The sequence below is a fragment of the Melospiza georgiana genome, chromosome 15, assembly GCF_028018845.1.
Source record: "Melospiza georgiana isolate bMelGeo1 chromosome 15, bMelGeo1.pri, whole genome shotgun sequence".
NCBI classification, from domain to species: Eukaryota; Metazoa; Chordata; class Aves; order Passeriformes; family Passerellidae; genus Melospiza; species Melospiza georgiana.
Window position 1 is genome coordinate 6753757 of NC_080444.1, and position 242984 is coordinate 6996740.

General features: G+C 47.7%; 9 protein-coding genes and 1 pseudogene across 15 annotated transcripts; 6 read left to right on the forward strand and 4 right to left on the reverse strand.

Annotated features, from left to right (window-relative positions):
• The first annotated feature begins 460 nt into the window (after positions 1–460).
• CSF1R (colony stimulating factor 1 receptor) lies at positions 461–20337 on the forward strand. 2 transcript variants are annotated; one of them, XM_058034603.1, is made up of 21 exons: positions 461–631; positions 5023–5268; positions 6052–6336; positions 7017–7153; positions 7818–7977; positions 8829–9018; positions 9980–10095; positions 10713–10833; positions 11585–11775; positions 12339–12451; positions 13868–13994; positions 14464–14568; positions 14895–15005; positions 15151–15313; positions 15832–15932; positions 16076–16191; positions 16918–17040; positions 17160–17271; positions 17564–17663; positions 18217–18322; positions 18780–20337. In XM_058034603.1, the coding sequence occupies exons 1-21, from the start codon at positions 583–585 to the stop codon at positions 18909–18911; spliced, it is 2904 nt and encodes a 967-aa protein (XP_057890586.1). In that variant the 5' UTR covers positions 461–582; the 3' UTR covers positions 18912–20337. The 2 variants fall into 2 exon arrangements, with proteins under 2 accessions (XP_057890586.1, XP_057890587.1); XM_058034604.1 differs by having other exon boundaries at positions 15850–15932.
• A 236-nt stretch (positions 20338–20573) lies between these two features.
• HMGXB3 (HMG-box containing 3) lies at positions 20574–40470 on the reverse strand. Its single transcript, XM_058034901.1, has 21 exons — positions 40381–40470; positions 39585–39732; positions 39013–39187; positions 38012–38575; positions 37274–37372; positions 35621–35752; positions 33434–33822; positions 32905–33080; positions 32517–32614; positions 31843–31941; positions 30715–30864; positions 28820–29121; positions 27348–27475; positions 26667–26798; positions 26218–26402; positions 25412–25631; positions 24209–24342; positions 23706–23822; positions 23182–23391; positions 22011–22473; positions 20574–21899 (listed from the first exon to the last, which is right to left on the reverse strand). The coding sequence occupies exons 2-21, from the start codon at positions 39728–39730 to the stop codon at positions 21859–21861; spliced, it is 3960 nt and encodes a 1319-aa protein (XP_057890884.1). The 5' UTR covers positions 39731–39732; positions 40381–40470; the 3' UTR covers positions 20574–21858.
• Positions 40471–48891: 8421 nt separating this feature from the next.
• Positions 48892–50653, reverse strand: LOC131090021 (E3 ubiquitin-protein ligase makorin-2-like; annotated as a pseudogene).
• Positions 50654–58862: 8209 nt separating this feature from the next.
• On the reverse strand, positions 58863–65418 carry LOC131089920 (neuropeptide Y receptor type 2-like). The gene is made up of 2 exons (XM_058034936.1): positions 65341–65418; positions 58863–60172 (listed from the first exon to the last, which is right to left on the reverse strand). The coding sequence occupies exon 2, from the start codon at positions 60153–60155 to the stop codon at positions 58971–58973; it is 1185 nt and encodes a 394-aa protein (XP_057890919.1). The 5' UTR covers positions 60156–60172; positions 65341–65418; the 3' UTR covers positions 58863–58970.
• An 11850-nt stretch (positions 65419–77268) lies between these two features.
• LOC131089866 (zinc-binding protein A33-like) lies at positions 77269–82946 on the forward strand. Its single transcript, XM_058034854.1, has 7 exons — positions 77269–77320; positions 77813–78087; positions 78674–78769; positions 80389–80622; positions 80999–81018; positions 81716–81831; positions 81928–82946. Exons 2-7 carry the CDS (start codon positions 77815–77817, stop codon positions 82470–82472), a joined length of 1284 nt encoding a protein of 427 aa, XP_057890837.1. The 5' UTR covers positions 77269–77320; positions 77813–77814; the 3' UTR covers positions 82473–82946.
• A 5451-nt stretch (positions 82947–88397) lies between these two features.
• Positions 88398–145334, forward strand: FLT4 (fms related receptor tyrosine kinase 4). Its single transcript, XM_058035060.1, has 30 exons — positions 88398–88455; positions 109252–109348; positions 115153–115424; positions 119026–119138; positions 120043–120205; positions 120454–120593; positions 121294–121462; positions 122006–122123; positions 122710–122861; positions 123492–123654; positions 125402–125546; positions 128089–128197; positions 129276–129635; positions 129884–130030; positions 130683–130814; positions 131091–131197; positions 131502–131637; positions 132397–132501; positions 133891–134004; positions 134252–134340; positions 134574–134721; positions 135276–135370; positions 135702–135824; positions 136203–136314; positions 136678–136777; positions 137268–137373; positions 138291–138430; positions 139029–139149; positions 139898–139983; positions 141305–145334. The coding sequence occupies exons 1-30, from the start codon at positions 88398–88400 to the stop codon at positions 141522–141524; spliced, it is 4140 nt and encodes a 1379-aa protein (XP_057891043.1). The 3' UTR covers positions 141525–145334.
• Positions 145335–148721: 3387 nt separating this feature from the next.
• Positions 148722–204460, forward strand: RNF130 (ring finger protein 130). Of its 4 annotated transcripts, none has more exons than XM_058034697.1 (9): positions 148722–149277; positions 149343–149633; positions 159470–159664; positions 172616–172866; positions 176332–176403; positions 178204–178286; positions 185056–185152; positions 186559–186763; positions 197752–204460. In XM_058034697.1, the coding sequence occupies exons 1-9, from the start codon at positions 149205–149207 to the stop codon at positions 197859–197861; spliced, it is 1377 nt and encodes a 458-aa protein (XP_057890680.1). In that variant the 5' UTR covers positions 148722–149204; the 3' UTR covers positions 197862–204460. The 4 variants fall into 4 exon arrangements, with proteins under 4 accessions (XP_057890680.1, XP_057890678.1, XP_057890677.1 ...); XM_058034695.1 differs by lacking the exon at positions 197752–204460 and adding exons at positions 188787–188880; positions 191531–191716 and having other exon boundaries at positions 148722–149633; XM_058034694.1 differs by having other exon boundaries at positions 148722–149633.
• Positions 204461–205850: 1390 nt separating this feature from the next.
• Positions 205851–226821, forward strand: TBC1D9B (TBC1 domain family member 9B). Of its 2 annotated transcripts, XM_058034726.1 has the most exons (22): positions 205851–205999; positions 208268–208378; positions 210177–210295; positions 211270–211498; positions 212145–212403; positions 213046–213253; positions 213386–213598; positions 213755–213916; positions 214485–214635; positions 214982–215196; positions 215942–216059; positions 216760–217045; positions 217700–217829; positions 219001–219099; positions 219800–219868; positions 220643–220883; positions 221165–221230; positions 221379–221450; positions 221866–221916; positions 222989–223036; positions 223488–223594; positions 224375–226821. In XM_058034726.1, exons 1-22 carry the CDS (start codon positions 205882–205884, stop codon positions 225065–225067), a joined length of 3765 nt encoding a protein of 1254 aa, XP_057890709.1. In that variant the 5' UTR covers positions 205851–205881; the 3' UTR covers positions 225068–226821. The 2 variants fall into 2 exon arrangements, with proteins under 2 accessions (XP_057890709.1, XP_057890710.1); XM_058034727.1 differs by lacking the exon at positions 221866–221916.
• A 1730-nt stretch (positions 226822–228551) lies between these two features.
• MRNIP (MRN complex interacting protein) lies at positions 228552–231996 on the forward strand. The gene is made up of 7 exons (XM_058034844.1): positions 228552–228614; positions 228704–228763; positions 228905–229002; positions 230179–230248; positions 230507–230640; positions 230885–230987; positions 231173–231996. Exons 1-7 carry the CDS (start codon positions 228555–228557, stop codon positions 231722–231724), a joined length of 1077 nt encoding a protein of 358 aa, XP_057890827.1. The 5' UTR covers positions 228552–228554; the 3' UTR covers positions 231725–231996.
• Positions 231997–232311: 315 nt separating this feature from the next.
• On the reverse strand, positions 232312–236671 carry SQSTM1 (sequestosome 1). 2 transcript variants are annotated; one of them, XM_058034606.1, is made up of 8 exons: positions 236413–236671; positions 236186–236281; positions 235170–235399; positions 234905–235061; positions 234346–234435; positions 233667–233911; positions 233234–233441; positions 232312–232623 (listed from the first exon to the last, which is right to left on the reverse strand). In XM_058034606.1, the coding sequence occupies exons 1-8, from the start codon at positions 236588–236590 to the stop codon at positions 232466–232468; spliced, it is 1362 nt and encodes a 453-aa protein (XP_057890589.1). In that variant the 5' UTR covers positions 236591–236671; the 3' UTR covers positions 232312–232465. The 2 variants fall into 2 exon arrangements, with proteins under 2 accessions (XP_057890589.1, XP_057890588.1); XM_058034605.1 differs by lacking the exon at positions 234346–234435 and having other exon boundaries at positions 236413–236669.
• Between the last annotated feature and the right edge of the window lie 6313 nt (positions 236672–242984).

Consider the following 242984-nt stretch of genomic DNA (forward strand, 5'->3'; position numbering starts at 1 on the left):
CCCACCTGGGAGATGCCTTGGGCTGAATTGCCTTTGTGGGCCTGTTGTGAAGAGTCTGCCATGTCCTGTGAGGGTCCTCTGGTCCCAAAGCCAGCACTGGGCCTGAGGTGAGACTTGTCCTGCTGAAATAAAATGGAATCCACTGCCTGCAAGTGTGGGGACACTTTGTGTCCCCGTGCGAGGCAAAAGCGTATAAATGTCCCTGGGGATTGGAGTGGCAGAAGCCAGAGAACACCAGGGTTCTCCCAAAGCCCAGCATGGTGCAGTGGCCCCTGCCAGTGTGGGGATGGGCTCCTCTCTGGGAGCTGAGGGGACCCTGCAGCAGGGTGTGCATGGCCCCACCTCTGCCATGGCGTTGTCGCTGGTGACGTGACAAGGCATGGCCTGTTTTTTTTCCCCCTGTTTCAAAAACAAACAAAATAGGGAATTTGTTAACTTGTGGTCAGCCCAGAAAGGAGAAGCTCCTGAGAGGGGAGTGCTGGGGACGGTGCCCACGAGAAGAGGCACCCACTACTGGAGAGGATCCTGCAGCAGCATTGGCTCCGCGCTGGGGACACCTGGGGACACCCCGGGCCTGGGGACATGGGGCCTGCTCTCCTCCTGCTGCTTACCACAGCTGGCTTCTGGCATGGTGAGTACTCCCAAAGCCCCAGGTCCCTCCAGGGGAGCTGTGGGATGTGGTGAGGGTTTCCTGGGTGTCTGGTGTAAGTGCTCCATTCCTTCTCTGCTGAGGAGGCCTTGGTGGGGATGGGGCTGTGCTGGAGCTGGACTCACGGACACCTGGCAGCTCCTGCAGGTGGAGGGTGAAGCTGGGCTGGGTCCCAAAAGGCTGCTGTGGGCTGGGATGGTCCCTGTTTGCTGCTGCATGGAGTGGGCACTGCAGTGAGCAGGACCCTTGGCATGGCTGGGCAGAAGGTGTGTGCTCTGTGGCACTGCAGGGAAGAGACACCAGTGCTGGAATTCACTGCAGGCTTGGCTGTAGCAGCTTTCTGAAGGTCATCCAGAGCTGGCTGCAGTTATAGAGGGAGGCCAGTGGTGGAAAGAGGGTGTGTTGCTGGTTTGTGTCGGCTCTGGAGCTTGGCTTGCCCTTGGCTGCCTGCAGCCCTGCCAAGGCAAGGCCAAGGAGGATGGAGAGGTGCACAAAGCATAGGAGAGCCTTGGGGAGATAGGAAAGGGAAACTTCCCACTCTTTGGGTCTGGACAGGGTTTAAGATGAAGGAATGGTTCAGCAGAAACTGTGTCCTGAGGGAAGCTCTTTCTAAAATAACACTTTGCTCAAATGGGGAAGGAGCTGGAAATGTTTGGTCTGCAGGTGGAGAGGTTGGGAATATCAGCTGCGCTGGCACCTTCCAAAGCACCTCATGCCCAGCTGGAGTGTGTGAGGATTGCTGGTTTGCAGGGCTGTAGAGCCAGGGTGTGATGGAAACAACTCAGCCAGCCAAGAAGGGAAAGGTGAACACGCCTGTTTTTGAGGCTGCAGAGATGGCCAAGGAGTGACAACCCACCAACCTCAAAAAATAGTCTCTAAGCCTGTTTTGAGGTTTACAACCAAAGAGGTGGAAACCAGTATTACTCATATTGCGTTTTGAAGTGCAGGGAACCTCTCAGGTCCTGTGTGGCGCTCACCTTAATATTCCTTTTGAGCATGCTTGGGGACACAGTGAGACTGTGGTGGGGACAGCATTTAGCATGTGACAGGCAGCAAATCCTTCTTGGGACACTGCAGGGCTCATCTCTTCAGCCCAGGACATTTGCATCCCCCTCACTTGTTGTTTCACTTCAAGTGACATTTGCAACATGTTGAGCATCATTTTCTAGGTCTGCTGTGCTGGGAACTGGGTTGTAAAGGGTTCAGGGTTTTTAATTTCTTGTGGATTTTACAATAATAGGGACTAGGCAGGTTTAATGCAGATCTGTGAGAGATCATAAAAACAGCTTTTAGGATCTCCCCAAAGGTTCCCTGAGCCACTGGCCAGTGCCAGATCATGAGCTGTGACACTTTCATGAGGCACTGTCTGCCATGCCAGGCTGTAGGACGCACATTTGTGTGGGTACCAGCACTGCTGGCCATTTGTAGCACAGAGATGCACCAGGCCAAGGTTCTACAAAGCAATAGCCTCCAGCTGGAGCCAGAGCCTGACTTCCTTCTCCTGCCTCTGGGATTGCAAGGGCATCTTCTGTGAGCACCCAGGGCTGATGTAACGTGATTGTTGTGACTGGGCTCTTGCTGAGGGAGGGTAAGGGGCTCAGATCAAGCAGAGGAAATGTTTTAAACCTGATCATCTTGCATCTGTGTTCTTGGCCATCTTGAGATGTATTCCTGGGAGGTTTGTTTTCTTATTGTGGGTAACCGAAACCTCTGAGGTAGAAGCCCCAAGCAGAGCTGTGATGAGCACACTTTTCTCCATCCAGATACTGTAGGTGACTCTGGGGCCCTCAGAAATCAAACTTTTCCTTGCTGTCTCTGAGGGTGGGACAAAGGGAGCTCAGGTCTGGTATGGATCCCTTTGAGGACCAGACCTTAGCCTAGTTACTCCCCAGAACTAACCCAAAATCCTGGTGGCTGGCTCCTGTGGTAAGGATCCTGGGCACTTCTGTCATACCAGCCTTCACTTCTCCTTCCTCACCAAATGCTCAGCAGGGGAAAGCAGTGTTTTGGCTGGCATGGAAGAGGCAGGGACAGTCTGCAGCTGTGAGGAGAGGTCATGGTTACACAACCCAAGTGTGGTAAAACCTCTGGCCAGCAGTTACTGGCAGCGCTGCGGAAGCTGCTGGAGAGCAGAACAGAGACATCCTTGGGCTTCGTGCAAGATTGCACAGTGGTCAGCAGGGACAGAGCCTCCCGCAGCAGCCCTGCTTCCCCATTCTGGAAAAGGACCCACTGCTCTGACTCATCCCCAGCACACATGAAGGAGTGGGTGCTCAGTGACCTGCAGCTCTCCTTGTCCTGCATTTGGTGTCTCTGTCCTGTCTGTCCTCACTCCACCTATGTGGTGCTTCCAGTGTGGATGTGAGGCTCTAGTGACAGCCTGAAGGCTTTTTCCTCACTGTTCTGGAGAGCACCTGCCCAGAGCCTTTTCTGGCCCCAGCACCTCTGTAATACCTGTGAGCTGATGACAACAAGGATGCACAGTGAGGTGACTCCTGTTTGTTTTGTTTTCTTTCCTTGTCCTCCTGCAAAAAGAGTCATTTTCCCCATGAAATGGTGCCAAAGCCTTGGCTGTGGATGGATAGCCAAAGCAGAGAGTAAGTGAGGGAAAAGGATACAGTGACAAAGAGTTAAAGCAACAGAAATATCAAAGCCCACTAGAAAACACAGCTTAGCAAAAAGGGAGGAATGTTTTGCCTCAGATATGTGGAAAATGTAGCTTTGCAAATTATTCTGGGATATGTTTTTCTCCACTCTGGGCTTCTCCTCTTTCCACAGAAAGATAAAAGTATTTTAAAAAAAAGGGGAACAGGGAGATAAAATGTCAAATTTTCCACGCTCCAAAGATTCTTCCTCTCTGCTTCTCCCTTCAGGGCCAGTGAGTTTAATCTATGCCTTGTCTGAGCTTCCCCATGGCTATTGTGTCATTGACACATGCCAGCAACGCTCTCCAGGGTCTTCTCAACCCTTTGTTGCATGGAGGGAGTCATCAGCCCAGGATGGCTTAAATGCTGCTCCTTGGGCTCTGGAGAGCACAACCCTGAGCACAGCTGGCAGCCCAGCACACACATCTGTACCCTGGGCATTGCCTTCCTCCCCTAAAGAGCTGTGATCAGGGGTGGGTGAGGATGGGGCTGTGCTCTGCTGGCTCTTACAGGGCCAGTGTCCATGGCAGGGGATCACTGCCTGCAGAGCAATGAATTGATGAATTGCACAGCTCCCTTTATGGTTAGCATTATTTGAATGAGGGTGTGTGTCCCTTTAAATGTGAGGTTGGGTGAGCGACTGGGAAGGAAAGCAGAAGTGGGAGAATAGCCCTGGACAGGGGCTGGGAGGGGGTGCAGAGCCCCCCAGGCACAGATAGCCATTTGCAATGTGTTTCCTGTCCTCCCTGAGGGCCTGGAGCGGGGTGGCTGCACCACTTCTTCCCCAGCCCTGTGGCACTGATTCATTTTGCACTTCCCCCCACCCTAAATATAGGAGGTGACTCAAAGAACTCGCTGACAGGGCAAAACTGGGAAAAAAATATTTCCCTCTCACACTAAGGCTGGAGTAGGACCCTGGTTCCCCTTTATTCAGCCAGCAGAGCAGGCGTCTTCAAAGCAGAGATGCTTCAGAACTCTGGCTGGTTGTGATGTTCCTGTCTGCAGGACTGGTGTGTTGTATGAACAAATGCAGCTATGGGCTGTCATCAGCTCTTTAGGTTTTCCATGCCTCAATTTCCTCTCCCAAATAGGAATAATAATGTTGTGTCATTTCATAATGCTTTGTTGGTGTCTGTGAGGAGAATGCAGCGTGTGACTCCATGATACACACGAGGGGGTGTCCTTCAAAATCCAGTACTTGGCAACAAAAAGCCAAATTATATGCACTGACCTGCTCTGCAGGAGCCTTCCAGGTCTCTTCTAGCTCACCTCAGCCCCAATGCAACAAAGAGCTCCATCCACCAAACTTGGCTTTATCTCCCCCAAATGATGCTATGGGCTAACCCAGTCCATAGAGCGGCTCCAGCTCTGCCACAAAAGGAAAACTATTGTAAGAAGAGGCAAAAAATCAGCAGGAACAATTGCCAAACTGGCATTTGCCCTAATCAGCTCCAGATGATTGCTTTTCCTGTCCCAGTTGTCTAAATGTTCAAATGGCAGGGAAGTGTGAAGGGTGGTGTTTCTTCCCTGAAATTCATTCCTTGGAGTATCAGGCCATATGTGTCTGGTGGGACAGAGAATGATGGAGTGATATGAGCCAAAAAGCCAGTCTGAATCCCAAGCTCAGCCTTTTCCTGATGCTGAGCTACTCCATTCTCAGCAGTGGGAACTCCAACAGAGGATCTTTAGGGATCATTTTTGCATTCTCACTCTCTCTTTCCCTTGCAGGCTCAGCATCTCCAGTGATCAGCCCTGACCTCCCTGCTCTGGTTGTCAACACGGGTGATCCAGTCCTCTTGCACTGCTCAGGAGAGTCTGAAGTTGCATGGAATAGCAAAGAGGTTACATTCAGAAACCACACCAGCAGCACCCTCAGTATTCCCAATGCCACTTACAGGAACACGGGCACCTATAGCTGTGCTTATGTCAACAGCAGTGACAAGGGCATTGCAGCCATCCACCTGTTTGTGAGAGGTAATAACCCTGCTTGTCTCTTCCCACAGCCACTGGCAGAGCAGCCTCCCTGCAGGGAGCCCTGCACAGGTGCTTTGTGCTGTGTTTGTGTGTGTGTGTGTGTGTGTGTGTGTGTGTGTGTGTGTGTGCCTGGGGAGCAGTGCAGGCTCCTGGTGGAGCCACACAAAATGGGGTCCATGGTTAAAGCACTGGGTTAAAGTATAGAGCTACATCTCATGTATTTGTGGAGCTCTCCCTCCTTCTGCTGTGGCTTCCCTTCCTGAAAAACAGTCTGTTCAGTGTTGTAATGAGCAGTGAGAAAATCAGAGAACTCTATTGCCAGTACCTCAGATAAGGGAGAGACTCGCATGAATTACATCCTCCCAACATGACCTGAACCCCAAATATTCATTTATCTCAAAAGAAGCTGTGCTGTGGTAGCTCTACCACTTGACTTCACCCCTTCCCTTGTACAACAAGTGCTGCCCTGAGCAGGGAAGCCAGAGATCTCATAAGTAAAACTTTCACCATGGTGAAAAGTTTAATTAGAGGTATACATACTTTTCAGCCTCTCTTATCCATGGCCATTAGTGAGCTGGTTGCTGTGATCCCCTCAAATGCCTCAGCTGGAGCTGGGTTTGTCATGTGAGTGTTTGGAGGCTGAGTCAGGCAGGCTGAGCAGGGCTGCCCCAGCATCGAACTCCCACTGGGCAGCAGTGCTGGAGGCTTGCCTTGCTGGAATGTGTTTCTCACTTCAGTGCATTTTCTGACCCCTCTCACAAGGCTGTCCTGTCTCCTCTGCAGACCCTAATAACACGTGGTACACCCCCTCTTTCCGGGTCTGGGGGATCAAAGGTGGGAATGTTGATTTCCCCTGTTTCATCACGGCTCCCGAGTACGGATCCAGTGTGACTCTGATAAGGGATGATGCCTCTCCTCTCCTACCTGGGACCAGCTACTCCTTCAGTGCTGAGAGAGGAGTAACACTCTACAATGTGCAGACCAAGCATAAGGGCCCTTACCGATGCCAAGCACAGATAAATGGAAAAATAAATAATTCACCAAGAATAAGACTGGTTGTGGAAGAAGGTAAAGAACAGGGGTTGTTGCTGTCCTAAGGGCCACAAATAGCTAAGCTGGGCACACTAGATAGTTAGGGAAAGACCTTCTGAACCTGCAGTTTCAAAAGGTTGTTTAATGGAGGCCAAATTCCATCAGCCTCTGGCAATTTGGTTCCTTGAGATGGGTTTGCATGGGTTCAGCAGTCTTCAAATCTTTGCAGGCGCTGTCACAGACCAGACAAAAATGTCCACCAATCTGTCCAAAGTTCTGCAAGTTCTCAGTCCCTGATGCTCCATTGTAACCATGGCAAAAGCTTCTCCTTCCCTTTCAACCCACAGTCCTGACTGCTGTGCTCTCCCTCCCTGTACTGCTTCCCACAGACACGTGCTCAAAAGGGAGTGGTGATCTCTAGGGAAGGGAAGGCAGGGGGTAAAGAGGATGGAAAGGAGGAGGTATAATCATAGAATAGAGTAATAAAATAGTTTGGGTGGGAAGAGACTTTGAAAATCATCTAGTTCCAACCTGCTAGATCAGATTGTTCAGCTCCCACCTAACCTGGCCTTGAACACTTGAGGATGGGGCATCCACAACTTCTCTGGGCAATCTGTGCCTCACCACCCAAGGTAGCCAGGTCCTGGGGAGTCCCCAGAGCACTTGGGCTCACTGGACAAGCTGACATGGATCTTTCCCTGCTTGCCTTTGTGCAGCACTGGAGAAGCCTGTCTATGTGGAGATGGACCCTGTGGACCATGTGCGGATCGTGGGAGAACCTTTCCAAGTCACCTGCAGGGTGACTGCTCCTTCCTACAAGTATGACATCAGATGGGACACAGCAGCAAAGAAAGTAAGCTGGAGGGTGGGGCTTTCCTGGAAAATGGGAGACACAGGGTGGTAAGAACTGCCCAGACCCACAGCAAAACCTTGAACCACCCAACCAATGCAGCTAGTCAAGCTGTAGAAATTTGAATATCCTTTCTTTGGGATGACACAGGATAAAGAAACACCTGCCTGTTGTCAAAACAGTCTGCAATGGATGAGAATGTGTGGTTTCAGCTGAGTTTATTGGACAGGAGCCACAGTACCTATTAAACAACATTTCTTCTCCCAGCCCTGCCAGGGCTTATAAAGCAGCAAGCATTTTCAGGACAGAGTTCTCCAGAGAAAAGATATGTCTGAAGAAAAGGAATCTATAATGCTGACTTCTAACTGCTAGATGGTTAGATGAGGTTTGCTAGAAGTCCTTATTATAACTGATGCCTTTATTAAGGAGATGAAACCACACACAAGGTATGTTTGGATCACACAGTGTAAGGCCAGGTTGCAATCAGAAGGCTGACAATAGCTATAACCTGACTGCTGTGCAATATCTGCCCTGGATCCTTGGGGTTAATGTGCCTCTGGGTCTGCACACAGGTTGCTCTCAGGGATGAGCTCTCTAGCCCTGAGCAGGTGAGATGTGTTTGTTTTACCCTCCCAATGTGTGCTGTTCCCTCCTCTCTGCCTGACAGGTCAACAGAACTAAAAGGTCTGACTTTGAAAATGATAACTACTTCATCAATGACACCCTGTCCATTGCAGCTGTGACCATGGAGGACAGTGGCAAGTACATCTGCATAGCTAACAATTCAGTAGGATCCAAGAATGCCTCAACAACGCTTCAGGTAGTAGGTGAGTCCTTCCCCAAAAGCCTAGTAGGGCTGAATCATGTGCAGCCTGGAGTATTTGCTGCTTCTGCCTCCATTCTCTTCCTAGATTTGTTGTTGAAAACATTATTCTCACCTGTGCCCAAGGGCTTACATGGGAACTATGGAGCTGCTGAGAAAGGAACTGGTGTTCCCTTAGTATCTGAAGGAGCCAGAGGATGTTTTGGGTACTGGATGAAAAATTGGAGTGCTAGTCTCAGTCTCTGTGCATTTATAAACAGCTTTGAAACAGTAAAAAGGGAGTGGGCAAGGTTGTGCTGGTTCCTTCAGACCAGGAAAGGCTGGTTAGAAGGAAGGGTGAGCCACATGAGCAGAGTATGGGTCTGGTCTCTTCCAGCCACAGATCCACCAAAGGGGATTCAGGTCTGTTACACACTTGTTTGTATCTCAAGATGGAAAATTCATCCCTACAGCTCACAGGCTGGAGTTTGCTGATGGTCCAAAGCCACAGCTCAGAAACAAGGCTCTGTCTGTTATCTCCCAGTGAGAAGCCAGGATTTTAGCTAAAGGGCCTGTATTTTCTAAACAATTAGGAGATACTGTTTAGCCTGGTCACTTCCTAGGACACAGCATGTACAACTTCATTCCTCAGAGACTTCACTAAGATTTCCTAGCTCTCCTCAGGCAGTGCCATGACAAAGAAATTATTTAAGAGCACTCCTTTGGGAACATAACCTGTGTAATGTTTCACTCCCTCCTGCAGTCTCCCAGCTGAGGCTGCTCTTTCCAATAATGATCCATTTATGGGGCTGGTGTAGGGTTATTCCAGGTCTCTGGACCTGCCTGCTGACAGTCATGCTCTCCTCCACCCTGCAGAGAGAGGTTACGTGCACCTGACCCCAGGGCAAGCCACCAGCCTGGAGGTGGCTCTGGGAGACAATGTGGAGCTGCAGGTCCACATTAAGGCTTACCCAAAACTTCTCCACTGGGCCTGGGAACACAGGAATCCCTTGAAGCACTCTAAACCCACCATATTCAAGGGTGAAATGATCTCTGGAAACAACTGGTACGTGCTCTTTGTCTTCTGCCCTTCTATGGCATGTTTCCAAGAGAGCTTTCCTTGAAACAGGCAGGCCCCATTCTACAGAAAACTCTTTGGTTTTAAAGAGGGAAACTGTTCTGCATTTCTGTTTTCTCTTTCCAGTATTATTAGCAAACCACAGTGTGATCAAGGAGGACACCACCCTTCTCTAACTTGGTGGCCTTCTCCTTAGAAAGCCTTGTGGGAGTCAGTATCACGTTTGTGATCTGCTTGTTCAATTCTGCACTCTCGTTGCCAGGAGAAATTGCAGGAGTGGATGAATAGTACAAAAACCTTAATTTCCTCACTGGCCCTTGGACGTATCCCCTGCTCTGAGGTTGAAAGAGTGTGCACTGAGAGGCACTGGGAACATATTGTTATGTGAATATGTTCTAACAGAGGGTACAGATCTGCTCTTCCAAAGCCTGCAGCCAACTGAGACCAAGGGGAAGAAAATAATTCCATTTGTTGGGGTTTTGGGCAATTCCCCTTTCATTTTCTTAAAAACAAAAAACAATCCAGAAGAGGAACTGTGCCACTTGGCAAAATTATGGCTTTAGGGTGAACTCTTTCTTGCACTGGGGGCTGAGCAATCAGCTGGGGGCAGAAGGGAGTGGCACTAGGGAGCAAAGATTCAAGGAGAAACTCATTTTGCCAAAGGCAGGAGGACCAGCATCCCCTGACCCTTGAAAGGCAATGATTTAGATGTTAAATTATTTCTGAGCATTCACCCACCTGTAGCCTTTCAGAAGTGCCGAAGTGCTCTTGGTGGCAAAAAGTATTTCCCCTGAGGAAGATCAGTTCCTCCCTAGTTTCCCCACAGAAGCAACTGGCAGGTTCCCTGATGGGCTGGGATCAGTGCTGGAAGTGTTCCAGAGCACAGAAGCAGCAGCATCTCACTGAGCAAGGCCTGTGTGCTCCTCACAGTGTTTCTCTCTGTGAGCAGGTACAACAACACCCTCTCCCTGAAACGCCTGAAGGAGGGAGAGGGAGGCCTCTACACCTTTTATGCCTCCCACAGTGCGACCAATGAGTCAGTTACCTTCAGCATCTCTCTCAAATGTAAGTGCTTGTCCATTCTTTCACCCTGCTTGCCTCTGGGACTGCTTCCCAGTTGGAAAAAATAGTTGGTTGGGGTACCAGGGTGTCACAAATATCTTTTATGGAAAATGCTTTCCTTAGGATTTTTCCTCCTGAGAAGCTGAGAGGCCTCAGGAACAAAATGTAACCAATGGTTGGTTATCTGCTGCTGTGGAATGCAACAGGTGCATCTGTGATTGGTCTCATGTGGTTGTTTCTAATTAATGGCCAATCCCAGTCAGCTGGCTCTCCGTCCGAGACAGAAGCCTTTGTTATTCATTCTTTCTTTTTCTATCCTTAGCTAGCCTTCTGATGAAATCCTTTCTTCTATTCTTTTAGTATAGTTTTAATACAATATATATCATAAAATAATAAACCAAACCTTCTGAAACATGGAGTCAGATCCCTGTGAGCACGGTCACACCAGGCTGCTTCCAGCTTAGCACCCACAGGACACACAGACCCAGCCCAAAGCTGCCTGTGTGTAGCACAGGGGTTCCTCTGGTTTATTGTTGCATGCATGGAAAGGAAACCAGAGCATGGGGGATGTGCTCTTCCTCTGGTCACAGCATTCACTGTTTCTGTGGCTTCCCCAACAGCTTCTCCAAGGGTCTGCAAAATCAAGGTGCCAGCTGAGGACTCCAGCCTGCTGCAGTGCGTGGCCATCGGGTACCCTGCCCCACGCATCGAGTGGTACCAGTGCCCCGTGCACGCTGACAGGTGAGGCTGCCCAGGGCACTGAGCCCTGCAAGCTGTGCCCCTGCCCTGCCTGGCATTCACTGAGCAGCAGCACCACGTGGGCTCCTAGGCAGGCAATACAGCAATCCAGCCCAGTAACAGCAGCAGGGATGCTGCTGTGCTGGAAAAAAGAGGTTCTTGGGGTCTGCCTGAGAAGAGGGAGCACTTTCTGTTCCTAAAGTCCTGAGCTTGAAGAGATTGTCCACCTGTGATTTATGCTCTCCCCAAGATTTTTCAAGGAATATATGGATAATTTGGAGAGGTGCCCTGGTGTATGCTGCTGTAGAGGTACATCCTGGCTGGCCCAGTCATCTTTTTGGGACTTCCACAGGTCTGAGGCTCTGCAGAGCATGGGTTTACTGAGCTACAGAGTCATGGGAAGCAACTGCAGCTGCCTGTTGTGTCTCAGAACCAGCCCCACTGAAGAGACTGATGGCAGAACACATAAAGTGTTAATTATGAGTGCTGAGCCACATAAAGGCACTCATGGCTCTGTCTAAGCAGGGCTGTGGCTGGTTTTGCTCTGGTCCCCACAAATCCATGGACTGAATTAAGGGAGAGAAAAATATTCCTGTATTCAGGGGGAGATCTTTAATTTGGCATAGAGTAACACATCTCACAGAGCTGCAAGCCTGTGTCTCCTCTCTATTCTGACACAGCCCTCCACCTTCCCCAGCTGTGAGCTGCTGTGCTGCAGAGCAGCCCTCACTGTCCCCTCTTGCCATCCCTGCAGGTACAGCGAGGGGTACAGACTGATAAGCAATGACTCCAGACCCCAGGTGGTGAATGTGTTGCCCTTCCAAGAGGTGGAGGTGGAGAGCAGCATCCTCTTCGAGGAGCTGGGTGACAATTTCACCTTCTGCTGCGTGGCCATTAACGGGGAAGGGAACGCCTCTGACATGTTCCACTCCTTCACCATCACCAGTAAGATACAAACCATCAGCTGGGCAGAGTGGGGGAGGATCTGGGGGCTTGGAGATTACATCCTTTATGTATTATATCCCCACTGTCTGGCAAGAGAGCTGGGGCAGATTGCACAAGCCCTTTACCCTCACAGGTGTGGGGCTTTGGCATTTGCCAGTCCTGAGGGACCTGTGGGAATTTCTGGCTGGGTTATAGCCTGGAGCCACATCATGAGCATCTTATAACTGCAGCACTCAGCTCCAGGGCATGGTGCAGCCAGCAGCTTCTCAGCCCATGAAAATACAGGGGCTGCCTCTTTTGGTGGGGCTGTTCTTGCTGCACAGGTCTTGGTCCAAGTCAGTTTGAGCTGCATCTGGTGCTGTTTGTGTGGAAATAGGAGGGTATGAGAACCAGCCTAGAGTTTGGCATCAAGACCTTTCCTCAGCTCCCAAAAGGGTGTACTGAGGGCTGTGCTGGGTGTGTGGCATACAGAGGACTCCAAAGTGAATAGCAGGGCAAAATGCTCCCAGAGTTGGGATTGAACTAAGAGTGTTTACTCATTCTCCTTCTTTTTCTTCTTCCAGGGAGTATTGTGGCCCTTCCAAACAAGCTCTTCAGCCCTGTTCTCTCCACCTGCATTGGGGCATTGGTGCTGCTGCTCCTCCTCTTCCTCTTCCTGCTCTACAAGTACAACCAGGTGAGATTCCCTGTTTGGGCTGTGAGGGCTGCCCAGCCTCAGGGGCACACAGCCTCTGCTGGCAGCCAGGCCAGGGACCATCCAGCTTGGAGGGACCAGGCAAGCTGCCTCCTTCACCTCCTCTGCCTCCCAGATTCCATCTGCAGTTTCCTACTGCAGGGCCAAGCTCATGCACCCAACCCAGTGTGTTAAAACCTCCCCTGCCCTGCTCCTTCAGCCTTGCAGCCCACAGGTCAGTGTGGTTATTGTTTGGTGCCAGAAGAAGGTGCTCAGTCTGGGCTGTCAGCTGCAGCTGGTTTTGCTCTGGTACCCACAAAGCCATGGACTGAATTAAGGGAGGAAAAAAAAAGGAGTGGTTTGCAGTTTGCATCTACTTTTTATTCTGCTCACTGCTTTATAAAAAACTGTTTTTATGGAGAAACAGGATGGTGTTAGAAAAAGTTTGTTTCCAGGAAGACTTGGTCACTATTTTTATATAAGAACTTGCCCCATTTTCTCTGCAAGGCTCATTTCCAGCATTTGGATTCTTTCTCTGTTTTTTCCACAAACTGAACCAATCAGTAGCCACCTCTGCCTCATCAGTGGGTGAAAATCTCCTGTTTTTCATCTCTCCCTTTTGGCACCCTTCCTTTGACAGCCTATCAAGGCTGAAGATTTTGCAGCAAAGTTCTGGTGCTGGTTGTCAGAAGATCCATCAGAGCCCTCTCTCAGACAAGCACCCACAGCTCAGCAGGCAGAGCTGCCTTTGGACAGTGGTCCAGAGACAGACAAAGATGGATCAATGTGGAAGAACAGATCTGAAATACCTTTTTGGAAGGGCTTGCAAGCCCAAGAGAAGCAGGACATGTCTATAAATAACATGGTTACCTCTCTCAGTCAAGTCCCAGCCTTCTCTGCTCAAGGACTCCAGCTCTGCTGCTCTGCCTTGCCCTGTTACTTCTGCCATGACATTCTTGGAAAAGAGAAATTCTTACTTCTCTTTCTCCTTTTTTGTTTTACCCCTGAAAGGAAGTGGGGGCGGGCCAGCCCCAATGTTGTGCTGTGCTCAGCAAGCAGGGGTCCAAGGAAGGAGACACAGTGGAGACATCTACCTCCAGCCCCAGCTGGGCACTGTCAGCCACTGCCCTGGTGGGACAGGCTGGATCTCCCAGCTCTGCCATCCCCAATGATGGCAACAGGCTGCTTCCAGTGGCAGGAGAGCCTCCCTCAGTCACAGGTGATGACCTCTCCATAACTGCAAGGAGTCCAGGCTGTCCAGAAAAAGCCTCCCTCACTCAGCCAAGATTCTAAAGATATTTGATGGGCTGAAACCTGTATCTTCCCTGTGCACCTGCAGAGTGAGCTTGAGGGGATGCTGGGGCTGGGGAGCCCTCCCAGCTTGGGGAACACTGAGTGACTGGAGCCCCTTCCTTGCAGAAACCCAAGTACCAGGTGAGGTGGAAGATCATCGAGGCCTGTGAGGGCAATAATTACATCTTCATTGATCCCACCCAGCTGCCATACAACGAAAAGTGGGAGTTTCCAAGGAACAACCTCCAGTTTGGTAAGAAAACCTTCCCTGATGCTTCCCTGGTGGCATGAAGCTCATCAGAGAGCTGAAACGCTTCAAGAGTCAGAGCCAAAGCTCTGGGGGATATCCAAAGCTGCATCCAGACATTCCAGCAGCATCCTTAACCAGCCCTTGCTGCTCTCTTCCATATGGGATGGCAAGTGGCAGGGTGTAGCCTGCCTGTCCCCCCTTTGCTCCAAGGAAGGCTGCAGGGGTCATGTCCCTCCTCTTGCACATGGGGTCATTCCTGAGGCACAGCCTTGGCGAGGCAAAGTTTGGAGATGGCCTCTTTCACATCACCTTTGCTCACTGTAGAGCTCCCCACAGATGTTTGCCAGCTCCTGACTGAGGGATGTGTCCTCCTGTGTGAGCCCAGCAGGCATCGTCCTCAAGGCTGTGTGCAGGACAGCTGCTCAATCTTGCTCTATCAAATGTCTTAAAAGTCCATTTTTTCTCTCTGCAGGAAAAACTCTTGGAGCAGGAGCCTTTGGAAAAGTGGTGGAAGCCACAGCTTTTGGGCTGGGCAAAGAAGATTCGGTGCTCAAAGTGGCTGTGAAGATGCTAAAGTGTGAGCACAGAGCAACTTGCAAGGGCTGAAATCTCCCAAGCTCCTCTGGGCAGGATGTAGAGTGTGTTCACCACATGTTGGTGCTCACAGGCTGCAACAGCTGCTTTTTGAAGTTGTTTCTGTGCCAAGTACCAGATGTTGGAATCACACTACTGCCTTTTTTGTGGACAGGGGAGGCCAGAGGCACAGTTAGAGAACATAGTTTTCACTCTAAGTGTGTTTCCTCCTTTTGTTCCATAACTCTGTCGGCACCTTTTTCTGTCCTCTCCCTTAACCTCCCCCTTGTCCCTCCCTCACTCCTTGACACGGTGCTTCTCGCCCCACAGCATCAGCAGACAGGGATGAGCAGGAGGCCCTCATGTCTGAGCTGAAGATCATGAGTCACTTGGGACACCACGAGAACATTGTTAACCTGCTGGGGGCATGCACCTGTGGAGGTAGGATCCCACAGCCCCCTGACAGGGCCCCTCCTCTTGGCACAGCTGAGCTGTGTGAGTTCTGCTGCCCTCCCAGGGAAAGCAGTCCTCAGGGCAGGGCACGGCAACAGCATTCCTTAATGGACCCTCTCTGCTGCTCTCCCAGGCCCAATCCTTGTCATCACCGAGTACTGTCGCTATGGAGACCTGCTGAACTTCCTCAGGAAGAAGACTGAATCCATAATTATCCAGGATTCTGCCCTGGACACCTCTTTGGACAGTGCTGCCGATTACAAGAACATTGAGCTGGAGAAAAAATACATCCGCAGGTAGGAGCAGAGCTTGGGACCTGCAGGGCTGAGCAGCACAGGGCTGGGTGCTCACTGGGAGAAGTGTGAGGAGCACTGTGCTGGGGAGAGATCAAATCCTGCCTGGGGACAGGCAGGATATCAGGATGTAAAAGCCACAGGGGTTGCATGTATTCAGACCTGGTTATAATTCCAAGTTTTTCAAGGACTTGGACAGCAGTCATTGGATATCCCACAATAAATGCAGGTTTCAGCCCTGTCTGACCTTCCACAATTCAGAAACAAAACTTTTTGGTTTCTTGCACTATTGGGCACATGCATTTGGTAGGATGGAGCTGACTGCTCCCCATTACCCTTAAAAAAGGGGCCCAGGTCCCCTCTCTATCAGTTTCTAGTTTGCCTTTGCCCTCAAGCCCCTGCCTAAGTCACCTTCTGCAGGCAGGCATGTGGTTTCTGCTCCTGGTGGATATGGAGCAGGACAGAAGGTGCTGCTGGAGGGTTCTAACAGCCTGCCCCCCTCTCTGCTGCTTCTTACTCAGTGACAGTGGCTTTTCCAGCCAGGGTTTGGAAACTTATGTTGAAATGAGGCCTGTGTCATCATCATCATCTTCAGCAGCATCAGATTCTGCGCAAGTCAGGGGTGAGTCAAAGGCTCATTTCTGTCATTTGTGATTTCTTTCTTTTGGCCATCCTGTCTGGTTTAGCTCTGGGAACCCCAACGTGCCACAGTTGGCGTTACTCACCAGCTTTGCAGCAAATCTAAATCTCTGCTCTGAATTTCAGGGAGAAGCTCGGAGGAGGATGAAGCCAGGGAGGATCTCCGTCCCCTCAATCTCTCTGACCTGCTGCAGTTCTCCAGCCAGGTGGCCCAGGGCATGGCATTCCTGGCATCAAAGAACGTGAGTGCCAAGAGGAACACTGCCCCCAGCACATCCAGCGGGCAACACCAGTCCAGCCAAGCAGGAGCCACCCAATCCTGGCTGCAGAAGGCTTGGGATGTCTTTGGATGGGGATGCCAAGCTCAAGCAAGCTGCTGCTGGACATGGGCCTCTCTGCTGTGTCTGTTGGGTTCAGACAAGCTGGGCCCTGGTGTTCCCTCCAGAGCCCTTGCATGGAGGGCAGTGTTACAGGGGCAACCCAGGGCTGTGCATCATGCTGGTCTCAACAGTTTCTCCCCTGCTTTTACAGGTCAGGAGCTTTGTTTTGAAGCTTTCTCACTTTGGCAGTGTCCCTGCTACCCCAGGGACAAGGAACTGAAAGTGGCTGTTGAGCTGACTGCCAGAGCTGGCTCAGAGTGTGACAGTCACCCTGTGACTGTTTCAGGGATGAGGACAGTGTCAACAGCCCCTGGTTCTGACCCTCCCCTTATGGGGAAGATGACAGCCCCATGAGTGATTAAAGAACAGAGCATGACATGGCATAATGTCTTAACACTGCAAATGAGGTGATTGAAAGAGAGCTACAAACACAGAGTTGACATGGTTCCTCAGATGGGGCTCTTCAAGCAATACATGCTTCCCTTGCCCCTACAAGCATTGTTTTGGTGGCAGGTCCAGGCTGTAGGGAATTTTTTGGGACTGCTGGGGGCCAGTGCCTGGATCTCAGTTGTGGTCTGTTGTCCCCAGTGCATCCACCGTGACCTAGCAGCCAGGAATGTGCTCATATCAGACGGACGAGTAGCCAAGATCTGTGACTTTGGCCTGGCCCGGGACATCATGAATGACTCCAACTATGTTGTGAAAGGCAATGTAAGTAATTGAAATGGGCACAAGAGAAGGCACGAGGGTAGGAGGGGCTGGAAAGGACAGACAGGGTGTAGCATAAGCTGCCAGCTTGTCCCAGTCTGCAGGACTCTCTGCTCTTCCAGGCCCGCCTGCCCGTGAAATGGATGGCCCCAGAGAGCATCTTTGACTGCATTTACACGGTGCAGAGTGATGTGTGGTCTTATGGCATCCTGCTCTGGGAGATCTTCTCCCTTGGTAAGAAAGCAAGCTTGCAAACCCCTTTTGTTTTCTGTGGCTCACTACTGCCCTAAGGTATCTGCAGAAAAATTTCCAAGAAAGGAGGAAGGTTGACAAAAATCTATTTTATCAGGGCTGTAACACACTGTGTTATGTTTCCAGAGGGACCATTCAAAACAAAGAATCCCACATCATTTCCTCTAACTCAGACCTCCCTGGTGATGCTCCAGGCCGCCTCTTCCCACCCCTCAAGGCTGGAGTGTGGAACCCTGTGGTCTGAGAGCCACCTCTGCTCCTTTTTCTGTCACAGGGAAGAGCCCCTATCCTGGCATGGTGGTGAACAGCAAGTTCTACAGCATGGTGAAGCAGGGATACCAGATGGCCAGGCCTGACTTTGCTCCCTTGGAAATGTGAGTGGATGCACTGAGATTCACACAGCAGTGACAGGGGGGCTGGCAACAGGCAGGGACAGGGGACAAGGCACAGGGACCTTGTCCACAGCTCTGCCTGCTCTCCCCGGTGTCTGCCTTGGGGTGAAGGATGGATCCTACCAGGCTGCTCCTTGCTCCTGGGGCAGTCTATCCAGCATCTCCTGTTTAGGGACAGGAGGATGGGAACCCTCACATTACATATCTACATTTCTGAACTTGGTGGGGGTTTCTTCTTTTTTTAGTCAGCTTTTTTTGACTGTATGATTATGAGAGGATGAGCCTGAGTAGGCTACAGGAGGTAATGAGTGCAAGCCTGAAGTCTTGATGGCATAAAGCTTCTTGTTGATTAGTTTGCTCCATCCACTCCAGTGCTCACCATTCCCTGGAGGCACTGCACTCACCATGGGCTTTTTGGAAGAAGGGACTGCTCAGTTCTGTGTCCCTGACATGCAGAGTGCTGCAGGGAAAGCCTGGGGTTGCAGATCCCTCCAGCAGCACCATGCCACCTCCCTGTCCCTGTGTGGCCCTGCAGGTACAGCATCATGCAGGCGTGCTGGAGCCTGGAGCCCACACGGAGACCCACCTTCGACCAGATCAGCTGCTTCATCCAGAAAGAGCTGGAGGTGCATAAGGAGCAGGTGAGGACCTCTGGAGAGAAGGGGGAGGATCTTTCCCCCTATATGAACACAGCCTCTGGACACATTTTGTGTGATATCCCCTACCATAAGCTGATGGGAGCAGTGTGGTGTTGGTGGGAAGTGCAGAGGCATCCAGCTGAAGGGTTAAGTCAAAGAGGGCTGCACAAGGCAGCACAGCTTCTTGGCAGAAACCTCACTGTGACAGCCATTCATGCACTGCCAGCACAGCACCCTGCCCCATTCCCCTGGACCTGCTGTGAACTCTCTCAGGACTAGCTGTTCACAAAAGCACAGGCACATGCCTGCCCTAGCTGTGAGCCCTGCCCCGTGGGCACAGCAAAGGGGGGTAATGCAGAGTGAGCAGATCCCCAGCTGGTCACCTGCATGGGAACATGTGTCAGACATCAAAGGGACCAAAACACACTCAGGGTGTTGTGTTTCTTCCTTTTCTTTCAAGGACTACACCAACCTCCCCTCCAGTGCAGAGGAAGACAGTGGCTGTGACACCTCTGGCTGCTGTGAGGAGTCCTGCGAGCAAGAGGAGAGTGGGCAGCCACTGCTCAAGGGCAACAACTACCAGTTCTGTTAGGTGGGACCTTCACCCTGGGGCTGATCCTTGTCCTGGCTCGACAGAGCTCACCCTAGGACACAGACACCTTCTGCTTTGGCCTTCTCTGTGCTTGTTGAAGTGTGGGTGTTATGAACTCTTATGAACTCTCTCACCAAAAGGAGAGCAAAGACACCTTGGTGTTCCAGAGTCTTATCCCACACATGGCATAGAGCTGTCAGGATGGTAACAGGCTCCATCTCTACAAGGTACACAGAGGTCCCCAGCAGCCACCTCCCCATGCCCCAGAGAAGGCTGTGGGAGTTTGGGTTTTGTAGTTTTTAAAAAAATACTAGTCACAGCCAAGTAAGACATTTCCAAGTGTCACTCACATTACTGAACCCTTGAGTTTTATAAGAACATCTTGAATTATGTCTTAGCACTGGAACTGCTCCATACACTCCCTTTTTTGATGGTTCTGCTCTCTTCCCTTTGTCAGACTGACCCTGGACATTGCAGTGTTTAGAAATAGGTAAAGCTTCTACATAGCATTAAATATGCATTAACCCTACACTTCCTTGTGCAATCCACCTCTCTGCAGCTGATGCTTCTGCAGGGAGTGTTTGGGTGAAGTGAGCCACAGAGCCAACCCCAGGGTTATGTGAACTTGTGCCTCACTAACAGGACAGGACAGCTCTTTCTCAGGTAAAAGACAGCAGAAAACAGTGCTCTTCCATGAGAGCCCTGAACACACCCCCAATCCAGGAAATAATGGCAGCTTAAAGAGGTCTAGAAATGATCAGCATTACACATATCCTACAGAACTTCTGAGTTACTGAGCATGTAGCAATCACTGCCTTTGTCACTATGACAGACTTATACTAAATTTCCTTAATGTACTTTTAATAGTACAGCTGAGGTGATTTTTTTTTCATAAGCTAGGGCCTAATACACTTCAACCTATTTCTCAGCTAGCTCTTGCTCAGGGTTACTATGGCCCTGGCCACTCAGTCCTGTCTACCTACCAGAAGTAGCTAAAGAACCTTCTCAGCTTCACCTGACTCGGTGGGTAAAGGATTTCTATTCCAGGTACTGGGAAACTGCAACTGACAGGGCTCAGGGAAACTACAACTGCACTGCAGGTGGCCTTTGTCACACTGAGCAATTTCACTGTGGGCCATTTCTCATTCTATTAAACCTGGTTTTATGCTAACACCAAGTGATTCATTCTTCCTTACTAAATGAAAAGCTAATGTAACTCTGTCAGCATTATAAAAAATAAAATATATTTAACAAAATGAGTCTCTCCTAGGGCTCTAAGGACTGTTCTCAGAGGGGAACAGCTCAGAGCAGGGGTGATGCACTGGCCTACCCACTCACCCTGCAACTCTGTTCCTCAGTACCAGTTCTCAAAACCACTCATTCTTGTGTAACAAAAAAAACCTATTAAAAGCAAGGTTTTAAAGCTCTGAAGTAGTCCCTGTGCATGGATATAATGGAATGTAATTTCAGTTGTGATAATGGAACATCTGACAAGTCACCATGTGGAACATGGCAGCAGTCTCTGGGGCAAGTGCAATGGCAAAGGCAGGGCAAATGCAGAAGAGATTCAGCAGTGTTTGTGCCTTTTCTCCTGAAGCCATCCAGGTCTTGTACACACACACACACAAAAAAAAAAAAACAACCCAAGTCACTTGACCACAGTTTCACCCCCAAAATTGGAGATAATTTATTAAACTTTCTCACTGACTGAAAAAAGTCACTAATGTCTCTTATAATAAGTTAATGTTCTTAACAGAAAAACCCCAAGCCATGATTACTGCATTTGCTCAGACTCAATACATTTACTTTAACAGTACAGTACTCAATAGGTTCCCCTTCACAGAAGGGAGTTTTCAACCACACTGCAAGCCTCAGAATCTTCCCCACTGCTCACTCAGACAAAATAAACTCCCAAGATGGCAACTTTGCAGTCTGGCATCCTACTTGTTTCCTATGTGTGTCACAGCAAACACCTTCACCACCAGCCATGGGCAACGGGAGCTGCAGCAGCCACAGCACAGCTTTGCACCCACAGCCCCAGGTGTTCCTCAGGTGTGCTGCACAGGCAGAGGTCTCATACTGACTCCTCTCAAGGGGCTGACAAAGCAACCTGGGCAGCAGGAGACTCCTCTAACCCCCAGAGTGCTGTGGGAACACGGGCAGGCAGGTGTGACACCTGACAAAGTGATGGGTGCAGCTCTCCCAGCACGTCCGTGAGGGTGGAATACAGAACCCTGCTCGCTCTGGTGACACTGCATTCATCATTCCTCCTTGACCCCTCAGACAGTGTTTGGATGTCCCTCCCCTCTCCACAGCCACCCCTGCATAGCACTTAAACCATCCTCCAACCCCTCAGCTGCCCTGGGGCTCAGTTCTTACCTTACTATACTGAACACTCTCCTCTCACTGTACCTTTTGGCTTCTAAATTATTAGTGCTCATGTGAAGGGACAAACAATTCTAGAAACTCCCTGCAGCCAAAGCATTCACAATCCTGGACCAAGAGTGCAGCCTCCAGGGAAGCTCCCCAGATACAGCATGTTAAAGCAGCACAGCTCCTCCTCCTCACGACTCCTTGCAGCCAATGGCTGTGAGAGCTCTGCAAGTTTACCAAGCAGGAGTCAGTATCCTAAATTCACCTATTCAGAATGTTTTGGGGGAAATCGTTGTAGCCATCTACCATTGTAGCCTGGTCCCACACCCCCCGCCCTGCCACCAATAAGCACAAAGAAGTCAGCAAGCAAGATTCAGAATTAAATGACCCGTGTGTGCTTGACCACACACACTCCCTGCTACCAGCAACTCCTCTGCAGGGAGGGCAACATCCTACAGCCCTGAACAGCAGGTCCATCACATGCCTTGGAGGCAGCTGCAGCCGTCTGCAAGGGGGTGACAGACCCATGTGCACAGCAGCTATCACGATCCTATGGAAGCACAGAGCTCTTTGGTCAGTAACAGCAGTCAAAGCCACCAGCATCACATCTCCAACCTGTGGAGGTTGATAAAATAAAATAAAAAATAAACTCTCAAACCAGACAGCTGCAAAAGCTGGCTCAGCCCACCCATCCACACGACCGGAGAGAGAAACCAACTCAGCAACCTCCATCCTCCTCCTGCTTCCCCTCTTCCTCCTCCTCCGTCTCCGTTTTGATCTGGGCCACGCCGAGCCGGTAGAGCGCGTCGCGGATCACCACCTCCCCGGGCTGGCAGCTCTGCACGATCTCCTGGATCTGCCTGTTGACGATTTCCCTGCTGGTGAGGAAGTCCATGAGGCGGTTGTAGAGGTAATAGTGCGTGGGGTTCTCGAAGGTGATGGGCCGCTGGCGCACGGTGCTGGTCCGGCTGTCGCCGATGGCGGCGGCGATGGCGCCGTAGGGCTCCAGCTCGCGGCACAGGGCGATGCAGCGGTGCCGCGCCGTGGCGTCCCAGGGGCTGCTCTGCTCCGCGCCCGCCTGCACGATGCGGCGCGCGCACGACTTGGTGATGGGGTGCTGCAGGGAGGGCTCGGCCACCGTCACGTCCACGCTGTAGTGCTGGTCCAGCAGCTCGGGGCAGGACACGTACTGGGGGAGACACACAGCAGGTGGAACAACAACTTCCCCACAGCTGAGGAGATAAAAGTACTGGCTGGCCAAACTCCAAGCAACACTATGACCCAGGACAGATGGAAAGCCTAATGATCCAGGCTTCCCCTACATGCCACAAGGATGGTATGTACGCTCCCTCCTCACTTGAGTGCCCTCAAATAATCCCAAGGGACTAGGAGCCATCTTTCTCTCCTACTTGTCAAGGAATAGCAGTAGTCTGAAAGAAGTGAGTTGCTGTGTCAAAATAAGTGATGTGCTCCAAAGTTCATGATCTGAGCTGTTACAATGCACTCCCAACACAGCTCTTCCTATTCTAAGGACAATTAATCAAACACAATCTCCAGGCAACACCTAATACATTCTGCTATGCTTAGGACTGATGCCCTGGCAAAGCTTAAATCAGGAGATACTTATCAAATTCACTAGTGGCAGTGCTCAAAACCAGGCTGGATGGGGCTGTGAGCAACCTGGCCTAGTGGAAGGTGACCCTGCCTATGGCAGGAGGATGAACTGGATGAGCTTTAAGGGCCCTTCCAACTCAAATCATTGTGTGATTCTACAAAATTATCTCAAGCCACAATGCAGATTACATATGGGGAGAGGGTGTTAACTTTAATCTCCCTTGCTCTCCCAGCAGCTTTTCCATGCTGGACTGGCACAGCAGAGAGCAAAGACATAACTAACCGTTGGAGGTTCCATGGGGTCAGAAAAGCAGCCCTGGTTCTTCCCCCACATCTGGGAAGTCAGGCCAGGCCAGCAGAGGTCTGCACACAGTGCCACTGAAGAGGCTGAATCAACAACATACACTGGAGGCCAGTGACGTGAGGATACCAACAAGTCCACGTGATCCCGAGCATTTTCTCCTCTTACTATGTACTTGGAGCCACACACAACCTAGAACAAAGAAAGGATTGACATCAGCAGCACAATAAAATTAAAAACTTACAGAAAAACAATCTAGTCTTAAAAAAAATCCAGCTGCCTTTCACCAACCAGACAACTACTTTCTCTAAAGGTACTCTGTTTCCTCCTCACACACATTCACCTTGTCATGGGGAATTTTCCAAGCCCTGAGGAACAGGTTTCATTCCCAAGGCTCAGAGAAGCCCATTCCATTGCTTCTATTCAATAAGGAAGTTCCATGCTGTTAAGTCAAATAATGAATAGCCAAGGAAGAAAAAATCCACTGGGGCTCCAGTCTTCCCTACCTGATGTGGACACACTTTGTAGATTTTCCCTCCTGTGTGATGAGCAGAAGATGGTGTAATGCTTGTCCCATTCTGTACAAACTCATAGAGAGCCAGGAGGGAGTAGCAGAGCTCATCCTAAAAAAGACAGGCCCCAGAGAAAATTACTAAAATTAACAGACTCCTGCAGAGAGGGAAAAGGCAGCATGCAAGGTCTCCTAAATCCTAATTTGCACTTCATCCAATAACTTCCTAATCCCACACTCAGCACTGTGAGGATGACAACCAATTACACAATGCTGAGCTGGTGACAAGGTAATTACAGGCTTCCTTTCTTCTAGCCCACAAAGGTTCAATTTATTTCACCATGTGTAAATTATCCTATAACCTGCTGGCACCCATCCCTGCCCTTAGTGCAGTCAGATGAGAAATTAATTGTCTAGGATGGCAAGAGTGGATGAGGGAAAGACAGTGAAGAACAGCTCCACTCCTGCAGGCTTGTCTGTGGGCAAACAAGCCATTACCTTGGTATGTGATGCCTCCCAGGGGATGCCACACTGTGTCAGAAAGCTCTGCAGCTCTTCCTCACTGTAAGAGTTTATCAGCTCAGGCCTGAAGACTTCTTCCTGAAGGAGCCTCACCAAGGCACTCCCGTTACCTGCAAAGGCAGGAAACAGCACTCAGCAGTCTCAGCACTCATTCTCAGGAAGGGAACTTACCAAAATAATTTCTTAAGAAGAAGATGACAGAAGCAGAGATTGCACAACCCACAGCCAGCAAGAGAGAGCTGTGAACAGTCCTATGTGCAGAGCACATCACAGAGCACTTGTCTTGAGCCCTTCACTGCTGAGGTCACCAGACTGAGCCCAGCAGAGCTGCAGACCCCATAAGCACTCATCTATCCTGTCATTTGTAACCTTTAAATGACTGATGGGAGGACAACCAAGTGAAGAAGAGCAGAGATAAATGTCACTGCAGCCCTTGGGCTGAACAGCTCCAGGCTCAGCCTTCACATCTCCCTGGCTCTTTCTCAGGAACTCCACTTCCACAAGAGCCCACACAGCTCTTCTGCAGCCCAGCTCTGAAGCAGCTGCAGCCCTGTCTGCAAAGCCAACTCACACACTTGCTAAGCCTGGAAAGCCAGTCTTCCTTCCTATACACAACATCTAAATTCTTAAGGGAAACAGGTGCTAACTGATCTTAGCTCTCAGATCTGAGATTATTCTTCTCACTGCTTCTTGTTCCATGCAGTCAATATGACAACTCTGATCAGGACTACCACACCACTCTCCTAGTTTTTTCTCAAGTTCTGCAAAAACTTATTCACCCTTTATTGAGATTGTAACACTGTGATACCAAGCACTACCAGCAACTTCCACACTCCAAGTATCAGTCTAACATGAAACAAACACTGACTGGCATTCAAGATGTGCATGCATCCCTCTGCAACCAGACTCTATCTCACCTGGGGTGCAATGCTCTCATGTCCCCCATGTCTCAAATGCATCAGAGCCCACCACTGCATCCAAACTTCACAGGAAAAGCCATGCCTCAAGTAATAAAGTAGCCTGAGAACAGCTGAAATCACCTCAATGTTCCTGTCTTTTCTCAGCACACATGACTTTTAAAGTGTCATGCAATCAGCTACTCTTAATGTTAAACATCACCAAGACTGAAGTCACCAACACATCAAGCACTCCCTTAATGGGCACAACCTGAGCCATTACCTGGCACTGGCTGTGCATGCAGGTTCTTGTCCTTCTCTGTATTGATCACCACTGCTCCTCTCATCAGTGGAGGGAAGAAAGGAGCAACAATAGAGGCATCAAACTTTGTGATGGGGATGCTAGAAGGAAAAGCCACCTGCTCAATCACCTCTGTCTCCATCGTGGACCAAAAGTCTTCCACATTCACTTCACTTGATGGCAAGTATTCTGGCCAAGTAAACTACAGAGAGAAAGAAAGAGTGGTCAAATACAAAACCCACAGTTCATTTGATAGCTCTGTGTCAGTCTCACTCATGGCATGAGGACTATCCAGGAGAGTGCTTAGCTCAAATATAACAAGATGATTTCAGTCTCCTAAAGCTTCCCACAACCACTTTGCATTGGGTAAGACTCAAAATTTACATATTTGACATAAAAGTCAGACATGCTACATTCTCCTACTAGGGCTTTTTTCCCCATTAGAGAAGACAGCACCTCAGGGAAACTTGAGGAAAAAACGAATGTGTTCATGTCAAAGGAAGACCAAATTCAACAACTTCCATCCAAGGTTCCTCCTACCCAAGGCTGCTGGACAAAAGCTGTGGTCCAGGGACAAAGGATCTCATTTTCCCTGAACTACACATCAACACCTCTAAGAGGAAGCACAGACATTGCTGCTCCAGCCACATCCTCTTGTCAGGCATCAGCAGAAAACCACTCACAAAGGTCTCATGTATTTATTGTGCACCATGAAGACCAGAGTCAGCAAAAAATCATTATGATCTGCTTTGAACACAAACAGGATGTGAGCTGTGGGAAAAACCTACCTCTATATTTTTCAGTGCTAGGACATTTTCCGTATTCCTCTGGGCTATTTCCACCTTGGGGGTTATGCCACAGATTCCACAGATCATATCGTTGTAATCCCGGACTGTCAGGCATTCAAAAGCCCAGTAGCCATTGCACAGCAGCTCCTGGAGCTGAGCCTGCTCATCAGGGCTCAGGCTTTTATCTGAAAAGAGAACATGCCACTGTTACAGTTTTCACATCCTGAAGCCACTGCAGAGGTAGTAGGGCTCTCCTACACAGGATAAAACCAAACCTGCCCTCCAGAGAATTGTTATAAAGGACTGGTCAGAGAGGTACTGTTTGGTTTAGGAAGTTATTTAATAGAAACATACACTAAAATAGGTGAGGTTTGCCTTTTTATAAACTAGCAATCATCATCAGGTCACAGTTTGGTATGTTATGGTAAAAAGCAAGAAGGAAAACTCACCAGTTTGCTCCTGAACAGAGTCAAGGATATTGCCAACAGCCACTCTGGGATCCTCTCCAAGTTTAATATGGTTTCGGATTGCAAACAGAAGATCCAAGCTCACTAACAATTTGTTACCCACATTGAAAAGGCCTGCAGTTAAAACAAGACAGTTATTGTCTGTAGGGTTCCAGATCTTCCTCACAAGGAAATTTATTCCTTACTGATACACAACACACTCATGAGTGCAGTTTAGAGGATAATGGGAACACCAACAGTGCTTCTGCACCTCTGAAATGCAGAGTTCCCTGCTGAAGCATCAGCTCCTTTCACAGACTTGTCTGTTGTTAAAAAGCTACAAGGAACAGCTGTCAATCTATCTCACTAGCCAATGCCACCAAACAGCATTCTCCAGAGATGTCTCTGACCATGATCTCAGGGGCTGCCTTGCAGAACTCAACATTCACAGAAGCCTACACCAGGGAATCAAGGCAAGGTCTTCCTCACCAGAGCATTCATGTGTTTTCACTCACAAATATAGATTTACTTGCAGAATAAGCAGAAGCGATTAAAAATATTTAAAATTTAGTACACTGAGGAAGGGAATAAGCTTTTCTAGTGCCTGAACAATGCTCTGATACAATCCCAAGGCTTCAAAAGGATTCAGACTGCAGTCATGCTGTATGTTCACATTTCTCCTACCTGTGTAAATGTCAGTGAAGCTATGGAGGGCCAGACACTGCAGGTTCAAGCACACTTTGACCTGAGCTGTAACCACCTGTAATCTATTGGCTGTCAGCAGCCAGCACTCCTGAGGACCAGCAAGGGAACTGCAACACACAACAAAAAAACCACTCTGAGTGAAGCCAATAGGTTTTTTAGTCCAACCCTGCAGTAACTTCAAACAGTCTAGTTGACATGAGTTCATTATTATGTAAATCTAAGCCAGCTCACCACATCATATCACACCAGAAGAAGTTACATTTTAAAACAGATTTCCCAGGCAGACGCAGGTCATAGCTCACATTCTTTTAAACAGCACTAGAGCATCCCTTCAGCTCCATACACTGGGAACCTACTATTGCTGAGGTGGAGAAAACCCATGGCCCCAGCTGCCCTGGGAGAAGTGGCTGTACCATTGCTGTGGTGATCAGTAAAACATCCCACCAGCCTGCCCTGCACACAGACTCAGAGAGATCTGCTCCTCTGCAATGTAACTGACAAGGGGGAAGTTCAGACAGGAGAGTGCCAGTGGCTGAAATACTGCTGTCCACCTGGGAAAACAGGAACCAAAGCCAAAGTCTCCTCCTTCCCACTGGCAGGGCTTCAATTAGAGCCTGTGCAGACACATGGGAGAGTCCCACATGCAGAGCACTGCAAAGCAGCCAGGCACAGACAAGGATTTACAATGCACAGGCTGGTAAGACCCATGGTGAGAGACAGGGTGTGAGACTGCTCTGTTCTGAAAAAAATACAGAACATAAAAAGTAACTCTTCTGGAAAGATCTCAATTAGTGCTAGCCTGACCAAAGCAAATATCCATCCTTCATATCAATAATTTATTTGTGGAAGAATGAAACAACATTAAACTCCCTGACGTTTTGTTGTAGGAAAAATCTTAGATCATATTTTCAGCAACAGGAGAATGTCTGGCAGACTAAGGGAAGAGATATCCTACAGGCTTTCATTCAAATCTAGTTAAGGCAATCTAGCTTATTTACTAAAAGTTTCTTAAAGTCCTTCAGGTTTCAATTTGCGTATTTGTTCCAAAAAGCATTCACTCAAGCACATGTTAAGAAATGAAAGGAATGAAAATATCATAAGCAAAAAGACCCACAGAGGAAATACTCAGACCAGGGAGAGAGAGAAAAAGGAAATCACACAATGCACATCTGTAAACACACAAGTTTTCCTCTCTTAGCCTCAAAGCATCAGAATGGAAAACAAAGAGGGGATGACTAATGAAAATACTGTTTCAATAAGAAAAAAGTTACATCTGGACTTTGCAGTCACTCTTTGATCCTGCCAAACCCTTTCCAACACATCTAACTTACTCAGTGTCACTTTCACCAGCTTCACTACCAGGGGCCAAAGCAAATATTATTTCAGGCAGACTCAGAACAAAGAAAATCAGCATGAGTTTGAAAGAGTCAAAATGCAAAGCGGCATCTTACTTGTGTCCCCCTTTGAACAAGGGGCTGTTACAGAGGAGGCACTGCACGCACGGAGACTCGTAGTAGTTGGACCAGGAGGTCTGCTCGATGGTCACGGTCTCCTCACTCACGTTGGACAGGATGAGCCTGGAGCTGTTGAGCTCGTGGATGAGGGTGAAGATCTCAGCCAGCTCGGACTCGTTCTCGGGGATCTGCATCACCTTGCGCAGCAGCTGCAGCGTGGACTGACGCTGCGTCTCCTTCTGCGCCGGCGTCAGGGGCTCGCTGGTGTTCAGCACGCCCGGCTGGCCTGCACTCACCTCCTGGGGAGCAACACAGCCCAACAGGCAAGCATGGGCATGAAATATTAGGCACAAAAAAGTCATAAAAGGCAGCAGAAACACAGCAGCCTTTGCTCTCAGTAAACCTGACTTCTACACTACTGCGGAATCATTGATGCCACTTCAAGCTCAAATTAACAAAAATAGTTTATTACAGTCCAACTCCTGCAGTGCCAAACCATCACAGATTGGCCATTAAACTCTTGAGTGCAGGGATTGGGGATCCAGAAGATGAGGATAACCACCAACAGGTACACTTCAATAACCCTCATCACTTGAACCTCCAGTTATCACTGTCTTTCTCCACAGGTTATCAGGCACAGGCTCAGGGCAGGCTGCACAGCTCTCCAGAAGCTGGAGGAACCAACTAACAGAGAACTGGGCGCTGTGATACACAGAACACACCAATCAGTAACAATTGATCAGTCTACAATCTACCCTTCTCCAACACATACTACCACAACAAAATGCACAAAGACAGGAGAACCCAACTCCAGGTTGTGCCAGGAGAACAAAGAGAACCCAAACAAGCTCATTTGTTTAATCCCTGAAACTCTTGTGTCAACATTTCAACCTGGTTTTCTGACTAGTCCAGCAATGAGATAAATGATCAGTCAAAAGCCCAGAGACAACAATTAACTGTGTGACAGGAATGTTAAACTGATCTACAGCCAGAAAAAAAGAAAAAACCTAAATGAGGAAGAGACAAGCTACATGCCTCTCAGAATGGAAGCTGAGCTAAGCACACTGCTGTTCCTTACACAGCTGTTTGTGTGAGTTTCACACAGGCCACGTCTGTTTGTTTGCATCTTTAAAGCAAAAACAAAATCACTAAACAAAGTTATGTTCTTCAAAATAAAAAAAAAGGCAAGTGGATGAGTCATTACTCCACAGACTAAAATTCTGTCTGTTTGCTGAGTAGGCATTTCAGCTAAGAGCAGGAAAGCTCCTTTTTTTCATTTATTGTTTTAAAAACATTACAATTCAGTATGAGAAAAGCTAAGATCTGAGGCTGCAAAGGCAAAAAACCCTCCAGAATTAATTACATCCACATAGAACAGCAGACAACTGAAAACATATTTATACATCAGAAAAAAAACCCTACATCCAGAAATAAATTCAGGTTGGAAGTAAAATTGCTCTACAAACCCTTAAAAACAGGAAGCTCTAATACAAGATGTACCAACTTAACTGACCAGCCCCAAACTGCTCACAAAGCAGAGAGACTTGGGAGTTTCTTGATGAAGTCTGAAGTTCAACAAAGCTGACACAGCAATGTGGTGACTTCAGGGTCGATTTTCCCAGCATGTACTGACACAACAGAAGGATTTTTAAGTTCAGGAGACACCCAGTGGTAGAATTGGGTGTGCTCATATTCTATCAGCCTGAAACACCACTGCTACAGGAATTCAACAAACATCATCACAGATATTTTAAATAGGAACCATTCTGTCAGAAAAGTTTATCATAATGAAAAAAAAAGCAAAGCCCAAACCATGCTTCCATAGGGACTTGCAAAGTTCTCTGCCCAGCTCACAGCAGACATGTGATGAAACAAGCCAGCTTGAACCTTACCAGGGATTTTGCTGTTTTCTCAGTCCTGTCTTTGGCAAGGTTGTAACCACAGCTTGGGCAGATGCGTGGCTTGTGCCTGTTTGTATACACATAACTGCAGGAGGGGTTCTTGCATTTCCCTCTGCCACGTGAGGTTGCCAATCCCAAATCCTGAATGACACAAAAGAGATGCTTGCTTGTTGGAGAATTTTGCTCAGAAATGGCTTATAGAGTTTTGTTCAGACATGCCATAATCATATACAGCTGATGGAAAAGTAAAAGGCAGCTGTGAGAAGCAAATTCTCACAGCCTGTTTCTGTAAACAACAAAGTTCTCAGGCTGTTTTTTCATAACAGGTAAACATTCTGCCCTTGGCTGGTATGGGAAAGCAAAAGTTGACAAACATTGAGGCCTTGAGAACTTTCATAACAGGGTGAGAAAATAAATCTTGGTTTCAATAACAAACGACAGGTATTGAAAACAAAAGGAGGGGTTAATGTTTAATCTGTAACTGATGATGAGCTTGGGTTTTGCAATATGTATGAACTTAATTAACACTGTTATAAAATGTGCTTGGTGGATCAATAAATAGGAGTTCGATGCTGATCAGAGGATGGGTCGTCTCCCTTCACTTTCTACAAATGGTGACCTTGACTTTTAATAGTTGGACTCCATTATCTTAAAGGTCTTTTCCAACCTGAATGACTCTATGATTCTAAGCCAACAAGATTATAAAAAAGATTCTTATATGTTTTACCTCCACTTTATAACATCTTGTTCAAACATCAATAGCAAGCCCTGTCACTTTGCACAGAATCCTGTAAGTAGCACTTAATCATTCTGGGGCCAGTTCTCCAGCTCAGAAGCACATTAAAAATTCATTCAGAAACCCCTGATCCTCCCTGCTGAACTCAAGCAGGGCATGAGGATTCTGCATGCATGAGTTAAAATCCATCTCTTAACAAGGCCCTGCACAGCCATCCTGGACTAGGTCTAGAGATGACATAAAGCACAGATTATTTCATGTTAAAAATGAAATGTATTTGTGCCAGTCAGTAAAACAGAAGTCCCACATAATTCTCACCCCAGAGAGGACACTCCCTGTGGCAGAAGTGAAATAGTTTTTCAAACTATTTGAAAAATTCTCACCAAAGTTACGGTGCAACTGTACTTGTAGGAAGGGAACATGTCTGGTTTGACCTCCACAACTTTAACCTGAGATGCCCTGCTTGTCACAGAACTGTGGAGCTAGAGATTGAAAGCAGAAAAAACAACACACATCAGACACCTATTACTAAATACATACATGCACCAATATCAATATCTATTAGCATTACTGCCCCTAAGAGATTGATTAAAGTTCATTTAATATCCCAAATACCATAAGACACCATCTTGCATGCAAAGGCATTACAATTCACAGATTCAGCCCCTTGGCATACTGAGTCATATTTTACAGGTGAAAAGCTCAATATTCAATATTGCATGTCAGATTATCAAAGCACCAGCAGATCCTTAAAGCATCTTCTGGAAGTAGCTGGGAAGTTCCCAAAGTAACCAACAGCAGGATTGTCCAACAGCATCTCTCAGCTCAGTTCCCACACTCAGCCACCAAGAAGTCATTCTGCTATCCAGCCATATCATAAAAACAGCCACTCACAGATCTCATCAACATAAAGCAGATACATTTTTTGTTCTATTTCTCACTCAGGTCATATGACTCACCTGGGAGAAAAAAAGAAAAAAACAACAAACCAAAACCACAAACAAAACCCTCCCCCCCAAAAAAAATCCAGGAAAATAGTTTGCATTTGAAGAACAACCTTTTGCTCCTCAGCAGTTGGTGGCTGCAGAACTGACTGGCCCAACTGTTTCAGTGTACTGGGCTTCAAGCCTGATGTTCTCACAGGAGAATGCTTATCTAGAAGGAGGAAAGAGATGCATCAGGTTAAATGTGAGAAAACAGGTTCTGTTTCTTTCTGACATCTTTGTTAAATGCCACTATAGTCATGTGAGATCTTTCCTCTGAGCTTGAAATAACCCAAGCAGGTGTTTCATGGCCCATTTACTCCACTCAGGCAGAGACAAACTGGTTTTTTCCTAGCATTAGTAACCACCTCCCCTGAAACCTATCTTATTATTGGCAGACACCACTTCAGCAAGGTGAGGAAAGACAACAGCTCCCAAAGCACACAGAGATGCTGCTTTTACCAGCACTTGCAAAGGCCTGCCTGCTGCTCAGCTGCTCTGTGCTGGCTTCTCTCCCCACAATGAATGGAGCAGGCAGAATGGCTCGCATGGGTCTGGCTGCAGCCAGCAAGGAGGGCTTGGGTCTTGATTTGCTCTTTGCTTCTTGTCCCTTGTGTGTAGCAGCTGTTGCATCAGTTCTGAAAAATAAGAGCTACAAGTGGAAAAATATTCCATCTATTTCCCCTCAGCTTCAGTTTTCCTCTTTTCCCTGAATTGTGCTTTGTTAGCACACTAACCACAGCTATTGCAATAGAAAGAGAGACAGTGCTAAGGCTGCATCTGCCCTGTGACTACAATCTGTCACTTAAGGAAAAATATTAGTTCTGATGGACAAAGACTCAAAGGAACAATCCTGAACTGGCACAAAACAGACAGCAAACACAGTAAGTTTTACAGGAAGCACTGCCAACAGCCTTCAACTTCTTGGACTAGTCCCATGAGCACACAATAGACATCATATGCTCCCATAACACATGGAAAAGTGACTCACCCCACCACTGGCTTTTTCACAGAGGCATTTGAACTCAACACCTCAGAAGATGTGGGCATTCCCTGCCCTAAGCTTCCTTTCTCTGCCTGCTCCGAAGAGGCGTCCGCTTGCTGCTGGGCACTGCTCCTGTCTTCAGCAAGCACATTATTTGGGAGAAAGTGGCTCTCAGAGATGATCACTTCCTCCCACTCCATCTCAGGCATCTGCCCTCCACCAGGCACAGCACTCAGCAGCTGGCTGACAGCTTCAGAGCTCTCCAAGGCAGACTTGGAGGAACTCTCACTGGCGGCCATGGGTTCTGTGAGGGCTGACTGCTGACCTCTTTTAGCTGCTGGAGTTTTGAGAGAGGTGCCTGAATTTGGCTCAGATTTGCTTTTTGGTTGCTTTTCCTGGAAACAAGGAGAGAGTCACATTTCAGAGCTTTCAGCTTTCACAGATAAGCAAGTCCCCTGCATATGCCATGTTTCCTGTGGCCTATTTAATGCTGGAACAAAACAGCAGAATTCGAAGTGTTTAAGCAGTGAATTGTATGGGAGTAGACAGACAGCATCTCCTACAACAGCAAAGGCCCTGCTAACATTGTATCTGGCCTCTTGGCCCTTCATGTATTATTTTTAGATGCTGTTTACTTTGAAGAATCAATCTTTCTTAAACTTATATATCACCATTAGCATCAACAGCACAAAGTCACCCACCACCCTCTGTAGCAAGGGCCCACCACCTACGCTCCCCTTTCATGGCTTCAGCTCTCTGATGCTGTCTGCTCTTCCACATTATTGAGCAATCAAAGGCAGTTAAGACAGAGAATCTGCATCTTTTGGATATAAGCTTTCAGAAAAGCAAGCATGTGAGCCAACCAGAAAACAGGATTACTTAGGAAAATTTTCTGACTTTAGGAAAAATGTTAGTTCCAAGACTAAGGCTACAAAAATCATTGTACTGGATTCAACAAAGATGCAATGAACACTGAACTGGAATATGGAAAAAGATATCAGAAATGGAATCCAACAGACCAAAGTCTGAAAGACAAAAAGGAAAGCTCCCTCTAAACCTTTCAGTTCTAACCAGAGTAAGCTTGAACAGCAGCACACATGCCCTGCTCAGGCAGAATCCAGAAATACTCTTTGCATTCAGCCATCTCTCTACCTCAGCAAGTTTACCAAACAAAAGTGAAGATGTCACCATCACTATTTGTACCCTACCACACAGGAAGCTCAGCCTTCAGCTCAGACACCACAGAGTCTGCAGGCTGCCCAAAAGAGTTCTCATCCCTGAATGTTCAATGGATCCAGACACAAAACAAAGGAGGTTCAGAACAAATCCACATAAAGCCACTGAATGTCAATGCCAATTTTCACACTGAGAACATCCTTTAAATTGTGCCTGAGGAGTCTTGCTTCAGACAGAAATGCACATCTGTTCAGAGCTGACTAATTACCAGGATAGTGCCAAGGTTTAAGGATCAACTGTGTTTTTCTGTACACAGCTAGCAGAGATGCCAATAACTTAAGCAGAAGAGGCATCATGTGGAGAAAGACTTTTCCACTCAGGCTTTACAACTCTACCAACACTTGGAAACTTCCTTCCAGTCAGTAGTGAGAATATCATTATCAGACACATGGCCATGAGACAACAATACCCAACAGCACTTCAGCCTCCACTAAATCAAATTTATTAACAAGCTCCTAAAGGATCATACACCTCCTCTAGTTAAGAGTTATTTCTCCTCTCTGTTAAAAAAAAAAAGATGTTGAAAGACCACAGAAAACTAAATTTGTGGAAAAACTTCATATGTTGATATTAATTACCACAAAACAACTTCCCAAGCTTAGTTGGGGCTGTAGCAGGAGGAACCGGCAATGCCTTCCAGTCACAGGAGCTGTGCAGACAGAGGGCCAGAAGCATGTGTATCCTCTCAATGAGAGATATTTTAGCAAATGCAGCCCCACGTATTCTAACAGATATGAGCAGCATCTTTACCCAAGCTGTGGTGATTTCAGGTCTCACCTTAGCCAAGTGTCCTCTGCAACAGTGACTTGCTCCAGCACAGGCACTGGAACACAAGTGCAGAGATCATTTCTGGTGTATCTGACCTCCTGTGCTAGATCTACAGGTCTAGAAGTATCACAGGCATTCACAAAACCAGCACTTTTCGTCTCAAATTCAGGAAAAGACAGACAAATTTACCTTTGGAATCCACTTCCCTCCCAGGAAGTTCCCACATGTTGGGCATTTTGGTGGCTTATGCCTGGTGACATAAGTGAAGGAACAGCCAGGATTGGTGCAATTTCCATGTCCCCTGCGAGTATAGGTGGTTGTCTGAAACAAGAATTGTCAAAAATTTGTCTACAGACCTGGAAACCACCACAAAGCTGTGCTGATCACTTCTTTTTCCTCACAAGCACCTTACAAATGCTATTTGGCAAATCACCAGCATTCCACTATTATTCATTTTACTGAACAAACACCAACAGCTGGGTCAGCACCAGGTGAGTCAGCACCACAACTACTGTGAGTCTAAATGCTCAGTCTACACAATAGCCTCTGGTATTACCTGAATTTAGATCAACCTGCAGAGCAGGGATGAACAATGCACATAACCTTCTGGAGAAACTAATCTTGCATTTACAGTGATGTGAAAGTTCTTTTTGAACATGAAAAAGTCACAGTAAGATGGCATTAAAATGCTTCTAACAGCAATCTACAGTAAGACACGATGTGATTAACACTCATGGCAACACAGCAAAAAGACTGGAAGAGAAGCACTCATGATGCAAAGGCAGTTTTGTCAGTAGCTTTCTGCTGTATGGGGTGGTCAAGTGTTCCCTGGTTCTTCACTGTAACTTGCTATGAATTACTGTAACACGAGCAGCATCACCAGGCACTATTTATACAGACAACTAAAGTAGGACATGTCATCTGTGCCAGGACAACTGCAGCAACACACTTGAGTTTGTGTCAGCACAGCACTTCCAATATCCTGTTCCCAACACTCCCAAGAGAGCTGTTGTACTGTAACTCCCTAACTAGGTACAGATTTTTTTCTAGAACTGCAAGTGCTGCTGTCAAGGAAATGAGTCAATTTTAACCAGATCCTTCTCAGGCATAAAAACCTGAGATATTTCCATTCTCCCCAGGACAACTGGAAGAGCATCACACTATGCACCACTATAAATATCTGCAGTGTTCCACCAGCTGGAAGCATAGAGAACCTGGAAAAAAGGATTGGATGCTAGCTTACATAACACAAGGAGCCGCAGTACTGACTGTACAACGAACTCCCAAAATGGCTACAAAAACACAGGTGGCTGGAGTGGTTAGATCAGTGAAATAATACTATTCTTCCTCATGCAGCAGGCCACAGCCTTTAATATGGTTTCTCAAAACCTCAGGTCATTGCTCCCCTCCTGCCAAAGCAAGAGCTTTGGAGTTCATGTTTTCCTGCCGTAAGAGCAGATATGCTCTTGTCCATCCTCAAAGGGATGGACACTGCTTTTTATGAAGAGAAATATGCATCCAACTCGTGGAAGGCTACACAGGAACTGCTGTTGGCCAGATGTGTTGTGATAGCTTTATCTACTCCACCTGTTTCCAAGAATTCCCTGAGGAAGAAGGCAGAAGAAATAGGCCCTGTAAGACACTGTAGAAGTCAGAGACCCTCTTAGCCTATTCAAGACATAACACAAGGGACAAGAAATACATTGAGTGATACGGCAACTCCAAATTGGATTATCTTTAAAAACTGAACCATGAGCAAATCCTTCCCTCTAATATCTTTAAGACAAATCTATGACAATAGATCCAAACTTTAACTACCATACAAGACTCTGAAGTTCTTACCAATTTAATTGACGCTGGGTTCTCCACAACAGAGTGAGCTGGCAAAGGTAACATGATAAACTGCGTTGCAGGTGTGGAGGAGCTACTCTCTTCAGTATCCTAAAATGAAATCAAAGGGAAAATGCATGCAGTAAACAAGACATGGTGACCCATATTCCTCCCTCTCATGAACATTAATGTGTCTTAAGGAGCGATGAGAGCAGAATATAGGATAGAGCAGCAATCATTTCAAAAGCAACCTTACCAGATGTACTCTGGAAATTACCAAACTCCTCAAACAAAACAGAGAATCCAACTCTTCACAGACTAAGCTTTCTATGACTGATCCCTAAAACTCCAGCTTAAAAGGACTCCCTTCTACCTCTCTACAATCAGGAAAACAGCTATCAGGAGCACAGCAGTAGCATTCTTTCTTGCCAAAATCTTGCAGTGCAACTGCAGAACCCAATTACTGGCATTGCAATACCTCAAATATTGTTATAACAAACAATTAAAAGAACTCAGTCACGATAAAAGACAATTGATATCACCACAGGGCTGAGTCAATCTGCAAGCAGAGACAACTCAGTCAAGGAGTTACTTTTATATCACTCGTTACAAAAAAGAGGTTTTGTTCCTCTCAGCATTGAGCATCAGCAAGTTGGGCAATCACAGGATCTCAAGTAAAATGGGGGAAATAGCACTCAGATGTTTCAGGTGAGATCTGGCAGGAGCCTGAGTGGCACTGGACCAACTTACCCTCCCAGTGACCACGGTCACCACAGACACCCCATCAGGCACCTGGGGCCGGGCCACAGCGATGCCCCCGGTGGAGATCTCTGCGGAGCTGCTCACCAGGGTCTCCTCAATAACCACTCGCGCTGCCTGGTACGGCTGCCCTTCTATTTCCAAAGAAGCCTCATCCAAGAGGATCTCTCCAGCCACTTTCTCTGTCACAGGCCCAACGTAGTGAGAGAGAACCTCTGAGGTAACAGCTTCTTCTGCAGCCTCAGGCTGGGCAAAGGCTGCCGTGTCCTCTGCCAGCCCCTCGATGGCGATGCACTGCTCCGAGACGCCGGTCCGGCCCGAGTCCACGGAAAGGATGCTCTGCACGGTGTCACGGGGCACACTGGTGACATTCCTGGGAGCTGCCAAGCCTTCAGATGCTGCTGGGCTCTGTGTCACACACAGCTCCAGAGACTGCCTGCTCCTGTCCTCCTGAAGACTGGTTTTGGGAATTATGATATAATTGGAGCGGGGAAGAATCTTGCGGAAGCCTGGAATGTCAGGGACCACTGCAGCTCGAGTGGATGCCTTGGAGTTCTGTGGGCAAAACCAGAGGATGGAATAAATTCAAATGAAAAAAGGAAGAGATTCAGTTCTCAATCCTGCTATTTTAGTGCCTAAGCTTCAAATGGTTTCCTGTAGTTTGCTGGTAATTTTTCCATATGACAGCCTGCAGAATCCTGCTCAGTCCTGCTTTATCACCTACCTTACCAACACTCACTCTGATGAAAGGACACAAAAATATCTGCCATGAGCAGGTACCAGACATATCCATCCTGGATTACAAACCATCCTCCCTCAACTGAACAGAAGGCAAAGGCAAAAGGCAGTGGCCTCACATCACTTCTCTAAAGACTGCCCTGGGCAAGGATACAAACTGGAATCTGCAGTTAAACAACTCTCCCACACAGGGCTATGTAAGCAGGGAACTGCCTCTCTCCTCAGCAGCCAAAGAACTTCCAGGAAGAACTCACCGGGTCCAGTCCCTCTTTCTCTAGCTTGGCTTTCTCCAAGTAGTAGCTCCTTTCAGCCACACTGAGCAACCTCCAGCTCTCACTGATCTTTTTGTTGATTTCGGACTGAGGGAGGTGTGGAAGCTCTTGTTGTACTTTCAAGTAAATATCATAATAGTAGAGAAGGTAAGCAGATCTGAAACACAACCAGAAATTGAAATATTAAGGTCGTTCTAAATAAGTTCCTTGGGGAAAAATAAATCCACAAGGTTTAGGTTTGTCTCAAGGTCATGTGACAAGCAAGTTACATTTAATGCATTTTTTAACCAAATGAAAACTCTCTGAGGAGAACCTCAAAAGAAAAAGAGAACCTCTAAGGGCCAGCCCAAGGCAAATTATGGTGGGGTAAACAAACTCTAAACTGAACAACAGTGGCATCTGTAAAGAATGTCTGAGCAGGCCCAAAGTGCCAGGCTGATATTTCATATACAATGCTTTACACTATGAAGTACTCCAAATCCACTCATGTCAGAAACAGGGAAAACTGCTCCCATACCCTACAAAGGAATCAAATGAAGGCAGAAAGAACTTACCGAGGTTTCTTGGCTTTTTCTCCATGATCACCAGTACTTTTATGTTTCTTCTTCTTCTTGGATGGCACTGGAGAGGTGTAAGTGTAAGTGCTCTCTATCTCCTCCATCACCACCGTGACCTCAGCGCCATCATAGGGAGCCTCCATGGCTAAAACACACGTTCTGTGTTATGCTCTTGCCAAGTTATACAATGCTTCTCCCAACAAATAGCACTTTTAATCACTTCAGTAAACTGACAGCAGTGTTGGCATCTAAATCTGACTCTAATTAAATCAAGGTAACTATGCGTTCTCTATGTATCTAGTTTCAAAAGGAAACTTTTTTTTCTACACCCTCAATACCATCAGTTCAGTGTGGATACATTAATCCGCGTTTCCACAGCTTGCACGGGGAACTCAGGTCAGTTTGGTGACCCAGAGGAGAGGCACACTCAGAAGAGCTGCCTGCGACAAGGCGCCACATCAGGGCCAGCCTGCACAGGCACGGCCGGAGGCTGCGGGAGCCCCGCAACCCTCACGCACCGCCAGCTCCCCGGGGCTCCCCGCTCGGCAGCGGTGACGGACGGCTCTGGGAGGCGGGGAAGCCACGGGGGATAAAGGCAGCAGCACCTACGGCAGCACAGCCCCGGCACGGCCCGCACCTCGGCCCCCGCAGCCGGTGATGCTGGGCCGTCACCCCCAGCCCCGTCACCCCCAGCCCCGTCTCCTCCGCACCGCCCGGGGCCAAGCGGAGCGGCGCGGCTCCCTCCCGTTCAGCGGAACGTTTCCGCGGCCCGCTCCCAGGTGTCCCCACTCACCGGACAGCTCCGCGGCCGCGCGGGCGGACAGGCGGCGAGCTGTGGTCACGTTCCCGCCGGGGCGCGGCGGCGTGGAGGAGGCAGCGCCGGGGCCAGGGGCCGGCCGCGCAGGGGGGAGCGTGCGTGCGGGCGGTGCGGGGCGGGCGGGCTGTGCGGGGCGGGCCGCCCCGGCATGCTGGGCCGGCTGCGGGCCGGGCCCGGGCGGAGCGGGGCTGCACCGGGGCCTCCGCGCCGGGGCCGCCGCCGGAAGTGACCGTGGAAACGGCGTCCGGGGCATGGCGGGGCGGGACGGCGGCCGGGAGGAGTCAGTCCTCCTGCGCGTGCGCCGCGAGGAGGCGGCGCGCACGTGCGCGGTTCCCGCTGTTTTCCGTGAGGGCGGCGACGCGTGAGGGCGGGGTGGGGCACGGGCAGCACGGCTCAATTAATACTTTATTAGCGTTTAATTAGCGCTTGGTTTGTAACGGGCTCGGGCCCGCCAGTGAGGGTGCGTTCTGCGGGAATAGCATCGAGCTCTTCTGTTCATCAGTGCGTGCAGTTGTAAAAAATAGGTTAGAAAGTGTAGTAGAATAGTTGATAATTGTTAGCGTTGTTAGTTTGGTTGTTATATTGTAAAAGGGGTTAAAAGGGTCATTATAAAAAATATGGTACTCAATGTACCGTAATACACCTAAGTAAAGTGCACCAGGAGCCAGGCTGGACAGAGCTGTAATGGAGAATCAAGCGCCTTTAACCTTCATGCACATGAAGGATCCAAACAGAAACCAATCCAAAGGGACAAAAAACAGGATAAAAAGGGGGCTTCTGACCCAGTGAATTTGTGCTGCTCCACCTGGAACATCGGGGACATCACTGCTCAAGAAGCCCCAGTGCCGGTGCTGCAGCACCCTCGACGGGAACGCTCCTGCTCGGCCTGCAAGCCCCCATGCTTTAGGCCTTTTTTTACTATAATAAATGCTGAAATTACTTTAGTACCAGGAGTGTGTTCCTGTTTCTGCACTGTCTTCACGTGTTTCTCTCTCCTGCGCTCCTTGGAGCAGCGCTCCAGGCTGGCCCTTGCCCTGGTGGAGCGCAGCACCCGGAGCAAAGCACTGCTCCAGGCTCTGGGGATGGCACCCCGCAATCACAGAATCACAGGTTGGAACAGACCTCTGAGATCATCGAGTCCAACCCATAACCCAACCCAACACCACCATGTCAAACAGACCATGCGAGTGCCATGCCCAGTCTTTCCTTAAACACCTCTGAGGATGGTGACTCATCAAGCAGCCCATTCCAGTGTCTAATCATGTTTTTTGTGAAAAACATGTATTCAACATGAATTATTAGGGGAATGTGAGTCAGAATATAATACCCCTACCAGTATTTTATAAAGAAGGCCCATATTAATGCATGCAGGCTAGTACAAGCTCTCAGAGCTATTAATAAAATAGTTTTCCAGGGGGGTCAAAAACAAAAGTAAGAATACAACTGAAACCTGACTGGTAAGGCAGAAACAATATACTTAAAAATGAGAAGCTAGGAAAGGGTTAGAAGAATTAATAGGTAAATTTGTGAAGAAAATCCTCTTGTTGTTCATCCTAAACTTCCCCTGGGACAGTGTAAGACTAAGTCCTTTCATTGTGTTGCTGGTTATGTCACTGTAATACATATAGACATAATTTAAAAACTCAATTAGAAAAGTTAATCAAAATAATTAATTAGGGACATTACATAATTTCCAAGGGTTACTTGGGAACAGAGGCTGACCCCCACCTGTCAGGGAGTTGCAGAGATAAGGTCACTCCCAAGCCTCCTTTTCTCTTGAAAGTTTCCATACACAACAAAGCAATTGTTTTCTCAGTTTTCATGAATGTTTAAACTTAGTGCTTTGCTCCTCAGGAAACAAACAGCCCCATTAGACTTTCTACCCATAACCCTCTTCCTTTGAACCTTTTGGGAAGCAGGATATCGTGCAGCTATTGCTTGAACACGTTTTTCAAATTACACATTTTTGATTTTTTTCTGTATTCGTGTCTATTTCTGCAATTTACATCACGACTTCTAACTTTAGGTTAATGTAAACCACATCTATCTCGTGCCTCCTCTGATTGTGGAGGAGCAGAAAAAGGGCTCCTCTCACCGAGCCAGTCATTAATAAACCCCACAAAGCGGTGATACAACAGCCAGTATTCAATCTGCAAATGGTTATTTATTCTCCTGAAGTCCTGCAGTCATTTCTGTGCTCTGTTAATGTTTATTTCTGATAATTTGAGGCAAGCTGTCTGTTCTGCATCAAACACTCCATCCAACCCCTCTACTTTTCCAAAGCTCCATACTTTTAATCAGATCAATACACGACCACTAGAATTTTCTTGGAATTATTACCTAGCCAAATATTTGGAACAAAATGGCTGGTTGACTTAACAGAGCAACTGAGAGAGAGCATTTTCTCTTAATAATGTAAGAGAAAAACACTTGAAGGAAAGCAGCCATGTTTCACTCATTGTTCATGGTGGAGTTCTGACCCTGCATGCTGAGGATGGCATTAGAAACTCAAATTCTTTCCTAAATTGGGCATTTTGACTTTTCCATGGACGTTTACATGGCTTTATCTCAGAAAAAAAAAATACATTAACAAGATGTAAATTATTTTAACTGCACGGTGCTGGCACTTTGAGGAGCAGGGGAAGCAGCTGTGTGTGTTGTGAGCCCGAGGAGGGTCACAAAGCAGCCCCTGCTGTGTCAGGAGGGGAAGGGCACTCTCTCCCCAGGACACTTCATGCATTGTTACCTCGGGAAATGAAAGGTATTGGTGGAGATTACACAGGGATCTCCCTCTTCATTTTCCTGACAAAGTACAAGGGCCTCTTTGAAGGAGTTCAAAAGACAGGCAGGCGCACAGAACTGCAGCAGGTACCACCCTTTACTTCTGAAGAGTTGACTTCAGAGCCTGCTTAAATAGACGAGAAGTTGTAACAGATCATTCAGCCATTCAGTAGCAGTTCATGCAGCTCCAGCTCCCCCACCTGCAAACCTCCCAAGGCTCCATCCCTGCTCCAGTTCAGCCACCACGATGTTGTCGATGTTGTGTGAGTGCTGTGGGGCAGAGTTGTCATCTCAAAAATGTGATTTGACATCATCTCTGTGCGTCACCTCAAACAGCATCACTTTCCAGGAGGCTTTCGTGACCCCATCCTCTGAAACAAAAGCCAAATGAGATTGAGACAGCGTGCCAGCAAGGAGAAAAACACTGCCCAGGGCTTGGGGGGTTCATCTTCCCCATGGAGGTGGAGAGCTTAAACCCCATGGGACCTGCTGTGGTGAAAAGGGTGTGTAGGGGATTCAGGAGTAGCCAGAGGGAGCTACTGTCAGCTGTAGTCACCAGGGACAGCTTCCATGAGTCCTTCCAAGCTGCTTTAAACCTCCCTGAGATCTGCTCTGACACTGCACTGGTGACCGTGGGCACTTTTCCTTCCTCTGAGAGTAAAACCCCACTGAACCTGCCCCTCTTTCTCTGCACGCATCTGCTACAGCTCCCATGTCATGGTGCCATCCATGGGCTGTGTGCTGGCAGTAACTGCAGGGTGTGAGAGCAGCAGCCAAAGGACTGGAGACATCTGTCTGACTGCTGAAGGGTAAAGGAGCCCCTTTCCCTCAGAAGTGCTGCAATAAAGATGTTACTATTTTTAAAATGGCACCAGTGGAAAAGCAACAAAGGGATTTGTTGTATTTCTGATGAATTCTGGTCTGTTTGAGAGCTCTTTGTGAGAATAAACATCAAGGATCTCAGAAATGTTAACATTTTCAGTGTTTCTGGTTATATACACAGGTTTTGGGCGGTGGGAGTAACAAAACAAAACTTGGGCTGTTACTGAACTCACAGCACAAAATCAATAAGAAAAGGGACCAAAAGTGTAACATTCGATTTAGGCATCAAAAGATCTCTTATGTTATCCAAAACAAAGCATACATTAAACCAATAGAGTTATTGCACCAGTCTCTCATTTAATCTTCTAGGATCATAAAAATTTCAATTTCTCTGTGAGACCGTTCTAGCCACACACAGCACTTGGGATTTTTGTGTTTATAAAACAGAACCCACCTCTCCTTTGAAATTGCTTTGGCTCCTGAGTCACCATCCAACCAATCTCATCCTCAGCAGGCAAACAAGCACATATTTTACAGTCAGTGAAATATTTTTCTTTCAAAAAGGTTACAGAAAACATTTTCTGGACATTTATTCTTTTTATTTCCTAAGTAATAGAAGAGAAGCAATGATTCATATGACTTCTCTATTTCAGTTGTTTCAAAAAAACTGTTAACAAGGCTTCATATTTTAAACAGAAATTTGATCTTTACAGTTTTCCACTAAATGAGACATAAAAGTATTATATGTTAGGTGTTGGAAATAATGAAAGCTATCAGAAGAAGCACAGTTTAAAAGCCTGTCTGTAGAGACTTTATGAAGGAGAGAAACCTAGTGATACATTTGTGTAAAATAATGAACAGTGCAGAACAGGCCAGGCAAGCGTTCCCATTTCTTCTTTATTGCTGATAAAGGAAAAGGGAGAGCTTTTGAAATTGGAAATTCTAATTTTGTTCAGATTTGGAAAGTGAAATGGAAACATAACCATTCAAAGCTCAGAGGAAGAAATCCCTCCAGCTTTACTGCCAGTTGATCACAGAGCAGTATAGGATATCTGCAAGTATCCAAAACCCACTAAAGCTTCCCATGGATAATGCACCCATCTAAAAAACTGTGTCAAGATAAAAAAAACACAGGAGCTGAACAACTTCCCATCTACAGAATAAATTCATCACTGTCTAAAAGACCAGGACAAGTTCCCCAAGGCCCTGTGTCACCCTAAGAGTGTATTAGAGAGGATTGAATACAGAGCTGGTGGCTATTGAAGGCAAAGTCTTGATGAAGTCTGACTCTTCATAGGATCCAGAACATATTTTCTTTGAGTAAACATTTCAGTCCTACTCATTTCTTTCCTCAGGAACATCAGGAATAATGTGTCATTATCCCTGATTAAGCTGGAGCTCTCCCCAGTGAACCAGAAAAATGGTCTTGCCTCAAGAAACAGATTCTGAGTTTTCTCCCACAGTTTATAAGTTGTGTTCTCTATTTACTCCCACAAATCCCTGTGGAGCCCTGAGCATGGTCTGTCTGTGGCACACTCATGACATCTTCCTGAAATGAATCAGGATAAATCCCTCCTTCCTTTTATGAGCATGTTGATGCTTTTGATGCATGTTGGGTGTTTTTCACTGTTCCCAATGCAGTGTGTTTGCTCAGGTCCCTTTACAACTTGTGAAGCACAGAAATGCGTTTCACTGCATGGGCAATCCATTCATTAATAAGGAGCTGCCCCTTATGAAGACATCACCAGGTGGAATTAGAGTGTTCTTTGTGCTGAGCCTGTTCACTATGACAGGCCTGACTTGGTCTATGTGGTTTGTGAAGGAGAAGCTACCCAAAGCTCTGGCACTTGAGGGTGCATCTCTGACCTGGGACTTTGCCAGCAGCAGCAGTGAAGCCTCCTCAACAACAGTGCATGTGATGGGAGGCAGGAGAATGCTGCTTCTCACTGCCCACCTGAATGATTAAAAAAATTGAGGTATAAAGAAATTAAAAAGAATACCTGAAGATGGAGATCTCCCAGATCCAGTAGAGTCACTCACTATTCAGCATCCCTGAAAATTCATAACAGTCAGGCATGATTTTTGGGGTGCCCTAAAATACTCTCAGCCCAAGAGCAGGGAACTGGATTGAGATAAAAGTCTATTCCTGTCACTGTCAAACTCCATCTTCCAGCACAGCTGTCACCAAAACAGCAGGACTGCAGGGTGACCCCACACCACAACTTAATTTTTTCTCAGGAATGTGTAGAGCCAACAAGGAAAGGGAATATTCAGATCATCTGGCTGACACTGTCTGAAGTCTCTGCCCTACAGGCCCACACATCACACACACAGCTGTGCCTTCCCTGGCACAGGCAGGGCTTTGGTCACTGTGCAGCTGCAGCAGCAGGGACCCAGGGAGAACAGGATAAGGTTCCTCAGGAAGGCTGAGCCTCACCCTCTCCCAGCAGTGCTGGTCCTCACCCCTGCCCAATAAAAGCTTCCTCAAAAGGGTGACAGAAGCTATGGACACAATTTCACTGTGACAGCAAGGGGCAGCACAGTGCCAGGGGTGAAGGCAAGAGCCAACAGCTTCTCCCCTGGCACAGCACAGCTGGTTGTCACAATAATGGAAGAACTTTACTGGGTAGGAACAGCAGAATCCTCTCAAAGCTGATCTCAGAATGCAAAATGAACAGGATCTCAGGACCTGGGATCCATGATAAATTCCACTGATTTCTGGTCCCAGAGCAGTGAAACTGTTTTTTCAATCTTGCCTCCAACAAGATAATTAAATACATATTTTTTAGAGAGAGCCACCAGAGCAAGCCACTCCTTGCACTCACATCTTCCCCTGGAGATGCAGTGAGCAACAGGAGAGACGTGAATCATTTAGTGCTACATTGGAAAGAGCTCATTTACCACTAGAGCTTCTCTGAGATAGAGCACATCTGAATCCCTCCAGAGTCTTGCTCATTCTCCTGCTCTGCCATGTTTGTGAAAACAAGGAGTCTCAGGTGTGCTGTCCAGTGTCATGTCTGAGGTATGTCTGGGATGCTGAGTGTTGCGCCAGGGCTGTACAGTCAGAGCACAGCTAGGAGAGAAATGTTCCTCCAGTGGAAGCTGCTGGCTGACACCACACTCCTGCTCTGGGACAGGTACTGCAGTGCCACTCCAGCAAGGAGGCATTTTGCTTGAAAACAATAACCAGCTCCAGCTGTCAAGTATAAAAGGTGCAATCCTGGCCTCAGATATTCATCTGGTTTCAAACAGAACAAACTGAGTGGACAATCAAGTACTCACACGGTGACATTCACAACAATTGCATCTCCTGGTGTTTTGAGCAGGGTAATGCCATTACTCAGCACAATGCTGTAATCTTGGCTCCACTCTTACCACTGAAGGAGAGAACATCAAAGCTTTAACATCTGCACCTCCTCTCTCTCTCCTCTGGTATCTGTCTCCTGTCTCTCTCCTTTCCCCTCCTGTTCCCTAGTCCATTTTAGCTGAAATCCTTGCCTTATCACATCCAGCAGTTGTCTGATCAGTAAAGGAATTAAAAGAACTTGGAGCTGCATCTTGGCTTGCATGACAGCATTTCTAAATGTCTGCAAGTCTCTGGCAAGCAGAACTTGGTGCCAGGGTCTCTTTTCATGTAATACCTTGGGGTGAGTTGGCATATTCATCACCCTGGAGGGTCCCTGAACAGACATTCAGGAGAACAGTTTGCACAAAGAGACACAGGCAAGCTGCCTCCAGCCTTCAGAGATCCACTGTCTCAGAGAGGTTTTGTGGACTATGAGGTAGGATGACAGCCAGGAATGAAGTCCCATACCCCATGCTTCCTTCCAACAAGCACTGACTTGTTTGTACCATCCCCTCTGATAATATACTGCTGGAAAGTCCCAGCCAAAATAATTTCCTTGTCACACTGCAGGGCTGCACCTGTTTATTAATGCCCAAAGGTATCTATCTCATATTTATTGGCACAATGACCTGTGAATAGAAGGAATGAGCTCTGTATAGCATTGTGGTAACCATGAAACTCAAGAAGTCCTAGATGTTATAAAAGGGCTATAGACATCCAAGAGAGTTTATTAACCAGCAAATTGAGCTACCCCTATGCCTACAGTACAACAGAGATAGGGATTTTATAATCAAATAGACTGATAAGAGTGCATGCCCATGTAACTCTGGATTGAAAACATCAAATCTGCACTGCATTACAGTCACTGCAACAACAATGTTATATTAAATTTTGTTTAGGAACTACATTTGTAACTTGCTTTCATAGATCATCAGTTATCTGAATGCAGAACTGAAGAATTTTTGCCACAGGAGTGGTTTTTAAGTGGACACAGGGAAAGGTGTGCATGCAAGAGAGTTTATTAATTTATTTCTCCTAAGATGGTGCCGGGTACAAGAAATATCAGAATACATGGGAGTGTGACCAGACCTGATGAGAGCATTGTAACAAAGGAGAAATATGTGCTGAGAATCAGAAAGCAGCTGCTCATCATCTGTGGAATGGCCCCATAAGGATCCAAGGGGAATCCATGACTTGAAACAGAACTTGAGGAGACCAAACAGTAGTGAGTGCACTGGAGGGCACAAAGAGTCTCTGCCCCAGCTCTTCCATTTGTCAGGACACCCATGGAGCTGCTGCCATGACCATTAGTGATTGGTAATGAGTAATCTCAACAAGAGAAAAAAAAGCTGCTGAAAAATTCCAGGCACTGTCACCACTAAAAACCTTCCCACACCTTGATTCACAAATCACTACTTTTTTTGAGTGTCTGGAATAAATATTTACCCCTGAGAATTCAAAATTTGCTTTTCTCTGAGTATTTAGCAGCCCTTTCCAATAAGATCTGCCTCCTAGATTCCCAGCTGATGGCAACACAATCACTGTAAGATGTGTTCAATGACAATGGCTTTTGCTGCAGCAGCACAGATGACAGGATTTACAAGCCTCTGGGTGCTGCACTTGTCCTGCCTCATAGAAGAGGAAAGCAAGGCACAGCAGTTTAAGATCAACTCATCAGGGATTTAACAAAACTGGAAGAGAGAGCTAGCTGAAAAATTACACTTTCTATCCAGAAGGAAATATAATGTAAGAGCTGTTCTTCAAGGGAAGGTAGAAGAAGTAGCAATTAAAGATTGCCTGAACTTAATTAATTAAAGGAGCTACATAGGACAGTGAGAAATGACTGCTGCACTCACAACAGGCATGGGGAGTGCAGAAAGGTGAAGGCAGCACAAGAAATAGTCCTGAGGTTGACTCAGAGACAATTTGTGAGGTTCCTGAGGAAAAGCACGTTTGGACATGATCACTGTGGCCTCCTGTCACTTGTGTCCCTCTGTCCTAGAGAACCATGGTTATACTGCACACATGAGGCAACATCAACAAAGGGAAAAGTGAAAAACTCAGCATGACTGGTGCAACTTGTGGGGAAACTTTTGCCTCATAATTGTTTTCACCTGTGAGGGCTTGAACAATGCAGCAAATGCTGCTGCTTTTACTGGTGTAGAAACAGCCGTGGGTGAGTCAGAACATGGAAATAGCTCAGCTGACAGGGAAACAAAGGGCCTGGGCTCCTGCCATAGTGTAGAGGCAGTCACTGTGTTTGGAGAAGAGTAGTTTCCAATTGTGCATTCCAGCATACAGAACAATTGTTCAGAGAACCCAACATTTCTGTAGGACATTGTTACCTCCTTCAGCCCTTTTGTTCTCTGCAAAACTTCCTTCCAGAGACACTTTCACCCAAACTGGCACATTCCTTTCCCTTTTTCAAAGTGCTTGCAGAGCTTTTTCCCCACTCAGCTCAAACTCCTTAATCAGCTCATTTTTCATCTGCTTTTCTGCCCAGTACACACTGGGAATGACAAACTTGAATATTACTTTGCACTCTGGACAGGACTTGATGATGGATTTCTTGAACTACTTGGCACATCTCCACTGCCAAATGCAGGACAAGAAGTGTGAGTGGTTTCAGTTGGAAGGGATCCCAAACCTCCTCTCAGAGGCTGGTGGTTTCTCACACAGCACTTCCACACAGATGCTGCACACCTTGACCTGACAGGCCTGGAAAGCAAAGGTCTTCTCCATATCAAGCTCAAATGTTGCCATGCACATAACCTTGTGATCTTTCCTCTGTTCTTGGTTGAAAGGGTGAAGCATTTGCTGCCCACATATCTCACCCATGACAGGCAGCACTCTCCCAGGTGCCACATTCCCCCCACCATGTATGGACACAGCTGCTCCCTGTCACCACAGGAGCTCCCAGATCTTCCATCCACTGCAAATTACTTCCAAGTGGTGATGGGGCTTCACTTCCAGATGTTATTTTGGTCACTTCAGCACAGCACCACTCTGAGGGCACTGGGCTTCTGCTGCTCTTCACTCCAGCCACACAGATTTCTGTCCCTGAGCCTCCTCTTGCTCTGTGCTCCCTGTGGTGGTGGGACCACACTGGGGGGCAGTGGGGGACTGTGAGCCTCATCTGATCACACCTGTACCAGGCACTGTAGGCACACTGTCCCTTCTGGTAGTACTGAAGATGGTGGAGGATTTACTTGTAGGCAAATCATGTGAGAACACACAGTTGTTTGCCTCCCAGCACACTCTCTGCACATGGCACCTGCACATCACCCGCTCTGTGCTCATTGTGGCAGCACTGCCTGGCCCCGGCCCCTGACTTGTGGCTGTTGAGCACAGAGTCCAGAGGACAATGGCAAGAACAACCAGAGGTACAGCAAATGAGCCCTGCAAGAAGGTATAGAAAAAAAATTACTTGATTTAGTCTGGGGGAAATGGAAGAGATGCATGATGATACCCTTCAAACAGGTGAAAGTGCAGTATAGAAGGTAATAAACTATCATCTGTGTCTGCCGGGGGGCAAGAAATGATAGGTTGCAGTAAGAGAGATATATTGGTTACAGTTAGGAAGGGCTCACATTAGACTGTGTGGGGAGCAGATGAAAACCATCACAGGAGCCTTGGAAGAGGTGAGACACCTGTGACCAGGAATGGTTTATCCAAAGTTCCATCTCCTTCACATTTATTTCCTATGATCTTTTGTTATACTATTCACATGATGAAAACGCCCCAGAACCTCTCCCACTCTCTGGGAGACCTGAGCAGTGCTTTAATATCTGTGCCTCAGAGACAGGCTCTTGCCAGGCTGTTCCAGTGCTTGGGCTGCACTGAGATCAGCTCATGTCCTTTTAATGACGTAATTAGAATAAACCAGGATTCCAAATGAACTACTGAGTATTAACAACCCAACTGCCATTGATTTTACATGAAGCCAACTGGAATTTCACAGGACAGACTGCAGTGCCAGGCAGACCTTACAAGGACTGCAATAAGACAATTTGCCACTGTAACAATCTCTTTCCTTGAAGCAACAGACCATTTCAATCAGTTCTTGCCATGGTAGTTTTGTTATCTGACTTTTACTTAATTGGTTACTGCAGGGTTGTCTTGGAGACTTAAGATCTGCTCTTTGAAACCACTGGATTCTTATATGCAACCTAGCAAGAGAAATGGGATTTCACACAGCAAAGTTGTCAGTAACAAAGCTGGACCAAAAATGCTGAGCCATTGCATAAATGCATTTTCTGGTGTCCAGCAACACAGCAGTCTGCTGAGCTCAACCTTGGAGATTGGCTCCCAGCAAGTGAAGCCCTAAATTATTATTTTAATAATCATGTCTGAACTCTTGTCTGAAGTCAACTGCTACTGCAGAGGGCAAGTCAAACTTTACCCTGGCCTTGTTGCCTGGCTTTGCTATCCCTGTCTGTGCATTCACCAGCCCTCAGGTTTGGTTGCCCCCTCCCCAGTTTTCACATCCAGATCTCTTGCTGATTCCTCTTTTGAAGGTTTTTGTTTCTGGCGCTCCAGTCTTGGCTGACAGGAGTGCAGCCATGCTGTGTGCTGATTGCAGCTGGCAGGTGGATTAGAGCCCATTCAGATGGCTGTGAAATGCCTCTGCGAGACAGAAATGGCAGAACAATGGATTATTTCACCATGAAGAGCCCAGAAACTGATGCAGACGGTCACGTGGAGGAGACAAGCTGAGGATCATGAAGACATAAAGCAATTTTTGCTTCCAGAAGCCCCACGAGATCTTTCCAGCTCAAAGTTTTGGAGATCTGCTGCCAGCTCCCTTCCTCCTCACCTAAGCTGGTTGATTTCTCTGAGGTACAGGATGTTCTCAATTTTTTCCAAAATATGTGGGAGCTACAGTTGCCAAGTAACAAAACCTCATCATTCTTTTCCTGAAATGCATAATTCCTCATTTCTCGGTTTCACAGAATGGACAGATGAAGCTGTGATCAATGACACTTGTTCACTATCAGGATCATTTAGACTCCAATCTTGCCCCTGGATAGATCTATTGGATAGAGAGTTCAGGGTGAGGAAGGGATCTGACTGCCCTTTTGTGTCTCATCTTCAAAAACAAAACTGGGAATGCATTTCACAATTCACTGAACTGACTCAGTGACCAGTGTAATGAGATTTCATTAAGAATATAGCAACACTGCAGCCAGGGAGAGGCAGCCTGACATTTTTTTTCAAGAGATGTCCTTCCTCCTCACCTACTGAAAAGCACTCATATGATCAATCCCAAGCAAGGTCAGAACAAAACTGATGCATCCCACTCCTTCACAGGAACTGGGAGCAAAATCAGCTCACGTAGTATTTGTGGAACTAAAGGAGATCTGCAGAAGGACAAACAAGATGATGAGATATTGTTGTCATTGTATTGTAATCCATATTTCTAGAGTCCCATACTCTTGTTATGATATTCTTAAAGTCCATACCTTCATGGCTGGTTTTCTAGCATGCTGCTCCTCTCTGCTGTGCAGCTCCTCATGGCTTCACAGAGGCTCCTTCTGGGCTCTCAGCCCACCCCCTTTTATCCCAGTTGCCTTCATGAGCTACAGCTGCTGCCCAACCAAGGACCCCGCAGCTGTAGCTCATCCAGAGCAACAGGACCCACCTATCCAATACATAGGACTCTCACTACAATGAGAGATGAAGAAACTGGCTTAGGAGATGTGAATTGAACCAGGAGAGAAGAATGCTGAAAAATGAGGACAGCAGCAAGCTTTGTAAAAGGAAGAAGGCCCTAGGTTCAGCTGGTTTTGGAGATGAAGCTCTGGCTCAGGTGCTGTTCAGGAAGCCCTGGAACCAGCAGGCATTTGCTGAATCTAACAGGAGGTTGGTTTTAACAGATAAAAGGAAGTGCTTTTTCACATTGTGCAAGTGCACTTCTGGAGCTGGCTGCCCTGGGAAGCAGACAGAATTGTCAGAGTTAGGCAGCAATTAGACAAAATCACAAGCAAAAAGCCTAGACATGGTCACTAAATGCCCTAGGCAGGGATGCCCACTTTAACATAACTGATACAACAATTGTGGCTGTTGTTAGAGGAATGAGGGGAATGGACCACTAAAGTGGCCAAGCATGTGTGCTTTCCCTAAATAGCATCTTTTATTGCCTCAATCTGCAACAGAGCCCTGGACATGATGGATCCAGGTTTGCTGTTATTTCTTACTTGTCTCTAATTTGATAGAGGCTCCATTCTTCCTGCACCATGACAGAGTTCATTCCCCTTTGATCCTGCTCCCAGAAGAGCCAACAATCTACCCCAGCTTACATAAAGAACCATACAACCTCCAGATTTCATCCAAAGGTTCATCTTCTCCTGAATATCTTGAAATCTTTGTCTGTCCCCTATTTTCCTTCTTCCTTCCACACACCAGCAAGAAGCACCATGTGGCTGAGCTGCTAGTGAATCTTGAAGATGAGCAGTGTCTGAAAATTTGTGACACATTAGCAGAGCGACACGGTGACAACTCCATGTCTGTGCACGTCAATAAGCTAGTTATAAACAAGAGGGTTTCTCCTCTAATGTTCCCAGTCCTTGCTACCACACTGGAGAGGACTGGACTAATGAAGATTTCCTCCTGTGAGCTCCATGAGGCATGTGCACTATTCCTTCTGAACTCATTACACAAACAGAACATAGAGCAGAAAAAGCATTTTTTTTGCTGGCTATAAATCATGAGTGACACTAAAGTATTGCTATTAGCAGGAGAAAAATGCTTTCCTCCCCCAACCTCATCCAGCCCTGTGTATGTACAACACTATGGCAAAGGGTGATGGGGTGTCTGGATGGAAAATTAAATAGAGGTTGTGTTGTCTGAAGATAAATTGGTACCTCCCTTGACGTGAGTGACTTTGTCTTTTTCTGATTTGTCTTTTAACTTAAAAAACACTGAGACTAGAGATAAGGATGGGCTTTAAAACCCTAGCCTTTGTCCCCTCCCAGGCTCTCCTGAACAAGTCCTGTCTCTGAAATGAGCTCAAAATGAAGATAAATGTTCTGGCAGTAATATGCAATATTATTTTTGGCATTTGAAGAATCCCAAGCTAGATAAGGGAAAACTGAAAGGAAAACAAAGCTCTGGTTTTTTCAAATGCAAGCGACCAAATTCTGCTTGCCCACATGAACCCAAAATCCTTTCTTTTTCTTTCCAGATTATTGCAGTAATTCCTGATTTTCACCAGAGTAGCTGATTATGGGGCCTTATTTAAAACCCAGCACATTCAGAGACCCTGGTGGAATCACACAATAACACAACTGAAAGACAAAGGCATGAGAAGACAGTGCCAACTCCCCAGCTCCTGCCCAAAGGCTAATTTGGTTTGGGACTGTGTAGCTGTAACAATGATAAGATTAACACCTGATATCAAGGGAAAGGCTGAACTGTCTGAGACCTCCTTCAGCAGCACTGAACTCACTCCAGCTCCTCTGGCACATTAGCATATGTTAGAGGAATGGCCTCTTTCCTGGACTGGTGTATATTTCCCTATAGAGCCTTGGTGCAAAGCTCAGAGCAGTGTTTCTGCTGATACAGTTGTGGGTATGTTGAATAAAACATGTGCCATTTGACATTGTTTGCTTGGGCTTCCATGGAGAATGGGAGAGGGCACCAGTTACTGTACGGCAGAGAGCCAAGAGAGGCTGAATCTGGCCTTTCCAGGAGCAGGATGAAGCCCAGGCAAATGCAGGAGCATGTCATGTTTTTGATTCTGAGAGAGCCCTGACCAAAGGACACAGCTGACCCTGCATTGATTGAAGTGCCAGCTGAATGTGTTACCTTAACAAGGAAAAGTAAAAAGTAAAAAGCCAACAATAAAAACCTTTGCTCTCTGTACGTGCATTGCCTCATTACAGACGTGTATGCTTTGGAAATTAAATGGGAAGGGATTTTCAGAATAAGCCAAGTGTTTTAGAGGCAAAATTTCTAATGCTTAGAAAGGCTCCTGTGTCCAAAGGACAGCCTGTGCTCTGCAAATTTCAATGTGCTTTGTCAAGACTGGAAGGTTGATAAGAGACTCTGCTTCTCAAGAGCTCTTAGGGCATCCTGTTCTAAGGAACAACAGCTATTGATGCTGCTGGTTTTAAACTAAGAAGTTGTCACATCTCAGCTGTTCTTGGATTTGACTGGCATGTGAGGAATGGTGGCATGGAATAGCTAGAGGCATTGCCACCTGTTGTGTCTACTCAAAGTTAATAATTTTCTAGGCAATTAAGAACTGTGCAGTGGTATATTTTATAATACAAGATTTGTATGATGTGACCAGAAGGAGCATCCTAGCATAAGAAATAGGATGATTCTAAAGGAATTCAGACTCTCGCTCCTAAAAGCTGTGAAATATTCTCAGGTCAGTTCAGAGAAGCAGCATATTGAGAAGGATGTCAGCAAGAATCAGGAAGAGCCCTAGGGGAAATTCGTTTGGCCACCAGGTACAACACTGTCTCCCAGATAAGCTTTGATGAAACACTTGTTCATTTCATTTCTGTCACGGTGTTTCCACTCTGTAATGAAATGCCTCATCCCTGGCAGCTGTTGTGCCGGTGACAGGAGTTGTTCTGTCCCTCGTCAGTGACACCAGGGCCAGCTCTGCAGACAGGAGAGTCCCTGGCCAGGCAGTCACGGATGTGCCTTTGGCAAGGAACAGGCAGTGGGAAGATGACTCCAAGATTATCTGTAAGTACTAAAGGACGTGCCCTTGACACCCCAGAGCAGGGTCATGCCCTGCTCTGAGCCCTAAATAGTTCAAAAGCTGAAAGAGCTGCCAGTCTTTGGTTTCACTGAGCTGATCATGGCAGTAAGGCCATCTTTAGCAGGGTATTAATATTTGGGGAACCTTCATCTCCAAGAGATTTCTGTTTCATGGAAACAAATTAATTCTTGTCTTCCATGCAGTCACAATATTCAAAACATACTCTTTATCTACTCTGACACCCTTTGTTAAGCAGCTTTGCTTCCTTGCTCGCGCCTTCTCTTGTTCAGTTTGGTACTGGACACTAAGGATCCTTTCCCTCAATAGAGGCATCACAGTTTTCCACAGGAATACACACAGTATGCACCACTAAGAGCTGGTTTCCTTGCTAGCAGTGGGTGTGCAAGGTTGTAACTTTTTCCAATGGCAAGGAAAAAACAGCAAGCTCACTGGCACAAATCTATCAGTGAAGCTGCACAAGTGTATTAAACAGAGCAAACAAGAACTTTGCTGTTACCTTTCAAGTAAATAGTTTCTCCTTCTCAGTTTGCTCCAGCATAAAAATGCCTCTGCCCTGTACATGCCACTACCAGTATTTCTTCTTTAAGAATTTGGACCTATTTATTTATTTATCCATATTTAGTTTAAAAGTCTGGGCTCAAAATTAAACAGTCATTCATAATGTCATTATCTGCCTTGCTCTGCAGTTAGATACTGTGTGTGGTGTCATAGGACAAAACCTTTGGCAAGGCCTCTAGAAGAGCAATTTAGCTCCTCATCCATCTTGCCTGGCAGCATGATTGGCTTCCAAGCTTGCACTGCTAAATTTGTTATTTTACTCTGACTTATATTATTGAGTGTTAAATCACTTTCTGAAGTGTTTATTGGTAATAGTTGAATTCTTTCCACCCATTTGAACTACTTTTAAAACATAAACATTTCCTTGCATCTTGGAGCTTGATGGAAAGGTGGGGAGAGTTCCTCAGGGGGATGGGCAGTAGAAATGACCAGCTCATTAAGTAGGGACAGAATTTACCAGTGCTGTGGAGGAGAATATCCTCCCCTTTCCATCAGGATGGAACAGGAAACTCCCACTGCCACTCCACAGCACTCACATGAGGAAGGTTAACTTGTGTCTTGGTTCTCCCATCATGGCTTGGCCTGTCAGGAAGCAGATGACCTGTTAACTGGAACCAGTGAGTTCCTGGCAGGATCCTTGTAGATCCTGAATCTCCCTGGGCAGAAGGCCAGGCTGTGACCTGCAGGGCCAGGTGCTGAGGAGGTTATTAACACCAATATGCTTCCAAGTGTGAAGTGTGGTCTGCAGCCCCTCTCTGGCACTGAAGTCTCTTGGGAAGGAACCAGAAACAACTTTCTTATACCTATTTAGGGAAATGGAGCAGAGATCAGAAATAAACAAAGAGCTTAAAATCTACTGTGGCAGTTAGAAGCTGAGCTGGAGAACAAAGGCCAGAGGCAGGTCAAGCTAGAGAGAAGGCAGAATTTCAAATAATCCCTCTGGCAATTGATCTCTTGAGGACCCAGATGTGACAGCCCAGCAGCCTGATCCAGCCTGGTGTACTCAGTATTGCAGGTCCTCTTACCTCTTGCCCTTGCTTCAGTGAAGACCTACAAATCAAAATTTTTCTTTTAATTTTATTTTTCATGAGGAGATCTGTTGAGTCTCTTTCCTGCATCTGGGAGTTACTTTCCAATCTGATGAACACTGACTTTTAGAGATGACACCAAGATCACAGTAGCAATCAAGACTCCTTTGATGGCAGAGCTAAAAATACACTCCCCAGCTGACAGAAGCCTTCAGGAGGAGAACATAGAGTTTGGTTTGAAAGAGCACATCTTCCTTAGTCTCCATGTCTTCTGCCAGAGGACACCAAATCTGTGAAAAGCATGCAAGCAGGTTACATCTGAAAGGAAGCACCCATATACAGACCTACACTACCTTCAGCCTCAGCAAGGGGAAAGTTTTAAACCCTCTGAATGCCTTGGAGAATGGTTTCATTGGCAGTTTTTTGCCTCTCTGGTCACGTTGTCAAGTTATTGCATGGCAGGAGCCACATCTTTATCTGCTTGCCCTGGACAATCCCTTAGGAAAGGGAAGATCTGGGGCAGCTGATGGACAGGACTGAAACGGAACCTACTTCCCTTCCTGCTCTCCTCCCTGCTAATCCCAGGGTGCTGGCACACAGGCCCTGGCTAATGAGGCATTCCCAAAGCCCTGCTCCTGCACTTGGAGAGGAGACTGTGGTAAGTAGTGCCACTGCCACCTCCTGGGCTTTGGGAGCACTTGAGCACATCCCGTGGGTTGCAAATGCAGATTTATGCAAACGTTGGGCAAGAGATCATGGATTGCCCAGCTTCAATCTGTGCCAGCCCACTCTCTCCCCAGGTCAGAGGAGTGATGGCACTAACAAGCAGGTGCTTGCAGAACAGAGTGCAGGTCTCTCTCCCCTTGGAGGCATTAGCTAAGATGGATCATTAAGGCTTTAGGGTAGGAGACGTACAGATGAACAATCACACACAATATCAGCTCCACATTTGTAATGTGTAATGTGTCAGGGGGTAAAAGGTTGAGCAACCCACTTTGTCAAATAGAAATAGCAAAAAGGGTGTATTTTTCTGGTGAAATAAAAGCCTTCTCTGTGTGTTATTTTTTCTTGTGTCTCCATGCATAACTTGAACGCAGTGAAAGGAAAAATTAATTTATTTGCTCAGACAAAAATACACCAGATTTATTGTTTTGAGAGATACAGGGGGTATTTTGTATTTCTACATGGCTGCTGTGGCTATAATTGGCAGCACAATGTTCTGTCAAAAAAAGGCTTTCACCCAAGAATGTCTCTGGGCCCAGCCAGCCTCAATCCTGGAGGTGATGTCCCATCCCTAAACCTCTGTGGGCAGTGCTCCATTGCCAGCAGTCTGTTTGATGCTCCCATTTAGGGTGTTGGCCCTGAAGATGTAAGACCTCCCCCTAACTGAGCCTTCAGTGTGGATGCTCTCGGGCTTGTTCTGGCAACGGAAGAACATAAGGAACCCATTCCTGTAGTTCTTGTTCATCCATCCATAGAGCAGGGGGTTGACAAACGTAGAGCACATGGCCCCAACGTGGAAGACAGTGTACAGGAGTTTGTACTCGTGGAAGATAAGAACCAGATCAAGATCAATGGCAAGCTGGAATATGTGGAAGGGGAGCCAGCAGACTGCAAACACCACAACCACCATCACGAGCATTTTGGTTGTCTTCCTCCTCCGGCACTGGTTTTCATTCCTAGAAGTGGGACTGACATGGTTTTTCAGCTTGAACCAGATCCTGGTGTAGGCATAACAAATAATGGCAAGAGGAAGAACATACTGCAGGAGGAGCATGGACAGACTGTAGATGGTGGCATCTCTGTTGTTAGCAGAGGGCCATTTTTCTGAGCACACAGCCATTTTGAGGTTAATGGACGGGATTTCCTCGTACCGGTACTCCCTGAAGATGGCCAGGGGCCCTGCTAGGACAGCTGCTGCCAGCCACATGACAGCTATGATGGTGAAGCTGAGCCTCTTGGAAATCCTGCTGTCCAGGTGGAAAACAATGCAGCGGTACCTGTCCAGGGCAATGACTGTCAGGGTGAGAGTGGACACGTGGACACTCAGAGCTTGAGCATAAGGAACCAGGTGACAAAGCACAGCTCCAAACTTCCACTCGTCCAGCAGGGTGTACACCAGGGTGAAGGGCAGGCAGAGTGTGTCCACCATCAGGTCTGCCAGGGCCAGGTTAGCTATGAAGAAGTTGGTGACAGTCCTCATGGTCTTGTACTTCACTATGATGTAGATGACCAGGGAGTTGCCGACGAAGCCCAGCAGAATGATGAGGGAGTAGGCAGCAATCAGGATGACCTGGACCCCCAGGATCTTGGTGCTGTCCATCATGACACTGCGGGACCCAGAGAGAGCATGGGTGGGAGTGACAAAGTCCTTGGCAGGCCAGCCCTGTGACAGCTTCTCATCTAAGGCTGTCTTCTCCATGGTGAATGAGCTGTTGGCTCCCTCCAATGGGCCCATGCCTGGCCTGAGACTTTCCATAAGGAGGAGAAGGGGGTCTGGAACACAGACATAGCAGAAGTGAGAGCACAGGTTGCACTCATCTTTGATGAGATTTGCTCACCTACAAAAATTCCCTAACACCTTAAGAATGAGGAAAGGAGAGAAACACAGCACTCTCAAAGTCAAGGTGTTCTCCACCTCCCTGTGACAATTTATTTCCAGATTGCACACTAGGTTTTTTTCTGTTTCTTATTTCTCACCTCTCCAGGTGAAAATATCTGTCTCCCTTGCCTCTGCATGTCTCTGCCACTGCTCCTGCTAGTGATGCTGCCACCTAATCCACCCAGTACTGTCTGCCCTCCCTCCCAGTAATGTGGGTAGCACAGCTAATGACATTTCATGAGCCTCTCTCTGTGATCAAATGTGTCTCACAGCCATTCCCTGGCCCTCATTATCAGGCTCTCAGGGCCCTGTGGAACAACTTGACAAACCAGTTTTCTTCTTCCTTCCCCTGCCAGTCTCAGGGTTCCCAGGCATCAGGCAATCCTGTCTGCCTTGCTGGCTTAGAAGGGCACAGGCACCCAGCCAGGCAGGTGTGTCCCCATCACAGGAGAGGGAAGTGTGACAGCACTCAGAGCACAGGTACAAGTCCGAAGGAAGGAGCTGCTGGACAGTGACACCCATGAATCCTACGGCCAGGAGACATCTCCACCATCCTCTGCTTTCTCCAAGGGTTCAGTGAGTGGCTCATATTCCTTTATAGGATTTTTGAGTCTAGATTATGATTGTTACAATGATACAACAAACCATGTATTAGGATTTGGCCCAATCTGAAGAGGGTCCAGGTGATTATAAATTATAAGTTGAATTATAAATTCTGTATTACTTAGGTGATTATAAATCATAAATTATTTATAAATTCTGCATTTTGCTATTTGTAGATTGTACTAGGTTGATTCTCCTTGTAGAAATCTTGTGCTGTTTCAATCATAAATTCAGCTAATCATAATACCCTGATAAAGAAACAAATCTTTAACTGTCACCATGATTTAGAGCCATCTCCATTCTGCCCAGGATCCCTAAAAGAACCTCTCTGTCCCTCTCAGTGTTGGTGACACCCAAGCATCCTCTGGCTTAGCAGAGGAGGAAGCTCCTACAGGGACATGCATGTGCAGGGCATAAACCCCTGAAGCTGTGAACAACCTCCCACAGAGCTGCTGCTGAGCACCCAGGCACAGAGAGGCTGAGAGCCACAGCCCCAGCATCCCTCAGCCTCCTGCCATGTGGGGCTCAAGAGTCTCTGTGGCAAAACATTGTGTTTTCTCTGACCTGCAGAGAGGGGGGGAAATGCCCTTTCACTAAGGGAGGGAGGCAAAGAGCTTAAATGAAGTGAGAATTAGAGGCAGACTGCTGGGTATCTTCTCAGGATCCTTGAGGAAGGAACTGGCTTTGTGTCAGAAAAGATGTGAGCACTGCTGGGTGCTGGTGGGCTTCCTGCAAGTCCCATGCAAGCCAGCCTGTCCTTGGGAAGGGAGAATGCTTTGCAACTGCATTTCCACCTAAGCTAAAGCATCTGCTTGTCCTGTCATCCCTCCTCAGGGCAAGGGTTGTGATTCCCCCCAGGAGCTGCTCCCAGGAATCTGTCTGGGCATGTGCCAAGCCAGGACCCTGCTGAGGCCCAGAGAAGTGCTGCCTGCACTAAAACCACCCCTGCTGGACCCTTTCCCTCTCCCTGCCCAGTGCCTGCCTAACATCTCACTCTGCAGACTTGATTTGTGCCAGTGGCTCCTGTAAATGAGGTTGTTGGGCTCAGACACTCTGAGATAGGGGACACCATGTAGCTGCTGCCAGGAGGGTAGGGAGCAGAGTGAAAAATGGGTGGATCTGCTAGGGTCAGGGTTTGTTTGAGGGTGATCTCAGACCTCCACAACACCCCTGCTCCAGCCTTGGAAAGACCAAGGGGAATCTCAAGTTCTAAGACAGGAGAGAGGAGCTCAGAGCCATGCCATGCAGTGCTGCAGGGGAAAGCAGAGCAGGGGAACAGGGCCCTGGGAAGGTGGCACAGCCACAGCCCCTTTGGCTGACACCTGGCCCTGAGCAAACCCCACTGCCCAGAGCCAAGGAAACAGAGCAAGTGCTGAGGACACTTTCAGTGACTGCACTTTCCCTGCTTGGCACTCATCTGGGATTTAAACCTTCTGGATTGTCCAGCATTATCACTTGTTATTGCCTTTTCTGTGGCTTGCCTGTTCCATTTATCTTCAGCACCAGCTCCTGGCACCAGGCCAGTGGCCACTCCTTTCTCTTTTTCTCCATCTCATCCACCAACTGGCTGCCAGTTCCTGTGCTCACATCTCAGCCCATTTCCCTTTGCTGGAGACTGGCAGCTGCCCACCATCTGAGAGGAGCCAGGAACATCATGGCTGCTGGAGCTGCTTCCCTTCCTAACACAATGGCCTTAATGGAGTCACTATTTGATTTTGTTTGTTTTGTTGGTTTTTTTTTTTTTTTTTCTCCAAAGGGGAACGATTACAAATCAATTAAGACATTTTAATTAAGAGACAAAATGATTATAATAAATGTTCCCACTCCAGGAGCTGCCTGGAGGTCGCTGGGATGCTGCTGGGAGTGGACTGAGGTCTGTTCCAGCAAGTAATGGAAGTACTGGCATATGTGTAGGCTGCTGTCAGGCCCCATGCCTAACAGGCCTGCCAGACATGATGAAAAAATCCTTGGAGCTGAGAGACAACTGTTTTTGGGAAAAGACAGCAGCAGGAGAGACCAGGAGGAGGCAGAAGCACTATCCAGGTCCCTTCCTCTGTGCTGAGTTGTCATGAAGGGATGCAGAAACAGATTGCTGCCTATTTCAAGATAACCCTCACTCTCACCTAAGGCAGGGCTGGGACCCAGGGAAGGCTCCCAGTGAGACAGAGCTGCCCCCTGTGCCAGCAGGACTCAGCCTTTGGGAAGAGAGGCACAGAGGGGCCCTTCACTGAGCACACTGCTGTCACTGACTGGACAGTGACCAAGTGACAGCTCCATTCCTGCACAGGGCCCAGAGCAGCTGCCCTGGGACTCATCCACCTCTCCTTCCTGGGGCACCCCAGCTCCCTCCATGTCCCTGCTGCAGCCCCAGGCATTCAGCCAGGCTGGAAGAGGCACACCCAGACCTGGGAGAGCCATCTGTAAAGGCTGGCAGGGTTCAGAAAGCAAGGCTGGAGGGGTGGTCAGAGGGCTGGAGAAAACAGAGCTTGCTAATTAGAATTTCTCTTTTTTGTCCAAGCAGTGAGGCTGGAGTCCATGGCCTCAAAAGGAGGGAGTGAAGGGACTTGGGCCAGTTCTGCTCTTTGGTTAATGACAAACTCTTTCTACAGCAGTGCTGGGGTGTGAGGGCTGAGACTGATGGATACTTCCATGGCTTGGCTCACTGATTTATTCCATGCTCAACTCCACCAAAGCCCTCAATTTCCAGCAGCCCAGTCAGGAGCACCGACTCATCTCCTCCCCAGACCCATATCCAGACAGACACCCATGACAAGGAGGTCTGAGACCATCCCTCATCACGAGAAGCTGGTGGTCACCCTGGGACAAGCCACTTTCTACCACCTTCGTGTTCCCTTCAAGAGGCAGCAGAGTTCAGTGTCCCTGCATCCCACAGCACTTAAGGGAGGACAACACAATAAATGGGGGTATGGAGGTTAACCAGCCTGCCAGACACAACACAGCACATCCATGAAGGCTTGGGCAGAGCCCAAGGTTTCTAACTCCAGCCTCCTGGATTCACCAGCAGAGAGGACTCTGCATCTCAGCATAAAAGCTGAACATTGATCTCAGGAACTGCATGAAAATGCAAAATGTGACTGATGGAGGGGAATGAATTTTATCTTCTCTGTGCAATGGGCAGGTTTCAGGACAAACAGCAGCTCTGGATGATTTCCTGAAGCCAAAGCACAGACAGAAATTATCCCAGCTCCTTCTGTCTCCAGTGAAGGGATGATTGCCTTGTTATGATACTCCAGCAAAAAAGAAGACCCTCTGACCAGCCCACCATCTGCTGCAGCTTTGTAAGTTATCTATCCAACTCAGGGCCACTGCTGCAGAAACCTCATGGCATCAGACACTCACTGCCACCCAGAACTGCTCCTGGGGACCCCCGTGTACAACTGGCACTGGGAGACAAAGTGCAAGGATGAGGAACCACAAAAACACCAGGGAGTTCTTGTGGGTCCTCACACTAAATATTTTCATGTCCCAGCCTAGCTGGAGCCATGGTAGACTCTGAAGGGGACAGGGCAATGAGGATGCCATAACCACCCAGCTCAGGACAGGATGAAAAAGGAGGTGGTGAGATCTGTTTGGCAGGCATACATGCTTTCTCATGGGAATTTATCCTACAGAAAGCAGGGGGGAGCAGTTCAGGGCCTTCTGCCCTGTGGGATGTGCCATGGGAGCAGAGCAAGGCTGGCTGGGACACCAGGATCAATGGGTGACACTGAGATAGAGACACACCAGTTGCTGGGGCTGCAGAAAGGAAGAGACAGCGTGGTGGATGGATCCTGGTTAACCTGGGGAACCTGTTACCTCCTGAAATTATGGAGTCTGGGATAGGTGAGGCAGTGGAGCAGAGGGAAATAACAATTCAGTGACAGAACAAAAAAAACACAGTATCCTGCTTTGGGACAGACCAGAAAGTCTGTAGGTGAAATGCATCTGCAGCAGGACTGTAAGAGGATTTCTCTATTCCAGGACTAACATGCAATGGGTGCTGAGAGAAAGCAAACACTGATTTTCCTCCTCCATATCCTCTCTGCATCTCCCTCTCTGAGGACCCTGATCTGTGGCAGAGAGGCGAGTGCCAGCAGGGTGTGCAGCCCCAGCACGGAGGAGCTGACAGGTTTGTGCCAAACCACGAGGAGGCAGACTCAGGAGAGATCAGGATTGCTCAGACAGCCTCACCTGCACCTCTGGAGCTGCAGCACCCTGGAGCTCTCCTGACTGCTCTCACTCAGCATCCTGCTTCCCACACTCCTGCTTCGGCTCAGGGATCTTTCAAAACTCTCCAGTCAGTATCTCGTTTGCTTTCTCTATTCCAGCTCTCAGGGCTGTCAGTCCCCAAATGCAGTTACCCACAGATTCTTGGACCTTTTTTGCCCAAACCATCTGGCATGGACAAGACCCGGCCCCCTCTCAGCCCTGCTGCTCAGATGAGCCCCCCTTGACCCACCTGCAAAGGCCAGAGCTTCCTCCTCCTTCTCCAGGAGCCGAGCTGCTCACGGCAGTCACCGCCTCATCGCTGGCCAGGACGGAGCACTTGGTCCTCTCCGCTCTCTGGAAGTCAACCTGTGGCAAAGGAGGGAAAAGCACTTTTCTGCAACTGTCCTCGGAGAAGAGAGGAAGTCAGGTGAGGATCTGGGCTGCTGGGGAGTGTTTCATGGCCAGGAGAAGCTCTGGCACCCCTCTCTGAGCAGGCTGAGCCCCTGTGGCAGGGTGACTGACAGCCCTGTCTCACGAAGCTGGATGCTGCCTTGGCTCCTGAATGAGAGAAAGGCAGAGAGCGTGTGTTTAACAAACAGCAAGGGAAAGGGGGAGGGAGCCTGCTGCTGCTGTTTATACAGTGTTCAGCCACTGAGGGGCTTCTTGCATCGAGCAGAGAGAAGCTTTGCCACCACATCCAGTTTCCACTCCAGAGAGAAGCGCTGGGAGCTGGAGCTCTGCAGGCTCCCTGTCCATACCACGGACCTGGGCAAGTGTTGTCTGCCCTCACCCCACAGCTGTCCCAGATCCTCAGGCTTTGAGCTCATTGGGACTGGCACAGTCATGTCCAGAGGGGGATCTCCCCTGCAGCAAGAGCTCTGCAGGTCCTGCAGCTCAGCAGAGCTTTCACAGGCCTCCCTCCACCCTCCTCTGTCCCAGTGTTTGCACAGGGCTCAGAGCAATCTGCAGCTTTGGGATGGGACTTCAGGGACTCCTGAGATACACACAGAAGTAATACTGAAAAATTTTAGCCACTTTGCAGTGGCTTGGTCTGCTCCAGAGCCAGATTCATTGTGGATGTGGAAACCACATGAATGACTTTCAATTTTAGGATGCTCAGCACTGTCCACACACCTGAAGTAAGAAAGAGGGAGGGACAGAAAAGCAGCATCCTCATGTCCAAATCTGCAAAAGGAAAGAACTCTAAAGCAACACAGGGAAGAGATAAGCACAGATAAGCCCCACCTGTTCAAAGATTTTGCCCTCAAGGAGAAGTAGTGTATTCTTAGCATAAGATTTCCAACTGAGGCAATGTGTGAATTTGCAGCTCACCTGGGCTGGGAGATGCTCCCAGAGGCTGAGGGGAAGGACAGCTCTGCTTGGCTTTGAGTACCTCCAGCTGGAATTTTATCAGAGAAGTCTTGCTCTTTACCCCCACAGTGAACTTTGGTCTCCTTTGCTTTGTGAGAACGGAAACAGGGAGGCTTTTCAAGCAGCCCTTTGTGCCAAAAATTCACAATACACCAGGAAAAAGAAAACACTCTAATGGCTCAGCAGAAAAAGAGGAATGAGAACATTCCTAACATCACATGGAAAGTGACACTTGAACCCAAGACTTGGACAAGAGTCCTTATAAGTCCCATCTTCCCCCTCATCTCTCTATCTCCCCTTCAGAAGGAAAGGACTAGACATGAATTCCACCAGCTGTGCTAACTGGATTTTTGTGGGAGTTTCATGTCTTCTCCCCCCTCATTTCCCCTAAGGCTGTTGATTTAGCTGCTCAGGAAAACTGGGAGTGGAGGGAAGCAGGACAAGACAAAACTGCTTGGAGAGAGCCATTGCTGTCTCCCAGAGGGTGCAGAGAGAGGGAAGGAGCAGCAGTGAGTGGAGCATTCTGCTCCCCTGCTCCCAGTGCATGGACACTCCTCCTCTCCAGGGTCCTCAGCAGTGGATGGTTGATTTCAGCTCAAAATTATTTTTTCCCTCCTTTCTCTTCTGTGTGAGATTTTCCTTTCTTGTTCCCCAGATTCCTTTGCCACCACTCCCCTCTTCCCGGGGCTGAAATGAGATGCCTGGGGAGAAGCAGTGATTGATAGGAGAGAAATTTGTGCAGCCTGGAGATGTGAACCTTCATTAGGACCATGGGGTGAATTCCTGTCATTTTTGGCACGTGGTCTTTGCTGGATGATATCAAATGCAAGCTCTTAAATCATGGATTAGTCAGTGCAAGTCCCCAGGATGTCCTGTCCCACATCTCAGGGGTCCAGGGGAGCACCAAAACCTGCTGTGCTCCCAAGCATCACCTCAGCTCTTCAACCGGACAGAGCAGTGCAAAAAGGTGCAGCTGAGCCCTCAGCACACCTGGACTGCCATCCCAAATGGCACCCACCAATCTGGAGTTTGGTCCCCAGTCCCTGGGTGCTGCCCAGCCCTGTCCCTGGGGTCAGGCTCCTCTCACAGTGCCACAGACAGGGCTGCCTGCCAGTCTGCCTAACCTCACCCAGCCACAGCACAATTACAGCAGCAGCAGGTGCATCACTGCCTAGCTCCTCCACAGGACAGGGACACCCGGGGGCTGCAGTGCCAGACCCTCTCACTCCTGGTGGGTTCAGAGGAGCAGTGGTGGCACAAACTGCAGCACCTGAACACCAAACAACCTCCCCACACAGCTTACAGATCCCAAAGCAGCTGAGGTCTTCCCAGCCCCAACCAGCAACACTCTGAAGAAGGAGGATGGGGGAATACAAAGATGGTGCCTTGCATTGTCCTGGGATGTGGAAGCTGTGCAGCCCCAAGCAGAGATGCCAGGACCCACTGCATGCTCTGTTGTCACCTCCAGCCTGGGGTATTCTCACACACAGCCTGGATACCCACAAATGCCTGCACGGGTGTCCCAGGAGCCTCATGTCCTTCCAGACACGATGGGATCATTCAAAGCATCTTTGCAGCTCAAAAGCCTTTCCCAGTGGTTGGGCTTTTATTAGGCAGTGAGTCTGCTCACCCGTGCTTCTGAGAAATACAACAATGAATTTCGTACTCCAGGGAGCAAAAATGATGTCAAAAGGCTGAGAAATGGGGCAGAGAAGAGAGCTGTCTTTTGGCCTGTAATCTGCTGTGCCTCTGTGAGCAGGCAGGTTCTCAGTCTGACCACCCTGCAGCTGTAAGCCATCTGCTGTGGCTTCACTTGTGTCAGAAAAGGAAGGTGGATTATCTGTTCACTCCCTGGGAGGAATCTGTAAGAAAACTGTTACCAAGGCTTCCAGATGCTCTGGTTCATCCTGCTTCATCTGGAGCTGCAACAGTGACATACTTAGAAAAGCAGCTTTTCATTTTTTAAACATCTGTTTAATTCCACCTGCATGTAACCAAAACATTTCCACTGCTCCTTCCTGAGGTGTCGTGCCTGTGTTTTCCTGAGCAGCCTCCAAAGCATCAGCAAGTTTCGGTAACACAAAAGCCCCTTTTCCATCTGAACCCCAGAGTTCACGGATGCAGCGGATTTGGGAGTCTGATGCATTTGGGAACTAAATCAGCCACAAAGAGACTCAGGGGTGGGAGGGCGGATGGAAGCTGTCTGTACCTTCTCTGAATTTAAAAACAGATTCTCATTTCATAACAGCTTTTTGTCCCTGTGTGAACATTCCTGGAACTAGTGAAGGAGCAGAGCCACCATCAGGGGCAAGGTTTGGCTAAAATGTCTGAGTATCTGACACTGATAGTGTCAGGGAGAGGCACTGGAGAAGCAGGAGGAGAGATGAACCATGGGTTAGCCTGGGACTGGCCTGGGTCTGCCACAGCTCTGCTCACCCTCAGGGCAGGCAGAAGTCAGGGATGCTGGGTGTGTCTGCAGGATGAGGGTCAGTGAGTCAGGAAGGAGATGGTCATATGGAAAAAGATTTATGGGATTTGTCCTGCTGAACACATCACACATCACCATACCTCTGCTCCTGCCCCACTAGGGGCAAACCCACAGGGCTCCTCTGATTAAACAATTAATGCCTAGGAAAGTTTACCCCTTTCAGCCCCTTCCCACCCCTGGATCTCACTCTGACACACAAAACCCCCTTGATCATCCTCACATCAGGACAGAAGGGCTCCAGGCAGTTTGTCCAGGCAGACATCAGCACTGCTGAGCCCAGAACTGGCCCCTGCATTTAGCTGCCATTTCTGCAAGTCACTGCACTCAAAGCTTTGTTAATTTATTAGAGGGTTGCTTGTTGTTTGTGTACTGAGCCAGGTAGAAAACAGCTTCTGCAGAAGAGGATAATTGCAGTCAGATAAGCTCTTCAGAGCCAGGATTGCAAAAATACGATACGATGTAGACCAGCAGTTGTCTGGGTAAAACAGAAACATGGATGAGATTTTGGGTTGGAATATGTTTCCCCCATCTCTCACAGACTCCCTGTCTGCCTTTGGGCAAATCATTTGATATATATCTGTTCTCTGTACATAAAAAATGTTATAAAAATGCTTCACTCTGGCAAACTCACCCCTGGAAGAGAGGACCTGGTGCTCGGGTGTGCAGCAGAGGCAGCTGCTTCCCCACTTTGCCCTGTGGCATTTCTTTCTAAGTTGCCCATCTCATTTAGGCAGCGTGTTCTGTCATCAGGGTCTTGCTCTCCCAGACTGGATACTCCTGCTGCACAGTTCCACAAAGACATTTTTGCCCAGGCTGTCACTCCTGGGATGACAAACAGCTCTATAAATGCTGGATTGTGCAATGAGAACAGGCAGAGCTGGATGGGCTGATGGCAGCCCCAGCCTAAACTCTTCCAAAGTGTCAAGATTGAAAGTGATGCAAGTGGCTGGAAAATTCAGAGCATGACTTGACTTCTCTGGGCTTGGTGTTGCCAAAAGGCACCAGGTACCCAGGAGCTGGGATCCAGGTCTCAGCACCACCGTGGCAGCAGCAGGATCACGTTTGCTCCTTCACTGCCTCGTCCCATCTTTTCTGGTCCCGTGGGGACCCACAGCAGCTGTGGGCAGGGAGCAGGTTACCTGTGGGCTGGGCTGGGCTGGCAGCACTGTGTGAGCAAGGAGGGTCAGATCTACTCCTGATTTAAACCCAGGGATTTGGCTGAAAATCCACTTGGCTGCGTGCTCCCCAGAAACATGACTCACAAGCCAGTGTGTGACACTCAGAGATAGGTATGACACCGAGTGCCCCACGGGGAAGAGCTGTGTCCCCAGGGTGTGAGCAGAGCACACAGAGCTGAGCAGGGACCGTGCTGGAAAGCACAAAGCCTTATAAAGGCAGAGCTCTGGCTTTGTCCTTCTCCCAGCTCTTCAGGCGATGAAAAGGACGACTCACAGCCCTAATTAACTGGAACATGCTAATACCACTGAGCTTCCCTGGCCAGCAAATTTGGCACAAGGCATATGGGACTCTTTCCAAACAACCGCTCAGGGGAGCGCGTGCCTGCAATTTATTATTGGAGGAGCAGTTTCCTCTCTGCCTTCGCTGAAGAGCTCACACCAGGCACGAGGGAGGTGAGTCTGGAGCCTGCAAATCTACTCTGAAAGCCATTTCGTGCTGAAGAGGGAAGAGACTTATTTCTCCCCAGGCATTTAAGATATTTAAGGTATCAAGGGAAATGTGGCTTTGCACAGCATTTCCTCTGGGAGCACTCAGTGCCTTTGAGTGGTGCAGCTCACAGAGCTCAGCTTCCCATGGGGAATACCACGCTCCTTCAGGGTGACATTCACTCTGGGCAGGAGAGGCAGGACCAGACAGTGTGCATTGTTATTTTGCAGAGTAAAGCAGAGGAGCACAGCCAGCCCAGGTAGCTGGAAAAAAATGGACAAAAGATAGCAAGGGCCCTGCTGCTGTGTCTCCAGCCATTCCCTCTTTTGACAACTGTCCTGGGCTAGGCAGTGCCCCAGCTCATTGCCCTGAAAAAGGAGTAGGAAGGAGCCTCCTCATCTCCTATTACAAATAAATCAGTTTGTGAGTTTGGATGGGAAGCAAAAGGCAGGACTTTGTAAAAGATCAATTCATCCCTGTGGTAAGATCATCACTCTCAGTATTTTCTATACTGCCAAAACCAGAGGCAGGAGCTGCAGCCACCTCCTGTCCCTGTCCCCTTCAGCCTGGCTCCCACGGCAGCCCCAGCCCCAGGACAGTGCAGGGCAGCTCTGACACAGGGTTTGAGTGGCACTGAGCTGCCCAACCAAGCACTGCCACAGCCTCACCACACAGCCACTGGGAACAGCTCAGGTTTGTGCAATATTCCCAGGACTACGCTGGTTTGCCCCTCAGCCCTGGCATCAGCTGTGGCCATCAGCTGTGGGGCTGGGCAGGGACTCTGTGCTGACAAAGGGCACATCTCCCCTGCTCCCTCCCCACTGCATCCTTTGCAAACATTCGTTGTTATGGTGACAGCTCCAGAAGGAAAAGCTTTTGGAGGATTTTTCAGATTTTTTAACAAAGGTACAGCCACTTCAATTGTTTTCTTTAAGGGAGATGGTTATTTCCCTCAATGGCAACTGAATGTCTTCCATTTTGTTTCTGGTGACCACTTTGGTGATTCTCAGGCTCCAGCTTTCAGTGTGTGGCTGTGAGAAGGGGGAGAAGTAGAGCCAGGTTCTAAAGAGATGCTTTTAAATCCTCTTGGGAGCACAGGAGGTGCCTCCAGGCTGAGGCTGCTGAGCTGCAGGCAGCGTGGAATCTGAGTTTCTCAAAAATGAATGAGATTTGGGAGCACATCTGCATCTTTCTCAGATAGAAGAATGTGAAATGAATAGCAAGGGGAGACATTTATGTCCAACAACCTGTGCTGTGTGTGAAATGCTGCACTGAGAAATACTGTTCTTGTGGAATCTTCTTCTGCAGAAACGTCCCTTGGCTTTTGAAAGCTGTGTAATGGTAAATGAATTCTCTCTGTTTCCACCGAATGGGCAGAAGACTTTCATATGTGGCATCAGGGAGAGGACTGGGCTCTGCAGATGTCTCTAATGCAAGTAATGAGTATAGCAAACAGCCTCAGCCCAGGCAGGAGAAAGCAATCTGGGTCTGTGATGTGACCACAGGCAGGGCTTTCATGGCTACTGTGTTCTGAGCCTGGAATGTGGATCTAATGGACAAGACTCAGCAACCTGAGCAGCCCAGCCTGTTTCTGTAAGATGAAACAGACCACACCTCTCCTAGAGAGAGCTGAGGTCAGAAACCTAAAAAAAAAACATTAAAAATCAAAACCTGCAAGTGCTTCAGGCTCTGAAGGGGCAGCTTAGCACATCTATGAACACTCAGCACCCTGAATCAGAGATCCAAGTGAAAGGGAGGAGCATTCCAGGCATCCTGCAGGCAGTGACCAGCAGGATGGCTGGGGGCTGACACACAGCCCATCACAGGGAAGGCTGGGAGGACAAAGCTGCTCTGGCCAAGCCCATGCTGTGTGTGGAGTATCAGAGAGGTTTCACACACAGCTCACAGTAAACAGGCACACAAGTGGCAGCCAGAAATGTTAATATTTGCAAAAATCTCCTGGTTTTGGCGCCTGGGTTTGGGGAGCTGAAGGATCTGGTGGAATGCAAACATGATGGATTCTTGGCTGCCCAGAGGGGTGGCATGGGGAATCTCACAGGGCAGGACAGACTGCCTGGCAGGCCTGCTCATGATTGTTCACACGAGGAGTCCTGGAGAGGGACACTGGGCTGAGAAGTTCAGTAGCGCATGAAACTGGTCTCCGGGGATTGAGTTATTTGAGCATCCCTAGAAAAAACAAAACAAAACAAAACAAAACAACAACAACAACAACAAAAACCAAAACAAAAAAAAAACCCCAAAAACAACACAAAAAAACCAACAAAAAAACCAACAACAACAACAAAAAAAAAAAAAAAAAAAAACAAGAAAACAAAACAAACCATGATTAGGCCATGTTCTTCCTCCTTTGCCTGTTTCAGACCTTGTTTCCCTCCTTCCATGTAGTAGGAGATGGATTTGTCCATGCTCCATGCTGATCCCCAACCCTTCTCCTGGATACAGGAGGGCAAAAATGACACAAACATTCAGACTCCTGCCCTCACTTCACCTGGGTCCTTTCATGGTGTGTTTAGGATGGTTTGAACCTGCTCAACACCATCTCTACAGGGCTTTCACCTGGACCATGGCTGCCACTTCATAGTCAGACAACTTCAGAGGCTCCAAAGCCTTGAAGGCTCTGGCTTTAGCAAAACAACAATATCATTTGGGACTGGGAAGAAAATATTGGCAAATAATGGCCACCTTTGGTCACCTTCCTCCTGCAGCTATTTATCCAAAGATACCATATCTCAGAGCATTGCTTCATTTCCTGCTCACCTTTCTAACCGAGGCCTCTAAATCACATCCCTGCAGCTGAGCTCACGGAGGGAAGTGTAATATCCATTAGCAGTGATGCTGCTGTTGCTTTGATTTACCTCCTGCCTTTTTCTTTCACTCTTTTCTTTCTGTTTACAGCAATCCCTTTCCACTCCTTCCCCCTCCAGGTCTCAGTGCAGGGAAGAGCTGGCAGGAGCCCACAGAAGCAGAGTTTCCTGGGATGCTTTTGGGGATGTGGGGAGTCTGGGGGTTTCCCTGGACCAGCAGCGCCCCACTCCTTCCTGACCAGAGATGCCAAGGGCACTGGGAAGGGCTGGCTTCAAGCTACCCCATCCTCACCCCAATGGAGTCCTTCACCTGGGCCTTGTCCAGGTCAGCACGTGGAAAAGATCAACCCCAATTTACCCCTCGGTCCCTCTCCTGCCCCACAGCTGGGCACTGCTCAGGGAGAGCCACAGGATCCTCCAGGACAGACTCCAGGACAGCAAGATCCAGAGGAATCAAAGCCCTCGGAGTGTATTTGCACTCAAACCAATGTGAAACAGGGAAATCAAAATGCGAAACTTCTTGTCCCCTGTGGAATTTCCCTGCCTGCATCTGGAGAGCCAACACCAGGGACTGACACTGGGATCAGTGGTTGCTTCCCCTTCCCCTCATGTTTCACTGGCACCCAGGGAAGCTCCCAGACCCACAGGACTTCCCACTTCATCCCCCTCCTCCAGCAAGGCCAAACAGCTCCTCTGATGCCATCTCCAAGAATACACATTTGCTGTATGGGATGGAGAATGGTGAAGAGGTTTGGACCCAATCCATGTGCTTTGAGCCAAACCCTTCCCAATCCATCTTATCCTTCACCTCCCCAGTGCATAATCAAATTCTCCAAACACAGCGTTCTCAGGTCCCAGCCCAGAGCTTGGATCCCTCCAAGAGGGATGTGCTAAAAAAAGAAAGAAAAACATTACATTGCCAACTGAAGTGAGTGCTGAAAGGAAGGAGATGCCAGGAGCTCTTAAACAGGAATCTGAGACCGGGGCACGCTCGGGTGTGTTTTCAATCCCCAGAAGGGAGACGTGCTCACTGGGAAATGACTGCACTCACTGCTAGATTTAGCCCTTGTAGCTGATGTCCCAGAAAGTGAAATGGCCATGACAAAGACATCCCTATCTGCATTAGAACTTTCTTCTTGGATTGATGGATTAGTGCATGGTAAATGGTGCCACTCCTCCTTTGGCTCCAAAATCTGCATTTGCAGCTCAAACCTGCAAAGATGGAAATAAGCAATTTTACATGAGTGGCAGGTTCTGTTGGCAGCAAGAGGAGTTATTTGGGGAAAGCTATACATCAGGGGGTCTAGGACTCCGCTGGATGCTGAAGGATGTCCTGCAAGGAGCCCAAACTGGCAGCTCCACACCCTGGTGCAGAGCATCTCTTCCAAGAGAGCAGCATCCCATAGCCCAGTCCTGGGCAGGGTATGTGCTGGCACTGCCCAGCCTGGTGCCATGCCAGGGGGGTGCTCCTGCTGTTCCCACTGCACAGAGGGATCAGGACTAGGCTCCAGCTGGGGCTAAAAGGGGAAGTTCAACATCAACTGAGCTATCCCAAATTCTGCTGTTTCAGGGTGACACTTCAGTTATCCAGCTACAACCTCTCCAAACACTGGGCCCACAGGTGCCCCTGCGAGGCTGTCACCTCCTGGGCTCCATAACAGGAGAGATGAGTTCTGACCACAGCACAGATCTGATCCACAGGGACACCTCCCAGTGCTGTTGGCTTGGGCTGCTGGGGGAGCATAACCTTCCACAGCACAGTCCAGATCTCTGCTAAAAAGCCATTATTGATGCTTTTACCTGTCACAAATAAAGGATCACCTGGTCCTCCCATGACCATATGAGGGAGCATCCTGATTCCCTCTAGGCTGTGTGTGTGCTGGGGTCTTGTCTGTGTGTCTGTGCATAGTTTATAATGTCTCCCTGTGCATAGTTTATAATGTCTCCTGGAGGAACAGTGGCAAAGCCAGGAGGCTTTGAGGAACAGTGGCAAAAGCCAGGAGGACACGGATAACAAAGCCATTTCCCTCTCAAAAGGATGCACCTAAGCAGATGATTCAGCTCCCATCCAGAATCCATGAGCTCAAAGCCAGCTGTTCCTCAGGATTGCTGGCACGTGGCAGGAGGGTGGGAGGTAACACCAGCTGTGATGGGCTGGCACTGGCACTGCTCCCCTTCAGCCCTGGCATGTTCTCAGGGTGAGAGCCAGCCTAGTGGAAGCACAAAGATCTAAATGTGGGGACAGGTTTTGCTGCATGAAATCACAGCTGAGAGGGGATTGTTCAGGCACCCATGGAACCCAGTGTCATCATCCCAGTGATGCTCCCAGGGCTACTCTTCTGTGTTGTGCAGTGGAAAGGATAAAAGGGCAGCAATGGGAGCAGGTTCAGCCTAGTGGAAATAATCCCTGCCCAATGTGTTCTTGTCCCCCAGTGAACAGGGGGGACTGAGCATCCCTGTCCCAGAGCCACCATAGGTACTGGAGCAGGAGAGGGCAGCTAACATCCACCTTGCTCAGAGAGCAGTCCTGAGCCCCCACAATAACTGTGTGGAGCTGCCAGCCCATTTGGCCATGGCCTGGCCCTGTTGGTGTCCATGGATGTCACTTGTTTGGCCACCCAGAGACCACGGGGTTAACCTCACTTGCCCATGGCCAACAGCCCCCAGGACTGATTGCTTCTCATGCATGCAGTGCTGGTCCAAGCCCAAACATCAGCACGGGGCTGTGGCTGAGCGTGTGAGCCCAAGGGGCTGCTGGGGACACGGCAGAGGCCTTGTCCCCATTGCCTGCAGGCAGAGCTGCTGTGGCCACATGCCAGTGACCAAGCACGCACAGTGTGAGAGAAAGCCTGGGAAAATCCCTCAAAGCAAATGAAGATGGGCAGAAACACTTTCTGCACTAATTGAACTGCTGTAACAAGCAAATAGAGCACCAGGAGAGGAGGGCAGTAGCTGGACAGTGCCTGGCACATCGCCCTTTTGGGGGCATGCTCTGGTTCTAATGGTGGTGAGGAAGGAGTCAGATGGTCCGTGCAGCTCTTGTGAGTCCCTGTGTCCCCTCTCCTCTCAGTTTTATTTGTTTTTACTTCCAGTATTGAAAGTTCTTGTGATTTTTCACATGTCCACCAGCGTCTGCCACTTCCCACAACATCACAGGGCCAGCATCAGGTGACCACACAGGGATGAAAACCCTTCCTTCTTTCATTCTTTATTTCGCTACCAAGCCTGCAGCCCTCGTGATTTCCGAGCTAACCCAAAGCCGTGACCCCAGAGCGTTGGCCAGAGCTGTATTCTGAAGACACCGTGAGCAGGGGAGAGGGAGGGAGGCTTTGGCTGGAGCTCATTTCTGCGCTCTTTACTGAATGCAGCGGTGGGGCGGGAGCTGTGCAGCGCAGGGCGGTGCAGAGCAGCGTAAGGCCAGTGCAGGGGAGGCGCAGAGGCAATAGAGGGGCAGTACAGGGGCAGCGAAGGGACAGTGCAGGGACAGTCCGGTCCGATCCGGTCCGATCCAGTCCAGTCCAGTCCAGTCCAGTCCAGTCCAGTCCAGTCCAGTCCAGTCCAGTCCAGTCCAGTCCGATCCACTCCGGTCCGGTCCGGCGCTCTCCGGCCTCGCACGCGCCTTCCCGCGGCCGGCGCGTGAAGCCTCCAAAGCTGGCCCAGGGCGCTCTCGCACGTGACCGCGTCACACGCCGAGACCCTGCCCCGCCCCCTCGGCGGGAGCCCGCCCAATGAGCTGGCGGGTGCGCCGCGTGTCCGCGCTGTGATTGGTCAGGACGGGCGTCAGTCCGCGGGAGGGGCGTGGCGTGTTGGAGGACCCGAGTTCGGGGGGCCGGAGGTGGGAGAGCGACGGGACTGGACTGGACAGAGCTGGACTGGACTAGGTTAGACGGGACCGAACTAAACTAAACTAAGCTAAACTAAGCCAAGCCGTTTGAGCACGGTGGGACCCTGGGACGGCGGGCGGCCGGGGCTGCGCTCAGGGGAGCGGGCGGTGCGCGCCGCGGGGCTGGAGCCGGCGGGGACCCGCACACGGCAGCGGCGGTGCCGCACCCGGAGCCCCTCGGGGTGCGGGTGGGTGCTGGCAGCCCTCGGGCCCGGTGGGGACACAAGGCTGGGCCCTGTCAGACGCACTGAGCAGTGTTGGTGAAGTGACGGGAAATTGAAAGTTGTTACTCCAAAGGGAGTGACCTTCGGCCGGGGCTGCTCTGTAACTCGGGGCTTTCCAGCCCTGCACGCACCCGCTGTACAGCTGGACAGGCCCTGTCTGGTAACCAAGGTCTGGTAACCAAGCCCTGTCCCAGGGCGGCGGAGCTTCGGTCTCCAGAGGGCTGGGGATCTGTGAGGGTGCTCCGGGTGGGACCGTGTGCCCGCAGGCATGGCCGGCAGCAGCCAGGAGCGCAGCCTGCGGGAGGAGCTGACCTGTGCCATCTGCTGCGAGCTGTTCAGCGAGCCCGTCATGCTGGACTGCATGCACCACTACTGCCGGGGCTGCATCGTGCGCTACTGGGACAGCTGCGCCCGCGGCCCCTCGTGCCCGCAGTGCCGCCGCAGCTGCCCCGGCCGCGCCTTCCGCACGCACTACCTGCTGGCCGGCCTGGTGGACAAGGTGCGGCGCTGCGGCTCCCGGGAGCACCGGCACAGGATGCAGGTGAGTGCCTCCTGCCAGGCTGGGGACAAGGGGACAGGTGCCACATGAGCCCTGTGCAGCCACCACTCCTCCTCCCACAGGCAGTTCCTCCAGTGTGAAGCCTCATCTGGCCCAAGTGCACCGACGTTTATGTCTCTTTCCCTATTTCCTCACAGCTGTCTGTTGTATTTTTATTTTTCTTTCTTTCTTTCCTTTTGCATTTGTTTCCCTCACTGCTGTGTCTGATTCCAACCACAGCTTTGTGATTTCTCATTTAAGGATGTGTTCCCTAAGTGAGAGGGGGCTGAGGGCTGCTTGGGCCAGGTGCTCTGCTTGAGGGGACAGTCCCTTCACAGCATGCAGCATTTAAAGCTTGTGCAAACAGATATCCCAGGCTGGAGCTCCCAGTCTTAAAAAAAAATTGGATTCATCACATGCACCAATGCTTAATTCTCAAGGCTGTGCATCAGGTGCTTGCTTCTCCTTACAGCCCTTATATGAGATCCTGTTGTATTCTCCTTCTGATGCCGACCATAGGAATTGGGGCTGTTCCTGAATCAGAGCAGAGTGCTGAAATGGCCTCCTTACCTTTTTCTTGTTCCTGCAGAAGCACCTGGAAGATGCTTTGCAAGCCCGTCAGAAGGAGCTGGAGAAGTTGCTGCAGAGGAAGCATGTGGTGCAGGAGGACATCTGCAGCCTGACGGTAACACCCTGTGGGAGCTGCTCCTCAGGCAGCTTCTGGGCAGTGTTCACAGAGGATGTGTGTATCTTCAGCTGAGGTCTAGCTCAGCTTCCTGTAAAAATCTAGATGAGTAAGAGTGGGGATCTACACAAGCTCTCTTGCATGAAGGCCCAAGCTCATCACTGCTGGATATCCAGCAGAGGTTTTGGGAGGAGCATTAGCACTCATTAAATGCAATGTTTGCAAAGTGCATTGGTGCAGCAGAGCTGAGACATGGTGAGTGGTGAGAGCTGTGGGCAGCCTGCTCTGGCCCTGCTGTGCTGCCTCTTTGGGACAGCATTAACTCCTGGCAGATCTAAAATCCTCTCATGTCAGAAGGGATGGCAGCAAAGCTGAAGGAACTGGGTCACTGGCAGGGTTGGCACTGCAAGAGTGGTGGCCTTGCCACAAGGACAGTGTTGGGATTCACTGCTAAGCTCTGAGGTGAATGAGGAGCCTGAGTGCTCTCCATGGGCACTTTGAGAGGGACCAGGCTCCCTGTTGGTACAGATCCATGAAGTGAGAGCAGCCACAGGCTGACTGTGCTGCTTTCTTGGGTGGCATAATAGTGTTAAAACCAAGGAAGGGGAGTTAAAGGAAAATGGAAGTAGTTCAAAGATGAGTTAAAACTGAGAGGGGAAAAAAACCCCTGTCTTCTGACTGGAGCCTCTGGTCCCCCAGCCTGCTCCATTTCAAACCTCTGTCTTCTTGCCAGATGTGGAATAGACCTTTGAGATTAATGAAGAAGTATTAGCACATAAGCATGTGTTTTCCTGTTGCTGTGCACGAGCCAAGAGGTGTCTCAAGAGTAAAGGAGCAAATCACTGATGTGAACAGGGAGGCCCTGCACCTCCTCTCTGGTTCTGGTGTGTCAGCACAAACACCTGCTAGAGCAGGAGGAGGCTGGTGAAGCTTCAGATCCCTTAGGGAGTTGGGTTTCCTGTGAGGAGAAAGGGATGTGCACTTCAGGAAGCACTCCTCGAGAAAGTAATGAGGGCTAAGGTTGCACTTGGAGATTAAAAGCTTAAAGATTTAAGGAAAACAAAAAGTCATTGGCTGTCTCTTGTAAACAGGCAGAAAGGCAGTGAGAACACAACAAGGTTGGCTGGTGAGTAAACAACTGGAAAAAAGTGACCTCTGGATAGAGCTGAATGGGATTTTATCAGCCTTAATGACAGAGATTAGGTTGTGCAGCTTGCCCATCAGGCAGCTCTGCTCAGGGCCTGGAATGATGTGAAATAAATGCAAACTGACCTGAACAGCTGAGTCTGCAGCTCCACAAAATTTAAAGAGCTCCAGTCTTGCCCACAGGCAAATTCCTGGTGGTGTGGGAGAAGGCTGTGGCTGCATGTGGGGATTTGTAGTTACAGTGACCACACCTTTGGTGGAGCTGGTTCTTTGTGTTTGTTGTTTTATTTTCCTTTGGCTCTGCAGCCTTGCAGGTTGTCCATGTGTCCTGTTCTCCATCCAAAAACTCATTGCTATGTCTAAACCTCAGATTTCCAGGGCTCTGTAAGCAGAGGAACGGGCACAGCCATCCTGTGCCCCTCCTTGTGTGTTCTGTCTGTTGGCCTCACCCTCTGCCTCTTCCCTCTGCTCAGAAAGTGTCTGGGGAGCTGAACTTCAAGATTCGGGCTGAGTTTGCTCGCCTTCATCAAATCCTGGAGGAAGAGGAGAGAGCTGTGCTGGCAGGGCTGGGTGAGCAGGAGGAGCAGTCCCTGGCCCAGCTACACAGGCAGGTTGGCCAGCTGGAGGAGGGGATGGCAGTGCTGCAGAGGGACATCGAGCACGTCAGGCAGACCCTGAGCAAGATGGAAGATGTGTCACTGCTGGAGGTGAGGTGCTTTGCTGACTCTGGCAGGAGGCTGAGAGATATTTCAGGAGCTCAAATTGGGATGGGGGAGTCTTAAATGACAGCACTAGGCTGTACCCCACAGTTATTCTCACTGCCATCCCTCTGGATTATCTGCCCCATCCCCTGGATTCTGGAGATTTTAGCCACAAGGGATACAGTGATATCAGATGTGGTGGGTCCTAGGAGCCTTCCTCATTCTCCATCCAAGTGCCCAAACAGTTTTCTCCAGGCTGCAGTTTCTGGTAGCTTGGTTTCCTCTCTCTGTGCTGTGTGGCAGCAGGAGTGAGGACAAGGAACTTATTTGTGCAGCTGCATGAATTAGAGTTGCTGCTAATTCTCTCTGCTTCTCCCTGCAGGTGGAGAGCCTGGATATCAGGTACGTGTGTGGCATGAAAGAAGCTGATTCCCTTTTCAGGAGCTTATCTTAGTCCCTGGCTGGGACCACATGGGAGAGGCACTTTATCTCAAGTTTTAAAAGCACCACAAAGTGTTCAGGAAGTTGCTGGTGCTGTGCAAGGTGGAGGTTGGTCCCCAGCATACACTGGATGCTCTTCCTGGGGAGCCTCCTCTGTGTTGACATGGCTGGAAGTGTGGGTAGAGGAGAGAGTGGAATGGGTGCAAGAGCCATGTGTGCTGCAAGAGGGAACAGACTTTAGGTGCTTCATCTTCCCCCTGCCCTTCCTTACTACTCATGAGGCTGCCAAAGTGACACGGAGGTGCAGATTTGTCTGAAGTGGGAGTAGTTGAGGGCCAGAACTGCCATAGGGGGGTGTGTCCCTGTCCCCTCCCTCCCTGGGATGCAGCCTGACTCCACAGGCCTGCCCAGGAGTTCTGTTGGGTGTGCTGGGTTTGCCAGGAGTCACTGCTCCATGGACAGTGCTGCTGGCTCTGCCTTGGACACCTCTGCCCTGAGCCACTCACTGCACTGGGGCAGAGCAAGCAGAGACTTTTGTGTCCTGTCTTTACCGAATCTGCCACCTGCAGCATGGCCTGCAGCCCTGCCCATGCTTTCCCTGCCTGCACTGGCAGTGCCTCAGCAGACGGATGACCCTGCCTGCCTCTCTCTGCCCCAGGCCCTCGGTGAGCGTTGAGACCCAGCCTGCCCTGGACCTGCAGCACTACAGGGACAGCCACAGTGGGCCCTTGCAGTACATCTTCTGGAGGCAGATGCTGCGCTCCATCTGCCCTGGTGAGCACGTCCTGGCAGGGATGGCTGTGGTGGGACAGGGATGCTCTGCACGGGGAGCGTACAGCCGGTAACATGTCACACTTGATGTCTCTGCAGCTCCTGCCCCGCTCACCTTTGACCCTGAGTCAGCCCACCCCAACCTGGTCCTGTCCAGGGATCTGACAGCAGTGACAGAGAGGGACCGAGCCCAGCCTGTCCCCGCCAGCCCTCGGCGCTTCCGCCAGTGCGTCAACGTGCTGGGCTCGCAGGCCTTCGACCACGGCCAGCACTACTGGGAGGTCTGGGTGGGCAGCAAAACCAAGTGGGACCTGGGGGTGGCTGCTGAGGCCGTGGACAGGGCAGCCAAGGTCAGGCTGTGCCCAGAGAACGGCTACTGGACGCTGCGCCTGCGGAACAGGACCGAGTACTGGGCCAGCGCCAGCCCCTGGGTGCGCCTGGCTCCCCGGCGGCCCCCGCGCAAAGTGGGCGTCTTCCTGGACTGCCACGAGGGCACCGTGGCCTTCTTTGATGCTGGGGACATGTCCCACCTCTTCACCTTCCACCAGGTCTCTGCAGAGAGATACTGCCCCTTCTTCAGCACCTGCTTCAGTGACGGGAGGGACAACGGGGAGCCCATGCGCCTCTGTCACCTGGCGCTGTGAGGGACAAGGGTGGGCTGGGGACACCAGCCTGGCTCCTGCCCGGGGCTGTGCTGGGGGCCAGCTCTGCACACACAAGCCTGAGGGTGTTGGAGGAGCTGGTTTGTTTTGTTTTGGGAGGAAGGAGGGGATGAGTCTTTTCCCAAGTCCTGTCTAACCTCCCTTCCCTGTGCCGTGGCTGTGGTTGCCACAAGGCATTCACAGGGGTTCCTGGCACCCCTAGCAGAACAACCTCCCGTTCCTGAGCCCAGCAGAGATCAGTAACAGCAGCCACGGGGCTGCAGGGCAGGGGGCTGTGAGTTGCTGGCCCCTCCTGTCTCTCTGTGCTCCCACCCGTAAGCCCCGCGGAGGAGGGCAGCGGTCCCGGGCCCCATCGGGTCCCTCTCAACCCCGCATCCCGACCATCCATCCACGCTCTGCTGGAAGGGCTTCCCGGGGCAGGGCTGCGGGCCGGCAGCAGAGGGAGCTCGGTGCACAGCTCAGGGACTGCAGCGCGGCTCCTTCACCTCGGTTGCTATTAAAGCTCCTTAGAAAGCCTCTGGTGCCTGCTGGGGCTGCTCGGGGCTTGTCTGCTGGGGGGTTCTGCTGCTCTGGGGGGTGGCACAGCCTGGGGCACCCAGAGCCCTGCTCCAGCCCTGGCTCCCCTGTGCCTGCAGCACAGGAGGCTCAAACAGCCACTGCTCCCCTGTATTTCCTTGGAGTGCTCCCTGCACATCTCACAGTGGCTTTTCACCATTTGCTGTTTGAGAACAAGGGAGAGAGGCTCTGAGCCTAGCCCTGATCTTGGGCTACAGCGTTTTAAGATTTGGCCATTTCTGGCCTGGCTGGGTCTACATGTGGAAAATGCCAAGTCCCAATTCTTCCCAAATTCAGCAGGAATGTGGCTCTTTTTTCCTGTCAGCCCCCTGTGGCCCTGCTGGCAGTGCTGCTCCTGCAGGAGGGAGGGCAGGGTCCCTGTGGGGGCAGGTCCAGGGGTTTGGCTGCTGTGGTTGTGACCAGGAGGTGCTGGCAGTGTCTCTGCCTCACGAGTCAGCAGAGGTGCTGGGATGGGTCCAAGCCTGGCTGATGGAATGGTGGGTGGGAGGGAGGATGGCAGTGCCTGGAGTGGGTGGAAATGTCATGTTTTTCTCACCCAAATCCATTCCAGGCTCTAAGGAGAGGCCAGAGCTCCCCAATACTGTGTAGTCCCAGTGCTGGCTGGAGCCAGATACCTCTGGCAGAGGCTCAGCTTTCTGTGGCATGGGAAGGGCCAGGTGTGAGGCTTTCCAGCTCCCACAGCTGGGCACAGGCACGCTCCCTTCACTGCCCCTCTGCCTGCCCAGCAGGGATGGCACAGGGGCCCTGTGGTGTCACAGGGGCTGTTTCCTCTCCTGCACAGCCCTGCTGCAGTGTGCCAGGGCCGGGGGTGCCTGAGGGCAGGAGAGGAAGGCAGAAGTGAGGATGTCCTGTGCAGGGCTCAGGCAGATGTGTCCTGTGCAGGAGGGCTGAGCACAGCCCAGGGCTGCTCCCAGTGCCTGGGAAACCTCTGCTCTGTGCAGCCTTGCTCAGGGGCTGGGTGTGGAGGGGATGCTGGTGTTTGTGCTCCCTCCTGGCCCCTGGTTGGCCTTTAGCCAGTGAGTGCTGAGCCCGTAGGCTGGACTCAGCCTCCTCCCGGCTCTCATCTCCTCCTCTCACTGCCCCACAGCCTCAGCTGCAATAATAGTGGAGAAAAAGGGCTGTTGGCTTGGAAATTATGCTGCAAGCAGGGCTGTGTTACCCCCTGCAAGGGAGCCTCTGGAAAGGTGAGGCTGGTCTGATCACAGCAGGAAAAGCTGAAACCCATCAGCTCCCCAGCCTGCCCCAAGCTGCAGCCAGGTCTGGCTGGGCAGCAGCAGGCAGTGTCCCTGAGGTGTGACAGGCACTGGCAGGGTGAGCACAGCCAGGCTTTGCTTTGTGCCAGCTCCCACTGCCCAGTGCTGCTGTGTGCCCTGTGCTGCATGGGCCAGCGTGATGGCACTGCCAGTGTGTGCCACTGCCCTGTGCCACATGGGCCAGCGTGATGGCACTGCCAGTGTGTGCCACTGCCCTGTGCCACTTGGGCCAGTGTGATGGCACTGCCAGTGTGTGCCACTGCCCTGTGCTGCATGGGCCAGCGTGATGGCACTGCCAGTGTGTGCCACTGCCCTGTGCCACATGGGCCAGCGTGATGGCACTGCCAGTGTGTGCCACTGCCCTGTGCCACTTGGGCCAGTGTGATGGCACTGCCAGTGTGTGCCACTGCCCTGTGCTGCATGGGCCAGCGTGATGGCACTGCCAGTGTGTGCCACTGCCCTGTGCCACTTGGGCCAGTGTGATGGCACTGCCAGTGTGTGCCACTGCCCTGTGCTGCATGGGCCAGCGTGATGGCACTGCCAGTGTGTGCCACTGCCCTGTGCCACATGGGCCAGTGTGATGGCACTGCCAGTGTGTGCCACTGCCCTGTGCCACATGGGCCAGCGTGATGGCACTGCCAGTGTGTGCCACTGCCCTGTGCCACTTGGGCCAGTGTGATGGCACTGCCAGCATGTGCCACTGCTGCCATCTCCCACACCCTCCCCGTGCCCAAGGTCAAGCTGGAGAGCAGCCAAACCCACTTGTCCCAAATGCTCCTGAGGGAGCACATCCCTTCTCCTCCTGCTGGGCTGTGTGTGGTGGCCATGGTGTGGCTGCTCCCAGGCAGAGCCACATTTGGGGTATAATGTCCTTGCCTGGCCCTGCTGGTGGGGCAGGGCTGGGGAGGCAGAGCAGCTCCTACATGCAGGGAAAATGCTGCTCTGGGCTGCCAGTGTTAGCCCAGCGAGGAAATGCAGTCTAGATGCTGCCTGAAAAACACATTTCTCTGACAAACCAGAGCACTGTGGAGTAGGAACCATAGGCATGAATGCAGTGACTACCTGAGCTTGGCCTGGGTTCAGGCAGGAGGGGATAGGGATGGGAGAGTGGTCATGATGGGGTTAAAGCACCTCTCACCCCAGCATCCAGACTCTGCACCTGCCAGGACTGGCTCACACCCATCTTCTCCCAGGTCCAGGCTGTGTTTTTCTCGTGGGTTACCTCATTGCTTTGTCCCTGGGTGTTCCCAGAGCCACCCCAGTGTCCCTTTCCCATAGTTATGCTAGGGCTGGGCAGTGTCCAGCAGCTCCTGCCTTGGCAGCCTTCTGTCATCTGTGTATGTCTTTATCCAGTGCTTTGGGGAAGCCTTTGCTTCCTCGGGTCCCCCCACGTGCTGGAATGGGGACAAGATTTTAAATTAAGATCCTTTTGTTTCCCAGGGCCACAACAATGGAAAGGTCCCATCGGTCCCACAGTCGCCCTGCGTTTGTGATGGAAAATTCCCCGCCGTGGCGGGGCTGGCCCTGCCCGCTGTCCTCCTGCCTTCACTGCCGTTAGATGGCAGCATGGACGGGCTGGCCCGCACCGTGCCACCTTCGGGCTGCGGAGGATGCAGGGTGCCAAAATCCCTTGATTTTGGGGTGCTAGAAGATGCCTCTCCCCTCAACCGCGGGTCAGACCCTCTGCTCCTCTCGCACTCAGCGTCTCCAGGCACACTCTGGCTGTGCACTTCGCCAGCAGCTCAGTGGTGCCGTGTGGTTCATTCACTGTCCATCTCCAGCTCCTCACCGCTCCCCTCTCAGGGGCACTGACCCCGGTGCTGTCCCCAGCGTGGGGCACTGCGTGGCTGCACCGTCTCTGATCGCAGCCCCTGACACTGGGGAGGGGTCTGATCACACAGCTTCAGCTCTTCACTCCTTAGTGCTGGGCAGTGACACCCTTCTGTGACATTCCAGCTCTCCCTTGTCATGGCAAATTTTGGAAGTCTCTCTTCAAACTTGTAGGGCTTGTACACCCACCTGGGATGAAGGGACATGGCCACTTGCGGCTCTGCTGAGATTCAGGAGAGAGGTGATCCAAGATGAGTGTGCTGAAGAGTGATGGAGTTGGCACTCTGGGTTTAAAGCTCACTAATCAGGATGGGGAGAGTCGGGTAAAATAAATTCTGTGACTTAGAGTCCCTCTGAGGGTTCCAGGAGAGGAACAGGGTGATTTCTTCTGCGGATTTGGCAACGTGAGCAGTTGAGTGCACCAGAACTTTTCCTGCCTTTTTGAAGCCATGAGCACATGGCTTTCATTCAGGTTCTTTCTTCACTGCCTAAAAGTGAGCCTAATGAATAATCCTCGGGGGCGCAGCGCGGGCCGCGTTAATGTATCCGTCCAGCGCTCGTTGGGTGCACGGGCAGCTGGCCAGGGCTGAGCCGGCTGTGCCCCCGCGCTCCCAGAGCTCTGCCATCGCCTCCGTCTGTGCCGCGTTCGCAGCCAGTTCGCTCCGAGCCAGCGCCGCTGTCGCTGGCGGTGGCAGCGCTGTGGGGGCAGCGCCGCTGGCACCGCTGGGGCGGCACCGCTCGTCTGCCAGCGCCACGGGCTGGGTTCGGTGGGTACCCCAGAGAACCGTGCGGGGTTCGGTGTGTACCTCCAGAGAACCGTGCGGGGTTCGGTGGGTACCCCCAGAGCACTGAGCAGGGTTTGGTGTGTACCCCCAGAGAACCGTGCGGGAGTGGGTTTGGTGTGTCCCCCCAGAGCACTGTGCGGGGTTCGGTGTGTCACCCCAGAGAACCGTGCAGGAGTGGGTTTGGTGTGTCCCCCCAGAGCACTGTGCGGGGTTCGGTGTGTCCCCCCAGAGCACCGTGCAGGGTTCGGTGTGTCCCCCCAGAGCACCGTGCGGGGTTCGGTGTGTACCCCCAGAGTACCGTGCGGGGTTCGGTGTGTACCCCCAGAGCACCGTGCAGGGTTTGGTGTGTCCCCAGAGCACCGTGCGGGGTTCGGTGTGTACCCCCAGAGCACCGTGCAGGGTTTGGTGTGTCCCCAGAGCACCGTGCAGGGTTTGGTGTGTCCCCAGAGCACCGTGCGGGGTTCGGTGTGTACCCCCAGAGCACCGTGCAGGGTTCGGTGTGTACCCCCAGAGCACCGTGCAGGGTTTGGTGTGTACCCCCAGAGCACCGTGCGGCTGCCGCACCGAGCGGTGCCGAGGGACAGCGTGGCTGCTCCACGCTGCTGGCACTGCACACGCATGGACGGCGTGAGTGGGGGACCCTGCTGCACCCCCGCTGAACAAGGGTGCGAGTGTGAGCACACCCTAGTCCGTGTGTGTCTCTGTGCGCCCCGGGGAGTGCGGGAGGAGGGGGTTCAAGGGGTGTGTGCGGGACTGTGTGCCGGGGTGTGTGCGTACAGGTGTGAGGTGTGGAGCTGAGGGGGTGCACAGGCAGGAAGGGGTGTGTGCAGGCAGGTGCGAGATGCGTTCCATTGCATGAAGTGCGTGTGTGCTGTTGTTGAAAGCGTGTTTGTGTGCATTCCCTCTGCTCCGAGAGGCCGGGATGTGCGCCCAGGCACAGACAAGAAACAGGCGATGTGTGGGCATTCTCACACCAGTGCAGGGAGACACACGGAGTGCACACAGGTGTGAAAATACACGCAGGTGTGGGGGTGTCTATGTGCCCATTGGTCAGGGATGATGCAGAGCCACGCACACGGGTGGGGAGCACACTTTTCCCCCTGATGCAGGGGGTGCAGACTCACACACACAGGTGGAGACACCCAGGTGCGAAGGGATGCGCGCACCCCCTCTGTTGCGGGGAGCGCGGATTGCCCGTCGGTGCCCGGAGCCGCAGGTGCGCTCCCCCCAGCCCCCTCTGCCTCCCCGCCCGCCCCTCCCCGTCCCGCCCCGCCCGCCCGGCGCCCCGAGGCTCGGCGGAGGGCGGCGGGCGGCCCGGGCGGGCGGAGGAAAAGGAAGCGGCCCCGGTGCTCCCCGCCCGCCGCCGCCGCGCGTCGCCGCAGCTGGGGCGCGGCGGGAGCAGAGCTCGGGCGCGGGGCGCTCGCACCGCTCCGCATCGCACGGACCTGCCGGCAGCCCCGGAGATGAGGAGAGTTTGCACGCTGCCCCTCTGGCTCTGGCTCGGCATTGTCTCGGAGGCAGGTGAGCTGCCGGGGCTGCGGGCTGCGCTGCCCGCTCTGATGCCCGCTCCGCACCTGCGGGCGCGCCGGGCACGGGGCTGCTCCGGCGGGACGGGACGGGACGGGACGGGACGGGACTCGGCGCCTCCGCCCGCGTGTCGCCCAGACCCCGCAGGGACCCGCTCTGCCCGCCGCGGCTTCCCTCGCCCAGGAGCGGGATGTGCCGTGCCCCGGCGCTGCCCGTCCCGGGCTCCCCCATCCTCGGCAGAGACCGGCGCTCCCGGTCCCGGCGACCCCAATCCCCGACGGGGAGCGGCTCAGTCCGCCCCGGGGTGCCCCGTCTCCCACCGGCTCAGTCCGCCCCATCCCCAGCAGGGACGCACCGCGGTGCCCGCCCGGGTGTCCCCGACGGCGGTGACAGCGTACCCGCAGCGACAGCACGGGACGGGACAGGGGGACCCTGCCGCGGTCCCTGGGGTGCGCGGCCGCGGGGAGCCCACGCCGTGCTCCTGCCGCGGATGTGTCCCTGCGAGCGGGGAGAAGCCCCACGGCACCCTCGCGGGACGGATGCCGCTGAGCGGGGACGCGCCCGGCTGGAGGGCAGGCTGGAGGCCAGTCCCGGCTCTGTTTATTTATTGTTTCACGCACAGAGCCATTAATTTGTGTGTGCCGGGGAGGAAGGCGCGAGGAGGAGGCGGGGGTCCGTGCGAGGCTGTCCAGCCTGCCTGTCCCTGCTCTGGTCCGCCTCGGAAGTCACCGAGGCAGATCCCAGTGAAATGCTTTCCCTTCCCATTGCACTTCTATGGCAAAAGGCTGTTCGGGCAGGGAGTGCAGAACCACGGCAGAGATTGGAGCTGCAATGCCCTTCTAGCAAGCAGAGCCCGTGAGACAGGGCAGAGCTGGGTGGGCACTGCCAGGGCGGTGGGGACAGGACACCCCACCAGATACCCCCAAAGGAGCTCTTGCTTGCACAAGTAAAGCATTTATAGCCCAGATCAGAGCAAGACTGAAAGTTAGTAATGGTGGAAGCTTGCAACGTGGGGATGAATTTTGGGAGGATAAGTAGAATACTCTGTAGCATCAGCTCAGTGACTCGCTATCACCAGTGGCATTTGCTGCTCTCGTTGAAATGAGCTCACAGGAGAGCTGCAGGTGTGGCATCACCAGCAGTGTCACTGTCAACCTGCTCTGCCCAAAACCCTGCTGATGGCTCTGGTGTCCTGGGGCCAAAGGACACAACGGGGGGCCGGAGCTCAGGGGATGCTCACAGAGGCTGGGCAGAAAGGAACCTGCTGCTGGTAGCATTGCAGCAGGAGCAACTGTTCAAAGCTCTCTTGTTAGCAATTTGTAAAGCACAGTGTAGCTGCTCCTGGGTTCTTTCATCTCCTGGAGGTGCAGGAGCAGTGCCTGGGAGGCTCTGGCCAGCGCAGCTGTGTGGCCTCGTCGGCACAGGGCTGAGCAGAGCTTTGAAGCTCTCGGTGCTGCCTGATTAGTGCAGCGATGAAGGGCGATGTGGAGCTCAACTGGGGGATGGTACCACGGGGATTTTCTTCCCCTCCTTCCATCCTATCAGTGAGGACAATTTGTCAGTGTGTAAAGGACCCACAAATTTCTCATTAACCATAATCCCAATGGGCTGCAAATATTTGGTCCCCTTGGAAGCAGGGATGTGTGTGTGAGACTGTGTGAGACTGCTCCACCTGTGAAGGATGAAATAATCATCTCAGGATCATGAAAGGTCTGCTCTGGCACCACTGTTCTGGTGCCTGTTTAAATGGGCCAGCATTAGAGACTGCTGTGTGTAAGAGCACAAAGCTCTTACACATTCCAGCCATGGTGCTCTCAGGATGGAGAGGAGCTGGGGAGCTACCCTGTGCAGGCAGTGAGATGGGGGCAGAGGTTCAGCCCCAGCATTCTAGATCATCTTGGCCTCTCAGGGTAACCCTTTGTGAATGGTGAGGGACCATGTGCTCCCTGAGCCACTATCTTCTGGACACAGAGCAGTGCTGAGCCCCCCACAGGCAAACAACCCCGCTGGGGACACTTCCAAGGGTGTATGGCTGTGGTGTGAGGGAGGGGCCCGTGCTTGTGTAGGACCGGAGCCGATTGCCCTGGCTGCTGCTGCGTGCTCCCCTCCCGGGTCACACCGAGTCCCGGCCGGGGCTCGGGCAGCCCCCGCTGGCCGTGCCAGCAGCAGCAGTTGCCTGTGCAGCTGGGATTTGAAGCAGTTGCTTTATTGCAAGTAATAAACACGGGTCATTTCAGCAACACTCTTTCATTCAACAGCCCTGACTGCGCAGCAGCCCCAGCAGGCTCAGCCACAGCGACGAGCCAGGGCCTCCAAGGGGAGTGGGTGCGTGCAGGGATGCAGCCTGCGGTCCCTGGGGGCTGCCAGGGAGGGGACAGCCACAGCTCCTGTGCCCTGCTGTCTGCTTAAGGATGATTTCACAGGAGTGAGCTGCAACTACTGCCCTGGGATTTGGCTTGGGCAAGTGAGGCCGCGGCTCAGTGCCTGCACAAACACCCACCAGGGCGTCACTGAGCTCACACTGACGTCTGGTCAGAGGGACACTCCTCCAGCAGCACAATGTCCCCAGCCAGTGCAGGCAGGGTGGCCGGGGTTTCCTCCAGTGTATCCCATTCCACTCTGCTGCCTGTGTCCCATGGGCTGCTCCATGCAGGATCGCTGTCCCCAGGGTTTCTCTTGGCCCTGCGTTGCTGCGGTGTTTTCCGGGGCAGGCGTGGGAAGGGCAGGTGCTCCCAGCCAGCCAGGAGGGAACAGGCTGTTCCCAGCATCCCGAGGCAGTTCCTGGAGAAAGAAGGGGAGAGCGGGATCCCACGGGAACAGCAGCAGGAGGGAGGGACCGTGGCCAGGGAGCAGTTTCTGTAAAACCATGGGGGACACCCACCATGCTCAGGAGGTTGCCTTGCAGAGCAGGAGGGACTCTTGGTGGGTCCCCAGGTCTGTCCAGCTCTCAGCAGCCTTGGGGAGCAAGCTGAGCCCTGGGGATAGCACCTACCTCACCCACCTTTCTCTCAGCCACTCCAGCTGGCACAGCAGAGGTGACTTTGCCATTTAACCTGCTGGACTGAAACAGCCCACAAGGATGGGTGCAAGGCAGGGGACTCCTCACTCCCAGTTTGGGGGTGCTGTGCATTTAAACCAGGGTGGGGGGGAAAGCTGCAACAAGCTGGGGGTGATGGGGAGGTCCTGCAGGTGCGGGGAGAAGCAGAAAGCCCTGTGATGGCCGGAGCCCACAGGCTGCACTGCCCAGGGAAGGTGGGGAGCCAGCAGTGCTGGTGGTTTCCATGTGAGGAATGACTAAAGCTGCAGGGCTCTTCTGCTGGGATTGACAGGCTGGGGCATAGTGCCCGAGGGCTGCAAAATCACAGCTTGCCTGGAGAAGGCAGCTCCTGGTGGATTCCTGTGTTGGGAGGCTGGTGGATTGTTGCACACTGCTGAGCAGCAGTGGACCTCACCTTCACAGGCCTTGGGGGTATGAGATGTTTGCCTGGGTCTACGGGCAGTTGTGCGTGGAAAAATATCGGTTTGCAATGGGTTTGCCAGGAGAAAATCCATGGTTCAAGCTGAAAGCCCCCCTTTCCCACCTTGGACTGTGAGCCAGAGGTGCCCAGTGCCGTGTTTTGCCTTGACCTGCCCCAGCTTCTCCTGCAGCTCCTGCAAATCTCCAGCTGGGCGAGGGGCAGCAGCCAGGTACATGTCCCACTCCTGCTGTGTGCTGTGGGGGGAACATGACCTCCTGGTGCATGCCACGGTTTTCCGGGGAGACCAGAGCTGAGCCTTGCCCTGGGCCAGAGCTTTTGTCCTTCATTAGGAAAAGAAATACTGCTGCAGCTGCACTGGCATCTAGTGACTGGTTAAATGAATTCCAGGGGTTTTATTGCCTCTGGCTATCCCAGACCTTTGTTTCTCGTTTCACGTTGTTAAAAGAGGGGGTTAGCCAGGTCCCAGGGGGGCTTTTTCTCTTTGGTCAGAATAGTTCTGATGTTTTCGGCGCAGCATTATTGCCCATCTGCGGTGCCTCATTGTTAAGGCAGAATAGTGGAAGCGGAGGTGGCCTGTGGTCAAGTCGGCGAGGAGGCACAAGCCCTGAGCCCAGCGTGGCCGCTCCTTTTGTCCAGCAAATCGCTCCATCTCTAGGTGCAAGTTCAGCAGAAGGAGGGTGAAAAACCTGGCCCTGCAGCAGCCGGTGCTGAAACTCCCACTAAGTTTTATAAGCTGAGGATATTAAGCGGGGAGTCTTGGAGTCTCTCCTGGAGTCGTTTCCCTGCTGAGGTAGCAGAAACAGGTCTCAGCCAGTGACTTGTATTTCACCTTACAAGTTCTCCCACGAGTGAATTGTTTTTCTTGCTGTGTTTCTGCCCCCTCCTTCCAGGGCAAGGATTCCTTGCGCGGCCTCTGCGGCCAAACCTGGAGGTGCCGTGGGACGGACGTCATGTGCTAATGAGGGAGGATCGGTTTAGGGGGTCAGGAAAGGCTCTTTCTGGGCAAACAGGGAGGACACAGTGATGGGGGAAGGCAAACTTAAGTGCTACGGTCTCCTGTGTCTGAGCATGTAATAACAAGGCAGATGCTGCTCCCCTGCCTGGGTTCTATGCAGTGAAAGACAGCAAAGACTCCAGGGCTGTTGACAGGAAAGACCAGGAGAAAGGGGCAAGTGGATTGCAGGCTGTCCTGGTCCCTGTTACTGATGGGCACAGCCCTGGAGTGAGCAGAGAAAAATGAGATAAAATTTTACCTGTGTGCTGGTTACAACTCCTGGCAGAGCCTGGAAAACCCCAGTTCTGTTTCAGAGGAATTGGTGAAAGAATAAGCTTGACTCTTCTCCTGGTGTAGGTGCATGCAAAGAGGGAAGCGATGGAGCAGCTCACTGATGTTTCTGGGACCTGTTGTCTCTGTGTGAGGTGTAGTTGCCCACCCATGCACAGGTGTGGAGGGCTTAAGCCTTCTCCTGGCTGGGAAAATGCCAGCCAGTGCACCGAGTGTGCCCGCCGTGGTCTGCAGTGCCAGCAACAGTGACACAGCGCCCAGGCTCTGTTCCACCATGGCCACACTGCCCTGCCTGGTGAGACCACCTGCTCAGCAGGCTCTGGGGGCCAGGCTATCCCCAGGGAAGGGTTAAGCAAAGAGGAGCAGTGCCAATGCCAGGCTGGGTGTCCAGGTTCTCCCTTGGCAGAGGTCAGTGGTGGTTCATGGGAAAGGAAAAATTGGCAGCTGGGCCGGATGTCCCTGCATTTCCCCTCTTCCTGCAGCCGCCTGAACGATGTTCCTTATTTAGCTTTCCTGACGGACAGGAGGAATCTGATGGCGGAAACTGTCACTGCCTGATAACAGTTCAGGGACCCCTTTATGATGGGCGGCACGGCAGGGAACGGGGCAGCGCTGCCCTGGCTGGGAGGGGACAGCCAGGACTGCCCTTTGCTCCGGGTTCTTGGGGACGGCCAGGCAGGGTGGGAAGGGCACTCACAGCCTTTCCCTTTATGCTGCTCTGTGTACAAACCTTCCCAGGGCTACTAAAAAGACTCTGAAGACCAAGAAGTGATGGTGTGTGTCTCTATATCTGAAATACTGGCTATTTTACCTTCTTTTTAGTGAGGCATCTGAGCTGGTTGGAAGGGGCCATGGACGGGCAGAGGGGAGGCATGGAGCAAAGCCACCCTGCCAAGGTCTGAGGTCAGGTACTTTGTACTCACTGGCAATGGGGATGTGAAGGGCAGCTAGGGTTGGGATGCTCCAGCAGGAGCTGGGAGGGATGACCAGTGCCACAAGCTGAGCACACACATCAGTACTGGGAGCAGATCCCATACAGGAGTGTGCTGCCGAAGCAGATGAACACAGCAAAGGAGATGTTCCTCCATGTTTTGTCCCCAGCTTTTTCTCCATGGGAGATGGCATCTTCTCAGTGTCTGAGCCATTCTCTCATATGTGCCCATGGTGACCAGCCTCAAAACCACAAAAGTCCTGAAACACATCTTGTATGTCAATGTATCCATTGATTTTTGCCTTGCATCTGTTGGGGCCACCACTGCCATACCAGTAACAGCATTGTTTCCATGGCAATTAATGTACTTTAGAATGTACAGCAAGACTATTTACTCAAAAGCACACCCTAAGCACAGCAGCCCTTGCCACTGGCCAGGGCATTGTGCTCTCAGTCTGTGGAATGCCCAGGTTGGCATTGCTGTGTTTTGCCTTGGGATGCAGGACATGGTGAGCTGGTTCAGCCAAGGCTGGATGGCACAGGGCTCCCACAGACCTGTGCAAAGGCTGTGCCACAGCCTGGCACCTTGAGACCACCATTCCTCTGCTGCTCAGAATTCTGTGTTCCCTATGGTGGTTAGAGCTGCACACTCCAAAGTGAACCTCTGTTTCAGTCTTAGCTGAGGAATGCTAAAAATCTCACTGCAAGATGCAAAACCTCAGCAGGAACTCACAGGGGTTGTGTCAGTTCTCCCTGAGCTGTCTGCTGTCTGACCATGTCACCCACATGAGCATCCATGAGTTCAAGACTGAGGTTTGGATCATCAAGACATGGTGGCACCTCAGCACCAAATGCTTCTCGCTTCAGCTGAGTTCAAATCCCTTTTGTGGTTGCTTTTTGCCACTAAGCAGCACAGGCAGGGAGACTGGTGCAAAGGGAATTTCTGTATCTGACCCTGTGTGCTCCTGTGCTCCTGTGCAAGGCTGGTGGACATGGCAAGGAAGCAGGAGCTCCTGCTCCAAACCCCAGTGCACATTTCAGTGCACATGGTGATGCTGAGGGTGAGATACCCTTGGGGAATGACAGGGATTTGCATCCTCCTGGCTGTTTCGAGGCAGAAAAAGCAGCAAAACTCATTTTGCAAGTTATTTGTTTAAAGTTATATGTGTTTCTTATGGTGTCACTTTCTAGCATGTGTCATTGCAGTGAGATGAGTTAACTTCCTGCTGCACTTTCCTGGGCAGGAGTCATCTCACCCATTCCCTCACATAAAAGTTTGATGCAGAGCCCAAGGCATTTGCTCTCTGCTCAGCAGGGGGAAGAAAGGCTTTTTTGGAGATGCTCCAGCCTGTCCTCAAGGAAGCATTGAAAGAATTGGGGAGGTGATGGCACAGCCAGCTCCTACCCTGCACAGTGTCTGCCTGCATCCATGGTCCCAATACTGGCTCTGTGCCTCAGCCAGGCTGTATTTAACCCCACAATTTCCCCCTCTTCCTCACTGGCCAACCCAACTCCCTCCACCTCAGCTGCATGAGGGGACTGGCATGGTCTGGCTGAGGGTGAAATGAAAGAGCAACATCAAAACAAGTGACAGCCCCAGCCTCTAGAGACAAGGCCAGGAGGGGCTGGGAGGCAGTGGGATCGTGTGGAGTGAGCAGTAGACAAAGGAAGGAAGTTTTTATTACTGGGCCAAATCCTGAACTCCTTCAGTTGTATTTAGGCCAATATCTCAGTGACTTCAGTGGAGCTTGGTCTGAGTAAAGAGAGAAGGAAGAGCTTTAGAATCTGGCCCCTGAGTTATTGTGTCATGTGGGAAGTTTATAAAGAATTTGCAAGCTCACGGTGCCTTTGCTGAGCAGCTGGTGGTAGGCAGCGAGCAGTGCCCCTGGCAGCTTCCCCTGGTCACTGTCCCCTTCCTCTCTGGGTCCTTCCCCATCCTGCAGCAGGTTCTCCATGCCAGCTGCTGGCAGGGCAAGTTGGGTTTTGGCAAACCTTGCAGGGCACAGTGAGGTGCCCAGAGCTGGGCAGTGGCTCCACAGCTTTATGAAGGGCTGTCTGCACCTTCACAAGACTCACGAGTCCCATGGAGGGTTTTGGGGTCATCATCCTTCTGAGTTTCAGAGGCACTTGAGCTCTCCATGTAGCAGGGAAATCTGTAAAAGGTCTACTGGTTTTATTTATTCCACAAAAAACCACAGGGCCATGTAGCAGAGCCTGGAAATTTCTCCACAAATTTCTCAAATTGATTGGGGGCACCATATATATGTCTGCACAGACACACGTGTGTGCTGACAGTGAAGTTTGGCTCCAGGCTTAGCTCCCCATCTGTAACTTGTTTTCCCCATTTCTGAAGTACTGATGTCCACTGAGATGGATGTTAGATGTAGTGACCTAAAAAAATAAATACTGACATAAGTGTGGGTCAAGCCAGTAGTTTCCATGAGTGACAGTAAATCTTGACATTTACTGAGGCAAGAATGTTGGGCACAAACAGTGGATTATACTCAGATTTGGAAACTGCCAGCTCAGAGTGATGGCAGCAAGTGAAATGGCACCCAGCAGAGGTGACGGCATCCAGCGCCCACAGAAATCCATCACTCACACCCTGCCTCGTCCCAGCCCCAGCAGAGTCCCCAGAGGGGCATAACTGGGTCTGAGTGGCCATCAATCCCCTCCCCTCCCTCGGGAAGCAAAGGGCAGAGGTTTAACAGCATGTCTGAGAGCATGGCAGCCAGCTGCACAGTGGGATGCTCCCACAGGAGGGGCACACATCCACACCAAGGAGATCACTCACCCCTGGGCAAGCAGTGCATGCTCCTTGTGCTGGGATGAAGCACAGGGGAAGAAACTGCCTTCAAAAGGAGTTACCTGGCCATGCCTTGTGAAGCAGTTTAGTTAAGAGTGTGCATCTGGGCCTGGTGCCTCCTCACGGGGTTTGTTGGCTGTTGCCAAACTGTCAGACTTGGCAGATGCTGGGCTGTAAGTGCTGGCTCTGGCAGTACTGCTGATGCTGGGATGGGATCACGGCATATCCTGGTCTTTCATCTCCCCTCTGTGCCATGGCATGCCAGAGTGCAAGGGAAGGGCAGCTGCAGCACATCCTGCAGTGCCCTGTTCTGGGCAGGCAGGCTCAGACCCAGGATGTGTCCCCTTGGGTGACAGTGTTGAAGCTGGATTCTCCTGACCATGTTTGCTCACTCCTGTGCTACAAGGACTGACAGGGGCACCACGGTTAGTGCTGCACTGGGTGTAGCATGGTGTCCACAGTTTAAACATGGGGATGGAGTTTGATATTCCTCAAAGCCCCTGTATTGTAGGGATCCAGGAACATTTCCAATGACATCAGTCACACCAGGATTGTGTCCAGCCCAAGATGAAATCCCTGCTGCCAAGGTGCCTGTGCTGCCCAATCATGCCGCTCCACAACGTCCAGCATTTCACAATATTTATGGCTGTTCCTCACCCTTGGCTGCTTAGACAAATAAAGCTTGATGTAGTCTGAGGCTGTTAATCCCTGGCTCTCCAGCCTCCCAGCAATAACAAGGAGTGGGTGGCATTTGAAAGAATGCACTGGGGGAGAGGGGGAGTGCTGGGATCTATTTTTTATATGGAGGGGGAAATCCAAGCCTGCCTTCATTGAAGATAAGCGACGTGGCTGGGCTGAGCTCTGGCTCAGAGGTTTTAGTGGTGATAGAAGGCAGGAGACTTCGCACAGCGTTGGCCCCACCGTAACCTTTGCCAAAAGAAAAACACTTCTTAATACAATAGTGATTAAAAAAAAAAAAAGAAAAATAAACAGGACCCCACATGAACTTAGGAAACCTGTTCTGGCATAAAGAGAGATGTGTATGATGAAATAAACCTGAGTGGCACTTGGAAGGACTCTGGCCTCTAGACACACATTTCTGGGAGTGGGGAAGGGCCAGTGTCTGTCCTGGCCCCTTTGGTCCACTATGGTGCCAAAACACCCCTACTCCCAAACAGCTTCTCCTGCATTTGTGGACTGAGCCAATGTGTTTTTCCTTTATCCACACCTTGAATTTCCAGGGTGCTGGAGAGGCCATCACCAGCCTCACCCCATGGCTCTAGCATCAAATGCCTCATGGTGACCAAAGAGGGAGAGCCAAGGAAGTGGCGTGTTGTTTCCTTAGCACCATTTCCCTGTTGGTGCTGGTGCTCCTTGGCTGGAAGTCATTAGCATGTGTAAACGCTTCCTCCCCAGCGCGTCCGCTTGCGTGCGCTTCCCACTGCGCTGCGTGGCAAGGGAAGCACCTTGGAGCAGGAAAACAACAGTCAGCCTCTGCCACTAACAGAGAGTAACTGCATGTTTATGCAACTTGGTCACCCTGGGTGTAAGCTATTTTTAAAAAGCAGAAGAAGGAGGTTTAGCTCATTGGCCTTCAAAGAGCGTCAGAGTCCTCTAGTGCCATTTAGGCTGGGCCTTTCATTGTAGGAATTGTGCTGTGATATACAAAGTGTGACATTTCCAGCTCAGCCTTTCTTGGAAGGGAATTAAGCTAGTTTCATAGCTGCACAAGGGGTGTTATGTGGAGGTGGAGAGAGAAATCTGTGCAGATGTTAAACAGCCAGCTAATCTCAAGTGACGCGAATGCCCCAATACACTTTGGCTCTCAGAGATGATGATTATCATCTCCTGCTGCAGCGGGTCCTGGCTTGTGGTCACAGCTCTGTGCCAAGAGAAACTGGGAGCGTGTGCATCTGTGACTTGCCATCAACGCCCTGGACAGCCCCACAGGGCCAGGCCTTCCTCCACTGCCCTGAGTCTCTGCATCTTCAAGTCTCTGCCCAGCAAGGACCAGATGGGATCACTGACCCAGGGCTGAGGTGCAGCCCAGCAAAGTCCTGTGTGGGGGGAGAGCTTTGCTGTGCTCTTTAGAGCCCATCCCTCCTGGGGATTCTGCAGAGAACAGAGTAAGATTTCATTAACCACATCAGGGAAGGCTCTGGGTTTGGGCAGCTCTGGCTGCTTTCAGGAATGGCAGAAAGCCAAGCTGAGCTGTGCAGCGGAGGGTTGAAATTTCTTATCTCCAACGTGCTGTAGGTGCATTTACCCCAGGGATCCCACCTCCCGTCCTGCTCGCACCGAGGGCTCTTAGATCTGCAGCGAGCGCTCAGAACTCCTCCGTCAGCGCTCACTGCTTGTGTCTGACCTCGTACCTGAGCCTTCCTTCCTCTGCCGCTACCTCTGATGACTAATTCTGCTTTGAAGAGTGTGTGCTGTGATCTTCCTGGCCCTCCTCGTGCCCACCCCACCCAGGGTCGTGCCGATGCTCATGTGTGCGTGTGCAGGTGTGCACGGAGAGGCTGCGCAGGGAGGAGGGCTCGTGCTCCCCAGGCAGCAGCTCTCTCTATGCTCCTGATCACTCTTCCCTTTGCTTTATTATTATTATTTTTAGATTATACTCAGTGCTTGAAGCCCCCTCTTTGATAATCAGGAAGTTTAAATTCCTCCTGCATTTTGCTTGTGCTTCCTACTTTCTACGCCCATCCTCATCTAACGTAGCTTTTTCATGTTGCATTGACTCTGGGCTAAATTAATTTTCTTTGTTCCTTGTGTACCTTTAATTAGAAAGAATAAGGATTCCTCCTTTCTTGCACCAGTAAACATTTTTCCAAGCCAGAGCAGCCCAGTTTCTGCTGCCCTTCCCTCGGTGGCTCAGGCAGGGATGGAGGTACATGGAAGTTGTATGACAGCCTTCCAGGGAGCCAAAAGCAGATGGGGAGTTGAATGCAGGTTTTCCAAGGCCAAGATAATAATCTAATTGCAAAACTATTTTTTCCCCACTTACCCTGTTTATCAATCAGCTTCACTTGCACCTCACAGCTGCAGATCAGCTTGAGGGTGGGTTGTGCTGCAGAGGACAAGCACTGCCAGCTCCAGGGCAGCTATTTGGTTTGAGGGCTCTGAGTTGATTTCAGTTCACAGCTAAGTAGCAAACATCTGGATGCAGACTCCAGGGACATGAAGATGGGGGAGCAGGTCTTTTCCACTTGGTACATTGTCTCCCAGCACAGCTGCAGGTCTTGCAAGACCCCTGAAAAAGCCCAGCACAGTCAGTCTGGCACAGCAGGCTGGGCAGGAGGCAGGCAGGGCATCCAAGGCTTTGCTTACAAGGGTGAAACCTGCCCTGGGTGGCATACAGGGTTTTTTCAGTGTCCTGCTTAGTTTGTCCATAATCCAACAGTCTTGGGAAGAGTTAAACTTCAAAGGCCAGCAATTAAGCCCACACACATCAAGGAAAAAGCAAACCTGTGACTTGTTTTTTTCTTTCCAAATGCTACTGCCCTTTTCTCTCCGTGCTCAGTGCCGACCCTCGGGCTCTGTCTGACTTCCCGGTCAGCTGCCTCTGCCTCCCCATCTCCCAGTGAGAGTTGGATGCTGAGGCCTCACATGGCTTGAACTCCATCTTCCCCCAACAGCACACCTGCAGTTTGCTTCAGCAGGAGTTCACCTGAGCCTCTGGAAATGGCTCATGATGGAGCTGTAGTTGATGATGTTGAATCTAAAGGTCTCTCTTTCTCAGGTTTTCCCTTTGCGTTCAGGCAGCAAAGTCCAGGTGCTGTGGGTAGAAGCCTTTTCCCAGGGGCTGAAACTGGTCTTGGCTTTGCCTGGACTGCCAGCAGCACCAGCAGGGGCAGCTGGAGCTATGGTAAAGGGGATGTTGCCCTGGCATGGACAGGAAGATCCTGGATGTACCCACTCTGTTGTGGCAGTGGGTGGTTTAGAGACTGCTGGACCTGGATGTCCAGGATCATGGTGTATAAGAGCTGGTAGTGACTTCTCTTCTGGGAGCTATTTCTCTTTGGGAATCTCTCTGTGGATATCCCACAGTGGAAAAATCTACAATTTAGCTGAGTTGCATGGAGAGGCACTTGGTCATCTGCCTCGTAACTCCACAGGTACAGTGTAAGAAGCAGCGGGTTGTAATTTCATTCCATCATTTCCCTTTAATCACTGATGGGCTGCCATTCCTTCTCAATGGCCAAAGATGTGTCCTTAGGGTTCCATGGATTTGTACTCACTTCTGCCAGAGGTACCTCAGCCCAGCAAAGCCCCTGGGGTTGCACCTGGATAGTCACAAGGTGGAATTAACCTCTGAATCCTGCAATGGTCAGGCAACCCCTGAGCAATCCAAAGAGATGAACTGGAGGGAGCAGCAGTACCAGCCTTTCCCAAGGCACTCATCCAAAGATCCCAGACCCCCAGGGCCCCCAGGGGATGTCCTTAGCTCACCCTGGCCATGCATTTGTGCTGGCATTACCTTATGCCAAGTAGTGGACTTGGACCAACACTCGTTTCATACAAGCTATGGACCATCCTTTGCATCCCTTCAAGTCAGAGAGGTAATGAACAGTGTTAATTGCTGATATCAGTCCCCTAAAGCCACCTGATCCCTCTGCTCCTTCTACACCACGTTAATCACACCCTGCTGGGGCAGAGAATGTGAGCAGGGCGAGATTTTGAAAGAAGTAAATTAAAACAGGAAGAGAAGCAACCTGACAGTCCTTAAGATGTGGGAGGATAATTTTAATTGAGTTTTGCAAGGGCTTAGCCGTGCAGTTAATAGGGGCCACTGGAAGAGGGCTGGTTATGTATGCAAAGCAGGACAGCTCGCCCAGTGCTCCTGCAGAGCCACGGCGGTGGCAGAGTGGGAGCTGCCACAGGCTGTTGGGTAGGTCTGAGGATTTCTGCCCCTTAGAGAGTGAATCCTGCGGACAGAATAGGTCCTGTTCCTGTCCGAAGGTGCTGGGCTCCCCCTCCCCTCCCTGCGCATCCCGCTGAGCCGGAGCTGCCCTCTGAAATGTCAGGGAGAGGAAGCAATCCTTGGCTTGTTAGTTTCTACAAGGAAATAAAACACACAGATGGCTCGAGCATCCTCTATCTCAAAGGCAGGAAAAGGATTCTCCGGGCAGGAGCAGGCGGCCAACAAACGCGCAGCGATCCGGGGAATGGAGGACCAAACAAAGCAGCGTCTGGCCAGGCCTGGCCGCAGCAGAAAGGGTGGGCCGGCGGCCACCGGGGGGAAGCCAGCCCTCTGATGTGCCGGAGCATCCCTCGCCGGAGCGAGGGCAGCAAACAGGCGCTCCCCTGGGGCCCGGGGAGGCTGCTGACAGCAGAGATCCTGGAGGAGGTCTGCAGGGTGGCCCCGGCTGACCCGCTGCCCCCGGCCGGACATGTGGCTACCTGACACGGGCTAACTTTGGCTCAGGACGGAGCCTCTCGGGGAGGATGGAGCGGGGAGCGAGCGCGGGGGGGGCGCGGGCAGGGAGAGGAAAGACGGCAGGAGACAGAAATGCAAACATGGCCTGACAGCCGTGGGGCAGGGGGAGGGGAGGAGGAAAAAGCAGGGTAAACCTGGCAGGATGGAGCAGGAAACCGGGCTGGAGCGAGCAGGGCGATGGTGAGATAGTGCTTCCTGCCAGGGAGAGCGGCAGACAGATAAACGCTCCCAGACAGGCGCTCGCTGACCCCGCTTTGGGATGCTGTGGGATGACGTGGGGCAGGACCCTGGGGCACTGCAGAGTCCAAAACCAGGTGAGAGCATGGTCAGGCACTGGGTGTAGCTGTGCTCTGCTGCCCAGGGCAGCTGGCTCGGAAATGCCCTGATATAAATCCCTGCCTGGAGGCACCGAGGGACCGGGGTAACTGCTCCTCAGGACAGCCCGTCTCTCCTGAAAGTGGTTTCTGCTTTTGAGCTGCTCTGTTTCCCTTCCCTGACGGACACCCAGCTTGGAAGATGAAATGTTGAAGGAGCCCAGAGACCATGTGCCTTTTTTTGCCTTATTACCCATTAGTGCAGGTGGTTACGAGATACCAGAAAAGAACCAATTAATTAAAGTTTATCACCCATGAGAGGCTAAGGAGACCTGTTGGGGTGCATGCGGTGAGGCCAAGCAGATTTTCAGACTGAGGCCTGTTTGGCCAGAGCCACAGGCCCTGGGTGTGCAGCTGTGCCAGGGGCTGGGGAAGCAGGGAATGCCCAGCCTCAGGGTGATGCTGCTCTGGCTGTGGCTTCTGAGATGATGTCTCACACTTCTGGTGCTGGACAGGAAGGATCAGACACCCTGTAATGATGGTCACCTCTGTGTTTGTATTGACTGAGTTTCCATAATTATTTTTCCTTTCTGTTCCCTGAGAAAGGACACTGGTGCTTTGGGAACGTCCCCATAAAATGTTAAGGATACAATTCTACCCCACTTTGATTTGGTGGTGTTGCAGGGCTTTGAGGTCCATGGACAAAAATTTGTAGACCAAAGGACCAATGCCTTGCCATTGGCACTGCCCACTGTGAGAAGGGAAAGGAGCTGCCCAAGGCCTGAGGGAGCCCCTGGTGTGTGGGTTCAGCTGTGGGGTGTGTGGGACTGTGATGGGGGTGTGGGAGCAGAGGGGCTGGTCCTGCACGGAGAAGGACAGCCCCTCTGTTTAACCCTTCTGAGGCAGGTCTGAACTGAGGGTCAACCCTGAGTTATGGGACAGGGAACATGAACCCATAAAAGAAGGGGTCTGCTCTCTTTGTCCTTGTGCACACGCATAGTTTGGGGGCGATTTTCAGTTTTCTATCATTATCTTTTTTCATTTGTACATTTGCCTGTTTCCATCTCTGTTTTCCTCCCATCTTCACTGTGGGCCTGGGTGGCTGTCACCCTACCCTGGCAGTCTTTGGGCACAGGCTGCTGGGCAGAACCTGCTCTATTTTGGTGTCAGTTCCCCCCATTGTCTGGGGCTCACTTTGCCCACTGTGAGTTTGGAGAAAAGACACCTGGTGTTTCATCCCTACATCGGCTGGAGCCTGACATTTATTTCTCAGCCTCGTGTGATATCTCACCTCTCTGCAAAACAAGCCTTCCTCCCTGCTGGAGAGCACTGGGAGGAGGAAGAGGAGGAGCTGACAGCCCTACTTCAAATTTCCCCTGCTGCTCTGCCAGCTGCCTGCTCCTTGTGTGACGTGACACTCACGCTTTGCCGCTCCAACCCACAGTTGGATGCTTGCCCCGTGCATGAGAACGAGCTGCTCTATGGGGGAACTTCAGCCCTGTAGGTGGGAATTGGCCTGGCTCTGCCTCCAGCACGTGGACTTCCCACATGTCTGTGGGCACCCACAGGTCCTCCAGAACAAGGGCAGTGAGTTGTACCAGCACAGGGCAAGTGGGGAATTGTAACTGGAGTGGGGGGAAAATGGTACCTGAGGTGCTGGAGTTAGTTCCTGTGGGGCACATGCAGTTTTGCCAGAAAATGGTGCTAATTCAAACAAGTCCAGCTTGGAAAGCAGGAGAAGAAGTCTGCAGAAAGAGCAGAGCAAAGCTTCTCCTTCTGTCCCAGTGCTAGCTACTGCTGCTCTTTTGAATAGTCCCTCTTGGCTGGAGAGGTACCAGAATTTTACTGTTGCCTGTTCAGGAGCAGAGTTTTACTCACATAGTAACTGGTGCAAACAAAATTTTCCTTTTTAGAAAGTGTCCAAATCTTGAGTTCCTGCATTGCTTTGTTGGACAGATGCTCATTGACTGGGAGTTTTTTTCTGAAAACAGCAAAGTAGAGGTGAGGCAATAGCAGGGTCAGGGGAGCTTTTTGGGGGAAAGGACGCTCTTTTCCCTTCCAGCCTCTCTTTTGCCCCAGTACAGCACTGGGGTGGGCAGGCTGGGCTGGGCAAGGTGCAGGGAGACAGGCTTCACCTGTAGCAGCCTTGCTTTGTGCATGTCATCTTGCAGCTCTTGTCACAGGACCCCAAGGTGGGGTGGCAGGAGCATGAGCTGGGGCCATGTGATGGCTGTGAGCAGAGTGATGCAGCCCAGTGCCAGGGAAGGAAGTCAGAGAGAAGGACAGAGTGTGAACAAAATCCCTGTCCGGAAAGGCCCCGTTAATCAGTCAGCAGGGCTGACTCAGCAGAGAGGGAGGGAAGGGGAAGCAGAGAGGGGCTGAGGTGGTGTGTGGGGGTCTGGGGGAGGATCCGGTGCAGGGCTTCCTGTGAGTGGAAGCAGATGGAGAGCAGGAGCTGTGGTGTGCCATTCTGCACCACACCACGCTGTACCTTGTCCCACACACAGCCTTTGCTCTGTTCCCAAAGTCGCTGTGGCAATGCTGGCTCTGGCACCGATGCAGCTCTGCAGGGATTTAGCATTTGCAGCTATTGCAAGGCAAAACCAGACCCCGTGCAGGACTTTCCCACATGCCCAAGGGTGGAGAGAAGAGGTCAGGCTGTGAGATGCCCTGGGATGGATAGTACTTTCCAGGGTGAACGTGACTTCCCCACGAGGCAGGAGAGCCCTAGATGCAGGATGCAACTGAGAGCAGCAGTGGTGACAGGGTGCAGAAGGAGGTAGAGGGGCCTGAAAGTGAAGCAGCCATCAGTGATAAGAAGGCCCTCAGTGCAGCCTGGCCCCTTTCAGAGCCATGCTCTGCAAGATCAAGGCAAAGAAAACTGCTGGGAAATGTGCTTCTCTGGAAATAGACAAGGTGTGACTGGCTGTGGGATCCTGCTTCCTCTCACCGCATCCCATCAATCCCCCTCTGTTTATTTTAATATCCTGCTGCCAACTTGCTTAAAAAAAGCTGCAACCATCTTGAAAAAACAAAGCCAGAGCTGCTGCATGCCTTTTTAATTACATTAATGCTCTCCCTGTGCAAGGGCACAATTGGGTGTACGGGAGAAAGCGGGAACTGCTTGGAGGGCTGAGGAGATAAAGCATCACAGGGGTTGGAGGTGGGGAAGGAGGGACTCAGAGGAGAGGAGACAATCCATGCTCTGGAGACATCTCCCTCGCACCCTGGGATTTGCCAGAGACACAAACCATCTGTGTGTCGGTTAGCAGAGATTTTATGGCCAAACCCAGCACCAAGTTCAGTGCTGGGGAGAGTGAAATGCAGGAGAGAGCCATGGCAGGGCACACGCTCCCTTGGGGAGGGAAAGGGCAAGGCCAGCAATGGGGTGGATCCATCTGGCAAGCACAGAGTGATAGAGAATTTTTGCAGGGAAAGCTGATGGCTTTGAAGATGATTTTGCAGTCTGGGAATGGGTCTGTGCATCCCTTTGCCTGTCCTGGATGCCATAGGTGCCTCTGGCCATCAGCATCCCAAGATGCCAGGCATCAGCGTGAGTAGTGAGTCCCCACTGTGAGCCAGTGCAGGGAGTCCCCAAAGTTCCCAGCAATGCGGGGCCAGTGAAGAGGCTGGGTGGCAAGGAGAGCTGGCCCAGCAGTGCTGCCAGCAGCAGGAGTGTCCCCAGCCCTGCACCACGGTGCTTTCGGAGTGAGCAGTGGTTCCTTTTCCTGTTGTACTCACGGAGGGCCATGGACAGGATGCATCTGCAGGAATCCCACAGCCCCAACCTGCACAGATCGTACTTTTCCTTTCTTCCCCTCCACCCCCTGGTGTTGTTTGCTAACAGGTCACCAGGCAGCATGTGAAGGGAGGCAGGGGGTTATTTCTGCCACCATCCTCCTTCCCCCAGCCCCGGTGGTGAGGCACAGCATTGGCCAAGAGACTTCTGCCACCTTGGCACTTATTTAGTAGTTCAAGCAGAGGGACCATGCCAGTTTTAAGATCTAATTCAGTGCCTGCTGCAGCCAGCCCAGAGCTGGCCATGCCAGAGTTTCGGGGATTATCTTTCTGCTTGCTGCCCCAGAGCACAGACAGGATGAGAGGTTTTGCTGTCCCCAGCCAGCCCTGTGCAAGCCAATATCTTCTGCATTTTGGACTGAGCACTGTGGGGGGACAGGCACCCCCAGCTGCTCCCAGGGACGATGGGCAGGGGAGCTGTGGCCATCTGGAGAGCAGTGTTTGCACTGGGATAAGTGTGTCCGGCATTAATAGGAAACGCAGCTTAGCCGACAGATTCCTTCCCCCGCCTCCTTTTTTTAATAAACCTTGTTACATTTTGAAGGGATTTTACAAAAAATGCGGTCATTTATTTTCACAGCCCCAGGGCACATTTTTTCTGTGTGACATCTGACGTCCCCTCCTCAGGGGAAGAGGAGGTTGGAGGCACATGGCGGGGTGTCCTCCATGGTGGCCGAGCACCACGCAGCCCAGGGACCACAGTGACCCGTGTGTTGAGTGACAAGAGATGGCTGTGCTGCTGCTGTTGTTGTTGTTGAGGGAGAGGTGTCTGTAGGACAGGCCGTGGCAGGGGGACACATACACAGGAGGTGGCCAGGACTGCCCCTGGGCTGACGCTGCTTCGTGTGGGTGAGTGGAGGCGAGGCGGGAAATGGTGTGGGGGGGGAGATGGGGAAATGGCTGTTGCCATGGGGGCAGCCATGGGGACACCACCTCCGGGGGGAGATGGCTGTCACCCTGCTGTTGCCATGGGGGCAGCCATGGGGACACCACCTCCGAGCCGGCGCAGGCGGGAAGGAAGTGGAGAACAATTGGGGAGAAGGAGGCCGGCAGGCCGGGCCTGGCAGGGCTGGCGGTGCCGCTCCGCACGTCCCTCACCGCCCTGTCCCTCGCAGCAGCCTCTCCTGGTGGCACTCTGGCTTCTCCACCAGCCTGGAACCCACCCATGCCACCCCTGTGGCTGAGAAGCTGGTGGCCATTTCTTGTCTGGGCCTGGGTTCCCCACAGAGAATCATGCCTAGAATTATTGGATGATTAAAGTTGGAAAAGACTTCTAAGATCATTATGTCCAGCCATTAACACAGCACCACTGTGTTCACCACTCAATCATGTCCCCAAGTGCCACATCCACACGTTTTTTGAACACTTCCAGGGATGGTGGCTCTACCACTACCCTGGGAAGCCTGTTCCAATGACTGACTGCCTTTTCAGTGTAGAAATTTTTCCTAATGTCCAATGTTAACCCTCCCTTGTGCAACGTAAAACCATTTCCTCTCATCCTGAGGCTCTCAACCTGTAGTCCTTAGGTCACAGCTCTGGAGGAAAGGTGTTAGTTATAGCTGCTTGTGAAACACGTGGAGACACCACATCCCTGAGACCTCTCCAACCCCGCCAGATCTCTCTGATACCTGGGTTTGAATGTTACAAGGCAAGGAAACAAGACATACACAGAACACAGTTGCAAAAAACCTCATGTTTTTGTAGAAAGTCAAGCCAGCAGCATATTTTTGCATTCTTTTCTTCCTTAGCATTTAGCACCTACCTGAGTCACAGCCTCACATTCCATAGCATTTTTCCCCCTCTCTATTTCTGGTTAGTTTGCTTGTTTTTGCAGTCAACAAGACTTCTTTTGAATTATCTCACATCTCCAGAAGCTGGAGTTTTAAGATAAAGATCATGAAGTAATGACAGTTGGCAACACTGTGCTGACAAAAAACAACAGTAGTCTCTGAGGGTAACCGGTACTTCGAGATGTTTTGTCCATGAGGAGCTCACTCAGGTTGCATGTCTGGCATGCCAGAGATGCAAACACACAAAAAGTGGGACTCTCCCTGAAAAAAGCTGGAAGAAGAGCATGGAAATGTTTAACTGCCTGTCCCTGAGCCTGGATAATTTCACTCCTGGAATGCCTGTCTGGTGGTACAGGGAAGGGGCTGCTGCAATCCACTAAGGTTGGTCCTACTCAGGTGACTGCACCTGAGAGTGCACCACAGGAGAAGGGCACTCCATGAATGCCTCTTTGCTCTGGAGAGCATCTCACACAAACACATTTGTGGTATCTGGGCATCCCTGATTTGTGCCTCTGATTACAGAAAGTTACATGTGTATGGAAAATCTCCTGCCAGACTCCTTCTGGTTAGCAGAGAGGATCATTTCAGAGCCCTAGTCCAAGCAAGCCCAGTATCATTCACCTGGTGAGGAATGGCTACAGTTGAATTCCCCAGTTTCTGGTCTTCCATTCTTTTTCTGGCCCTCATCCATGCTAGGGTGTCTATCAAAGCCCAGGGGCTGTCTGGCCCTGGCCTGAGAGCTGCTCACTGGAGCCAGAGGGCTGCAGGCAAATCTCTTGTGTCCCACTGAGCCAGCATTAGCTACCCTGTGGGAGCAGACCCCAGGGAGATCGAGGCTCACGAGCCTCTGCCCCTCTCTGGGCTCGTGGCACCAGGATCCCTGCTGCCCACAGCACTGGGCCCAGGCTTGGGCATCCCTGCATCATCCCCTGTCTCCTTTCTCTCCACAGATCTGGTGAGCAGCTATTCTATGACCCCTCCTACTCTGAGCATCACCGAGGAGGAGCACATCATCAACGCCAAGGACACGCTGACCATCACCTGCAGGTAGGCACCAGCAAGTGGGGCCCTGTCCACTCTTACCTGGTCAGGGTTGGAGCAGCAGGCAAGGAGGGCCCACCAGGGACACCATGGCTGCAGTACTCCAGCAAATTAGCATGTCTGACTACAAACCTTCCACATGCCCCAAGTGTGAATTCATCTAATTAATTGAAAAAGAAGCAAAAGACGTCTCAGAGGATTCAGTGATAACCTCTGCTCTAGTCTTTCGGAGAAGAAGAAAGATAAAGAAACATTTTGCGTGATTTGATAACTTTGCTATAAGCTCTTCAGGGAAACTGATCTTCCTAACTCTCCTTGTCTTTCTCTGATGTTGCTTATTCTCACCTCACTGGGGCCACTGAGATTGAAGTTCTGGTTTCTAAATCTAGTGGGACATTTGGGGGACACTGAGAAATATCCATGGGAGAAGGCAAGGCTGCAGTTAGTGGTAGTTATGAGAGGCCTCCAGCATTTCTAGGAAGAAGGGATTTAATGCTCTCCCTTCATATATGTGGGTGAAAAGAAGCCCCAGCCAGGACAGGTGAATAGCTGTGAGAGGAGCTGGAGAATATCTGGTTGCTTTGGGCACTGTGGCTCTGAGAAGGTGGTGTGTCTGAACTGATTTATCTATGCTGGGACACTTGGCTGTGCATGTTTTCTGGACTGTCTCCTGTCTCAGAAAGCAGAAAAAAAACCCCATAAACAAGTGAGAGAATTGCCCAAGGTCAATTTTCCTGGAGTTTCCCTTCAGCTGCTGAAAACAGATCCATGCTTGGGATCTGAATGCTGGGTCCAGCGGGGATCTAAATTCAGCGTGGGCCTCAGATGGGTGTTTCTCAGGGTTATATATAACCACAGAGCAATTACTGCAAACACTTGGCTGGCATTGTGCTCATGTCTTGTCACAAACATATTTAACTTTTCCTGGAACAGATGGCATTGCTTTTCCTTTGTGATTTAGTTCATAACCAAGGGAGAAGGACAGAGGAAAGGTTGTTGATATTAATTACTGAACTGCTTTCACTTGGTCTGGGAATCTGAGTGGTTGTGAGCTTCTTTTAATCCGGTGACTTGAGGAGCCATCATGAGTGCTGAGATGTAGGAAATGTGTGAGTTGGAGATCTGTCCATGACTGTCCTGGGGATCTGTGGTCAGCCATAGAGCCATTGTGGGAGCACAGAGGAAGAGAAGGGAGTTCGGGGATTCCAGTGCTCTGCCATGGTACTTTTCCCCACAGAGGGATGTGGAAACTGACACTCTCTATTAAAACCTTGGAAGAGGTGAGACTCTCTGAGGATATTCTGAATGAGTTTAGAAAGAGGACAGAACCTTTCTCAACAGGAGTCCAGAAGGAGACACAGAAAGCACTTTCAAGACTGTTGTCTGTAGATTGAGCCAAGTTTAAAGGACATGCCGAAGTTAGAGGTGTGGTAAAAGAAAGTTTCTTCTGCAGCTGTGACAGACTGAACTGGCCAGCTGAAGAGCCCAGGACCATCTGCAAACAGCACTAAAACCCACATACCCTCTGCCCATATTCCTCTTTGGTTGTTCCTTGCCCCTTCATCCTGCTGTCCCAGATGTGCTCCCTGGGGCTGTGCCGTGTCCTTCACACCATCTGCAGATAAGTCTCAGTATCTCCTGATGGCTCAGAGCATTCCTCTTTTCCTTCTGAGCTCTCAGTCCTGTGTTTGTCTCTGTTGAGGAGAGGACTTTGACTGCAGGACACTTATTCATTTGAATGAAGAGTAAATCTTTCCTGGTCCCTGGATCTCTAATTACACCCAGCTGCTTCTCCAACCTCCTCTGGACCATGGCCCACCCTGGGAAGACCTGGCTTGTGTTAATGGGAGCTGAAGGGAAAAACATGCAGACCACCAAGAGAACAGGCAAAGGAGAGGGTGATGGGGCAGGGTAGGGCAGAAACAAATACAAAATCAAATCCAGGATTCAGGGATTTCCTGCTGAGCATCGTGTTGGAGGTGACTTCAGCTTGACCCTGGTCTTCCCTTGAGAGCAATGTCCTCTGGCTGCTCTTCGAGCTGCCCTGGAGCCAGGAGCACAGGCTTGCTTGAAGCAGTGCTCCAGCAGAAAGATGAGCTCAAAACCCCCGTGTGAGACTCCCTGGAGACCTTTCAAGCTTCACCCACCGAGCGTGAGAGCCATGCAGCCAACTGTGCTCTCAGGCTCCCTCGCAGCAGCCTGGATCTCAGACACCCCCTGCTCCTGCTCCACAGCCCACCAAGCCTCACTGGTGACCAGAGCCAGGCCATGGGACAAGCAATGCCTCTGGAGCTGGGCATGCTTAGCAGATACACAAAGGCACAACACACACAAGGAGCCACCAGATGCTGGGACTCTGCTTTTGCAAATGCCATCCTGTGCAGTCCTGTTCCCTTGTCACCCAGCACAAGGCACCCTTGAGAGGCCCAGACACAGCAGGGGACCAGTGCCGGAGCATTCCCCAAAACAGAGATTGTGCCAAGGCTGGCTGAGAGCCCATGGGATGTTTTGATCCAAGCATGTGGCAGAACAGGGGGAAGGGGCTGATGCCCAAATGGACAGTGCAGCTTTTATTAGCTCCCATTCCTAGAAGGAAAGAATATTGTGAATCTCTGCATTCATGCCCTCAGCAGCCTGCGTGGGGGGAAAGCAGAGAGCTTGTGCTGTTCCAGCTCATGAGCATTGGAGCAAATCCCACAACAGCAAAATCGTATGGAGGGATCAACTTGGTCCTGTCTGTGCCATCCCATCCCATCCCATCCCATCCCATCCCATCCCATCCCGTCCCATCCCATCCTGTCCCGTCCCATCCCGTCCCATCCCCATCCCATCCCATCCCATCCCATCCCATCCCATCCCATCCCATCCCATCCCATCCCATCCCATCCCATCCCATCCCATCCCATCCCATCCTGCAGGTGCTGGGCACACAGGTGGGGAGCAAACCAGGAAAAAGAAGGGCAAGGATGTCCTTTGCTGCCCAGTGACCTGTTCCCAGAGCTGACTCACAGATGTGCAAAACCATCTGTGGCAGAGAGGAAATATTTGACCCCGGAGCCCTCTTGGCTCCCATGGAGGAAATGAGCAGTGTGGCAGGGCTGAAGGAGCCTGAGGATTATGTGAAGCCCCACAACCACTGCTCCAGAGCAGTGTCCAGGAGCACACAACACCTGCTGATCTCTCCTACATGTGTTTGGCTGCTGTGAACATCCTCCATGGTGCTGAGGGTAATTTGGTTTATCCCAGCTAAGCCACAAAGCCACAACCAGCTTTGCCCATCATACCACGCATGGGAGTTTCAAAGAAGATTGAAGAAGAGTGGTGCCAACTCCAACATCTCCCTTGAAGTGCATCTATCCTGAAAAGATTGAGGAAAACAGCTGTGGAGAAGACTACAGTGCATTTTTTTTCCAGCTGGCATCAGCAGGCTCCATTGCCAAGAGGCAAATTACCACCGAGCTGAGAGAAAACAGCTTGGGAGTAAATCTTGGAAGGTGGCAGATAGGAGAGGGGGAACTGTCCAAAACTGCTGCTTGGACCCTTCCCCAAATGCAGGGGGTAGATTCAGAAATAAATCCACATGAGCCTGGCCTGCCCTCATTCCTGCCTTCTTCTGGTGCTCTTAACACACCAGTGACACTAACTTGGACTCACAGTAATGCCCACACCTTCTGTGTCCCCCCAAGCCTAAGGACATATGAAAGGAAATGAAAGCACATCTGAAAGGAATGCCTGGGCTGAGCTGCCCACGGGCTGGTTGGCATTGGCCCATCCATGTTTATATAAATATGTGTCACTCAGCTACTGCAGGCCTTGGTGGTTAATGGAACAAGTGGATCTGATAATGTGTGAAAATCCCAGTGGGTAAACAAACAGAAAGAGGAAACACTGGAGACTTTCACAATTACCCTCCTGCAAGCGGAGTGCCAAAAATGCCTGGTCTGAAGCTCTCAGCTCTGGGCTGAAAGCAGGGACAGCCCCATGGTCTGTGCCAGTGCTGTGGGGCTGTGGCAGAGCAGCAACAGCTGTGGCAGAGGCCACCAGGTGGTTTAGTGATCAGTTTCACTGTTACTTTCTGTGTGCATGAATAGGATGGGAAAAACTCAAAATTCAGTTCTTATTTTTATTGAAGTGTTCATGAGACTCTGGTACTTGGGAGAAGCTTGCCTCTGCTTCATGAACACAAGCTGCCAGAGCTGTGCTTACAGTTCTGCCTCAGGCACTGATGGCATTTTTAGTGAAAGCAGAAGTTTGAGCTGGGTAAGAGGGGCTGTGTGTCTGTCCCCAGGGGCTTGTCACTGCCTCCAGAGCCCTTGTGCTTGGCAACACGGGAAGAGTGCAGCACACTCTCTCCAATCTCATCTGCAGCGAGCTGGAAGAGAGCAAAGTCTGCTCTATCCAGGGAAGATAAATCAGCTGCTGAAGACAAACAAAAAGGGGCAGGTCTTTCCCCCATGCTTGGACAGAAATCCTGTCCTCGTTGCATCTGAGCCATTGTGCCCTCTGTTCCTCCTCACTGTCCCTTTCTGTCTAGTGATGGTCACAGTCTGCCTTTGCTTAAAAGCATCTGCCCATGGAGCTGCCCTGGCAGAGGTGCTGCATGTGCCAACACGTCTATTCCCAGCTTGCATAATAGATGAACCCAGTTTCCCCTCACAGAGCTGATGGTGCTGACAAAAGGCCATTTTTACCCCACAGCTGTCTCTTATGATGGCTTCTTTTCTCCCCCGTTTCTTTTTTTTTTTTTTTTCCACATGTGCTTAAGTGACTTTCAGCTATTTGGCAAACTTTCAAGTGGGGGTTAGGCCTTCCTCTGAAAGGGGCTCTGATTTCACAGAAGGAAACTTCCAGTGTGGAATAAAAGCTTGTTTTGTTTGTAGTAAACAAGTGCAGTTATAACAAGCTACGGTGGCACGTGTGTGCACATGCAAGGTCCCTCTCTGGAGATCCTCAGCTATATATAAATACACACGTGCGTGTTCTGTCTGCGGCTTTCTGGAGTTCCTGGATGGACTTTTCTGTCTGTCCTTGGGCTGCTGGTGAACAGGCTTTGTGGTCATGCCATCAGAGAGGTGTCTGCAGCCCAGGGTCTCTGCAGAGGTGGGAAGGGGAGGCAGCCCCAGGCCAGCTGGGGTTTTGAGGGGCTGCAGGGTGCAGAGCAAGGGGAACCCCCTCCCACAGCAACGGGGAAAGGAAACAGCTGGCAGATGGCCAGAAGGCAGTCAGCTGAGCCTCCTCTTGTTTTCCCCTTGCTGTCTTTTATCCCTGACTCCCGCCTGCTTTTCTCTTTCTCGCTTTCTTTCCAGTCTGCTCTCCTTCCCCCATTCTTCTTCCCACTCCATTCATCACACAATGAGCCCCAGCCAGCAGCTACACTGAGCCAAGGGAAATCATCACATCCATGTGTTTCCCTAATAGCTCTGGACCCTTTTAATAACGAGAGGGAATAGAAAATAAATGGAACATTTCCCCCAGGGCCCTGTGTGTTTCCCTGTCCTGGCATTCATACCAGTAGGACAGTGCCATGGGACAGAGGGGCCTGCTTGTGAGTAGGCTGATATCTTACAGCTTAGCATGGCCAGAGAGGTGGCCTGGGGAAGGGGATGAGCCTTTGCTTGCCCAGCACTTAGGGAATCTTCTTGCCATTTCCTTGTGCCTGTTTTTTCCCTTGGAGGATGGCCATTTCTCCAGCCCCAGGCCCAGACTGGTGGCGGGCTGGGTGCAGGTGTGCAGAGAGTCACACAGAGCAATAAAACCACCATGCTCAGCCCAAAGCTAATGCTGCTTTTCTTTTTCTGCCCCATGTCTAGAGGCCAGCACCCTTTGGAGTGGTCGTGGCCAGGAGGCAAGGTGGATCCTGCTGGGAAGGAGGAGACTGAGCTGGTGGCCTCAGCAGCCCCCAGCAGCGGCCGCGCAATCCAAGAGGAAGAGTGCGAGGGCACCGGCACCAAGCCCTACTGCAAAGTGCTGCTGCTGCCGGAGGCACAGGCGAACCACACGGGTTTCTACCGCTGCTACTACAAGTACATTGAGGCCAAAATCGAGGGCACCACAGCAGTCAGCACCTATGTGTTTGTGAGAGGTAAGAGCTGTCACTGCTGTGCACCTGCAGGCTGCGGGCCTCAGGGCAGCCAATGCACCAACGTAATATCTGAAAGATGAAACATCTCACTGTGCCTCCCAGGGCAGAGTGTGGCTGCTGCAGCTGGGGAGGGGGCTGAGGGCTGGTTCCATGCAAGGGCAGGGGACCAATATCCGTCCGTGGCGGCAGCGCCTGGGATTCAATTATGTCCCATCCCGGGGGCATCGATCCAGCCAGGCTGGAATGCAGGAATTCAAGGAGTGAGAGCCTGGCCTCAGAGGCACTCCAGCACTAAAAAAAGCACAGGAGTTATCTTCTGGGCAGCTTGGGGCTCCCTGAGGTGCTGGTGGCCAGGGGTGGTAGTGTTTCATAAAGCTGAGACTGAGAGGGAGAGGACAAACACTCCATGTGCAGCCTGTTCCCAGACCTGCTGCTGGCCTGAGCTGCTCCACAGTGACAGATCCAGATGCCCCTCTCCACATTGTGCAGGGGCTGCCTGTGCAGGCAGGGTTATGAGGTGTATTTTGGCAGAGGAGGGATGTTCACCAGGCTTGGGGCTGGACCCTCAGCTTAGGGAGTGGCTGCAGGGCCAATACTCAGCATCTCCCTGTCCCAGGGGTTCCTCCTCTGTCCTCTCCCCCACTGCTCACAGCAGGCTCCAGCAAGATAAATGAACTCTGTCCTCTGGAAACAGTTGGCTGAGCTATTTCTCTTTCTGCCCCCATTTATTAGTTGGTGCAGTTGTCATGAGCCAGGCAGGTCATGACATATAAGATGCATTTTTCAGAAGTCCCATGGCAAAGCCAATTTTGCCTCTGCAGCTATACAGAGAAAAATGCAGGGGCAAATCAGAAAAGTTGAGCAGCTGTTGGAGAGGAATTGAAGTCTATTTAGCAATTGCTTCCTCTTTCTGTGGGCTATGCTGCCCATCCTAAAACAGGACAGAGCCTGCCTGGGTTTCAGACATCTGTGAGTTGGACAGGGGTGTTCAGACACTCTAGAGGGCTGTATCAGGACAGAGGCAGAGAGCTTCTTAAATACACTGAAAATGAGTACAACCCCACAAGCTTACATGCAGGGAGTGCTTTTGCAAGAACTGATTTTCTTTGTGATCCAACAAACATCACTTTGCCCCCTGATCCACCATCTCTCACCTCCAGCCTCTGCAGCTCAGGAGCTTCTCTACTGTTTACCAAAGAGTGCACATGGTGCAGGTTGGGGGCAATAAATCCCACACTGTCAGGGCCCATGGGACTCACAGTGCCTGTGGACAGCGAGCGTGCAGCAGGTCCTGCCAACAGCCAACAGCACATGGCTGCACAGCACATGTTCATACTCAGTCCAATCAGGCTGTCCCCTCTTAGGGTTATCAAACACCTAGAAAACCTCAGAATCTGCCCTGCCAGACAGGCTTTCAGGCAAGAGAAGGGGCATGTCAGGAGAATTCAGGCATATGGTAAGCACAGCCATTGCAGAGCATTCAGATAAAGCCTGTTCCTGCTGAACTGGGCTGCAATGTGAGACTGTCCCTGGAGAGCTTGGAAGGGCTGATGTAAGTGTTGGGGATGTTTGGAGACAGGATGATCAGACCACAGGTTTATCCATCAAGCTCATTTCTCATGTTAAGGGCTTGGTGAAATTGCCAGGAACAGAATATCTGTGCTTGCCTGGAAAAATGGGTTCTTCTGTATTTTACCTGCAATTCAGTGGTCAAATGAACTCTCCATGCATGTGTCTCCCTCCCATGGGTCTGGTTAGGTGTGTATTTTATTACAACTACAGATAGCTCTGTAGACACAGAATGCCTCATCAGGGTAGGACAGGCTATGCACAGCCCACATCTCATAAAGCTTAGCCTGTATTAGTGAAGAAGATGCTAAATTATTCCCATCCGACTCATTAAGGCAGTCTTAAGGAAATTTGTGATGTTGTCAGAGAGGGGAGTTAGTGCATGAATCACAAGATCAATGGCAGCTGGACCAGCCCAGTAAATCAGTTCTTGGCTGCCATCTGAGCTTGAAGGGGACCTCATAGTCTCTCACCTCTGACAGCTGTGCAGCTCCTCCTTCTCACATGCCCAGGGTTTGGGAGAGGAATGAGGAACTTCTTCACACTGGGAAACAAATCTGTGGTTTCAGAAGTCAGCAATCCTGTGGCAGCAAAAAAACCCCAGAAGATAAAGAAGAACTCACTGGGCAATCCATGTTTTCTTAAGAGGTGACCAATACAGTTTCTTGAGTGTGGGTTGCTTCACCTACTCTGTAGAAAAAGTTCTCCACACACAGGAGAGGCCTTTGCAGCATGACTATCACTGAAGCAGCAGCTTTGCAGATCGAAAATAAAAGGTTTATGCACTTCACAGTGGGAGCACTGGGTTGGATTGGGTTGAACACAATGTGACGTGAACAACAGAATCCTCAAGTGAGGATCATTTCCAAATTCATCTTTGACTTGTCCCTTTAGATGGGTCTCTTTAGGAGTTGGGTATCAGAGGGAAAGAATCTCAGGTTGTACAAATGGTTGTGCTCATGCTACACTCCCTTGAAATCAATGGTTTAGCTGAAACACAGGTGAATAAAACTAAATGTAGTCCATTGGGATAATTTGGTCTGATTTCAGTGTACCAAGAGCTGTAAAATCTCCCCTAACAGGATGCTGAGGCAGCCCAGTGTCTCCCAGATGCAGACCCATCACCCCCTTATAAAGCCCCCTTCTCCCATGGGAAATTTCCATGAATAAAGCCAATCATGACCATGTGCTGGGCATTTGCAGAGGAGAGATGCTGGCAACACCATGCCTTCGAGACACCAGGAACCAGTCTCTATTCAGAGCATCCTGTGAGAGCAGGAATCCTGTGGAAAAGGGCAGGCAGGGGCTGATAGTAAAGAATAAATCATCTGTCACTGAGGCCACCAAGCAGTCTCACAATTCCCTGTGTCTTCCAATTTTGTCTTCATCCCATTTACTCAGCCTGGGTCGCTGCTCTGCACAGAGTTTGGTGTAACATCCCCGGCCTTGCCAAGTCATTTCATAATGATTATTTCTGGGTGGTTTTGCTCTTCCTGTCAATATTTGTGCTTGCAGCGGTTGGGGGGCAGTGGGGTGGCAGCCCTGGAAAGCTCAGCTCATGTGTTTATCTGCCGGCCGGGATTCTGCAGGATGACATCTGCATTCCAGCGCGCCGCGGATCACTTCCTCGCCCGGCAAGGTCGCGCTGCCAGCCCTGCGCGGGGACACAGCCACCAGCTGGGCAGGCGCCGAGCCCAGGACACCACACACTGCTCTCACAAAGGGTCAGGCTCAGGCACAGACCTTGAGGGCTGCAGGAAAGGGGAGGTCATTTCCCGCTCTGCCCAAATGTCACACAAGTGTCGCTGCGCTGGTGCCGTGTTTGGTGCGGAGGAGCCGGCCGGCTTTGCATTCCCATCTCCAGGTGTCTCCTCTGACTGTCACATGTGGCAGAACAGCTCAACACCACTCCCTCTGAAATGCTTGTGCTGTGTTAAGGAAATTCAGGAAGCCTCCTTTTCTATTGGTGGTTGCCTTTTCCCTGTTTTTTTCTTCTTTGTTAGTAGTTGTTCTCTTTGTATCTTTTCTACAGATTTTGAACAGCCATTTATCAACAAGCCAGAGACCCTCCTCATCAGCAACAAGGAGAACACCTGGGTACCATGTCTCGTGTCCATCCCAGACCTTAACGTCACACTGACCTCGGTGAGAGCTCAGCTGCTGGGAGGCTCTGCACTGAGATGTATTGCATTTATTCTGCATTTGTAATTGCCTGAGTGGAAGCATGACAGGCACTGCCAGGAAAGGAAAATGCATGGGATACATTTTCCATGGAAAGTACAAGCCACTGGCTTCCTCGTTTTATTTGCTGGTTGTCCAGTTCCCTTGGGCAGATCCCACGGGTTTCCTGCCAACCTTGCTTCTCTTCCCTGGAGCTCTATGAAACAAAACAAAACTTTGTTTTAAACCCGTTTCCCCACAGCATCCCCTGTTTGCCTCATCTCTGTGATCTACACCCCTCTAGGTGGTCAGCATCCCCACAAAGGAGGAGGCTGCAGCTCTGGGGCTCATGACTAAAAACAGCTCTCTTATCAGTTTGCTTTTGCTTTTGCTTTCCCCCCTCCTCTTTTTTTTTTCTTTTTTTTTTTTCTTTTTTTTTTTTTTTTTTTTTTACAATGCAAATACATCCTTCCAGGATGAGTGTTACTATTGTACAAAGGCCTCCAGGGACACTCTGGGGGCCAGGGGCCTTTCCCTTGCCCGGGAAGGACACTACCCAAGGTCAGCACTCATCCCAGTGGGGCTGATGTTTGGGACATCAGCATCAGTTTCCTTAGCTATCTCTAGAAATTTCCATTCCTGGAAGTCTCTGGCCCACTCTGCAGACGGGGAGGCTCATGGTGCAGGATGCAGCTCCTTGGGGTAGAGGGGAGGCCACGATTCCTAGATGGCAAACCCTTGGGGGGAGAGGGCAGGAGACCAGCACAGCATGGGGCTGCATCATTTCTTCCCACAAAAGGGATGTGTTAGCCAGCATAAAGCCTGGGAGGGGTGGAGTGGAAATGTTGTTACCCTCTGATTTCAGTTGGCAAAATGTTGATTTTTCCAGCAAAATTTCTTCATCCACCCTGATGGGAAAAGCACTTTCTGGGACAACAAGAAGGGAATGCAGGTACCCACACACTTGATCAGGGACTTATTGTATGTCCACTGTGAGACTGTAATCGACAAGAAGGTCTTCAAATCCAATTTCTTCATCATCCATATAGCAGGTGAATATTTGGGAAGGTTCAGGGGAGCAGTTTGGGTGGCTCTGAAGTCCACCAGTGTGGCTCATGGGATTGTTATGGTCCTCTCTAGCTACACAGACTCTGCATGGTGCTTATATCTCTTCTACTGTGTATTGGACAGAGATACACCATGCAGCAGGAGGTCATTCCCAAACCTCCTGTAACTGCACAGTCTGAGTCAAAGAGTTAACTAGATCAGAAATCTCTTTTCATTCCCTCTTCTGCATCAGGGAGTGAGCTGTATGACATCCAGCTGTATCCCAAGAAAGCCATGGAGCTGCTAGTGGGAGAGAAGCTGGTCTTGAACTGCACAGTGCAGGCTGAGTTCAACTCTGCCGTCCAATTCCACTGGACTTACCCTGGCAAACAGGTACCAGCGAGCCAAGCAGCTCCCCATGCACTGAACTGTGACCCTCTGAGTCACCCCCTCCTGACCCTTCATTGTTCCTCTTCACATCATTGGCAGGGCTCTGCTTCATACTCCAAACCATGCTGTGCCCTGGACCTCTTGTCAGAGTGTTCTCCCATTTTTTTTTTCTCCTGCAGCAGAAGGCAGACAGAATGAAGACCCCTTTTCCTCACAGAAAGCTCCCTTCCTGCCAAGGTGTTACTGCTCTGGGGTTCTTGAGAAAACACTGGCTTCACTTTCACTAGTGCAAATCCAGAGCAAATTTGATAGGTTTAAAATGAACTATTCTAATCATAGAGCCCTTGTTACCAAGAGCCTGCAAAGTGGTCCCTTCCCCACTGTGTTTTCCCCCTTTTGTATCTTCTGGCTTTTTTGAATGGTGTGACAGGGGAGTCCCTTGAGAACACCACTCAGTTCATGGGCTCCCAGCCTGGTTCCTGGGCTACAAGAGCAAACCATGCTAGAGATCTGAGCCCAGCCTCAGGCAGTCAGTACGCAGAACATGTGCCCTTCCACCCCTGAGGATGGCAGTGAGTTGTGCACAAACCTGTCCAGGTAGAGGCAGGCACTGAGCATCAGGAACCACAGCTGTGAAGGGCCCATCCTCACAGCCTCATCCCATTGCTGTCTTTCATCCCCTTCTCTCTGTCACCTCCCACAGACGCAGCGAGCAGTGATCGACTCTGAGCGCCGGTCCCTGCAGACATACACAGAGCTCTTCAGCAGCCTGACCCTTCACAATGTCAGCCAACAGGACCTGGGGAAGTACACCTGCACTGCCACCAGTAGTGCCCAGATGCTGGAGGAGAGCACTGATGTCATTGTGCATGGTATGGCACTGCCAGTGCCCTGCAGAGCCACAGCCAGAGCCCAGCTGCAGCAGAGCCAACCCCTCACTGCTTGGGCAGAGTGGCTCCTGAACCTCCCTCCACTCTGCTTTAGTGAAACCCAGCCCTCCTCCAGCCCCTCAGCCTCCTGTGTCCCAGCACCATGCTGGGAGCAGAGTCACATTCAGCAAGGTCCCAAAAGGAGAGAGATGCCAACACCAAACTGGCCCAAATGCAGTAGAATGGCAGGACACACTCACCTTGCAGCCCTATGGCAAATGCAGTGCCCCTGTGGCATGCCTGGCCTGAGGGACACCAGCTGCTTTGGGTGGTCATTTCTTGGCAGCAGAAACTCTCAGGGCAGCCCAGCCTTCCTGCATTCCCAATGGTTCCCATGAAGGGGACAGGAGCTGCCAGGATCTCAGCTACATTGTCATAACACCCTCATGTCCTTGGTCATTTCTGTTGGGTCCTGTGGAGAGCAGCAGAGCTTTGTGATACCCTCTCTCTTTGAGTTCTCCTCCATGGTCCCTTTTTTGCTTGCAGAAAAGCCCTTCATCACTGTGGAGTGGAGGAAGGGCCCAGTGATAGAAGCCACTGCAGGAGACGAAGCTGTGAAGCTGCCAGTGAAAGTTGTGGCTTACCCCACACCAGACTTCCAGTGGTAACTCACCTTTCTTAGCTTCAGCCACCTTCTCCTTTCCTCCTTTCCTCTGTCAAATGGGGAAGCCTAGCCTGGCTTCCTTGCTGGTCCCTCTGTCACCAAGGTTGTCACAAATGTCACTCTTTTCCACCCATGGGGGCCATTTCTCCCATATCCTGGCTCTCAGCTGCACAGCCTGGCTTGGCAGCTCTGCACAGCTGGAAGGGCCAAGTGGGGTTCCCACAGGAGCTGTCCCTCTTGTCCCTCTGCTGTGGCAATCACAGCTGCCCAGAGGAACAAGGTAGTGGGATGGGTTGTGCACCTCATCATGCTGCACTTCCATCAGAGCTGACTGGAGATGGGAGCTTTGTACCCACTCACTGCTTAGGCAGAGCTACAACACCCCCAACCCCACACACAACCACAGCACACAATGTGCAGACCCATCACCTGGTCCAGAGAAGGCCCAGGGGTCTCTCCAGAGAGGTCCTCAGTGCTAGCAAGGGGCACCTTGGCTGCACTCTTGTGGGGACCAGCAAACCCTTTGCCCAGCTGCCAGTGGGACACTTCCTCCCCATGGCTGCATTTTCTCTCTGCCTCCCTGCAGGTACAAGGATGGAAAGCTAATTCCCAAGCAATCTCAATCTTCAATGCAGATCAAGGATGTGTCGGAGCAGCATGCTGGGACTTACACGCTGGTTCTGAGGAACAGGCTGGCAGGGCTGGAGAAGCACATCAGCCTCCAGTTAATTGTCAATGGTAAGGGGGGGCTGGAGCTGGGGGGAGAGTGCTGAGCCTGTGGTCCCAGCCTTTGGGCTGCTCCAAGACCAAGTCCCCACTGCTGTCCTAAAGCAGTTGGTACCTACATCACCTCTTCCTCCCCCATGGCACAATTTTGTTCCTGGCTCCCTCACTTTGGGCAGGATATGTCATTGCTCAGGGGCCACTTCCCAACTGCAGTTGGAGATGCTGCTGAGGGTGACCCTGACTGATGTGGACTTGAGAGCAGGGCAGCTGCCACACAGATAAAGTCTTGATTGGAGTAGTTCCTCTGGGTGGGAATCCCCTATGGAGGTTTCCCACAGCTGGTCCCAGTCAGGCAGGAAACAGATGCCAGCTAAAAAAGTGCTGGAAGGGCACTGCTGCCTGGAGATGTGTCTCCAGCAGGCTCTGTGGCCCTGTGCTTTCAGCCCTGCAGCATCCAGACAGTTCCACTCACCAGAAAAAGGAAAGACTATGTCCCTGGAATCTGCTTAAGTATGACCTGCTGTGCCTTGCAGGCCTGAGCTGCCCTGAGAGCCAGAGCTGTAGTGCCCAGGCTGTCCATAAACGGGCCTGGGGATGCAGTGCCTGAGCCTGCAGCTCACAATGTCACTCTGATCCTTGCAGTTCCTCCACGCATCCATGAGAAGGAGGCCTCTTCCCCAAGCATCTACTCCAAGAGGAGCCCCCAGGCCCTCACCTGCACTGTCTATGGCATCCCAGCACCAGAGGTGATCCAGTGGCAGTGGAGGCCATGGATGCCCTGTCGGATGTTCTCCCGGCGCAGCCTGTAAGTGCCATTTCCTCCAACACTTGTGTCTTGTCAGGACACCCCCGTGGTGTTATGGGCTTCTTGTGACCATGGCTGTGCTCCCAACCATGTCTCACTTTTGCTCTCCCACCCACAACATGGTACCTTGTGGGAAGGCAGAGTGTCTCCAACACTTGTTGTCCATGTGGCAGTTTTGCCCAGGCTGGCTGGTCCCAGACACCCACAGCTTGCACAGCATCCTCTGCATCCTCAGTCACCTGCATCTGTCAGTGGATGTCCATGGCCCAGCCACACCTCACAGCACCTTCAATGAAACCACTGATCACTGTGCTAATGGGGAAACTGAGGCAGATTGCAGGAGGAATTGTCACAGCCCCTTGGTAAGACCTCAGGACAGCAGCTGGGGTTCACACCATTCCTGCCCTGAGGTCCCTGTGGTTTTTCTGTCCTTTCTCTTCTCCTGGGATGCAAAAGTGCTCATAGGCAGCTGCTGCTTGTGGGGAAGAATTGCTGAATCCTGGGGCAGTGCCAGATCTCTGCCAGCTGCTGGGATGATTTGCCAGCAGGGCAATAAGCAGGCAGGAAGGGTGCATGCCCACAGCCTGAGCCCTGGGAAGCTGAGGCAGCATCAGGCAGGGCTGCAGTGGCATTTTTAATGACAGTCTCACCGAAAGAAGGAAAAGGATGCTGTGGAGTCATAGCCAGAGCAGTCAGGGTGGAGGACATCAGGGTGCCTGGAGGAAGCCAGGTCCTGCAGCTCTGTGCAGGCTTTTGCCAAGCCAGGGACACCAGAGTTTCCATTGCATGCAAGTGCACTGTGGCCCTCTCAGGAAGCAGAGGGGCCCATGAATTATGAGCACTGTCTCCCAAGGCCACCATATTTCTGCCTAGCACAACTCCAGAGGATGCAGGAGGCTTCTTTCTAGCTTCCTGTTGTTTACACAGCTCACCAGTGTGTTTGCCCCGCCAAGTGCTCTGTCCCACACTGCCAGCACACACCTTTGCTACAGCTCCTGGGACCTCAGCTCCCCTCTGCTTCCCTGTCACTCAAAGCCTCTCCCTTCTATCCCAACACACACTTTTGGGCAGACCCTCCCACATTCCACCCCAACTCACATTTCAAAAGCACCCTGCAGGCTGCAGCGCCCCAGGTCCCTGACAGATTTGGCCACTTCTCCCCACCCATCTGTCTCAGCCTGAAGAGGTGCCATCATTCCCCTATGAGACACCAGCAGCACCTCTGTCTGGGGAGGTCTCCCTCCTGGCTTTTGTTAAATTGGGGGCTGCAGGAGCACCCCTGGGTGCTGTGCCCTTGGGTGTTGCCCCACCTGCTCTCCAGGCCAGCACCAGCCAGTCAGTGACACCCCTGACTCTCAGTCCCAGCAGGGCTTTAAGGCCTTGGTGCTGAGCAAAATGACATCAAGAGTTGTTCATGGCACACATGAATCAATTTCACCCCTGCCTTTCTCCACCCTTAGCAAGGAAAGATGAAGCCCCAGGCCTGCAGGTGAAGACACTGCTTGTGACACCTGTATCTGTTCCCTGCCTCAGTTTTCACACCTACAAATTTCTGCCTCACTGGTGGTTGCAAGGCACCCTTATAAAGCACATCAGAACTGTATAATTGAAAGACCCTGAAATTTTGCAGTTATAGGAGGGGACCATCAGTTCTCTGACACAAAGCTGCTTTTGCTGTATTTTTCCCAGCTAACCTTCTCTCTGTCTCTCTCCTCTTTCCCCTGCTCATTCCTGGCTGCTGGATTAGCAACAGCAGGCACCGGGCAGCAAGGCGCCACCAGAGGGACCGGATGCCCGAGTGCAAGGACTGGAAAGATGTGTCACAGCAGGACGCCGTGAACCCCATCGAGAGCATTGACACCTGGGTGGAGTTCGTGGAGGGGCGGAACAAGGTGAGGCTGCATCCCAAACCCATCCTGGGACAGGGAGCTGGAGACTGGCACGGGACTCCTTTGCAATCAGCCAGGAAAAGTGGCCTGGAAAGGGGCCTGGCACAGATGGATTTGGGGAGGGCTTCACACCTCTGCTTCTAAAGTAAACCATCAGTGGCAGTTGCCAGCCCTGGGGCTCCACAGTACCAGGCAGCCCTGGAGCGAGGGAGAGCTGTCATCCTTGAGAAATTACCCTGTGTCCAGAGAGGCCCCCACTGGGGCTGGCTGCACAGGAGGGATTTCATGGATTGCTATTGAACACAGGACATCCAGCTAGGGAAAACTGGAACAGGTGCTGTGGGGGTCTCATGGCCTTTTCTGAGTATTTTGCATGAGCTGTTCTGTAAAAATCAAGCCCTGCAGAGCATCCTGGGCAAGAAATCAAGAATCACAAACCACCCAGGAAATCTCTGGCCTTGGGAAGGTGCCTGTGTCTGGTGGGGCATTTCATCCAGCTGTGCCCATCCTGGTGGGGTGAGGGTGGTTTGGAGAAGCTGGCATCCATCCGCTGCAGCTTTGTGAGTGGGAGCAATGTGTGCTCCACAAAGCCACTTCTCCATCACAGCATTTCCTCTCTGGAAGGAACATCTCTCCCTCACTGCAATGTGTGACTTGCTTGCTGCCTGCTTCTCTCAGTCTCCCGGGTAGCCAGGAGTGTGAGGTCTGTGCCATGACGAGGTTCCTGTCCCCACTGGTGTCGGGCACCAGCCGCTCACAGAGGGATGCAGAACAAACAAATGGGCCCCTGCTTCCGAAAGTCACTTCCTGTTTTCCTACACACCTCTAAAGGCACTTCCCGTCCCCTGGCCTGGCCGGGAGTTCATCACTCTGCCAAAAGGGTGGCAGGGGCAGATGATTCTCCTCCCAGAGCAGCTGAAGGGAGGTTGAGGGATTGGTGTTCCCCGGGGATGGAAGCAGGGGTGGGGGGAGCTCTTGGGTAAGAAGCCCCCACTACAGATGTCACACTTTTATTGGTCCTTTCTGATCTTCCCCTATTTTCCCCATTTTCTTCCTTCTATTCCTCAGCTGTGTCCTTCTCATTCCATCTGTTTGGTTGTAACTGTCCTTAGGTTGTGCATCCCCACAGATGTGCAAGAGCTTTGGGAGAAAAGAGCTTTTCCATTCACGGTGGGATGCTACATCCTAAAATCTGCTTTCTCTCTCTCTCCTTGTCCTTTCTGCCTGTCTTCTCTCACCATCCTCCTGGTTTTTATTCCATCTGTAAAGGCCAGAATGAGCCACAGGATACGCAGTGCACAGTCATGCGCTGCAGGCAGCAGCATGATGTCAGATCAAGAAACCCCAAGTCAAACATAACACTGTAGATTAGAAGGAAAATCCCCAAGAAACAGGAAAGGCAGCACACAAAAGTGCCAGCAATAGGGTCACTCTGGTTGTATGAATAACCCCAAGAAACGGAAAAGGCAATGGACAAAAGTACCAGTAATAAAGTCACTTCTGCTGTGTTGAGTATGCACTGAATGAATGGCTGTTCCTTCTGGTTAACACAACCTCAATACATTGCCCCTCAGAACGGAAATGCTTCCCAGTCTATGGGATTATGGGATGTAAAGGCAAAGAAATTTCCCTGTAGGAGCACGTTAATTTTGCATTTTAAACACCATCTCATTAAAGGGAGTTTTTAACTTGTCATTTAAACTGGAGCCTCAAACTGCAAGTCTCCTCTAAGGGGAGTGCTTGCAACACTTTTGGTAGCTCACAAGTGTGCAGTGTGAGCCAGGAGGAGGAGGAGAGCAGCCTTATTCCCCAGCTGCTTTTCTTGAATAATTTGGAGGCAGCATCCCCTGGGTCCATGCTCCCAGGATGGCAGCCTGGCTGTTTGCCCAACCTTAGTCATGTCTTGCTGGAGGGAGAGAGGAGGAAGCTTTTAGGACCGTGTCTATGTACACTTGGAATTCAATGAAAGATAACAGCTCTTTCTGAAGGGATGAGAGCTGGGATATTTTCACAGGTTTGATTTCTCCTTATGAATAAAAGGAGTGCTTGCAAGTCTGTAAGTACCTGTAAATCCCACTGAACGCTGTGGGACACTAAGTAGTCACTTAACTGCAGAGGGCTCAGGGAATCAAAGCCCTGGTGTCCTTTCCCTTTATTCCCACTGTTATAAATAAAGCTTGGCAGGAGCTTAACCATCCCCTCAGCTCTGTATCCTGTTACTGTCCCCCTTGCTGAGCACTGTCCCCATTGTGACCCCAGGGGCTCAATAAGAAATTTGCTCCTATGGAGAGGCATCTATGCTGACTGGGCTCTGTAAAAAGATGCGGAGATTGGGAATAAAATAATGTTATTATTGGTAGAGCCAACAGATAAAGCTTGAAATGCACAAAGGGCTGTAGGATAAGGGTCTTGTTTTGCATAACCCTTTCCTAGGGTTGCAACAACAGCTATTGGGGGCTTTGCTACCTGCCAGAGAGCAGCAGTGATTCTACTTCTCTTCCCTGTTCTCTTCCTAACTCTTCCTTATGTTCTGTTCCCCCATCAGACAGTCAGCAAACTGGCCATCCAGGAGGCCAACGTCTCAGCCATGTACAAGTGTATTGCCTCTAATAAAGTGGGTCGAGACGAGCGGCTGATCTACTTCTATGTGACCAGTGAGTACTGTAAAATGCTCCCCACCTGCACCAGCCAAGCTCTCTGCTTGAAATAGGCAGGTCCCTAGAGCTGTCAGGTCCTGCCATTCACACTTAGGATCTTCAACAATCCAGCAGGAAAGCAGGGCTAACCCAGAGCTCTGCTGGGTGGCAAAAGCCTGAAGCCCTGGCAGCAAATAGCACAGGCAGAGTTTGACAGGCAGACCTGGGAATGAGCCAGCGCTGCCTGTGCCTGCGTCCTGAAGCAGCCCTGGTAGGTCCTGGGCAGGTCCTGGGCTGGGGACATCCCGCTGGCTCAGGCCCAGGCAGCTCCCTGGGCTGGGGATGTGTCTGGTCCAAGAGCATCCTCTAGTGGCACCGCCCGACCTATCCCAGGCCAGGTCCCGCTGCCTCAGCCCCCGGCAGTGATCCCACGGGATTCTGGTGATGGCAGGAAGCTGAGTTTGTAGGAACCAGAGCCCCGCGGTGCTGGAGTCATGGCCCATAGGGGGCTGCACGAGCCTCCTGCCAGTGGTACCCAGTCCTGGCGGGAGCCTGTCCCTGTCTGCTGAGAAAGGGAGCCCAGCAAGGGCACTGCAAAACCTTATCCTATAGAGTGAGAATTCTATAATAAAATTCCCAGCCCAGAAGGAATAGCCCTTGTGATAGTACCTGTGCTGTCAGGGCCACCAGCTGTTGTGAAGCAAGATGAACACCTTCAGTCACTACTTCAGTAATGCTCTCTGCGTTGCTGTGCAGGCTGCTGTGTCACTGCCTGCACATGTGAAGGTGGGCATGAGTGCAAACCAGAATGCTTCAGCTGAGCTGGGAGCAGTAACAGCCTAATTCAGACCTCCCTGGCTTGTTTCATTTGTGACCCCATCTTAATTTCACCCTGGGACTTGAGCATATCCCCTGGCACTGGCTGGGCTTAAGCTGTGATTGCCAGCAGTTTGCACGTCACAGTTCTGGGCTACAGTGGTTTCCTTTACCCTGAGGACAGGCGGATCTCTGAGAGCTGAGCCCAAGGAGACAATTTCATTGTGTCTGGCAGCTCAGCCATGAAAACTCATTCACATGTTCATTTCCTTCCTGAAAGCCATTCCAGACGGGTTCGAGATTGAGTCCCAGCCCTCGGAAGAGCCCATAGAGGGGCAGGACCTACAGCTGAGCTGCAATGCAGACAACTACACCTATGAGAACCTGCAGTGGTATCGGCTGAACCTCTCCAAGCTCCACGATGAAGAGGGCAACCCCCTGGTGCTGGACTGTAAGAACGTCCACCACTATGCCACCAAGATGCAGGGGGAGCTGCGCTTCCAGCCCGACTCCAACGATGCGACCTTGCTGCTCACCATCCCCAACATCTCCCTGGATGAGGAGGGGGATTATGTGTGTGAGGTGCAGAACAGGAAGACCCGGGAGAAACACTGCCACAAGAAATACATCTCTGTGCAGGGTGAGGGTCCACAGGGCTGGCGGGAGTGACACAGGAGAGCTGGTGCTCTTGCTGCCATCAGCTTCCCAGGCCATCCCCAGGGGAAGCCACACAAGCAAGCTAAACTCAAGGTGGCAAAGGCAGGGCACATGGGTTCTCAAGACACCTTCAGCAGGGGTCAGAGACCCAAAGGCCCCCAGGAACACAGATATTCTCTTGATCAATCAGTTTCCCGTTTTCCCCTCCTCCTCTTTGTGCTGCTCCTCCAGCCCTGGAGATCCCCCGCCTCAAGCAGAACCTGACAGACATTTGGGTGAACGTCAGCGACTCCATTGAGATGCGCTGTAAAGTGGACGGCAACCACGTTCCTGAAATCAGCTGGTACAAAGACGAGAAACTGGTGCAAGAAGTGTCAGGTACAGTGGGCTGGGGGTGGATCACAGGCAGGGCAGTTTGTACAGCAGCTGGAGAGCTGAACACTGCTGGGTTCTGGGACTTGCTCTCCCCAGATAAAGGCACCCGTACTCTGAATCAGCCAGAGCCTGGTTTTAATCACATTCTGTCCTAATTTGATGCAGTCTCACTGGCCAAGTCTATGCCCTAGGGCCCAGCTCAACACTGTCTGTGCTTGTGCACATTCAGCTGGAGAGCAGGGAGAGAGAAATCATTCATGTTCTTACTCTCAGCCCAGTGCCTGGTGTCTCTGATTGTGCAGGCACCGACCCAGATTTCATGGAAGGGACATGCGAAGGATCCAGGCACATTGCAGAGGGAAAGGAACAGGTTCTGAGGGTGAAGCAGAACTTGAGACACCAACTGGACTGCCTGGGCACTGTCCCTATATTCAACATGTTCAGTGGGGGATTTGTAACCCCCATACACTGCCTGGGGAGAGGCCCTCCAGGGTTTTTCTGGGGCCATCAAGAGAAGAGTCTCTACCAGCTGGTGTGATGTCATTCTGCCATCTAAAATGAATCAGCCAAAAAATGCTCATGGACTTGAGCCTGAGTCCAGTGCACTAATCTTCCCTCCCTCTCAGTGACCATGACAACCCTCTGTGCCTTACAGGGATCGACCTGGCAGACTTCAACCAGAGGCTGAGCATCCAGAGGGTGAGGGAGGAGGATGCTGGGCTCTACCTGTGCAGCGTCTGCAATGCTAAGGGCTGTGTGAACTCCTCAGCCAGCGTTTCCGTGGAAGGTACCAGCAGCCACAGCACCCCTGGGGATGTGAAGGGGTGGAACAGGAGTTATGGCCAAGCTCCCATGCCTCTTCCCTGTGACAGTGGGAGGCAGTGAAAGCCCCCTGCCCTTGCTGGTGGCAGATGCTCTCATAGGAGAGCATAGTGCAGAGCATGTTTAGCTCAGGCAAACATGTCTCCAGTCACCCCACATCCTGCTGCAGGCCATAAGGAATGGCTGAGTTGGAGCATAGAATGGGAATCTCTGAAGCTGTGATTGCCTTTCCATCCCACAGGCTCTGATGACAGGACCAATGTAGAGATTGTCATCCTGATTGGCACTGGAGTTATTGCTGTTTTCTTCTGGATCTTACTTATCCTCATCTTCTGCAACATCAAAAGGGTACGTGACTGTCACTGCCCCAGGCAGGGAGGGTGGCATATCAGGGCTTGGGGCAACACCAGTGCTGTGATGTGGGGCTGCATGAGAGCACCTGGTAAAAGGAGGTGATTGAGTGATGCTTCCAGTGCTCTCACTGCCAAGGACAGGGTGATTAAGGGCTGAGGTAAAGGAGGTGATGGGGGATGGCCTTTGCTTGAGGGGGTAGGAGGTCAAGGCAGGCAAGGAATCCAAATCCCATCTGGGAGTCAGCACCCAGGGCAAGGAGGGCACCTCCTCACCCTTGGTGTTGGCTGGTTTCCTGCAGCCAGCCCACGCAGACATCAAGACAGGCTACCTGTCCATCATCATGGACCCTGGCGAGGTGCCCTTGGAGGAGCAGTGCGAGTACCTGCCCTATGATTCCAGCAAGTGGGAATTCCCCCGAGACCGCCTGCGCCTGGGTGAGCCAGACCCTCCCTCCCCCTGCACGCTGCAGCCAGGGCTTCCCACCAGCCCTACAAACTCGCCCTTCTTAACACACCTCTGTGCATTTCATGCCTTCTCTCTGCCTCAGGCTTCCCATCCTTTTCCCCAGGCTGTCCCTAAAGCCCAGCTGTGCCTGGGAAATCTCTTTAGGACTGACTGTAGACAGGTGTGAACCAACAGATATTGGTGAAAACAGGAGACCCCTGGGCATAGTTTAAGACACATCCCCATATTTTCCAAGTGAGAGTCTGGACAGAACAGCCCAGTTTACAGCAGGTACCCCAAGTTCAGGACCAGGATTGCATCCATTATTGTCCTCATGTTGGGACACCTACCTGCAGCCTCTTCCCTTTAAAGAGCAGCAGGCTACCTTTGAGGCACAGAGCAGTGACATTAGTCCTGGCTGCTGTGCTGCCAGGGGTCATTTACCTTTCCCACACACAACAACTTGTTGCTTGAGGGCAACAAACAGCCCCTCACTTCTGCATGGCCATTTCCTTCCTCTGCTTTGTCCATGCCAGCTCTGTCTCAGTTCCTCCCATCGTCCTTTCTCTTATTCTCATCAACACAGCAAGCAGCCACCTGAAAGGGCACATGTTCCACTCCTTCCTTTTCCTTTATGATGTTTTTTCTTTCTTCTTCCCATGATTTCCTGTTGGGATTTTTGTTTTCCTTCATTCTATTCTCCCTTTTCTGCACCTGCCTTTCTTCACATTTATTCTCCTTGTCCATAGGTAAAGTCCTGGGTCATGGTGCCTTTGGGAAGGTGGTGGAAGCATCTGCATTTGGGATCAATAAAAGTAACAGCTGTGAGACTGTAGCAGTCAAAATGCTGAAAGGTATGTGAACAGTGAAGCAAAACAGGCAAATGTGTGTAGGAACTAATGAGGCACCTGCCATGGAACATTCACCCTGTAAATGCCTGTAGTTTAATTAATGGCTTCTTGGCCTCAACACAGTTGATCCTCTTTGGCTCCATTCAGCTGCACTGAGGGGCTGAAGTGGCAGAACTGACAGCAAGGACTTCTGGAACTCAGCTTTCAAGGAAATTTAGCTGTCTGCAGAGGCAAAGAATAAAATCTGTCTCAAAGGCCTAACAAGAATCCAGAGTCCCTCTTTGGCATGCCTCTGAAAGAAGTGTTGCTCCCAATTGCCTTCTTCCAAATTTGCCTGTATTTTGTGTTTATGGGCCAGATCCAGGGCTGGGTAAGGAAGTAGGTTGCAGCTCTTATCCAGCTCTGAGGGCTAAATTGGCTTTGCACCCAAAGCCTGGTCTATCTAGAGTGAGATTTTAAACTTTTATAGCCATGCTTTCAAACAGGCATCCAAAACATTATTCTGTAATCTGGCACCAAACAAAATACTGAGGCAGTCTCTGGCCAGAAGTAGCCTGTACATGGAAATCTTGTCATGGTTCATCTGAGCAGTATTTGCTGTTGTAAGTGTACAGATCATCTGCACAGCAGTGGGGAGCCTGGGGAGCAAGGCTGCTTTACAATTTTTTGAGGCAAGGCTCTCACCTGGCCCATCAGCTGCAGCTCAAGAGGATACTTCTGTCTTCCAGGCTAAATTTACAAACTCTCAAGTAAGACAAAATGTGCATGGGGAGGGTAAGAAGTATGAAAAAGGCACACAAAACCAGACAACACACCCTGTGTAAAACAGAGGTCAAGAACCGATGTGAATTGGACACTTGAGAGAAGATGCAGTACAGAGAGATGGCAGGAGCATGACACTGTGTTTGCTACTGAAGAGAAATCATCAAAAGATATCTGGGTTTGAGTTGAGACAGCTCCTATCTTCAATTGTGATAAAAAGAATCAGATATCTTTTGTTCCTAATTTTCTTTCAAATTGTTTCATGGCTCGTTATCTCTGTTTGGAGGCCGAAAGGGCAGAGATTCAAACGGGTGCATCCCAATGAAAGTCTCAAGTGATGTTTTTCACTGCACAACTATCATAAAGAAAAATTTGTTGGGCACAGATTATGTTGTTCTTTGTTCTGGGTCCCTGCATTTACGGAGAGCACCCCACATGTTACAGCAGGGATCCTGGGATCAGCAGACAAGGCTCAACATTTCACGTGGGAACATGCAATAACAAAATGTTCCGAGGATTTGAGGTCACAGCCCCCTCAGCAAGACTCATAGTAACATGCTGCTAGAGGAGGGTGGTGAGGGGGAGTGAAAAGTCTGAGGAGGTGTCATGACATGGTCTGTGTGTTTCCAGAGGGAGCTACTGCAAGCGAGCACAAGGCTCTGATGTCAGAGCTGAAGATCCTCATTCACATCGGGAATCACCTCAACGTGGTGAATTTGCTGGGTGCCTGTACCAAACCCAATGGTAAATATCCCAAGGCAGCAGGCAGCAGGCAGCTGCTCCCTGCTCCCAAAAATCAGAGCTTGTCCCTTGAGTGGTTTTGCTGTCCACGTGTGTAATCACAGGGACCTGGGGGAAGATATTGGTGTGTTTGTGTGCACTTAGAGCAGATGTCACAGCTCAGTAGGGCTGCACATAACACAAGTTGTGGCAAATTCTGACCAACTCAAGCCCTTACTTCTAGCCTTAACCTTTGGTCTCTTCTCACCAGGTCCACTCATGGTAATTGTTGAGTTCTGCAAGTATGGAAACCTCTCCAACTACCTGCGGACCAAGAGGGAAGGATTCAGTCCTTACAGGGTGAGTAGCTTCCTTTGCCCCTAGGGACCTGTCCCATGTCTAGGGAAGGAAGGCATGCAGCCTAATAGATGATCTGACAAGGTGACAAAGAAAGGCTCTGTCCTTCTTTCTGCAATGGTAGATGCTTCCAGGCCAGAATTACAGTATAAGAACAGGAAGAGACTGTGCATCTCATGGATGCAGGGGTTACAGTGTGCATTGCCTGCTGAGGGTTTTGGTTTGTCCCCTGGCAGGAGAAGTCTCCCAGGCTGCGTATTCAGGTGCAGTCCATCGTGGAGGCAGTGAGAGCAGACAGGAGGAGCCGCTCGGGGACCAGCGACAGCGCCATCTTCCACCGCTTCCTGCTGCACAAGAGCCGCCCAGCGCTGCCCATCCAGGAAGGTAACACTGCAGCCTTGGCACCAGCTCCCCACCTGGACCACCAAAACCATGCCAGACTTGGCCAGCTTGGGGAATGGGCAGGGAATATCAGTGGGGAGCGGGGCCCCAGCCTTGGAACTGATCACTGTTGGATGGAAATTCCCCAAACAGGGCTATTGTGTCATCTGTTGTGTCTTCTGGTGTCAAACCCAGAAGGAAGAATTAAATTTGGGTATTTTAGTCTGAAGAAAGGAGAACTGAGGGGGATCTTGTTGAGTCCTCCCTAGGACAGAAATACTGAGCTGACCGTCAAAGCCCCTTCCAGTCCTGTTCCCCACAACTCTGTCTCACTGACATGTGCTGGAAGCTGGACTCTTTCTCCTCACACTTGAGCAGGTTCCTGCTTTGTGCCTTCTGCCACCTAAGCAGAAAATCTTAGAGTCGCGCTGATTACTCCAGTTAGGACTGAGGACTGTGTTTCACTGAGAATCTGTCTGTATCCTGCAGTCCCAGAGAGAGGCAAGGAGGACAACAGATTGCCAATTGTCTAATCATTTTCTATTACTTCTGAACAGTGGATGACTTGTGGCAAAGTCCCTTGACAATGGAAGACCTCATCTGCTACAGCTTCCAGGTAGCATGTGGCATGGAATTCCTGGCGTCCCGAAAGGTGAGTTCAGTTCAGCCTTTCCTTTGCTCACTTGATCTCTTGTGCATGCCTGATGAGAGAGACCTTACCACAGCCACCTTTTAGGTGACACACAGAGAGATTCAGTGATCTGCCTCACACTCCTCAAGAAATCTCAGACAGATATGTGTGCACAAAGTTGCATTTCAACCTCTTCTTAACCAGCCCTTTTTGAAATTTTATCTTTAGCTTCTTTCCATTTCCACAATTCTCCCATTACAGCTCAGGTTTATGAGGAAGGGAGGTGCTGGGCACTTTCTGATTGTGGTTTCTCTCTTTCTCATTTTGCCCCTTCCTCTTTGTGTTCCCTCAGTGCATCCACAGAGACCTGGCAGCTCGCAATATCCTGCTGTCAGAAAACAATGTGGTAAAGATCTGTGACTTCGGCCTGGCCAGAGACATCTACAAGGACCCTGACTATGTCAGGAAAGGCAGTGTGAGTGCCATTTTCTCAAACCCTTTACAGTTTAGGGACCCTTGATGAAGAGATGAAAAAGCAGGAATGGAATTACTTGCATAGCTGGGACCAGAAGCCATTGGACCAATGACACAAGTCCTGTCCTCCTTCATCAGCAGATCTCTGTCTCCTTCCTTCTACCCCTCAGCCTGTCACTAACTTACTCTTCCTTATACTCTTTCAACTCCTTTTCAGTGTCTCTGTCCCTCTCTCTGACCAACCAATTCCTCCATGGAGAGAGGAGCAGGGCTATTGGCTCTGATTTCCTTTCATCCATTTCATCCCTTTGCTACCAGAAGGGCTGTCCTGGGACATGTTCCCAACTGAACATTTGTGTCTTGCCTCTCCCTCCTGCAGGCCCGTCTCCCACTGAAGTGGATGGCTCCAGAAAGCATCTTTGACAAGGTCTACACTACCCAGAGTGATGTCTGGTCTTTTGGGGTCCTCCTCTGGGAAATCTTCTCACTAGGTGAGTCCTAATGAGGGTCTTGTGCTGCTCAGGGAGACACCTCTACCCACGTAGCAGTTTGTGGGTGAGTCTGTGCATGACAGACATTCTGAAGCACATCTAAGGACTCATGGGAAGCGACACAATGTAGGCAAAAAAAATGTAGAGCTATGTCCACCCATGAACAGAGTGATGGGGACACAAGGATGCAGAGGTGGCCTCCAGCTCACTGAGGCAGAGAAGCCTGACTCAGGCAGCACCAAGGATTGGGCTGTGTATGAGTAGTGACCACACCTCTCAGTGTTCTGGGATGAAGGGCAGTCTCAAAAGGACTGGTTTCTGATGGCACATTTCATGTTCCCACCTTTCTTTGAACCTTTTTAGGGGCATCTCCATATCCTGGAGTCCAGATCAATGAGGAGTTCTGCCAGAGGCTCAAAGATGGTACCAGGATGAGAGCCCCAGAGTATGCCACAGCAGAAATGTGAGTCAGAAACCTCAAGGATTCCAGCATTGGTCAGAGCAGAGGCCTCTGTGGGAGGGCAGAAACCTATCACATCCCAGCATAGAGAGAACAGGCCCCTCTCTGGGATGCCTGACCTTTAGCCAGGGTATAGGATCAGCCAGCACATCCTTCCCTCTAGGCCATTGCCTGAAGAGCAAGGCAGGTGGGTTCTGATCAGGGCTCTCTAGTGTCCTCGCATGCCTGTGCTGGGATGGGTCTGTCAGTGTGCACTGTGCTTTCCTGCTCTGAAGGGCATCAGAGGGGTCTGAATTAGCTCTTTGTTCCCTGTTATAAGTGCAGAACAAACCAACACCCTGCCAGTAATTCCACCTGGCCAGTGTGCTGGGGGGCCAAGCTTTCCCTCACAGTGCAGGAACTGGCAGTGCCAGTGGGCACCATGTGGGTGGGAGCTGTGGAGTGGGGCAGGAGGGCATTTCTGTGGTGCAAAACCAGCATCTCTTCTTGGCAGCTACCGTATAATGCTGAGCTGCTGGCACGGTGATCCCAAGGAGAGACCGACTTTCTCCGACCTTGTGGAGATACTGGGGAACCTTCTTCAGGAAAATGTCCAGCAGGTGAAAACCTCTCTGTGTCCCTGCTCTGCTCCAGACAGCTCTTTCTTCTGTCATCACCAGCTCCCTCACTGTGCCCTCAGCTGACTCCATGGTCAATGCAACACATTTGTGTAGGCCAACAATAACACAGGGATTCCAGGGTCAGAGGTCTATTTCCCAGAGCTGTTAGAGAAGTCATTTCTGCAACAGCCTTTTAGCTGCATCCTCATAAAACTCTGTTCCTTGCAGGGCAGAAGTCCTCTCAGTCGTCATTCTAGTAACTTCCATCCTAATCCCCAGATGATTATTTGAAATTCTTCAGCTGAGTCAAGGCCCTCCCACACGCCTGCATAATGAAAACCAGGACTTGACCAGGGTTTCTGAAACTCTGTCCTCAGATGGAAATGTCAGGGCCATGTGAAGCAAACAACTGGTACATTACAGCAGTCAGTAACACAGATTTCTTTGAATACATTACTAATCACTTCCATGTGGTAACTCACCAGGACATTTAACTGTGATGAGCGTGCAGCTCTGAATTTAAGTTTTTCTTGATGATCTCTTTCAGAAAATGATAGCTAAATGCTTGCCTCATCCTGATGTTCCTGACTTTAACCTTTCATCACTGGTTCCCAGCACAGACATGACTAAGCCACAAATGACATTGCCCTGGAGCACAGTACTCTGCCCATGTAAACTGGAGAATTATGAGATTATTATGGCAGTTGTTCTCCTGCTCACACACACCTCCATGCATCACTCACAGCTACTTAACACAAAGGTCATAGAAATCTTCAGGCAGATATTTTGTCCTAGAGAAATAAAATTTATAAACCAGAAATTTTCCTTCCCAGCTCTTACAGCTTCTGCCTGTGGAGCCTTTTCTTGTGGGTAAGTCTTCCCCTTCTAGTAAGGCCATTTACTGTTCTTCCTACCAGGAAGGGAAAGATTACATCCCGCTGAACGACTCTCACAGCTCAGAAGATGATGGTTTCTCCCAGGTGCCTTCCTCTGCCCAGCAAAACTCAGATGAAGAGGACTTTGACATGAGGATACGCTGCCACAGCCTAGCAGCAAGGTGAATCCCCTGTAAAAAGGGCAGAGAGAGCCCAGCAGGCAGCAAGCAGCCTGGCCTGTAAGGGAGCCAGGGGGATATGGGGAGAACCCAGATGTTTGGAAAATCCTAGGTGGTAAAGTGTGATCCAAGAATTTAGGCCATAGCTTCTTGCTTATAGAAGCAAAATTACTTTATTTTGCTCATGAGAAAGTGCTGGTTTGTAAGCCTATCACATTCCTTCTTCTCCTCCAGCAATGCTGCCAGAGTATCATGTAAGGAGCTTCATCCTATCTGTTCCTAACTGACCCAAACAATTAGTCCCAGGCCTCTCCTCTCTGATGAACTATGATGATGTGATGCCTGGGATCTATATAACATTTTCTGCTTATTGCATGTGGAGAGGTTATTGGGGCCTGATTCAGTCAGTCTAGTCTTCACTGCAGAAGTAGTATGGGGTTAAGAGGTCTAAGGTGACCTCATTACCCTCCCCACATCCACCATTTGGGTCATCCTCCTCCCTGCATACTTTGGTTGCCCAGTGAGGAGATTGAGTTCAGATCCTGTTCATTGAGGACATTGACTCTTGCCTTTACTGAGTCCTGTGTGCTTCTGTTGGCAGATACTACAACTGTGTCTCGTTCCCTGGTTGTTTGACGGGAGGAAATCAGATCAGGTGTCCATCCAGGATAAAGACATTTGAAGAGTTTCCCATGACACACACAATGTACAAGGCACACCCGGTGAGTAGGTGTGGGGATTTGAGTGGGGGGCAGTCTTTTCTGACACCTTTACGGTTAAGACTGTGGAAGGAAGATCACTTCTATTTTATGTCAGTCTGTGTGTCATTCCTGTTCAGTCCATCCAGTCCTATGCACGTTCATTTCTTCATCTGGCACACGGGGGTTTCTCTTAGTGGGGAATAGGGAAGTTAGATATGCAAATGGGGGGACTATAAAGGACCTCAGAGAAGAGCCTGCTCTTCACCCTCTCAAATCTGTGAACACAGCCTGATTAAGCACACTGAAATCCTGCCAGGACTTAGGAAACCCAGAGTGTTTACCTGCAGCTCCAGTATCTTGATCCATATGGCAGTGAGCAGTAGGGACCCTCCAGGTCTCTCTGGACTGGACTGGTACTGATACCTCCTCTAGCAGCAGAACTGAAGTCATAGCTTTTGTCTCAGAGGAAAATATCACCTCTCGCAGATTTAATGGTAATACATCTTACAGACAGGTAGCACTCTTTTTTTATTCCCCAAAAATGGCACTGAACTATGCACACAAATCTTACCTTTTTATGTTCTGCTTTTAAGAAGGTACCTAAGAAAATCAGATACAGCAAAACTATGGAGCATGCTGGTAAAGTGCTCCCACCCCTTTTTCCCCATCACACATACACAGGATCTCATCTCCTGAATGATTTCTCCTCCCTTCCCATTCTGATCAGTTGACAGGGATGTTACTGATAACTCCTGTTGCTTCCTTCCAGGACAATCAGACAGACAGTGGGATGGTTCTGGCATCTGAGGAATTTGAGAGGATAGAAAACCGACACAGAAAAGAAGGTGGATTCAGGTACTCCTTAAGCCTAGCCACTGCTGCCAAAGGCAGTGAGACCAGGAGGCAGCTCCTGGTATCTTCCCATAGGCTGCACTGCTTGGAACTTTCAGCTGTGGGCCCTGAGCCAGATAAGTCCATGCACTCCTTAACGAGAGGCAAAACACAGGAAGAGCAGACAAGCCTGCTGTTTTCTAGGGTTTAAAAATATAAACTGTGCCCATCAATGAGAATGTGCCTGTTAAGATAATGGGGCACAGCAGAGTGATGGTGTTAATGAGACTGTTAATGCTTATTGACATTTTCTGGTGAAATTTATTAGGGCTTGCTCAAGCAGTGGCAGATGGGATGGGCAGAAACCCTCCTCCCTCAGCCCTGACCCATGGGGTACAGGGTCATGATGTGATGGTGCAAGGATGGGGCAGGCCTTAGGAATTCCCACATGCTGACATGGAGTCTGGCAGGTTGAGCTGGCACTCTCAGGACTGAGGATGTTATGGATGGTTATGTCCTTGACCCAGGCTTTGAAACTGGGTGAGAACCTGTACAGCTCATCTCTGCCAGAGCAGGCTGAGACCTTGTCTCTGTGACAGTGTGTTGAGCAAGCCATGTCACCTCATATGTAGACAAGGCCAGTCCCAAGACTCTTCCTCACCCCCTCTGCCTCCCAACATCAGATTGGACTGGTCATTGTCTTTTCTCTTAGCCATAGCCCTGTGGCCTGTCTGCTCTTGTATCAAACCGTCTCCTGCTTCTTGTCCTTGTCCTCTTTTCCCTAAGGCATGTTCCTGTTGTTTCTTACACTTGGTATCCCATGTCCTGGAAAACACTAGCCTTAAACTTCTTGAGTGTGTCCCTGCCCCTGCTCTTGTGATTTCTTGACAGTCACCTGGTATTGGCAGGCACTGAGATGGGACATAAGACTATCGTCCACATCTTCATCATCTTCCTTTGTTTCCTTTCCCCCATCCTGGCAGTTGGTTTGTATCAATTTCTGTTATTCCTGCCAGGTCTACAAGCAATTAATGTAATGTCTCTTGTCTCTCCCTACTCATTGGGATCCCAACCCTTCCCTGTATCTAGAAGGTATCACAAAGGTATCTGGGACAGCTGAAGTAAGTGTTCCAGGATATGTGTAGATTTGTCACAAAACAAACAGGCTATGCTTATTGGAGCAAGGCCTGGTTTTGTGCTTTGAAATGGAAGTGCAAGTCCATTCCTGACCCTGTCTCTGCTGCATGCATTAGAAGATGAGATTTTTGGAAGCTGGGATTTCTCTAAGCAGGACAGAGGCTTTCTGGGAGTGCCCAGGTTAATTCTGTGTCTCTCTCCCTCACAGCAGTAAAGGGCCCAGTCGGACCATGGAGCTGTCAGGGGGGCAGTCAGACCTGCGGGGCAGATGTCGGCCGTCGTACGGGTCCCAAGTCGGAGGCCAGACTTTTTACAACAGTGAATACGGGGAGCTGTCGGAACACTCTGAGGATGGCAGCTGCACCCCGCCTGGAGAGGGGGCCAGTCCCCCCACTCTCCACGCTTCCTTCTTCTCCGAGCAGTACTAATGGCACCAGGCCCTGGAGGCAACTGCAAGGCCCTCCAGGCATGTCATCAGGGTCATCCAGAGCTTCTCCTTCAACCTATGCCCAAACCCAACCGGGAACCCACCCCAAACGGACGGGGAACACCGATGTCCTTGGAACCGCAGCATGAACCGTGCAGCACCTCCAGCTGCAGCTTCCCTGTGCCACGACTGGAGAGAGCACATCACTGATTCCTCATATTTCTTTTATTGCTGCACCTCAGACAGATGCATTCTGCTGAGAGTGGGTGCCTGTGTTCAGCACTATGGCACCTTCTGCCTAACATCCAGCCTCCGCTCAGATCAGCTTCCCATTCAGAAAGCCCATTTCAGGTCAGATATAAATAGATCTGTCTTAGTCTCAAGTTTCTTCCTGGTGTGCAGCCTGAATGTTTTTCCTTGGATTGCTTCCTCCTCCCCTCATCATGATGTCAGCTGCTGAGCTGTGGAGCAGAATCAAAGGGAAGAAATCCCTAGTGGTATTAGCAGCAAGAGCAGGACATTTTACAGAGGTGTACAGAAAGATCCCGAGGGATCTCTGTAAATGTTCATGCATGCTGCTCATCCTGAGTAGGTGTCAGCCTCTCCATCTCCTCTGCAAGCAACACCCACACCCCTCTCATATCTGCTGGGGGGAAACCTGCCAATCTGCCTTATCACTCGGATTATTTTAGCCATCTCAACACAGCTAGTGCTGAGTAGGTCATCAGCAGATGGCTAGAGTGCTGCAGGTGAGATAAACAGCAATTTTTTGCAGGCTGTGTGCAAAACAGGTTCTTTTATGATCTCTGCTGGGAGCAGGTTACTCACAGGTCTGCTGCTCTTGCCTTCTCCTTCTCCCAGATTGGTGCTGAGATCATTTGTTGCTCAAGTGAGAAATTAAAGCAAAGCTAGGTTAATTTGAGCTGGCTTCTAAACATAGAGTTTGCTGGGAGGAAAAATATCAAAAGGGCAGGGAGTGAAATGTTTATTTTCAAGCTGCTGCAAAGCATTTTGGAAACAATGGAAGGAACAGTGTTCCAGCAATAAGGTGCTCTGGGCTGTATCCCCTTATGTGTTGACATCACTGAACACATGGAGCCCAGCACCTTGCCAGGGTTCAAGCCCTGATTCTCCTGGATGGACAGTTTGCACCATGATTTTTCCTGTCTCTCAAGTTCCCTGACTCAAAGGAGGCACTCTCTATCCAGGGGGCTCCTCTCCAGTTTCTTTTGCAGAGCTTCCAGCAGAGCATACCTGACTCCAGAGGATTAAGAAACAGTTATTTGCTGAGGAAACATCTCCTTACTTTGGTCTTCTATTTCTAAGAGATACCACGTGAATTCAGAGCTCTGGGGAACCTCCACAGCCCCTCTATATAGATTTCTGTACTGCTGCCTCACCACTTCCCACCTACTTCTTTCCATGCTGCTCCCAATCCAAGAGCTCAGCCACAGAGAAGGGTTACATCACCGCCTCAGGAGTCTGGGTGAAAAGGCTCCTTGGAACAGCTTGTCATCATCTCTTCTCCCACATGCCCGTGGCTGGCAGAGCTCTGTGCACCAGGGCATCTCAGCACCAGGGAATTACTGCTTGTGGGCCACACCTCTGTCACAGAGCCAAGGGTTTGGACTTGTAAAACTGTGTTTCCTGTCAGATGCACAGCTTTCCCAAACTGTATTTCTTTCCCAGCAGAGGGTTTTACGCGTTTCCCGACGTAAGCCTGAGAGTCCTTATGGACGAAGTTGCCAAGTCTTAATTATAGCTCTCCACACAAGTGTAATGGGGAGATTTATTTAGCACATGGGAAAAGCATGCCTGTCATTCAGGTTCTCTAAGCCTGTGCAGCTTGTTCAATGTTCCACTCCCTTTTTGTGTCAGAAGGATGACACGGCTGCAATTTCCATGGCAAAAAAGAGGCACAAAACCAGACCAGCTTGAGGCAAACTGGCTCAGGATGTGGAATTGGAAACTGCATATTACAATGAATTCCCTGACTTCTACTGGTGTCCCCTGAAGCTGCCAGGAATTTAAGCATCTTTAAGTAATTGTTACGACTCAGTAAGAATCCTCTGGCGGGAGCTGCTGGAGAGCCAGGACAAGGAAGTAGGACAGCCAACAGGGTGTAGGCAAGATCAAATTCTCCTGCCCTCATCTTGCCCTGCTTTTTGAACTGGTGGTTCCCTTGGCTGAAGGAAGGCTGCATGCAACTCGTGCTGCTCCTAACTGGCATTGGCAGGGGTAGAAGGTGACCAGCTGAGCTAAATTCAGGCTACTCACTGGGTGATGTGCATCCACAGGACCCAGACTCTCTTGTTTCCAGTACTCCGTGAAGAATTCTCTGCCTAGAAACAGCCCCATCTGAGAGAGACCCCAAGAACAATATAATAGTTCAAAACCAGAATTTCAAAGTAGCTGTTAGTCCCTGTCCATATGTAAGGGATAGGTATGTGCCAGCAAAGCATGACATTTGCTGGGCATGGCAGGATTCCTCAGCAGAAAGGGAACAGAGGCATCTTAGTGCCCAGGCTGGTCATCAGCATGGACATCCAGCCAGTACAGCTGCACTGTTTCTCTAGGTTTAGCTGTAAATTGCTCACAAGTATCCTTGTGGAGAAGGGCTATGTTGTTAGAACCATTGCTAATGATCCCCTGCATCACCCTGGAGAAAGCACTTCTGTGTCATCTGATTTTTGAACATTCAACTCCACAGAAGTTTATTTTTTCTCCCTTGCACCACCTAGATGGGGGGTGGAATCAGATCCTATTGTGTCTGTGTCAACAGTATTGCATGAACAATGCAGCCTGATAGGAGCAAAATCTGGCTCCTCTTCAGACACTCCTGCTGATGAAGAACAACTGAAGGGTGGGATATTGAAGAGCTGTTGAGAAAATTGTACTTTTGCTCTCTAAAGGTATACTAAAATTAGATGTGCAAAGTTGATAGCCCTTCCCATTCTCTTGAATTATTTCTGGCTTTTTATTTTTACAGTCTCCAGATAAGCATGAAGTGAAGCTGGTCTGTTTTGGTTTTAAGATGTGAGAAAGAATGTCTTGTGTTGTCTCTCTTTCCACAGCAGCAAGGGAGTATTTCAATGTTTAAAACCCAGGGTTTGATATTTGTGCCTGCTCTATTCAAAATGCACTCTCTGTTTCATTTTGTTTGGGCTTCTTACTGGAACTCAGCGTTGAAGCTAAGCTATTTATCATCATCACCTTCCTTTAAAATGGCTCCTTCCACTCTGTGTTCAGTCTCACTTTTCTTTACAAAGTGCTGGTGTTGAGAGGACATTCCTCCCTCCTGAAAACAAAGTGTGGGGTCCCCTACTTGCAAATACACGTGTGTCTCTGAAGAAAAACCTGTGTATTAAGTAACACTACATTTATATTGCAATATTTTAACCTGGTACCTGTTGTTGCTCTAGCAGCATTCAATGTTTCAGTGGGCTGCCTTTGAAGCAAGTAGGCTAAAACAGGGGTTTTGTGTGAGTACAAAGCATGGTCTGTGTGTGTGTGAGTGTGCTGTGGGTGAGTGTGTGGGTATTTGCACGTGAGATTTCCTACCAGTGAGCGTTATGTGAGTGATTGTAACTCACGTTGAGTCCTGTCTTTGGAAGTTCACAGTTATATATCAAACCAGTTAGAACACTGCTTCCTTTCCTCTTCTCCTATAGTACTTGTTATCCTTTGTCATTAAGAGTTTTGTTGTAATATCTAAATGTGAAAATGAATAAAGTCATAACTGGCAGCTGCTCTCTGGTTCCTGGGGCCACCTCTGCCCCTGGGGCAGCCCAGCCCTGGCCCAAGACTTCAGCATATTTTGGGTTTATTATTTTTACTTTTGTGTCCGTTTGCATTTCCCTGTGTCCTCTCAGAAACAGCTGGATCTTGTGGCGTTTCCATCCAGGATGAAAGTCTGTATTTTCTCATGGTGAAGTCAGATTCTCTTTGGTGCAGCTCACTGGCCGAAGGAAACACAGCATCCAGCCCTGTCCCCAAAGGATCCACGACCGTCTCCTGTCCCCTTGGCCCTGGGGGTCTCAGCCCTGGGGGTCTCCAGCCTTCCTATCCCCATTCACCACACCAGGGGAATCGGACACTCCCTGAGCCCCCTTCTCAGGGAATCGAACCCTTTCCGGACGCCTTTTCTCAAGGCACCAACACCCCCCGACCCCTCTCCTTCTCTTCATGGTACTAAAACCCCGCAGACTCCTCAGCGCATCAACACCCCCTCCCCAGGACCCCTCTTCTTCTACGGGCACCCAACCCCAACCTCGGTCGGTTCTCCTTATGGCACTGACCCTCCGGACCGGACCCCCTTGTCATCATTGCACCAAACTCCCTCCCAGTCCCCTTCCCCTCACAGCACCGACCCCCCGGACCGGACCCCCTTGTCATCATGGCACCAAACTCCCTCCCAGTCCCCTTCCCCTCACGGCACCGACCCCCGCCCCGCGCGGGCCCCTGGCGGTGCGGCCGGCAGCCCGCAGGTGGCGCCCTGCCCCGGCGGCCGCGGGCCCCGCGGGAAGATGGCGGCGCGGCTGTGGCTGTGTTACAGCCGAGCCGAGGGTGGCACCGCGGCTGAACGAGGCTTTCGCTGGGAAATGGGACACGAGTGGATTCATGAGCGTTCCCCTAAAAAACAAATCTCCAGGAGTTCAAGGAACGCTCAGGCACAGCTCCCGCGTTACCCCTGGTGGAGCTGTGAAGGCATCAGCACCATTTGTCTGAGTAAAATAATGTCCCCTGAGGAGCCGTCAGTGGCAGAGACACAGCTGAGGGGACAGAAGGGGGACATCTCCACTCCTCTCCATCATCACCCCCTCATCCAGTTCCACCATGGGGTGAAAGCATCCAAAAGGACCTTTTAATTTTCCTTACCCCATCAGGGGCCTGCCCATCTGGGCCATAAGGAGATTGAAGCTGTTCTACTGATGAAATATCCTATTTTGGTGCATCCTGGAGCAGTGCTTGGCTGTTCCTCTTCTGGGGCCATGAGCGGTCCCCTTGGCTGCTCCTCACCTTCTTTCCAGCCCATCCACAGGACAGGCTGGGAGGTGAGGAACAGCTCCCCAACCGTGTTTGTGGGGATGGGATGGGGATGGGGATGGAGATGGAGATGGAACCAAGAAAGCAGCCTTCACACAGGCATCGGAACACCTCTCTCCATCAGAAGCACAGCCCACAGGAAACCAGACAGGGCAAAATAAAAACCAGCCATTTCATGCGGTTAGTAAAGAACTGGGGATGCTCTGGCTGGGCTCCTTGTTTTGCTTCTAACATGGCCAGTGAATCCTTCCTCAATGCTTTTCAAAAGTGCTTTGACATCTTTCTCTGAAGGTCAGCACGGTGATGGCAAAAGCTCCTCAGGCTCCTGGGACTTGGCCCCTTCTGAGGACATTTCAGCAATAACGCACATGAGTTTGCATCAGAAAGATGCAGAGCTCTTAGTGCTGAGAAATCAAAGCAAGAACAGCTCCAAAACATGATCTGCACACTGCAGTGTGTCAGCCCTCTGGCTGGGGTGAAAGTTTGGGTGAAATGAGGAGACAGTCAATAGCATGTGGTTCCTCACCCAGCATGTACCAAGAATGACAAAATTAAATTTTAAAAAAAATGTAAGCAGAACATTCAGTTGCTGCTTCAGAATAATTTCCTGGGTTGTATTGACATTTCTACAGAGCTTTGCAGAAGCAGCTTCTCAGAGGATTTTACAGAGCCACACATGTCTTTAGCAGAGCTTGTACATCCCTTCTGCTCCAAGATGCAGGTTTGGAAGCGTGCTGCTTTCCTTGGAAAAGGAATAGGTTTCTCCAAGAGCAGGATAAAATTACTTGTATCTCAATGAAATAAACAGACTGTGCTTCAACAGTGTTATCTTATGTGTGTGTGTGAGCAAGTGCATCACAAATGAATAAAATACAAAAGCTCTCAGAAGAAAACAAGTTAATAAGATGCATAGGTTAAACACCAAACTTATCTGAGGGCCTTCCCGTGCAGCTGAGGAAGTCACCAAGGAGACCATATCTCAAAAGAACAGCTCCACAGCTATTTTTGAAGAACTTAGAAAATATCCTAACAGTCTTGCAGTAATTGTTCTCTTTGCTGCAACTAATTTTCAGTTAGTTTGTCTTCCAAAATCCAAGGAGGCCATTACACTATTTTGTTACATCTCCCAAGAGGCTGAAATCCTTAAAACTATGTTAGTTGATCATTCATCAAACCCTGTTTTACAGTATTTCTGGGGATTAATATTTATTAACAATACTTGAGCGTTTGTACAATTTCCCATTTTAGTACGTCAGAAGCGAGTAACACCAAATAGGGTAAGAATGAACTGACACAGAGGCTGTGCTGTTCCTGCCCCAAAATCCCATTCAGTTCTACCTGGACAGACTGAATACATCCCACCTAGTTTTCACACACACAGTTCTTCCACCCTCTATTTCTGACGTGCTTTAAAACTCAGTATCTTTTTGGCCATCAGCATTCCTGAACTGGAAATACTTTTCTGAGAAGATGCTAAGGAGTCATGGGAGCCTGTATGTCTGTGTGTCCCAACATCTTAAACTGCCCCAGGGAAGGTTTAGGTTCGACATTAGGAAGACTTTCTTCACAGAAAGGTGATTAGAATGGACTGCCCAAGGAGGTTTTGGAGTCGCCGTCCCCGTAGATGTTTAAGGACAGACTGTATTGCCATGGTCTAGTTGACATGGTGGTGTTTGGTCACAGGTTGGACTCGATGAGGTCTTTTCCAGAAGGTGGTTCTGGACGCTGTGATCGAACTCCTCGGGAGCCACGGGTGGCTGCAGCCCGGTGTCACCACAGCCCGGTGTCGCTCAGACCAGTGTCACCGCAGCCCGGTGTCGCTCAGCCCGGTGTCGCTCAGCCCGGTGTCACCGCAGCCCGGTGTCACCACAGCCCGGTGTCGCTCAGCCCAGTGTCACCGCAGCCCGGCGTCACCACAGCCCGGTGTCACCACAGCCCGGTGTCGCTCAGCCCGGTGTCACCACAGCCATCCCCGCGCCAGCTCCCACCGCCGTCTGGCCACGCCCACAATGACATCATACACCATTGCCCCGCCCTTTGTTCGGGCCCCGCCTCCAGAGGGCGTGGTGGAGGCCGAAGCTCCGCCTCTCGCCCTCGTGGCGCGGGGCGGGGCGTGCGGCGCCTGCGCAGAGCGCGGAGCTGCAGTCGAGGCGCGGGCGCGGAGCCGGTGGCGGAGCCGCGGGACGGTGCGGGGCCCCCGCCGCCCTCAGGGCGAATCGGGCATGAAGCGACGGCTGCCGGCTGCAGACGCCGGGCTGGGCATTGACCTGCGCTGCCTGCCGCACTAAGGCGGCGACGAGCCCCGAGGCGAACCGAGGCGGCGCGGCGGGCCGAGTCCGAGGCGAGCCCCGCGGCTGTTCGCGAGCGCGACTGAGGCGGCAGCTGCGGCTTCTGCCGGCAGCCTCCCCCGGGCTGGCGAGGGGCTGCGCGGGGAGGGGGCCACGGCACCGCCCCCGCCTCCTCCCCTCCCCTCGCCCGGCCGGAGCTCCCCCGCGGCGGCGGGCGGGCGGTATGAGCGCGGCGCTCTGAGGGACCGGCCGAGCTCGGCTTCCCCCGAGCAGCCTCCCCTGGGAGCCGCGGCGGCAGATCGGACTCGGCTGGGACCTGCCATGACTCCCCTGGCTCCTCCCATGGCATGAGCCCGTGCTCTCCTCCCCGCTCCGCCTGCTTTTGGTCTCTCTCCGCTCCCGGGCTGTCAGATGGGATAGGACACACCCGGGCGTGCGGGGCTCGACGCTGCCGGGGGGGAGCGGCGGAGGCAACCGGTGACGGCCGTCGGCTCGCCTGGGCTCGAAGATGAGCTGGCGGTGGGCTCGCCAGCACTGGAACGGCGGCTCCTCCGTGCTGCTGCTGCTGCCGCTGCTGCTGTGCCACGGCCGGGTCCGGCCGGCCGGCGCCGACAACGCCAGCCAGGCGTACTACACCGCGCTCATCAACGTGACCGTGCTGAGCCCCGAGCGCGGCGGCCCCACGCTGCTGCGGATCGACCGCGGCCGCTACGGGCAGGACTCCCCGAAGGTGGAGGTCAAGGGGCTGCTGGTGACTCCCGTCCCTATCAACGGAGGTAACGCTTCCCTCGCTCGCTGCCGGGTGGTTGGTCCTTGCCTGGGCTCGGCAGGCTTTCCTAGACAGCTCTGACAGACGAGGAGGAAGAGCTTGCCCAGAGGGAAATAAAATAAATCCGTGATCTGAGAGTGTTGGCTTGAATATCGGCTCAGCAAAGCATAGTGTGCTTTCCAGCATGGATCCCAGTAGATTTAGTGCATTCAGCGGTGAAGATGTTATTCCTTAACTAATTACAGAGAGTGTAGCGATAGTTGACAGTATTTGGTTACAGCGTTGCCTTGAATCTCAGAACAGCTGCATAGCCATCTCGCTCTGCATCTGGATAGCTTTGCAACTGCATGAAGTCACAGGTTTTCAGTGTGCAATTCCTAAAAACACTGTTTAAGCTGCCCATCAAGACTTTGAAGGACTGAAGCTACTAAGCTGTTGCTCTTTCATAGCCTGCCCGAAATGCGGTTGCTTGCAGTACTGAACACTGGCTAGAGTGTCGAAATCAGTTTTCTTTTAATTAAACAAAGCCATTGTCCATCAGTTTTTCTTTTGATATATGCTGGGGTTTATAGAGAATGGTAATTTGAACAGCTTAGAGTATTGTTATGATTTTTGCCTGAAGTGAAACCAGTATCTTCAGTAATAGTGATGTAGTTTTAGTAGTATCTTATTTTGAAAATACATTCTTGACATTATCTAAACTGCCATCTTGAAGAAATGGACCACTTGATGGAATACAGTGGTCCCAACCTGCCTCCTGGACAGTAAACATCTGAATAATGTATTAAGTGAAATATTGTAGTCAGTTAAAACTAGAGTCTTAAGTGGTGAATACTAAGAGTGTTTTAGAAGAATTGATAGCACAAAAGTACTGTGTTATTAGAAGCTTTAGAGAATTTGCCAAATCTTAAGATCAGGAAAATACTTCGATGCTTCTTCAGAGCAAATGCATTCTGCCAGGCAGCCTCTGTCAGCTGCTGGTCGGGATGGATCAGGTTGTGCCTCAGCAGGTGCTTGCCAGTCTCAATGAAGCTCTGCAAAATATAACTAGAATATATTATGGAGTACATTTTGGGGAGGAAGGATGAGGAAGCAGAAGTTGTTGAGGAAGTCTGCTCTAAAATGATTTTTATTTGTACTTCAAATCCTGTCCATCAGCTAACATTAAATATGTTGCAGTCGTTGTGCTTCCTGATATTCTTCACATCCCCACACAGCCCCCTTGAAATCAGGAGTCTGTCCTGAAAGTTTTAGGCATGTAAACACACTGCTACTGCAAGTAGTATTTTAACAGGTTTTTAAAGGTATCAAAGCACTTTTTTTTTTTTTTTTTGAGCTGTGTTATTTGTCAGGAAAAACTTCTGATACTAATTTCTTTTAATCTGCCTCTGTAACTTTTTCTGCTTTCTTTTGATATGCCTTTACTAAGGTGCAATTTAAACACTGAGGGAGGCTTTGACAGCATTTTCACGAGCAGCTGATAATGAGAAGAGCTAAATAAAATTGTGAGCAGTCTATAAACAGTATTTTTATACCTACTGCTAAGTACTATGATGAATAACTTTCTTGAGAAAGCACAACAGGAAGTGTGAAAATGTCAGACCTGACATGGTTTGACATAGTGCAGTGGTTAAAACTCTGTTATCAGTTTTGGGGGAAATTCAGTTTTGCTCTTCTGTTTCATAACAGACAGCTTAAAGCAAGCACAACAGCAGTTGTTTTCCTTATTCTTAGATACTCTGAATTGTTCTGTGTAGATTGTTATATATTTACATTTTATTTGAATTTTGCTGATGTGCCTGTGGTTTAAAAGCGTTTCATTTAGTAAGGAGGATTGGAATATTTTATGCTTTTAGTTAAGCTGTTCTTGAACATCTGCTTTTTTATATTCAGATTTGATAAAAGATGATGCAGCCTCACTGAAAGTAATTGCTTTCATGTTTTTTTAATCAGCCTGTTAATATTGCTGGTGAACTTGTTTGCAAAATTTTTTCTAATAGCTCTAAACATGAGTAGCTGCCAGCCACTGCTTAGAGCAGTAAATGCTGTTCCCCAGTTTTCATGTATCCTCAGAAGAAAATGACTCTACAATTGTTAGCAGCTTTATTTGAAGGTACCTTGAATTTGAAACTGCTGTGATGTCAAGCATTCACCCATTTATGGGCTATCTTTGAAATTTTCACAAATGTGGGTGATCTGTTAGCACCTTGATGGCATGGACTGTTTTAGAGCTGAAGTGTCCTTAATTTCACATTTTTGCATGCTCTGTGAAGAATCATAGAATCAAAGAATGGTTTGGTTTGGAAGGGACTTTGAAGATGATAAAGTTCCAACTCCCCTGCTGTGGGCAGAGATGCTTTCCACTGGACCAGGCTGCCCAAAGCCCTATTCAGCCTGGCCTTGAACACTTCCAGGAATGGGGCATCTTATCACATCCCTTACTCATTGCCTGCAGGGAAAGAAATTAGTTTACTAATTCAAGATTCAGGGCCAATGATCTGCTGCTGACCACACAAAATTTGTAATTTTAAGCGTTTTGTGGTGGTTTTGACTTCTGTTCTTGAATGCCTAATATTTTATGTACTGCTTTTTGAAGATGCCAGCTCCATGTGGTCACCCATCCTTTAAATCTCTGTGCAGCATGATAGGCCATCACTTCTCCTGTTTCTTTAGCAGGATTTCTCTAATGGAATTCAACCTTGTCATGTTAATACATGTATTAAAACCCTTTCTGTGTTCTTTTTATAGGGCTTGCATGAAATTGATAGGGGCTTTCAAAGGCAGTGCTCCCCTGGGAGTGGGGTGGCAGTAACTGGCGTGACCGCCTGTGAATGTGACTTGTGAAAGTGCAGCTCCAGCGGGCTCTTGGTCACAGTTGGCTGCTGCCTGTACATTCAGCAGCTGTGTGGGTTTTTTTTTTCCAAGCACATTAAATGCATGATAGCAGCATAGTTTCTTTATTAATCTCTCTTCCGTTCTTCTGCTTTGAGTTGCTTTTCTTACCTCCTCTAACTTGTTCATCTCTTGTAGTGACTTAATTTTTGATTAGAAGAGCATTTTAAACCATTGCTGCACGTGAATGCTTGCAGATTCCAAAAAAACCCTCCTTTTGTTGTGCATGGAAGGATAAAAGTGAAATGTGTCTTCACAGCTTGATGCAGATTTTCTATAATTTAGTTCAGGTTTATAGTATTCCTTTAGTGAGGTTCCAGAATACTTCTCAGTCCCTTACTGTGTTATTTGTGACTTTGTGCAACCAGACATTTTCAGAGAATCATAGAGTGGTTTGGGTTGGAAAGGACCTTAAAGATTGTCTAGTTCCAAGCCCCTTGGCTTGAGAAGGGACACCCTCCTCAACCAGTTTGGTCAAAGCCTTGTTCATCCTGGCCTTGAACACTTCCAGGTCCTTTCAGCCCAGTCCTCTCCCAGCAGCTGCCTCTGAGTGCTCCTGGATGTCTGTACATGCACCCTGCAAGTGTTCAGCCCTGTGCCACTCCAGTGACCTGTGCTTTTACTCTTCTTTGCTACTGGGTGCCTGACCCCAGTTGTGATGCAGACATTTAAGTGTCATGGATATTCCCCTTGCCATGGCAAACCAAGCTAGAAGCCACTGAATACTCACCTTAATGGTTCTTGGGAGAAACTGCAGTGCTTTGTGGCTTAATTCCCTCAAAAACATTCTCCATGGGGAGCAGGACTCTGTGGCTGTTGAATCTGGGTTATTGCTTTTGGATTCCAGTGTGAGGACTGGAAATTCAATTTTGTGTGCTTTGAAGAGTCCCCTTGCAGGACTTGCTGGGAGGGAAGGTTTTGTGCACCTTGGTTGGCTTGGGGAGCAGGCAGGATGACCAGGACTGGCAGTGGAGCTGATAGGAAGGGAAATTGCAGCAGAGTCAAACTTGAAATGTTAAATTCACTGAGCCAGTAGGTCAGGAATGAGTGGGTGAGGAGGGGTGGAAAGGGATGGAGCCTAAAGGGCTTGTAGGGAGGTGGTGGTTGTACAAAAGCTGCTTTGGAGAAAGGGCTCACAGAAAGGAGAGCTCTCCAAAGGGATTTAAGGGTCGGGGCTTGGCAAAGAGACTGGGAATGTGAGGAAAAACATATGTTAGAAAAAGGTGAAAGTGTGGAAGAAACAATATTGGCTCAGTGTTAGGAAGGAGGTATATCTTGTGCATAGTGCTGTAACTACAGCATTCTGTAGCATCTGGCACTTCATAAACATGTTGTGTGAACAAGTTTTAGCTACAGAAGGTTTGAAATGCCAGTTTCCTGGTAAGTGTGGAGCTTTAGGCAGCATTCAGACAGAAATTCTGGCCCAGAATCCAAACCAGTACGGCTTATGAAAATGCAGCAAGCAAATATATCAGTAGAGTAGGGGAAGAAGGATCCTGTAACGTGCTTCTGTCCTTTGTGATTGATCTTTGTATTCGGCTTAATTAGCAGTCATTAATTGATAGCTAAAGTGGAGGTTATATATTGGAGTATATAGCCATAATTGTAGAATACTTACTGAGCTAACAAGATTAAATCTGAACTATTATAGGACTCTTCTAAGCTTCAGTGATTTTCTTTTGTTTAACTTCCTCCTGAAACCAGATTACCTCTTATTCAGAGTTTCTTTTCATACTAAAGCCAGCTTTAGTCAAAGCAATTACCTGAAAGAGCTGTTGAAAGGAAAATGTTGCTGTACATAACTCATTGATTCAATGGCACCACCTTATAAAGTAGAAATTATGACTGGCATGAATAAGGGCTATATTGATAGTAACACCAGTAGTAATGCATGGAAAGAAAATATGTCCATTGCATGTATTAAGCCCTAATGGGATAGAAAATAACCAGTGCCATTCCTTGAAATAATCCATCAGCACTGCTGAGTTGCCTCTGTGAATTTCCCAGGTGAATTCCTTTTCTGGAAATTTTATCACAGGATTATAATTAATGTGTTGCACAAAGCTGTCTTGTTTTACCAGTCAGGTGTTCCACATAGCACCTACCTGGGCAGCAGAGCTGTAGGGAGGGAATGCTTTGGGGTGCAGCCTGCATGGCCCTGCACCTTCCTGTGTTCCTCTGTGGTTTCTGTACCAACAAGCCTCTTGATGTGCTGTCCCTCAAAATACTGGTGGTGTCTCTCCAGCTATTGTATTACAGTGATTGAAGGTCAGACTTTAAAATGATTTCTGTATGGGTAGCTGAGACAGACCAGCTCTGGCAACTGGTGCTGGATTTACAGAGTACAGTATTAGCTAAGATGAAATCAATAGCAAGATATCTGACCTTTTGAGGGGGAAAAAAAAAGAAAGAAAAAAAGCCCTGCATGGAATCAAATGGTTAATGCACAGAGAGTGGGATATTTCTGTGAAAAGGGGACAAAGTCTGATAACAGCCAGTGCAGCAACCTTGGCTGAAGTGGGGGTGTCACAGTTTTGTTCAAAGCTGTGCAACAGCAGCAGGAACTCAGTGTGAGAAAGAGCAAACCCAGGCACAGGTCAGAACTAGGGGACAGTCTGCATTCAGACAGGTGTGCACTTGTGACAAAGCTGCTGGGAGCTGCCCTTTTTGTTTCATTTTTGCTCCACAAAATGGCTCCCCTTCCTATAGGGAGAAGGCTAAAACATGGTCAAGCAGTTGGAAAAGGAAGATGCTGTGAGGTTGCCACTACTTCTTCAGTAGCTGAGGAACCTTGGTTGGATCTAATGGATCATTAACTATTTTTTCCCATTAATCCCTAAAGTGCTTTCACAAACCTTAGTCCTTCAGCAGAAAGGGGTCTTGAATGATAAAAAATGCTCAAAGAACAACAGTTCTACAAATTGAGCAGCCCTGTGTATTTTGCAAAAGGAAACTGAAGCTCTCCTAAAGCAAAAACAAACATGAGCCTAATGGTAGGTACTTAAATCACAGCTGATTCTTCTGTAAAGAGGCTCTTCTGAGGTGTTGGGACTTATTTTAGGAAGGGAGATATTTACAACAACATTGTACATAGCTCTTTAACCCAGCAGGCTGCCACTTCTAAACCTTCTAAACCAGAAAATTGGGGTTTTGCCAGCACATGATGCATGGATAAACACAGAGACAGGCAGGGTAAATAGTTTATATTTCAAACAAGCCAGAACAGTAGCACACCTATAGGGAAACTTACTTAAATGGCTTTCTGTATGCTTATATCCTCTGAACTTCCATGAGTAGCTTCTGATCATATCTTTCTCTGTGCAAGTGATTTGTTTTAGAATAATTTAATATGAAGTTGCTTTTCATTCTTGCAAATAACATCAGTTTTGGGCCTCTCACTACAAGAAGAACACTGAGATAGTGGAACATGTGCAGATAAGGACAAAGGAGCTGGGGAAGGGGCTGAAGCTCAGGTCTGATGAGGAGAGCCTGAGGGAGATGCAAAAAGGAGGTTCAGAGGGGATCTTGCTGACTAAAGCCCCCTGACAGGAGGGTGGAGCCAGGTGGTGTTCAGCCTCTTCTCCCAGGTAGCACAGTGAGGGGAAACTGCCTCAAGCTGTGCCTGGAGGGAGTTAGATTCAATATTGGGAAAAATTTCATCACTAAAAGAATTGTCAAGTGCTGAACCAGACTGCCCAGGGCAGTGGTAGAGTCACCATACCTGGAGGGATTTAAAAGTCTTGTAAATGTGCTACTCAGGAACGTGGTTTAGTGTTGATCACAACAGTGCCAGATTACTGGTTGGACTCGATGATCTAAAGGTCTTTTCCAACCCGAACAATTCTGTGATCATCCAGGTAATGCTTGCAGCCCATGTGTTGTTGATTCCAGCTGAACTTTGGATAGCAGATCATTGAGGGCAGGGTAGAGGGGAGTGGCAGAGGTGATTCTGGCTGACCCTGTTTGTGTGTGTCCCCTTCAGTGCCCACTGATGTCCCTGACACCTGAACGAATCAGAGGATATTTTCTTGTAACCATCTCGGTCTTCTAGAAGAGTGACTGTGATTTTAAGACTTCCACGTTTTTGGAGTATCTTCAGTCTATTGAAAAGACAAGCAGAACACCCCACATTTTTCGCTATTGTTTCTGAATTTTATTTAGTTAAAAGTGAAAAGATTACTTAACATTTGTGTGGTGTAACAGAATGCTAATGCAGAGAAAAGTGGGTTGGGACTTTTTATTAAATCTCAAGTGACTTGCAGACAGTTCAGATTTATCTAAACCAACCAGATTTTCCTCAATGTTTTTGCATTACTTAAATAGTACTGAGCTAATGTTGTCAGCTGTTAAATTTTCATCAGGATATACTGAAGACACCTTGTCAGGAATAACATGCTGTAAGCATTTGAGTGGTGTTTGTTGGTCTATATCTGGAAAGCTTTAATCTCTTAATATCTTGTTTCCTAATTCTTTTCCTTTATCCAGTAACATTTCATAGCTCTGTCCACAGCTGAGAGAGACTTTGATCTCTACTGTGGTAGAAAATTTTGTACTGCTTTTCCCACCAATGCAGTTTCTGTTATCTCTCACCGCTTTTTCTGTTGCTTTTTAAGCTAAAAATTTTCAAGCATACAAATTTCAAGGTGCCTGTATGAATTTGCAGAATGCTTCTTCCTCATTCAAGGTGCTCTTTGTTGCTTTTATGGTTTTTTCAATGTAATAACTCAACTGTGGCCATTTTTGTTTTCACTTCATATTTTAGTTTTGATCATGATTGTACTGAAGGAAACAGTCCATAATCTGTGGGATTGCTGTTTTTAATATTCCCATGTATTTTAGGTAAATTTATGTTTGCCATGTGTCCACTTTCAGAGTTATTTTTGGCTGTTTGAGGGGATTCTGTGGAATTGTGGCCATTTAGAAGATGGTATTTTCCAACAGATGTATCATACCTGAAATTCTTGAATATGATTTCATGGGAGAAGGATGGGATTTTTCACTTTCAAGGCTTGAGGAACTTCCTATCACAGTCTGCTAGTGCTTTCCCCCTTCCATGTTTATGAGTGGAAATGTTCAGAGCAAGGGGGAATCGTGCATTAAGCAGCTTTTGTCATAACAGAGGGCCAAAAGGTTGATGGCACACGTGCTGTGTCGTGATTCTTTGTTTTCAAAAAGGACTGTAATTCCTTTCAAAAGTACATACTGTTTTCAAGTTTAAGATTACAGAGACAAGCTGCAAAAGTGCCGTGAGCATTAATTTGCCCTTGTGTGATTGTTGGTGTTTGTGATGGCCATCACCAGTGCTGCAAAACACGTGTGGATCAGTGCTAGCTAGCAGTTTCCACAAGGATTGGAGTAATGATGTCAGGGTAATGGAAGAAAACACTCTATAAAACTTGGCTTCAGACATCTGTATTTCAGATTTTCCCTGATGCCTGGATGAAACAAAAATACAGCAAATAGCCCTCCATGTCTGAGATGTCTAATACAGGCTTGAAAAACAATTGTGAAAAGGATGTGCTGGTATCTGGCTCCCCACCCTCCTTCCAGGGGAACAGGGAGAGGCACTTCTTGTCCAAATTAAGAGATGCAATGACTTCCTGTGTGTCTGCACAGTATAGATTCATCTGCACTAGCTTTCTCCAGGCAGGCAGAAGATTTTCTTTGTTTCAGAAAACATCTTTAGCTCTTTGAATCTCCTTTGTTACAGATTTTAACCTCAGCTATGTTAAACTGAGAGTGTTTAAAAGACCTTTTGTTTCCAGCTAATATATTAAACTGGATATTTTTTGGTGGTAGATTATTTTGCTGAAATCTCATAGTTGTGCTGAACTCACTTCTTGAAAAGGAAAAAAATTATGGGAGACTTTTGCTCTTATTTGCTCTTACATTGCAGAACTGTAATGTTTTCTGAGCTAGTATGCAAATAGATTGGTTTTTTGTCTTGGAAAAAAAATCACTGTTTATCCAAACTATTTTTAGTAGCCAAAGATTATTATACTCTTGGCATTCAAAAGGATAAATATATTTGCATTATAAACTATTGTTGGCTCTAAATGAAAATCCTTTAATGATATGACCAGTGTGTCAGACTAAACTGTGTTTGCAGTTGTGCAGACAGATCTGTCTTTCATTGGTTTCAGCGGCTGGGAAGTTCCTTCTGCCTTGGGTTTTGTGTCTTTTGTACACAGCTCTGTGGCTTTGGGTTGTTCCAGGATATGTTACACCATCAGAAGGGACAAAAGAGCTTTGCACACTGTTGAATTCAGACATCTGGCATTTGCCATTTCTGTTACTCTTCCTTTATACCATCTATACCTGTTTAGCTGACAAGTGCACTGTGTTTGCAAACCCATTTGTTTCTCTATGAATTTGAATACATTTCCTTGTAGACAAAATGTGCATATGTAAAAAGCTGATGTTGGCAGCTGGGGTTTTACAAGATCAGCTTTTAATGTTGTCCTTTCTTACAGTAGCCTGCACATGGCAGATAACTCTGAAATCTTGTTTTCACAACCTGCTTTGTTTAGTTGTACTTCCCACTGCAGTGATCTTTGTGGCTGCATTAGGAAGAAAAAAAAGATTTGTACTCCCCAGAATGACTGATAAACAGCTGTTTTGTAAATGCCTATAGCAGATGAACCATATTCTAATGTTTTTCAGCCTCTAGGCAGGTATTGATTTGAATGTGAATTCATTATTCTAGCTGCACTGGAGTTAAAAATGGCTTGTGTTAGTGAGCCTAATTCTTGGGCACATAGTCACAGCTTTCAATGCGTGAGACTTCTTTTTTTAAAATCTTATTTTCATAAGAATATGGTTATCTTTAGACTTTCTTCACAAGAGAATAGTGGCTTCCTAGTGCATAACATTTAAGTACTTAAGCAGTTTGGAATTAGGGTTTTTCTTTTTTTCTTTGTTATGCCTGTGTAAATTTGTTTCCCATTTCAGTTGCAGATCGTCTGGGCTGTGACCCTCGAACACGTTTCCAGGTGCCACCAAACACCAAGCAGTGGATTGCTTTACTACAGAGAGGAAATTGTACATTTAAAGAGAAAATACTGCGAGCAGCTTCACATAATGCCACAGCTGTGGTCATTTACAACAATGTATCCAGTGAAGAACCTGTCACAATGACTCATCAAGGTAAATAAAATGTAATCTCCTTCACTGTAATACTTTTGCCATATAAACTATTGCTAAAGAGCTCTTGGCATTGGAGAGATGGTATTGGAAGTAGCCATTCTCTAATGGTATTTGCATGTATGCAATATAGTGAAATAAGCCAATAATTCTGCAAAGTTATTTTCCTTTAGCATTCATTTATCCAATGAGGAACACTTTCCTCTGCAGTGAGGATGTGGGTGTGTTGGAGGGAGGAAATGCCTGTAAGAGCTGAGGAGCAATCTTTCAAACCTTTCTGCAGAAGAGAAGCTAACGTACAGATAAAATGGGAGAGCTAGAATTTTACAAATCTGAGCCTGAAGAATCCTTAGCAGCATGTCTTCAACCCACTGCTCTGGTGGGGACCTTCAAATGTTAACAGCTGTGTTTTGGGATCTGAGCTTGCATGCTTTTTTGATGACAGTTTACAGAGGATTCTCTTTCTACAGTGGAAGTCTGAGTGCCATGCAGGAATCAACAAAACAATTATTTGGATTTGCCTCTGTAAATTGTCCAGAATAATGCTGGAAGTCTGTTTTTCTAGAGACTTCTCTTGTTTTACAGATGCCTATGTGTAAAATTTTACTGTTCCTTGTGACTTACTTTTGTTGCTGGAAGCTTCATGTGTAAACATTTTCCTTGGTTAAAATTATTTTTGCAATTCTGATAACTACCTTTTTCATTTTCCAGAAGATTTCCTCTTTTTGGAACTATTTAGCTTAATCAGAAAAGGCATTTCTCTATATTTGGTGGTGGTACTGCTGGCTGATTTTTTTATTTTTTTGTTAGGATATTTTCAGTCTCTTTTAGCATAGGGGGTTGCTTGGAAACTAGAATTTCTTAATTATTGCTCTGCATATAACAACTAGAACTGAATTCCTTGACTAAAGAAATGCTATGGTTCTTTCTTTCTTTTTTTAACAAGGAAAATGTTAAAGAGGTTTGACCTTCCCAACTCTGTATCACAGGAATTTTGCAGGAGGATTTTGACCTCCATGTAGCAATTCAAAGCCTGTTGACAATTGATTTTTATCTCAGGTACCTTGCTTAGACATTTTTATAAGCAATCTGCAGGTGAGAAGTCCCATATTCTAATGAAACATTTTTTGCCAGCTTCCTCATTTTTGTTTTGGGTTTTGTTTTTTTTTTTTTTTTAATATCCCCCATTTCTCTCTACAGTTATAGTGCTCTCTTAAACATTCTACTCTGGACTCTTTGAACTACCTCTAAGAGTATTTATATAAATATGCTCTATTTAGCAATGCTTGTAGTTTTCCTGTGGTCTGGAATATCTCAGTGTGTGAGGAAAAAGGCTACTGATACAGCTTTAGCATTGTTGGCTCTATTACATGTTAAATCATATAATGAGTTTGATTATAACTTTAATACCCTCTTTCTCATAATGCTGTGTAGATTTGGCAGTTGCTTTACAGCACTAAGATGGGGTCTGTCTTTTATTAGGAAATCCTTGTTCACTCCCTGTTTCAGCTCAGAAGATCAGTGTGTTGACTTTGAAACTTTATCAATAGGCCCAGTAGTTCTGGTAGGTTGAAATACCATCTAAGATGTAAAATCTGAGAACTGCAGCTGGTAAAAGAGTGTCTTGTAAGGTAGCCAGGCAGCTGTTTGGGTAGTTGATATTTGGAGAAAAGACCAATACTGTCTTCAGCATATTGAATTCCAAATATTTACTCTTACTTATGGCAAACTTTGAAAAAAATGCAGTGCTGGAGATGATGCATATTTTAGCTTTGTGTATTTGAAATATTGGGGTTTAGGTGCATGTGTTCAGTAAACTCTGGGATCTGCTCTGGTTTGGGCTGAAGGCTCTATCTCAAAATTAATGTTGGACTTGAAGTGTTCAAACTACATGACAGGCTAAAAGTCATTTTTTAGAACTGAAGTAGCACCTGGAATGAGGAGAAATGTTGTTCCACTGCCTTTGTTTTGATTGTTATGGACATGTGAGGGATTTCCTCAGCAATCACTTTGCAGAGCTTCCTGCAGATAACTTCCTGGTGGGCTGATGGAGGAACTGTAATTGTGTGTAATTGAGATGTAGCCTAGTCCTTTGGTGTTAGCCTCAGTACAGGGAGGGTTTGGAATCCAGCATTCCCCTTCTTGAGAGTTATTCCAGGGGGGAGACTGATTCCTGAACCTCTGCTTACAGGATGAGTCTTTTCTAACACTGTGTAAAGCAGATCTGCACATATTCAAGCCATTCCCTGGTGTTCCTTTTTCTGCCTTTTGAACTATAGACTGCTTGTGTGCTTTTTAGGTGGTGAACAGTCATCTCAGAGGTCTCTTCCAACCTAATTGATTCTGTGTGATCAGCTAATTAGATATTCCAGTGCACTACCTCACTTCTCTTTAGTGTTTTCTGTCCCTAAAGGTTGGGAGGAGCTGACCCTGTGTATTTGAGAGCTGTTCTGCACTGATTAAGTTCATGTGTTGGAGCTGATAGCAGGTGAGGATGGAGGTGAGCCACCAAGCTGGTGTTAGCTCCATAGGATGTCTATTGCTGTGCAGTATTCCTCTTTTCTTTAAAAATACAGTCTTCACAAAACAATTTGGCAGCTGTGTTGATGACCAAGTTGATGACTCTATATTTTCTTTCCATAGACCAAGGAGAAACTAGACCTTGTGTTATTTTATATTTTATATATGTAACATAATCTTTGTACTGCTCTATATTAAGCTTTAGAAATATTCTGTCTTCCTGGTGAAGCAGAGAGGAAAGCAGCAACTGCTTATAATGCACACTATGAGCTGCAAGCTTTCTTGCTTGGATATTTCCATGAATTCCAATCACCCTCTTAGACAGTGTCTGTGGTAAAAATAAATAACACATTACACAGATTTTTGTGTGTTGCCCACCTGCAGAGAGGTGATTCCCTGTGAAAAGAGCTTTGGAAGCACTTTTCACCTGTAGGATTAATATTTTATCCAAGCTATTTTATGCTTGAATACACATTTGAAAATTTTATTCTTATGGAAATTTGTTCATACTGAAAATGTTACTTAGCAGAATGGCAATTCCTTCTGGTGGCTGGATAACAACTGTCACTCTGCAATCAGTCTATCATCTCTGTGTCAAATGAACACTTTCTGCTCTAATAGCAGAATTTGCTTTCTCTTGTGTCATAGTCCACCAAGTCTGTGCCCCTTCATTTTCACCTTTGAGTTTTAAAGTAGGTAATGACCTTCAGGAATTGGTCAGCTTTTTTTTATAAATACATGTACTTCTGTTGATGCTATTTGCAAGATTATTTTCTTTCCTTTGTGCATATCCTTGTATATGTCAGTGTATACTTATTTTGCACAGTCCTGTAGATGTCTTCTATCAGCCTAAGCAAAGGACACCCTTCCCAGCATAGGTTATGTTAGACCATGACATCACTGGCAGGAAGGCAGTTTTATGAGTGGTTTTGCTTGCTGCTTCTGTTAAAGCAAAACTGATGCTGTCTAATGTAAAAAAGAGCCTGTGTGGTGAAGAAAATATGTGGTAGCTGTCTGTTTTATAAGCAGTTATGGGAAAAGGAAAAAAATTCAGGTTAAATAACATTTGGATTTTTTGTTGTTGTTTGTGTGTGGTAGAGACAATCCTATTAAGTACAAAATACTTAAACATGGGGAGGTTGGAACTGGGTAATTTTTAAGATCCCTTCCAAGCCATTCTATAATTTTATGATACTGATTTTCTGTCTTTAAAATCTAGACTTTTATTTTGATTTATAGAGAAGAATATATTCCAAACAAGCCTTTAAAGTTCAAATTTCCTACTAAGAATTTATGGAAAAAATATAGACAGAAAAAGAGAAACACATATAAAAGACATGAAAAGAAATATAAAAGAAGTGAAATTGCTGGATTCCAGTAATCATGGTTTATCAGCATGTAAAAAATTCCAGAAGTTTATAAACAGCTTTATCGGATACAGGTAAATCTTTTAAGATCTTTTGAACCAAGATGCAGACATATCATCAAGATCAGTCCTCATTGCTCTTCTAAAGAATCACCTCATTAATTTTCTGGAGGAAGGTGTTTCTGTTCCATGGTGAGCACAGGTGACATTCTCCTGCCATGGCACTGTGCAAGAGCTGTCCAAAATGGGTTCCCAGACACAGGTCCCTTCCAAGGGAAGGATTTTTCATGGCCCTCTGTTTGCTTAAAAAGCACACTGGTGTGGGAAGGTAGGGCTGTGCTTGCTTTGAACTGTGCTAAATCTGCCTGTATGTTCTGTGGGTTGTTTTGGGTCAGTGGGTCAGAGGCAGGAGGGACAGGAAGCAATTTGAAGTTGTTGCCACCTAATGGCTGTTCCCCGTTCTTGCCCTCATTCCTAGTGGGTACAATAGAGCTGGCAGCCGAGGTGCCACTGTCCTCTGTTGTGGCACTGATCCCTGAGCACCTCATCTTTTAACTCTGCTGCTTGCCTTTTTCTCACAAATGTCTCTTTATGTAACTCTCAGCTGAAGTGATGCATGAAAGCTCTGGTGGGGTGTGCTGCAGATTATCTTGCACAAATGTGTGCTGATGAATCTTTTAGCTCTACACCAAATCCACTTGCCCTGGATTACTGAGACCTACTTATAATCCACAGGTCCAAACTAATTTTATTTTATATTACCATATTGTTATTAAATTGTATTATTAGTAATTTATCTTAGACTATTAGTGAAAAAGAGCTGAGTCATTAAAGCTGAAGCCTTTATAAAAGGCAAAGTAATTAATAGTTTAAGCTTTGTTTACATCTATTTGATCTTTTTTTATTTATGTTTGCTAATTGAAAATATTGAGGATGAGTGTCAACAGCTTTGTTGTTGATCCCATTTCCCACTAGATTCCTTGGAGGTGTATCAATAAGGCAAATCTGTCACACAGTAGATGGAGGTGTCTGACACTTAAAGATGTGGAGTGTTTGGGGTGCTGATTGTGGGCCATAAGGAAGCCCTTGTCTCTTGAAGGCAATCCAGGGAAACCCCTTTAGAGAGCCATCCTAGCCTTGGTGCCTTGCAGAACTGCCTACCAGTGTTTCTGTGTCATACATGCCTCATCCACAACTGAAATAACAGCAGTCAGGCTCATTTTAACTCAGCCAGCTGAAAGGGTAATTAGTTCTGTGACTGTGAAAAGGCCCACGGGACTGTTAGTGACTGTAAGTAATTACATTCTTCTTCTTATCCAAAGTCTGAGCTGCAGCAGCAGAGTAATTCCCCATATCTATGGACTCAGTAGAACCAAATTTATGATACTAATCTATGAATATGCTATTTATAAATCTCTCAAAGTGTTTTGTAGTGTCCTTGGGTAAGGCTATCTTGCCATTTCTCTCTGGTGCTTTGCTGATTTTTTTTTGAGTGACTATCCATGTCCAGATTGAGAGATGTGTACAGAAGTCTATAGAAGAAAATACATGAGCATGACAAACTGCCCTTTTTTAGAAATCCCTGGGTTTTTTAGCTGCACCATCCATTAGTGGGAATACAAACTGCTATCCAGAAATGGCAAAATGTAAGCCACCTGCTAGCACTGGTCACACTATGGAATGCAAGAGACACTTACCAAAATCCAAGTGTGTCTTACATTGATGAATGGGTCAGTGAGGTCTACACTGCATTAATACTATTGAGGAATCAAGAATGTAACACTGTAACAGATTTTGGACATTGTTTAGAAGTATAGAAAGTGAAGAAAAGCTGTTTTCAAATCAGCAAAAATATCTTCTGAAGATAGGCAGACATAGATATTTCAGAAATGTGTTAAGCTGTGACACATTTTTTTCAGTGGTGTGTAATGTGTTAGGATTACCCCATTTCCCTAGTCAAAACTTAAAGTGATCCTTCAGCTTTTTATTCATTTGCATTTGTTCAAGGTTTGAATGTAAAATTGGGTCTCCTTTGCTAGCATACTAATACCTTAAGAATACAAGTATTAATGCCTTGAAAGAGACTGCAAATCAGTTTACTTGCCATAAACGTGGTTAAATGCCATGTAAAATGTGAGTAAAAGAAAAACAAAATCTCTGCACAGATTGTGTAAAGGGGATGATCAAGTGATACATTTCTTGTGCCAAGCTTTTCTTATTCTTCCAGCATTATTTAGGTGGAATGTCCATTTCCTTTAAGAAAGATAAAACTGTAGTGCAAGCAGATGCAAAGAAGCATTGCTAAGAAAATGTGAAATGTCTGTAAAGTCTCTGCAACATCTGTCTGCTTTTCCCATTCCTAGGCTTGGTTTTTCCTAGTGTAAAGAACCCAAAAGGTCACATGCACAAAAAGATATATATATATATATTAATGTAATTCCCAGGAGATAAAAGTCCTTCCACAGAAAGGGAATATGTGATATATGTGGAATTATCACAGTGATTCAAAGGAGGGGAGCACAAGAAGCCCCAGGTCCCCAAACCCAGTGTCCTTGCTATTCTAAGGGAACTCTGCTGCAGTTCAAATTCCAGGAGTTTATAAAGTCTCTCCCCTTCTTGGCCCAGCCATGGGTCTGTCCTCCTGCTGCCCATCAGAAGCATTGAAGTAGCATGTTTAAAGACTGGGCAGAGATTCTGGGACTTGAGGGACTCTAACAATAAAGAGGTGGGTGCGTCTTGTTGCTTTATAGAGGATCCTAATTTTTCTAGCAGCGCTTAGTGTCATATGACTTGGGATGGAAGGTAGAGGAGCTCCTTGGGTGAGGAGGGAATGATCTTCAGAGAAGCCAAAGCCCAACACCTTTTGTACATTCTGATGTTGTGTTGGATCTTTGAGAGGCTGTGAGTGTTGGTTTTCTGGAGTGGGTTGGGTGTAGGACAGAGACAGCTTGACCTTGACAAGGCTGAGGAAATCAGGGGTGTGGCTCCCCAGCTCACGTGTATCAGCAGGATTGGGACTTGTGAATGAATCAGGATGTGGCTGTGACTACCTGTTTTGATTGCATGCAAATTCCTCCCTAAGAAACGTTTCCCTGAGTGTCAGAACAGAGCAATTGGGTTATGAAATAATGTGTCAGCAGTTGTCATCTAAATACAGCCCAACCATTTTCTCAATTGATTTTGCTATTTGGTTCTCCTTTTAGGAACTCTTGGTCAGAGTAGATTATAAAGCTGATCAAAAATACAGCAAGGACATTATACTGAGGCATTGCTTCTTGTTTAATGAAGGAGGATGGGCTTATAAGTTTATTATTTATCACTTATGAACTTAATATGCTACAGACTAGCACAACATGAATCTGATTAAGCTTTAATAATTGTATTGAATTTAATTGTGTCACACCCATCTTTGCAAAGCTGCTCTTGCTGTTTCTGGTTTTCTAATCATAAGCCTCAATCAATGCCTGCTCTTCTTAAAGGAGCAGAGCTTTGTGATCCATCATGTCTGCAGTACAGCAGTGCCTGGCATGTTGCAAACACTGAAATGTGTGTAATCATGTTTAGAGGGCACAGAGCAGGACCCTCTCTACCTGACAGAGTGAAATCTGTTGAAATTCTTCTTGCTACAGAGAAGAGTTTTGAGTGTTCTTCAGATTCACATTGACAGTATTTCATAGAAGCCTTTTCCTCACTGAACTTGAAATATCTACTTCTTTGCCCTCTTGAGTTGAGAGAATTCAAGTTTTAATTTTAGAAGCTTTTTTATTTAGGTTGTTTTGCATAGGTTTGTGCAGCAAAGAGACTTGTGATTTCTGAAAATACCTGCTCAGTGTTTTGGGATAGAAGGTTGTTCCACTGGTTGTATTTAACTGAGCACCTTGTAAAAGCCTGACTTTTAGGTAATAGTTTCAAATGCTGCTGCCCTTCATGATTTTTCTCATGGTAATTTAGTAAAATCTGTTCTGGTGTCTGAAACTACATAAAATAGGCATCCTAAACTAAATGTTTACATACAGGGAATAATTCAACATTTTCAATATTATTAAGGCAACAGGAAGACAAATGTTTTAAAATGCTACTAGTCTCATTTTAAAATTAATGTATATTCTTGGCATTAAATTCTTGTCTTGTTTAGAATGCAATAACTGTCAAATATTATGGTCTTTTTCTGTTTTCAGAAGTATTTGATTTGGGACATCTCAAATAACATATTCTACTCTTGAGATTGCTCATGTGTTGACAGCTTGGATATGCTCTTGTTTACTTTCTGATTAGATCAAAATAAAAATATGTGCAGCTAGACCGGTTTTAATGACTCTGAAGATATGCCAAGGCTCGTCCTCTTGGTGTCTGCTTTCCCATAAACCTGTTTAGAATGCAAGAATTATTCTTCACAACACATTGCTTTCTTTTGCATCAGACAAAAATGTTAAGGTACCTGATAAATGTGTGGGTTTCCCCACTGTTGTGCCATGGAATTTTTATTTGAAAACAGTTCTCCCCAAGCCTGCTTTTTCTAGCAGCACAGCTTTGCACACAGGTCAGATGCCTTTCCCTTACCCTTTATCTCACTGGTTCCGTGGATTTTACCCTCTGTGGCTGAATTCCTTCCCTTGTAGAGGTGATCTTGATTCCACCTCTGCTCTCATGCAGCTCAGATGTCTTCTGGTGTCTTCACAAACCTCACAACTGGTCTCAAAATTTCATATACAGCCCTAGCTTTCATTAGTGTTTTCCTGCTTTCTTTGTCATTTTCTGGGATCCCAAATTCTGTTGGAATGTTTTCACTGTTAGTTGATGTTATTCCAAGAAATCTGTCGCTCACAGTAATAGGACTGATCCCTTTCCTGGGTACTGAATAGTAGGTGTTGCTGTCATTTTCTTTCTGATACACTGCATTCAGAAATGCTTAGCACACAGCTGCAGGATTTTAACTGAAGAATAGAGAAGTAATAGAAGAATAGGGAAGTCTGGCTTTTGAGGATGGGCAGTTCTATTTCCAATTACATGATGATGATGATGATCCTATTGCTGTACTCAGAAAGGCAGTAGCATTTCACTGTGTGAATCCATCTTTTAAGTGACTGTCTGGACCAATCTTTACCTTTATCAGGGAATGGAAAATTTGTGTTTTCTAAGGAAGTACTCTGAAATTTTCACCAGCAGAATTATTCAGGTAAATGTGCTATGTTTAGGTTTTTCAGAAAGAAGTGATGAAAGGACTCAGTTGTAGTTAAATTTTCTCTGCTATTTAAAGAGAGGACAGTATTCTTTCACAAGCATGAGATTAGTGCAGTCTGTGTGCTTCATGCTGTGTCTGCAGCATCAGCAGCCACTATCAGAGACTTATTGCAAGGACTTTAGCTTAAAATATCAGCCATTAGCAAATCACTGACCTTTGTTATGAGTATCTGACTTAATCCTCAGTTCTCTGCAAACCTTGTTGCATCAAATCACAGTAGTTCAGTGCTTCTTACAGGTGGTCTGACACTTTGAACACTCGAGGTGGGATCTAAGGTTTTGCCCTCCCCATGTACAGAAGGCAGCTGGAGCATTGCAGCCCTGGTTGGCAGCTGCATTTTGCCAGGCTGCCATTCCCTGCACCTCCAGTGGATGTTGGGAGGATTGAAGGTGTCTGAATTCTGTTCTTTGAACCATCCCTATCTTCAGCTTCAGCCTGATATCCTGGACATAGTTAACCATATTTTAACCTTCAGATGAACATTTGGTAGTCAAGAATTAACAACAACAAGACGATAAAAAAACCTACCAAAAATTCCAATGCCAGAAAAGCACCACAAATATTTGCCTGTGATGACACTTGTAACATTTCTTTGAGATGACTTTTTATTGACTTTCTGAGCATGCTCTTTTAAAATTGCTAGGGCATGTGAATAGGTCAGTGAGAGAGCAAAGCAGTTTCCTTATGAGCTCTACAGGAAGCTCCTGGATGTTGCTGGTTTTCCCATTGTCCTGTTTTTACTGTCTTCTAAGCTTTTAATTTTTTGTGACTTCTCCTCTCACAATGTAACATTACACAGATTTAATGATTAGTCACAACTTCATCCCTTTTCATACACAGAGTTGTATAACTATCCTAATTAAACATGCACATGGTAAAATTGCAAGCTAGAAAGAGCTGCCTGGGCTTGGATGATAGCAATTAAATGATTTATGTTTACAGACATCAATATTTATCTTATGCCTACCGTCTGTCCTAGCTTGTCATCTGTGGTTCCATGTGTAGTTCATTGGCTTTAGTAAGCAATCCAGATTCTTTTCTCTGGACACTGTGTTCTTGGCTGAGGAGAATATTGCTTTTCATAAGATCATGGAGTAAGACCATATTCTGAGTTTCACAAACACTCTTAGTCTTTCTGTCTTCACCTGAGGATTTTTTCTGCTAAAGTTTCAGAAATACAAGGTTTCAAGGTGCTTAAAATAAATGAGTCACTGTCTCCTCCTGCCCCCAATTGTTCTCAAACAGGGAGTTCTTGCTAAAATTATTTAGGGTGATGCCCCTGACAAAAATACGGATGAACCAAGTCCCAGTTTCCACTGAGCTTCAGTATGTTAAACAGACACAATTTATTTTTCTTTTCTGCAGTTCTCCTTGGCTCTGGTGGGGTCAGAAGCAGCAGTAGCACTTTGGCTGTTCCCAGTTGAGTCATTTGGAATGCAAATCACTTTGCAGTGATGCCAGAGGTTCCCATTGTGCTGGGCTTTATATAAAACCCGTGACAGATTGTCAGCTTTGTCACATTCCCTGGGCAGCAGGGAATAGGTAGAGCCTTCAGCTTTGGATTCAGATAGAGCTGGACTAGTATCAGAAGATCTTTGTCAGCTTTGCTTTGCAGATAACTATAAATCATGTTACAATATTACACTGAGTGCTTTAGCTTGATATTTTGATACTAACATAATTTCTCAGTGCAAATAAATTCCTACTGGGGAAGCTTAGCAGAACATGTGCTCTGGGGAATGCAGTCTTCCTGTACCCTTCCCTGCTTTTCTTCCCTGTCTGAACTAGATATGAAGAGTAGAAGTGAAGTCTGGGGAAAATATCAAGCAGTATAAATTATCTGCTCTTGATGGATCTTGCACTATCTGAGCTGCAGGGATTTGGGATTGCAGGAGCATGTGCTGCATCTAAATACAGGATCTTGCAGGAAGGATATCTCTTGTGCTGTAAAAATGTGCTGCAAGTCTGGGCAGGAGCCATTTTCCCAACCAGACAAATAGGAATCTGGGTAGATGTCCATGAAAATAAAGCTAGTGATGGACTTTTACTCTAAGATTTGCTGGCTATTACATATCTTGGTTGCTTTTGCATGAAACCAAACTTGGTACTGAAGTGTCTCTTGAGAGCTGGATTAAAGTTGATCTTGTGTGAATCTGTGCTATACTAGAGATTAAATGCATTGTGTTGAGTTTTTATTGCTATTCAAAGCTTTTGAATTACTGTGGCACTGTTTCAAAAATATTCAGAAGGAAATACTTTCTTTTCCTATCCAGTCCCATGTTAGCAGGACAAGGCCTGAATGACTTTGTCATTTCAATTTTAAATAAAGTTTAAATTTCTAGAGGAAAGCAATTTGAGGGCTGTGGAAGGTTGGGGTTTTTTTCAATTATTGTGAAAATTTTAATTTCTGATATTATCAGTTTTGATTCTTTTGAGTAGTTCTGTCAGCACAATCCACATCACCAACCTTAGTGAACTTAATAGAAAAACTGATGATAGTGACTCTTAATGTTCCTATTTAACATGGTAAATTCAAAGAGTAACAAGGGAACATTTAAGGCTCTTGCACAACTGTATTATAAGTCCCCATTTTAGAAAATTATGTAGCTGTCAGCCTGAGTTATTGTGCCCAGGGTTTCAAAGGTGCTGCTCTTTTGGCTCTTTAACATCATTTTGTGGGTACAGTAGCTTCTTAAAAATTAAGTTGTGATTAAAAGACTTTGAACAAATGCCTTGTGTTAAAATAGGACCTCATATTCTCTACTGTCACACTAGGTTCTCTGTACTTAAATCCACTCTAAATCCAGAATCTTGGTGCTGAAGTCTTTTGCCTTATGCAGTTCCTCTCTGAGGGAATGTGAGTTGGAGCAAGCAGATGGAACAAGCAGATGAACAGATTTTGCAAGCATTTTGAAAATAGGTCTTGAAACGGTTTTTAGTATTGGAAGCAAATAAGTCTGGATGAATAAGAATGAAACTTCACAAGTTTTTTTTCTTTCTGGCTTTGGTTTTTCTAAAACTTTTCTTTCTTTTAACTTAGAATTACCCTGTGTTCAAGATCCTCTTTTTTTAATGAGGTCTTTGCTTTAAAACATAGGTGCTCTCTCTGCTCTATAGGTGATTTTTGTTCTTTTTCAGCAAGGCTTATGGTTTTCCTATTATCCTTGTACCAATAATTTTCCCTTTGGGACAGGAAATAGTCTAGAGGCAAGACACTATGAAAACAGATGGGCTGCACACTGAAAATGGAGCTGATGAAGCTGACAGCCTCTTTGAGATCCTATCAAGCGTGTCTTTGTATGGGTGATAAAATCAGCAGCCAAACTTCTGCCAAGTTTTTTCAATTCTCTTCTACTTTGCAGCCACGTAACCACACAGGGAACTTGCATAACTCTCCCCAGCAACATCCACAGCACTGCCTATGCTGAGGGTACTCAAGCAATATTCTCACTCATTCCTGAATGTTTTTCTGAGAGTTGCCTGTTTAGGTATTCACAGCTTCAGATCTGGAACAAATGTACTTTTGAAAGCTTGTTCAGACTGCACACAGTAATTACAATGTGGGAAGTACTGTGTACCACCAGTAGAGATCTGTTACTATGTGTGGAGCTGCAGAGAGTTTAGGGCAAATGTTAATGCCCTAATTTGAAAATGTGGGTTTGAAGGACAAGGCATGAGTAGAGTGCCCAGTAGCATGTTCATGTGCCACAGATGGCTTAGATTGAAACCTCTTGAGTTGTCAAATGGCGTTGCATTTGGAAAATCTTGTGAGCAGCATGCCATGTTAATTTAAAATAGAAATTGAACTTTTTTCCTCTTTTTATAGGAACTGGAGACATTGTTGCTGTCATGATTACAGAGTCGAAGGTTAAGGAGATCCTGAATTACTTGGAAAAGAACATCTCTGTGCTGATGGCCATAGCAGTGGGGTCCCGTGTTCCTCCAAAGAACTTCAGCCGGGGCTCTCTAGTCTTTGTGTCAATATCATTCATTGTTTTGATGATCATTTCTTCAGCATGGTTAATATTTTACTTCATCCAGAAGATCAGGTACACAAGTGCACGTGACAGGAATCAGGTAAGGGGTCTCTTCTCTTAAGTTATGGAGATAATATTTCAGTATACAATAATCAATAGGGAACAAATAAGGAATGCCAATCAAACTGCTCCTCAGAATCTCTTTGTTCCAAGGCAAAGCATGTTGCCAGAAAAGGATTTTTATGCAGCAAAGTGTTTTCATCCTGAGCAGCACTAGTATAGATCCTATTACGTGACAGGAAAGAATCAAACTGAAGCAAAATTTAAGTTTTGGTTTGTCTAAGGCCAAAATTCAGAGGGATTCTGTGTTGGCTGAGTAATACATACTGGATGTATGTTGGGAATGAGGAGGAAAGTTAAATTGAATCAACTTGTGTAGTTTCAACACTGAGCAAATGTTACAAATTCTCCCCATGCTCTTAAGGATATGTTCTGTAATAGTTAACGTAGTTCAGAAATTGTACAAAAGTATTTCCACACCATAATCTGTTATGAATATTAGGGTAAAAAATCTAAGGTGTAGAGCTGCCTAGTGATATGTGTTAACTTTCAACTTTGTTTAAGATCACCCTTGGTAAGGAGTGCCTAATTCTCCTGGTCATGTATTTTAACAAAAATTTTGTCCAATATGTCTTTCTTACATTTTTTTTCAATTCTTAATTTGTTTAAGTACTGTGTTATATATGGCCATACTCAGAGATCTAGACTAAATCAAGCTGTCAACTAAAACACAAATAAACTTTTGAAGTAAATGTTTTACTAGTGTGGACTTAATGACCTTCCACAGTGTGCCTTGGCTTTTATTGAGAAGGGTCAGTAAACCTCAGGAAATGCACAGTGCCCTCTTTGCCCTGTCTCTCTGTCAAGGCTAACTTAGAAACCTCCTGACCTCTAGTCACTGTTACCCCTTCCCCCAAATTACAGCTGATACACAGCAGCTGACTGTGGGCCAAGTTTTTTTTGTGTTCTGTCAGACCTAAAATAAATCCAAACTTACAAAACCTCGGCTGTGGCACAGGATTTCCTTTTCAGTTACTATTAATAGTGCCTGATGCTGCAGGTCCCATGGGCATCCTGTAGATTTTCTTAAGGATGTCATTCTTAAATGACCACACTGTAGCCAGTACTTAGTGTGGTCCCTTGGGATGGTGAAGTTTAAATATAACTCTAACTTAATGAATGTCTGTGGAATATTAAATTGTGCCTTCTCTATCCCCTACATGGCTTTAGGCTCCTTCCCAATGTCCACGTTTCAAAACAGTTGCTCCATTGGGAAAGGGCCCTTATGACCTTTTTTCTTTCTTTAGATTTTTACAAAGGTCAGGAGAAACTTGATGAAAATTTTATGTGGTTTAAAAAGCTGAGCTTATTAAACTTTAATAAGAAGGTGGCGACAGCTACAGCTTATTTTTAAAGAGCTTTGAGAGCTTTCACAAAGACTGTACTGTTAGTGATGAAATAACTTGGTTTAGGCTATGATCTTGTTTTTAAGTTATGTCAAGGCACAAGTTTTTCTGGTTTTGAAATCAAAGCCATCAAAAACTTGCTGTGTTTTGTAGATAGCACAAGCAGATATTGGTATTTCACATCGTCGTTCTTGCGCGCTTCCGCCGGAGGTGTGAAACTCTTCTGCATGTGGAAGTGACCTTTTCCATCCAGACAGTTGTGGGCATTAAAAGCAAGCATATGCTGTGTGCCTGTGCCCTAACTTAGCAAAATAGCAAATCCTGAGCATTTCCAGTGTTAGCATGAAAGAGTATTTGTTAAAATTAGAAAATGGAAGAGGTTGACCTCTCAAACGGAAGAGATGGAAGTTATTATTTAGCAAATCTATTTACGTAAAAGAACTTCAATATGTTGGAAGAGTTCTGCTGAAATATTATGCTTTCAATGGGAAAGTAATCTTTAAAATTTCTTGTAGTGCATATACAGTCACATGCATATACAGTAGAAGGAAATATAGATACTACCCACATTTACTTAGCTGGTGGAGTTGAGCATTTAAGTTAAATGCCATTTCAGCCTCGTTCCTCTCTTAGTAATCATGCTTTTGGTTATGCAGTGGTTATCTACTCCAGCAGTGTGCCCAGTGTGTTCTGTGTCATTCAGTACTCAGGCCAATATGCTTGTTCTGGAGCATGTAATTTAGATCAGCTTAAATTGACCAAATTCTTGCATAATGAAGTTAGGATGAGATTTCTGACTGTAGCAAGCATATAATTTCCCATCCCAGCTCTGCTTCTGATGCTGTGCTTCAGTAGCTGAGACTGTATATCTGATTTTTTCAAATCCTTGTTCTAAAAAATATAAAATAAGAGCTGCTGTTATGTGAAAATCACAAGGAAGAAAAGTGCTTATGTAATTCTAGAATAAGTGGTACAGTCAGTTGTGATACAGACTTCTGAGGTCGCTGTGTTTCACAAATACCAGCAACTTACATTGCAGTTTGCATGTGGGGAAATGTGTGATACAGGAGGCACACCCTATGAAGGATTTAGGTTTCAGTTTTATGGAAGGTGGGCACAAACCTCCACACATTCATTGCAGGCTGCAGGAGAGGTTTTGAGAGCTGCATTCTGAGAAGCAGCCCATCTCTTTCAAGGGCAGAGTACTTAGTACAGGTTGGAGGGGAAAGAAAATTACATCACTTCTGCTTTTTAAGTCAGTTGTAAACCAAGTCTGATGTCTCATGTCACAGTAGGAAGATAATGGGATCTTTGTTTCAATCAGTGCCCATCTCTGGGACCCCAGTGGGAAAACAGTGACAAACAGCTGTTCTTTATGAGCTGGGCATTTCAGTAGGAATCAGCACTTGGATGTCAGTAAAAACTCCTTCCATCCAGCTGTGGTGGTCATAAAGCAGCATAAACAGCAAAAAATTTGGCCTCTGCATTCAGATTGAGGTTATCTTCAGTATTAATTTCAACTTTATTTAAGTCTGTGTTGGCTTATTTAGATTTCATGACCCATCATTTTTTTCTTTTATGAGATCCTGGTGGTTTTGGGTAATAGCAAGAGAGAAACTAGGTTACACTGGGAAGATCTTTTGCATCTCAGAGTAAGATCAGCCTGCTCAGAGTGGAATACAAAAATAATTCAAGCTTAAGAGAACAAGCAGTATATTACAGCACACTGAATAAAAACCAGTATGAACAGAATATAATGGAAATAACTGGGAGGGGGCATTGCTTCAGCTTTTGTCCTGCAGCCTGGGTTTGATTAAGTTTGCACATCACTGTTGATTCACTTCTGTGGATTTCCATACAATCCATGAGTTTGATACCCATGCTTGTGGGAGAGCATTTGAGGATTCAACTGTTGGCTATTTTTCCCTCTCAACAAATCTCTGTGCTTTGCTGTGTTTGCATTTTGTTTTATGTGTTGGCCTGCTGCCATAGTGTGTATTGCAGTGGTATTATTGAGTCCAAATAAGTCATTGTAGAGGACACTAATGAAGCTTGTTTATCAGGGTTAATTTGTGTTCTCTTCTTTATCACTTTATTAGCGTCGTCTTGGAGATGCTGCCAAGAAAGCCATTGGTAAATTGACAACCAGAACAGTAAAGAAGGGTGATAAGGTATAATAATAAGATCTCAACATGATAAACTTGAACATCATGTTTATTTTTTTACTGGGGAAACAATCTCATTTTTTTCTTTGTCTTTCTGATTTATGACTTTGCCTTTCTTGTTGGAGGCTTACTTTGTCCTGTGGCACAATATTTTGTGTAACTGTTAGTATTGATGTGTGCTGTATATTTCAAAGAAGGTTTTCATGCTTAAATACTATTTACACTCCATCTGGCAACTGTGACTGAGGGTGGTTCTGTGTGCTGGCTGACTGGGAGGGTGTCCTGGCATGAGTAGATAGGACTGGCATTGTTTATGTGGAATTTTAAAGCTTAGAGTCTTATCATATGTAAGTTCTGTAAAGGAAAAATAAATTTAAAAGACAGGTAATTAAAGATAATATCTTAAGTAAAATACAAATATTCAGTAAGTTAAGGGGGAGAGTAAAGAGGTATTTCAGTCAAAGTTACTCCAAGAATATTTCTTGCTAGTATACGCACTAAAATATATGGTATGTTATATCCTAAGCTTTTTCCACTTTTGAGAGCAGTATTGCTTTATTTTTGATTCTGAAAGGAAAAAAATAGTCATTTAATCTTGCTCAATTTTTAGCTTTAATTTTCAAAAGGCAGGGGAATTCTGGCTATGGTTTGATTTTTAAAATATTATTTCTTAGGGCCTTTTTATTGTGATTCCTTTTTTCTTTCTTATCAACACTATCAGCAGTGGGAGATTAGGAAGTGATAGGAAAATTTGCTTCCAGAGAGAAGGCAGAGCAAATGTCTTTCTGTTCTTCCTCCCTCCCTATGTAGTTCTATTTCAAAACAACCCACTGCACTAAATCTTTTGTGGAATGGGAGAACATAAAAATTAGAGGAACCTTTCCATGTAAAACAGTGCTGTTGTCTTGACAGCATAAATTCAGAGCTGGCAAGTGCTGTGTGGGTTGCAGTACAGACAGCATGAGGTGCACATGCAGGTGAACAGAGTGGGAAAAACCTTTTCTTCCTCAGAGGAGCCATCAGGATTCTCTGTGTACTGACCAGGGGTGGCTGGGGCTTTGCTCTGGTCCCTGCCTTGGTGTCTGGCTTGTAGCTGGTTGGCATCAAAAAGAATAATGAAGTTGAGCTAAGAGAAGGCACAGCCTGTTTTGTGTCACAGGCCCAAACATTTTAAATATGTGTTGTTGATGCCATATCTATATATAAATGAAGTCTCCCCTTTTTTCATTTGAGATTTTAAAATCTCATATTTTAAAATTTAATTTTTAAAAATCGTAACTTCTGGAAAACAGCAAAGAGAGGAGAGCTGGTCAATCAGTGATCCTCATTTTCATGTCATGATAATTCTGCAAGTAAGAAGCAGACATAAATATGGGACTATGTACTAAGTAAAATATGCTCCTTCTGGCTGTAAAAATGAGCCCCAGAATTTTTATTCTGCCAAAACAAACAAACAAACCAAAAACCCTGGATAAAATAGAAATGTTTGCTGTAAACTGGATGGGAAAAAAATGAAATCTAGGAAGGTCTGTACTATATTTTATAATGATTTCACTGAACATTAGAATCATCTTAGGCCTGAGCTTATGTATGAAATGATGATTTACCAGCTCCAAGAAAGGGCAGTTTTGCATGTATGAGATGCTTTTCTTGCTTAAGTCATGTTGGAATATAATTATCCAGTCATTTGGTTTATGGTTTAATAACAGCCACTTGGCACAGTGCTGTTCATGTACCAGTCACAACTACTTTGACATTTGTCATAGCCTCAACTCTTGACTTGAATTCTCATTCTGTTCATTTTAGGAAACAGACCCAGACTTTGATCATTGTGCTGTCTGCATTGAGAGTTACAAGCAGAGTGATGTTGTTCGCATTTTGCCGTGCAAGTAAGAGAATAAAGTTGCTTTGTTTGGAAACTGTTCTCTTTTGCTTCATTTCATGTAATGGGTGCATTGTAATTCACAAATGCATTTGTTGGATTTTTCCAGTCCTAATTACAGACACTTTATTTTAGACTGTGGTGCCAGAAGGTGTGAAGGTGGGTGCTGGCACTGTTAGGACAATGGATATTAATCAGAATTATATTAAAGATATTGGTAATGGAGCTATTGAGATTGCATTGAGGTGGAGGGGTGCAGGTTTAGGGACCAAGTGATGGGCAGACTCAAAAAACTTCAGTATAATGAGCCAGGTACAGCTGCAGCATTCTGCACTGTAGATATGCAACAACTGGCTACTGGTTTTGGAAACTGTAGGGAATGGAAATGCAGTCTTTGCAACCTTCATACCTCCTGACATTAGTCAGCCACTGTGCTGTCATCTGTCTTTGGTCTCTTCAATGCAGTGTGATCTTGGCTTGTGTCTGAAGATTTGTACTTGCTGGTGATTCTGCATTACTGCTTAAAATGTAACAACTTCCTCCCCTTTTTATAGCATTGTGTTGACATTTACAGGTTTTTAGTTTGCTTCCATTCTTGAGTTGTTTTGGGACATTTTCTCTTTGAGATGCTTTTAAATACTTTTCCACCTGGTGGTTGATTTTGATGAATCATACATTTTGGTGGCATTAAGCATTACCAAGGACATCTTTCCCTTGTGTTCTAAAATGCAAAGCATTCTCCTCATCTCCAGGCACAAAACCCACATGTAAATTAGGTTGTATATCTGCAGCAAGATCCAATAACTTGGCTTGTGCTTGGTACATAAATGGTTCTGCATGATACTCCAGAAGCAGCAAAGTCATGTGTTGGAGTTGATCTCCAGTCAGGCAGCAGCAGCACATAAGGGCTCATTATTAGTCTTCTAAATCCTCCTGCAGGCTGTTCTGAATAGTTTGAATATCTTCTAATGTGCAGGGTATTTCCATAATTATAAAAGGAAAACAGTATTATTTTATTTATTATTTTCTATCTTACTGATCAAAATATGTGTGCATTATACTTCTGTAGCCAAAAATCTAATTTGATTTGCTGTTCTCTGTGTTCCTTACCTCTTGGACAGCAGGAAACAATGACCTGTTTTAGATTCTCAGTGTTGTTTAGCTAAAATGCCCTACAACTGATTATTTAGAAGCTCTCATTAAAATATTTAGGAATAGAAGGTCTCATATTGGAAAGATTTAGGAGCCTTTGGTCATGTGGATGTATGTGCATTTCTTTTTTACAATTCAGTCATTTTTACTCAAAGTTGATGTCCTCTTGCCCTGAAAAATGTACTCCCTAGTGTAAAGTAAATAGTTCAGAGTTACATCATTTATTGCAATCTCAAGTGAAGTTTGTATAGGTGAATTAAGCCCTGCTCTTTTGATATGTTATGCAGAAAGTTATTCAGAAATTAGAGGAGGAACTTCTGGAAACTGCCCACCAGTTTTGGACCACTGAGATGATTGTTTTGTAAACTGCCTCTTAAGAAAGCTTCTCTTGTGTAGTTCTACTGTGAGGCTCAAGGACATGGAATGAAAGGTCACAAGTCCCACTCTTCTGTGCCTTTCTCTTGGTACTGAACAGAGGGTAGGAGGAGCCCTTGCCAGTGAGAGAGAATGACTCTTCCCTCGTAGGAAAACAGCTGTTCCCACTGAGCACAAGGCAGAGTTGGGATTAAAAGCCAATTTCCTTAGCTAAACAGCTGCCCCTTTGCAAGCAGTGGAGATGTTGCTGATATCCACAGATACAGTACAGACCCTTTGAGCAAGGTGATCATTGATTTATTTTTTTAATTATAAAAAAATATAAGAAAAGTCCTTTTTCTTCAGACACCTTTGTTGAGCTGCAGTCCTGCAGCCAGGAAGCTCTGGGCTCTCAGGGGTGCTTGGAGCTGCTCAGGGAGCTGCATGCAGGTGCACCTGGCTGCCACCTCAGCACAACCTGCCCCAGTGCAGTTTCCCATGTAAAGGAGAGATCAAGGCTCTTGTGTAGATCATTTTCTGTTCTGTTTTTCACAAGAAGGTAAGGTCAGCAAAGGCTCAGATTACATTGCTGCCAAAGGCTGTATGACAACTTTTATGTTCGCTTTCTACTTCATTTTTACATCTCACTTTTCATTTGCTGCAGCCCAGCTTTTAAGTTAAGTGCAAAACCTTCTAGGCTAGACACAGTGAGATGGATGCTTTCCACAAGACATTTTTATATTTGTAGATGAAAAGCCAACTAGTACCTTCAAAGATGGGCCCAGTAAATTTCAGATTCCATGTGAAATTTTTCAGTCTTCAGTAACTGAGATGCTTCTCCCCAAATCTTGTTATGGAGGTTTAACTCCTTTCTGCTTCCTCATATTTCAACCTTCTATTTTAGTGCAGCATGCAATGTTTGGTAAAAAAAAAAAGAAAAAAACAGCACACAGACAATAAAACAAAGCCTACAAGAGAGTTTCTAAGACAGATGACAAAATAGATTGCAAGGAAACCATGGAGAAAATCACTTGACCAAGAGGAAGCAAATAAAAGGCTAGAAGTTCTCACTGTGCTTGTTGTAATCATTAGACAGTAGGAATCACTGACATGTGACATCTTTGCTGCTTTCATCAATTTAAAAGTAGCCTTTCCCTTTAGTAGCACAGTTGTTCTCTGCAGTTAAGTATGGTCTGTCACACTGTGCTTCAGCAGAGGAATCTGCTCTGGGCAGACACACAGCAGGCAAAATGTACCAGCAGCTGAGCAAGTTGCACCTAAAATTCTGTAGTGAAACACCACATTTGTGATATAAAGGTTAGTGACATGTGGGAAATTGTGGCCAATTTAAAAATAAACTAAAGTCAAATGGTAGAAATTCAACTGCATTGTTTGCAGTAGTACATTTTTGCTTCAGAGAGAGGTGTTCAGTACCAGCAGCCTGTGGACATACCTGTAGCTTTAGTGCAGAGAGGGACAAGCAGCCATCTGTTTTAGGCTTCCAAGCTTGAGGAATGTGTCTTTTGTGAATGTCATTATGTAAGTGAAAAGTGAGTAGAGGAAACAAATGTGAGAGGGATCCTAGCAAAAGACAAACCTCATGGACAATTTTCCTTATTCAGATAACTTTATTCTGCCATCACACTGTTGCACCTAGGGGCTGAACAGGCACTAGGTGAAAAGTGATCAGGAGTGGGTAGTGTGAAGGATTAGTGAGAGATAAGGGAAGGGGAGAGCAAAGTGACAGGTTAGAGAAGAACAAAAAATGACATTGGAAAGGGCAGAAAGATGGCCAAGAAAGGAAGGAATGAATTAACAAGATAGGAAAATAATTAAAAGAGTAGCAAATACTATAAAATAAATGGCTTTTGAAAGTTTTCATTCCTGTCCTGGGCAAGAAGGAGGAAATTGACAAAAGTGACTAAACTAGATTTTCAGATTTTCATATTTGATTCTGTGCTGCTGCAAATAGCTGCCTTTTTAAGACCAAATTAACACAGAGTCCTGATGGCATCCTTTCTGCTTCCTGCAGTGCCTTGGACCCCAGAGCCAGGAGAGCAGCTGCCTCCAGCAGTAGCCAAAGAACCTGCTTTGTTTGCAGCAGCAAAAGTCCCTTTGGTGGGATGCTGCACTGAGAGCAGGGAAGGGTAGTGAGCTCCAGGGAAACAGAACTTGGAAATCATTCAACCCTTCTCCTTTTGTGATGTGTGGATTTGGAGACCTTACACCACCAAAAGAGGTTCCTAAGTCACTTTCTCCCCCGTGAAATGCTGCAAAGAAGCTGTGTTGTACAAGAGTCAGTGTTCTGGTGTTTATTACCAGCTGGAGGGCAGCTGGATTGGGTGTGCTGACAGAGTGGAAAAATACCTGCAGGTCACCTGCCTGGAGCTGTGCCTGCATGGGAGACTCCGTCAGTGCTGCCAGCCTGGCTGCTGGCCCTGCTTCCTCCAGCCCCAGGCAGTGTCACCCCTGGCTCCCAACGTGTGGCTCCCCAGGCTGTGTCACCCCTGGCTCCCAACGTGTGGCTCCCCAGGCTGTGTCACCCCTGGCTCCCATCCTCCAGCCCCAGACTGTGTCACACCTGGCTCCCAGCTATGACTCCCCAGGCCGTGTCACCCCTGGCTCCCAACGTGTGGCTCCCCAGGCTGTGTCACCCCTGGCTCCCATCCTCCAGCCCCAGGCAGTGTCACCCCTGGCTCCCAGTGTGAGGCTCCTGGGGAACGTCAGCAGCTGTCGTGACCAAGAGCAGCTGGCTGGGAACTCGTCACGTTTATGGTCTTGGAATACCAATTACAGAAGTAGGAAGATGGAGGAGGTTTATGAGAGCAGAAATTGCAAGGGCTTACTTTGTCAGGGTGAGGTTTTGAAATAATTCTTGTTTGCTGTCGTCATTGCTGTATAACTGCTTTTTAACTCTTGCAAGCAGAGAAATCCAGACAGAGGCTGAGCCACAATGATGCTATCAGCAAACTTTTTAAGAGGTAGAGAAACTGTAAGTAGTAGGCAGAGCCATGCTTTCTAAATCAATAACCTTTGGAGAACTGCACTTCTTTCAAGCACATTAATAAACATCCTTGAAGATTTAGGAACTAAAAGCAAAGAATTAAGAGGTCATAAGAACAATTGGGCTGTGTATATAAATATATCAAAGTGCTAATGACTTTTTGAAATAACTCATAATATGTAGTGGATACATGTTGGTATCTTATCAGTTCTTGATCTGAGTGCTTCTACAGCACTCATTAGCCAATAATGATGTAATAAATAAAGCTGTTTTCATATTTCTGTGGAGTCTTGATGTCTGCTCTTGCCCAAAATACTAGATTTTCAGGTTTGTTCTACTTTAAAAAATAGACTCGGGAGACTTCAAACATAAGTAAATAAAAGTAATAATTTACCTAACTTAGAAAAATAGTATCTCTGTATGTTTCAGAATATTTCAAGCCTTTATGTATCACCCAGAGTTTCTAAACATTGTTTCCTGTGGTTTTGTGAGTGATAAAGGGAATGCATTAAGACTTAATAATAATAGAAGTGAGTCTGTTTAGGGTGATAATTTAAACAGAAGGCCCTGTACATACCCTGATTTTGGGATTGCCAGCTTGCTAGAGGACACAGACCAGCCAAGTGGCTAACTGAGGTCCTTTTAAGTTTCTATTCCTGCATTATCTGGGATAGAGATAAGCAAAATTATTTTCCTACCTGTTCATCTTCTGTTAATTATTTTACACCCTAATTTTGCATCTTTAGTTAGTACAGGCAGGACATACAGCTGTAGCTGCTTAGAACTTCATTACCTTGATGTTCTTTAGTCTCTCCATCAGCCTGAGTAGACATAGACTGTTTTATGATTATATACTGTCTTTTGTCATGTTTAACAGTTTCAGAAGGCCTTTCAGGTTGCTTTCCAGAGATTTTAGAGAGAATTATCTGGTAACATGCCTTATTTGGTCTTAAAATCCCAAGGGATAGGGAGAAAAAGAACTCCCAGATTCCATGATGAGCTTTCTCAGGCACAGAGCATAAGTGTAACCCGAGCAAAGAGGGGACTGAGAGAGTATCTCAGCTTTTTGCTGCCTTGGGGCACACATGGCCACCTCTTCCAGACCCTGTTGATCCCTCAAATAGATGCCAAGACCTGCTTGTTCTTCCCCTGCCCTTTCCCTGCTGGCTCCAGAGCACAGCTCTTTGCTGACTAAGCAGCCCTTGTAATTGCTGATCTTTGTCATGATCACCAGTCTGTCGTGTTTGGGTGTGCCTGCTCTTGCTGGCTTCTTGCTCTGCAGTCAGCACCACTGGAAATGAAGGACCAGGGCTCTTATCATAGGAATTAATATAGGCAGTTACTCAGACTGGGTTATTATGCATATTTGCTAAAGCTATATTGGGTAGACAATCTTGTGATACCCATTCCTGCCATGAATGTGCTCTGAAAAGTTCTTTGCCTTTTGAAAAGCTAAGAGGGCATTTCCTTTACTTCCTTTAATTTGTATACCTTGTTTTGGTCTTTGCATAGTCCTTTCTTGTTATACTGGTTTATATCAATCCCAACATTTACATTTATATCCATGGATGTGATTAAGATTTTGAATGCAATGTAGGAGGCAATTCAGACTGTTGCCTATTGCAGAGTTCCCTGCTTTGCAAGTAGGAGCCCAATTTGCCTTTCCATCTCTGAAAGCCCAGTTTTTTTTTTTTCCTTTCCTTTTATTTTTATGACAACTGTATGGTGATGGACATGTTTTCCCTCTTGATATCGAGAAATACGAATGGCAGGGAAAGGCTTCTTTCTGCTTCAATGTGATAACTATAAAAGCCTTTTCAAAGTCAAACAGGAGTGTGTTTGGGTTGGTTCCACTGACTTGTGAACAAAATTGACAGCTGATGGGTCTGTGCTCTTCCTACCAAGTTTATGCTCAAGATTCTGCATCAGAACTGAGACAGGACTGTAGGCAAGATTATGGTGGAAATGGCATTACCTTCATTATTCTACTTTACATCCACTACTCATATCCACAATAAAATGGGGAGAGGGGTGAAGGGGGAGTGAAAATCAAGTGTTTCCTCCTATTAATAAAAAGAGAGACAACAACAAACAATATTTTTAATTTATTCTTTAAATTACTGCAATTAGCACAGAATACTGGCAATTCTAAGAATTGCATGTATTTTAAAATAAGAAAAAAAACCAACTATCCAACAGTTTGAGTAGTTTTCATTGTATTAAATAGAATTGTTTGCAAATTATGTATGTGCCTTCTCTGTTCTAGGCACGTATTCCACAAAGTCTGTGTGGATCCATGGCTCAGTGAGCACTGTACATGTCCAATGTGTAAACTGAACATTCTGAAGGCACTGGGAATTGTGGTAAGTTGTTTGGTTGTGAGCTCTTCCTCTTCCTCCCATGTCTGAGACCCAAAATAGAAAGAATAATTGTATGGAGAGTGGGGGCAGGTGTTCCAGTAGCCTTACTCAGAAAATATTTGGGGGTTTTTACATTTCTTTGGTGCCAATTTGTTGTTTTTCCTTCTTTCCCTAGTTGGTAGTTGAGAATATATTGTTATATTTGCATTTATGACAAGTATCTACCGGAAGTATGTTAGATTCTCTGTAATCTTCCTTTTTCTTAAGTCCTTTCAACTTTTCTTTTTAAATTTACTCTCTGAAGTTCTTGTTCTTGTGGCTTCCTGTAGGCAGTCCTAAATTTGCACATTAAAAGCCCTGCCCTAGCCAAGGCCAGTGAGTTTTCCTCAAGCAGCTCATGTCCTAAGGGATCCCCGAGGACTTCTTTCATTGACCAGTTCACAAAGAGATAGCAGTAAAACCTCAAAGCAGATATTTTTAATCTTTCCTGTATGAAGGAAAAATTACAAAGTGGGAGTGATGCTCTTTTCAAAGTAAGAGAAGACCATATGGAGAGACTGTCTAAAGTGGCTTTTTCTTCAAGACAGTGAGAATAATCAGGCCTCCATTTTTAGCTGTGTCAGTCGCAAGTTTGCACATTTCCTAAGAAATAGTAGCAGATATTTTGTGGATGACCTGTTTTTGCAGTTAATAACATCCCTGATACAGAATTCAGAGTTTTCATAGTTGTGGTGAACCATACAGGCACAGGCTATGATATAGGTATATTTGAGTCCCTTCCTTTTATCTCAGTCCTTTTTTCTGCTTCTTCCTTCTCCTCTTTAAGAGGTAGTATTGTATATGCTGGGAATGCCCTGATGAAGGCAGGAATGATCAATCTGACTCCATGTTCTCAGAAGACTAATTTATTACTTTATAATACTCTGTTATATTAAAGAATACTATACTAAACTATACTAAAGAATACAGAAAAGATACTTACTAAATGCTAAAAAAATAATAATGAAAGCTCGTGACTCTTCCCAGAGTCTCAGCACAGCTTGGCACTGATTGGCCAATGAGTCAAAACAACTCACACCCCAATCCAATGAAACAATCACCTGTGGGTAAACAATCTCCAAACACATTCCACATGAGCAAAACAGAGGAGAAGCAAATGAGATAAGAATTGTTTTCCTTTTCTCTGAGGCTTCTCAGCTTCCCAGGAGAAAAATCCTGGGCGAAGGAATTATTTCAGAGCATGTGAATGCCACAAGGTAGAAGTTGTTCATTCATGTGTTTCTCACCTGTGTGACCTCAGAACAGCCAGAGCAGCTGAACAAAGTGTGTGTGTGTGGTTCCATTCAGTGTGTGGGAGTGCTGCAGGTAGAACATTCCCCAGTGTAACTGTGGAGCTGTGTTTTTCCCAGCCCAACGTGCCGTGCACAGATAACGTCGCCTTTGACATGGAGAGGCTGACGCGGGGGCAGCCGGCGAGCAGGCGCTCGGCGCTCGGCGACTTCGGCACCGACAGCTCCCTCAGCCTGGAGCCCCTGCACACCTCAGGCATGTCACAGCTGCCACAGGATGGGGAGCTGACACCAAGGTCAGGAGAGATCAACATTGCAGTGACAAGTAAGTGTCCTTCGGCTCCCGCACCGTCTACGGCATCCGTGGTGTGTGTGTGTGTGTGTCCCTCTGTGCTGCAGGGCCCTGGTGATGGATGTCCCTGCAGGGACAAAGGTGACCTCTGCGTCTCTACAAGATGCATATGCTCCTTATTGAACCAATAACTCTGGGTATGACAGTGCCAACACTTCCATTATTAATGGTATATCCATTTAGATCCGCGTACAAAGAAGCCAGGATGAACTGAAATGGCACCAAAATAACCTTCCTGAATTTGGTAACCAGCACAAGAAGCTGGATTGCCAAAACTGTTATTTATCCCTTCAGAATACTTTACATGCCATAATTTATTAAATATAAATATTTTAGCTGATAGCTATTTCTGCAGACATTTTTTCCCCTGAGAACATTGCTACTGGAATTCTGACATCACTTAGCAGGTGTTTTTTCTTATCAAATTTGTGACTTAAAGAAGCGTTTGATGTGCCAACATTTAAGTACTGTCCAAGTGTTTTATAACATCAGAAAACTGTTCCTGCACTGCTTGAAAGCTCTTATCTGTTAGAGTAGCATGGAAAATTTCCACTTACTGGAATTTACCTAGGGTTTTTAATGTACAATAGCACTATAATAAATTCCACAAAGATTGGGTGGAATTGCATCAGTTTTCCATATGCTGTACAGTCTCAACTTGATGCATGAATGGTTGTTTTTCTGGCTGAATTGAAAAATAGAATCCTTGCAGTACAATAGTCTAATTTTCTGCTTGTGTTTTGTTTATGTGCATCTGTGATCTAGATTTTGAACTTAGTGACACTGGTTGCCACTGATACATGTATACAAGGCAGTGAAACCAATGCAGTTCATAAAAAGTGTTTCTTTAGGCGATGTAGCTAAGTAAATGTCACATTTAAAAAAAAAACCTCACGTCATAAGAAACATAGTCCATATCTAGAAATGCCCTGATCTGAGAGGGAAAAATCCACATACAAAATCTGGATTCTCCACAAAGCCAGTAAGTCACTTTGCCATCCAGTGTTCACCTTGCACTCAGTTGTGTTGAGGAAGAACAGATCTGTTGCTGTGCTGCTTCCTTGTCATGGGTGGGAGAACTGTAGTTTTCACTTTTTACTAATTGCCTTTTCAGAAGGTGTTTTTTACTGTCTTTCCCAGCTGTAGTGCTGCTTGTGCACAGATGGGATGCCAGGGTAAAACAAGAAATAACCACCAACAGTTCATTCTGACAATGTTTATAAAGTAAAGCCTTAGAAAGGGCTCTTGAAATGTTTGTATTTATGAATGACACATGCATTCTTTGGTGCATCAGAGTTAAACCAAAAGCTGTTCAACAGCAGAGTTTGTATTCTGAACTGTTACTGTCTGCCAGGTTGATCCTAGAGAGAATTTGGAGTAGTGAACACTCTTTGATAGACTTCTTTGTATTACTTTTTATTTAATATGTGTTTGTGTCTACCCTAGTATTGAATTTATTTTTCCGTGGGTATATCTGTCTCTTAAGTAGAAAACTGTAGTTATGTTTTACTGTTGAGCAATCTATCCTGATTTTTGTTGGGTTTTAAGTAACACTATAACATGAATTCAGGAGGGAGGGGGCCAAGACACAGTTGAGGTGTGACAGTACTTGGGGTGTGCTTGTGTGAAACACTGCATCTCACCAAACCTAACCCAACCTGACAGTCGTCTTTCTGACCTGGGGATGGACAGAGTTCTCATTACATCTCCCCTTGATCCTGCATTTCACTTTGCATTGTTGAGTAACTTCTTTATCACTAACCCTTGGGCTCAGGCAGGAAATACTGTTTGTGCCATGCTTTTTTTCTGCACCTCTCTCCACTTCTTCTTTGCTAGCCTTCTCCAGTCAGTAACTCTGTGGCTTAACCTCCTTCTGCTTCACCTCCTGGGGCCAGTCATGGCTTAGAAGCCTCTTGCCTTCCGCCAGTGGTGTTTGAGGGAAATATTGGCATCGCTTTCTCCCACGAGTGATTTCCTCCCTTTCCTTTGTCAACAGAAGAATGGTTTATTATTGCCAGTTTTGGCCTCCTCAGTGCCCTTACACTCTGCTACATGATCATCAAAGCCACAGCTAGCTTGAATGCTAATGAGTAAGTAAATACTCAGATGTTTCTGTGCATTTCTGGTGGGTGTGTGTCATGGACAACGTTGGGAATAAAAACCAGCAGAAGGGGGAATATGGAGTTTTCAAGGAATCAAATTCATTTCCTGCTTTTCTCAAATAGAGTGTCTCTGTTAACAGCAGGTTTCAGGGTGACATGTAAAGTCCCTCTTAATTTATATTTAGCTGGGTTGTCTGAGGAAATCTCTTTGCTAAGTAGAGACATGAAAAGGGGAAAACAGAATATTTATGATTATGTTCTAGGTAAACATTAGATTTCTGCCATTAAATTCCTATGTTCAAAATTCACCTGCCAGAGCCAAAACTTACTACCAGCAGTTACCTTTTACAGTTTCCACCTCAATTTTATAGTCAAATTTCATATTAAAAAAAAAATAATCCTGTATTCCTAGTTTGCACATTTTCAACCTGGAAACCCCCAGCCTCCTTTCAGGCAGGCTGGACAAGAAATTACCCTAGCAGATGACTTTCAGTCTTCTTTTTATAATTCTGTGTGTGGCCAAGTATAAATCTATTTTGCAGATCTGTTGACCAGGTACATCTAGTCATTTTCATGTAGGTGTACAGAATACATGGGCTCAAGATGTATGTTTAATCTTAATTTCATTTTTTATTTGGGAAGGCAAAGTGTCAATATCTTTCTTTGTCTCTGAACATCTTGCCACAGCTGAGTTTCTATTAAAGTGCTGATCTCTCTACCAGAAGTGGGGTGAGATCCAAAGAAATGCAGCTGGGAAACGCAGCTTTATAAACATTTTCTTTGTTTGTTTTTTTTTCTTTGAGATAAGAGAAGGGGCTTGGAATTTTTTTTTCCTTTTTCTATTTGGAAAGTATAAGGTGTCCTCAATAAGATGGAAATATGTCTAATAATCTCCAGTGTAAAATTATAGGTATCAAAGAGTCTCCAGTGTAAAATTTTAGGCAATCTCAAGCTAATGATCTTCAGGAGGGTCCATAATACTGGTCATCATGAATTTTTGATTACCACTAATTTGCAAATCTTCCTCCTCTTTTCATATGCTGATTCCAAAAGGGCTTCATGAAGAAAACTTTAGAACTTCAAAAATCCCTATCAAGTCTACTGATTTTTTTTTTCCATTTGTCAAAATCTTGAAGTTGCAGCCATCAATCAGCAGCTTGGTGACAGAGCTGCAGCTGAACATAGTTAATCTTTAATCTGCCTGGAAAAGCAGCTTGGGAAAGCATGGGGCAAGATGAGGTGCAGAACAGGAATGTCTGCATTGCTGGGCACTTGCACATCCTTGGGAAAGGAGGAGAAGCTGGAGCCCATGAAGTCTCATCCAGATATGGGCACTGATAGCAGCTGCATTTCTGCCTTTCCTTGCAACTCTTCTTTTTGTTGCTCAGTGGGATCTGGGACTGTTTTTACTGCAAGGACAAGCTGCTGCACATTGGCAGGGACTTTGGGCCTCCAGCAAAGTGTTTTCACAGTGATGTTCCCTCAGTACAAACAAAGGGTGTGCTGATACAAGGAGAGCTCCTGTTCTCAGTGGTAGGAATTGAAATGCAAGCACATCAAGTGTGTGCTTGAGACAGACTTGAGAAAACTCACAACCCAGCAGCCAGAGCTTCAAAAATCACTTATTTGTGTAACTGAGGTTCTTGGCTATGGCCTTTAACCTCAGCAGCTCTTCATCTGAATCCTTTGGGATCTGAACAGCCTCCACAAGTGCTGCTGGGTTCAATTACTCATTTTAGATACTTTAAAATGACACTAATGCTAAGATTTATTGTTTCACTGACACCTTCCCAGTGCCAGACAAAGAATTTCCTGTGCTGATTATCATGCCAGATATATGGCAGCTCCTTCTCATTGCATTTTCTATTAAACAGCATACCTGCTTTTTATGCTGCTCTCCATGTAAAAAGCAATGCTGGCATATCCTGCCTTTCTTATGGTAGTGTTTCAAGAGGACTCTGAGGGGGTTTTCTTATTGAAAAACAACAGTAGCAAGAATGTGGCCATGTAATATGCTGATGCAAGTAAAAGACCGGAAATTCTGCTTTAAAACTCACCTAAAAACATATCCTGTACCTTTTCTTTACTGTGTCCTTCCCACAGCTTAAACATAGTTATTTAGAGCATTAGTTCTGGAGTTGTGAGTATATACATATTTAACTGTGAATATGTATGTTTGTGTGTGTGTATAATTATACACACATGCATTTTTAAATAGTTGTGATAAAATTAAACATTGTCTAAGTGATAAAATAAGGAACCAGCTGCTTTCTCTAGGTCTCAAAATACCCTTACAGCACCAGTATAACAAGTTTTAGGCAGTGTTTGAAAGGAACAGAAGCAGCAAAGTTTACCTTGCTTCCTAGGGAACAGTCAGAAATTACTGTGTAAGTGTGGGTTTGAACCCAAAAGCCCAAATGTTGGATAGCACCACTTAGAGAAAGTTTTCAGTAGCAGATGGAGTGTCCTCAAAAGCTTAGAAGTGCTCAGACCTCTTGACAGATGCAGACATCTCTTAATGCTCTGGCTTTGTATAATTAGTCATTTTTCACTAACTTACTTTTACAGGATTTTTTTTTAGTATTGGCACTATTAACTTTAACAGAAATATTTTTGTTCCTTTTTTTCTGCCCTGCAGAGCAGAATGCTATTGAAGAAACGCTTTCCGGCCGATTGCCTTGGAGAGAGACACCTATTTTTATGCATCATTTATCGATCATGCAGCACAAGCAGTTATTTAGTACATTCTATTTTTTCATAAAATTTGCTGATGCCAAAGCTTTGTATTAAAGAAAAAGTGAAGAAATAAAAAAAACTTTAATTATGAAATCTTACTCTGTGAGAATTTCATTTTTCTTGGGCTTTCTGTGTTAGTACTCAAGTCTGAGAGCATTTTGTAAATTTTATGAGGTGCTTTATTTCCTTTGAATGATTTTGACTGTGCAGATCTCTATTGTTCTCCATTCATTTGGGACACAAGCTAAGTAGTGGAAATCTCATGCAGTGCCCTTGTTATGATGCCAGTCAAGTGACTTAACTGCCACTGAAGTGACTAAAAAGTGTTGTTAGCAATCATTTGACATCAACTTGTTCCGGAAAAAGCTGGGTCAAGCCGTCAATTCTGCTATAATGGACTTACCTTGACTCCAGCTGAGAATTAATTTGAAATAAGAACATTTTCTCAGTTTCTCCTCCTGTAACACTCCTGGTGGCCCTGGGAGCACTGCAGTATGATTTTTGCCTTGAGGCCAGGCATTGCTGGAGATTTGCAATGCTGTGGTCTCAAAACACAAATCGTAAACCATTTCTGTATTTTACTTTCGCCCTGCCCTCCTTTTGATAAAAGTGAAGCCGCTCTAAACCGCTTCTTCCTTCCAAATAACAAGTGAAAATGCAGCATTTCCCCTGCTGCCATGTGTGAAGCCTCCTTTCCTGTCATTGGCAGGGGTTAGTTTTGGTTCAAATTCAGATCATGGAAGATTGATAACACTCTTTAATGTAGAAGCTCTGTGCAAGCATGTCCTTTCTTGCCACAGCTTCTGCACTGATGAGGAGACAGAGGGAAAACATCTCCCCTCACTGTCCTCACTCTGGCTATTTCATGCAAGTTATGCAAGCGCTGTGTGAGTAATTTCACAACAGTCAGTTAAAACACAGGCCTGAGTCGCAGCCAAATGCTAATGCTTGGCTTAATGAAATGGGTAAATGAGGTTAACAAGTAGGGAAGGAAAAAGTAATTGACAGAAGTTAAAAACTGTTCTGCATTCCATTGTTTTTGTTGTTCTCGGATCAAGATGTAGAAAGTGAATGCTTTCTAATTTAATTAAATGAACAGAGAGAAGCAATTTTGCTGTAGATTTAATTTTTTTATGTACTGGGAACTAGAGGATTTAATTTAATTTTATTTTTATGTATAGGCACTTTTAGAATTTAGGAACACAGCCAGATGCTACATTAAAATAGTTTCTTAATTCTTATTTGTCCATCAGGCTTCAGCTGAGAAGGCAGCTTTTATAATAAGCAGTGAAGAATGTGATAGCTTCAGTGCATTTAATAGAATTCGTCTTCAGTGTGTCCTTGTGAAATTCTGAAAGAAATATGGAAACAAATCAATAGAGCAGTAAGTGCATTTTGAAAGACTGGAAAACCCCATTGGACTTACTCATGAGAAGAAAAAAACCCTCAAACCTTCTGTGTTTGAGGGCTGTGTGCTTCTAACGTATTGCATGTGTCAGCTGAGTGTTGTTGCCAAAAGTGGTGGAATGTGGTTAGAGCATGATTTAGGGAACAAGCTATGATACATGTTTTCTTCACTCATCTCTCAACAGCAGTAGTAAAACTGATAAGTTTGTGCTTGTCTCCTGAAGCAAAATTCCATAAGTGCTATTTAATGCTGTTGGGCAGGGACCGCGTGAGCAGTGCAGTGACCCAGATGCAAAAGGCACCATAATAGTTCCAGTTCATGTTTCTGCTTCAGAACAGCAGCAGAAGGAGAAGTTGAGTGATATTTGGAACAAAAGGGTTGACAGGACTTTTTCGTGCATTTCCCTCCATGGAAGATTTAAATAACTCAGCATCATCTTTTCCAGTTTTTCTTTTGAGCCTCTAACAGTTGTCTCAACAAAGTGTTAATAATGATACAACTTTTGATAGGTTACTTAGAGGTCAGGCAATCAGTGCATGGTTATTTGTTAATGAAATAAATATGTTCAAAGATGGACTCTATATCATCCCAGAAACTTTTGGTTTTTTACTCTGGATAGAGAGAAGGAAATCCCCAAAGTTTTTCAAAGAATAATAGAACCACTTTGGTTGGAAAAGCCCTCTAAGATCATCAAGATCATCAAGTCCAGTCATTAACCCAGCACTGCCAAGCCCACTACTAAACCCCAAGTGCCACATCTGTATCTTTTAAATACCTTGATCCAGCCTATCCAGATCCGTCTGTGGAGCCTTCCTGCCCTCCAGAAGATCAACCCAGCTTGGTGTTGGCTGCAAACTGACTAAGGGTGCACTCAATCTCCTCATGCATATCATTGGTAAAGACATTAAACTGAGCTGGCCCCAGTTCTGAGCCCTGTGGATGTAACTCCATTCCCCTTGCTCTCTGGGCTGAGCCATCCAGCCTGTTCTTACCCCATGTGTGGTGCACCTGTCCAAGCCATGGCAGCCAGCTTCCAAGAGAGTGCTGTGGGACAGTGTCAAACTCTACCAAACAGCAGGGGGACATATCCACAGCCTTTCCTTCATCCACTGAGTGGGTCACCTTGCCACAGAGGACCAGGTTGGTCAAGAGGACCTGTTTTTCCTACACTCACACTGGCTGGACCTGACCCCCTGCTTGTCCTGGATATGCCATGTGATGGCACTAAAATGATCTGTTCCATGGCCTTCCCTGGCACCAAGGTCAGGCTGACAGGCCTGTGGTTGCCCAGACCCCCCTTCCAGCTCTTCTTGTAGCTGGGTGTCACATCTGCTGACCTCCAGTCAGCTGGGACCTCCCCACGTAGCTGGGACTGCTGGTAAATCATGGGAAATGGCTCTGTGAGCACCACAGGGCTACCCCAAGGAGTCACCTCCCTTGCTTGTCCCTTCTGAAGAGTTTTTAGCCATCTGTTGCAGCACTCCGGTTGTGCCAGTCATCCTACCATGTCTTTCAGGGTCTTCTGAGGAAGCACATCCCTGCTTTACAAGGCTGTAAATCAACAGCCAGCACCAAGTGCAAAACTCTGGCCTCCCCCAGCCTTGCTCAGACTTGACCTCATTTATCTGAAAGAGCCACTTGAGTGTGACTGTTCATGCACATGGTAAACAGTGCTTTAAAGTCTTACTGCGAAGCTGGCTTTGAGGAAAGGGCACTTTATGAAATGGTTCCACTCTGTTCCTTAACTGAGAGGGTGTCTAAAACAGATTAAGGTAGGGAGTGCTCTGATCAGATTTCCACAGTAAGGAGTCTTTGCTGGAGGATCTGTAGAAGGGACTGCAGCTTGTGGCAGAAGATGGCCCTGATTAATGACTAAGGGCATTAAGATACTTTCAGATGGAAAAGGAACACCAGGTGATACTTAATCCTGGTGCACCTGCAGTGCTGTGTCTCTTTGAGTTTTTGGCCTTGGTCTTGTCCTCATTTTGGTGGCATTCTATGATTGGTATAAAGATCAGTTCCAGGGTATATATTTATTTTCACACTCAATGCAAGTTATCTGAAAAGTTCTTTTAAAGCATTTAATGAAGAATAGTGGCAGAGACCACTGAAGGATTCATCTTCATGTATTAAAACTGCGTGCAGCTTTCCCATTTGTTTTCTGTACCTAAGGGATAAGTCTTGCTCTTTCTTGGTAAGTGCAAAAGAGGAAGAACAGATTCATAGCTGAATTTGGAACTGCGGATGTTTTTACTTGTCCTTAAAATACATTTATTCAGTAAATTTATCAGCTGGACCAATGCCACATTTTTAAACAAACAGTAGCAATTTTCTGCATTAAGAGGAGTATGGCTGGGTCACTGTGCCCTGCTGCTCCAGCCATAAGCTGTGGGCAATGCTCCTGACCTGGTTAATGGAGCACCTGAAGATTGAGTGGTGGAAAACACTGAGCAGCAGCTGGAGTCTCAGCTCTGGGCTGGCTGCACTGGATGGGACAGGAGACAATTAGGAAAAGAATGAACGATGTGTCTCAGAAATGGTATGGAAGCCAAGAGATGTCTATCTGTCTATGGAAACATGCAGCCTTCCTGGAAGTGGGTGGTTAAAATTTCCTTTGCCAAGAAGGACAAAAACGTCACAGTAAAGAATTTTAGAGGTGTTTGACATACACTGTCTATTTCCAGATTTATATTAAATACTTGTTGTCAGATGACCTGCTCTGCCTGTTGATTAAATCTCTCCCTCCAGCCTGCTAGAGTGGAAGTCTGGGTGCACACAGAGGAAATGACAGCCTGGGCTGTCTGCTTCCTAATCCCATGTTTGATTTCTGTGTAATAAAAACAAAAGCAGCACCAAGCTTTTAGAATCCCTTTACTTTATTTGAGCATTGGTTGTGTGTAACATTGCAGCAGGTGGAGGAAGGGGGGATGAAATATCCAATATTCACAGCTTATTTCAACTGCAAAATAAGACTCACTCATCAAAAAGTAAATGATCCTGACCCATAACACAGTCTTGAAGCCAGTTTTTTCTGGTATTATTTCATTGCAGGTTCAGGGTTTGGGGTTTTTTTGCTGGGATCATAGAATACTTAAGGTTGGAAAAGATCTCTAAGGTCATCAAATCCAGCTTTTGGAAACAGACCGTGATAATCTGGAAGTCACAGTTCCAGCTTTATGTTTCCTTAAACACTCAGCCTTTATTTATTTATTTGTTTATTTATTTATTTATTGGCTTTTATTTTAAACATTGCCCAGTTTTAGAAACCTGTAAATTTGGGGGACAGTTCAGATCCAGATTTATCATTCCCCACCAATTGCTTCTGGAAATATATTCCAAGATATCCCACTTGTTCCAAGTACCTGAATACAAGTTCCTGGCAGAGTCAACAGTCCACTGCAGTGTAACCACTAATTTCACTCTTGTTTTGGTTAACTACAAGATCAAAAATTAATTTGCTTATGACAACTTCCCATTCTCATTGTAAATGGTGGAATGAGTGTGTGCGCTGACTTTTGCTTGTGAAAGAGGAGCAGATCCATTGCCCCACTCCATTTTCCTGCTGGGCCCTTGTTAGCAAAGGGCACACAAAGTCTATCTTTTGAATGAGTAGGAAAAGAAAAAAGGAATTTTGGACAGTAGCAGCTGAATTCTTATTTTGTTATGTCTTCTTTAAGGTCTTTATTTCAGAATGGGACAGGCTGGGCTCAAAATTTGGCAAAGAAAGGGGGATTTAAGCAGCTAAAATCTGCCAGGGCTAAAACTACAATTCCCTAAGCATTTTATTTCACTGATGCCTGAAACTGGAGGCACCTTAGTTTCTTGAATGCCTTTTTGATGTACTTGGAAGCTTTTCAGTTGCCTCCAGTTTGGCTCATGTAGCTGTTGTAATCTAAGCAGCCTTGCTCCCAGCTAATCCCCCCTGGGATCGAGAAACCAGGTAATGAAGTGTTTTGGCCAAGGGCCTGATCTGATGATAGATGCTTTCAGAGAGAATCGTTTGTACAGCAGGAGGGCTGGGCTCCTTGCAAAAACACATCTGTGGATTCAGAGAGCCACAGGAATGCCAGGCCACCTAGGAAAAAAAAATAGACTTCCATTCCCCAGTTTATCAACAGCCGCGTGGTGCTTGTTTCGGTTATTGCCAGTGAAAAGAGGGTTGGGTCTCCTTGGTTATGTGTAAGGAAATCCATAGGTGGCTGTTTCTAGAAGGTGACTCGTGTGCATGGAGTTTGCTGAGCTCTGGAGGAGGTCAGGCTTTGGTGGAATGATCCCTGGGGGATCCCTCATTCTGCCTGCTCCTTCCTTTTGACCCCGAGCTGCAGCACTTTGTGCTGGTGCAGGGCACAGCGCTTTGGTGCTGACCACAGATTTCAGGGTCTTCTGGGGAAGCACATCCCTGCTTTACAAGGCTGCAAATCAACAGCCAGCACCAAGTGCAAAACTCTGGCCTCCCCCAGCCTTGCTCAGACTTGACCTCTTATCTGAAAGAGCCATTTGAGGTGTGACTGTTCATGCATATGGAAAGCAGTTGCTTTAAATTGGCTGGGGAGCAGAGGAACAGAGGTGAAATGTTTCATATGTTTGTAACTGCTTTGTGTTGAAGGCTGTCTGTTTTTTCCCTGTGTACTGTGTTTGTATCCATCACACAGGTATGAGGATGTTTCACTCAGTTCATGTGTGTTGCTAACGTGGTTTTGTTCTACCTCTTGCAGGCAGTCACTTCTTCCATCGTAACTCTCTGTCCCCTCGAAGCCTGGTCTACGAGAGCGAGTTCTCAACCATCGAGCCTGCCTTGGACATGTACGACGAGAACAAAACCTGAAAGGAATCCATGCTCCTTCCTGGCCCTTTTTCCGTTTTTTTCATTTCTCATTCCTATTGTTGTGTACTCTTTCCATGGATCTCCTTTGTCTGAAGAAGAGCTGCTTTTTCCAGAACACGAACCCGCCTTCTCGTTTGCACAGACGAAGACCAGCTGTGGTGGATTCTGAGGGTGGCATCTTTGAGGTGACAAAGAGCTGTGACAAGCAAGGTTGTCTGATGGAAATTGCTGAGTAACAGCATGGGGAGCTGTGTCGGCCCAGCCGTGGCGATGCAGGAGAGGTTTTACGGTGGCCCTAAGAGTTTGTGCTGAACTGCAAATGCGTCTCTTACACAGGCATCTGCTGTTTCCGATTTTTAAGTTGTCCAGATGGTTGGGCAATGTCAGAAAGGGAACTGGTTGTAGAGGAGATGGCCAGTGACTGGTAAAAGCACTCGTATATCTCGGTCAATCCATAACCTTACTGTGAAATAACCCCTTCTGGGAGGGACCTTTATAAGTGCATTGAGTTTCCTACAACCCACTTAACCCCGGACAGTGGCAAGCCAGTCTGATGTTCAAGCTGCAGAGAGGACCAGCATTTGCAGAAAGATTTCAAGGAACTTGGTGCTTGGATTTTTTTCTCCAATTTGATTGAAGCAGGAGAAAAATGGTATACACAGAATATACTTTTGGTCCTTCTGTGTGCTGAAGTCAAGTGAGTCTCTCTCTGTAGAGAGGACATTCACAGAACCAGCACTTGATCTACCTAAAAATGATTAGACTTTTTGAAATATGCAGGAATCAAATTAGCTTTCTTTCTCACGTAACTTTTTTTTGGAAGGGTGGGGGGGTAAAAATCCACCAAATTTTTCACTGAGATTTTTTAAAAGCCAGCATGTTGGCATTACACAGAGAAGAAAAGAGGTAAGCTTCTTATCCCACTCTCCTGTTGAGATCTGCAACAGTTATTTAACAAATACGTTCTCTGAGCTGTGCCCTTTCCCACTGACATCAATAATGGGAATGCAGAAAGCAGGAGAAGAAAGGAAAGCAGCTACTGCTTTGACACGCTGCAGGAAAAATCAATTTTTACCAGCATGTGACAAAAGCAGTGAGGAAATGGATATTGTTTGCAAGCTTCTGAGAGAACAATGCAGAAATGGAGAGCGAGAGAGGAGCCTCTGGAGCAAAGTCATCCACAGCGTTCCTCAAATGAGCCGACATGGAGGAGTGAGCGCTTCTGCTCCACCGTTTGCTACCAGACAATGCATAGCTGTTAATGAATGTTTGGATTTTTCTCCATTGCAGTCTAAGTTACTGTAGGTGTAGAAACTCATTTGTGTCCTTGTAATGTGAAACACAGTTTCACCCTCTGTATAGGAATCTTGAGAAATCAGTTAAGCCAAAAAGAAAGGTAAGACTTATCCTGCCATGCTTTAATTTCACCTGCTTTTGCAAGCAGGGGAATTTCCCCTCCTTTATAATGTTTTTAATTGTATAGCAATCTGCTTAACATATATCCTTTTCTGAAGTGTGATTCAGCTGTGTATTTAACATGGATGTTCAAGAGAAAAAGAAAAACCCAGCTCTGTAAAATGAGGAAATGAGCCTCTTTGCTGAGCATGCTTTGACTTTTGTTGCTGTGCGTCAGCTTTATTTAATCTGATAATTCAAGAGTGGGTGGCATGAAGTGTAGGGAGGTTTTTCTCATAATACCCACATTGATATTTACCAAATGCACTTTTATTGCCATTCAGCTCGCTCTGGAAATGCACTGAAGCCCCAAACTTTTGTAAGAGCACAATTTTGACACCCACTTTCTCCTCCAAAGCAGAAGTGAAGGTCACAGGAAGTGCCACAGGGGCTGGGGCAGCAGCTGGTCGTGGTCAGCATCCCTCCTCTGGTGCAGGGCAGGCAGCGACAGCTCCGGGCACCCCCGGCGAGCCCAGGCACAGCTCCCCATCCCAGCCCAGCTGAGCTGCACCCGGGCCCAGGCACAGCTCCCCTGGCTGAGCTGAGTCTGGACAGGGCTCAGGGGCAGCACAAGGGCTGGTTGAGCAGCCCCTGTGTTTGTGATTACATCTGTGAGAGCAGCAGGGACACGTGGGAGCGGCGCCTTGGGAACGCAAACGCCTGAGAGGAAAATCACCATCTCTCAAGGATGTTATGGGGCTTGTTTTTATCCATGAGGGCAGTCAGGTTATGATAATCCCAGATACCTGGGTTACCTGGTTAAATGCCATCATGTCTTAGTGTCTTCCAGCCAGCACAGAGCTGCTCCAGTGGGGTTTTGGGTAGGACAGGCTCTTGTAGCACTGCGTGGGCTGCTGATGCCCCAAGCAAAGCCTTCTCACAGGGGCTGCCCCATCCCAACACAGGGATTTCCCCTGAGGCCACTGGGAGTCACTGGGGCACAGTTTCAGCACAAAACCAAACCTGATGATTTCTGACCTCCAACTGAGCCAACAAGCTGTGTGCCAGAATATACAGAAAAGCTAGAAGAGCTTTGGAAATTAAAAATTAGAAAGCACAAATCCCCTAAAGACAAAATAATAACTAATGTAATTTGTATTTTGCTAAATCTTATTTCTAACTGAATATCTTGGCTTTAAGCTGGGGGAGGGCAGGTTTGCCTTAGTGGAGATCAGGGTCTGGCACAGCAATGTAAAAATGGATTTGTGCTGTAGCATCTTGGATAGGGGAGCTGGTATTTGTAATTGACATCCTGGATTTGGGACATCTTGCAACACTGGAAAAATTAAAAGCTTGTTCAAGCAATCAGTCCCTACGTGCATGCCAGGACGTGCTGGAGCAGGCCTTCCCCAGTTAGTCATATTTAAGATGGGGAAGAGGCACCACAGCAACATGGGTGATTTTTTTCTGGGCTGTGCTGGTAAGTTTGAGGTTTTCCTTTTAATATTAATCAGTATATAAAAAAAGCTTGATGAGCATTGTTGTTCTTGTTCTGCTGCAGTGGTGCTGTGTGTGGTTGAGTCATTTCACAGAAGTAAAATATACAGCAACCTACCAAGCACTGTAAGTGCCAGTAACTTGGAAAATCATTTTCAAGTTTAAAAAAAAGTGCTTCTTTTAACAGGAAAACATTCAGTTTATGACTTCTACATATAAAAAAAAGCTTTTGATCTCCAAGTATTTTCCTAAAGTATTTAAACCCCAAAACTTTGTCTTCTCTTTCTCAGCTTCCTCTTCTATGAAAGTTTTGCATGTTCCCATTAGACATTTGTAAAATCAAGGTTTGCTTGTGTTCTTAGAGGATAATTGCCAGTAAGAAACCAGACTGTAAGTGTGCTTTTTACCTATAATACACAACATTAATTATTAAATTTGAAGCATGTTAAAGTTTATCTAATGACCCTCACAATTGCTCCCTCCAGTGAGCTCATGTGTTGGAATCTGCATTGTCCCTTTGCTCTAGGATGCTTGCCCTGGCACCTGAGGATGCTGTAGGAATAGCCAGGTATCCTGCATTAGCCAAAGAAAAACCAAAACCAGTTTAATAAACATGTCTAGGACTATGTTATGAGACTTTCACACATCTGTTTTCTTTAAACACATTCATGTAAAATAGTGCAAAGGCTTGGGAGAGCCAAGAGCTTTTCACCAGCTCCTGGAAAGCAGAGGGAATTCTGCAGGAAACATGGGTCACACTGAGGCTCTTGTTCAGGACTTGTTCAGTCCAATTTAGGTTTGAGGTAGTGCCACAGTCAGTTCATGAGCAGAAGGATGAAGGCACCAGGGTTGAGCTGAAGTTCAGGCAGCTCTGCAGCCTGATTACTGGCAAGTGAGTTGACTTAATTATTAAAAATATTTGTTATTTTGCTTAGCTAATAGTAATTTGTTTTTTACAGCACAGGAAACAGCAGAGCAGCTCAGAAGCCAAGGCACAGTGGGGCAAAGGCAAGAGCCACGGGGCTGCTGCCAGCCCTGCAGGGTGGGGAGAGAAGGACAGGAGAGCTCAGGAAACACCTTCAAATTCCCAAGTAAAGCTTTTGCTCCTTTTTCACCCTGTGTTACCCAGCCATACTTGACCTAATTTTCCAGCCTGAGCGGTGCAGAAGAGTGTGTGATGTGCCATGACAGCTTGCATATGTGTTGTTATATTTAAAGATATCTTCACTTTTTCCTTTCCCTGCTAGACTCACGGCACCGCAGGGCAGCCTCAGCTCTGGCACACTCGGTGGAAACTGGTGAGCAGGGGAGGGAGTGAGAGAGGGAAAGATGTTCCAGCTAAACAGACTGGGGGGAAATCAGGGCAGAGGTAGACAGCACTTCAGTATGCTGGTGCTCATATCTGCTTTTTTCCCTTGTCTTTGAAATAATTAAGAGAAAAAGCTCTGCTCCCTACCCCTTCCTTGTGGATGCAGTGACAAAAGCAGGACTCCAGGTGGGATTTTGCTCCTGATGCAGAGCCATGATGCTCTGTAACCCCCAGCTAGTGATGTCCTGAGATGTTGGCCAAAAACCCCAAATTCACAAGGGCATGTCAGGTTTACCTGGTGCTTGCAAAGTGCATTTTTGGGAAATGAAATTTGGTCACAGAGCCTTTGCAAAGCACCACTAATTGACACCTTGTTATCCGTCTTTCATTAACCTAGCCTTTTTTTAAAGCCTGCAACACTTCCAGACACTCTTAATTCTAATCTCACCCTTTCCACTCCACCAGTTACTACTGGCTTCCTCCTCCTCTGGAGAGCTGGGTGAAGGTCCCTGTTGTGCAGGCACTGCTGTCCACTTGTTCTCCAGCATCTTCATCACTGTGCCATAGCCTCACTGTGCCATCACCATGCCAGCCAGCCCTTCCAAGGGGATGCATCACTCCAAACCAGTCACAGTCTGTGGGAGCCCAGAGGTTCCTGGTGGGCTGTGCTCAGCCAAAGCAGGGTCTGTGGGATCTGGGCTCTTGTGGGATGCTCATTCTCTGCATCACTGAATGGAGCATCCTTTTGCTCTTCTGCCCATTAGCCTCATAAAGATGCTCAGAAATGGATGTGTAGGTTATGCAATAACATCTGAATATTTTTTCTTTTTTACTGCAATAATGTCCAGGGTCTCTGGGCTTTGGGGACCTGTGGTAAAAATTGTTGCCCAAAAATAGTCCTTTTCCTAAGGAGTTAATAATAAGTATTCATATTCATACAAAGTAAGAACTACACAGTGTTTTATTGAAAGTTGAAGCTGCTTAGAGTGATTTCAATGCCAGGCTGAGGTGTAACATTAGCTGGTGTCATACAGCTGGGACTGGGGGTTTGCAGCCCAGAAATCAGATGGACATGTACGTGGAGCCTCCCTCTCTCCTGCTGGGCTATTCCTTTCTCCACTTGTATCCAGAAGCCTCTCGGGAGCCAGGAGCTTTTATTCTTTTCCCTGAGCTCAGCTGTGTACATTTATGTGCCATTTGCCTTTTTTTTTTTTTTTTTGTTTGCTGCTTCTCACATACTCCGGGGCTCGCCTTTGCTTGGCTCTGACTTGATCTTCAGCTGCCCAAACCCCTCGGGGGCACAAGAGCCATTAATTCCCAGCAGAGCAGCTCTGCAGGGCTATGTTAAGGCATAGATCATCAGATTTGCTGTGGATCCCCTGTGCCTCTGTCTGTAACACCATCACACTGTCTTGTGCAGTAAGAGCTGTAGCTGCCTGCTCCTTACTGGGCTGGTAACCCAGACTGGGCTGCACTGGGAGGGAGGATCATACAGAAAACAGCTCAGCAACCCTCCCATGCTCCAGCACAGGAAAGTCTAGGCGTGAAAGTAAACTTGTTCTTTGCTGCTATTAAGCCAGGCATGTTTAATAGAGTGTTTGGGGCTGTTAAAGCAAAGCTCCTGGTGCAGGTTCATGAGGTCCCAGCACGGCAGCGCCCCAGCCTGTTGCTTTCTACTTGTGCTGCAAGGTGCTACATGAACAAGAGACTTTCCCTGTGCCACCACATCAGCAGGCAGACTTTCCCCACCCTATATGTCTAGGCTTAGCTCCCAGCACTGGTAAGGTCTGCTGCACTGCTCCTGTAAAGGGGAATAACCTTTTGGAGCAAAAGGAGTGGTAGCATTGCTCTTCTGCTTGTCCCATCTGCCCTGCTGCAGTTTGCAAGTAGGTGTTAAATCCTAAAAGCTTCTCTGGATGACCCGTGCCTGTCCAGGATCACCTGCTTGAGGCCATGGCTAACTATGCACTGACTCCACCAAAACAGGATCATTTTATCACAGCAGAGAGGGGACCCCCCAGCCTTTGGGCACAGGAGACTGCAGCAAACAACAACAAAAACCCCCAATTTGCGTGCGTGTAAAATGAAGAGTCTGTTTGAACTGGCTTGCTGCCAGGTGGGTCACACCGGTGTGACCAGGTAACCTGAACACGCCAGCAGTGCCAGGGGTCTGGGGACACTGTGGGGACACAGGGACACACAGTGCCCTCCCGGCAGCCACAGCTCCCCAGCCCCTGTGGAGGTGTAGCTCGCCAGCAGCAGAACTTGTTGACATGTTTTGATGTAAGTATAACACTGTATTGTAGTTACGTGGTATATGCCAGTATGTTCATAGTGTATACCAACTAGTTAGGGTTTGCTAATGTACTACATTTCAATAAAAAGCAGTTTAAAAATACGGAGTTTGTGAGTTTGGTGTCTGAAAATATGGGAGAATTAAAGCACCACCCAGTGTCTCCAGTCCCTCCAGCATTTCTTATAAATCTGTCTTAGAGGGTAGTGTGGAATAACATTGTCAATAGATCCATTTTCAGAGAGGATTTTTCCCACTCTGGTGTAAATTTTGTTTTTTATTTTGCTGTACTACTGCCTAGAAATCCAAGGCCATTGAGGGCCACATGGCTCAAAGTGGCTTATGAATCTGCTGGAGACACAAATCCATCTTCTCACAGTTCTTGTGACCTTTAAGATGGGACAGAGTGAGCAAGAACAGTAATAGCTAAATAGGGAAGGATCTTTTCAGCATCTTCTCCCAGTGCTCAAACCCTTCCCACAGGACACCCAGCCTTCAGAAACCTCCCTGCTGCTCCCCAGAAACAGCCATGCCGTTGAGGTGAAGGCACAGCCCTGCAGGCTGAGCCAGCTAATAAATATTTATATTAGTGTACAAGGGCTCCAGCTGGGATTAGGGCACTGCACTAACGAAGATAGATCATCCAGGGTTAAAGGATTTAAAGCCTAAAAAAACCATGGCATTCCTGCCTTCCTGGGAGCTGGGCAATAAGCACAGAGATGGCAGATGTCCGTGTTTTCTGCGGTGGTTACACTCTCAGAGTTTGTCTGGAGGCTTTCTAATGGTTATTGAAACAAGAATAGTGGTTCACTCAATTGCTGGGAAGCTGCTCTGGAGCCAAGGGATGAGAGGGAGCTGCATCTCCCCCTGTCCTGTGTGCTGTGAAGATCATCCTTGGGCTGTGCCACAAGCTTTGAGTGGGCTCCAGAGCTGCAAAGCGAGGACCGAAATGAACCAGCTGCCAGGAGGGGGACGCCAGGACCCCACACTGAATTCACGAGGCTGGGATGCTGGAAGGGCATGTTCTTTACAGCAAAAAGGGCAAATTAACGCCCATCTTAATGTGGGAGTTGGAAGCATCGCCAGGCTGGACAGGAGTGCTGGACGGTCTCTACTGTTCCAGCGCCCCACCACCCACCACCCCCTGGGGTGGATATTTTTCCAATATCTAACCTAAACACCTCCCTCCCCGTTTGCGACACAACTTCAGGCCGTTCAGTTCAGGTCTCTTCAATGCCACAATGTGCCACCGGAGGCAGAGGAGCTATGCAGAGTGCGGCGGCGACCCTCGGCTGCCCGCCACGGACCGTCCCGGAAGGTGGCTCCGGGCGCCGTCCGGACTCGGGGCTCGAACCCGCGGCCTTGGCGCTGCGGAGGCAGTGAGGGGGCCGGGCCGCCAGAGGGCGCGGTGGCGGCAGGCGCGGCGTGGGCCCCGTGACCCGGCCCGGCCGCTCCCCCCGCGCCGCTCCCGCCCCGGCCGGGCCGGCCCAGCCCCGCGGGCCGCTCCGCTCCGCAGCCCCGCCGCGATGTGGCTGGGCCCCGAGGAGGTGCTGCTGGCCGGCGCGCTGTGGGTCACCGAGCGCGCCAACCCCTTCTTCCTGCTCCAGCGCCGGCGGGGACACGGCAAAGGGGGCGGCCTCACGGGTGAGGCGCGGCGGGGCCGCGGGGAGGCTCCGGCCCGGAGCGGGGTCCGTGAGCGCGGGGCGGGGGCTGGGAGGGCCCGGCGGGGGGAGAGAGGCGCGGTCCGCCCGTGTGTTCGCCGTGTGTGACCCCCGGAGCCCCTCGGCCTCGCGGTGTCCGCCCGGGGCCCCTGTCCGCCCCCGGCCGGGGCTGTCAGCGGTCAGGCCCGGGGAGCTGCTGCTGCTGGGGAGGACACACAGCTGATGGGATGCCTGGGACCGGCTTCTTCTCTTGTCAAAAATGGCTTCTCAGCCCTGCTCGCGTTGGTTTGAATTATTAAGGTGGTTTATTTGCATATTTTGTATGTCTGTGTGCCTTTTCAAGATGTAGGGGATGACAGTAAGACGTGGTTTATAATTAGTAGTAGTGTGGAAGTTGTGCTGTACATGGGCCGGGGGTGAAGCTGTGTGGGTGCAGCCCAGTGGAAAATACCGCTGTGTGTGGGGGCCAGCCTTGTTTGTGACATAAACTGCTGAAATAACACGACTGTCACCAAAGCATGATGTTAACAACAACAGCAAATGCCCTCACTTTTAAAAACCCCATTTATGTGCAGAATGCTTTCAATTATGTCCATTTCAAAGATGTCGATTTCACTTTTGTCAATTACACGTAGCAGCTGTCGTGTTGTGCCCTTTTAGACAAACTGGTGCAGCTGATAAACATCATTAGCATATTTCATCTTTTCACAGTGTTCAGAATTATTTTGAACTGTTCTGTTTGATGTCACCTAACTTGTGCAGTTTTGCGTATAGGCTTATACTTGTATTCTACAATTTTCTAGTTTTTCCCAAAAAGAAGCAACACCTGGTGCTATTTTGGTAACATTTAAACTGATGTGTTGCTGATGGGTTGAAGCTTTGAGCTATGTTTACTTTTTGAGCTAGTGTGGCTCAGTGAGAGTCTTCTTCAGAGCTCCTGCAGGTTAAAAACCACGTGTCCTTAAGGAGCTGCGCAGTGACATCCCAGAGTTAGAGTGGGATGTTCAGCTGAGCTGGAAAGGTTTTTGAGTTGCTGTCAGGCTCAAGTTATTAAACATCTCATTATGGTCTGTGTGTCAATATTTGACACAATCAGTGTCAATCAGTCACAGGATGGATTCCAAATTAACTTTTAATCCATACCCTGCCTAAAACTACACAAGAAACCCAGAGCCCAAACAGATCCTGCTGTGCTGGTTCCATATGTGCTTGGTTTCGTTTTGTCACATGGGCTTGCTGTGGGTGATGTTTCACTGCAGGGACAATTGGTGGTATGTTCTTAATTTGTTAATTGCTACATAGATAGCCAGGAGAGATAAGGGAGAGGAAGTGGCATGTTTCTTAATAAGGAATGAGATATGGATGAGTACAGTTCAAACAGGCTTACCCAAACCATGAGAGCTGGGGATTATAATGACCCCCCACAAAGTCAGAGCCCAAGGAACAACCATGCTCCCTCTCCACGGTCTAATAATAGAAAACTTTTAATCATGAGTGTGTTGCAAAGTTAATTTGCATTAAAGATGCTCATAATGCATTGTCTAGAACAACAAAGCAAATCATCACCTTAGATATCTGTTTTATCTAATTGAAATAAAGACTTCATTGAAGTAAATTGATTTGCTTTACAAAGTCTGGTTCATCAACATTTACTCTGGAAGTGTCTCCTTTCTTATTTAACATCATATAAAAATATTTTGACTTCTGTGTTACCAAATTTTGAGTTGCTGACATCTTTGTTTAATCAAAGTACTTCTGGGAACATCCTTGAAACATCCTGTGAGCACCAGTTTTTCTAGATCTACCTGATTCCATTTGGACAAGTTACCTACTTTTGGCATTGGTGATTCTGAAAAAGACAGCATTGAAGACTCTTCTGTCTTTTAGCTTGGTAGGCTTAAAAACCACCATTAGAAGAAAAAACCCCACAGAGAAAAACACATTTCACTTTCATTAGAAAACTCTTCTATGAAGGTGGGGGTCTGTAGTGAAGCTTAGTAGGCATTTTAATTGCCATCCAGACTTTGTCCATTACTAGCAGGACAGGCTGCAGTTGGTTTTTAGGGAATTTACCTCCAGTGACTGGAGGTAATTTCTGAATTTTCTGAACTGAGTGCTGCAGCTCTTCATCACAACTGTTCACAGGCTGTGAGCATCAGCATTTTCTGCAGTGATCATCCTGTGTTTTTGCTTAAGCCAGTTCTTTGTTTTGGTATGACACTGCTGTAATTTCTGTCTCTTTGTTCCCTAGGTCTCCTTGTGGGAACTCTAGACGTGGTTTTGGATTCCAGTGCCAGAGTTGCCCCATACCGGATTCTGCACCAGACTCAGGACTCTCAAGTGTACTGGGCAGTGGCCTGTGGTATGTGACTCTTGCTGGGGACTGGATTTGAGTTATTCTCTTGTCTTTTTGGTTCAGATGACAGGTTATCCCACATAGGAGTATCCTATGACTGTTCAGGACACTTCCCAAGAGCTTCCTATGGGGTAGTGGAAGCTTCCAAAAATGACAAATCTCAGTGTTGTTTAAACTGTAATTAAGGAACTTGAAGTTCTGCAAAAGCTTCTGTTTCTGCAGATGTTAGAAATTTTTTTTTCTTCCAAGATGTACCTTGTATTTGCAAGGTTGTAGTCAGATTTTGCAGAGAGTAACACATGCTGGTTTTGGTGGGATGATGAGTGTTGTTCTGCTGCTTACCAGGAGCATGGCACAAGATGGGAACATGGAACATTGTTCAAGGTACCAGAGGTACTTTGGGAAATTTCTTGGTCCAGTTTATGTTTTTTCTATTATTTCTGGCCTGGAATAGATGTGTATATAGATCTGTAAAAAGGACTAGAATAGTATTTTTTTAACATAAGGATCCTTGGCCTCTTTTACTTAAGAAATGTAACTACTGTTTTAGAATATCATAATGCAACCATCTGATGCCTGTTGGGGAACTTTGATTAAAGCTTTAGGTCCTAATGCTTGCTAAAGAGGGAGTATCTCCAGACATATTTGTTAGACCAACTTTGTTTACAATAAGAACCTTCACTTCTCACTTTGTGGTAGAGGCATAAAATCTGATCATTAAGGAATCATTTGCTAGGCCCACAAAGGCTGATGTCTTGTTTTTCCTCTTCCCTCCTTCTCCCCAGGCAACAAAACAATATTCTCCCTTGCAGAGCTACTTAAATTCTGCAGAGGAGAGGTTTAGATATTGCTATGTTTCACAGAAACTCAGGTTCCCCTTTGAGGAGGGTGGAGGCAGAGAATTAAAAAAGGCAGAAAACAAAATGACAGGTCAGGAACTGCGTAGAAAAAAGGTGAATATTTAGTGCAGATCTGTAATTTTATGGTATCTTGATACTCAGTAAGTTATTTTTGTTCAATTTCAGAAGTACTTTAGTTGATATCCTCTGTATCTCAGTTACTTTTAAACAGTGAAGCATGTAGAAGTGGGATGGGCTGGGTAACATCCAAATGGAGTTTGATAAATTATTGTCCTGGAGTAAATATGTTGTCTTCGTCCAAAGTATTTTTTTTAATCATACCTGATTCTCCTTCTGCTGTCAGAGTACTGGCATTCCTTTAACATTGTAAAATATATACTGCTCTGTAGTTGAAAAATGCAAATATTTTATTTACAGTTCACTGTGTATAAATACTAGTGGGCAGCAATTTGGTCACACATCCAGCTTCAGCTTTTCAGCACTTTGTTCTTATAACCCTCCTTGTAGGAATCACAAACTTTTATTCCTTCATGTATGTCATTCTAATATAGTTCTTACAAAGATGTCAGGTAGTAAGGCCAGGCTTATTTTAGCAGTTTGGCTGCTGTCACTTGGTAAGAGATGTAGCTCATGAAACAAAACAGGACACAGACTTTGTTCCACTGCTGTTGTTTCTGAACCTGTGGGTTTTTTTCACAGTCAAAGCATCCTATAATTGATAATTCTGTGCCTTGGAGTATCCTTGGTGACAATGGAGATATTTTATTAGAAACATAATGTTGGTGTACATAAAATGTCCTTAACATGTACACAGTTGGTGTGTGTGATTTATCCTAGTCACTGGTTAGTAATTATTAGTTTCCTGCTGTGAACTTGGAGGAAAAAAGATCATGTTCTAATTTTTTTTCTTTGCTCTTGGCATCACCTTTCTCCCCTTCAATTAGGATCATCTCGTAAAGAGATCACAAAGCACTGGGAATGGCTGGAGAATAACTTGCTGCAGACTCTGTCCATCTTTGACAATGAAGAAGATATCACCACCTTTGTCAAGGGCAAGATACATGTAAGTGACCTGTTTCCCTGAAGGACTTCCAGATTCTGAGAAAGGACAAGGGAGATGGTTGTAAGAATTTTTTATCCTTTTCAGTCATACATAGGTATGAAAGTGTCATGGAATGCATCCAGCATTGTCAACATCCAGTCAGAGCAAATACTGAACAAATATATTGGAAGGGGAAGGGTTAAGAGCAGTAGATCTCAAAGAACAGCCCGCTTAGGATGTTCCTACTAATCCAAATATAATATCTCTTAAAATCATTGCCAATTCTGCCTTTGATGGAGGGAGGATGGTTTAACAAGGGTTCATCTAGCAACAAATGGAGGAGAGAGAATTGTAGTTCACAAGAAATGTACTTGCCCTTGTAAAGGAACTGCACCCCAGCTTCCACTGACTTTGGAGTCAGGTGTCTGTTGGTTTTGCAGTTAATACACTTCAGATTCCCAGCCCACAAACCCTCCAGAGCAGAAACTTATAAATACAGTTCTTTATTGAACTGCAGGAAGTTGCATCTTTTTCAGCTGTCCTGTCAGATTCTTCATGTTTTCCACGTGTGTCTGTGCATGAGAGAGATTGTGGTCATTTGTTTTTCCTTCTGGCCAGTCAAGAGCTGACAGCCTGCAGAGTTCTGCCCTTCCTGGCAGATGATCTTCTTCCAGTTGGAGAAACAGGTGTGCAAGTGCAAAGAGACTTCAGTTCTCCTGCAGGGTGTTCCAAGTGTTCCCAGGCCAGCCATGAGGAACTCAGTCAAACATTAAACATGAGTGCTTGTGGCACGTGTTCAGGAGTGGATCCCAGACTCCCACAGTACCTGACTGCCCTTTCTGCATGTCTTTGCTGTTTCTGATGTGGCAGGATAAATGCTCTGTCCTGTTCCTTTGTGCCTTCCGGATTGCTGCTGTGACCCTTTGCTTTGTACGTTATTTCTGTCAGCAGGCACCTTCACTTCTATTTCTCCTCTCTCCTCCCACATCTTTCAGGGCATTATTGCTGAGGAGAACAAGAATGAGCAGCCCCAGAGTGAAGAGGATCCAGGTAAATTCAAAGAGGCTGAGCTGAAGATGCGGAAGCAGTTTGGGATGCCCGAGGTGGAGAAGTTGGTCAATTACTATTCCTGCAGCTATTGGAAGGGACGTGTCCCCAGGCAGGGCTGGCTCTACCTCACTGTCAACCACCTCTGTTTCTACTCCTTCCTGCTGGGCAAAGAGGGTGAGTTATGAGCCTACAAGTTGTGTTTCTATCATTTCCCATGATCTTTTCAATACAGTTGATCTTTTGTGTGAACTCCTTTTTAAGATGACAGGTTTTTTTACCTTTTAGGAATCCTTGAGCTCTGTCTGGCTCAGGACATAAATCAGTTCTTGCTCTCATAGGCACTTTAGTGCTGTTTAGACTGAATGCCTGAGTCATTTTTTAAAACATTTCCCAAGTTATACATCGGTTTTACTCAAACTGGGTTACGTTTTACAAGTTAGACTGAGTTAGAGAACCAAGCAGTATTTTTGCCTTGGTAAGTTTTATCTGGAGCACCTGCCAGGACCCAGTATTTGCAAAGCCCCAACTCCTGAGTCCAAAGCTAATTTGATGGAAAGAAAAATGAAAACTTGAGTAATTGTAGTAGAAAGCATTTATTGGATGGGAGACAGTCCTTTTGGAACTGCATTATTTCTAGTCTAGTTAATCCCAAAGGTTATTTCCAAGTATTTTTGGAGAACTCGGTAAAAGTGTGAAGAAAAGAACTGTCCATGTGTAAGAGGGGAAAAATGCTGCTCCACTGAGAGCTTTCAGGCTCCATGACCTTCATTTCTGTTTGGTTGTTGTTTTGCCTCAATAGTATTTTTAATTCTTTTTTCAGTTACACTGGTGATCCAGTGGGTGGATGTAACCCAGCTAGAAAAAAATGCTACACTGCTGTTCCCTGAGTGCATTAAAGTAAGCACAAGGGACAGTGAACTCTATTTTTCCATGTTTCTCAACATCAATGAGACGTTCAAGCTGATGGAGCAGTTGGCCAACATTGCAATGCGGCAGCTGCTGGATAATGAGAGCTTCCTACAGGACAAGTCTCTCCCAAAGCCCAGGAGGCCTCTTAAGAACATCTCTGCATTAAAAAGGTATCGTTTTCTCAGCAGTGAGAAAAGAAGACAGGTAGTAGGGGATTGTAAAAATAAATTTGCATTATTTTGTAGCTCCTAGGTGCTGCTGGGGTTTTCTTGCTCTAGGGCCTGCATCACTTACTTCAGTCATTAGCCTTCTGCTGGTTCTTTCTTTTTCCCCATCTCAAATTGGAGCTGAATTCATACACATCCTCATGTCTTTCTCATGCTTGCCTGGGCACTGTCAGAAGGAATTTTCAACTAGAAACTGCTGAAATTCATATGTAAAAAAAAAAGTGAAGGAAGAAAATTACACCAGCCCCTTTGTCTGAAGTTAAAGATTTATAAAAAGAAACAGATTTATATTGTAATAAATCCTCCCACTGGGGACTGTTCTCTACAGTTTCAGAATCTCGTGTAATATTTCAGTTTTGCAGATGCACTTGCATATTCTATTTTGTATTGCAGAACATACCTTGTCAGAGAGGCATGTCTGAAGGCTGAAAGAGGAGTCAGAGGAGGGGTGGCATCTCAGTTAGAGAAAGGAATACTAAGAATACACAGCACAGTCTGAAGGTTGTGATTGGAATGAACATTTGACATTAGTATTTGAGTGGGTTTTTCAAGTGAGTAAGAAAAGGATACTATCCTTTTCCCCAGAGACTTGGATGCTCGAGCCAAAAATGAGTGCTACCGTGCCACTTTCCGTTTGCCCAAGGATGAATGCCTGGATGGACACACAGATTGTACCTTGTGGACACCATTCAACAAGATGCATATTCCTGGCCAGATGTTTGTTTCCAACAATTACATCTGTTTTGCCAGCAGAGCAGAGGAGGCCTGTCATCTCATCATTCCTCTCAGGGAGGTGGGGATTTCTTAGCTGTATGTTAAGACTACAGGCCTCTCTTCTCTTTCGTGTCCTTCTGTCTGTTGTGCTGTGCTTTATGGGTAATGGAGAACATGGCAGATGCAAATGGCCCTTGTCTTTGTGTTCTAGGTGACCATAGTTGAGAAAGCTGATAGTTCCAGCGTGTTGCCCAGCCCTCTGTCCATCAGCACTAAAAGTAAAATGACTTTCTTCTTCGCCAATCTGAAAGACCGGGATTTCTTGGTTCAGAGGATCTCTGACTTCCTGCAGAGAACGCCGTCCAAGAAATCCTGCAGCATTGACAGGGAATGGAAGTGGAATGTGGCTGATGCCAGCAGCGAGGTACTAAGGAAATAGCTGGGAGGAACTTTATCAACTTTTCAGAGCAATGCTCCTTACACTGTGTTTGGAGTGCTTGCCACCAGCCAGTGCTGTCTCTGTCAGGCCATGAGCAGAGGAGGGAGCATGAGCTCAGACATTTTATGTTCTCTTGTCCAGGAAGTTCCAGAGCTGCCTTCCAGCAGCCCCCTGGCTGTCAGCCCCACGTCTGCTCTCAGCCATCGACCCGTCAGCTTCTGTGCTGGACAAGTGCCAACAGCCTCACAGGGACTGCTCAAACTCTTCAGGAGGAATTCTGAGGAGCTCTCTGGACCCAAAGGGGTAAGTGATATTTTTATGTAAAGCAATAAAGTATAAATAGTTTGCAGTAGGCTGCTGATTTCCTCACCTGCTCTAAATGGAAATGCATTTTATCCCAGCTCAATATCACTGCTGTATATGTGTTACAGTGGCAGTGCTGCATGGAAGTAACTTGACTGTCAGCTTACAGTGTTTGTACTGACATACCTGAGATACTTCACCAGAGGCTGAGAGATGAATGTTACCAGTGTTCTGGGATGTGGATTCATGGCTGTTAAGAACAACTTTTCTTCAGAGCAAGAAATCAGGGAACTTGTATCTCTGCTTGCTGGTTAATCATTGTGATGCATGGTTCTACTTGCATTTATGTGGAGATTTGCATAGTTGTAAAGACTCGACTTTAAGCAAGGTCATAACAGGGTAGATTAGTATATATACACACTTTTCTTGAGCAGAAAGAAGAGAGGTTTTAAATGTCACAATGTATTTTTCCTGTTAAGTGCAGGCCTGAGTATACCCAGAAATCATGTATCCTACAAACATAAAAATGCAATAATCTCCTAAAATAGCCATATTTGTTTCTGTGAAGGCAAAGGAGAAGATGAAGGAAGAGTCTTGGAATATTCATTTCTTTGAATATGGGCGAGGGATGTGTATGTACCGCACTGCCAAGACGAGGGAGCTGGTACAGAAAGGAATCCCAGAAAATCTCCGTGGAGAGCTGTGGCTCCTTTTCTCAGGTAGGATGTTGTGCTGACAGCAGGAATAAACTTCCTGCACATCTCAAAGGAAAGGGTATGAATCTTAGCCCATTTCAGAAAAAATTAATGACAGGTTAATTTCATCTGAATGATACTTGGTGGTGGCTTGCTTTATTATCCTAGTATCTATTTGACCTCTTTTGATTGTGTTTCAGTGTTGGGACCTAAACTCTAACATGATTTAACAATGAGTTTGTTGCTATATTTTCACATCTGTTTATAGTTCATGAGTTCATGCAGTGCTTCTTGGCTCCCTTGTCTCTGAAACTGGGAATAAAATCTGTGTTTCAAAGCACCAGAGGTAAAGCACTGTTTGTCATTTCAGGGGCTTGGAATGAGATGGTGACTCACCCTGGTTACTACGCAGATCTTGTGGAAAAGTCAATGGGAAGGTACAATCTTGCTACAGAGGAAATTGAGAGAGATCTGCACCGCTCTATGCCAGAACATCCTGCCTTCCAAAACGAACTGGGAATTGCTGCCCTTCGGAGAGTCTTAACAGCTTATGCATTCAGAAATCCAACAATTGGGTACTGCCAGGTAGGAAAGAAGTCTTAGACTTGTTAGTCCTACACAGTGACCATGATTGACTTGGACTTTTTCTGCAGTTTTTTGTTCAGTTTCAAGCTTTTCCTTTATGCTGTCTGTGGAGTGGTGAGAAAATAGGAAAGAAGTTATGGTGCATCATCTCTTAAATATCCTTTGAACATTGTATTTAAATAAACTTTTCACAGTGCTGTTAGGTGTAATGTTAGTCTTTAATAGCTTCCTGCCAGAGCTTTCCATAGTTCAGCAAAAACATCTTCTGGTTTCATTAAAACGAGCAGTTAAATCAAATAAGTGATGTTGCACATGGACAGTCTATTGAAAATGTAGCCATTTGTTGGTTTGTGAAACAACTTAGTGGAAATTCAGGTTAATTTTGTGTATTGCTGTGATGTTACAGGTTCTCGTTATGGTATTCTGTTAATGGCCAAGTTCTTACAAAGATTTTTATGAAGACTTTGACAATTATTCTTGTTCATGTTGTTTACTGAAAGTACATGACAAAAGGTCATCAAATTATTTGCTGCCTCATGAACAGAGGAACTGAAAACAGGAAGAAAAATTGGCTTAAGGTCATCTATTGACTCAGATGCCAGTAGAAGCTGGAAATAGATGTGACTCTTAGTGACAGCTTGCTGTATTCATGCTTTTAAGTTTAGCTAATCTGTAATAGCAGAGCTTTCCTGAAGACCTCCATGTTTTTCTCCTGTACCTGTGTGTTTGCTGTGCTGGCTTCTAGGCCATGAACATTGTCACCTCAGTGCTGTTGCTGTACTGCAATGAGGAAGAGGCTTTCTGGCTCCTGGTGGCTTTGTGTGAGCGGATGTTGCCAGATTACTACAACACAAGAGTAGTGGGTGAGTCCTTAGCAGATTCCTGCTGCATTGTGGATTTTCAGCTGCACCAGCATCTCCCAGAAACATTTTGTTTTTCAGAATTAATTAAATGTGATGCGTTTTAAAGATAATGAAGTACAACTCTGTTACTTTTAAAGTGGCAGGGGTGTGATGGAGGCATAGGAAGAAACACTACAGGCCTCCAAGGTAGTAGTTTTACCTTATAGTAACAAGGAAGATGAAGTCACCAAAAATTGGTATCAGGAGGGTCATTAGCAGTAAGGAGGAGTAGCTAGAAGAACATTACTGGGTTTTAGTTTTCCCCATCTGAATGACATGTTAAATCTGTGGAACAGGCTCTCAGGGAAGGTTAGTCAAAGCACCACTTAATGGGTTTTTAAAGTTCATTTGTATAAAATGCTATAATCTGGTGTAAATACCATAATATCAGTAATCCTCTATTCAGGGCAAATGCACAAATGGATGAAAGGTTCTGTGTCGAGAGGTTGTGTCTGCATGCTCTGCAATGTACAAATAGTCTCATTGGTTTTATTGAGAACAGGGTAAAAAATTAATGTCTTCATTTTAGTTATGATGTTCAGAGGAAATTTGTATGAAATTTGTATGAAATTTAGTGAACTCATACTGTTTTGTTTAATAATTGCTTAGTACATGACACCACCATTTGGAGTTCTACCATTGTTTTGTTTGTCTGTTTCAGGTGCGTTGGTGGACCAAGGCATCTTTGAAGAACTTACACGAGAGTATCTTCCACAGCTGTCAGAAAAGATGCAGGACCTGGGAGTGATCTCCACCATCTCCCTTTCCTGGTTTCTCACTCTCTTCCTGAGTGTGATGCCCTTTGAGAGTGCCGTGGTCATTGTCGACTGTTTTTTCTACGAGGGAATCAAATTTATCCTGCAGGTGTCATTGGCCATACTTGATGCCAACATGGAGAAGTTACTACAGTGCTGTGATGAAGGTGAAGCCATGACTATTTTGGGCAGGTACCATTCATTGTTCTTATTTAAAACAGAGTAGTAACAGTGGCCTTTTAGTCATCATCTCTTTCTACCTAATAGCAGGTCACAGATAACACTCTAGGATGAAACTTCTGCTCCAGAGAAGTTTGTTATTGCTTTCTGCAAGAGCTGAAATTAATTGTTGGCTCTGTTATGGAGGAATCCATACTTCTGGAGCTGATTTGCATCATAATGAATTCCTGCATCTCAGTCTGAATTTGAATTCTTAAAGGTTATTTATTTGAAGTTTGCATATTAATTCTGCTTTACTATTTAGAACAGATTCTGGCAGGAATCACCTTCTAGAAACTTAAAACATTATCAAGCAGACATCTCCCAAGTCTAGTAAATGTAAGATTTTCTTGTTTGAAATGAGAATTTCTTCTATGTGCAGCAAGATTTTCAGCATGTGACTAGAAGCCTACTTTTAAAAGAGCCAACACCCCCAAAATAGGGTGAAAATCAACTTAACTCCAAGTACATTGAGGGTAGCATTGCAGATTAGATGGAAAAAAATAAATTCTCCTTCATGTTTAGATTAGAGACAGAAAAAAGTTGGGAGTGATGCATATAGGATATTATTTCTTTTTCTGGACACTAATCCTGGAATCTTGTGTCTGTTCTCATTTTTGTCCACAGATATTTGGACAATGTAGTTAACAGACAGAGTGTCTCTCCTCCTATTCCCCACTTGCATGCACTGTTGACCAGTGGAGATGACCCCCCACTTGAAATTGACATCTTTGAACTCATCAAAACTTCATATGAGGTAAAGTTCTGGCTTGGTATTTTGCCCAGGAGATTTCTTCTCTACTAACATCCCATTTTATGCATTGTGCAGCCAAAATCTGAGCAATATTCATAGACTGAGATGCTTAAGGAGTGCAGGCTGAAGCCATTGTTCCACTTACTTGGTATGAGTAGAACCTGACAGTGTTGGCTGTTGCAGATTACAAAGAGTCTGCCCAACACCAGAGGGACTAAAATGAAGAGTGCAGATAAGGAAGAAGTTATGGATTAGAGATTTCTTCCTGCTTTGTCAAAAATGTCTCCATTATTAATTCCATTTGAGGATTTTCAGTGCTAAGGAGTTAAGGAGGGAAATTCAGGGTAAGAATTGTGAAGTACTCTGCAGAAACCTGGAAGAATCTCAGTTCATGTGCATAGGAATCCTGTTCTGAACCACATTATAGTACTAGGAAGGTGACCCCAGAATGGTGCCAATGCTGTTAAAATATCTCTGCACTGATAGAGGTGTTCCTCACAATTCATACTGAGAACAAACTCATAAGAAAATTTATTCTGAATGATGGAAAGAACACAGCCAAAAGAATGGATGTTTGGCACTTCTCTGCTATTCTCTGCTAAGTGGGGAATCATTTCCCTCTTTATCTCATTTTTCATCCCATCCCCTTCTTGCTATTTACAGTCATTTCCTGGGTGTTTTGTGTACTTCTTCAAATCTGCCATCTCTGTTTGTTCTTGGTTTCTTTTTATAAAAGAGTGTCACTGAATTCATATTACTTGTCTGACCTAGTCCATAGAAAAGCTTCTTGACTGTGGTGTTTCTGGCTGAATCTCATGGGGGTCCTAGAGGAAAAAATGACAGAACTGGAAGGAATGACTGTCTGTCTGTTGTCTTATCTCTGCCACAGTACAGGGCCTGCCTTTCTGTCAGTCCTGACAGATCCTTCTTCAGCTTTTCTGTAGAGACCTCTGATGTTGGATTTCTCATGAACTCTGAATTACTCCTCTTGCAGGACAGGAGTGAGTAGGGAATAGAGCTCAAGTTTTTTCTCATCTTGCTGCTTGTAAAAGGCTTCTAGTGGGTTTAGGTCATCTCTGAGGGGATAGTACACTTGTTAAAGAGCGTGTAATTGAAGATGGGTTCTTCTCTCTTCAGGAGATGATGTTGACCTGATCTGCTTCCTTTCTTGTAGAAATTTGGCAATCTGAAGGCAGATGACATTGAACAAATGCGCTTCAAGCAAAGGCTGAAAGTGATCCAGTCTCTGGAGGATACAGCCAAGAAGAGTGTGGTATGTGACTCCCAGACTGAATGAGCTACCAAATGGCACCTTCTTGGAAAGTGTCTTGCTGTGAGCATTGAGAAACTTCATGCTGTAGCAGACCAAGTTTTAAGTGACTGAAAGAATGATTGAATGAGATGTTTTGCATAGAGGGAGATAAAAAACACCTGTAGGTTATGACATAACCTCCCATGCCTAGTTCTGTCTGTTTTACTGCTTGCCTGGAATCTTTGAGAAAAGCTGGCAAGCAGATAATTATTTTACTGCCATTTAGAGAGTCCAGTAGGGAATTTTGCTGAAGGGTTCATGGCCAAAGGGGAGTGTCCATATTTACTGCCATTATCTCCCATGTCTAGGTGGAGAATCTCATCAGGGTGTTTATTTCACTGTTGCTCTTTATCCAAGTCAAACATCTGAAGAAAAAAAAAAAGAGGGAGGGGTGACACAATCTGCTCAGCCAGGTCTGCAGAAACAGGAAATAAGCACAGTAAACTACTGAAAATGTCAGCAGTTTCTGCTTGACTGCAAAATGCCTTCCTGATTGGTTTCCAGGGGTGTTAGAATGGTGATGTTTTTCTTCCCATTCTGTGTGATATCTCCTTGCACTAGTTTTCTTCTCTTCTGTATTGCACATATTTTTCAGTGAGTTGTATTAGATTTTTTCTACTTTTGAAATAAATTGTTCACGCTGTTTTATCTGTAACTACAGGTCCGAGCTGTGTCTGGTGACATTGGTTTCACTATGGAAGAGCTAGAGGAGCTGTATGTAGTGTTCAAGGTAAGAAGCCTTCCTTGAGGGTGAGGAAGAAATGTTGTCACACACAGTACAAATAGCAAAGTAAGTTGAAAGGCAAGCAATGACTTTGCTTTAATTCTTAATGTGACATACCAGAAACTGATGTGGCATTCTGTTACACATGGTGCCAGTAGGACTGGCCCTGTTACTATCTGATTAATTATTTTTTATCTTTTTTCTCCCAAAGGTGGCCAAACCACATTCACAGTATTTGAATGATACTCAGAAAGAAACTGTAGAGTCAATGGAAGAGAATGTAACAAAGCCCTGAGAATGGGGAGCTAGGGTTGACTGTACCACAGTTTTTAATCTCAGGTTTCCCATTGACCTCATCTGTAATTGTGACAAGATTACTTAAGGGCTTTGCCTCTATTTGTCAGCATGCATATTTTTAAAAGAATGGTATTACCCAACTGCATTTGCCAAAGTTGGTTGTGCACTGTTGTAGCCTCAGAAGGAGAGGCTTAGTTCTAAAACCTGCATGTTCCCTTTGCAATAAAGCCTGAGTTACATTTTGTTAAAACCTGAAATCATGTTTTATACTTTTCACTTTAAATAATTCCTTGTTTTTCCTGAAATCTGTGTCTCTTCCTTCATTTCATATTATTTTGTAGTGAAGTAACACTAGGAATCACAAGGCAGATAATGTTTCCTGAAATGTCTCTTGTTTGCTTCCTCAGTGCTATTGTTGAGCTGTGACAGCCTCCACTCCTGTGGAGCAGCATCATGTGCCCTGTTAATCCTTTCCCTCCACAGGCCAAGTACCTGATGAGCTGTTACTGGGGGAACAACCGTGCGGCCGCTGCGCGCCGGGACCAGAGCCTGCCCTACCTGGAGCAGTATCGCATAGACATGGAGCAGTTCAAGGAGCTCTTCAGCAGCCTCACCCCCTGGGCCTGTGGGGCACACACCCCTGTGCTGGCAGGGCGCCTCTTCCGCCTCCTGGATGAGAACAGGGATTCTCTCATCAACTTCAAGGAGTTCGTCACAGGAATGAGTAAGTGGTGTTTTTGGAGAAAATGGAATGCTGCAAAAAATGTGTCTGTCCTTTTCCAAGAAGAGAACTGAAAGGAGATAGTGGTGTGCTCACTGCCGTGAGGAGGGAGGGAAGTCTCAAGCTGGACAAAATACATCTTTTGGTATGGATTTCACTATTGATTCTGCACAGGACTTTGAGCAGTCATTGTATGGGAATTCATTCTGGTTTGAACCTGTAAGCAGAGGGTGATTCTTTATCATTAAAGTGCTATTTTTCTTAACCTTTTTTTTTCTTTCCAGGTGGGATGTACCATGGTGACCTCACTGAAAAACTCAAAGTACTCTACAAACTGCACCTGCCTCCTGGTGAGTGACTGCTTCTGTGTACTGCTGCTATTGAACACAAGCTGCTCTGACATCAATTGACATGGGGTGCCTCAGGAGTTTTGCTAATGAAGTGGGTCATACTGCTGTTCAATTAGAGATTTTAACATTTGTTTCTCTGTGAATACAGCTCTGAATCCAGAGGAGACAGAGTCTGCTTTGGAGGCCACAAGTTATTTCACAGAAGATGTGACAACAGAAGGTAATGCAACACTGCTGCCCTTACCTCTCAGTTAGGCAGGAGTTGCAGCATAGATCCAGGTGCTCTGAGCAGTGATGTTGTACAAGGCATGATCTCATGCTGGCATGTGTTAGGATTGCCAGTGTGTTTGAGTTCACTGTCTTTGTTGCATGATGGGGAAGAAGTTTGGAGCTAAAACTCCTCGGTGTCCATTCCATGCAGGATACAGCATGCTCTGAAGGATGGGCACAGACTGCTGAGGAAGAGCAGTGTGCTTTTACCAGCCCCTGTCTCCCACCATGATTTAGGTTTTTCATACAGGTCTCATTGTCTCTCTTCTTGTTTTTGTTTCCTTCTCTGTGTCTGTCTATGTCTGACCTTTTCTTCTGTTTTATCTGGAATATTGTCCCCTCAACCCTTTTTTCTGCTGCTCAAGTATCTCCTTTTGTCTCAGAGCTGGATATCTGCCTGCACTGTGAGTCTCAAGGTCAGTCCATGGGTTATGTGCATGCATTGAGCATGGCTGTGGTGCTGATACCACCTGCCAGCCCAGTGTGCTGATGTAAATACTCTGAAATTATTGCTGCTCCTTGCTCATGACACTCTCACTATTAATAAAGTGCTATAAGTAATTAAATATCTTTCAGTATAATCTGCCTATTGAGTTTCATCCTTGGTCAAGATAGGTTTTGTCTGGCTTCTTTCAGTGGAACTCATCTCATCCTAGAAAGTGGTGGTCAAAAAGATGCTCAGAACAGAGTGGGGGGTGCTAGGCTTGCTGGCCTGGGGAGGTGAATCCTGTGCCTACTCCACAGTCTTCCAGTTTAAAGGAATAAGGGTGCATGCCACTGAATTGCTGAACTGTTGGTAGACTAGTTGACTGCATTTCTTAAAATACAACATTAGGAATTGTCTGATAGGAGATCAAAGTATGTCAATCATGCTAAACGTTTACCAAAATACAACGATGCCCAAAAAAATCTGAGTAAGTACAAGAGGTAATTGTGCAGTTTGGTGCTAGGTGGCTGATTTAACAATCTGAGTTGAACCAAGACTTCCTATTTTCTCTAGTGACAATATAGGGAATCAGAAGTGCAGTTCATGAAGTTAGACTGCAAATTGCTCCCAAAATGTCAGTCCAGGCAGTGAATAATGAGGAGTGTAGGCATTAGTCACATATGTGCTCTGTAGTGGTTTGGGTTTTTTCCATTCATTATCTTGCTTTGGATGACTGAACATCCTTGTCTTTAAGCCATCACACTGCTTTTCTATCTTCCTTATCTGTGTTTCCACATTTTCTTTTAAGACCTCTGCCCTCTATCTCAGCTCTTCAACCCACTTTTTGAGTGTGGCTCTTTATTCAGCTCATCCCATCAGCCTCGTGCTTCCATTCTGTTCTGTTCAATCCTCTAACCATGATCATGGGAATGTGAGATCTAACTTCTATTAAATGTACTCTTGTATAATTTGAATTTGTGTATTGAGTTGTCTTAAGTTCTTTGTGTGTTGTATTACTGACAATCAGCTAATAATTATTTTATAATTCCATAATTCTTTAGAAACCCAAGAAGATAAAGGAAGAAGAAATGAGAATGGCCCAGAAAAAGGTAATTTCATCATCAATAGACCACATTCTAATCTCATCTCTCTCATATTATGACCTGTTCATTGTCTCATGCTGATCAAGGAGACCTTGCAAAGTGTCCCTTGTGGACAGAGGTAAAGCAGAAGGTGAGCTGGGAAATCAGCATCCCTTTATGCTTTAATGCTCCAACTCTTTTACATACCAAGATCACAGCATTTGTAAATCATGTTGGGTAAATTGTCACCTCACAGAGTTTGTCTGTGAGAAGTCAAGCTGATGCAGCACTGTTAAATTTTTTGCTCTGCTGAGCTGCATCAGATAAACCAGCAGAAAACAATGCAGCCTTCCTGGTAGATGCTTTCCTGGGCTGTCAATAACACCTTCTTCAAGCCTGATTTTTGTTGTCTCAGCATTCACTTTTTAAGTCTGAAACCATAAACCACCTGACTAGTGGCCTTGTTCTTGCCTTGCAGAGGAGAAAGGTACCAGTCCACAAGACTACAGATACTATCTAAGAATGTGGGCCAAGGAAAAAGAGAACAAGAAAGAAACCATTAAAGATCTCCCCAAAATGAGCCAGGTAAGAAAGGAGTAGGAAGGTTTCCAGTTGGATCATTGGCAACTTGATAGAATTCTGCAGTATGTGCAGCCATTGTGCCAGTATGTTCAGTCCTTGCCCACAGCATTCCCTGCTGTTCTGGTCTGGTGAACTTTAGGACCTCTGATTCCACAGATTTCTGTTGAATACTGCAGTGGATATGGACAAACTGCTTTGTATCAACCAATCAAATGTAACAGATTCACTCAGCCTCACAGACCAGTTTTTCCTATAAGAACTGCACTCAGTTTTCCCCCCAGAGCAGGATGTTTCAAATATGCCATCAGTCACAGAAACTTGTTCAGCTTTTTTGGTTTTGCATTGCTTCAAGTTACATCTGCTTGGTGGGGAGTGAAGAATGTGGTTACAGAAGAGAGAGTCAGATGACTGGTGTGATCTTTTCTGTCTGTAATTTCCTTGATGGGTGCTACTTAAACCAGTTCAGAAATGCTTAGAAGCTGACCACAGAAGGATAGAAGTAACAGTTCAGGTTTTCTTAGCATTAGTGAATATGTGACTATTCTGTTCATCTGTCTGCAGAAAAGCCACCACTATTAAATTGCTAGCTGTGTCTCAATTTAGCCACAACAGAGAGGGGGGAGTTTGTCTGTGTCAGACTGTTCTGAATCAGTGCACTAAGTTGCCACTTGGTGGGGAGGCAAATAAGCAATGAGTCATTTGAGATGGTGCCCGTTGCTTCATCCACCACTGACAACTTTTTTCAGCCTGATAACATGATTATTTGGTCTTTGTCTTTTAAAGGAACAGTTCATAGAGTTATGCAAGACCCTTTACAACATGTTCAGTGAGGACCCTGTGGAACAGGAGCTGTACCATGCCATCGCCACTGTGGCCAGTCTGCTGCTGAGGATTGGGGAAGTTGGAAAAAAATTTTCCAACAGGCCCACGAGGAAGTCTGAGGACTGCAAAGCAAACAATGGCCAAGATCCTGTGAGTGAAGAGGAGTCACCAACATCTGAACAGAGTCAGAATTCAGCAGTGGAGCAGCAACCCCAAGCTGACCATGAGGACAAAGCCAGCGCTGATGCTCAGCCTGAAAAAACCCAGCAGGAAAACCAAACTCTAGGAGATGGGTCAGGGGAAGGACAAGGCTCTCCTTTACAGCTGCTATCAGATGATGAAACCAAAGATGATATGTCCATGTCTTCCTACTCCATGGTCAGCACGGGCTCCCTGCAGTGCGAAGACATCGCGGACGACACGGTACTGGTGGGCTGTGAGGGCAGCAGTGCAGCTGCCAGGTATGGCAGCACCATTGACACTGACTGGTCCATCTCCTTCGAGCAGATCTTGGCCTCCATGCTGACAGAAACAGCCCTTGTTAACTACTTTGAGAAGAAAGTCAACATTCTTCAAAAGATCAAGGATCAGAAGAAGGTAGAGAGGCAGTTCAGTTCATCCAGTGACTATGAACTTTCTTCTGTGTCAGGGTGAACTCAAGAAATCAGGAGTTGTCTTTGGGAGATAAAACAGAAAGATAGTGTGGCAGATGGCAGGATGGTTTGGTATTTTCTGTTGGGTTTTTTTTTTGTTTATTCAGAGACCAGTAACTACACAATTACAATAGAATCCAGTTGATAAGGGGCTCCTGACAGTGACTGTGTAGGTGTTTCTTTGGCTACTCTGGCTGAGAGAATTAGATTTACATTTTTGAGAGCCATTAGAACCTAATAGCCCCTGACATATAGAATTACCACCATAAATTATGCATGTCTGCCTTTTGCTATCTTTTATTTCAATGAAGTTTTATTTCAGACAGTAACTGCTCCTTGCCTGCCCTTGTTTGCTGTAGGTTCCTGGGTAACTTGCACAGCAGATGCAGCCTGGCTTGAAACCATGCTCACCTCTGGCTGCCAGTCCGAGAGCTAATGCAGTGTAGTCAAGTGCTGTAGGACTCTGACCTATAAATAATCCTGTACGTTCTTGTAAGCTGTTCTGTGACTCAGCAGCTGTAAAGCAAATGTGCCCCAGTGCTCCCAGCACCCTGAGATCTAAACACAGACATTGCTCAGACCTGCAGGTTTCTTTCACATGTGATTTGGCATTTTCATAGTGTACGATCACTTACTTTCTCCTTCAGAATTCAGGAATTTTCAGGCAAACCTGGTTTTCTAGCATTTGCTTTTCTGTTTCTTTGAAAGCTATTGTTTTTAGTTTGTCTGGGAAGCCACAAGCTCCTTGACTTCAGTGCAGAAGCGATACTGAGTCAATCAGTGGGCCCATGATGGTTATAATGAGGGAATAAGTTCCTAAAATAGAAGTCAGTGAATCAGCCTCAGCTTTCCAGGGGAGTGGCACACTGGTCTGCTGGACTTTCCTTGATGATACATTGGCTATTTAGTGCTGATTCCCTGTTTTTCCTAGCTAGAGATGGGTCCCCTAAGGAGGACCTCCTAGGAAGAGGACCTTAGGGGCCCTCTAGGAGGACTCCTAAGAATTATCTGGTCAGTCAGCCCTCACAAATGCTTGGGGCAGAAGTTGTGCAGGAGCACTGTGCCACCCACTGCTGCTCAGTGTCCTTTCTTGAGAGTTTAACAATGACTCTTAGAAACTACTGCACATCCAAGGGCATTTGACCTAAAGGGGAAGAATTCAGAGCAGCGTGGTTCTGCCAGCAGCCCCTTGTGGGAATACCAGAGCTCATTCCAGTTAGAGACACAGTAACTGGAAGACTTAGTGAGTGCTCTTTGAAATTAAACCCAGAGGAAACTATGAGTAGCCCTTCTGGTAGCAGGGTGTGTTCTCCACAGGAGGAGAAGTAATGCTGTTACTGCAGATAAACTCATCTCAGCAGGGAGGCAGTGGCCTTGCCAGGGGCAGGACCAGAGACTTGCTGCTCAGCCAGAGCAGACCTTGCACTGAAGGCAAGGTGTGATCCAGCTTTTGGCTGGCACTTGGGATCTAAAGGTAGGAAGGACACATGTGGATGTTCCCATTTGACACTGCTTGGTGTGCTACTCAGTGTTAATTCATCCTCATGACATTTTTGGTCTGTATTCACAGCTGGTACATACTTCTTATTTCTCTGCCTCCTCTGTCCTGTACCACTGGAGAGCAGCCATTAGTAAAACTGCTTTTACTAATTATTCAGTAATTTATTGTAATTTTTTTAAGTACAAATAATACATGTAATTTTACACTGTCTGTCTTACCTGTCATGTATTCAATAAATGAATCAGAATCCTATAGACTATTTTGCTATCTTTTATTTCTCTCTGAGCTTGTGGAATATTGCTGGTTCTGTACCCAGTTATCAGAAAGAATGTGTCACCAAAACTGTGTCACCGAAACCTCCAACAACATTTTTAGTGTTAGAGAATCAAGGCACTACATTATTCTGTCCAAGGTGTACAACAGAAATCATTTCAGCCATGCATAGCCTGGCTGTGCAGAGGAAATTGTTCCATGACACATGGCTCTTATACTTACAGAATTAAAACCCATAGAAATTCTTTTGTTCAATGTTCATTGATCCCAGCTTACACAGTTCTCAGTATTTGGTTTCTCTTGGTTGTGTATTTCTTCACCTCCGATGCTAACGTGGCCCTCGTTCCTTGGTTCTCTTACTGGTCTTTTCTGGACCAGGTGTCGCTGACCGTGCCAGGGGTGATTTTGGAGTTGATGGTCACTAATGGTCGTTATCTTTTGTGTATCTTATGTGCTACTCTCAGTCTGCTGAGATGTTAAGCTGACATGCCTTGAGTCATGAAACAATCCTTTGTAAAGAAATTTAAAATTTCTTTCCCCGGGGCAAAGGCGAACGAAACCCCTGACTAAAGTTATATAAAAAATTGTTAACTTGGTATCTTTTCCAACAAGTGCTCTAGGTGTGACTGCACTATGACTTTTCTTTCCTTCCTTTTTTCTTTAATTTTTTCTTCTTTTAAATTTATTTTTATTTTCTTCATATTGTATTTTTTTTCTCTTTTCTCCTTTCCCTTTTTCTCCCCTTTACTTTTTTCCTAGTTTATTCCTTTATTTTCTTTCCCCCTTTCCCACCTTTCTTTGCCCTCTTTCCCCCTTTCTTTTTCCTTTTTTTCCTTATTCTTTTTTCCCCTTTTCCTTATTACTCTGTAGATTGACTTTTTACATAATGCAAACTGTTAAAAACGGGAATCACACTCCCGGTACTAAAAGTGATTTCAGCATTTATTACATTCAGGTCTAAAGCACAGGGACCCGCGGGCCGAGCAGGAGCGTTCCTGTCGAGGAGGCTGCAGCGCCGGCGCTGGGGCTGCTCAGCAGGGATGGCCCCCATGGTCCAGGTGGAGCGGCACAAATTCACTGGGTCAGATGCCCTCTTTTTATCCTGTTTTTTTTTCCCTTTGGGTTGGTTTCTGTTTGCATCCTTCATGCGCCTGAAGGTTTGAGGCGCTCGATTCGCCCTTTACAGTTCTGTCCAGGCTGGCTGGTTTCGCTCGGAGGTGCTGCACTTGACTGAGGTATAACACGGTACATTGAGTGCCCTATTTCTTATAACGACCCTTTTTTACAATATAACAACCAAACTAACAATGCTTAACAATTATCACCTATTTTACAACAGTTCCTAACCTATTTTTGACACAGACCAACACATCTCCAGGCCGGTGCCGATGCGGTTGCAGACACGAAGGTCACGCCCGGGCAGCCGGTCCCCGCAAAGCGGGGTCTGGTCCTGTGAAGGGCGCTCGGCCGGTGACCTGATGTGTTTGGTTTGTGAGAGGGGAGAGCCCGTCGCGGTGCCGGTGTCCCTGCCCGGTGTCGCTGCCCGGTGTCCCTGCCCGGTGTCCCTGCCTGGTGTCGCTGCCGGTGTCCCTGCCTGGTGTCGCTGCCGGTGTCGCTGCCCGGTGTCCCTGCCCGGTGTCCCGGTGTCGGTGTCGCTGCCCGGTGCCGCCGCTGAGGGGCGCCGGCGGCTCGCTGTGGGAGTCACGTGACCGCAATGGCGCCGCGGTTCTGGGTTCTGAGGTGTTGCTGCTGCCGCCGCTTCCAGGGGCAGCAGGTGGGGACGGGACGGGACGGGACGGGAGGGACGGGGCGGAACGGGAGCAGTGGGTCCCAGCCCTGACCGACCTCTCTGTTCCCTCCCAGGCCAAGCGCAGCGGGCGGTGGAGCTGCAGCGTGTGCGGCCAGCGGCAGGCCGTGCAAAAGGTGAGGGCAGCCCTGCACCCTCAGCCGCGGGTGCTGGCCCTCGGTGACACCTGGCCCTCGGTGACACCTGGGCTGTCGCCTCAGCCCGTGCTGTGCCCCTCTGGCTGCTGCCTCAGCCTTGTCCTCATTCATTCTGTGCAGGTTTATGGGCAGGGCTCGGGCCTGGAGTGCAGGCGCCACGTCCAGAAGCTGAATTTGCTGCAGGGTGAAGCAGAGGAGGCGCTTGGTTGGACACCTTGGTACGGTGTTTAACCTTTACCTGCTCATTGCTTTTGATGTGCTGCAGCTGATTTGCACCTTCACATGCCCAGTGCCTGCTGGCCAACCCTAGCATGTTACAGCCAGGTTTTCTGGCCTGTGGAGAAGCCTTGACCCTGCTGGTTTTGGCCTCACCTCATAGGAACAAGCTCTGTGTTTGGGGTTTAGTGTCCCAGCATGTTTCTTTAGATAAGGATTTCTTTCAGATAACTATAGGTGATCAACAGTTGGTCAGGCCTTTATTTGTTCATATGTACACAACAGAGTTTGGGTTTGTTGATTTTTTATATTTTATTTAATTCGGTCTTTCTTATGTACTGTTTGATGAGCTGACTGTGGAGATGTCCCTTTTACACATTACATCCTCAAAAAACATCCATTTGAAGAAGTTGCTGCCTAACTGTTGGCATTTAGGGAGTTCACAATGTGAATCGGTTGAGTAATCACTGCTGCTAGTGATAAGAGACTTGTTCAGAGCAAACACTTCAGTGTAATTCCTGCTGGGCTGGAAAATCTGAGTAGCACCTTCCTGTTTATTTCATTTCTGAATCTGTTTATAAGTCATGTAATCTTGAAATGGTCTTGAACTCGTCCAGCCTCCTTTTTACTCAAAGTTATTTTCAGAGATCAGTCAAGGGTAGTTATATAACTTGGTTGTGACTACACAGTGCTTCACAGTTAGGCTTGGGGAAGAAAACTCATTGTTCACTTTATCAAAAAGTGTTGCTATTTTTATTCTCAAAGAATTGTGAAATTCAAAACATTATGAAACAACTTCCCTTTTCCTTGCTTTCATGGGATAAAATGAGTGAGTTTAAACTGTTGTAGCAAACGAGCACTGTTATATCCCTCATTATGATCAATTAAAATTTATAATTTCATAATTAGTGGCTTTAGATCAAACTTGCCATTTTGTATAGCAACAAGGAGGGCTCTAACTAGAGCCTGTAACTAGATTTAATCAAGTATTTGTGCAATGTATCTTGTAAATCATTCATTTAGCATAAGTTTTTCTGTTTTTTCTGATATGTCTTCTATCCAGTGTTCCTGTCCATGCTTTCTATTCAATACCTTGTGCTATGGCTGGGTGATTTGAAGCCTATAAATCAACAGACAGGAGTGTGTTCTAGAAATTGTAGTTTAAACCTCTATTTTAGGTGTGTAGAAGACTCTGTAAATGACAGCAAAAATAGAGCAGCACAGCATGAGGACAGTTCAGTCCAGCAGGTAAGATCCCTGCAAAGCTGAGGTAAATACAAACCCATTCTGTCCTGGGTGAATCCTGGTGAAACCAGTGACCCCTTTATGTGGTTCAGACAGCTGAAATGGTGTATCAAATCAGATAAATTATTTGATAAATCCTGGGAACGACACAGGAGTGCCATCCTAAACTGATTCATGATTTGAGGCATTCAGCACCTGTAACAATACCAAAAATGAGAACCCCCATGTTTTGCTGGTTTTAGTAACTCTCCAGTGTTGTAGGAGGGAAGGACAGAAGGCAGTCGCTGGAGTAAATATCTGGACCAGGAGAGTGAGGATCAGGAAGATGAGGAGGAGGCAGCTCTGGAAAGGCAACAGTTCTGTTCCCAGAGAAAGAACACTGTGGGAGAGCAAAGGTACAGAGAGAACTTGCTTTTGCAATTCCTGCCCCCGAGTGGTGACACTTGATTTGGAGGTGTGGGAGGGAGCTCAACTCAGATCTGAGCTTGGGTGCAGGTTGCAGTGTATGACCTAAGCTGAGGGATTTGGTATTTGGGGACAAAGCCATCCATTTTATGAAACCTCTCCTGTGAAAAGAGTCTGTGAAAAGAATCACAGTGGATCTAATCTGTCCTCTTTGGGAATGGTTCTCTTGGCCAGGAGACACCCGAAGCGCTTCCACTCCAACGATGTTCCAGAGCACGCAGAAGAAAGTGGAGATTCTCAGCTTATCTATCAAGCCAAAAAAGTTAAAACCACTGAGGTATTTTAGCTATAGAAGATGCTCCTGACCTTTTTTGTATCATCATGATTTTGAATTTTTATGAGTCTTTCTCTGTTCTTCTCCAAGCAAGCCATGAATTACTGGAGAGGAAAAAAAAACATGTTGGGGGTTTCTCTCTGAAAGGTTTTATTTAGGCAAAGCTAATGTTCTCTCCTTTCTTACAGTGCAAGAAATACTCTGTAGCAGTGCCTGATGGAGATGCTGCTTCTGTGGTTCCTGCTGTCTGTAAGACTGTAGTGCCTGAGGAGAATACACAGCCCCCAACTGCTTGTACCAAACCATCCAAGTGGGGAAAATATCTCTCATCATCTGACAAATGTGAAAATGCTGCTGCAGTGACCATGGCACTGCAGGAAGGCAGTGGAGGTGTGGAGCTGGACAGCACAGCTGCTGGTGGGGCCTGGAGGTGCTCAGGACAGGCTGGAAGAACTCTGCCTCAGGGTACAGGTTTTAAATTCAAAAAGTCTGTTTCTAGCACTGAGGATCTGGCCTCAACACTGCCCAGCAGCAGGTGCTCAGTTGAGGATGTGCTCAGAGAGTCTCACAACCAGATGTTAAGGGTGGGATCTGCTGCAGAGAACACTGCAGGAAGGTGCTGCTTGGCTACCACAGGGAGGCCAAACACCCTTGTGAAATCTAACCCTGGAGTAAAACTGAGCAGCATTTCTTGTGAGCAACTCTTCTGTACAGGTGAGGAGTTTGATGATGATCTCTGAAGTTCAGGCATATTTGGCATGTCTTTCTTGGTTCTAATGTATTTGAGGTGTTATTTACTGAGACAGTTTTGAACTAAAGGTGGTTTCACTCAAAGCCATAGAGAACTGCACTATTAAAGTTGTTTACTTGCTTGATGGTTGTTTGGGGGGGAAGGGAAGGAAGGAGAAGAGACTGTTGCTCTCAGGTTACAGGGTTGTCTAGCAACCTCAGCAGCTAGAAATAGGATTAGAATTAGGTCAGCTTGGGGAGAGAAAGCTCCCAGGCTTTAAGGATTCTTGGCCTGTACAATTAAATTCTGGGATTAACTCCTCCTTACAAGCTACAGCTCTTTTTCCCTGAACTACAGCTCTGTTGAAATCTCCCATAGCAACCCTTTCCTCCAGAGCTGTAAGCAAGCTCCAGAGCCAGCAAAGCACTGGATTTCTCTTCTTAAGTGTAGCCCTCTGTGTACACCAAAGATGTGCAGAAAGCAGTCCTGGGCTGCTTCATGCTGTCGTGGTTTGACACTGGCACAATGCCAGTGCTCTCATGAAAATACTTTCTTTTCAGCCCCATCCATAAATAATGTAGCTGTGATACTGAAATGTTCCAGACCCATGACATGCAGTAGTATTTATTTTTCCTCCATTCTACAAGCACTTAAGAACATGAGACAGAAACCCAGAGTAGGAAGAATGTTGAACCAAAATAGCTCGTGCTGCCTTATCTGCTTTCAGCTAGAAAAGTGCTTTTTGTTACTACTACAAGTGAGGTGGCTGCTTAGAATACTGGATGGCATCTAGTGCTGCCCCAATGTCGCAGTTCTTGGTCTGCAGGAGCCGAGTGAGCCATCCACCCTCATCAGAGAAGCCCATGGAGAGCATCTGGGACAGAGACTCGATGAGGCGAGGGTCAGCTTCTGTGGGGAGAAGAACAGAGTTCAGCTATTTCATGTAATTGGAAAACCAGGCAAGGCTTTAATAGCACTCTTTGAGAGGAGACATGCTCTTCTTTGTCTCCCAGGAGTGCAGATGTTTGAGATAAACAATACGTAATCAGAGCTAAGGAAAGTGCTTAGTCAGGCTCAGCTGGCCTTGCTGTGGGACTCTGGTGCTGCTGATGTCAGTTGAGGGGCCTTGGATACTGTTACTGGCTCCCACAGCAAAGTGATGCCCTAAAGCCACAGGATGTACTGGTCCACATCCTGCATTAAAAGGCTCTCTTGAGCAGTACACAGCAAGGACATGATTGAGGACAGCACCTATTTTGTGTGGCTCAAATGGCATTTTAGCCCAAGGTCAGATATCTGGCTGAGACTTAGCAGCCCACATTCAAGAGAGGAACCACCTGATCATCTCCAACAGGGTGCAAGAGCTGCCAAACCTGCTCAAGTCAGGGACAGGTTTAGCTCTATCTTACACAACCTTTGTTTTTACCACCTCTAGAACAAGTCTGCTTGTGTCAGGCCAAGTTGGCAGTTCCCAAGGCAGAGTTACTCTTAGCTCTGAAAGCTGCTCCCACTCTCCTACCTGGGGGCAGGTGTGGGTAGAGAGCAGCTTCTCGCAGTCCTGTAGGGCCTGGCTGGGGAGGATCCCGAGGCACATCCAGGGAGCTGGGACCGTCTGTGTCTGGCATCTGCAGAGACTGCAGTTCACCTGTGGAAGGATCCACTTCTTTGGATGATAAGTGGGTCCAGTCCTCCTCTCCCCCTGATGAACTGCTAGACTCACTGTGTTCCTAGAATGGAAAAAAAAGGGTCCAGGTGCTGTAGTGCTTTCCAGGCAGTATGCACATTCCTACTATTTGCCTTTAATGTAAAGAATTACATCCACAAGAAGTCCCACCACTTTTGCTGTAAATCTGCAAAGGTGCTGTGTATCACTTAATCTGCTCTCATCTTAATATTTACTCCCACAGTACATGCTAAGTGATTGTATTCAATTACTGTTGTAGTTCATGTACCTGGGAGTGGAAGCTGCCATCTTCCATTTGTGTGGGCACAGGATCTACCACCATGTCTTGCATCTGTTCTGCAATGACATTTACTTGTGCAGCAGACTCTGTGTTATTCCAGTCTGCTTTGGTCTGAACATTCTGGGTTGGAGCACTGCTGGTTGCCTCAGCATTGGTCTTCTCTTGGTTGGCAGAAGTGGGAGTCACTTTGCTTCTCTGTCCTCCATGTTCCACATCAATATCAACTTCAATACCTAGAAAAGCATTTGAGGTAGACAAAGTCTTAAGAGGTTTTTCCAAAGCACAGTCCTAAATGGATCAATCCTGCTCTACACTCTTAAAGTTTCTGTCGTCCTACAGTCTGCCATGTAACATGCAGGAATTAAAATGCATAGCCTTCTTTAATAATATGTCCACATAAACCAGGCAAAATCCAGAGTCACCACTGACTTGAAGTTAGTCTTACAGTGCTGACAAATAAATGAAATCTCTCCTCATTTTTTCTCAAAGAAAAGGTACTGACTGGCTGTTCTAAGCCTAAGCAATATTAGTATCCAAGTGTAAATTAAGCCTTTGAGGCTTAGGACACAGGAGGCAGTGCCAAGACCAGTCACAACTGACTGCTGCTCCTGCTAAACAGACCTGTAAGCCAGTCTCAGGGACTGGTAACAAACTGTAGGTCACTTACCCAGGGGACTCAGAAAAGCTGCAACACTCTCCCCAACATTCTTTAGGAAGGTGACATTGGGGTCCTGAGGCTGGCTGTTAGTAGAAGCTTCTAGAAAAACAATTTCTGTTAGCACACACAAGCTCTGAGGGAAAGGGCACCTGCAGAGGGTGTGTCCCCACAGGAGCTTAGTGCTCATTCCTGTCACTCACATACATTACAGAACAAAGCACTACAGAGAAAAACTAACTGAGCTACCTCTGTAGAAGAAAGCCAGCATTAGCATTGTTATGGCTCATTACCCATGCTGAAAGGCAGATCTGGAGTAGAATAGTGACATGCTTGACCTAACAGCTCGGCTTGGTTGGGTTCCAGATACTTTATCTGCATCCTCATTGACTGCACAGACCCAAGCACACCTTAAAGTAATCACACTTAGTGCTGAAAGGTGCCAATTATTTCAAGCAAATTAGATTCGTTCCTTTGTTTGTCTTCCCACCCAGACTCTACCCTGTCCTGCAGAACCTCAGCTGGTCTGAGGCTCCACCACCACCTTGTCTACCAGGGCATCTCCTCTCACCTTCAGCAGCAGGTGCACTGGGACCAGCAGTGGTGGCTTCAGCTTGCTCCGAGTTCTGGCAGGGAGCTGCAGGCCCAGGATAGCCCCAGCAGTGCATCCATGGGAAGGGTGGAACTCCGTGGCGCATTTTACGGAGCCAGCGTCCTCGGGGAAGCCACTGTAAAGGGTGACACTCATGTCACACTGGGTTCTGAGCAACTGAAACTCCTAACTTGAATCTGGAGAATCTCTCACTCATCAGTTCCCCATGAGAGATTTTGCTCACCTCAAATGGATTAAGCAGTGGGCTTTGGAACATCACCATGTTGTGCTCCTTGTGGATGCCCTTCCCCTCACAGGTGCTGCACAGGTCATAGTCTGGGCAGACACTGCACTTGAACCTGGTGCCCACCACAGGTCCCTCACAGCCGTCACAGATGACGTTGGGGTGCACCATGTTGCGGGGAGGCTCCTGGCTGCACTGCGAGCGGTGCTCCCGCTTGCACTCCTTTTTCTCTGTTAAGGAAAGGAAACTTCACATCAAGATCAGGTTACTATTTACAGCCTGGAAGTCAGGCAGAGGAGGAAGCACAAACAGCCCATCAGAGCAGTGCTGACTTAGTAGGTCAGTTTATTTTTACTGGCTGTCAAACCTAAGCCAGGCTCATGTAAGAGACCTTAAACCACGTGCGAAGAGGTTTTGCAAAGATACCTTCTCCTGAAACCAAGCATACCTTATCCTAAGTATCTCTTGGCATGCTTATTTTAGATTAGTACTGCACTACCTCATCTAGCTCCTCATCCTACCTTCCCAAGCACTGCAAGAACAAAATGTTTCTGGAGAAGGAGTTAGGAACACTGATGCCAGGAAGCATTAACATGAGAACGGGGACAACAGGTGTGGCTCATTAGATGGACTGCAGATAAAGCTTTGACAGCTTCTACCTGAACACAAGGGACTGGGGAGCAACTATGCCCTGGGAAAGTGGAATTAAGGCTAAGACGTTGTTGTGAATAATTAGGATATCAATGCCAGTTTAGCGTATCCAGGGAACGAGAATGACAACAGAGCTTCGCACTGGGCCAGCTGATAGGGCTAGGAGGAAACCTGTGGCTTGTTTATCCCACCTCAAATTCATGTTCTGTCATATTACACTGCCCTTTATTTAACCTCCCCCGCAGAGGCCGCAGTTTCCACCAGGCCCTCGAGGACACGGGGAAGGGCCAGGGCTGGGCTGGCTCGCCCGCTTTTAGGAGCGCTGCCAGGAGGCGCTCAGCCGAGCCCCGCCGTGCCGTCCGTACCTTTGATATAAACACGGAATACGCCATCCCGCACGTAGGGCATCGCCAGCTCCAGCTCCTCGTCGGAGGAAAAAGCGATCAGGTCCCCGTCCTCATCTGGAAAGGGCGAAGCACAGGATGAGGGGCCTGGTCGGGTGTCACGGGGGGTAACGGGGTACCCAGAGCCCCGCGCCCCGAGATCTGCCACCCCCGGGCCCGGCCCCAGCAGCGGCCCGAGCCCCGCTCACCCTTGTAGTGCATGCGGAAGGCGGGCGGCGGCCCGGCCCGCAGCAGGCCCTGGAAGAGCTCGGCGACGCGGTCGTAGATGGCCCGGTAGCGAGCGGGCGGCGGCAGGGTGAAGCGGCGGATCTCGCGGGCCGTCTCCTCCTTGCCCAGCAGGTAGGCTTTCACCGTCAGCGCCGCCATGGCTGTGGCGCAGCAGGAATTGCGGCCGGGAGCCGGGACACACACAGACACGCAGGGCGGAGTGAGCGGCGGCGACAGCGCCTCGGCGGCTGCGGTTTTATAGCGCACGGCGCAGGCCGCGCCCCCAGCAGAGCGCGTCCCCTTCGCTCCGGCCCCGGCTCCGCCCCGGGCCCGGTCCCCGTTCGCGTCCTGCTCCGTCACCGTCCAGGGCGGAAGGGAAAGCGCTCAAGGCACTTTTTTCTGCAGCCAGGAAAACCTGTGGATACGGCAAATGCCCCTTGTGTCTGCTCCCTGCCCTGCTCGGCCCCGGGCTCGCGTTTGGCGGCGCGGGGTTGCTGTGGTCTCCAAAGCACCAGCGGGGCCTGGGCGGGGAGGGGGTGTGACACAGGGACCTCCTGGGTGGGCACCAAGACACTCCGGTGGGGCAACACCACACCACGGGCAGCGCTGGGCTGCACTGGTCCCGTCACCGCTCGGCAGCGGCCACCGGGATCCGTGTGCCACCACGGCTCGGCCATCCCGGTCCTGCCTGTCCCTGCCATCGTGGCAAGCAGGGCCAGCTCTGCTTGGCCATCCCCTTTTGGCTATCCCGGTCCTGCCTGTCCCTTCCACCGTGGCAAGCAGGGCCAGTTCCCCTTGGCCATCCCAGTCCTGCCTGTCCCTGCCATCGTGGCAAGCAGGGCCAGTTCCCCTTGGCCATCCCGGTCCTGCCTGTCCCTGCCATCGTGGCAAGCAGGGCCAGTTCCCCTTGGCCATCCCGGTCCTGCCTGTCCCTGCCATCGTGGCAAGCAGGGCATGCTTGGCCAAGGAGCAGCGGTGGGAGCCACGCACCAGCCCTGCTCGTGCAGCACCCACCGGAGGGGTTTGCATGCCGAGCATGACAGGAATGAATAACTCTTCCCCGAGCCCCGTGTTTCGGAACAGGGGCACTAAAAATAAGGTCACTGGTGTAAACACAACTGACATTAAGGAGGATGTGCTGTGGCCTTTCCAAGCTGGTTGGCAGCAGTATTTTTTTGCAGATCAGATACAGTTGACAGGCATCTTAATCCAGCCACGGGAGGGTTCAGCTGGCAGAACACACCGTCTGTGCTGTCCAAGCATAATTAAATAATGATGGATCAATGATTATTAGGTTCCATGTTGGTGTTAATTTCTTCTCACCCAAGGGCCTGACCACTCTGACTCTCGGTGCTGTATTTCTTAGTTTAAGATATTGAGAACTTGGGAGAAACTGTGTCATGATTTATCATCTTTTGTAATCAAGAGAAGCATAAATTTTAATTTCCACGATGGGAAGGTAGTTTATTTCTTGACCTAAAGTATACATGCTAAAACTCTTGGCTTTTCATGTAAAGACATTTTTGGTATATGTGTGGCAATGTTGAAATTGCAACCCTTTCCTGGAAAATAGTATTTACAGTGGAAAAGTTTGCCCCATTTAAGTTAAAATACTTTCTAGAAAATTCAATTTCCAGGTATGACATGGCTAATATTTCCACTGTAAAGCAGTGGGTTAAAGTTTAAACACCAGCAGACTCAGGTGCAAGCATGGATGATGCTGTGTAGAAAATGATTCAGCAGCTTTTACACCAGGAAATACTGAAAAGTTTGGGTAGGCAGCAAAGCCATATGGTGTTCACCTTCCTTTTTGCCTGTTTGCGGTATGTACCCTTATGTCTGAAAATGTCAGTGAAAGCTGATGAGTTGACATTGTTGGTTTATGTTTTTTCTCCATAAAATCTGATGTGGCACCAGGAGAAGCAGGAGATGCAGTACAGGACACTCTGGCAGTGTTGGATGTGCCTCACCAAGCAGCACCTCCAGCATGCCCACCTCATGCCCTGCTTCTGAGGACTCCGAGGGTCACCTTCATCCCATCCATAAAGCCAGAGACTGAATGTTGAGACCCAGCTCCAGCACATCCATTCCTTAGGTTCCAGGCTGTCCCAGACAGCTCCAATTCCTATTCCCTTCTCCATCCCTGCCTGTGTTTGAGGCACGGGGGGTTGTCCTCAAGTTGCTGTGTCTTTTGACATCAGTTCTGTTTCCAGGCTAATTGATCGTTGCATTTATCAAGCAATGCACTAAAGTAAAATCAGAAATGTGAGTTTTCCCCTGTGTCCACTTCAATCCATTCTCATGGTGGGACATGCTGAGTCACGCTCAGCCTTCAGGGTGTGACATCATGCACTTTTACAAAAAATAAGGCAAACAGGCTTTCACCGGTCTGTTGTTGGCTTACCTCACCGATCACGGGACGGGGGTGACTCAGTGAGTCTCCTCCTCCTCCTCGAGGTCGGGGATTTCCTCCCAGCAAGCGCTTCCCCAGCTCAGACCTCGCTCTCCCCATTACCCCCAGCCCCTGCCCGGTTCCTCAGCCCCCTGGAGAAGCCATGTGAGGAGCTGTGCTCTGTTCCCACATCCACTTGAGAAGTTTTCCCTTCTGTCTGTAAGTGGATCTGGATTTTGGGATTCTCAGCATGAAGCAGTGGCTGTGTGGATATTTTCTTATGATTCCTTAGGAACCCCACAGCAGCACAGCAACCCCCTGCCCCCCTGCCCAAAAAATTGCCTTGTTGGCCCGGGGTGCTGAGCAGTCAGCTTCACAGATGGATGTAGCAAAGGAACAGCAAAGGGAACAAGGAAAAAAGCTGTTGGAGTTTAAAAATTCAAGTTAGAGAGGAAAGGCTTAAAAAGGAGCAATTAGCATTCCTTCAGTGCTCTGCTTTCTCTCTACACCCACTTCTGCTGGGAAATGTTTTAAAAATATTTGGTGAGGTTTTTGTTCTGAGGGCACAACTAGCAGAAATACTCCTTCTGTCCAAACTTCTTATGTTTGCAATAAAGCCTTGGGGGGAAGAAGGTGGGGTGGAGGAGGTGGAGGAGGGGAAATGTCCAATCTTTTCCTTGCAAAGGAAATGTCCAATCTTTTCCTTGCTAACCACAGCAGAGGCTGATGGGGAAATTTTCCAGAGGAAATTTTCCCCCAAATCATTGCTCCATCCTGAGGCTCCCAGCACTGTCCCAGCGCTCCTGGTGAGGAGGGGAGGGTTTGGCCCCTGTGTCCCCCCGCTCTGGCAGGACAGTGTGCGGGGATGGAGGGACCATGCACGGCTCTCTGGGCTGCACCAAGTGCCCAATCCACACACAGCAATCCCACACACTCCTTCCAGAGGCTTCTGGAGAGGTGCAGGACTTTCCAGAGACATTGGGTCAGACACCGGTGACTCAGCCCGGTCCCATGACCTCTGCTTTCCTCCTCTAGCCCAGTGAAAAGCCTGTTCATGCCTCGGAAGCAGAACCCTCCTTCCTCATTGGCACAGGCAGAGCAGAAAGCTGAGCAGGGAGTTTTTTGCTGTCTCATTTTTGAGGCTGAGCTTTCCTGAAGTTTGGCTGTGCCACGTCAGGTGTTTACACAGGCTCAGCAGCTCCTCACTGCTGTGGTGTGGAACTGTTAAAGGCAGAAAACTCTGGCACAGTTTTTTCACTGAGGCACAGGAGCAGATAGGAAGAATGGGTGGAGAGCAGGCACAAAATACAAGCACACTTAGGGGTGTCGTGCAGCTTCATAAGGATTTTATGTTCCTGGGGGTGAGAAAGTTTTTTGCAACCTACATGAATTGCTTGGGGCAAGTGCTGCTTTGAGAATCTGACTTGTAGCTTTTGCCCTGAGTTAAAGCATCAATATGTCAAAACTTTGAAGGTAAAGCACCCTGTTGCCATTTTCCTCTCTCATGGTTAAGGAGATTTGGAAACATTTATATTTGGAAACATTATATATATATGGCAGTGAAGCAAGCCATCGTGATGTTTGAACACAGCAGCCTATAAAACACATAGAAAATGAAATTATTTTGTATCTTGCGTAAAGCAGCCTGGGAAGGATCAAGCCTAAAGATGGGCCAAACTCCAGAGCCAAGCTCTTTAGAGCACTAGATAAAATCAGCTATAGATCTGGATTACATTTTATACCTAGACCTAATAAATGTTTTCTCTTTCTAATTTTTGTAATGGCCTCAGGACCTGTGGATTGCTATGGGAGTGTTTCCCCTGAAGGCCTCTCATTTCTGCAGCATGCTCAGCATTGCCAACATCAGCTGTACAAAGATCATGAAACACCTTAAAAAAAAAAACAACCCCTTTTCTCTGTATTTGCCATTTGCTGGGGGTTTTGTTCTCTGCAGTTCACATTTTAATCTTTGCACTGCAAAAGGACCAAAGTTCAAAACTTGCTCAAAATTTGCTCAAAACTTTAAAAACAGAATAAAAGACAAAACTGGGAAAGAGGAATGGACATCAAGAATAAAAGAGACCTTTGCAGATCTGAGAGAAAAATGGCAGGTGCTACAATTTAGTTTGGTCCCTCATTTTTTCAAGAGAACCCAAGGTTTTTGTCATGAGAGGGTGCTATAAAGCTCATTAATTTCTTCAGACTTTTATGAAGACAAAGTATAACAGCAGAAATTAGATTAAACTTTATCCTTGGGAAAGAGTCTAATTAATTGTCTTGGAGAAATTATTAATGTTCCTCTCTTCTCTTCCACTGCAGACACACCACATATTCTGAGTGGTGGGAGCATTTTGCACCTCTGAAAATAAACAGCCAACATTTAATGGAGGACAACGTTTCCCCACCAGCAGCTCTTACTTGTCTGCCACCTTTGGGGGCGAGGCTGCCATTAATTCCCGTGGAGCTGCTGCTGGCTCACGCTCTGATGGAGGTTGCTTGGGCAACGCTTTGTAAAATCCGGGTCAGGATGCACAGGTCCAGGTCCCGCCCCAAGGGGTTTTTTCAGCGTTCCCGAGGGTTCTGCTCGGGGTACTTCCCTGCCCAGGGCATTTCCCTGCTCGGGGATGTGGTTTGTGCTCGGCCCTGTAGCTCCTCCCTGGCTCTGGCAGAGGAGGGAGCAGAAACTTTTGATGCCGTCCAAAGGGCTCCCTCTGCCGATTTCCTTCCCGGATTTTCGAACCACCGGCAGAGGCCATTTCAAGATTTGAAAAACGTGCTTTATTTCATGAACTGAAGGATATTCTAAGGATGCATTTAAGCAGGACTGCAATGGGTGACCTGTGCTTTTCCTCCTAAAGGAGGCACCCAGAGCACCTCGAGGCGGCCCCTGCCCCTTCCTGAGTGCTGGGCTCCCTTCACTGCTCACCTTCCCAGAAGGAAACAGAGTGGATGCCTGAGGACCCATTCGGCAGATTTTCCTCTTCAGGAGAATTCCCATGTCTGCTGCAGTGTTGCTGGGAGCAGCTGCACACCCGGGCACACTCAGGCACACTCTTGCACACCCAGGCACACCCGGGCACACTCTTGCACACCCAGGCACACCTGGGCACACTCTTGCTCACCTTCCCGGAAGGAAACAGGGTGGATGTCTGAGGACCCATTTGGCAGATTTTCCTCTTCAGGAGAATTCCCATATCTGCTGCAGTGTTTCTGGGAGCAGCTGGCTCCCAGCTCCTCCCCGCCTCTCACCCGGGATGGCTCCGGGGCGGCGTCCGAGCATTGCCGAGCGCCGGCACAGCCTCGCTGTGTACTGCACCCTCACTGATCCGGACATTTCAAGCAGCAGACTTTGGTCACTGCAAGCCAGTCCTACAATGTTTACATGTCAGAGAAATATTTACTTGCTAAAAGAGCTCTGGGGAATGGGAGATGACAGCTGGTTCAGGAATTATGTACCCATGTACAGGGCACCTGAGCTGCCTGACCTCGTGCCCACTCACCGAAACACGTTCAGATCATGAAGGCAAATAAATGCCTGTGGAGCCTGACCTCGCAGTACAGTCTATAATGAAATAAGCTGCACCTATTAACAGAAGAAAACAGAAGCAAAATAATTTTGTGATCTGATTTCTTCCGTCCTTCACCCAGGCAGCTTGAGGTCATAACCCCTGGATGCTGGGTGCTTTGGAAGAGGGATAGCGTCCTTCCAGGCAGCAGCTTCCGTTTGTGATCTGTTCTGGCATTGATTTTCTCTCAATACACATTGGATGCTGTTTCCTTCACCAAGATGAAACACTTCTGTGGGAATGGCAGCGAGGATGCTCTGCATGGCTCCTCATCCTGCACCCCAGCTGAGCACAGCACAGGGGACATCCCTGTGCAAAGGGGTGAGCACAGCCCGTGGGGACATCCCTGAGCACAGGGTGAGCCCACGGGGGCACCACTCGTGACACCGCAGGGACCGGGACACTCCCGGGGTTCACGGGCAGGGCTATGCGGGGGTGTGCAGCACCCTGGCACAGCCACAGGAACGGGCACAGGCCACACTCTGCAGACAGACGGACCTGGGGACGTGTGAGCGACACAGACAAACATACGGACACAGAGAGAGAGACATACGGACACAGAGCCACACACAGGTGGATACAGCCATGCACACAC

Excerpts from the sequence above, each read along its gene's own strand:
- MRNIP (XM_058034844.1), top strand. The coding sequence starts at position 228,555 with ATGGCGCCGCGGTTCTGGGTTCTGAGGTGTTGCTGCTGCCGCCGCTTC. Across the intron at positions 229,003-230,178 it reads GCGCTTGGTTGGACACCTTG|GTGTGTAGAAGACTCTGTAA; the intron begins GTACGGTGTTTA and ends CCTCTATTTTAG. Across the intron at positions 230,988-231,172 it reads AAAAAGTTAAAACCACTGAG|TGCAAGAAATACTCTGTAGC; the intron begins GTATTTTAGCTA and ends CCTTTCTTACAG.
- CSF1R (XM_058034603.1), top strand. The coding sequence starts at position 583 with ATGGGGCCTGCTCTCCTCCTGCTGCTTACCACAGCTGGCTTCTGGCAT. Across the intron at positions 15,314-15,831 it reads GAGAAAAAATACATCCGCAG|TGACAGTGGCTTTTCCAGCC; the intron begins GTAGGAGCAGAG and ends CTTCTTACTCAG. Across the intron at positions 17,664-18,216 it reads GACTTTGCTCCCTTGGAAAT|GTACAGCATCATGCAGGCGT; the intron begins GTGAGTGGATGC and ends GTGGCCCTGCAG.
- RNF130 (XM_058034697.1), top strand. The coding sequence starts at position 149,205 with ATGAGCCCGTGCTCTCCTCCCCGCTCCGCCTGCTTTTGGTCTCTCTCC. Across the intron at positions 149,634-159,469 it reads TCCCGTCCCTATCAACGGAG|TTGCAGATCGTCTGGGCTGT; the intron begins GTAACGCTTCCC and ends TTCCCATTTCAG. Across the intron at positions 176,404-178,203 it reads CAGTAAAGAAGGGTGATAAG|GAAACAGACCCAGACTTTGA; the intron begins GTATAATAATAA and ends TGTTCATTTTAG.
- HMGXB3 (XM_058034901.1), bottom strand. The coding sequence starts at position 39,730 with ATGGAGGCTCCCTATGATGGCGCTGAGGTCACGGTGGTGATGGAGGAG. Across the intron at positions 33,081-33,433 it reads GTGAAAAAGCCAGTGGTGGG|AACTGATGCAACAGCTGCTA; the intron begins GTGAGTCACTTT and ends CTTATTTTTCAG. Across the intron at positions 30,865-31,842 it reads ACAGTTGCACCGTAACTTTG|GATTTGGGATTGGCAACCTC; the intron begins GTGAGAATTTTT and ends TGTGTCATTCAG.
- LOC131089920 (XM_058034936.1), bottom strand. The coding sequence starts at position 60,155 with ATGGAAAGTCTCAGGCCAGGCATGGGCCCATTGGAGGGAGCCAACAGC.
- SQSTM1 (XM_058034606.1), bottom strand. The coding sequence starts at position 236,590 with ATGGCGGCGCTGACGGTGAAAGCCTACCTGCTGGGCAAGGAGGAGACG. Across the intron at positions 235,400-236,185 it reads ATTCCGTGTTTATATCAAAG|AGAAAAAGGAGTGCAAGCGG; the intron begins GTACGGACGGCA and ends TTTCCTTAACAG. Across the intron at positions 232,624-233,233 it reads CTACCCACACCTGCCCCCAG|AAGCTGACCCTCGCCTCATC; the intron begins GTAGGAGAGTGG and ends TTCTCCCCACAG.
- FLT4 (XM_058035060.1), top strand. The coding sequence starts at position 88,398 with ATGAGGAGAGTTTGCACGCTGCCCCTCTGGCTCTGGCTCGGCATTGTC. Across the intron at positions 131,198-131,501 it reads TCTTCTGCAACATCAAAAGG|CCAGCCCACGCAGACATCAA; the intron begins GTACGTGACTGT and ends GGTTTCCTGCAG. Across the intron at positions 134,722-135,275 it reads AGCGCTGCCCATCCAGGAAG|TGGATGACTTGTGGCAAAGT; the intron begins GTAACACTGCAG and ends ACTTCTGAACAG.
- TBC1D9B (XM_058034726.1), top strand. The coding sequence starts at position 205,882 with ATGTGGCTGGGCCCCGAGGAGGTGCTGCTGGCCGGCGCGCTGTGGGTC. Across the intron at positions 212,404-213,045 it reads AACATCTCTGCATTAAAAAG|AGACTTGGATGCTCGAGCCA; the intron begins GTATCGTTTTCT and ends CCTTTTCCCCAG. Across the intron at positions 223,595-224,374 it reads ATCTCCCCAAAATGAGCCAG|GAACAGTTCATAGAGTTATG; the intron begins GTAAGAAAGGAG and ends TGTCTTTTAAAG.
- LOC131089866 (XM_058034854.1), top strand. The coding sequence starts at position 77,815 with ATGGCCGGCAGCAGCCAGGAGCGCAGCCTGCGGGAGGAGCTGACCTGT. Across the intron at positions 78,088-78,673 it reads AGCACCGGCACAGGATGCAG|AAGCACCTGGAAGATGCTTT; the intron begins GTGAGTGCCTCC and ends TTGTTCCTGCAG. Across the intron at positions 81,019-81,715 it reads GTGGAGAGCCTGGATATCAG|GCCCTCGGTGAGCGTTGAGA; the intron begins GTACGTGTGTGG and ends TCTCTGCCCCAG.